Below are 243793 nucleotides of genomic sequence, written 5' to 3' on the forward strand. Positions count from 1 at the left end.
ACAGGGGCCCTGCTGAGACCCCGACCTCCCCGCACAGGGGCCCTGCTGAGACCCCGGCCCTCCCCACACAGGGGCCCTGTTGAGACCCCCTGCCCTCCCCACACAGGGGCTCTGCTGAGACCCCGACCTCCCCGCACAGGGGCCCTGCTGAGACCCCGACCTCCCCGCACAGGGGCCCTGCTGAGACCCCGACCTCCCCGCACAGGGGCCGCCGCTGGCTCTGCAGAGAGCAGCTGGGCCCTGCCCCCCCCCCCCAGCAGAGCCGCACCTGGGGCTGGCAGCTTTTCCACTGCTCTGAACACGCCGCCCTCCGAGGCGTGATCTGTGTCAACAGAGCGGGTAATTAGGGAATTTGTTAAGCTACTTAAAATGCATTCTGCTTTACAAGAACACGTAATCACACTTAAAAATCCAGCATTTCTGATATGTCGACCAATTCGCGCATCGCAGCTTTAGCAAGGGAGTCCCTGCCGCAATAATATGCCTCCTCGGGTTTCGTTCGCGGATTGCGAAGCTTGTGAGAGCCGGAGTCGAGGAGGCCACGGCCCCAGGCGCCTGGGGGTTGTGGTCTCACCCCTGGCCCGGCCACAGCCCTTCGGAGGAGCATCCCGCCACCCTGCAGGTACCCCCATTGGCAGCCGACACCCCAGTCACAAACATCAATCAAAACTAACCAGGCGCCCCCTGTGGAGCTACAGGGGCGGGCACTCGGCTCGGCAGTTGGGGCTCCCGCACCCCACAGCAGCTCCTCCACTTCCCCCCCAGCTCCCGGCTCGTGCACACCCTGGCAGCAGCACTGACGGCCCCTGCACCCACGTGGGAGACCTGGATGGAGCTCCTGGCTCCTGGCCTCGGCCTGGCCCAGCCCAGCCGCTGTGGACATCTGAGGAGTGAGCCAGCGGATGGCACATCCCTCCCTCCCTCTCTCTCCCTCTCCCTCTCTCTCTCCCTCCCTCCCTCTCTCTCTCTCTCTCTCCCTCCCTCTCTCTCTCCCTCCCTCTCTCTCCCTCCCTCCCTCTCTCTCTCTCCCTCCCTCCCTCTCTCTCTCTCTCCCTCCCTCTCTCTCTCCCTCCCTCTCTCTCCCTCCCTCCCTCTCTCTCTCTCTCTCCCTCCCTCTCTCTCCCTCCCTCCCTCTCTCTCTCTCCCTCCCTCCCTCTCTCTCTCTCCCTCCCTCCCTCTCTCTCTCCCTCCCTCTCTCTCCCTCCCTCCCTCTCTCTCTCTCCCTCCCTCCCTCTCTCTCTCCCTCCCTCTCTCTCCCTCCCTCCCTCTCTCTCTCTCCCTCCCTCCCTCTCTCTCTCTCCCTCTCTCTCTCTCCCTCCCTCCCTCTCTCTCCCTCCCTCTCTCTCTCTCTGTCCCTCAAATAAGTGAGAGAGGGGCCATCAGAGTGGGTACTAAACCAAGACCGATTTAAATGTAGAAAGAAAATTTAAATGTAGAAAGAAATGGCTTTTAGTGAGCACCTAGCACCAGGTGCCCCTGGGACCCCTGACCCCTGACCCCAAGCCACTGGGTGCTCCTGGCCCCCTGACTCCCCCACCAGAGGCTCACCACCCCCGCTCTGTTGTCTTTCCTGTAACTCTGCGGGGACAGCAGGAGTCCTTCAGGGAAGAACGGGCCATGTGGACCTCGGGGTCCTGAGCCTGGGGCCCCTGCGGCCTGAACCCCGGGACCCCCACGGCGAGGGGGCAGCCAGGCCAGCTCGCAGCTGCGGGGGTGGCCAGAGTGGCAGCAGGGGCCAGGGACACTGGAAGCCCCCAAGGCCGCTCTGCTGTGTGGAGAAGGACCCAGCCCAGACCCTCCTCCTGCCTCGGGCAGGTAGGGCAGCCCCCACACCCGCAGAGGACCCTGGACAAGGCCAGCTCTGGAGCCAGGCCTGGGCTCTACCCCTCCTCCTCCCAGATAGGGTCCCTGTGCAAGACACAGATCCCTGCTCCAGAGGCCAGTTTGCAACATGAACTTGGAGACAGGAATCAACAAAGGGATCTGCTGAGAGGTGTGGGGAGCAAACCGGACTAGGCTGAGTTACTGGAATTAAGACTTATTCTATGCATCTGCTCTCCCACAATATGGCGCTGGGAGAGAAGTAAACAGCTTCTGCACAGCTGCTTCCAGTTCAACCAATAAACTGTAGGACTTGCTATTGATTGGAGGAGAGCAGCGTACTCGGCGTGTGGGCAGCCGAGTTAGGATTGGCGGAGGAGGACTATAAAGGAGGAGAGAGACGGCATGCACCAGGAACATCTATGGGGAACATCTAAGGGGAACACCTGTGCAGCCCCCGAGAAGAGCCGGCCGGCGGTGTGCCGCTCCCCTGTGGAAGTGGGGAATGTGGCTAGGGGGAACTGCCCTTCCACGAAGGTGGAAGGGATAGTAGCCAACCCGGGAAGAACCAGCAGCAAACCCGGGGAAGGCCGAGCAGACGAAAGAACAGCGCAGGGTCCTGTGTCGTTCCTCCACGAAGAAGGGGAGCGACATAATGGTGCCGTGACTCGGATAGGAAACCTAGCTCGGATAGGAAACCTAGGACGGATAGGAAACTTAGGAGGGAAGAAACGGGAAGAACTGGGAAAATATCGGAGAGAGAGACTAGCAAACAGCCTAGGGAAAAGCCGGACGAAAAAGGTGCCGGAAGAAGCTATTGAAAGCCTAGGCATAGACTCAGATACGGACTACGGGGGGAAGCTGGGAGAAATCTCTAAGGGCGAAAGCGAAAAGTGAAAGCTAGAACAAACAGACTCGGACGCGGACTGTGGGGAGAGGCCAGGAGAAATGAGGGAGGAATATCGTTGGAGGAAAGTTTGGGGAAACATACCGGGTAGAGAAAAATGTTAGGGAAATTGAAGCCGCGGGGGGCAGGCCAAGGCGGATACGAAAGCCACTTTGGGATTCTCAAGTTAGCCCGGGAATAGGGGGCGAAAAGTTGAAACCAGAAGCTGAAACGTAAGCCAGATTGGGATCCGTCTGATTAGCCCGGGGAGCAAAGGACGGGAAGCCAAACCATGGGGCGGAGACGTATGCTGGGTTGAATTCGCCAGGCTAGCCCGGGGAACTTAGATTGAATGCTAGTGGCGGACACGTAAGCTACGCTGTGTTACTCGCGGAAGCCGCCGCGTGCAGAGAGAGCACGGGGCGTGAATAGATAGGGAACGGGGCTGGCGCGAGGCCGTGGTGCAGACGCGAAGGGCGTGGAGACCGCGGAGCGCGCAAAGCCAAGCCGCGCAAAGCCGGGAAGCTGCGCAGATGAAAGAGGCGCGGGCTGAAGCGGCTCAGCTGGGAAGCCGCTGAGAAGTAGCCTCGGGGCGGGCACCGGGAAGCTGCAGGGATAAGAGAAATAGAAGTTTAGAAGCAAAGTGAGAGAAATAGGAATGCTGGAAGATAGAAGTAAAATGGGAGAAATAGGAATGCCCGGAGATAGAGAAATAGAGAAATAGAAAGGCCTCCCTACAACACTGCAATGTGAGAGCTTGGATTCGGTCTGCCTGATTAAGTGAGGCGATGAGCACGATGAGCACCTGCGGCGGCTAGCAGCTTATGCGCCGCAGGTCACCGAAGACAGGCACGAATTAACATAAGTAAGGCCTCCCCACAAAAAGGCAATGAGAAGGCTTGGATTCGGTTTGCCTGATAGGGCTTGTAAGCCCCTGCAGGCTCGACCAGAGCATGCGCTGCAGGGCACCGAACACAGGCACACATCAGCGCCTAAAAACCTCCTCACAACATGGCGAAGAGAGGACCCGGATTCGGTTTGCCTGATTGATAGGACTTGTAAGAGCCTGTGGCAACTCTAGCAAGTAGAGCAGAGTGTGTGCCGCGGGACACCGGAGACAGGCGCGTATCAACGCCAAAAATAAAAAGAAAGGGGGATCTGTGGGGAGCAAACCGGACTAGGCTGAGTTACTGGAATTAAGACTTATTCTATGCATCTGCTCTCCCACAATATGGCGCTGGGAGAGAAGTAAACAGCTTCTGCACAGCTGCTTCCAGTTCAACCAATAAACTGTAGGACCTGCTCCTGATTGGAGGAGAGCAGCATACTCGGCGTGTGGGCAGCCGAGTTAGGATTGGCGGAGGAGGACTATAAAGGAGGAGAGAGACGGCATGCACCAGGAACATCTATGGGGAACATCTAAGGGGAACACCTGTGCAGCCCCCAGAGAGCCGGCCGGCGGTGTGCCGCTCCCCTGCGGAAGTGGGGAAAGTGGCAGGGGGAACTGCCCTTCCACGGAGGTGGAAGGGATAGTAGCCAACCCGGGAAGAACCAGCAGCAAACCCGGGGAAGGCCGAGCAGACGAAAGAACAGCGCAGGGTCCTGTGTCGTTCCTCCACGAAGAGGGGGAGCGACAAGAGGCATCCGAGAGACTGTGCAGGGTCCCACACCAGGGACAGAGCCCTGCAGCCAGGGGAGATCCCTGCACCGGGAGAGATCCCTACACCCAGGAGAGATCCCTGCACCGGGAGAGATCCCTGTATCCAGGGAGATCCCTGTACCCGGGGGAGATCCCTGTACCCGGGACAGAGCCCTGCAGCCAGGGGAGATCCCTGCACCAGGAGAGATCCCTGTACCTGGGGGAGATCCCTGCACCGGGAGAGAGCCCTGCACCCGGGGAGATCCCTGTACCCGGGGGAGATCCCTGCACCCGGGACAGAGCCCTGCAGCTGGGAGAGATCCCTGTACCTGGGGGAGATCCCTGCACCCAGGAGAGATCCTTACACCCAGGGAGGATCCCTGCACCCAGGAGAGATCCTTACACCCAGGGGAGATCCCTGTACCCAGGAGAGATCCCTGCACCCAGGATAGAGCCCAGCAGCTGGGAGAGATCCCTGTACCCGGGGGAGATCCCTGCACCCAGGAGAGATCCTTACACCTGGGGGAGATCCCTGTACCCAGGAGAGATCTCTACACCCAGGAGAGCTCCCTACACCCAGGAGAGATCCCTGCACCGGGAGAGATCCCTGTACCCAGGGGAGATCCCTGCACCCAGGAGAGATCCCTGTATCTGGGGGAGATCCTTGCACCTGAGAGAGATCCTTACACCCAAGGGAGATCCCTGTACCTGGGGGAAATCCTTATACCTGGGAGAGATCCCTGTGCCTGGGGGAGATCCCTGCACCCGAGAGAGATCCATGCACCCAGGGAGATCCCTGTACCCAGGAGAGATCCCTACACCCAGGAGAGATCCCTGTACCCAGGAGAGAGCCCTACACCTGAGAGAGATCCCTGCACCCGGGAGAGATCTCTGTACCCAGGAGAGAGCCCTACACCCAGGAGAGATCCCTGCACCCGAGAGAGATCCCTGTACCTGGGGGAGATCCCTGCACCCGGGGGAGATCCCTGTACCCGGGACAGAGTTCTGCAGCCAGGGGAGATCCCTGTACCCGGGGGAGATCCCTGTACCAGGGACAGAGCCCTGCAGCCGGGAGAGATCCCTGTACCTGGGGGAGATCCCTGTACCCGAGAGAGATCCCTGTACCCGAGAGAGATCCCTGTACCTGGGAGAGATCCCTGTACCCACGAGAGATCCCTACACCCAAGAGAGATTCCTACACCCAGGAGAGATCCCTGCACCTGGGGGAGATCCCTGCACCCAGGAGAGATCCTTACACCCAGAGGAGATCCCTGTACCTGGGGGAAATCCTTACACCTGGGGGAGATCCTTACACCCGGGGGAGATCCCTGCACCTGAATGAGATCCCTACACCTGGGGGAGATCCCTGCACCTGAGAGAGATCCTTACACCTGGGGGGAGATCCTTACACCCAGGAGAGATCCCTGCACCTTGGAGAGAGCCTTATACCCGGGGTGAGATCCCTGTACCTGGGGGAAATCCTTATACCTGGGAGAGATCCCTGTACCCAGGAGAGATCCCTACACCTGAGAAAGATCCCTACACCTGGGAGAGATCCCTGTACCCAGGAGAGATCCCTACACCTGAGAGAGATCCCTGCACCTGAGAGAGATCCCTGCACCCAGGAGAGATCCCTACACCCAGGAGAGATCCCTACACCCAGGAGAGATCCCTATACCTGGGGGAGATCCCTGTACCCAGGAGAGATCCCTACACCTGAGAGAGATCCCTGCACCTGAGAGAGATCCCTGTACCCAGGAGAGATCCCTACACCTGAGAGAGATCCCTGCACTGAGAGAGATCCCTGCACCTGGGTGAGATCCCTGCACCTGGGAGAGATCCCTACACCTTGGAGAGATCTCTACACCCGGGAGAGATCCCTACACCTGGGAGAGATCCCTACACCTGAGAGAGATCCCTGCACCTGGGAGAGATCCCTACACCCAGGAGAGATCCCTACACCCAGGAGAGATCCCTGCACCTGGGTGAGATCCCTGCACCCAGGAGAGATCCCTACACCTGGGAGAGATCCCTACACTCAGGAGAGATCCCTACACCCAGGAGAGATCCCTGCACCTGGGAGAGATCCCTGTACCCAGGAGAGATCCCTACACCCAGGAGAGATCCCTACACCTGGGAGAGATCCCTGCACCTGGGAGAGATCCCTGTACCCGGGAGAGATCCCTACACCCAGGAAGATCCCTACACCCAGGAGAGATCCCTGCACCTGGGAGAGATCCCTACACCCAGGAGAGATCCCTGTATCCAGGAGAGATCCCTGTATCCAGGAGAGATCCCTACACCCAGGAGAGATCCCTGCACCTGGGTGAGATCCCTGCACCTGGGTGAGATCCCTGCACCTGGGAGAGATCCCTACACCCAGGAGAGATCCCTGTATCCAGGAGAGATCCCTGCACCTGGGAGAGATCCCTACACCTGAGAGAGATCCCTGCACCTGGGAGAGATCCCTACACCCAGGAGAGATCCCTACACCCAGGAGAGATCCCTGCACCTGGCAGAGATCCCTACACCCAGGAGAGATCCCTACACCCAGGAGAGATCCCTGTACCCAGGAGAGATCCCTGTACCCAGGAGAGATCCCTGCACCTGGGAAGACCCCCACAGACAGAGCTGTCCCCATTTGCTCTGAGTCACAGCAAAGCCACAGACACCGCAGATGCCCACCTTGGCCGATGCCTCCAGACCTGTGACAGGAAGTCAGGGTGCCGGCCAGCACCGCGCGCTCCTCTGTGGACACAAACCCCCAGAGCCCACATGGTTCTGAGCTCGCTGGCATTTCCCCTGTGCCCCTGGGATACACCCTCCTGCCTGGAGGGGCACATGCGTGACCCGTGCCCCTGAGAGCCCCTTCCAGGAAGCAGTGAAGAGTGCCGCCTGGCCAGCCCCTCCCCCAGGCTCAGCCCATGGCATCCTCCCTGCAGTGAGGCTGTTGCCTTCACACCGGGGCTGGCGGTGCCTGGCATGGGGTGCACGCATGTCGGGGAGTACAGCTGGTAACCCCAGTCCCCAGGCAGCAGAGGAGGGGCACAATCCCCAGGGCACATGAAGGGCAGCACCTGCTCGTCCTCCACAAACCTCAGTGCAGAGAACACGTGGGCACCGCCGCCCGTCACCGATCACGGAGCTGCTCCGGCCACAGCTGTGACCACTTCCATACCACCTGCCGCTCGGGCACAGGCAGCACCGTGCGCAGCTGCTCTGCCGGCGACAGCTCAGGTGACGCTTCACACCAGGGACGACCCACAGAGGAGGGGCCACCGAGACAGCAGCCTGGGAGGGCAGGGGACAGGACAGGGCCGCCGAGGGAGACCCCGGCCGCCGGGCAGTATAAGGGCTCGCACTGTGGTACGGGCGCTGTGACGCCCGCGTGGTGCAGCTGTGCCTGTGGTTCTGGGCAAGGATGCGGTGTGGACCACTTCCCAGAAGAGGGGTTTCCGCCTGCTCCCCCACCTAGCACCGAGCACACCCCCAGAAGGGCAGCGACCATAGTCAGACAGATGGCAGCCTCACCAGGACGGTGGAACCTCCAGAGCCCTCCCCTGAGCCCCGGCGGCCCCGGCATGAGCCCCAAGAATCCCCTGGCTGAGCAAATGTCTGGCCTTTTTTTTACTTTGTTGGATGCTGACAGACTCTGATTTTGCATGGGCTGAGAAGTGACGCCGTGATATGAGCGCATCTGGGGATAACCGAATCAAGCAACGACCTGCCCGTCACCGCCAGCCCCCGTCACTGGTTCCCCCGAGCCTGTGCCCTTGGACCTGCCTCCCCTCCCCCAGCCCTGCAGCCCTCGGCTTGCACACGTGGGCGAGCTCCGACTGCATGTTCCCTTCTGGGTCTGGTTCCTGTCACCTGGCCTCCAGGTCCACCCAGGTGCCGCGGGGACAGGATTCAGTCCCCTGTGAGGCCGAGTCGCACCCGCCATGAGCCCTCACCTCCCCTGCCGGCCACTGACCACGCTCGGACACGCGGGCTGAGAACCGGGGAGGGCAGGCGCCTCCTGGACACCGACAGCTGTGGTTCCGCAGGAGCAGCAGCCCCCTCTGACAAGTCCAGGCCTCTGGGAATTCTCAGACCCACAGGGGAGGGAGGCAGGGAGGGAAACTGAGGCATGACTCGGACCCGGCCCTGTGGCGTGCTCTGCCGAGTGACGGGTCAGCGCCACACGCTCAGCTGGACGGTTCCGGAACACCAGCAGTTGACGTGCAAATGCAGCCTTGTGGCGCAGCTCAGGGGAGTCGGGGAGCCCGAGGAGCCGCGTCTGTGCTACTCCCGGGAGCGGCACGGCTGTCTGGGGGAGGGGCTGGGCCCTGAGGACCCCGTGTTCCTGTCACCCAGGAGCCCCGATGGCCAGGGATGGGATCTCAGCAGCCCCCACCCGCAGCGTCCACGGGCACAGACAGGCTCCTCCAGAGGCGGGGATCAATCCTGGGATGGGACTGAAGGACAAGGAGAGGAGCGGATTGAATCAGGCTAAGCCTCAGCCATCGAGCGTGGCTGGGGCTGAAGCTGTGCCAGCCCCTCGCGGCCACGAGAGAGACTCCCACGGAGGCAGCAGCCGCGGCTCCAGGCACGAGAGGCAAAGCGAGGGCAGCTCAGCCCCGGGGTCTCGGCCCTGGGCCGCCCCCACCCACACCCTCCCCGCCATCCCTATCTGGGGTGGTTCTGACGGGCGGGGTGTGGGGGAGCCCAGCTGGGCAGGCGAGGGCAGCTCAGCGCCAGGGCACAGGCTGGGGTCCTGGCAGTGCAGGACTGAACTGGCCCAGCTGACCGTGGGAGGACGCAGCCAGCTCGCTGACCGGGCTGTAAAGGCCAGGAGCCGCGGGTACACCAGCGGCCGGGAACGCGGCTACAGCACAACGGAAGACACGGCGGAGCTGAGAAGAGTGCAGGAACAGGCCCGGCCCTCTGTGGGCAGGGGGACCCCGGGGTCCACCAGAGCCCAGGGGGACGGCTTGTGAAGGGGGCGATCATGGAGCCGGCCAGCGACGGCACCACTGGTGCAGCAACGGAGGAGACCCCGGAGCCCACCCAGGCACAAAGCAGCCTTCGGGGGGCCTGAGGACGGAGCAGGGGCGGGGGCTGCAGACCCAGGGACCGGGAGGCTCCCGTCCCACTCCACCCGGTGCATCGGGCCACGTCTTCATCTCGCCCCAAGGCGCCCTCACACAGACAACCAGAAAACACGCCCCCGCTGACACCGAATCTCACAGCTCCCCTGTGGAGAGAAAACCCAGACTGAGCAGGATGAGAACCGAGCCCCCGGACCCAGCGGAGGCACAGTCAGCGCCAGCCAGCTCCTGGCAGCTCGGCGTTAAGGTGTCGCCTGGCTTGGGGCCGGCCTGTGTCTGTGGTGTAGTAGGTTAAGCCCCTGCCTGCAGCGCCGGCATCCCAGTGGGATGTCCCGGCTGCTCCTCTTCCGATCCAGCTTCCTGCTCTGGCCTGGGAAAGCAGTGGAAGATGGTCCAAGCGCTCGGGCCCCTGCACCTGCGTGGGAGGCCTGGAAGAAGCTCCTGGCTTTGGATCAGCCCGGCTCCACCATTGCAGGCATTTGGGGAGTGAACCAGCGGATGGAAGCGCGCTCTCTCTCTCTCCTGCTCTCTCTGTAATTCTGCCTTTCAATTAAATAAAAAGTAAATCTTAACAAAAGAAAGACCTCACCTGGCTGCACAGCTGAGGGCACGTGAAGCCGCCAGCTACGTCGTAGCAGAGGGCTTCGGTACCGGGCTGGGGTCACGAACAGGCAGCTCAGTGGGTCTGGGGCAGTGCCAGGTAAGACCCCTGGCGTGGGAGCTGTGGCGTGAGTGGGCGTCCTCTGCTTTCAGCCGTGGACTCCTGATGCACACCTGTCACACAGGAAGCGCGGAAATGAACCGCGCCCACGATGAAGCGAGGGCCAGGCCCAGCGCCCGACGCCGAGAAGCAGGCCCCGCCCCTGAGAACGCTCACCTCTGCCGACAGGTGGTGGATGGGTGAATGAATGGGCGGCGAGCAGAAGGTCTATGACGGACAGGGGGATGTGGGTGGGGGTGGACGGATGGCTCATGAATGGATAGATGGACGGGCGGTGGGTGGTGGGTGGACAGACGCACAGTGGCTGGCTGCGTGGTGCCGGGTGATGAGTGGGTGGGTGGCGGACAGCGACGCTTGGTGCTGTAAGAGGTGTAATGCCTGCTGCTTCCAAACCCCAGAGGGGGCTCGGGCAGGGAGGTGCCCCGCGGACAGCGCAGCAGTGAGGAGAGGGGGCGGCCACGCTATGTCCCTGCTCGCCGTGGACGGCCCCAAGTCACGCCCAGGCATGGCGCTGGCCACACGAACAAGGCCCCAGGGACAAGGCCCCAGTGTGGACGCGAGCCAGGCGGGAGGGGTTCGGTAACCTCAGCCCTGGGGCTCCCGGCTCACCGGCTGGCACAGTGTTCACGGCGGGAACCCGGTGCGAGTTTTATTCTGAGAGGCACGAAGAAGAGGCCACGTTTTTCAGGCTGTTGTGTGACAGCAGCATGTGTTTGAAGCAGCAGCAGCCCGGGGCGATCCGTTCCTGTGTTCAGAGCGGAGCCGGACAGCCCGGGAGGGTGTGGGGAGGCTCGCGGAACCTTCTGGAGGCCGTGAGAAACGTGAAGCCCTCCACAGCCCAGCACAGCCCAGAACCCACGTGCGCCGCTCAGCGCAGCTCGGCCCTTGGCCTGGGAAGCCGTGGCCGGTGTCCAGCTAGGACATCAATGTTGGTGCGACCTGAGGCCCCGTCCCAGGCACAGGTGCACCTGTAACCCTGCCCCAGGGGGACACCCAGTGGGGCCGGCACAGTCCCTGGGCACCACGCACGGCCCACCCGCAGCTGTGCTGAGCCAGGCTTGCTCCTCCACCTGGGAACCTGGGGCCTGCATGGGGGTCCCGACCAGGGGCTTCTCAGCCCGTTATGCCGGAAGTTTCCCTGGCCCTGACCTGGCTGTGGACACGCCCCCACAACATCCACATGTGGGGTGACTACACCTGTGCCCTCTGCACCTGCACAGTGACAGGGAGAGGGAGCCCGGCAGAGAACCCCATGGAAGGTTCCAGAAGCTAACATGGCCTCTGTGGAAAGGTTTCCTCCCGTCACTGGAGCTCACACCACAGAGGGAGACCAGCAGCCCACTGGAAGAAGTCCATGGCTTCTCTTCTCCATCTGAACCACGAACCGTGACGCGGCCCCGCCCGACCTTCCTGGCTCTGGTGGAGCTCCAGCTTCAGCATCCAACACAGGCCACTTCCTGTTCCCCTGGACTCCCGGGGCGGCCACAGCCAAGGACCACAGCTGTGCAGCCCTCCCCAGAGAAGAGAAGAGCCATCCTGCAGCTCAAGGACAAGGACACTAACACACAGGGGAGGAGCGTCTCCAACAACACACGGAGGCCTCATGGGGGAATGGACGCATCTGCCACATGTCAGTCACACGAGGACACACCCACCACGTCAGTCACACCAGGAGAGGACACACCCACCACTTGTCAGTCACACGAGGACACACCCACTTGTCAGTCACACAAGAGGACATACCCACCACTTGTCAGTCACATAAAGACACACCCACCATGTCAGTCACACCAGGAGAGGACACACCCACCACTTGTCAGTCACACGAGGACACACCCACTTGTCAGTCACACAAGGACACATCCACCACTTGTCAGTCACATAAAGACACACCCACCACGTCAGTCACACCAGGAGAGGACACACCCACCACTTGTCAGTCACATGAGGACACACCTACCACATGTCAGTCACACCAGGAGAGGACACACCCACCACACATCACCACACGTCAGTCCGTCGAGGAGAGGACACGTCCACCACGCCTCGGGCCATCCGTGGCTCTGGGCTCTGCTCTCTCGCCTGCTGTCAGGGGCCCCTCCTCACTCCCCAGGGCTTTGCAGTCACACTGACCCCAGCAGGGGCAGAGGGCAGTCGGGACCAGTCAGCTCCCTCCCCAAAGGGGCCCTGACAATGTGGGGTCAGAGGGCAGGGGTCAGAGTGTAAGGCCCACCAGGTCAGGGCTGCGGCCTCTGGGAGCAGCAGAGGGAGGTGTGGCAGTGCCTGGGGTCCCCTCCTCTTCCGTGGTTGCCCACTCGCCCACAGCCCAGGTCAGCAGCCCCCGGTCAGTGCCCAGGTGCAGCCTCAAGGCACAGGGCTCTGCCCGGGTGTGGATGCACAGGGCCAGGTCTTCAGGTTTGTGTCACCACACATCGTGTTCCAACGTCACCACACTGCGCGTGCCTGCCACCTGCTCGTCAGCACTTCCTGTCGGCGCCCAGGGTCCCCGTTTCGTCAGGAGTGGGGCTGAGCCCCGGCTTTCCTGTGATTCAGACCTCAGGGCCGGTGCAGCCGAACCGCGCTCGCCGCGCCGCCCCCTGCACCACATTCAAACCCCTCTTTGAGGGCATTTCCAAATTCCCATCTGTTGCCCAGACACCTCAATCCGGTGAATCCACCAGGAAAACAGCACAGCGTGGGGTCCCTCGGGCAGGAAGGGAGCCGGAGGCAAGCCCCCCATGTGATCGGCTACAGCTGGGGAGAAGCCCCCACCCCCCCACGTGATCAGCTGCAGCTGGGGAGAAGCCCCCAACCCCACCACGTGATCAGCTGCAGCTGGGGAGAAGCCCCCTATGTGATCAGCTGCAGCTGGGGGAGAAGCCCCCCACCACGTGATCAGCTGTAGCTGGGGGAGAAGCCCCCCAGCATGATCGGCTGCAGCCGAAGCCCCCCCCACCCCGCCCCGCACAATCGGCTGCAGCTGGGGAAGCAGGCTTGGTTCCTCCTGGCGCCATCTTCCCTCTGCGTGTATCAGCGCCCCCCTCATCCTACAGGGACCCCAGTCATTGGATCTAGGGCCCAGCAACTCCAGCGTGACCCCACATTAAGTCCGAGAAGTGACATCGACATACACCCAGCTGGGACGCAGAGCGGACATGCACTTGGGGGCACCCTCCGCCGGCACCACCATTTCTCTCTGTCCCTTAGTCTCTGTGGTCCCCGTCACCTCCCAGATTCTGGTTGGACAATGAGGGAGTGACCAGCATCGAGGCCCCGCCCTCAGCTGACAGCCACAGCTCAGGTCCGGCCCTGGGAGGGGCAGGCTGCTGCCTTGGCTGACCGACTGGACAGGTGCCCTCGGATCCATGGTGTCCACCTTCACTCCCTCCATGCAAACACACGCCCCCTCCCCGTTCTCCTGGACACAGAGGAAAACCGAGCGGCCACTGCCCAGCTGGGAGCTGGCCCCATCTTCTGGAGCTTGCTGGGCCCAGGCTGTGCGGGCCTCTGGGCTCCATCGGGATCTGGCCTGGGCCCACGTCCTCCTGGCCCCGCGGCCCTCTGGTCCCAGCCTCCGCATCCCGGCCAGTGCTTTGGGCCCTCCTGACGCTTGCTCCTCCTGCATCCAGGGTCCCCCCTCACTGGGCTGCCAGCTTGGGTACAGTAGCTCCAGTCACCATGACAACTCATCCCTGCTGGGCCGAGAGACCCCCACCCCCCGCCAACAGCCAGGAAGACCCTGAGGTCGCTCCATGCCGGGAATGGCCGCTGACTTGCAGGGAGCTGAGGCCCTGTAGGGGTGGGGTGGGGACCGAGGCCTCAGGGGAGAACGCGCCCTGGGGGAGCCCCTGCCTGGACCCCTGACCAGCTGAGGCCCCAGACTCCGCCTGGCCCAGCCCGGCAGGGCCTGGAGCCCCAGCGAGTTTGTGCTGCAGGAGCCGGAGCGGGGCTGCCCGGCAGCAGGGCCCGTGCAGGGCTCGGCTCAGCTCCGAGGGACAGGTTTCTCGGATGGACGGGCGGTCAGCTCCCCACCGGACACAGGACAGCCCTGTGGACCAGCACTGCAGCCCTAGACACAGTGCGCTACATCCAGAACATTCTTCCTGGGTTCTGCCCAGCCACTGGGGTGGCCCAAGGTCTGAGCGGAAGCTCCGATGTCTCTGAGCCCAGCCTCCCCCTCACCCCCATCCGCATCAGCTATGGGCAGGCGGGACGGTGACCTCCCAGGTGTGCACCACCAGGTCCAGGCGTGGCTTCTCCTGGCTCACCCCCATCCGCATCAGCTATGGGTGGCGGGACGGCGACCTCCCAGGTGTGCACCACCAGGTCCAGGCGTGGCTTCTCCTGGCTCAGGGCACACGTGCAGAGCTGCAGGCGCATCTGAGCTCACCTCACTGCAGCCACGACCGCCACGGGTCTCCCCACCCCCAACCCGCCCCACCAGCACGGGCGGATAAATTGGCAGGATTTGCTGGAAGGGCTGTGACGTCACCGTCTCGGCTTCCCTGGGCACAGGTGCCGAGCTCGCGGTTAACCAGGGAGGAGCTCACTGGTACAGCGCAGTCTGGGCCACCCGGAGCTCAGTGCAGTGATCAGAACCGGGCCTCCCGGACCTGCCCACCTCCCATGCATCCATTAACCTTCCACAGTGTGCTGCCGCAGGTGCCGCTGATAAATGAGCTGCCCCGGCCCGTCTGACCGCTTGACCTTCCCGCCGCTAAAAGCTCGGGGGGCTCCTGGCGTTCAGTGGATGCCCCTGGGGATCAAACCGATCCCGCACTGTGGATCTGCGGAGCTGAGATGACGTGACGGGAAAGACACTCAGGGCTCTCAGCACAGGGAAGGAGTCACAGATCCCAGTGGGTGTCTCCCCCGGCGGTGCGCGCCAAGGCAGAGCCAGCGTCCACCCCGCTAAGAAGCCAACGCCCCCAGGAGAGCAAGGGCGGCTTCCGCGCCTCAGCCCTGGGGAGCACAGGGCTCACATGGTCGGGGAGGTGGAGGATGTGCCCCACCACGACCAAGGGCCACAGGAAGAGGCAGGGAGGACGCCAAAGCCGGGTCCAGCGCAGACGCCGGAAGAGGAGCAGCCCAGCCACAGACACCGCCCCCTCCCTGGGCTGGGCCCCCTAGAGCCGCCCTGGACGGGCTTAGAGCCACAGCACCAGGGACCCGGGCATGGCACCGCCCCCCGGCTCTGCCTGTGGGAAGCAGAGGAGGAGCACAGGGCTGGGCACGAGGGTGGACACACACAGGGCTGGGCAGGGGTGGACATGCATGGGGTGGACAGGGGTGGGCATGCACAGGGTGGACAAGGGGTGGACATATACAGGGCAGGGGGTGGACATGCATGGGGCTGGACACGAGGGTGGACATGCATGGGGCTGGGCAGGGGGTGGACATATACAGGGCAGGGGTGGACATGCATGGGGTTGGGCAGGGGGTGGACACGCATGGGACTGGGCAGGGGGTGGACATATACAGGGCAGAGGTGGACACGCATGGGGCTGGGCAGGGGGTGGACATATACAGGGCTGGACAAGGGTGGACACGCATGGGGCTGGGCAGGGGGTGGACATATACAGGGCAGGGGTGGACACGCATGGGGCTGGCAGGAGGCACAAAACCTGAGAGCGGGTCAGAAGCTGCAGATCAGCCCTGCCCCAACCCCTGGCCCAAGGTGGTGCTGCTGGGAGGGACCCTGAGGCCAGGCAGAAACAGCCTGGGGAGACAGGGCCGGCTTGTCCACAGGTCAGTTTCCAGGGGCCACTCCAGAGACAGGGACTTCCACCTCTCTGCCTAAACCCTGGGCTCAGCACCGGCCACACAGACACAACGGGACCGGCGGCCGGCGGCATCTGGGAGCGGTCAGACATGAAGGGCAGCACGCGACCGCGAGCAGGGTGCTCTGCGCACAGCTGGAAGCCCTGGCCGCCGGCGCACAGCGAGGGGAGAGCAAGCGCTCTCCAGGAACACAGGCACCCACAGGCGCTGCAGCGCCAGGCCTGCGACGTCCAGACTTCAACCCAAGAGACAGGAAGTTCTGAGCCACAGTCAGAACACAGGGCAACCGGCAATAACTGCCCCCAGGGGACCCAAGTCCTGGATCAGACAGAAAAGGCCAAAAGCAGCAGTTACAAATATATGCAGAAGTAGACTGGGGAGCTAGGGCCGGCGCTGTGGTGCAGCGCGTAAAGCCACGCCCGCAGTGCCGGCATCCCATATGGGTGCTGGTTCGAGTCCCAGCTGCTCCTCTTCTGATCCAGCTCTCTGCTGAGGCCTGGGAAAGCAGTAGAAGATGGTCCAGGTGCTTGGGCCCTGCACCCACGTGGGAGACCGGGAAGAAGCTCCTGGCTCCTGGCTTCGGATCAGCGCAGCTCCACCCGTAGCGGCCAACTGGGGAGTGAGCCAGCGGATGGACGACCTCTCTCTCTGTCTTTCCTTCTCAATGTCTATAACTCCAACTCTCAAATAAAATCAATAAACTCTTTTAAAAATAAATAAACAAGCCAGCGCCGCGGCTCACTAGGCTAATCCTCTGCCTTGCGGCGCTGGCACACCAGGTTCTAGACCCGGTCGGGGCGCCGGATTCTGTCCCAGTTGCCCCTCTTCCAGGCCAGCTCTCTGCTGTGGCCCGGGAGTGCAGTGGAGGATGGCCCAGGTGCTTGGGCCCTGCACCCCATGGGAGACCAGGAGAAGCACCTGGCTCCTGCCTTCGGATCAGCGCGGTGCGCCGGCCGCAGCGCGCTGGCCGCGGCGGCCATTGGAGGGTGAACCAACGGCAAAGGAAGACCTTTCTCTCTGTCTCTCTCTCTCACTGTCCACTCTGCCTGTCAAAAATAAATAAATAAACAAACAAACAAACAGAGCCCGTCTCAGGCATATCACAGGCAAAGTCTAGACGTCAAGGATAAGGAGACGAGTTTTCTGCAGATGTTCCCAAGTATCCATTTGAAAGCTGCAGCCACAGAGGGGCTTCCACCCGCGGGCTCACGCCCCAGTGCTCGCGGCAGCCAGGCCAGCGCCAGCCAGAAGCCAGGAGCAGCAGCCCCCACGGGCTCCCTTGTGGGTGCAGGGGCCCAGGGCCGTGACCCGACTCTGCTGCCTCCCAGGTGCTCAGCAGGGAGCTGGACTGGGAGCAGGCCAGGACTGGATCCCAGGACATCCGAGCAGCTGCCCCAGCACCAACCCCAGAAGACAATTTGAGCAAAATCAGAGACAAGCAATACCTGGACACGACAGGGCAAAGGGAAAACCAAAAGGAAACCCAGGCAGGAACGAAGGAGGCCCAGCCTACAGAGAGTCACAAACACGTGTGAGACTTAAAAACAGATTCGCCACACCTGCCCGGCGCGGCCGGGGCTGCTCCCTAGGACCCAGGGGTCAGCGGTCGCAGAGGAAGAGGCGGCCCCAGCGCTGGACTCCGTGAGCTCGGAAGATTTCCCAGAAAACCGGAGACAGAACTTGTCCTGAACTGGGCGGAGACAGCACAAGGCAGGAGTTTACCCCCAGGAAAGTGGGAACTGGGGTGGGGGCGCCGGCCCGCCGGCCACCGCGAGTGCTGACCGGGCTCCAGCCAGCACAGGGAGACCAAGGCCACCAAGGGGCACAGGGGTTTTACGAAGTTCTAGCGTGGTTTCCGGCAGTGCCATCACCTGCATGCTCAGAGTCGCTGGGGCAGCCGGCGGACACCGCAGCCTGGGCAGGGGGACAGGGATCAGAGCAAGACCCCGAGACGCCCCCGCTGCCCTGGGGGCCTCTAGGTATGGGGGGGGGGGGCGCTCACGCGGTTAAGTCCAAAATGAGGCCCCGCCCCCTCCACCTGCAACCAAATTCTGCGTGGGTAAGAGAAGCTGTAGGAGGCCTCGCAGTGAGCAGGACCCCCGTGAGCAAAGCACAAGGGAAAGGCAGCGAGCAGACAGCACGCGCAGCCCCCCGGCCCTGCCGCAGCCCGGCTGGGAAAGGGGCCGCCCCCCCGTGCGGGGAGGAACGCACCGGAGACACGCGGAAGCCACGAGCGACGGCCGCGGGACTCCCACGGAGAAATAAGCCAGACAGAGGCGGAGACCGGGCGAACCGCAGAGAGCCAGGCAGCCTGCACCCCTCGGACAACCCGGTTAAATACGGAACAGGCGGGTCAGGGAGCCGTCGCCAGGGCGATGGTGACCCCGCCCCTGGCCCGAGGCCCCAGATAGGAGCCCCCTGCAGCCCCAGCCCCGCTCGCTCCGGGAGGGCCCTCAGCTGCCGCCCCCAGCCTCGCCTCCGCCCCCACAGCCCCGCCTCTGCCCTGCCAAGGGCTCAGCGACCCCTAACCCGGACCCACGCCCTCCCCCACACGGGGTCTGCGGCACACAGGGGGCTGTGTTTCAGAGCTGTGGACATCCAACCCGCCAGCTCTATGCCTCGCCCCTCAATTAAAATTAAAAATTAAAGGTGAGTGTGTTTGGCGCCATTTCATTATTAAACCCACCGTGATTCAGGATTTACGGGAAAAACAAAAGGGGGAGGTGTGGCGGAAACCTCCAGAAAACTCCACGTCAGAAAATTCCCAGATCCGAGGACCGAGGCGAGACCAGCAGCAGGGTCCAGGGTCCGTGGGAGCCACGCCCGGTGGCACGGGGAAGGGTGGGGTCTGGAAGGGCCCGTTGCTGTCGCCGCAGCTGTGAACATGTTGGTTCGGGTCCACGCACAAAGCGAGACTCCCCTCTGGCTGGAGACGGCATCGTATGTCTGTGCAGAGGTCAAAGGAAAAATAAGCAAAAGAAAATACGGGGAATGAGAAAGCAAACCGGAGGGTGGTGAGGTGGTGCTGGCAGAATCAGCCCTGGCGCCCACGCAGCTGCCACACCCACACACGGGAGGACAGTCCCGTGGATGCCACGGCCACGGCCAGCTGCCACGGCCACACCTGAAGCCACACCACACCCAGGAGAACAGTCACATGGATGCCACGGCCACACCCCATGCCACGGCCACATCCGGCAGCACGCCACACCCACACACGGGAGGACAGTCCCGTGGATGCCACGTCCACGTCCAGCTGCCATGGCCACACCTGAAGCCACACCACACCCAGGAGAACAGTCAATCAGCTGCTACGTCCACACCCAGGAGGACAGTCCCGTGGATGCCATGCCCACACCCCAGGCCACGGCCACACCCAGGAGAAGGGAGTCACGTGGCTGCTGCACAGGTGTGCACAGGAGCCCCCTCCCTGGGGACGAGGGCGGCCCCCGGGCACGGGCACGGTGAGGCCGGGTCTGTCGGAGCCGAGGACCAGCACTCGGCCTTCAAAGGGAAGGGAATCGAGACACGCGCCGGACGTGGCCGACACAGAAGGGAATCGAGACACGCGCCGGACGTGGCCGACACGGAGGGAGCCACCTGCAGGGTCCCAGAAGCCGCGTGTGCGTCAGAATCTGCACTGGATGAGCATCTCTCAGAGCCCCTCTGCCTGCAGCCCCTCAGATTCTACGACTCCACGTCCCTGCAGCACCAAAGGCAGAGAGAGGGCCGGGGGTCCCCGGGCTGGCGCGTGGGGCGCGGGGAGTGGCTGTCGGGCCGAGTGTGCTCTGACGCAGGAGACGCTGCACTCGGAGCCCACACGGTCACCACCAGGAACACCTGTCCACCCATGCACGAGCCAGAAGGCCAAGGCCGGCGTCCACGGGCTGAGGCCAGCAGGACACTCCAGGGATGTGGGGGCGGGGGCTCCCAGCAAGACCTGAGATGAGACAGGGACAGGGAGGCCTGGACTGAGCAGGGGCCAGGTGGACGGGGTGGACGGGGTGGACGGGGTGGGCGGGGCAATGCCGAGTCTTGGAACCAGAGGGGTCACTGCAGGCCCGTCGCCTGCCGGGGATGCACTCCGGCGACCTTGATCAGGGGGACCTTGGCCAGCAGAGGCTGTGGGGGCAGAGTCGGGACCCACCTCCCAGGCATGCGGGCACGGGGCCACCTCTGCAGACTCCACCCACTCGCACAGGGGTGAGTTTGAGGGGTCCCATCTGGAACCCCCAAGGTTAAACAAGGACGATGAACCCTAGATGGGCGAGGACCACACCACCCTGTCCACTCAGCGGTCAGGGGCAGCCCTCCTGGTCCTCAGACTGACCCTGTCACCCACAAAGAGCCTGGCCGGGCACCACCACCCCCAGGCCCCAGAGCAGGGCTGGGAGCCCCTCCAGCCACCCGGCTGCTGGGTCCCCTGGGCTGTGGCTTCCCCCAGAGACCTCTGCGGGCAGCAGCCTGCAGCCCCGCACCCTGGGAGGCCCCCCTGCCTATGGGTCCCAGGGCTCCCTGGACCCCAGCACCTGGGTGCTCGGCCAGTCGGACCCCACAGCTTGCTCAGTCCCCACAGGAAAAGGGCCTCTCACTGTCTGAGGCTCCGGTCACCCACGGTCAGCCATAAGTGAACAAGTCCAGAAAGAAACATAAAAGCCCACTCGGTCCGGCCAGGCTCACGGTCTCCCAGCGGCTTGGCCCACTCAGTCCAGCCAGACCCCCTCCCCACCGGCAGGTCAGCAACCGCCTGTCCCGGCACCTGTTTGCTGTCGGCCGCAGGAGCAGTGATGCCGGCAACGGGTTCCAGGGAGGCGGGGCAGTGCTCCCTGTGCAGCAGGTGTGGGTGGACAGGAAATCACCCATGAGCCACGTGGCTTCTCTCCAGGTCCAGGCACGCACGAGGGTCTTGGAGGGTCTCCCCACAGACAATGGGACCACTGTGTTATAAAATATGAGAACCTAGGCCCAGCACTGTGGCACAGGTTAGGGCTACAGCCTGCAGTGCCGACATCCCATGTGGGTGCAGGTTCGAGTCCCAGCTGTTCCACTTCCGATCCAGCTCTCTGCTAATGCGCCTGGGAAAGCAGTAGAAGATAACTCAAGTGCTTGGGCCCTGCACCCACGTGGGAGACCTGCATGGAGCTCCTGGCTCCTGGCTCCTGGCTTCAGACTAGCCCAGTTCTGACTGTTGCAGCCATCTGGGAAGTGAACTGATGGATGGAAGATCTCTCTCTCTCTCTCTCTCTCTCTCTCTCTCTCCCTTCCAAATAAGTAAATCAATCTCTTTAAAAAAGAAAAGTTTGCAGGGCCGGCGCCATGGCACACTAGGTTAATCCTCTGCCTGCAGCGCCGGCATCCCATATGGGCGCCAGGTTCTAGTCCCGGCTGCTCCTCTTCCAGTCCAGCTCCCCGCTGATGAGACCCAGGAGGCAGCAGTGACGGGTCAAGTCCTTGGGCCCCTGCACCCACGTGGGAGATGCCGATGCACTCCCGGCTCTGGCTTCAGCCTGGCCCAGCCCGGCTGTTACAGCCATGCGGGGAGTGAACCAGCAGATGGAATTCTGTGTGTCTACCATTCAGACTAAATGAAGATAAATACAGAAAAACTTACACTCAAGGAGATGCCCCTGGTGCCCACAGATGCGACCAAGGACACAGGCCCTGAGCAAGGCCTGGTGTTGCCGGGTGCATGGGGGAAGAGAAGGTACCGCCCCCCAGACCACCCTCACAGCCCCACAGCAGCTCCGGGAATGCAGATGCAGAGGCCCCGCCCCTGGGCTGTCCCCTCTGCCCGGGCCCCACTCCTCCCTCTCCAAGGACGAGACTCCCAGAAGCCTCAGTCTCCTACCTGCAGGCCCCAAGGGGCGCCATCCTGCGCTGGCCTGGGGGAGACCTCGCCAGGCGTGGCTGCGAGGCCGGAACTCCCTCCCTCCCCCAGCCCCTGGCCACCCACAGCGTCTGGGGCGGGGCCGTGCAGCCCTGCTCTGACACCGCCCGGCTCCATAGAGAGGACCCCGACACCGGGCCCTCGGACACGCACCCCCAGCTGGGAGCCGCCCAAGCTCCCAGGCCAGGACCCAGCGAGTGACCGATGACTGTCCACCACCCCCACCCCACACTCACGGGAGAAGCTTTGGAGAAGAGCGAGCGCTGGTCACTGCGGGCTCAACCCGGGCGCCCCGCAGGGTGATGCAAGGGACAGGCCCGCTGTGCACCTTTCCCACCTCTACTCCTGTTCTCCCGCCGCTACCGGAGAGCTTCAGCCGGGGGTCGGGTGGGAAGGGCAAGGGGTGCCCCCTGCAGGCCCCACCCACACCGAGTGGCTCAGGGAGCCAGGGAGGGGATCCCGGGGCCCCCTGGTGCCCCCACCCCGACCGCGGCCGGCGTCCCCGTCCACCGGCTGGCTGCCCTCCTGAACCCCGTGCTCCTGGCACAGACGGGGACAGAAGGCTGCCTGGCCCGGATCCACAGAGGAGACATAGACTTCCCTCGGCGGCCAGACCACAGCCGGAGCCTTAGATGTCCCCACAGGAAAGGAAGGGAGTGGGGGCCGGACGGACGGGCGGACGGACGGGCAGATGGCTCCCTCGCCCCGGGCCGCAGGACGGCAGCCCACAGCCCCAGGCATTCACCACGCCATGGCAGACGAGGAAAGCGGTGCCCACCCAGAGCCTGGCGTGAAGCCCTGGGTCCCTGGGGTTCGGAAATCCGGGCCGTGGCACGCGTGTGCGCGCACACTCTGTGCTCATGAGCACGTGGGGCCCCTGCTGTTGTGCAGCCTCTGACACGGACCCTGAGCTTCCGGGCTGGGCTCTGAGTGGCCCGCTGCACCCCGGGGCACACGCCAGCACTCCCCGAGTGTCCTGTGCAGGCGGTAGGGTTGGTGCCCGAGGCTCCCGCCCCCACCTGCAGCTGGGGCCCTGGGAGCGGCTGTCGGCTCTCCTTGTGCTGTCACTCACCCTGAGCCGGACAGGAAGTGAGGCGGTGAGCGGGCGGCGGGCTCCCGGGCTGGGACGAGGCCCCCGGCAGCCCCTGACTCGGAACCCTCCGCGGCCCCGAGTGGACACTGCCTGTGCAGAGAGGGGCCCCAGGGGAGGGGGGACGCACGATTCTCTGAACCAGAGGCTGCCCAGCTGCTGGGGGCTGGAAGGAAGGCGGGGGGAGGGCACCGGACACAGGCAGGGCAGCCCCACCCCAGGGGGCCTTCCATGGGCGGGAGGAGTGGGGGAGCAGCAGCTGAGCTGTCCCCAGGACCCCACCCCTGCTCTGCGACTGCACGTGTGTGAGCATGTGACAGTGTGCCTGTGTGCGAGTGTGTGAGTGTGCCTGTGTGTGAGTGTACATGCGTGTGAATATGCATGTGTGAGTGTGTATGTGTGACCGTGAGCATGCATGTGGGGTGTGCATGTGTGTGACCATGCCTGTGTGCATGTGTGTGAGTGTGCCTGTGTGTGAGTGTGCCTTGTGTGAGTGTGCCTGTGTGTGTGTTCATGAGTGTGTGTGCATGTGTGTGCCTGTGTGTGAGTGTGCATGTGTGTGAGTGTGTGTGAGCATGTGACAGTGTGCCTGTGTGCGAGTGTGCATGTGTGAGTGTCCTTGTGACTGTGAGCATGCATGTGGGGTGTGCATGTGTGTGACCATGCCTGTGTGCATGTGTATGTGTTCATGAGTGTGTGTGCATGTGTGTGCCTGTGTGTGTGAGTATGTGACAGTGTGCCTGTGTGAGTGTGCATGTGTGTGAGTGTGCCTGTGTGGCTGTGAGCATGCAAGTGGGGGTGTGCATGTGTGTGGCTGTGCCTGTGTGCATGCGTGTGTGTGTGTTCATGAGTGTGTGTGCAGGTGTGTGTGTGCCTGTATGAACGTGCCTGTGTGTGAGTGTGCCTGTGTGGGTGTGCGTGTGTGATCATGTGACAGTGTGCCTGTATGTGTGTGACTTGTGAGCATGTATGTGTGAGTGTGCATGAGTCTGTGTGTGCATGAGTGTATGTGTGTGCATGTGTTGTGTGAGCATGCGTGTGTGTGAGCTTTTCTATTGGAATGTGCATGTGTGTGTACATGAGTGTGCATGTGTATGACCATGCGTGTGTGTGCATCTGTGTGTGCCTGCGTGTGTGCATGTGTGTGTGCTTGTGTGTGAGTGTGCATGCATGTGTGAGCGTGTGTGCATGAGTGTGTGTGCTTGTGTGTGAGTGTGCCTGCATGTGTGAACGTGCGTGTGTGAGCTTTCCTGCTGGAGCGTGCACAGCCCCGGTGTGTGTTATCTGGGTCAGCCCATGGCAGCCACAGGACAGACGGAGACCAGTTCACCCAGAATAACCGCAGCCTGTCCGTCTCCCGACTAATCCAACGCCCGTTTGCCTGAGGCTCACACTGGGAGCGTCGTGGGAGCAGATCACTTAAACCCGCGGGGACGTCGGCTCTCGTGTTTTTCTGCTTTGTCTATTTTTATTGACTTCAAGGGTTCACAACCAACTTGTTGAAGCTCGTCTCGCGTTCGGGTGAAACAGCGACACTTCCAGCCGCTAACGAGCAGGCAAGGACGCCGGCACAGGGAGGGGCGTCCAGCTCGCACTCTGCCCTTGCGCTGCCCGTCCTCATCCCCGGCACCCGGGAGCGTGCGGGGCGCGGGGCAGGGGCCAGGATGGTGGCAGGGGCAGGGAGGGGCTGGCTTCGCCCAGATGCAGGGCGGGCGAGGGCCCCGTGGCCAGCTCCCTGGAGGGACAGAGGCTCCGGGCTCAGGCACGGGCGGGGAAGACGCAGGGAAGGGGTGGACGGAGCCCAGAGAGGGAGGGGCCAGGACCAGAGGCAAACACCGGTGGAGGGGTGCGGGCAGGAGAGAGACCAGGAGAGGGTGCCTGGGGGAGGGGTGATGGGGCGGAGCCACCGCCCCTGAGCGCGGGCCGTGCGTGCCTGGTCCCAAGTGCAGGCGCAGCGACCAGGACTGGCCATCACAGGAAGTGCTCAGAGGCGGGCACAGCGAGGCGAACAGCATCCCAGGGGCCAGGTGTGCCCGGCGCTGATAAGAACCAGCCGAGATGCCAGGATGGCGCCGGCTGGGCCCGGTGGGCGGAGTCGGTGCCGCTCCTGCACCCGGGAGAACCAGGGAGCCAGGAATCCGCTCTGGGCCGTTTGTCCTGAGGAGCAGCCAGCGTCTCAGGACGCCTCAACACCGGGCGCCCGTCAGCTCCCCCCACCCCCGCAGCCTCCGGGGTGAGGCGACTCCTGCACCGTCACCCAGGCATGGCCCAGATCCCACCTGGAGCCCTGGCACTGGCACCCAGGCCCGCACCAGGACCCCTGGCAGCGCCAAGCCCTCCCAGGAGGCCGAGCCTGGCCCCTGGGCCCCGCCCTTCACCTCTCGGCTCCTAGGGGCTCAGGTTCATCCCAGGTCTGGGCCGCCCTTGCTCCGGCCAGGCCCCGCAGTGGCCCCCGATGGCTGTCCCCCGGCAGGCAGAGTGACCGTCAAGCAGGACCATACACAGCCCAGGCAGTGTCAGGGTCACCTGTGGGTGGCCCAAGCCGGCCCAGCCCTTGGAGTTCTGAGTGACAGCTCTGGGGGGCGGGCCCAAGAATTACCTTTGTTTCACAAGTCCTCCAGCCGTGGGGTGGCCGCTGGTCTGGAGGCCACGCGGGGACACCCACGCTGCTCCTGCCCCACTAACGTTCCGGCTCCAGAAGCAGCCCTGAGATGGGGACACAGCGCAGGAGCTGACCTGGGAGGCAGCCCTGGGGGTCCTGGTGTGGAGTGTGGGGGAGGTGCGGAGGGGGAGGGAGAATTCTCCAGCAGCTGTGGGCAGGGGGCTCCCGCGGTGGGGAGGAGCCGCGGGGAGGAGCGATGCGCGCCCCAGCCATGGGTGCCACCCCCAGGTCGGGTCTCCCCAACACCTCCCCGAGCCTCGGTTCCCCTGCTGCAGCTGTCAGAGGGGGCAGCCGGTCACACCGGTGCCAGGCACAGGCAGGCGGCTCCTCGGCGCTCCTCGGCGCGGCCCGGGGTGCCGGGGTGTGTGCACGCCACGCGTGTTCACCGCGTCCTCGCCCACTGCTGAGCCCGACGCTTTCCTGTGGAATCTCAGTGTCCACCTTGGAAACGAGAAGAATCAGCCACGGCGCTCGGAGGCCAGAGCGAGACAGGCTCCCGTCCACCTCGCCCGGAGGCTGGTGCCAGGCTGGGCTGTGGGGGTGAACAGACGGGCGGTGACGGGGGCAGCGGGGCCTGCTCCAGAGAGCACGGTGAGGGCACAGCCCTGGCCGGACCCCAGCCCCAGCCGGGACCCTCTCTGCAGGAGCCCCAGCAGGGCTGCGTCAGACGGCTCCGAGCGTCCTCGAGCCCCTGAGCGCCCGTTGGGAGGCAGAGACCCCAGGCCGGGCAGCAGGCAAGCCCGAGCGACAGGGAGGCCAGCGAGGGGACACCAGCCCCACAAGGGGTGGTCAGGGTGTAGCCCAGGCAGGCGCGGAGTCCGTGAAAGCACCCGATTTTCGGAGGCAGGAACTGAGTGCCTGGTGTTTTGAGGGTCCGAGGCAGAGTGGGCTCCCACCCACGGGTTCGCGCCCACAGCGCCCAGGCTGGGCAGGGGCTTCTGCTTTGCGCTGGGGACCCCATGGGGTCTCCCAGGAGGGTGGCAGGGACCCCACTGCGGGGCCACCACCTGCCGCCTCCCCCGCGGAAGCTGGAATTGGGAGCTGGGGCTGAGCCCGGCTGTGGGACGCGGCGTCTGCACCACCACCGGCCCCAGGCAAACGTTTACGTAAGACGGACACATAAACTGTTTTCGAATTTGACAGAAAAGCAATTACGTGAAAGGATTTAATCTACGACTCCATCTTCAGACTCTGAAATGGACAGAAATAGATGAGCTATTGGAGGAGGACGATCATGCGATTAATAAGGCTGATTTAATAAATATGCATCGACATGGTGCACACTTTCCTTAAAAGTCGTGTCCGATTTGCAAATATTAATCATAAATGTCACCGTGGAATAAAAGCCACAGTAAATTCCGAGACAGAAGCTGTAACTCTTATTGTCTGAACACAGTGCAGTAGCCCCAGAAAAACACAGGAACAAACAAGGTAAAACCCGGCTATCGCAATTTAGGAGTACACCCGTGAATCTTCTGGGGGGGGCGTGGGCGGGTGCTCCGCGGCCGGCTGCAGCGCCTGGGCCTGGGGCCGGCTGCACTCCCGCCGCCAGCTTCCTGCTGATGCCGACCCCGAGAGGCAGCGGCCACGGCTCACCTGGCTGGGTCTCTGCCACCCCCACGGGGACCTGGACTGGGCTCCCAGCTCCCAGCTCCAGCCCAGCCCGGCCTCAGCTCCTGCAGGCATTTGGGACGAGAACCCGCAGGTGGGAGCCGGCTCGCTCGCTCTCCTCCATTCAAATAAATAAGTTAAAGTTTTAAAACGCAGGTCATACTTGGGTGGACAGATGGACAACGTGGCCGGCCAGCAGCGCCGGGGAGGGGTCCGGGGGAGACGGCCTGGTTTTCTATGAGGTCACGGGAGGAGGAGGCCTCAGAGCTCTCCCAGGGAAACCCACAGGTGCGTGGCAGCGCCAGCCGCGTCGCTGGATCTCTGGGGGCAGAGGACACAGGCCACGCCCCGCGGTAGAGCGAGCAGCGCCTGCTTCCGTCAGAACCTTCGGGAAAACCGCCTTAGAGCACCGGGAACACCACTCACCCCCGGCCGCCACGGTGACCGCACGACCCTGGGGCGCTGGGCTTCATGAAGGGGGCCTGGCCGGGCTGAGCAGGGGGTAGAAGCAGCATCTGGACACCCTCAGAAGACGCTGCGAGACGAGGAGACCTCCGAGCCGCGGCCGGGAGCCCGCCCAGGGAGCACCCCCGGCCCACGCCTGACCACGCAGGCGGAAACAAACCATCCCAGGGCTCACCCGGAGCGGCAGCCAGGACACAGCGAGGACCACACCCGGGGAAGCGCACCCCGACCGGTTCTGGACTTAGGGTGCCGTCACCAAGAGAGTGGGGGCTGCGGAGGACAGGGTGGGGCAGGTGACCGTGGTCTCGGCAGGCTCTCCGAAGTTCAGGGTGAAGCACTTCCGAGGAGGAAGCTGGAAAACACATTTCAAGAAACTGATCGGGCGATGGGGCGCCCGGCGGGGCTGCCCGCGTGCCCAGCCTGGTCCCCCGGGGGCGGCCCGGCCACGGTGAATTCCGAGGGCGTGGCGTCTCGTCTTTTGCTGTGCTCCCATCAACACAGATCCACTGGACCCCTCAGGTGGAGGGCGGTGGTCAGAGGGCGGTGGCCAGAGGTGGTGGTGGGGCGTGGTGGTTGGGGGGGGCGATGCTCGGGGGTGGGGGCGGTGGCCGGGCGCGGTGGTCTGGGGTTGGTGGTTGGGGGTGGTGGTCAGGGAGGGGTGGTCAGGAGCAGTGGCCAGGGCACGGTGGCCTGGGGGTGGTGGTCAGGAGGACGTGGTGGTCAGGGACGGTGGTTGGGGGAGGCAATGGTCCACGGTGGTGGCCTGGGGGTGGTGGTCAGGGGTGATTTCCCGTTATCTCCCCCTCTTGGCTCCACTTCCCAAGGCCTCCCGGGTCCTCCGTGACCGGAAGGTTCCCACCTGGGTTCCATGAGGGTGTCGTGGGCGGGGCCAGGAGGTCCCTGCGGTGTCCTTCATTCCTTTAACTGTGACCGCTGTCCCCTGGCAGTCTGTGAGGCTGCAGGTTAGTGGACGCCGATTTTGCCCAGGTATGGGGCACAGCTGACGAGGAGGCCGTGTGTCTCCTGCTGAGTGGATGCCAGCCGAGCCCGTGTGGAGTCCACACTGACCTGTGTCCCCGCCCCTTCTCCATGGCATAGCCCACGGTGAGCCCCGACAGCAGGCGCACCAGTGTCTCCCCCTCCCTCCTCCTCCTCAGAGCTGAGTGCCCCGGTCCTGGGTGAGTCGGGGTCAGCTCGCCCGCGGCTGCCCGCACACCTTGGGGCTGGGGTCCCGGGGGAGGCCTTCCCTGCACGGGTCACGTGCGTGGCTCCGACAGCCCCTTGGCAGCTTCCAGCACTTTCTCTGGCCTCCTTCCCGGTCGGCCCCTGTGCTTGCTGCCTCCCCGACGCTGTGGGTTCCGCCCCCACGCCCCCTCGGTTGTCCACAGCCCCTTTATTGATTACTTCATTCTCGGTGATTTGAGTTTTCATGTAGGTTTGCTTAAAAACCAGGAACTGAATGGTTTTTTTTTTTTTTAAGATTTATTTTCTTAAAAGGCAGAGAGAGAGAGAGAGAGAGAGAGAGAGAGAGAGAGATCTTCCATTGCCTATTCCTCTACATTGGCTGCAATGGCCAGAGCCAGGCTGAAGCCAGGAGCCAGGAGCCTCTTCCAGCTCTCCCACGAGGGTGCAGAGGCCCAAGCACTTGGGCCACCCTCTACTGCTTTCCCAGGCCACAGCAGAGAGCTGGATCAGAAGAGGAGCAGCCGGGACTCGAACCGGCGCCAATGTGGGATGCTGGCACTGTAAGCTGAGGCTCAGCCCACTGCACCACAGCACAAAACTTTGATTGTAAAATATTCATTGTCATTAAGTCTTAACTATTCCATTTTTTAATTTTGTGTTTGAAATTTGCATATATGACCATTGACTACTTTGTAGACACGTGTGTTCTGTGAACCTGACACACTCACGGATGCACACAGCCTGGCACAGCAGGGGCTGAGCCATGTGGGTGTTTCAGCCACAGTCTCCTGCCACCTGTGACCCCCAGGACTGTGGCCGGCTCTCCACCTGCTGGAGGACGCGGCCCCACCCAGGACCTCTGAGTGAGCTCCACCTCGCTGCTGGGAACATCCGTGCACGGTTTCCGTGTGGATGCGTGTGTTCACGTCTTGTTCATCACTGGACCACGGGACTCATGTACGTTCAACTTGTTGCAAAGACACCGCATTCAGAACAGGATCCATGCCCACACCTGCTTGTGTCTCAACCATCCTGGCAGCCACTCATCACCATGACAGGCGACAGCAGTTTGTCACCCTGACAGGCAACAGCAGCCCATCACCGCTGACAGGCGACAGCAGCTCATCACCGATAAGGTGACAGCAGCCCATCACCGCTGACAGGCAACAGTAGCTCATCACAGCTGACATACGACAGCAGCTCATCACTGACAAGGTGACAGCAGCATGTCACAGCTGACAGGCGACAGCAGCTCATCACAGCTGACGGGACAGCAGCTCGTCACAGCTGACAGGGGACAGCAGCTCGTCACAGCTGGCAGACGACAGCAGCTCATCCCGTGACAGGTGACAGCTCATCACCGCTGACAGGCGACAGCAGTTTGTCACCCTGACAGGCGACAGCAGCCCATCACCGCTGACAGGCGACAGCAGCTCATCACCGACAAGGTGACAGCAGCATGTCACAGCTGACAGGTGACAGTCGCTCATCACAGCTGACAGATGACAGCAGCTCATCCCGTGACAGGTGACAGCTCGTCACAGCTGGCAGACTACAGCAGCTCATCACAGCTGGCAGACGACAGCAGCTCATCCCGTGACAGGTGACAGCTCGTCACAGCTGGCAGACGACAGCAGTTTGTCATGATGACAGGTTGACAGCAGCCTGTCACCATGACAGGCGGCAGAGCTCGTCACCGTGACAGGCGGCAGAGCTCGTCACCGTGACAGGCGCTCGCTAGGCTGGTGGTCTCGGCATCTCTCACACTGTGCCTGCCTGCTCGGGGCCTCTTTCCTATCCAGTGTGCACTCAGGTGCTTGTCCGTCTCGTGCGGCCGTGTCCTGTGCTCAGTCACGCGTGTGCACTTCCCCTGCGGGGTTCGTCTCCTCGTCCACGGAGGAGGAGGCCGATGCTGCTGACGTCCAGCCCAGCGCTGGAGGAGAGACCCGAGGAAGGAGGCGTGGGAGGGCGGGGCCGGCTCGCGAGGTCCCTGGGCAGCTCGAGGCTGGACGGGACATGCTCACACTGCAGAGCAGTGGCCTCTCGCTGGTGAGCCCCGCGTGCTCCACGCACCACGCACTTGCCAATCAAAAATCGAACCCTGAGGGCTGCGAGGCTTTTCCGCCGTCTCTTCTGGAAGCGTGGGTGTTGATTTCACCTATGCATCTGTGGTCCTCCGTCCACCGCTGGGGCCCCACTTCTGCCATGGGCGCCAATCACCCCAGCACCATTTGTTGAAAAACTGTCTGCTATTATTTGCGCCAAGAATTTTGCTTATGGGTGGTTGTGCAACACAGTGCACATGGCCCTATGACATGTCAGTGTGTGGCCATGTGACATGTCAGTGCATGTGTGGCCATGTGACATGTCAATGTGTGTGTAGCCGTGTGACATGTCAGTGCATGTGTGGTCATGTGCCACATCAGTGCATATGGCCATGTGACATGTATGTGTGTGGCCATGTAACATGTCAATGCATGTGCAGCCGTGTGACACATCAGTGCATGTGTGGACATGTGACATGTCAATGTGTGTAGCCGTGTGACATGTCAGTGCATGTGTGGCCATGTGACATGTCAGTGTGTGTGGCCATGTGCCACATCAGTGCATGTGTCCGTGTGACATGTATGTGTGGCCATGTGACATGTTGGTGCATGTGCAGCCGTGTGACACATCAGTGCGTGTGTGGCCATGTGACATGTATGTGTGCGTGTGACTGTGTGACATGTCAATGCGTGTGCAGCCATGTGACACGTCAATGCGTGTGTGCAGGGTCCCAGGTCAGGACTCTCGGCTCTGCCTTCTGCATGCAGGTTTGCGACTGGAGCCCCGGAGCCCCTGGTGCCACTGACTTGGGTTTGCTCTGCGCCGCGGCAGGGACACAGCCGGCCACGGTGCTGCCACTCCTGAGCTCCCTGGGCCCTCACCCACACCTGCAGATTCGTGCTCAGCCTTGAAAGCAGAAAGAACGGCTCCTCCAGAGTCACTCTTCTGTCCCAGGATTGGTTAGACATCCGGGCTGCACGCGCTGGCTCGGCTCAGCACGCTGCAAGCCCGGGCTCTGAGGGGCGCGATGAGAAGCCCGCAGCCCTGTCGGCGTGGTCACAGTGCTGACCTCCAACCCTTGCACTCCTCTTTGACTTTCTCATATGCATTTCATAGCTTTCATCATGAAGCCTTCTTCTTAGAATACTGACTCCCAAATGCTCCATTCGGGTGCCCTGCTGGTGGGTTTATTTCAGGGATGCCTCCAGATGTCCGGGCTGGCAACAGACCGCGGCTGGGGTCTCCCGGCCACCATTCGCAGCAGCCTGGGATGTCCTCTGTAGATGCAGGGTGCCACCGGGGACGGACGGGACTTCTCCCTGCCCCGGGACTCTGCAGTGGGCTAGGACCTCCCGTGGCATATGAAGGGGGTGGCAGTCTCCCCCCCACCTCAGGGACCGGGTGCCAGCCCCGCGTCGCCACCTGGGGCAGCCGCTGTAGGTCTCTGCGGTGCCAATGCCCCCTTCTCTCCACAACGTCCCGTGTGAGAATGGGGCTGATGCCATCCTGTGGCTGTCCCTTCCTGAGGAACTAACGCAGTGACTTCTACAGATGGATCCTTTGCTGTTGATTCTGCACCTTTGGACACATGGCACTCTGCAAGGCATGTGCTGCTGGGTGTAATTTGCTAAGTGCTGTTGACGGTTTTGCAATCATGAGAGAGTTGAGTCTGTGGATTTCCCTCATTGTCCTGAGGTTTTGGCTGAGCTGGCAAAGGCTGCCGGCCTTCTCTGCTTCCTTACAGAAACTGTGCCTGGGCCTGTGTGTCCTGCATACAGGTGTGCGTACCCTAGGTGCAGGTGTGTGTGTCCTGGGTGCAGGTGTGTGTGTGTCCTGGGTGCATGTGTGGGTGTGTCCTGGGTGCAGGTGTGTGTGTTCCTGGGTACAGGTGTGCGTACCCTGGGTGCAGGTGTGCATGTCCTAGGTGCAGTTGTGTGTGTGTCCTGGGTGCAGGTGTGTGTGTGTCCTGGGTGCAGGTGTGTGTGTCCTGGGTGCAGCTGTGTGTGTGTGTCCTAGTGCAGGTGTGTGTGTCCCCTGGATGCAGGTGTGTGTGTCCTGGGTGCAGGTGTGTGTGTCTCCTGGGTGCAGGTGTGTGTGTCCTGGGTGCAGCTGTGTGTCTTGGGTGCAGGTGTGTGTGTCCCCTGGGTGCAGGTGTGTGTGTCCTGGGTGAGGTGTGTGTGTGTCCTGGGTGCAGGTGTGTGTGTCCTGGGTGCAGGTGCGTGTGTCCTGGGTGCAGGTGTGCACGTCCCCTGTGTGCAGGTGTGTGTGTGTCCTGGGTGCAGGTGTGTGTGTCCTGGGTGCAGGTGCGTGTGTCCTGGGTGCAGGTGTGCACGTCCCCTGTGTGCAGGTGTGTGTGTGTCCTGGGTGCAGGTGTGTGTGTCCTGGGTGCAGGTGTGTGTGTGTCTGGGTGCAGGTGTGTGTGTCCTGGGTGCAGGTGTGTGTGTGTCCTGGGTGCAGGTGTGTGTGTCCTGGGTGCAGGTGTGTGTGTGAGTCCTGGGTGCAGGTGTGTGTGTGAGTCCTGGGTGCAGGTGTGTGTGTCCTGGGTGCAGGTGTGTGTGTGTCCTGGTGCAGGTGTGTGTGTACCATGGGTGCAGGTGTGTGTGTCCTGGGTGCAGGTGTGTGTGTGTCCTGGGCGCAGGTGTGCATGTCCTGGGTGCAGGTGTGTGTGTCCTGGTGCAGGTGTGTGTGTACCCTGGGTGCAGGTGTGTGTGTCCTGGGTGCAGCTGTGTGTCCTGGTGCAGGTGTGTGTGTACCCTGGGTGCAGGTGTGTGTGTTCTGGGTGCAGCTGTGTGTGTCCTGGGTGCAGGTGTGTGTGTGTGTCCTGGGTGCAGGTGTGTGTGTCCTGGGTGCAGGTGTGTGTGTCCTGGTGCAGGTGTGTGTGTACCCTGGGTGCAGGTGTGTGTGTCCTGGGTGCAGCTGTGTGTCCTGGTGCAGGTGTGTGTGTACCCTGGGTGCAGGTGTGTGTGTTCTGGGTGCAGCTGTGTGTGTCCTGGTGCAGGTGTGTGTGTCCTGGGTGCAGCTGTGTGTGTCCTGGGTGCAGCTGTGTGTGTGTGTCTGGGTGCAGGTGTGTGTGTGCCATGGGTGCAGTTGTGTGTGTGTCCTGGGTGCAGGTGTGTGTGTCCTGGGTGCAGGTGTGCATACCCTGGGTGCAGGTGTGCATACCCTGGGTGCAGGTGTGTGTGTCCTTGGCGCAGGTGTGCGTGTCCTTGGCGCAGGTGTGCGTGTCCTGGGCGCAGGTGTGTGTGTACACTGGGTGCAGGTGTGTGTGTCCTGGGTGCAGGTGTGTGTGTCCTGGTGCAGGTGTGTGTGTACCCTGGGTGCAGCTGTGTGTGTCCTGGGCGCAGGTGTGTGTGTCCTGGGCGCAGGTGTGTGTGTCCTGGGTGCAGGTGTGTGTGTCCCCTGGGTGCAGGTGTGTATGTCCTGGGTGCAGGTGTGTGTGTCCTGGGTGCAGGTGTGTGTGTCCTGGTGCAGGTGTGTGTGTCCCCTGGGTGCAGGTGTGTGTGTCCTGGGTGCAGGTGTGTGTGTGTCCTGGGTGCAGGTGTGTGTGTGAGTCCTGGGTGCAGATGTGTGTGTCCTGGGTGCAGATGTGTGTGTGTGTCCTGGGTGCAGATGTGTGTGTCCTGGGTGCAGCTGTGTGTCCTGGGTGCAGGTGTGTGTGTCCTGGGTGCAGGTGTGTGTGTGAGTCCTGGGTGCAGATGTGTGTGTCCTGGGTGCAGCTGTGTGTCCTGGGTGCAGGTGTGTGTGTGTCCTGGGTGCAGGTGTGTGTGTGAGTCCTGGGTGCAGATGTGTGTGTGTGTCCTGGGTGCAGGTGTGTGTGTGAGTCCTGGGTGCAGATGTGTGTGTGTGTCCTGGGTGCAGGTGTGTGTGTGAGTCCTGGGTGCAGATGTGTGTGTCCTGGGTGCAGATGTGTGTGTGTGTCCTGGGTGCAGATGTGTGTGTCCTGGGTGCAGCTGTGTGTCCTGGGTGCAGGTGTGTGTGTGTCCTGGGTGCAGGTGTGTGTGTGAGTCCTGGGTGCAGGTGTGTGTGTCCTGGGTGCAGCTGTGTGTCCTGGGTGCAGGTGTGTGTGTGTCCTGGGTGCAGGTGTGTGTGTGAGTCCTGGGTGCAGATGTGTGTGTCCTGGGTGCAGGTGTGTGTGTCCCCTGGGTGCAGGTGTGTGTGTCCTGGGTGCAGGTGTGCATACCCTGGGTGCAGGTGTGTGTGTCCCCTGGGTGCAGGTGTGTGTGTACCCTGGGTGCAGGTGTATGTGTGTCCTGGGTGCAGGTGTGTGTGTGTCCTGGGTGCAGGTGTGTGTGTCCTGGGTGCAGGTGTGTGTGTGTCCTGGGTGCAGGTGTGTGTGTGAGTCCTGGGTGCAGATGTGTGTGTTCTGGGTGCAGATGTGTGTGTGTCCTGGGTGCAGGTGTGCATACCCTGGGTGCAGGTGCATCTGTAGCCTGGGACAGGCCTTCCTGGTCCACCCAGGGCTGCTGCAGAGAGGTCACACAGGCCACAGCCAGGCTCGGCATAAGTGACCCTGAGGGCAGCCCCAGGAGTCTGCACCCCACAGTCTGTCAATGTCAGAACTTTTACAGGTTCTGGGAATCGGGTAAAGATAACTGCGATTCAGAGAGAATACAGCATGAATGGGACGCTGTGAATACAGGAGGTGGATGGTACCAAGTGGAATTTGGAGATAAAATTCAGTCAGCAGCAGCCGGCGCTGTGTTGCAGTGTGTGAAGCCAATGCCTGTTCGAGTCCCAGCTGCTCCACTTCCGATCCCGCTCTCTGTCGTGGCCTGGGAAAGCGGGGGAGGATGGCCCACGTCTCTGGACCCCTGCACCCACGTGGGAGACCTGGAGGAAGCTCCTGGCTCCTGGCTTCAGCCTGGCTCAGCTCCGGCCTTTGTGGCCATTTGGGGAGTGAACCAGCGGATGGAAGATTCTCTCTCCCTCTCTGTCTCTCCCTCTCTGTAACTGAGCCTTCCAAGTAAAATAAATAAATATTTTTTGAAAACTACATAATTGGGTGGGACTTAAACAGACACAGCTGGAGAGAAAATTAGTGCAAACAAGGTGGACCGGGGGAGTCACTGGAGAGGCTTCCCAGGGAGGAAGCCCCGCGTGCTGGCGGAACACATGGCGTTTGTCTGCACACTGAGCCCCGGGGGAGGAGGCGAGAGGAAAGGGACTGTGGGAGGGCAGAGAAGAACCCTAGAAAATCCACAGCGGGCGCTCAGCAGGAGCCCCGGCAACCTCAGCTCAGCCCCGGCAGGGTCAGGCAGCCCCGGGCCCACCATGAGGGCGGAGAAGCAGCGGCCACGCCTCACCTGCCACCGAGCAAGAAACCATGGACGGCCCTGGGGTCACCCTGCAGAGGAGACAGCCCTCCCTGCCAGGGCCTCAGCAGGTCCCCGGGTTGGGCCTGGAAGGGGGCATCCCCCTCCCAGACGTCCTAGCAGCAGGCGTGACCACGTCGGGAGGGTCCCGACCCTGGGGGCACCTGCTCCTAACATCCAAGCTTTACAAGAAAAGTAACCAGGGGCAGAGGGTGCTGGAGAGACCACGCTCACCGTCTCGGGAGCACCCGGGAGGAGCCAGCTCAGAGGGGCGTCCCCGCCCACCGCCCGCCCCCCCAGCTCTGGGTGTCCCCGCCCACTGCCCTCTGCCGAACCCCAGCCCAGACAAAGTCACAAAATACTGCACGCGTTCATGTTTCAGGCTAAGCGCTGAACAGAAAAGAGCCCCCAAATTGTAAGCATCTAGAAGTTTTTAAAGTAAAAGAGTTTCAAGGAGCCGAGGTTAATTCATTATTGAAGAACCGAAGATGTTTTCACAGATCCCTGAGTGTGCAGTGCCTACGAGGTGCCCAGCCTGGGATGGCACCGCCCGCACGACCCAGGGGCTCACACCCAGAGCAGCTGCCGGCCCCGCACCCCACGGACTGCACCTGGGCCATGGCGAGGGCTGCGTCGCTGTTGGCACAGCACCACTCCTGGGGGGTAGGGATTTAGGCACCCGGGAGACTACTGTGTTCCAGTGGCCACAGTGGCAGTGCAGTGACACATGCACACACACACGTACATACACACACAGTCTGTAGCCAGGAGCAGCAGGGTGCACCCCACAGTCCAGGTGTGCAGGTGATGGGTGTGCAGGTGACAGGTGTGTGGGTGACAGATGTGAGGGTGATGGGTGTATGGGTGACAGGTGTGTGGGTGACAGGTGTATGGGTGACAGGTGTGAGGGTGACAAGTGTGTGTGACAGGTGTGCAGGTGACAGGTGTGCCATCTCTGTGTAGAGCAGATCACCTTGCAATGCTCTCCCCAGAGTGTCCCCGTGGGTCAGCCACACAACCATGGATGCAAACACACACCTCATTATTTCAGTGGGACCACGCCACACACACCTGGTGCCAGACTGCCAAGAGAGAAACCTGGCCCACAAAGAAGAAGGGTCAGGTTCTGTCAGAGAGCCCCGGAGCCCCCCGAGGTGGGATGAGCGTGACTCTGCTCACAGGAAGCAGCTGTCAGTCAACCGTCCTAACCAGCCCCAGCACTCGAGAGCGAGGGTGAGAGAGCTTTAGACCAACCGGCAGCCGTGGTCCCGTCAGGGGCTCCACAGTGCGTGTCAGCGGGGGGTGTGGGGGAGGGGGAGGGGCAAGGACTCAGCGCATGTCAGCGGGGAGGGGGGAGGACTGAGCGCATGTCAGCGGGGGGGGGGAGGACTGAGCGCATGTCAGCGGGGGGGGGAGGACTGAGCGCATGTCAGCGGGGGGGGAGGACTGAGCGCATGTCAGCGGGGGGGGGAGGACTGAGCGCATGTCAGCGGTGGGGGAAGGACTGAGCGCATGTCAGCGGGGGCGGCGAGACTGTCAGCAGGAAGGGGGTGCGAAGACTGCCTGGTCTCCAGGAAGTGTGACGAGGGAGACGCTGACACCGTGGCCACACCATCGCCCGTCAGCCGCATGGATGACAGGGCGGACGGCAGTGCCGGGCTGTCACTTGCATAGCAGGAGGTGACCTTCCAAAACTTCATGGCGAATGCACAGCACAAAACGTCTAAGCACAGACCTCAACTTTTCGTGCTAAAAACCTCGGCTGTCGGGAGCCGGCACCGTGGCTCAGGTGGTTAATCCTCCACCTGCAGCGCCAGCATCCCATATAGGCGCCAGGTTCTAGTTCTGGTTGCTCCTCTTCCAGTCCAGCTCTCTGCTGTGGCCGGGGAGGGCAGAGGAGGATGACCCTAGTGCTTGGGCCCCTGCACCCACATGGGAGACCAGGAGGAAGCACCTAGCTCCTGGCTTCAGATCAGCACAGCGCCAGCTGTGGCGGCCATTTGAAGGGTGAACCAATGGAAAGAAGAACATTCTCTCTGTCTCTCTCTCACTGTCTACAACTCTACCTGTCAAATAAATTAAAAAAATAAAATAAAATAAAAATAAACACCTCAGCTGTGTTTCTGCTTCCCACGAGCTTGTTGGAGGCCCCTTGAACACTGAAGCTCCCAACAAAATCTAACGGAGGACGGCCCCGGCACTGCCCACAGACCACCCCAGCCTTTCCCAACGCACCACTGGGCTGCCAGGGCAGCAGGTGGCCCCTGGCCAGGCCCGCCCCCACCCCGGGCGCCTGTGAGGTAAGTCCATGCGCGGGCTCCACGTCGGCCGCGGCATCCGCGTGCACAGGAAATGTCCACCACACACACGTGTGTACAGGTCGGCTATAAACATGCACACAGAGTGCGCATGGCGGGGAGAGCTTGACCGAGCCTGGCTTTGCAGACTGAGGGCGATGCGGGGAAAACCGCTCCTATCCAAGAAACAGAGAACACGATTCCTACCTCACTCCAAATACAAAGCTCAGCTCGAATTGGATTAAGGCAGTATAAACATTTAGACAGCTGTCAAAGTCAACACAGGAGAACCTCCTCATGACCGCGGGTAAGGAACGGTTTCTTAAACAGAACCCCAGAAGTGCAAACACAAAAGGAAAAGATTGACAAATTCTGTGGCATTAAAATTCATCAAACATGGCATCAACAAGCAGGACGCAGGGGCCTCGCCCCGGGAGGAGACTTTGCAAGGCATGCGGCTGACCGTGGGCGAGCGTCCAGAATGTATAAATCACGGCACCAAATCAGTCAGAGGCAGACAAATCACTCAAGATGAAAAGGAGCCCAAGATGTGAACCTGCAAGACGAGTGTGGCTGCCCGGGAGGAAGCACCCAGCACCCAGCACCCAGCACCCAGCACGGGGAGTCTCAGAGTCTCACAGGATGGTGTGGGGAAGCTGGACGGGGGCTGAAGAATGAGCAGGTGACCTGGGTGTGGGAGGGGTCCTGGGAGCAGCAGGTGACCTGGGTGTGGGAGGGGTCCTGGGTGCAGCAGGTGACCTGGGTGTGGGAGGGGTCCTGGGAGCAGCAGGTGACCTGGGTGTGGGAGGGGTCCTGGGAGCAGCAGGTGACCTGGGTGTGGGAGGGGTCCTGGGTGCAGCAGGTGACCTGGGTGTGGGAGGGGTCCTGGGAGCAGCAGGTGACCTGGGTGTGGGAGGGGTTCTGGGTGCAGCAGGTGACCTGGGTGTGGGAGGCGTCCTGGGAGCAGCAGGTGACCTGGGTGTGGGAGGGGTCCTGGGAGCAGCAGGTGACCTGGGTGTGGGAGGAGTCCCTGGGAAGCAGCAGGTGACCTGGGTGTGGGAGGGGTTCTGGGTGCAGCAGGTGACCTGGGTGTGGGAGGGGTTCTGGGTGCAGCAGGTGACCTGGGTGTGGGAGGGGTCCTGGGTGCAGCAGGTGTGACCTGGGTGTGGGAGGGGTCCTGGGAGCAGCAGGTGACCTGGGTGTGGGAGGGGTCCTGGGAGCAGCAGGTGACCTGGGTGTGGGAGGGGTCCTGGGTGCAGCAGGTGACCTGGGTGTGGGAGGGGTCCTGGGAGCAGCAGGTGACCTGGGTGTGGGAGGGGTCCTGGGTGCAGCAGGTGACCTGGGTGTGGGAGGGGTCCTGGGTGCAGCAGGTGACCTGGGTGTGGGAGGGGTCCTGGGAGCAGCAGGTGACCTGGGTGTGGGAGGGGTCCTGGGAGCAGCAGGTGACCTGGGTGTGGGAGGGGTCCTGGGTGCAGCAGGTGACCTGGGTGTGGGAGGGGTCCTGGGAGCAGCAGGTGACCTGGGTGTGGGAGGGGTCCTGGGAGCAGCAGGTGACCTGGGTGTGGGAGGGGTCCTGGGAGCAGCAGGTGACCTGGGTGTGGGAGGGGTCCTGGGAGCAGCAGGTGACCTGGGTGTGGGAGGGGTCCTGGGTGCAGCAGGTGACCTGGGTGTGGGAGGGGTCCTGGGTGCAGCAGGTGACCTGGGTGTGGGAGGGGTCCTGGGAGCAGCAGGTGACCTGGGTGTGGGAGGGGTCCTGGGTGCAGCAGGTGACCTGGGTGTGGGAGGGGTCCTGGGTGCAGCAGGTGACCTGGGTGTGGGAGGGGTCCTGGGAGCAGCAGGTGACCTGGGTGTGGGAGGGGTCCTGGGAGCAGCAGGTGACCTGGGTGTGGGAGGGGTCCTGGGAGCAGCAGGTGACCTGGGTGTGGGAGGGGTCCTGGGAGCAGCAGGTGACCTGGGTGTGGGAGGGGTCCTGGGAGCAGCAGGTGACCTGGGTGTGGGAGGGGTCTCTGAGGAGCAGCAGGTGACCTGGGTGTGGGAAGGGGTCCCTGTATCACTGATGGTGAAAGGCAGGCAGACAGCACATGGGCCACCTGGGCATGGAGTGGGCAGTGGATACCTGTGCAGGGGGTGGGGGTTTCCGGGTGGGTCACCATGGCAGCCATGGGTTGCACACCCACTGCGACCTCCACGCAGCTGTAAGGGGGTAGCACCAGCTCCCCTGGGGAGGGGCTGAGGGGCATCCTAGGGCCCTCCCTGGGCCGAGTGCAGCATGTGTACCCACACCGGGTCTCACATGGGGTCCTCTCCCACTGACAGCCAGAAACGGGAAACTCGGAGTCCAGGGTGGTGCCTCCCTGGGAGGGAAGCGGGTGGCACGGGGGCTTCCGAGGGCCGGGGCCTCTGCTTAGTCCACCGTCGGCCATCCATGTGGTTATTTCTGGGCCCTGATCTGCCGGCTGACAAGGAGTGATTCCCAGCTATGCCCACGCCTGTGCCACACCGGCTTGGTGGTCAGCAGCCGGCGTGGCCAGGTCAGCGTCCAGGGGCCAGGTGGGGCTGCAGGACTCAGCAGGGCTCTCGGTGAGAGGGGACCCATGAGGGCCTGGGGTCCAGGGGCAGCCTTGTGTGCCAGCCCTACAGCCCCTAGCCCCACAGTCACAAGCAGGAGAGGCGGAGACCACCTCTCAGAGGCGGTGGCCAAGATGGTGCCACGTGGCACTGCCGGAGGGACAGGCATGGGTGTGCCTGGACCCTTTTGGCCACCGCTGGGCCCCCAAGACCCCAGGCCCAGGGACCCTGTGACTAGACCTCCGGGAGGGTGTTGGGGTGCGTCGGGGCTGGCCTGCTTCCACGGGCTGGAGTGGAAGCTGCTGCCGGCGTCGGCCCCACTCGGGGCACATGCTGGGGGCCTCAGGCTGCTGTCCTCCCCTGATGTCACCCAGCTCCCACCTACACAGCCTCGGGGGCCCCTCCCACCTAGGGTGGCCTCACCCACTGGCAGCCCCATCAGCAAGGCCTTGGTGAACGGCAGGACCCTCCCCCTGCCTGCCTGGGAGCTGTGCTGTCAGCACCACTGCCTCTCTCTCTCTCCCTCTCTCTCTCCCTCTCTCTCCCTCTCTCTCTCTGTCCCTATCCCACATCTCTCTGTGTGTCTCGCTTTCTGTCTCTTCCTCCCTCTCTCCATCTCTCTCTCTCTCTCTCCCTCTCTCTCTCTCCTTCTCTCTGTCCCTATCCCCCATCCCTCTGTGTTTCTTGCTCTCTGTGTCTCTTCCTCCCAGGCACGTGTCACACCAGCCTCCTGGTCTGAGTGTCCCGTGTCCCGTGTCCCGTGTGACCGTGGCACACAGCAGCTGCACCAACACATGTCCTGGAGAAGGATCAAGCTGCCACCGCCCTCCCAAGGTGCCTCATGGCTGCCGATTCCCATGGTAGGGGTGACACACTTCCGCTCTGATGGCGCCGAAGGGGCTGTCCCCAGAGTCCACAGAGACGTCACCTGCCAGGCTCCCGTCACGTACCTCCCAACACAGATGTAAGATGACCGTGGAGGACGAGACGTGGACACGGCAGCCACGCCACAGCCCTGCCCCTGAAGCCTGGCTTTCATCCCGCCACCCCGGCACGAGAGCCGCAGGGCTCAGCGCTCAGGAAGTGAAGTCCACCCAGGCCGCTGCCAGCCCGCAGCTCACCGTGGGGCAGAAAACCCTTCGTTTTCCTTAGTTTTCTTTTTTCTCCCACAGGAACTTTTTATTTAAGGAATACAAACGTCATGCTTTTCATAAACACACAGGGATTCTTCACACCACACCGCCCTCCCACCCCTTCCTCCTCCCTCTCCTCTTCTCAGTCTTATTTTATTTTTTTAAAGATTTATTTATTTATTTGAAAGTCAGAGTTAGAGAGAGAGAGAGAGAGAGAGAGATCTTCCATCTGCTGGTTCACTCTCCAAAGCTGCGCCAATCCGAAGCCAGGAGCTTCTTCCAGGTCTCCCACGTGGGTGCAGGGGCCCAAGGACTTGGGCCATCCTCCACTGCTTTCCCAGGCCACAGCAGAGAGCTGGATGGGAAGCGGAGCCACCAGGAGTCAAACCGGCACCCACATGGGATGCTGGCCCTGCAGGCGGCAGCTTTACCTGCTACGCCACGGCGCAGGCCCCTATCCGTCTGTTACTGTACCAGGCTGTTTGGATTATAACTGCCCTGTAGTATGTCCTGAAATCTGGTATTGTGATGCCTCCAGCTTGTTGTTGTTGTATAAGATTGTTTTAGCTATTTGAGGTCTCCTGTGCCTCCATATGAATTTCAGCATCATTTTTTCTACATCTGAGAAGAATGTCTTTGGTATTTTGGTTGGTATCACATTGAATCTGTAAATTGCTTTTGGAAGAATGGACATTTGATGATATTGATTCTCCCAATCCATGAACATGGAAGATTTTTCCATTTTTTGTTTCTTCTTCTATTTCTTTCTTTAATGTTTTGTAATTCTCACCATAGAAATATCTGACATCCTTGGTTAAGTTTATTCCAGGGTATTTGATTTTTTTATGGCTATTGTGAATGGAATTGATTTTAGAAGCTGAATCTCAGCCTTGGCAGTATCTGTGTATACAAAGGCTGTTGATTTTGTGTATTGACTTTATATCCTGATACTTTACCAAACTCTTCTATGAGTTCTAATAGTCTCTTAGAGGAGTCTTTTTGGTCTCCTATATTTAGAATCATGTCATCTGCAAATAGGGAGAGTTTAACTTCTCCTTCCCAATTTGTATCCTTTGATTTACTTTTCTTACCTAATGGCTCTGGCTAAAACTTCCAGCACTATATTGAATAGCAATGGTGATACTGGGCATCCTTGTCTGGTACTAGGTCTCAGTGGGAATGCTGCCAACTTTTCCCCATTCAGTAGGATGCTGGCCATGGGTTTGTCTTGATTGCCTTGATTGTGTTCAGGAATGTTCCTTCTATACCCAGTTTGCTTAGTTTTCATCATGAAAGGGTGTTGTATTTTATCAAATGCTTTCTCTGCATCTATTGAGATAATCATATGGTTTTCCTTCTGCAGTTTGTTAATGTGATGTATCACATTGATTGATTTGCAAATGTTGAACCATCCCTGCATACCAGGGATAAATCCCACTTGGTCTGGGTGGATGATCGGTCTGATGTGTTGTTGGATTCGATTGGCTAGAATTTTGTTGAGGACTTTTGCATCTATGTTCGTCAGGGATATTGGTCTGTAATTCTCTTTCTCTGCTGCATCTTTTTCAGGTTTAAGAATTAAGGTGATGCTGGCTTCGTAGGATTTGGGAGGATTCCCTCTTTTTCAATTGTTTTGAATAACTTGAGAAGAACTGGGGTTAGTTCTTCTTTAAATGTCTGCTAGAATTCAGCTGTGAATCCATCTGGTCCTGGGCTTTTCTTTGTTGGGAGGGCCTTTATTATTGATCCGATTTCTGACTTGGTTATGGGTCTGTTTAGATTTTATGTGTCTTCATTGTTCAATTTAGGTAGATTGTATGTGTCCAGGAATCTATCCATTTCTGCTAGATTTCCCTGTTTGCTGGCATACAACTCGTTGTAGTAATTTCAGATGACTGTTTTTATTTCTGTGGTGCCTGTTGTTACATTCCCTTTTTCATCTATAATTTTATTAATTTTGGTCTCCTTCCTTTTTTTGGTTAGTTGGGCCAATGGTGAGTCAATTTTTTTTAAGATTTATTATTTATTTACTTGAAAGTTAAAGTTACACAGAGAGAAGGAGCAGCAGAAAGAGAGAGAGAGACAGAGAGAGAGAGAGAGAGAGAGGGAGGGAGGTCTTCCATCCGCTGGTTCACTCCCCAGTTGGCCACAATGGCCAGGGCTGAGCTGATCTGAAGCCAGGAGCCAGGAGCTTCCTCTAGGTCTCCCACATGGGTGCAGGGCCCAAGGACTGGGCCATCTTCCACTGCTTTCCCAGGCCACAGCACAGAGCTGGATCGGAAGTGGAGCAGCAGATCTTGAACTGGCGCCCATACGGGATGCTGGCACTGCAGGCAGCAGCCCCAGCTGCTATGCCACAGCACCGGCCCCCAATTTTATTTTTTTAAAAAATGAGCTTTTCAGGGCCAGCACTGTGGCACAGTGGGTTAAAGCCCTGGCCTGAAGCATCAGCATCCTATATGGGCATCGGTTCTAGTCCTGGCTGCTCCTCTTTGATCCAGCTCTCTGCTATGGCCTGGGAAAGCAGTGGAAGATGCCCAAGTGCTTGGGTCCCTGTACCTGTGTGGGAGACCCAGAAGAAGCTCCTGGCTCCTGGCTTCAGATCAACGCAGCTCCGGCCATTGTGGCCATTTGGGGAGTGAACCAGTGGATAGAAGACCTCTCTCTGTGTCTCTCCCTCTCTTTGTAACTCTTTCAAATAAATAAAATCTTTTATAAAATCAGCTTTTCGTTTCACTGATCTTTTGTAATTTTTGTGTTTATTTCTTCTCTAATTTTAATTACTTTTTTCTCCTACTAGTTTTGGGTTTGGTTTGCTGTTGTTTTTCTAGGTCCTTGAGATGCATGGATAGCTCATTTATTTGGTGCCTTTCCAATTTCTTGATTGAGGCGCCAATGGCTATAAACTTTCCTCTTAACACTGCTTTTGCTGTATCCCGTACGTTTTGATGTGTTGTGTTGTCATCCTCATTCGTTTCCCGAAACGTTTCAGTTTCTCTTTGGGTTTCTCCTGCGACCCAGCATCCATCAGGAGCCTGCTCTTCAGTCTTCATGTTTGCCACGCGCTAAAGGTTCCTGAGTTGCTGACTCCCAGCTTCACGCCACTGTGGTCCGAGAAGGCGCACGGTATGGCTTCGGCTTTTTTGAATTTGCTGAGACTCGCTTTACGGCTGGCCCGGGATCTGTCCTAGAGAAGTCCATGCGCTGGTGAGAGGATGTGTGTTCTGCACTGGCAGGTGTAGTCACCAGCACCCGGCCCACCGTCGATTCCCAGCCAGACTCAGGCGTCTGCTCTCGCTGGTGCAAGGCATGCCGATGCGAGCATGTGTCCAAATGGCGCCTGCCCCTCTCGGCCTGTTACAGGACGCTGGCGCTGGGCGGCTGGGGAGAGAGAAACGCGTCCCCCTTTTTCCCCTCTAGGTCGGCAGCTACACCACCCCCAAGGGGCCCCAAGCCGGGCTCACACCAGGGTCTCCCCGCAGCTTTGTCGCCAGCGGCTCGGGCTGCTGCCGTCTGGTCTCACCTCGCTCTCCAAAGCTGGTGCTGGGGCTCTCGGCTGCTGGGCCCTGAGCTGTGGGCGTCCACGCCCTCCACATAGGTCCTCAGTGTCCCTCTGATTTGCGTGGATTTTCTCTGCCGTTTTCTCCCCAACTTCCCTGAGACTGCTCTCTCCATGTTTTTTGAAACTGTCTCCCCTAGACTAGAGCAGTAAGCTCCCTCCCTATTCTGCCGTCTGGACTCTTGAACCCTTTATTTTTTTTTAAAGACATTTGATTTATTTCGAAAGGCAGAGTTACAGAGGTGGGGGGGGAGGGGGAGGGGACATGCTCCGTCCACGCGTTCCCTCCCCAAATGGCTGCAATGGCCGGACCGAAGCCAGGAGCCAGGAGCTTCCTCTGGGTGTCCCATGCAGGTGCAGGGGCTCAGGCACTCGGGCCGTCCTCCCCTGCCTTCCCAGGCCATTAGCAGGGAGTGGCTCCCACTTGGCATTCAGACCTCAAGACTGCCTCCTGGTGGCAAGAGGTGCAAAGTGCAGGCAACGGGGCAGCAGGCTGCAGGCTGGGCTGCGGGCACACAGGAAGCCACCTCCTCTGGCTTCTTTGCCTCACCCAACGTCGCTGACGTCGCTGATTGGGGGTGCTCGGAGCTGGCAGGCCTGGGGGAGGGGCACCCTCAGTGCTCCCACAGCCACAGGAGCCTGGGGTGCGGCATGGGCAGGGGGCTTCCCTGCCAAGCCACAGCCATCCCTGCTGGGTCTGAAATGGGCTTGGCCAGCAGCATTCAGACGCGTGGAGGAGTGGGGTTCCCCCACCCCTGGCCCCGGCATGGTGCGGGGACCAGGCAGGGCTTGACTGGGACGTCTGAGGGAACGAGAGCCACTTTTCCCATCCGTCAAGACCCTCAGAGGCCTGGATCTGGGCTCTTGGAACAGCTGAGACAGGATCAGAGTGGCCTCACACCCAGCAGGGAGCCCACCTCGGGCCACATGGCCCAACACGAGGGGCCATGGAAGTAGGCCATAAGACCACATGCTCCGGTGTGGTGGCATGAGAAGGCCATGCCAAGATGGCCACTGGCAAGCGAGCATCAGTTACTCAGGAATGGTTTCGGAAACCACCTGGCGACGGAGCCTGCCTGGCAATGGGCAGTGATTGGTTAGGGCATAGACCACCCCTTGACCGGATTGGCTGCCTTGGCTACATAAGCTGCTGCACCAACTGAAATAAACGAGTCTGTGGGCTGCTCGCTTCTGGCCTGCTTTCACCCAACTCTTGGTGTCTGTGTGGTGACTCGTGCCTCTTGACCCCACCACACTCCTCCTTTCAGAATGAATCCACAGCAACACTCTGGGGCTGGTGCTGTAGTACAGAGGGCTAATACCCTGGCCTGAAGTGCTGGCATCCCATTTGGGCACCAGTTCAAGACCCGGCTGCTCCACTTCCAATCCAGCTCTCTGCTATGGCCTGGGACAGCAGTAGAAGATGGCCCAGGTCCTTGGGCCCCTGCACCCGTGTGGGAGACCTGGAAGAAGCTCCTGGCTCCTGGCTTCGGATCGGCACAGGTCCGGCCGTTGCAGCCATCTGGGGAGTGAACCAGCGGATGGAGGATTCTCTCTCTCTCTCTCTCTCTCTCTCTCTCTCTAACTCTGACTTTCAATGAAATAAATAAATCCTAAAAATATGAAAAAGACCACGTGCTCTCCCCACTCTCTGAAAAGGAGGCCCCGGCTCCAGAGTCCACACTGAACACAGTCTGAGGTGCTGTGTGGGGAGCTCCGAAGCCGCCCCCATCTCGCGTCCTCAGGGGCGGAGGTGTCCTGGCCCCGCCCTCTGCCGTGGTTAGAAGCTGCCGGAGAAACCCCTGCCCCTCATCTCGCAGTCAGCCACCTCCCTTTTCCACATCTGGGAATAATGAGTCATGTGCGGGGGGGGGGGACAGCTCATGTCCCCGTGTGCCCCCCGTGGGGTGAACTCGCATCCGGCCGCGGTGCCCCTGCCCGAGGCACCACGTGGCCACATCCAGGAGCCCCACGCCGCCCTCCAGGGGTCTCAGCTGGCGCCCGCACCGTGGCAGGATCTGGTCCTGGGCCCCACGGTGCCTTTAGTCACCACCACCTCCTCGTCCCTCTGGTCTGCGACAGCCCAGCTTGGGGGGCAGAGGTGGGCCTGACAGAGGCCAGGCGACCACAGGGACCCCCTGTGAGAGGCGTGGGGGCCTGGAGTCCTGAACAGCATGTGTGTGGGCATGGGGGTGAGCATGTGGGTGCACCGGCCACCTCCTCCCTCAGGGCCGTGGGCCCCCACGGTTGGGGTTCTGGAGGGCGGGGCCACCCAGCTCGCAGGCGGAGCCCCTCCTCTCCAGCAGGAACGGCACGGCTGCCCAGCCGGATGCTCCCGAGCGTCGCCATCGCCCGATGCACCTGTGCCACCGATTAGCTGAGACACGCGGCCCTGTTAATAGGCGCCGTGTTCACAAAGGGTCTGCCACAGCTTCTCCCTGAGAGAGCCCAGTCCCGGCCGCGCAATCAGGCTTGCCCGCCCCAGCTCCGCACCCAGCCCCTCGCCGCTCGCGCGCGCGGCTGCCTCTCGCCCCGCGGCGCGCTGCCCCCGGTGATTCATCATGTTTACGCCCAGAAATATATTTCTAAGGAGAATTGCGGGTTCTGTTCGGAGTATAACTAGACACATCAATGGCTTACAGGAAATACTGGTTTTTCTCAGAAAGATTCCTCAGGGGACAGGGCTGGGCGCAGCCGGGGGAAATATGTATTATCATTGTGATTTTTAACCAGCAGAGTCCTGAAAAGGAGCTGGCACAGCGGCCCCGGACTGCGCCCATGGCCAGCAGCTGCAGGTGTAGCCGTGCCCGGGCCAGGAGGCAGGGCCCCGGCTCTGCAGCCTCCAGCCCCTCTCCAGGCCCTGCGAGCCCAGGACCCCAGGGAAACAGGTGAGGGGCAGCCCTGTGGCCAGCACCTGGCCCCTGAGGGCTGACATCACCACCCGCACCCCGAGACACCCCCCAGTGCCGAGGCCCCGCCCCTCCCTGGAGCACCTGCTGTTGTGACCCCGAGCGCAGGCCATCCTCCGCGGACAGTGGGACACAGCCCACCCACCTGCCCACTGCTGCTCGGGGCGGGGGGTGGTGAGCCCAGGTTATGCTCAGCCTTTGCCTTTAAAGCCACAAAGATAACACAGTGAGAAATACACCAGCTGCCTTCCAACCGGAAACGCACCCCCGCGAGCGGGGACGGGGTCCACCCGGTCGTCCAAGAGCAGGATTTTAGACAGAAAGAACTTGCGGGGCGGGGCTTTAGCCGAGCAGTGGCGACGACCACGACCCACTCTGGGGACCTGGGTTCGATTCCCTGCTCCGACCCCGACTCAGACCTGGGAGGCAGCGGTGGCTCATGAGGTGAGGACCGGGCTGAGCTGCTGCCTCCCGGCTCTGGCGCCAGCTGGAGTGGAACTCGCTCGCTCACTCGCTCGCTCACACATAAAGCACTTGCAGCGGCAGCCCCAGTGTGCCCCTGGGGACCCCCACCAGGGTGGGTGCAGGGAAGGGGCAGCTCTGAGAGGAGCCGACGCCGGGACTCCCACCTCGGGCGGAGGGCCGCAGGGCAGCCTCACGCAAAACCACACGCACACCTCGTGGAAGCCGACCCGTCGGCCATCTTGTGACGGCAGCTCCTGCAACCCCGGTAGCAGGGAAGGCATCGTGGCTCCGGGAATCGTGGGTTGTGTCGTGGCACCCTGGACTCGCGGCAGTAAACCAGGCCTAGGTGGAAGCGTGGCCTCAGCACAGAGACCCTTGTCCTCCTGGGTATCACCCCAGGGGGACGGCGGAGCGGGGGCCCCAGGCAGTGAGAAGAGGGATCCTGGCAGGCCGCCCATGCCCTGGGCTGTCACGCAGACCCCTGAACCTGCAAGTGCCCGCTGCGTCCCGAGCCCGTGGGCGGGCGGCTGCACTGCAGGGCTTCACGAGCCGGCGACTCGGAGCCTCGGCTCGCAGGCTGGGAAATCTGGGCTTTCTCCAGTCTTTGACCCTGAGCGCGTTTGCTTCCATGGTGGGGGTGCGATGAGAAAGGGGGTGTTGGGGAGCCTGAGGATCCCCAGGGCCACCCTCCAGGCACCTGATACACCCCTCACAGCAGAGACCAGCCCACAGCTGGCCCCGTGGACACCTGCTGAGGGGACAGCATGTGGCTGCCAGGCTCACTGGGCTTGCCCAGGTGTGGACAGGGCAGGTGGTGGGGGCGGGGAATGTGCAGGCTCACCCAAGCCCACCAGAGGTTCCTCCAGGGCCACACCTCCCGCGGGCTCCGGCCACTCGGGCGGGCCTGACCTCTCGCATCGTCCCCACCAGGGCTCCCCCAGCCCAGTCCCAGCCCAGCTTCTCCCCATCACCTCCTCCAGCCAGACGCGCGCCTGGGGCCGGGAGCTTCATGCAAATGGGCGCCACATGGGGACCGCGCTGCCGGAGCTCGGGTCCACGGCCGGCTGTGCAGGCCCTTCCGGGCTGGCCACCTGCTCTGCGCGCCCCGTCCCCACGGCTGTGTCCTGTCCAGAGTCCACTGCACCTGCACGGCCGTGTCCTGTCCACCTCGGGCGCTCAGGACTGCCGGGGCAGGGTGAGGCTGCAGGGTCAGCCCCCGCCTGACCTGACAGCAGCGGAACCGAGGCTGAGCCGACAGAGTCTGGGGGCAGCGGGGCCCGGGGCAGGAGCAGGGCTGCCCTGGCTCCATGAGGCCCCAGCCTCGGCACAGCACCACAGCCAGACCGGCCGCCCGGAGACGCAGCACGGGCGGGAGTGCGGCTGCGTCCGGGCTGCAGACGGCTCATTTGTCTTGATTATCCCGGCCGTGGCTGCCGCTTGGCTTCCTGGGCCCCAGGAAGGCAATCAGCCGGAGCAGCGGCTCCCTGGGCCGCCCGGGCGGCCGGGGGGAGGGGGCGTCCAAGGGCTGGGTCCAAGCAGGGCGTCCCCTGCTTCGTGGGCACTCCTGGGCCTGCAAGAGGGAGGTGCCCAGGCCTGAGACAGCCCGGCACAGGGGGCAGGGCCAGCAAGGGGCTGTGGGGTGCAGCGAGCCAGGGGCCTCCTCGCGGTTTCCTTGGCCACCCTCACCCCCCAGTCTCCCCTGCCCCAGCCCTGGACGGCCCCTCCCCCGGGGCCCCAGGTGGCCAAGGCCCCCCTCCTCCCATTCAACTCAGACCCAGCCAGGTGCGGTTGCTAAGGGCAACGGAAGAGGGGCTTCCTCAGCCGCTTTTCCAGGTGAAGCTTGCTGCGTGCTGGGGAGGGGGTCTCTGCCCAGAGCCCGGAGGAGGGGCCGCCCCGGCGGAGGGGCCAGGCCTCTAGAAGGGAAGGGACGGGCGTTCCTTCTCCCAAAAGGCAGCTGCGACCAACACTTGGGGTCCCGGGGTCCCGTCTGCGCCAGGGCGGGTCCCACCCCTGCTCAGACTCTGCGTCCCTCTGGGTTCCTCGCTCTCTTTCGCCTCCTTCCGTGCGTTTCTGGAACGTTCAAGTCGCCTTGGCGGAAACCTGCTCGGGGTCCACTCCGAGCAGCAGCAGCCCCCACGAGTGGGGACACCCGGGGCCTGGGGTGCCAGGACGGGGGCCCGGCCTTGGACGGGGCTGGGCAGCAGCGTTCCCTCCCCATCCTGTTCCTCCTGGAGCCACCGCGGGCAGAGGAGCTGGGGACGGCGCCAGACGCAGGCCAGGTGTGGCCCCCACGCCCGGCAGCCCGCCCTGCAGAGACAGCCTGGGGCCCCAGCCCCACAGCCCCCGGGCGCGTGCCCACACTCCCACAGCGACAGCCCTTTGGAAATCCCCTAGACCTGGGGAGGGGTGTGGACCACGGCCCCCCAGAGCCCACACTGCAGAGGGGCTGCGGCTCAGTGCTTGTGCCCGGGGGCCAGGTCCCCAGTGGGTTGGGGGCTTCTGAGGGGTGAGGCCCAGGGAAGTCGTGAGGTCCCGGGGCGCTGGCTCCTGTGTCGGGGTGCATCTCCCCCTCCTGCCCGAACTCCACTGCTGCTAGGTCTACCGTGGTTCAGGGGACGGGGCGGGGGAGGGCGTCAGACGCGGGCCCTGTGCACTCCGGGCCAGCAGGGTCCCGAGCCAGACGGGGGCCGGGAGCCTGCAGCCGAGCAGCCCCCAGAACACTGGTGCCCCTTCCACCGTGTGCCCGCCCACGGCCTCCAGCTGCGTCCCCAGGCCCAGGACCCTGCAGGACGGAGGCAGCAGTGGCGTGAGAGCACGCGTCCGGGCCCCCCAGGAAGAGCAACCTCCGGGAAGTGGCCGGAGCCAGCCGGACAGCACACCGCTCCGGCTCAGATCGCGCCGGGAACAGCCCCAGGACGGATCCCACTGGTCAGAGCTGGCCCTGGCTCCGACAGCCGGCCCCGGGGCGGGGAGGGTGAGGGACCAGGCCCAGCGGCTCTCCTCCCAGGAGCTGCTTCCGAAGAGAAGCGCCTGCTGCCGAGAGGCGGCGTCCGCGCCAGGGGGCCCAGGAGCTCCTGTGACAGCAGAGGCCCACGCACCCCAGCCCCCCCAGGGGGCCGGTGCCCCTCCCGACTCCACCCACTATGCCACCACCCCCACCCCACACAGCCCCGAGATCCCCAAGGCAGAGACCAAGCCCCCAGCCTCACTCCCGCCTGCAGACCAGCACTGGCCTGTCCCTCAGGACCTCCTCAGGGGTGCCATGGGCGGGGTGCACCTCCACCGCCCGGCTCTGCCTCAGTCTCCCGGGGAGGCCACACCATGTGTCCTCAGCCTCCAACCAGGCCTCCTGACCCCAAGGGCCCCTCGGACCTCCTGAACTGGCCACTGAAGACCAGCCTGGCTCACGAGGGGGTGGGGGTGGGGGGTCCCCCGGCTGTGGCCGAGGCCGCCTTGGCCCCTGCGCCCTCAGCTCAAAGGCTCCTTTGCCCAGGACTTGGGACCAGGACAGCGAGTGTCCCCGGGGGTTGCATGGGGGTGACTCCATGCCCCTCGGAGGCTGCATGGCAGGTGCAGGGCAGGCACTGCTGGACACGGCGACCACCGCATGAGCTCCAGAGTGCAGCCCACCCCACACCCCCACCTCCTCGCCAGCAGGCAGGGGAGGGCCCTGTGCCAGGAGGATGTGAGCACAAAGCGGGGAGGTGACTGAGGGCAGCCCTGAGACAGAGTCCTACAGCCCCAGGGCAGCCAAGCAACCTGATGACAATCGTGGTGATGATGGGGCCTGGGGAGAGCGAAGAGGATCCCAAGGCAGAAAGGGCGGGGCAAATGACCACCTGCATGGGCTCAGAACAGAGCCAGTGGGAACAGAGACCCTGACAGCACTGGGCACAGTCACAGCTGCACACACAGTCACAGCTACACACAGTCACAGCTGCACACACAGTCACAGCCACACACACAGTCACAGCTGCACACACAGTCACAGCCACACACACAGTCACAGCCACACACACAGTCACAGCTACACACACAGTCACAGCCACACACACAGTCACAGCTGCACACATAGTCACAGCTGCACACACAGGTCACATCAGCACACACAGTCACAGCTACACACACAGTCACATCAGCACACATGTGCACACACACAGCACGTGTTCATTGCATGCTTGCAGACTGCTGCACACAGACATACAGAACACCAATACCACATGCATGCACACATTATCCCAGACATGTAAGCCTACAGAGATGCAGGCACACACACTGCTGCACACACATGCACATGCATGCACACAGCTGACACATGCACCAGGACACATGTATGTGCACATGTATACACGTCTGTGCACATGCACACACACTTTCACACATATGTGCACACATGCAGCAACACACACACACCAAACACACTGCCGCTCAGGGGAGTTGGCCACGCCCCGGGGGCGGAGCCTGCGCCGATGGACACCGGCCTACCCGGCATCACGCAGGCCCCAGGGAAACCTTCTGGGCAGGAGCAGGGGCAGCCAGCGAGCCGTGGACCGCCCCGGCCGAGGGCTGATCCTGCGTGATCTCCGTAATCTACGGCTTCGTTCGCGTGATCTCGTCCTGGGGGCTGAGGCCCCTGCCCGCGGCTGCGCACCTGCTGGGCCTCGCCAGGCGGCGACTTGATCCCGAGAGGGGCCGAGCGCGGTGGGCAAGCGCGCGACTGCCGGCGCGGAACGGAACGTGCCCGCCGCCGCGGAGCCGCACCTGTAGGCGCTCATTGGACACAAACTGAGACTGCGAGGTTTAGATGCGGGAATAGGCGCTCCCGTGGGGCTCAGCACAGGTCCGCTGCTCCTTTTCGTTCGGCTACGCGGGAAAGTGCGCTCTGCTTTTTGAGGGTTTTTAAATGAAATCACTCTAGGAAGCACGCATCTCTTCCCGAGCTGTAATTAAATTTCTAAGCTGCAGCTCCCGCTGCCCCTCTGCTGGCGCGCGTGGGAGGAGTCCAGCAGAGGTTCCGGCCCGGGACGGCTCCAGCCCACTCCCTCACCTCCCGTCCACACCCACAGCGCCACGGGCCGAGGCGGCCCCGGTTTCCCACGTGGAGCCGGTGGACGCCAGCCCGTCGTCCTCCACTCACCTGCCTCGGCCTCCCCCGTCCTGGCGCAGGGCAGAAGCACCGTCAGGCAAGCGCCGTCAGCTGAGCCAGCAGCTGGCCGGGACGGACACGTGCTGTTGGGTCAGCCGGGAGCCAGGAGGCAGCTCTGCCTGCCTGTGTGAGACGGGGCTGCTCCCTCCCCGCCGCTCTGCACAGCCCCCCGTGACCCATGGTGGACGTGGGCGGCGCCCCCTTGAGGCCTGGCCTCAGAGCTGGCGCGCCCTCCTGTGCACCAGGGCCTGCCAGGCAGAGTCAGGGACAGGCAGGTCTGGCGCAGACTAGAGAAGCCCCCAACTCACTCTGTGGGGCCCTGAAGACGTGGCTCCCACGGCTGCAGACGCCAGGGGCCCCAGGCCTCCGTGCTGGGCCCGAGAGACTCCAGCAGCCGCCACTGCCCCACCCACACCCAGCCCCCGGTCCCTGTGACGTGGGGGAGGGTGGGAGGTCTCTGACTGGGGTTCCTGTGACAGAGAAGGTGGGGCCCCTGTGATGGGGGGAAGGATGGGGGTCTCTGACGTGGGGCCCCTGTGGTCCCTAACGAGGGTCCCTGTGACTGGGGGAGGCTGGGGGTCCCTAACACAGGGTCCCTGTGACTGGGGGAGGCTGGGGGTCCCTAACATAGGGTCCCTGTGACTGGGGGAGGCTGGGGGCCCCTAACGCAGGGTCCCTGTGACTGGGGGAGGCTGGGGGTCCCTAACAGAATCCCTGTGACTGGGGAGGCTGGGGGCCCCTAACATAGGGTCCCTGTGACTGGGGGAGGCTGGGGGTCCCTAACGAGGGTCCCTGTGACTGGGGGAGGCTGGGGGTCCCTAACGCAGGGTCCCTGTGACTGGGGAGGCTGGGGGTCCCTAACACAGGGTCCCTGTGACCTGAGGCACTGATGATGGTGGCAGTGGTGGCTCTTGCCCTCCCCGGGGGGCCTCCATGAGTGGGGGCAGGTGGACCCCACGCGCCTCCCCTTACTGGAATCACAGCGGCCCACACCCACCCACACCCACCCCAGCAGCCACCTTGTCCAGGCCCGGGGCTTCTGCTGAGCCGGTGGGGGAGGAGCCGGCCTGGAAGAGGGGTCCAGCCGCCCCCCACGCCAGGGCCCAGGCCACAGTGCCAGGCGGGGGTGGGGGGGACAGAGAGCCTGAGGGAGAGCCGCCTGCCCCAGCCCTGGCGGCCGTGCCAGCGAGTCCCGGCTCTCCACGGCTTCGCGCGACAGAATGTGGTGACTGCACCACGGATGCCAAGAAACTGAACACACGCCCAAAGCCGGTAAAAGTGGCACACGTAGCGGTCCAGGTTTTACCAAAACCAACACGTGCAGAGTCTGCAGTTGATGAGCCCGACCTTTGCGGGAGGTGCAGGGCCAAGTGGCACAGAAATGCCGCGCGGTTCTGCGAGTCCATCCCGCCTCCAGCGCCCGTTGCTGGGTGTCTGGGCGGGTCCAGGGCCGGAGGGGGCGGGGAGACACCAGGACAGTGGCCTCCCCACCCACCCATGTCCAGGAGACCCACAGATGAACCCTCCACAACTCCCCCACGGCCCCAGGGCAGCCCGGCCGCTGTTCCGTGCATGGAGCAGCTGCCCGGGGTGGCAGAGCGAGTGGGCCGTGGGCACCCTGTCTCCAGGCCAGGGAGGGTGCTCGCAGGAGTCGTCGGCACCCCTGCACCTGCCAGTCCTGGCAGCCTGGCCTGGGCGCCCCGCCCGCCCCTCCTTGTCTCTGCCTTCTGGTTATGCTAAGACATCAGCACACAAAGGGCTCGTTTGTGGCCTCGGTTTTTCCACCTCTGCTTTGGCGTTTTCTCGGGGGAGTGCGGGGCCGGGCAGGCCGGCGTGGAGCGATGCCAGCACAGACTCTCGCCGGAGCCCTCGTGCTGGGCGCCCATGGACTGGGCCTCGACGCCTCTCCAAAAGCCGCTGCTGTCCTGTGCACTGCGTTTCGTCTTGGATGTCCCCTCCTCTGATTTTAATCTCGGTGTGGCTGCTTGTCACCGGCAAGTGGCAACTGTGGGACAGACGGGCGCGCCGTGATGTTCGCCACTCACGGACCCTGTGGGGTGATCACACCAGGCTGGCGGCCGCTCCCGCGGCTGCGAGCACTTAGTGTCTCTTGCCGGCCGTCCCCTCGCTGGGCCTCCGTGGTCGGCACAGGCTCAGGTGGCCTGCGGGCGGATGGGGTCCCGGCGCACTTCTCGTGTGGGCGTCTGCTTCCCGCAGGGGCGCCTGTGGGAGCGCGAGGCGGCTGCACGGCTTCCTGCGCAGTGGCGAGAGGAGGGCGGGGCCCCGGGCCCGAGGACCGTCCACTTGTAGGGATTTTTCCGACTTGAAATTTCTCTTCCCAGATCTGGTGGTCGCTCTGATTCTTAAAAAATAGGTTACCTAAATTTCAAAAGTAATATATGCTCAAAAATAGAAATCTTTAAGATTTATTTTGTTTTATTTGAAAGGCAGAAATACAGAGAGAGAGGGAGAGGTCTTCCCTCCACTGGTTCACTCCCCCAGATGCCTGCAACAGCTGGGGCTGGGCCAGGCCGAAGGCAGGAGCCAGGGCCTCCATCCGGGTCTCCCATGTGGGCACAGGGGCCAAGCACTCAGGCCACCTTCTGTTGGCTCCCAGGCCATCAGCAGGGAGCTGGATTGGAAGTGGGGCAGCAGGACTTGAACTGGCGCCCATATGAGATGCCGGCATGGCAGGCAGAGGTATAACCCATTGCGCAATGTCAGCCCCAGAGTTAGCGATCAGAAGAAAAAGAAAAAATAAAAATACAGACTCTTGCCGCGCAAAAATGACTGGTGACGAGACGAACGGGCAGAGCCGGCCGAGTGGCGCGCCGTCCTGCGTCACAGCCGCTTCCGTTCTGCGGCACACCGCGCACGGGCAGAGGCCGCTGCTGGATGTGCTGCCCCAAACAGGGCCTCACCCAGCTCCTCCACGACCCGCCGGGTGGGCGTTTGGCACAGCGGCTAAGGCGCCCCCTGGGCCGATCCCAGCCCCTCCACTCCCAGTCCGGCTTCCTGCCAGTGCCCGCTGGGAGCCCCTGCCTGTTGTGGGCGCTCGGGGGTGAACCAGGGAGCCGAGGGTCTCTGCGTGTGCATGCGCCCTTCCAAGCAACAAAATAAAAGCGTTTCCCCGATTCCGCCAGATCGGGACGGAGCAGCAGGCGCCGGGGTCCTCGGCCTCCTGGGTGCCCCTGGCTGTGTCCGCGCCCCCACTCCGGGCTCCGCAGTGGGCAGGCTTGGCCCCACGCCTGCGGAAGGCGCTGGCTCAGCAGATTTCCCCACGCTGTTGTCCAGACGGTGACCACACCGTCTTCCCGTTCTTCAGTCCGAGCAACGTTTTCCTCCCGTCGTCACTTTTACTGCAGAAAAACACACGTGGCATAAGCGGTACCGCGCTGAGCGCCTGTGAGCGCGCACCGGCGGCCTCCCAGCCTGAGACCCCGCCCCACTGACCACCGCCCCCCGGGCCTCCAGTGCCTCTCCCGCCTGGCGGCTCCCACCCAGGTTCGATGGTGGCAGCACCCCCTCCTTGAGGCTGAATCACGCCCCCTGCGTGTGCGTCCATCCGCCAGGGGCGGGGCTGAGACAGGTGCTACCTTCTCCCAGGTGAGGCGTCCAGAGGCCGAGTTACCGCCCTCCCTCCCCTCCTGCACAGCATCCGGGGCTCTTTGCACCTGCTCTTCCCCGTCCCCGCTGCCCCACCCCCGGGAGGCCCCTCCGAGACAGGGGCTCATTCTCCTGCATCTGAAGCTGTGGCTGCAAGAGCCCAGGCCCATTGCTGGGAGAGGCCTGACCCCTGCTGGTCAGTCCGTGCCTCAGGGTGGTGCTCGGGGAGCCCAGGACGGCAGGCAGGAGGCAGCCGGCCACGCGGAGGGGGAACCCCACGGCAGCACCCAGGCCCCTGCGGGGTGGCGGTGGGGGGTGAGGACCAGGAATGCCGGGCGCACAGGTGTGTGGCAAGGACTGACCAGGTCCCCGCAAGTTGCCGGGGAGGCTGCTCGGATCAAGAGAAGGGGGTGGCCAGCACCCAGGGCCTCGGTGAGAGGACCCCACGCGGCCGGGGGCTGTCGGAGGCCCCGACCCCCTGCTCTGGAGTCGGCAGGGCGCTCCTCAGACTGGTCACGGAGGCTGGACACCAGGATGCACGGGGACGGGGCCGGCAGGGAAGCGGGGCCTGTGAGGACGGGAGTGGACACAGGGCTCGCAGTGCACCTGTCCCGCACCTGTCCCGCACCTGACAGGTCCCCGGCTGCAGGGGCCGTGGGGTCAGAGGCCAGGGGAGGGCCGGGGAAATCCCTCACAGACCCCCACCCCTGGCTGCTCTCTCCTGGGGAGGCAACCGGAAGTGAAAGATGGAGCTTGGGCCAGGGACAGCACAAGACTGGACAGGACCTGACCAGAGGGGCCAGTGTCCTCAGAGAGACCGGGAGGACAGAGAAGGCATCCCTGGGTGGAGAGGCCGGGTGACAGTGGCTCTGGGCCAGGCCAGGGAAGGGGGACAGAATGTGCCAGCATGGGTTCGACGGAAGGAGCCGGGGCGGCCGTGAGGGAGTGAGCTCCCCGTCCGCTCTGTGTCTGCTCGGGCTGGCAGCCAGGTCCCCTCCCAGGCCCAGAGTCGCGGGTGCAGGCACAGGCGCAGGCCCACGAGGCGGCACCGACACCTGCGCTGCTGGCAGAGCGACCACAGCTGTGTCCTTGCCGGCAGCACCCCCCCCCCACCTCCTCCAGACGGAAACAAGGAAACGTGTGAGCAGTTCCGAGTTTGTCTCACAGATGGGAGGCGGCTTCTGAATGAGCATGGATTTCAGATCGGAAACACTAAGTTCAAGTTCACGTTCACTGCAAACAGCACTCAGAGAAGAGGGCTTGTTTTGTGGAAAGAAGCTCGTGTTGACAAATCTTCCCACCGCAAATTCCGGAGGGATTCCAAACTCCGGGCGGGTGTTTACCCCGGGGGGCACGGCACGTGCACCCCATCCCGGGGACGCCCTATCCCCCGCAGGTCCCTTGCTCTGGCCAGGTTGCCCCAGACAGGCCCCACCCTGGACAAGCTGAGCCCCTCTCCCCGCCCCCACACACGTGCCGTGTCCGTGTGAGCAGCCACATGTCTGAGCACATAGGTCCCCGGCATTGGCAAGGTCAGCCAATGGACCACAGGGTTGAGGGCGGAACGACAGGTAGATAGGTGGTAGATAAGACAGGGAGACAGATGATAGACAGATATTGATAGGTGATAGATACTGATATATGACAGATGGTAGATAAGACAGGTGGATGACGGGTAGGTAGAAGGTTGATAGATGATATTGATTCCTGATAGATATGGACACATGATAGACAGGTGACAGGCAGACAGGTGATAGACAGATGGTTTTCTTGGGCTGTGGGCCCTGAAGAACACCAGACTGTACCCTAACAGGCATCCAGTTGCATGCCCGGCACCCGCAGGTGACGTCCACCGCTAGTCCCCAAGACCCTGGCCTGCGGCCAGAAGCCCAGCCGCTCTGTGATCTCCACGTCACTCTCCCCTCAGAGCCAGGCCGTCCCGATCCCCACCAGGGGCAGCTGCAGCCCGGGGTCTCCCACCCCCATCTGCCCCAGGCCCCTGGCTTCCAACCCTCTCCCACCTCGGCAGTGGCTGAGTGAGTGGCTGTAAAACGGTGACTCGGGAGCCCAGGAGGGGTCCCAGCCGGGGACACTCGGGGAGCACAGGACAGGCCTCAGGGTGCAGTCAGGACTGGGCAGAGAGGCCCTGGCCCCAGCGGGCAGCCCAGGGCGGGAGGAGGAGGTGGTGGCAGGGAGTCGGGGCCCCCCACTCTCCTGCAAGCTCAGCCTGGGCCTCACGGGGCCCTGGGCCTGCTGCCACTGCACTGAGAGCAGCAGAGGTTCTGTCCTGGGCCCTCGGGGCCGCCCCAGCCCTGCACAGCCACAGACCCTGGCCCTCTCCAAAGGCCTTTGGGCCTGGACCCTGGAATAGGAAACAGAGAGAGTGTGTGGTTCACACCTGTGCACTCCTCACCACCCACATGTGCAGGGTCAGCCACACGTGGTGGAACACACGTGCACCACCTGACCACCCCTGTGTGAAGTCAGTCACACAGGAAGAACCGCAGCGCCCCCTCGTGGCCGCGGGCGGCAGTGCGGCAGGGATTGCTCCCGGGGATCTGCCGGTGCACCCGGAGCCTGGCAGACTGCGTAGGCCCCCGGAAAATGGGGCGCCCGGGTTCAGGCCTGGGAGCACGTGGCAGGGGTCTCAGCCACCGCAGAAGCGCCCTGCGCCCCCAGACCCCTCTTTCGACCCCAGACAGGGCCCTCCCTCCCCTCCCGGGCCCTTCGCCCCCCCACCCCGCGCTGACCGGGGAGCAGAGGTCAGGAGACAGAGCCGGCCAGGGGCCGATCGGGCTGGGGAGGGAGGCGGGCCAGGGTGTCTGCTGTGCCGCCGGCTCCAGCCCAGGTGAGGCCGCCAGGTGCAGAGAACTCAGGCGGACAAGCACGGGCCGCGGAGGCCCAGGGAAGGACACACGCACACACGTACATGCACACGCATGCATACACACATACATGCACACACATGCATACACACATATACACGTGCACACACATGCATACACACATACACGCATGCACACACATGCATACGCACGTACACACGCATACACACATGCATACACGTGTATACATGTGCACACACATGCATACACACATACACACATGCATACACGCATACACACATACACACGTGCATACACACGTGCACACACATGCATACACATACGCACATGCATACACGCATACACACATGCACACATGCATACACATGCATACACACATGCACATACATGAGCACACATACATGCACACATGCATACACGCATGCACGTGCATACACACATACACCTATACACATACACACGCACCTGTGCATACATACATGCATGCACACATGCTTATACACACATACACACATACACCTGCACACATACATGTATAGAATCCACACACATGCATACATGTGTGTACATGTATGCACGCATATACACTCATGCATGTACACACATGTTTATACGCATGTGCACACATATGCACTGCAGACGTGTACATTTGTGCACTGCACATATACATGTACAGTGCACATACACATGCACACATGCGTGTGTACACACCTACACACCATACGTGCAGGCACACACGTTTATACACGTGAGCACACATATACACTGCAGACGTGTACATTCGTGCATGTGCACATATACATGTATAATGCACATGCACATGCACACATGTGTGTGTACATGCCTACACACCATACATACATGCACACACATGCATGTGCACGCATATACGCACATACAAATGCACACACGTGTACATGTGTACACACATATGTGCACGTGTGTCACACAAACACGGTGTTCACACAGTCGTGGCCCAGGGCTGAGCGGTGTGCACACCTGCCAGCAGCAGCCTCCATGCTGTGCCTGCACCACCCCCGGCCCCAGGAGCAGAGGCCCACCATGCCTGGGCCGCACCGCCCGCCTCCTCTCCCTGCAGCCGGAGCCTTGGGGGGCGGAGACCGGGCCAGGAGGGCGGCCACAGGCCTGGAGAGCCGAGGGGCGCTGGGGCGTGGGGGAGGGACAGTGGCGGCCACACCAGCTGGAGGCCAGACGTCTCCTGGCCCCGCGCAGGTGCAGGCCCCAGGAATCCGCCCAGAGCTGCGTGGTTGGGTATCTTCCGCCGTCCCCGAGGGTCCTCTCCGCCTTCCCTTCACGCACCCCTGTGGAGCAACCCGTCTCCATGATGTCCCGTGCTCCTTTCTTGGGGCAGCCTTGGGGGTCCCCCCAGGAGCAGGGGCCCACCTGAGCCCCGCGGTCGCCCCAGAGCCTTGGCAGGAGGTCTGACCTGCAGCCTGATCAGGCACGGCCAGGGTGCCAGGTGCGAGGGGTCGCTGTCTCGTGCAGGAACGTTGCTTGTTCGGGAGACGGGGCTTGCTGCTGTAGTCCGCACTCCTGTAAGCACTCAGCTTGTTGGAAACTTCGCTCCTTGTGGTGTTCAGCCCTCGCGGGGAGCCGTGGACGGCCCGCGGCACCAGGCATCCTGGTCACAAGTGCAGGCCACGTCTCCCCCAACAGGTTATGAATTACAGTTTAAAATGTTGGGCCAAGGGCCGGCGCCGCGGCTCACTAGGCTAATCCTCCGCCTTGCGGTGCCAGCACCCCGGGTTCTAGTCCCGGTCAGGGCGCCAGATTCTGTCCCGGTTGCCCCTCTTCCAGGCCAGCTCTCTGCTGTGGCCCGGGAGTGCAGTGGAGGATGGCCCAGGTGCTTGGGCCCTGCACCCCATGGGAGACCAGGAGAAGCACCTGGCTCCTGCCTTCAGATCAGCGCAGCGCCGGCCACAGCGCGCTGGCCGTGGTGGCCATTGGAGGGTGAACCAACGGCAAAGGAAGACCTTTCTCTCTGCCTCTCTCACTGTCCACTCTGCCTGTCAAAAATAAAAAAATAAAATAAAATGTTGGGCCAGCGCTGTGGCATAGCAGGTAAAGCCGCCATCTGCAGTGCCAGCATCCCATCAGGCCGGCTGCTCCTCTTCCAATCCAGCTCTCTGCTGTGGCCTGGGAAAGCAGTGGAGGTGGCCCAAGTCCTTGGGTCCCTGCACCGCGTGGGAGACCGGGAAGAAGCTCCTGGCTTCAGATCGGCTCAGCTCCGGCCATTGCAGCCATCTGGGGAGTGAACCAGGGGATGGAAGACCTCTCTCTCTCTCTCTCCCTGTCTCTGTCTCTCTCCCCTCTCTGTAGCTCTGCCTCTCAAACAAATAAATAAAAATCTATAAAATTAAATCAAATCAAACACGTGCACACCCTGGGCCACACCCAGGGCTCCCGATCTGTGATGCTACTCTAAATGGCAGCGCCTTTTTAAAAGATTTGTTTCTTTGAAAGGCGGAGCGCAACGGAGAGGGAGAGCGAGCGCGCGAGAGATCTCCACCGCTGGTCCTCTCCCCAGAGCCACGGCCACGAGCGCTGAGCCAGGCCGGACGAGGAACACAGCTCTCCCACATGGTGGCAGCAACAAGGGTGCGGGCGTCACCTGCGGCCTGGCAGCACAGCCCCAGGGAGCGGGGTCAGAGTGGGACTGGGCCGTCTCGGATGCCGGTGTCCTGAGCGACGGCTTGACCACCACGCCGCAGCCCGCACCCCGCTACTGCGTGTTTAGTCTCCATTCTTTTAAATATTTCCTCTCTCTTAAGATTTGTCTGTTTATTTGAAAGTTACAGGGAGAGAGGGAGAGGCAAGGGGGTGGAGGGAGGGGGGTCTTCCACCTGCTGGTTCACTCCCCAGATGACCGCAATGGCCGGAGCTGGGCCAGGCCGGAGCCAGGAGCCAGGAGCTGCGTCCGGGCCTCCCACGCGGGTGCAGGGGCCCAAGGACTTGGGCATCTTCACTGCTTTCCCAGGACACAGCAGAGAGCTGGATCGGCAGTCGCAGCCGGGACTTGAACGGGTGCCCATGTGGGATGCGGCATCGTGGGTGGAGGCTTCGCCCGCTGCGCCACAGCACCTGCCCCTAGCTTCAGTTTCCGATTGCCGGTGGCCGACACAGAAATCTCAGGGTTTGCAGTGGGGTCTCGTCCCCTACCGCTGAGGACACTGGGCCCTGGGGCCGCCCCCGGCCCACAGCCAGGCAACACAGGTCCAGAAGGAAGCAGGGCCCAGCCCGCGCTGGCCAGGCCTCCAGCTGAGACCACAGCCTGCAGGCCAGGGAGACCCGGCCCACCGCACCCGAGCTTGGGGCACAGACACCAACACAACAGGGCACAGGAATCCCCATCCTGGGACGCCTGGGGTCCCGGCTGAGGCCGGGGAGGACAGGCAGGCGCGCACGGGAGCTGACCACTGGCCGCTCGCCCGCTGCCTTGGGTCCGAGCTCAGGGCCGCCTCTCTCCTGAACCCACCCTGTGGCCAGCGGCTGCTGCGCTCGCCCACGGCTGTCACGGCAGCTTCCTGGGGACCGCAGCCCACACCGGGGCAGGGGACTGCCTCTCCCAGGCCTGCAGCCGCGGGCAGCCGGGTGCTAATGTGGCATAATGTGTGGTGTTTGGGAAGAATTACCATATTTTCAAATGCCTCCTAACTTTCATTCTCCTCCCAGGGTCTCCAAGGTTTCTCAGCACCACCGCCGATTAGTTCCGGCTCAGTCTGCCTGTTCTCGTGCGGAGAAAGGATCACGCATTTTATTCTCAATTAACTGGTAGGAGTTTATCAGAACACACAGATGAGCCTTCCCATCACAAAGGCGCCAGCGGTGGGCGCGCCCGGGCGGGCCTGGTTGTCTCATGGGGCTGCCCTGGGCCCCGCACCTGCACTTCCTGTCCCAGGAGGGCCTGGTCGTCTCATGGGGCTGCCCTGGGCCCTGCACCTGCACTTCCTGTCCCAGGAGGACCTGGTTGTCTCATGGGGCTGCCCTGGGCCCTGCACCTGCACTTCCTGTCCCAGGAGGGCCTGGTCGTCTCATGGGGCTGCCCTGGGCCCTGCACCTGCACTTCCTGTCCCAGGAGGGCCTGGTTGTCTCATGGGGCTACCCTGGGCCCCGCACCTGCACTTCCTGTCCCAGGCACATAGCAGATCTGATTGGTCAGCGTGTGGGCTCTGGCCTCACACTCCCAGGTCAGCTCGAGCCCACATGGTGGGCACTCAGGGCTGGGGGTCGGTCCTGCAGGCACCTCTCTGCCCCCAGCAGGACTGGGGTGTTCTCAGGGGGAGTCCTCCCGCTGGGTGGGGGTGCGTGCACAGACCCCACCTTCCCCAGGACAGCATCTGTCGGCAACCATGCCTCCTCCAGCTCCTCCCACCCTCCTCCGTGGGTCCTGGGCCACCCCCGCTCCTCCCCCCACCCCATTCCTGGCTTCATTCCCCTCCCCCGCACTTCCACTGGCTCCTCTTACAAGGAAGGGACATTGGCTCCTCCCAGGCCACCTTCAGGCCCGAGGAAGGGGCCCAGGCCAGGCCCCGCCTGTCCCCGGCCAGTGTGGCCCCAGCCCTGCCTCCCCTCTATGATGGACTCCAGCCCCTGGACCCGACGCATCCCAGCCCAGCGCCAGGGCCTCAGCCCCCTTCCAGGCACACTGCCAGGGTCTGTGGCCTGGCCACAGGCACAGGGGATGCTGGGAGCCTGGAACGTGTGCGGGAGGACTTGGGGGGCAGCAGCCCCAGCCCACACTGCCCCAGTGCCACGGCCTGCACAGCTGCCGCAGGGACCCGCCAGGCGCGCGTGACACGAAGGGTCTCTCAGACTGTGGTGCCCACTGCACGGGAGTCTTGACCGCTCAACCGTCCCCTGACCCAGGGTCCCAGGAGGAGGGTGGCAAGGGCCAGGCTGGGGGGGGGGGGGCTGCAGCACAGACCACAGCACCGCCCACACTGCCAGGCCCCTCCTCGGTCACCAGCCAGCCGTGCACAGGTCACCATGTCCTTGCCAAGAGGCCCCAACAGTGAGCTTCCCCCGAGGCGCGAGCAGACCACAGACAAGACGAGGGGGCAGGTGAGCCCGGGCCAGCGAGCCACCCTGCAGAGCGGGGCTGCACCCACAGGCCCGACAGGCCGCTCCCAGTCAGCAGGTTCCCGCCTGCCCTCCAGCCGGCTGACCAGTCCGGTGCTCCACGCCTGCCAGCCACACCCTGGGCCACCACGCCAGTCGCACCTGCTGCTGGAGACCACGCAGGCATCCGAGCCCTGGAGGAGGCCACCGCCAGCCACGCGGGGAAGGGGGCAGGTCGTGGGGAGGGGGCTGCGTCAGCTGCAAACCTGGAGGGGGTTCTGTGCCCACGGGGCTGTCCTGCGTCAGGGCACCCCCTGCTGTGTGACCCCCAGCCCTGCAGAGAGGTGGGGAGGCAGCTGGAGGACAGCGACACCTTCCCCTCCTGTCCAGGTGAGCCTGTGCCTTCCCCACTCTGCCCTCTCACCGGCCTACCAGGGGCCAGGCAGCTCCCTATCGCCTGCCGTGGGCTACGGCCAGGTGTGAAGAAGCCCTGGTCACAGTCACCCACGGAGATCAGGGCTGTGTGACCCACGAGGGCCCGCCCCCTCCCACCCACCCACTGCTCAGGCTCAGGCAAGACCATGAGGCCCCCCGACCAGGCCTGGCAGGCTGCCCTGAGGCCACTCCACTGGACGCCATCAGCCCTGACCCATGAGCAGGGACATACGGGACAACTGGAATGAATGATTGAATGAATGAATGGGAGGCATATCTGAGCAGATAGGCCTGCCAATGTCTGTCCGTCCAAGACCTGCAACTCACAAGTATTTCTGGATTATCCAACACAGAAAGACACTCATGCACACGCATGTGCCCACTCACAGGAACACATGCACACACACGCCCAGCTGCATGCACACACACAGGTGCACACCTACAGCAACCGTGCACACAGATACACCTGCACACATACAGGTGCACATGTGCAGGAAGTGTGCACACACACAGGTGCACACCTGCAGGAACTGTGCACACACTCACACCTGCACACACAGGTGCACACCTGCAGGAACTGTGCACACACTCACACCTGCACACACAAGTGCACACCTGCAGGAACTGTGCACACACTCACATCTGCACACACCTGCAGGAACTGTGCACACACACACCTGCACACACCTGCAGGAACTGTGCACACACTCACACCTGCACACACCTGCAGGAACTGTGCACACACATCTGCACACACAGGTGCACACCTGCAGGAACTGTGCACACACTCACACCTGCACACACAGGTGCACACCTGCAGGAACTGTGCACACACTCACATCTGCACACACCTGCAGGAACTGTGCACACACTCACACCTGCTCACTCAGCCTGCCTGCAGTGGTGCTGGGACCTGCTGTGGGTGAACAGGAGGCTGGCAGAACAGCCCTTGGCTGAGACCCAGAACACCCAGCAGAGGGACGGCCAGGGCGTGGGAGCCCCCAGCCCTCCTGCAGCTGGCCTCCCTCAGAGGGCCCCCTGCTCAGCCACTCGGCCGTCGTCGGTCAAGGCCACAGACACCTGTGTGTGCAGACGCCCTTCCTCTGGGCTCCCAACGCCGCCTTTGAGCACTGGCTGCTCTGCAATGGGCTGGCTCAGGACCCGAGTGGACACCTGGAGGGGAGGCGTGGACCAAAGGGGCAGCCAGGGGGCCCTGCGACTGCATCCCAGGGTGCTGCCCTATTCAGAGCCTAGGAGACTTCTTGGAGGAGGAGGCAGATCTGAGCAAGAGGGAGGCCGTGGGGGCCAACATAAGAGGGAGAAGCAGTGGGCAACACAGGGGTGGCCCTGAGCTGGGCCAGGCGGACTCATTCCATCCCTACAGCACCCACCACAGCCTCCACCCTACAGCACCCACCACAGCCTCCACCCTACAGCACCCATCCCAGCCTACATCCCTACAGCACCCACCACAGCCTCCACCCTACACCACCCACCACAGCCTCCACCCTACAACACCCACCACAGCCTCCACCCCTACAGCACCCACCACAGCCTCCCCCCTACAGCACCCATCCCAGCCTCCACCCTACAGCACCCACCACAGCCTCCACCCTACAGCACCCACCACACCCTCCACCCTACACCACCCATCCCAGCCTACATCCCTACAGCACCCATCCCAGCCTCCACCCTACAGCACCCATCCCAGGCTACATCCCTACAGCACCCATCCCAGCCTCTAACCCTACAGCACCCACCACAGCCTCCCCCCTACAGCACCCATCCCAGGCTACATCCCTACAGCACCCACCACAGCCTCCACCCTACAGCACCCATCCCAGCCTCCACCCCACAGCACCCATCCCAGCCTACATCCCTACAGCACCCATCCCAGCCTCCACCCTACAGCACCCATCCCAGGCTACATCCCTACAGCACCCATCCCAGCCTCTAACCCTACAGCACCCACCACAGCCTCCCCCCTACAGCACTCACCACACCCTCCACCCTACTGCACCCACCACAGCCTCCACCCTACAGCACCCATCCCAGCCTCTAACCATACAGCACCCACCACAGCTCCACCCTACAGCACCCACCACACCCTCCACCCTACACCACCCACCACACCCTCCACCCTACACCACCCATCCCAGCCTCCACCCTACAGCACCCATCCCAGCCTCCACCCCACAGCACCCATCCCAGCCTACATCCCTACAGCACCCATCCCAGCCTCCACCCTACAGCACCCATCCCAGGCTACATCCCTACAGCACCCACCACAGCCTCTAACCATACAGTACCCACCACAGCCTCCACCCTACAGCACCCACCACAGCCTCTAACCATACAGTACCCACCACAGCCTCCACCCTACAGCACCCACCACAGCCTCTAACCATACACCACCCACCACAGCCTCCACCCCTCCTCCAAGCACCTTCTGGGCAATGACAGGGTACCTGGGAGTGGCTGGCTGCACCTGTCAATCGTCCCTGTCCCGAACCTGCCCTCCAACCAGCTCAGTCCAGACACAGAACACGTGGGGCAAACTCTGCCCAGCACGAGGTGGACCTGGGCGGGCAGACCACGGGTGCATGTTGTGCCCCAGATACTGGCACCGACTGAGCCAAGAAGAATCCTTAAGGCTCCCTCAGAAGTTCCCCCGTCCTCTCCCACAGGTGTGGCTGGGCAGAGCCCGGCTCAGGCAATCATCGTCCATGCTGCAAGGCCTCTCAGTGGACATCGTGGTCTCAGTGGACGCTGTGGTCAGTGGACGTCATGGTCTCAGTGGACGCTGTGGTCAGTGGACGTCATGGTCTCAGTGGACGCCATGGTCTCAGTGGACGCTGTGGTCAGTGGACGTCATGGTCTCAGTGGACGCTGTGGTCTCAGTGGACGCCATGGTCTCAGTGGACACCGTGGTCTCAGTGGATGTCATGGTCTCGGTGGACGCTGTGGTCTCAGTGGACACCATGGTCTCAGTGGATGTCATGGTCTCAGTGGATGCCATGTCAGTGGACGCCGTGGTCAGTGGACACCATGGTCTCAGTGGACACTGTGGTCTCAGTGGACGCTGTAGTCAGTGGACACCATGGTCTCAGTGGATGTCATGGTCTCAGTGGATGCTGTGGTCAGTGGACGCCGTGGTCTCAGTGGACACTGTGGTCAGTGGATGCCATGGTCTCAGTGGATGCCGTGGTCTCAGTGGACGCTGTGGTCAGTGATGCCATGGTCTCAGTGGACGCCGTGGTCTCAGTGGACGTCATGGTCTCAGTGGACACCGTGGTCTCAGTGGATGTCATGGTCTCAGTGGACGCTGTGGTCTCAGTGGACGCCATGGTCTCAGTGGATGTCATGGTCTCAGTGGATGCCATGTCAGTGGACGCCGTGGTCAGTGGACACCATGGTCTCAGTGGATGTCATGGTCTCAGTGGATGCTGTGGTCAGTGGACGCCGTGGTCTCAGTGGACACTGTGGTCAGTGGATGCCATGGTCTCAGTGGATGCCGTGGTCTCAGTGGACGCTGTGGTCAGTGATGCCATGGTCTCAGTGGACGCCGTGGTCTCAGTGGACGCTGTGGTCAGTGGACGCTGTGGTCAGTGGACGTTATGCTCTCACTGGACGGCCACCTTGCCTGAGCCCCAGTGCACCTGACTGCAGCACAAGGAGGCCTGACCCCAGCTACAGATCTGGGGCACACGGGCGTCCTCAGAGAGGGCACACAAGGGACTGGGCCTGCAAGGGGGTCAGAAGGGCTCGCGGGCTCCAGTCTACTGCTCCACGCCCCCGAGCGGCTCCTGACCCATCCCCCAACCAGCGCCTTCCCTTGCACCCAGGAAACCGCACGTCCCAGCACCCTCAGCCCTGTCACCAGGAGGCCGCTCGGTGAGAGCTGCCCGTGAGCTCTCGGGTCTCGCGTGGTGACCCGAGCACGGGGGTCCAAGAACAGATTCTGTCCCGGGAAGTGCCGGCACCACAGCGCCATCACTGCAGAACGGCAGTGGCAGTGCCCTGAACCACCGGGCGGGGGCGCCTGTGAGGCCACCACAGGCCACAGGCCACCCTGGCCAAGTTCAAGGGCAAAGCCATCCCCAAAACCCGATGGAAGGTCTGCTTCTGGGGACCCACCTGAGGCCATTTGGGGTGTGGCCAGGAGACTGGACGTAGGAAATCCTACCAGGCCCCACGGCCCCGGCAGGTGAGAACCCCAAGTAGCGGGTTCACACCAGGGGTTTCGAAAGCTCTCGGGAAATGGAACTAGAAGCTGTTTATTTTGATGCAAGAAAAAAATGGAATTTATACACATTCCCACCGAGCGGGAAAGCAAGTCCCTGATCCAGCGCTATCCGTGCGCCCTCTGGGGACCAAGCCTGACCCTGCACCGGCTGCAAAGGAGAGGAACCCACGGCGGCCCCCGCGCTGCCGGTCACCAGCAGGTGCCCCCGCCTGAGCCGGCAGGAGGGAGCCGCAGAGCCGGGGAGGAAGCGGCGCCCACAGGACAGAAAACGCAGATGGCACAAGCCCCGCCGCCCCGGGCCGCGCGCCCCTCGTCAGCACCCGCTGGCACCGGCTGGCTCGCGCCCCTCCACCCGCCGCACGGAGCCCCGGGCCGCAGGGTGCGTGAGCAGGGCGCCGCCGACGTCCCCGGGACCTGGTTTCCTCGCAGCCCGCGTGGGCTCAGGCCTCGCCAGCCGCCTTGGCCGCTGCGCCGCTTTGCCCTTCCTCCCGTCTCGCGGGGAGTCTCCGGGGTGAAGTGTGGCACTGGGGCTGTCGCGCGCGTGAACCTGTCTTCCATGGCTCCCACGGTCAGATAGGAGGAGACGCCCCAGAAACCAGCGTGGGAAAAACTAAAATCAATCCGATGTAAAAATGTTTAGCTCAGCTTTCTTCCGAACACAGATTTCCACGGACTTTTTGAAGGCCGTTTGGTATCAGCCTTTTCCTTTTCAGCTCCCGGGGGTCAAACCAAATCTTAAGCGCTCCGTGGTTACAAACGATTGTGCCGAATTTTTTGTTTCTGGAGTTTAGTTATCGCCTTAAAAAAAAAAAAAAAAAAAAAAAAAAAACAACGGGGAGAGAGGCAGGGGCGGGGAGTGGTGCTGCCCCCAGACCCCAGGCCTCATTCCTGTGTGGGTGTGGGTGGTCCTGCCCACCCCGCCTCTCCCCATGGAGGCCAGGACCTGGCTGGGAGGGAGCAGGTGGCCTGGAGACGGAACTGCATGGGCACCGAGGCCCCCGCACCCCAGAGCTGTGGCCGCCGCCCTTCCCCCATCCTCCTGCCCCGTGGCCCCATTATTGCACCGCTGTCCCTTCTCAGGGTACTCATGCCTGGTTCCACCACGCTAAAACGGCAGCCCTGGGGGCCGGCGCTGTGGGGCCGTGGCGGAGTGGGCTAAGCCTCCGCCTGCAGTGCCGCCATCCCATGTGGGTGCTGGTTGGAGGCCCGACTGCTCCACTTCCCATCCAGCTCCCTGCTAATGCCCCTGGGAAAGCAGTGGAAGATGACCCAAGCGCTAGGGCCCTGCACCCATGTAGGAGACCCGGAAGAAGCTCCTGGCTCCTGGCTTCGGATCAGCGCAGCTCCTGCCATTGTGGCCATTTGGGAAGTGAACCAGAGGTTGGAAGAGCCCTCTCTCTGCGTCTGCCTCTCAAATAAATAAATCAATCTTGGGAAAAAAAGAAATTCTGGTACAAAGCCTCTGCATGGGAATCAGACACAGGCACCAATGGGCTTGTGGCCCTGCCCTACTCAGCAAGATCCAGCAGCTGCTCCTGCTGCAGCCATCACACCCACATCCCACCCAGGCACCGGACAAGGAAGAGCACCCCCGGAAGTCACACTCCCAGGCCTCTGTCGCCTGCTGTAAGGGAATCTAGGTGCTGTGTCTGGGGTCAGGGGTCACAGCCGGACAAACACAACAGAGGGAGGTTTCGGGGCACAGTGGGGGCGGAGGCCACCGCGGAGCAGCAGCTCCACCAGTGGGGGCTGAGCAGAGGTGGGGGGCGGGGGCCCCAGGGCCCGTGGGCAGCCTCCCCAGACCGGCTCAGCTCTGTTCCGCCCTCCCACCACACCGCACTTGCAAGGGGCACCTGCCCTGGGGCTTCAGGGCAGAACTGTTCCTGGGTTGGGGGAGGGAGAGGGCCCACCTCTGCTCCCTCCTGGAGGGTGGCCCCTGGAGGAGAGGCTGGGAACAGGGCGCCCCCAGAGGCCAGGGCTGCAGAGGCTTCTCTCCTGGTCTCCCGTCTGCCTCTGCTCCAGCTCTGGGCCACGCAGGGCTGGGGGGGGGGGGCACTTGGGACCTACCAGCAGGGGGCGTGGACAGCAGCCAAGCCCCAGGAGGCAGCCCCGGTCCTCAAGGCCCCCAGACCAGGAGCCCAGCCCCCCCCCCCAGCCCGAACAAGCACTTGAGTTTGGAGCAGTGGCTAGTGGGGTTAAGAGGCAGCCTGGGGACGCCAGTGGCTCCTGTGTCCCCGCTGTGCTGTGGCTCCAGCTCCTGTTGATGCGCGCCCTGGGGGCAGTGATGGCTCCAAGTCCTTGGGTCCCTGCCACCCACACAGGAGACCCCGATGTCTGGCTTTGGCTGGGCCCAGCCCTGGCTGTTGCGGGCACTCGGGGGGTGAACCAGAGATGGAAAATCAGTCTGTGCCTTCCAAGTAAATAAACAAGACAGAAAGCACCGCCCTGCTCAGCGATCCTCTGGGCCCTCGCCCAGGCTCCTGCCACTGGCCGGTGGTGGGGCCACTGCCGTCTCCCTGGGGGCCCTCCCCCAAGCTGCCCCTTCATCCAGCTCCCCGCCCCGTCCCTAAAACTGTGGCCCAAAGATCCCATTCGCACCTGCACCCCGATAACCCCAGGGCAGAGGGAGGCACCCAGCCATGCCCAGATGACCCAGAGCCCCAGGGGACCCCAGTACAGGTGCCCTTCCTTAAAGGACCAGAGCAGGAAACACCCACAGGCAGCTCCCCCGCGGGAGCAGCCCTGCCCGATCGTCTGGCTGGTGTTGGGGCGCAGGCCAAGCCACTGCTGACGACCAGGATGCCACATCGGGTCCCAGCCGCCCCACTTCTGACCCAGCTCCCTGCCAACGGCCGGGGAGAGGCCATGGAGGACGGCGCTAGTGCTTGGGCCCCTGCACTCATGTGAGAGGCCCGGATGAAGCTCCTGGCTCCTGCCGGGCCCAGCCCTGGCCACCGGCAGCCACCTGGGGAGGGAACCAGCAGATACCTCCTTCTACAACTGCCTTTTTTTATTATTATTATTTGACAGTTACAGTGAGAGAGACAGAAAGGTCTTCCTTCTGTTGGTTCACCCCCCCAAATGGCCGCTACGGCCGGAACTACGCCGATCTGAAGCCAGGAGCCAGGTGCTTCTCCTGGTCTCCCACACGGGCGCAGGGCCCAAACACCTGGGCCATCCTCCACTGCCCTCCCGGGCCACAGCAGAGAGCTGGACTGGAAGAGGGGCAACCAGGACTAGAACCCAGCGCCCATATGGGATGCCGGCGCAGCAGGCGGAGGATTAATCAAGTGAGCCACAGCGCCGGCCCCGCAACTGCCTTTCAATAAAAGAAATTTAAAAGCTTGTGACGGACAGGATAGAGGCAGGAGGGTGTCCCCAGGCGAGGGGCTAAGGCTCTGGACGATTTTCTCCTACAAATAAAACATCTCAAGAAAGAAAAAGCGGCAGCGCTCCCCAGCCCTGAGCTGAGCGGAAGTCGGCGATGGCTCCAGGAGGCCCCTCGGGCACAGGATGCCCAGCCCTGCACAGCAGCGTCCGCACTGGCCCCTGGGCTCAGGACCCAGGCCATCAGCTGTCTCCAGCGAGGAGCCCCGCCCACAGCAGAGTGTACCCGGGACACCATGACAGCCTGGGCAGACAAGCTGGCCCCTGTCCACCAACAGCTAGAGCAGGGTGACAGGTGGCAGAGCTGGGGGCCGGCAAGGACCCCTGCCCACTCCCAGCCTGAGCACTCACTGGTATAGGCCAAAGGGAGAGGCGAGGCCGACTCCGGAAGCTGGGAGAGCAGCCCCCTGGAGGTCGTACAGCCGCACGGACAGCGACGTTCTCTGCGCCCTCCGCCGACCGACCCCGCCCCACGCGCTGCCCAAGAAGCACGGGGCTTAAGCTGGCCACCTCCCCCTCGGACACGGGGCGAGCCAGTCCTCTCCCCGACCTGCCTTCCTGGAGGGTGGCCCACACGGGCCACAGCAAGGGAACAGCAGGGACAGAAACCATCCAAGGAAGACTTTATTTCCAAGTTCCCATGGAGATGTTACAAACAGCGCAGACTTAAAAGAAAAAAAAAAGAAAAAAAAATTTTAAAAATTTTAAAGTCGCTATAGCTTTAAAGTAAAAATAGGATTAGGCAAAATAATAAATAGCGCCTCCCGTGACAACGTTCAAGACGCGGGCGTGCTGCCCACCTGGCCGAGCCCCGAGCCCCTGCAGCCGCGGGAGGCAGGAATGAAATGGCCACACCGTCCAAATCGTGACTTTATTTTTAATATAAAAAATGCAAATTTGGAAACCCACCCTACTTTCCCCCCTAACATAATGCTTTACCTCTTAAAAATAAAAATAAAGTACTAATTCTATATACATCACATGTACCATACAAAAATGTATCCAAAGTTTCTATTGCTACCAAAGTGTTCTAAATTAAAACGAGTTACAGAAAGCCCCTCATTGTAAACAAAAGATTACAGGTTACAAAATCAAAGCACACATAGGCCAGGGTCATTTACAGCCACGCAACCAACTCGAATTTTTATGTGCCTGTATAAAATGCATATTCAATATACCTTTGCAAATTTATTTTTCATTATAAAGCAAATGGATACAGTTTCTACAATAAATAACCCGCCGGGGGGCGGGGGAGCCTGGGGCAGCCGGACGGCGGGCTGCACGGGCGCCAAGTGCGTCTGCTGGCGCCCACTGCTCCTCCTTCCACAAAGTACCATTCAAAATAATGTCATTTTCTCTCCTAAAATACACATTTGTCACTGTAAATTTACATCCCGTCTTATTAAATAAGTGGTACTCTGTGTAAAGAGCAAGATTTACAAAATTATTAAACATTCAAAAGTCTCTGTTAAAAAAAGCTACAGATCAAAGGAAGCGAGGCCGCGGCAGCGCGCTGCGGGGCGCCCGGGGCGCGGCGGGCAACACACCGCCCCGCTGGGCGGCCGAGATGGAGGTACAAAACTCGGAACCAGAACCTCCCCCTCCCCGGGGAAAAGAATTCAAGAACTAGGACTAAAAATCAGAATAAGTTAAGTTTTAAACAATATACAGTATGTACAGCTTATCAACACTATGGACAAGGGCTGTGGCCGTGCCGGCTCAGTCGATGTCGCTGAGGTCGCTGGCCGGCTCCCCGTGCACGCGGCTCAGGTGGTTCATGGCCCGGTCGAAGGCGACGCGCACGGCCTTGCGGATGCTCGAGTTCCTCCCCTCCATCATCTTCAGCTTGTCTATCGTCTCGTCGATCCCCAGGGGGACCATTTTGGATTTAGGCAGCCACTGCCTGTTTCAAGGGAAAAAGGGAAAAAGTTGAACAAGGGAAGACGGCCGGCACGCCCCACTTCAGTGCTCCCCAAACAAGCCCAGCCCCACCCAGGAGCAGAGCCACCCCTGCTCTCCCCACAGCTCTCGGGGCTCAGGCAGCACAGAGCCCAAGTCACCTCCTCCTCCTCCTCCTCCAAACACCCACCAAACACCTCCATGTCCTAAGCTACAAAGGGTGGGCACGAGAGACATGCATGCAGACACGCATGTACACACACTCAAACGCCTGTGTCCTAAGTGATACAGGGTGAACACAGGAAGACATGGACACACACACACACACACACACACACGCACACACTTACCAAACGCCTGTGTCCTAAGTGATACATACACACACACACACACACACACACACACCAAACATCTGTGTCCTAAGTGATACAGGGGAACACAGGAAGACATGCGCACGTACACACACACACACACACACACCCCAAACGCCTGTGTCCTAAGTGACACACACACACACCAAATGCCTGTGTCCTAAGTACACACACACACACACACACCAAACGCCTGTGTCCTAAGTGACACACACACACACCAAACGCCTGTGTCCTAAGTGACACACACACACACACACCAAATGCCTGTGTCCTAAGTGACACACACACACACACACACCAAACGCCTGTGTCCTAAGTGATAAACACACACGCACGTGCGCACACAGCTAGGCATGGGCAGAGGTGAGTGGCTGCCCGCAGGGTCAGTCAGGAGAGGCAGGGGCACAGTCACTGCATCCTCCTCACATGGGTCCTGAGGGCTGCACTGGGGCGTGCTGGGGCCTCCAGGTGATCTGGGTCAGAGTGGCCAGGCACAGGTGGGGCCTCCTGCAGGAGGCCCTGGGTGGGTAGGGGGACATCCTGGCAGAGGGTCAGGGCCCAGAGTTCTACTGTGGACACAGCCAGGAAATGAGAACAGCCAACTTGGCTGGGACCAGACAAGAAGGATCGGAGGGGCCGGTGGTGTGGTGCAGTGGGTTGAGCTTCCACCCGCCTGCAGCATCGGCATCCCATGTGGGTGCCAATTCGAGACCCGGCTGCTCCACTTCCGATGCAGCTCTCTGCTGTGGCCTGGGAAAGCAGTGGAAGATGGCCCGAGTCTTTGGGACCCTACACCCTCATGGGAGACCAGAAGAAGCTCCTGGCTCCTGGCTTCAGATCAGCTCAGCTCCAGCCGCTGCAGCCATTTGGAAAGTGAATCAGCGGAAGGAAGACCTAACTCTACCTCTCAAATAAGTCTTCTTTTCTTTAAAAAAAAAAAAAAGAGAGAGAGAGAGAGAGAGAGAGAGAACTGGAGGCTGTGGGGACAGAGAATGACCAGTGCTCGGTGCCCGTACCATCAGACTACACCCACCTCGGAACCCAGAGCAGCACGGGCCCCACCGGCTTTAGTCTGTACGGGGCCCCCAGCCCACACGGCACAGGCAAGGCCTGGCAGACCCTGGCAAGTGGGGCCCACAGAGGCTGAGCCTCAGAGCGAGGCCTCCACTCACCAACTCCTCTTGTTATCAAAAAACAGAACCAGAAACAACTTCTCATCCGACTTGGTCTGCATGTGCTCGCCGATCCTCAGCACGTCCAGGGGCGGGGCCGGGATGGTGACGCCGTTGTGGTGGCCAGGCACCCGCGGCATCTTGGGGTCAATGATCTGCCAAGACAGACAGCTCGGTCACACGTGCCACCCGCACGCCGGCAGGCCCACCGGGATGGCCGCCCGCTCTCGCAGCAGCTCCGCAGGAGGGGACTCACCAGTGCCGGGTAGGAGGGGTAGCCGCTGCACTTGGCCCACACCACTTTCAGGGGCTCCAGGACGGAGGCCGCGGCCTCGGTGGAAATCCACATGCTGTTCTGGCCCACTTCTGGGGAGAGGAGGCCACTTCTGGTGAATGTGGGAGGACACCCAGCACCCCCAGAGCCTCCCCCCAGGGCCCCTCAGCCCGCCATGGCCACACCTCTTCAGGCCTGGAGGAAGCTGACAGCCCCACTCCTCCCATGGGTCCAGGGCCTGGCACCCCATCTCTAAGGCCTCTCAGCAGGACCCCTCCCAAGACCCTCACTCCAGGGACACCATTCGGATCCAACATCACAAAACTAACACCAAAGTTCTGGACCCCACTAGCAACTGCCTGCTCTTCTCACTGCCGCTCGGCTCTCAACCCCAAGCCCACCTCAATAGCGGGGAGCTACACCACCCCGGGAGCCCAGGACTCTCCAAGGGCCCTGGCCATATGACAATCAGGACCACTGGGGCCAGAACCCACAGAAGCCACAGCGACTCCGCCCCCAGCATGCAGCCCAGGCCCTGCTGGGTGCCAGTCTGGCTACAGGGCGCGGCTTGGTGAACATGGCGGAGTGAAGCAGCACGGCAACTCACCGGCTGCGATCCTGGCCGCCTTGGCGTAGTTGCCGTTCTCGATGCAGGAGATCAGCTCGCTGCGGTCCTCCAACGTGTGCCTGCGCACCAGGGCAGGCTTGCCGCGCCCGCACTTGGGCACACTGAAACTTCAGGAGGAAGGCACGGTCAGAGGCTCCTCCCGCCAGGACAACACCCAGAGTGCAAGCGGCGCATGCCCACAGCTCGCCTCCGCCAGGCCCGACCCACACCGTGCCGGGCACGCCGGGCAGAGGCGGGGCTGTGCTCGCGGCTGTCTTGCTGAAGGCAAGCCTTGGTGGGGAAAAGACACGCACGGACGTAACCACAGATCTGCTTATGTCTGCATGTGGTTTTGTTCTTGCTTCTGGTTAGCTCCATGAACCAGAGCACTATGGGACAAAGGGGACGCGTGCACATGCACGCACACGGGCCAGCTTTCTCGTGAGGGCACGGGCGTGCGAGCCGAGCTCCCTGTCCCAGCGAGGGGCCGTGGCACCCACCTTGTTTCGCAGAGCGGGCTGCTGCTGGAGGAGATGCTGGACTCAGAGGCACAGCGGCGCCGGGGAGCGGCTTTCCTGCCTGGGCCGCTGCCCGGCTCCTGCTCACTCCTCGCGCCCCCAAAGCCATTGGTGAGACCTGCAACACAGGCAAGCGAGACTGCGTCAGCCCTCAGCAGCACTGCCACGCACAGTGGCACCTCAGAATTAACTTATCCTTACAGAGAACACAAGTACAGCACCCGCACCCAGCCCTCACAACAAAGTCACTGAATGAAACACACACAAGGCAGTAAACTCGAACAAAAGTGGTTCCGTGAGCGCTCATCTGGGAGAGCGCTCTAACTAGGTGCCCGTCACTGGCCCTGCGCTGTGGCAGAGGTGGCCTGCTGCACCCTGGGGGCTGCGCGTCCAGACCAAGGGGCCATCGCACAAACAGAAGCAGCTTCACACAAAGTAATTACATCCAAACACCTTGCTTTAAAAAGGCTGACCCAACACTTAAAGCCAGCACACGAGGGCCCTCTCAATCCAGGCCACTCCAAGTCACCAGCACCCAGCGCACAGGGGTAGTGCTCCCGGGGGGTGGGCCTGAACTCACCAAAGAGCTCCACAAACTCAGTACCTCGATCAGGCGAATCCGAGTCAACTCAGTCACTCCCAACCCGCCCCGGAACAGCCTGACCCCTGGTGTGTCCACAGCCCCTCGCGGGCCTTCCTGGCTCAGGCAGTTGGTGGTGAATGGCCAGGCTCCCTCCGGGAGGGGGAGGGGGAGGGGAGGGGAAACATTTTTCCTAAGACAGAATCCCATTAAAAACCAACTACACCCATTCCATTTCTTGGAAACACTTTGAGACCAGTGACTGGATCCAGCCTGGTCCTCCGCGAGCACAGCTCACTTCACAGGGCTGAGGCCCAGAGGCTGCGCGCGGGGGGGGGGGGGGGGGGGGGGGACCCCGCCTGGTGCCAGAGGCTGCGCGGGGGACCCCGCCTGGTGCCAGAGGCTGCGTGGGGGGGACCCCGCCTGGTGCCAGAGGCTACACGCACGGAGGACCCCGCCTAGTCCAGAGCCTGTGGGGGGGGGACCCCACCTGGTGCCAGAGGCTGCACAGGAGGACCCCACCTGGTCCAGAGGCTGCGCAGGGGGACCCTGCCTGGCGCCAGAGGCTGCGCGGGGGGGGGGGGGGGGGGGGGGCGCCTGGTCCACAGGCTGCACGGGGGGGACCCCGCCTGGCGCCAGAGGCTGCGCGGGGGGGGGGGGGACGCCTGGTCCAGAGGCTGCACGGGGGGGACCCTGCCTGGTGCCAGAGGCTGCGGGGGGGGGGGGGGGGGGGGGCCTGGTCCACAGGCTGCGCGGGGGACCCCGCCTGGCCCAGCACCTCTGCAGCAGGATGTACAGCAGGCAGGGCCGTCACGCTCGCTGCGACCTGAAGCTCTGCAGAATCGGAGATGCCGGGGCGACACCAGGCTGGTCAGGCCCCACCTTCAGGCCCCCAGCGACAGTTCCAGGGCCCAAGTGGGAAGTGCTACTTCCTCAGACACCGACACCCAGCTCTGCCCTGGGAGCCTGCCCACCCGGGACACCTGAGGGCCGGGCAGAGCCCGTGCCCTTGGGCCGGCTCCAGCGCCAGCACTCAGGGCTCCCAGCCACAGACTCAACGGTCCATGGACACGTGGGGCCGAGGCCAGAGACTGAAGCACCGCGGTCCAGGTGCCCTGGCCCGGCCTCGCCGGCCTGTGCTGTGGACACCGACTCAGGACTGAGCAGACTTCTGTAGAAAGTGATCTCCAACTTGTGCCAGGGCCTCCAATGGGAACGGCCTGGGAGCCAAGCGGCAGCCAGCCTGGCCCACAGGCAGGTGTGGCCGACTAGGGGAGGAGGAAGACCAGCCACAGCCACTCACAGCTCCAGCCTGGGGTGCTGCAAGAGAGCGGGGCACACGAGGCCAGGCCCCCAACTCCACACTGAGGGACGAGAGGGAGGCCTCGGGAAGCCCTCCATTCAGAGAGAGAGAACGCGCACACTTCTGCCTTTCAACGCCCCCCCCCCCACGTTTCATCGGAGGGCGCGCAGCACCCAGAGCAGCTGTGGACAAGGCTGTCCCAGGACACGGCCGAGTGCCAGCGAGCAGGGGGCGGGGCAGGTGACAGCAAGTCACCCTTCCCAGCAGGGGGCACGAGGAAGCCTGGCAGAGGGTCCCAGGGCCTCCCCCTGGTAAGGGGACGGAGGAAAGGCTGAAGGAGAGACCAAGGCTCCGGTCAGCTCTGCAGAACGGGGGCCCACGCGGGCCACAAGGCCCTGGAGGGCGTGCCAGGGAGCCTGGGCTCAGGCTGCTAAGGTTCTGCAGCCAGGGCGGCACGCCCCAGCGCCTCTGCCTGCACCCTGGCTTCCCAGCCTGCCCCATGGGCTGCAGCCTCAGGGTGGAACCCACTGGGACCGCCCCCTTCAGCAGCCCTCCGAGGACCTCAAAGGACACGTGTCCCGCAGGATTCTGAGCCCCACTCCAGACTCGAGACCCACACAGGTGACGCCCCGGGGGAACCCACGAACACCACACACACGCCTGTCACCCAGAACACAGCGGGGGCTCCGGCACAGGGTGTTTTAAATGCTGAGTGAAGCTGGCGCACTAGGGGAGTGAGTGAAAACAGGGCTCCTGCCAGGAGCCCACTCTACCCAGGACCGCCGGCCCAACCACTCTGACGAGCCAAGCAGGCCGTGGTTGCAAGGGAGGGGACCCCAGAGGGCCCCCAGACAGCCTATCAACCCTCTGCAAGAGGCCGGGAACCCACCCTGAGCAGCTCACGCCTGCAGCACAGGGCAAAGCCCCTGGCGGGAGGACAGGGGCTGGGGTCTGCATCCTGGTCCCCACTGCTGCCATCGCCAAATCTGCCCCAGAGCTCAGATGAACCTGACGAGTTCAGACACACACCAAGCCCAGTGCAGGACGAACGTCCAGTGCGACGACACCGGCCAAGCTGCGGACACGCTCTTACTCCTAGAAGTGCCAAAATGACCACACGGCTGTGTCTTCTCCACCCTGCAGTAGGCACTCAGCCACGGGGACCGGCACCGTTACACTGCAGGGAAAGCCACCAACTGCAGCGCTGGCACCCATACGGGCACTGGTACAAGTCCCGGCTCTCCACTTCTGATCCACCTCCCTGCTAATGCACCTGGGAAAGCAGCAGAAGATGGCCCAAGTGCTTGGGCCCTGGCACCCACGTGCGAGACCGGGATGAAGCTCCTGGTTCCTGGCCCAGCCCTGGCTGTTGCGGCCATTTGGAGCGTGAACCAGATGAAAGATCTGTCTCTAACTCTGCCTTTCAAATAAATCAATCAATCCTAAAAACAAACTCGGCAACAAAGAAGTTCGCAGACACCACCCTGCTCCATGAAGGAGGTCCCCAAGGGCAGGCACGGGGCACGGCCAGCACGAGACAGCAGCCAGTCAAGGGAAGACGTCAAGGGAGGTGGAGTATCAGGTAGATCCAGAAACCAAGACGCTAACAACCGAGTGAGGACACACGGCAGAGCCGTCTCCAGACAGGGCCACGTGCAGGACCTGGCCCGGCAGGCAGGCGTGTGGGCACCTGAGGACAGGCGCGGAGAGCTGGCGCTCGCGGTCTGTGCCGCAGCAGGTGCTCCAGCCGAGGGGCATTCTCCGGGCTCCCCTCAGAGGGAGGGCAGAGGCAGAAGGCGCCCGCCAGCTCAGCCCACCGCCAGCTCTGACTTACAGAGGGGTGGGCTGGAGGGCGCAGGTCTCCTCCGGGGCTGGGCTGGCTTTGTCTAGAGGACGGCGGAACTGATGGCTCCAATGCGATCCATGCGGATGATGCGGAAATGCAAGGGTGCAGGGGCCTCTGTGCTCCGAGAGGGCCACTGCGCACAGCCACTGTCCAGCTGCGGGAAAAAGGGAATGACCAGGACCCAAAGAGCGAGCGACAACCTGGTCTGGCTGAAAGGAAGGGACACCGACTCCTCCCCGAACAGCGAAGATGCAGAAGACAAGACTTGCTTTCACCCCCAACCACGGGCCTGGCAGGAACCTCGCGGCAACAGTCTCAAGGAAGGCGCAAGCAGCCCGTGCCAGGCCAACGCTTCTCGGTTGGAAGTAACTAAGCAGTCGCAGCAGAAGGAAGCTGCAAGCCAGGGCGGCTCCGCAGGCTCAGGCCCCCGCTCCAGGCTTCCCCAGGGCCCAAGGCACCACAGGCCCAGCCTACGGCACGGGACGGTGACAGGAGCGGGCCCACAGGTGAGAGTCCAGGATGAAGGAATCCGTTCTCAATCTAACTCGGAAGCTCGCGTGCACTGGAGGACACAGAGCGCTCCCTACAAGTTCAGAGCACACAGATGACCCAGGGGAAACGCGGAAGGTTCCGGAACACTTCGAGTCCTCAGAATGCGAAGAAGTGAAACTCGGAGCAAGAAATCCAGGCGTGCAGAGAGCACAAGGTTCAGGTGACGGCGAAGCCAGATGGACGGAGGACTGGCCACACTCAGACCACACCCAGCCCCGCCCGGGCTGGGCAGAGGACGCAGCGGCTGCCGCCTCGCGCTCCTGAGGTCTGTCTCAGCGCTAAGGCTCGCAGGCCGCTCAGAGTCAGGCTTAGGGGCTCACGCGATCCACTGACATCTACTGCCACTCTGGAATAAGAAAGCAGAAGTCTGTTCAGTGAGGGTCGACGGGCAGAGCATCCTTCCAGAAATGTGCAGCGCGGATCACCCGGTGAGGACCGCCTGCGACTCACCGTCGCCATCACACAGGCAGAGCTGCCCTCCAGCGTGGAGAGGCACAGAGGAGACCCACGGGAGGTCTGCAGGGCGCGGCCACCAGGCTGGTAAAACTAGTCCACTGCTAGAGGCCCTCAGGGACAAAGGCCCAGCAGGACCTAGATGGCCAGGCGAGGCCACCCGCTGGAAGCCGCCAGTGCCGGCACGGGCCCCAGGTGAGGGCGGGGAGGCCACTGCCCCCGCCAGCAGCTCTGCGGTGGGGCCCTGCCCTGCACCCCATGCCACGGATAGTCGTGCAGCCCTGAGGACGCGGAGCACCACACGGAGCTCCATGCCCCGTGTGTGGAGCAGAGGCCTGCGGCTGGCCAGCAACATCAGCCAGGGCCTGGTGCCCTGGAGTTCGAAACAAGGTGCCGGGGTCTCTCGCTGGACCTGGCTGAGAGCAGCTGGAGTTGGGGAGAGAAACCCCAGGAGCTGACAAAGCCCCGACACCTGCACCTGTGTCCTCCAAGGCTCCAGGCAGCCCCGTGACTGCCAAACACAAAGGCCTTGCCACATTCCCAAGATGGCACCCTAGTCAATGGCCAGCACGTACGGACACGGACGGAGCCTCTAAACGTTTCTGTAGTTACACGTGCAAAACACTCTTACACAGTAAAATGGAGTTCAGAAGGAATCACCTCCGCTCACAGGAGAAAGCATGCTCTATCCATCCAGTGAAGACCCTCAGGTGGGCACCATGGATGCAGGGGTGGGTGGGCCTGCTCCTTACTACCCAAGGGCACAGCCAGTAGAGAAGGCAGGACGGACAGACAGGAAGGACAAACACCACAGCAACACTCCTGGACGGAGCGGTGAGGACGGGCCCCTGGCACCTCCAAGGCTGTTGTCTGAGGGCCGAGGACAGAGGCGCAGCGGGGGCGTGGGCACACACGGAGCGACTGGGGAGCAGAGCAGCGGCGACACGCGTGCCCGCGGCCAACGAGCAGCACCTGAGCGGCCCTGCGGCCGTCCGAATCCCCACGTGCGTGCTGACGGGGCTGCAGCTACATGGTGTGAGTGGTACACGGGAGGCTCAGGGCCAGGGCTGAGGAGACCCTCCTGGGGGCTGCGAGGGCGGCCGGGCCAGACGCGGCACTCAAGGGCCCCAGTGCGCCTGGTGTGCACACCACCTTCAAGACAAGCAGTCTCCATCCCCAGGAGACGTCACTCCCGTCGCTACACTGCTCAGGGCAGAGCGCAGGGCCAGCGACACGAGGCCGCACCGCAGGGCACCCTCGGACCCAGGGTTTAGGACCTTCGGGAAGAAAACGGCATGGTTTGTTCTGCAAAGGACCACAGTGCTGCCCGAAGCACAGCCCCTGCGGGCGCGGTGCCACCAGCCCACGGCGCTTACCTGTGTCCAGGCGCTTTCCCGGGGACTCCTGCTCCACCTCGGAGTCTCCGCATGTGCTCCGCGACCTTTTCCTTGGCTGCAGTAGAGTCTCCAACCTCGGAAGGACTACAGACAAAAAGGTTTTGGTCCCTAGCTGAGGAGAAGTTGGCTGGGTTTCAGTGTTCTTGGCAGACTTTGGGGGGCTTACACTTTTCGATTTGCAGAAGAGAACAGAGGTGCGTCTGTTTACATCGCTTGATGGCTCCGCCACCGCGGAGGCCGCCGCCGCCGGCACATCGCCACTACTGGCGAGGGTGGGCTCTGGAGGGTGTCCGCTCACCAGTGCGCTCTGAGTGCAAGTGCTATGTGAGGCATTATCAAATGTGACTCTTTTGAATAGTTTACTCTGCTCGGGGTTGAGTTCTACTGGTTTGAGGGTTGGTGGTTCTGAATTAGTCTCCGAGTTTGAAGGAAGAGGTAATGCATCTGATGGTTCAAGTTTAGGGGGAGATTTATCTCCTGAAAAAATTATAAATAAAGTGATTTTTGAAAACTGAAGATTATAAAATCTATCATAAAACTTACTATAAATGTGAGTCCACCAAAACACTACTTCAGTTAAGGAAACAAAGCATCCCACATAACCGACTGTGAAGCGGGAGGCCGCCCTGGGCCGGCCACGCTGTGAGCGCCTCCCTGGCGCCACGGCATGGTGTGGCACCGGGCTGCGAGACCGTCTCATGCACACAACAGTCCGCACAGCCCTCTAGCTCACGCAGTTTCTACAATCAACAACTCACTTACCTTGAAGAAGAAAACACCTCACCCCACCAAGGGGACCTCAAACGGGCCTCCCGGACTCTACCCCGGGCCCCAGGTCAGCTTCTGACCGGAGCGTCCCCAGGAAGACAGGCTCAGTCACCTCGGCACAGACGAGGTTAAAATTTACCCACAGAAAATCGGGGTGTTCGCAAACGACACGGCACAGGCATCCTTGGTGCAGCCTGGGGCGGCCGACAGCCCGGCACAAGGCCACGCCACAAGGCCACGCCACAAGGCCACGCCACGCCGCGCTACGGCTGAGCTCCCTTCCAAACAGGACTGGCTTTGGCCACAGGAAGCATGGCGTGAAACCCAGAGTAACCCTTCAATGACCTAAGCCGTGCGCCGTGCCTGTGGCCACTGGGCACGTTTCTTGTTTTATTAAACCTCACGCTTCCTGAAAACCACAGGACGTCTGCAAGGCTGATGTTTAAATACAGACGTCCCTGTGAAAACGAGAAGCTGCACACTCGCTCAGGCAGGCCTCTGAGCACCCAGTTAACTCGGAGCCGACACTCCGGGAACAGGACGGCAAACTTCCTTCCAGCGACGTAAAGGAGCGGCGCAGCCCGGTCAGGGCAGCTGGGGGCTCGCTCTCCGCGAGCAGCCGCACCGCCGCTCTGGGCTGAAAGGCACCGTCTCCAGCCACTGCTCAGCGCGTAACAGAGCAGTCACGGCCGGGTCACACTCCCGGGACAGGTGTGACGGCCACAAACAGCCTTTTGTTCAATAAGGCCTTTCATAAACGTTGTAAATGGGACACAGACAGCACTGAGGCCCCGGTCCAGGCTCCGCCAAGGATGCCCTCACAGTCTCCCATCCACCCTGTCCTTGGAGGCCAAGGGGCACTTCAAACCTCATTTCCTGCCTCCGGCTCAGTGTTTGGACTACCCACCCTGCCTGGGCAGCAGAGCCCAGGGTGGACAGGCCCCTGCCCAGCTCAGGTGCTCCCGCCAGGCTGGCAAGGCACCACTGCGCTGGGGACTCTTCCCCACAGCACCACCACACCGGGGCAGGCTCTTCTGGTCACCGTGTGCGGCCCACGTTCCCAGCTGCTGCCACAGAACTCCCCAGACAGGCTCCCCACACACTGACAGGGGGATGTCCAGACACCCCAGTGCAACCCCCACAGGCCATCATCCTGAACCTCGGCCTCCCCATCCCTTGCTAGGGGCTGTGAGGAGTGCAGACCCCTCCCCTACCAGAACAGCCTCTGCCACCCACACAGCAGCAGGCCCCTCAGTCCCCAGAGCGCAGCCTGACTGGAGCTAATCACACCATGGAAATGCTTCTGAAAAGCTTACGGGGACTAGGGGACTCGACGCAGACTCAGAGAGAGGGAGCAGCCAGGATCCGGGGCCACTGCTGGCGCACAGCAGGTTCACTGCCACCGGCAACGCCGGCTGCTCCCCTTCCCACCCAGCTCTGCTGTGGCCTGGGGAAGCAGTGGAGACGGCCCAAGTCCTTGGGCCCCTGTACCCACGTGGGAGACCTGGAGGGAGCTCCTGGCTCCTGGCCATAGCAGTCATTTGGGGAGTGAATCGGTGAATGAAAGATCTCTCTCTCTCTCTCTCTCTCTCTCTCTCTTTTTCTAACTCTGCCTTTCAAATAAATCAATCTTTAAAAAGAAAGGAAAGAAGGTAGGTCAGTAGGTGAGTGAGGCTCCTAAAATTCCACTCACTGGAACTTATCACAAACACAAAACAGCAAAGCAGCCACCCGCAGTGTTTCGCACAGGATGTCGGATCTGCACCACGAGGCGCTGGCCACGTGCCAGGTCACCGAGTTCCTGGGACATCACAAGGTGGCGTGTGGGGACACCTGGACCCCGAGAGCAGGATGACACTCCTCCCTCCTCGGCACGGGGTTTAAACAAATGCTCCTCGTCCAGCAGTGCCCCTGCCTGCCAGGCGTGCAGGGTACAACGCAGGCAGGCCTCAGGGGCCGGGGCACAGCGGCACTGGAGGCTGCACTGACCGAGGGGACCCTGGAGCCCGGCCTGACCGAGGGGACCCTGGAGCCTGGCATCCCCACCGACCTAACACGCACGGTGCTACCTGCCCTCACCACTGACCCCTGGTGCCGCCTGAAGCCACAGTCAAAATGAAGACTGAGACCCCCAGAGCTCCAAGTGCACTCACAGGGCTTAGCAAGCTCCACTAGGTGCAGCCCGCCCCGGCCACAAGCCATCCCTCCTTCAGGTGCCGGGGACTCGGCCTGTCCCAGTCTCATCAAGTGCAGCACACGCGCATGCACGTGGCCCTGTGCGCTGTGCACCTGGTACAGAACAATCCGTGCCTTCAGCTGTGCACAGCACGGGCTACAGCGGAGCACGCCAGGGCACCGCTCAGGGGCTCGTGTCCTCGCCAGCATGCGTGGCCACTCTGGAGGGCCCTGCCTCCCGCGCCTCGCCTCGCCTCGCCTCACCACAGACTTCCAGGTGTCCTCTGTCCCCTCCCCCGCTGGCTAAAAAGCACAAGGCCTTTTCCTGACCCCCGCGCTTCAACACGCAGGTGTGCCATCGCACGCCACCCCAGGCCGCTTCCCTGAGCCCACTGCCTGTGCTTTCCCTCAACCCCAAGCCACAAAGCAGCAGACCCGGCCTCTGGAGGAGCAGCTGGCTCCTGCAGGGGTGGGGATGCAGAGCGACACTCCCCGGGGTGGGGAGCGCGCTCCGACAGAACTGAAAAGGCAACCGCAGCTTTGCGTGGAAGAGCAGCCCTGCAGCCCAGAGTCTGAGGGTGGGCCTGCTCGCTGTGCTGAGGACGAATAATCCACAAAGCACAGAGCGGTGTGCCAGAAGGGGGCCAGGGACCAAGGACCATCCACGGTGTGAGGTGGCATGAGCAGGGAACAGGACTCCGTAACGGGTCACACAAAAGCTAAGCCCACGGAACAGGCAGTGACACCACCCTGGACTTGGCAGGCCACAGAGGGGACAGCTCGGCCCACCAGAGACCCAGTGAACCCTTCAGACACGCAGAGGAGGGCATCGCGGCTTGCAGGGCAAAATCAGGCACAGTGTTGCCCTCGGGCGAAGCCTCCGTGGTACGGGCCTCCTGCCACGTGCAGCACCAGGAAACTTCTAAAGCCTGGCTCTGCCGCTACGGGAACTCAGAGCAACCAGAACCAGAACAAAGACAGCACACGACGAGAAAGCGTAAGCAGGAATTCTGAGCCACGGCGCCGGCACTGTGGTACAACGGGTTAAGCCACAGCCTGCAGCACCGGCATCCTATATGGGCAATGGTTCAAGTCTCTGCTGCTCCACTTCTCATCCAGCTCTCTGCTGTTGGCCTGGGAGAGGAGTGGAGGACAGCCCAAGTGCTTAGGCCCCTGCACCTATGTGGGAGACCTGGAAGAAGCTTCTGGCCTTTTGAGGAGTGAACTATCAGAGAGAAGATACCCTCCCCCCCAACCCCCTCCCTCCCTCCCTCCCTCTCTTGTATTCTTTTTAAAGAATACATCTTTAAAAAACAATAATTTAAAGGGGCCAGCGCTTTGGCATAGTGGGTAAAGCCACCGCCTGCAGTGCCAGCATCCCATACGGGTGCCTGTTCACGTCTCGGCTGCTCCACTCCCGATCCAGCTCTCTGCTATGGCCTGGGAAAGCAGCAGAAGATGGCCCAAGTCCTTGGGCTCCTGTACCCCTGTGGGAGACCCGGAGGAAGCTCCTGGCTCCTGGCTTTGGATTGGCGTAGCTCCAGCCATTGCGGTCATCTGGGGAGTGAACCAACGGATGGAAGACCTCTCTCTCTCTGCCTCTCCTCTCTCTGTGTAACTCTGAATTTCAAAGTAAAAAAATCTTTAAAAAATAATAATTACAATTTAAAAAGAAGAAATTGAGGGCAGTGCTGCGGCACAGGTTAAGCCTCCACCTACAGTGCCAACCTCCCGTACGGGCTCCAGTTGGAGTCCCGGCTGTTCCACTTGTGATCGCGTTCCCTGTTAACGCACCGGGGAAAGCAGCCCCTGACCCACGTGGGAGACCTGGATGGAGCTCCTGATTCCTGACTTTGACCTGGCCCAGTCCCAGCCATTTGGGGAGTGAAACAGTGCCTCTCCTGGTCTCCCATGGGGTGCAGGGCCCAAGGACCTGGGCCATCCTCCACTGCCCTCCCGGGCCACAGCAGAGAGCTGGACTGGAAGAGGAGCAACCGGGACAGAATCCAGCGCCCCGACCGGGACTAGAACCCGGGGTGCCGACGCCGCAGGTGGAGGATTAGCCTAGCGAGCTGCGGCGCCGGCAGGAGGTAATTTTCTAAAAGAAAACATGTGTAGTCTCCCCTGGTGAGAGGAGCGTGAGGGGCCTGAGGAGGAGCACCCACAGCGCTACAGTGTGCTACATCCAGAGACAGGGCAGCTCAGCACCTGCCCATGGGGCCCGGCTGAGGGCGGGGCACGCAGGTGAGCGTGTCCACGCAGGCAGGAGGCAGCACCAACAGGGACGCCCAGCACGCTGTGCCTGCTGGCACCGTTCTGACGTAGCAGCAACCTGCAGAACGATTATCTGTCTCGTTTTAACGTCTGCTGTTCTCACGTGAGGATGCCAGGAGAACACTCGGGCCTACAGCACAGGCTGCCGGCAGGGGCAGGGGCAGGGCCTGTCCACGTGCCGTCCACGTAACCAGCAGGTGCTGCCTCTGCCGAGAGGCCGGTGCAGAACGGGAGCGGCTTCCTCCCGCTTGCCCACACTCGCTGCGGCTCACCAACCGGACGGCCACCGCCAGGGCCAGCCTCTGCCTGGACTCTGCTGCTCTCCTACCGACAGACGGCTTCTGCATCTATCTGTGAAAACAGCCCCGCTACCCGGCTCCTTCCTGGGCGTTCTTCACCTACCAAGATGCCACCTCCACCAGCCGCCGCGACGGCAACGGCGAGGACACCGCTGGAGAGGCACCAGGCCGGGCCCACCGAGCACGAGGAAGCAGTGACTCGGTGACAACAGCGCCTCCCAAAGCCTGCGTCACAAAACACGACACCGCGTCCTACTCATCTCAGGCTACAGCGCAACACGAGCTCAGAGCCACGCGCACAGCGGTGTGCAGACAGCTGGAATCGGGGAGACCCTGACTGTGCGGCCTACACGCTGTGAACAGCTCAGGGCTACGCAGCAGACCGCCCGAATGCGCAGTCTTGTTGTAGAGTAACACACACCGACAGAATGTCCAGCAACTGAGGGCTGCGTGAAGGTCAGGGCACACACGCCGGAGGCCCCCAGAGCACCGCCCGGCCCCGAGCGCGCGCACGGCCACACCGCCTTGGGCTTACCTTCCTCCCCAGGCTCCAGCCCTGGGGCAGCGCCGTCCTCTCCAAAGCCCCCAGCACCGGGCCCCGCCGGCGGGGGCTGAGCCTGCTGCTGGCTCAGCTTGTTCCGAAGGGCAGCGATCTCTTTCTTCAGCAGCTTCGCCCGTTTGCTCCGCGAGCCGCTGGACTTCATGGCGCAGGTGAGGTCCAGCTTGTCCAGCAGCTCCCGGAGCTGCTCCTCCAGGCCCATGTGGGCCCTGCTGGCCGGGTCCAGCAACCTGTCCACTGAGTCAAAGACACACCTGTCAGTCAGCAGACACGCACCTGGGAACCTCTCCTGTTCGTCTGCTCTCCTTCAGCTGCTGGCCCACTCCCCGTGTCCACTCCCACAACCTCAGTGCTGCTCTCCCACGGGGTGGCAGGAGCCGGGCACTGAGCAGTCACCTGTGCCCCCACGTGTCACGGCAGGAAACTGGGCTGCAAGCAGACGCCAGGACTCATGCCAGGCACTCTGACGTGGGACGCTGGCACCCCGAGCGGCGGCCTAGCACGCCGCCCCACACACCTCACCACTCGACCACCTTCTGAGTCTCCCCTGGTCAAGGAGCCAACGGCCCTGCCCACTGGAGGCCTTCAAGGACACCTGAATCCAGGAGGTTCAGGGCCACTGCCGCAGGACATCAAACTGCCCCTCGGAGACTGCCTACTCCCGCAGCCAAGACCACACACTGCAGAGCGGCTGCAGCAGAGGTGACGCGTGTGAACAAGCCAGCGAGGTGCCCCACGCAGGCAGCCCGACGGAGAGAGCCGGCAGAGGTGCGTGCCGCGCCCACAGACCAACAGAAACCTCGGCCGGCGTGCTGGCTCAGCGCTCCGTGCACAGCACGGACGGCACCCAGGCTCAAGCCTTCAGCTCTGGGTCTCTGGTGACTATGAAAACCACTGAATTCCAGGCATACTTATGACCGAAGTCTCTACCATCTCATTTTCAATGAAACATCACCACTTAAAAAACGCAAAGTACTTCAGTGAGCAATGACCAAGAAAAGAAACTACTCCTTCGAGCTATCCGAAAATAAAAGCAGGAACAAGAGACAGGAAACAGGGCTCGGGACGAGAGCAGAGCAAGACGGGCCAGAGACGCAGGAGCCGCCTGGCCAGGGTCCGGCACTGCCCCCGGCGCCAGTCTCCCCCACGGAGCGAGCAAGGCTCAAGGAGCAGCAGACAACCAAACGTCCTGAAGCACAGGGACCCCCGGCTCGTGCCCACGCCACCGTTTCAAACGCAGCTTCACAAACGACGCCCAGTGTTTCCGCACCAAGCCGTGTCTGCTGAGACTCACAGAAGGGGCTCCTGGTTCTGTCCCTTTTGTCAACAGGACATGCGGGTCTCCCTCCGCGCACCACAGCAGAGGTCAGGGGCTCAGGACAGGGGCAGGGGCCGCTGGGTGGGCTCAGCGCTGGCGCAGCTTCGCAGCAGCACCCACAGCGAGTGGCGCTGGCTCGCCGGCCCGGCTCGAAGGCCCTGACCCTCTCATCAGCACAGAGAGTGGCGCTGGCTCGCCGGCCCGGCCCGAACGCCCTCTCTCATCAGCACAGAGAGTGGCGCTGGCTCGCCGGCCCGGCCCGAACGCCCTGACTCTCTCATCAGCACGACGCCTGGTGCTGTGCAGCCCCTTCTCGACAGGCAGCAGCACTCTATGTTCAAGGACGGTCAAGCGGTGAGTATGAGAGGCCCAATGGGGGGCGCTGCCCAGGGCTGAGGACTCTGCAGGCTGTGCGAGAGCAATGGAACCCCAAAGCCCCGGCGCTACTCAGGGCTCCCTGCTTTAAGGGCAGGCAGCCATCAACCCCCTGGGACAGATGTAGGGGCCAAGCCACATGGGGATGGCTCAGGGGGTACCACAGCCTCGCAGTGACCGCTCTGCCGGTGCTTGCTAAGAGCCCAAGTTCTGGCTGTGAGCCTATGTCTCTCTCTGGTTTTCCCAAGACACATCACTCTGACACACAGCCAACGCGCTGCCATCTGCAAAGAGATGCACAACACATCCTGCACACCCCTGACACCTGCAGGCCAGCGACAGCCCAGCAGCAGCAGAGCCCACAGAGCCACGGGCAGGGAACAGCCAGGACACACCGGAAGGCAGAGGACCCCAGGCCACACAGCTGGCCAGTGACTCGTCAGGACAAAGGACAGGGCAAGAGAGCAGGCACAGGGCCTGAGTAAGTGGGCCACACACACACGGCGGTCACTGTCACTGGAAAACCGTGCTTGGAGGTGCTCCGTGGGCTCTCCCGGATGCTCACCCACTCAAGTCAGCACACGCGTGGGCTCAGCAGGAGGGACAGCCCTGGTTCCCAAGGACGCATGTGAGCGAGAACATGGCAGTCTCGGGTGCACTGCCCTGAGTCCAGGACGGTACAAGCCACCAAGAGAGGGCCAGAGTCCCTGTTTCTGTTCATTGTAAAACTCAGCTGCCAAGAGCCTGCCCCAAGCTGCAAGACACCTCAGAAGTCAACCAAGGCCTGTCCCAGGCACGGAGCCTGCACCACGGACACGCGGGCTGCCCAGTCTCCCAAGGGGCTCCACACGGAGGACACAGAGAGCACGGCAAACAGAAGGAACGCACGGGCAGACACACATCCTCCGGCCCTGCGGCGCGGTCCCCAGTGACGTCGGCACAGCCTGCGGAGAGCATCCTCCCGCCTCCTCCCGCACATGGGGCCCGGTTCTTACCGTCTTCCCAGGAGAAAGGCCGCCGAGGGGCCGCCACGGGCCGCTCGGGCAGGTGCATCCCTGAGGCCTCCTCCAAGCCGATGCTGTCCACCTCACGCCGGGCCTGCCTGAGCACAGCACCTCCCTGATCGCGCAGCCTCACCGCGGCTCTATAGAACACGGTGTCCTTGGCATTGTACTTCAGGCAGTTATCTACAATGAGATTAAAATCCTCCTCAAACTCATGGAGGCTTTGATACCCTTGAGCTTCTAACCGTTTCCTCATTGTGGCAAAGTCCATGGGATGTTTAATGTGATCCAAATAATCTGGCACCTAATTTTAGGGAGGAAAAATAATCATTTACAAACTAACAGAGGATTCCTTCTTTGTTTTTTATCATTCTGTATAACCAACAAGCCCCTCCCCCTCCACACACAGCACAACGCCCCTCACACAGCTAACGAGCCGCAGCACTGAGCCAACCAGACTCCAGCCACAGGCCCCTGGGGACCCTCCTGCCCCACCTGCCCCGAGCAGGTGCACGGCTGGCGGAGGGCCCCAAGGGCACCCACCACACTTTCAATTTCTTACAACAAAATGCCTCTGCTTCCATGATTAAAAACACATGTGAAGTACACATGGCAATTAAGAACAGAGGTGAGCACCTCCACCTGGTTAACCCCTACTAAGCAAACAGCCACGCCACACGGGAGACACGAGAGGCGCACGTGGCACTCACCTCCTTCAGACTCACGGGCTGGGCGAAGATCCTGGCAGGGTCCTTGTGCTGCAGCTGGTCCAGCACGGAGCGCAGCAGCACGGTCAGCGGCGTCAGCCGCAGCTCCATGGCCATCTGCTCCACCTTCACCTGCGGGGACAGCACGGTCAGGGCGGGGCCGGTGGGGCGGGGCCCGGGTGTGGGGGCGGGGACAGCACGGTCAGGGCGGGGCCCACGTGGGCGGGCGGGGCCCAGGTGTGCGGGCGGGGCCCGGGTGTGCAGGGCGCGGGCCGGCGGGCCGGGCCCGGGTGTGCAGGGCGCGGGCCGGCGGGCCGGGCCCAGGTGTGCGGGCCGGGCCCAGGTGTGCGGGCGGGGCCCAGGTGTGCGGGCCGGGCCCAGGTGTGCGTGCGCGGGCCGGCGGGGCGGGGCCCGGGTATGCGGGCAGGGCCCGGATGTGCAGGGCGTGGGCCGGCGGGGCGGGGCCCGGGTGTGCGGCGGGGCCGGGTGTGCGGGCGGGGCCGGCGGGGCGGGGCCCGGGTGTGCGGGCGGGGCCCGGGTGTGCGGGCTGGGCCGGCGGGGCGGGGCCCGGGTGTGCGGGCGGGGCCGGCGGGGCGGGGCCCGGGTGTGCGGGCCGGGCGCCCCAAGGCCCACCTGCTCGCGCTTGAGCTTCTCCCGCTTGCGCAGCAGCTCGATCAGCAGGCGCGCGCGCTCCAGGTCGTGCCGCAGCCGCTGCCAGTACTTGAGCTTCTCTTTGGCGGCTTTCACCTCTTCGTCGTTTTCTCTCTGAGAAAGGAATCAAGGCTGTCAGTCGGAACCAAGAGCTCTTCCCTCCACAGGCCTCCACGCCACACAGGCGAACGCCAGGCCATCCGCAGCACACGGTCCCTCCCTGGCGAGAGGCCCTGGACGGCACCAGGGCGGAAACCCGAGGAGGAGGGGGGAGCCCCTCCCAGACTGACCCCCAGGAAAGCCGGAGGTGGGGCAGCGGCCGGGAAGAACCCGAGCGTGCAGAAGGCGCCAGGTGGAGCGCGTTCTGGCCGACGCAGGGCCTGACGGGCTCTCACCCCGGTGCAGGGCACAGCACTGCCTGCTGGGCGTGCAGCCCCACATGAGCCCCGGCGCGTCTGAAGCCCTGAAGGACAGGACAGCGCCCAGGACAGCACGTGCCCTGCCTGTCCCCGCACCGGCATCATCAGAAGAAAAGCAGAGGTCGCTTTCCAAAACCACGACGCGGACAATGGCAGCCAGCAGGCCACAGTCTGCCTGGTCACGTGAGGGTCCTCCTGGGGCGGGGGGGCGGCAGCGCCCGCAGACAGGAGCCCACGAGCTGTGCGGAAGTCCCGGCTCCACGACCACACCCTCAACACTTCCCCGCTCACACTTCCTCTCTCACTGCCCAGTCCTCGTGCACCTCCATGCAGTCAGTGCCCAAAGCCAACCCCCAGCCCTCTGCGTGGGGGACAAGGCACAGGGCAGGGCCCCTCCAGCTGCAGAGCCACGCCTGACTCGGGGTGCCTGAGGACTCCCTGATGCAACCGGGCAGGGAGGCACACTTAAGGTGAGCAAGCGGACTGGTCAGGAGCCTGGCCCCGCCCCGTGCCCTCAGTTCCTGGCACCTGAAACCCCCTTCTCTCTGGACTGCTGCGCCCCTCAGAGGAAGCCACCAAGGCTCAGAAAGCGGAGTACCCTGGGCCAGGGGCTGCCCAGAACCAGCTCCCTGGAGCCAAGAACATGAGCAGGTGCAGAGGAGGAGGCCAGGGTCAGGCTGCGTCCTAGAGCTGCGGAGAGCTCTCAGGCAGCACAGGCCCTACCGCGTGAGTGAAGCCAGGGGATCACAAAGGTAGCTACAGAAAGCTAACTCCCCAGGGGCACCTGAGAACACCCTGCCCTCAGCTGGAGGGAGGCTCCCGAAAACATCAGAGGCCGTGTGGCCCGGCGACCTGGCCAGGCATCTGCACAGTGCTCCCTGGCCTGCTCTCCATCGCCTGACTCAGTCATGGCAGAGCAGGGCAGCATGGAGGGCCGGCACTGTGCCCACCAACAGCTGCAAGAAGGAAGGACCCTGTGCCACAGGCACCCACCTACTCAGAAACACCCAAGTCTCCTTGCTCTGCTTGGAATCCATCTGTTTCCTACATAAAAATCCATTCTGAGGGCTGGCGCTGTGGCACAGTGGGTTAAGCCTCCACCTGCAGCACCAGCAACCCACACTGGCACTGGTTCGAGTCCCAGCTGTTCCAGTTCCGATCCAGCTCCCTGTTAATGGCCTGGGAAACAGCGGAAGATGATCAGGTCCTGGGGCCCCTGCACCCGCATGGGAGTTCTGGGAGAAGCTCCTGGCTCCTGATCAGCCCAGCTCCGGCCACTGCAGCCATTTGGGAAATGGGAATGAACCAGCGGAGAGAAGACCTCTCTCTGTTAACTCTGCCTCTGAAATAAATAAATAAATCTCTTCTGGAAGATCCAGAGCAGGACAGAAGTGAAGTGGCTCCCGCAAGGAGACCCGCATGCTGCGAGCAGGGAGCACAGGCCAGATGACCGGCGCCACCGTCAGCCCAGCCACCCAGGCCCGCGGAGCCCTGCGTGCCACTGTGGGCAGGTGGCCATCTCGCCTCCCTGTGTCCCCAGAAGGTTAGCACAGGAGGACCCTGCCTGTCTGCTCCCCAGCGTGGCTGAGATCAGACTCCCAAACGCACAGAATTACATTCTAACATCAGGTGCTATTTACTTCCAAAACCCCCAAAACACACCAAGCCTTAAACACCCGTGTGCACCGTTTCAGAAACCCACTGCCCAGGGCAGGGCAGTCCCCACCCCAACCCCTCGCCTGCTCCAGACACAGCCATTGCTTCGGCGGCCTCTGCAGCAGACCCAAGTCACTCCACCCGGAGGCCCCCATCAGCCCAATGCTGTGTTGCTAGTGTTACAGACACAAACCCATGCAGGGCGGCCCTCTGGCCCTGACCATGGTCCGCCTGTGGCTGACCTGTGGGTGACCGCCCAGCCTCACAGCCCTGCTGACAGGGTGGGTGCCCATCCAGACGACGGCTAGAGCAGCTGGGCTGGGTCTGTCGCTCCTTATGGCCCCTCTGCCACAGGCCTCTCCCTTCACTGCAGAGCTCCAGGGCGCGGGAAGCTCCGGAGGTGGCCCTCGTGGCCACATCAACATTCTGGTTTTTGTTTCAAGTGAGAGACAGAGACCACCCAGTGCTCTGGGAGCTCAGCAGGGGTCTGAGGGCTCCAGGCTGAGAGCCCCTCCAGGTGTCCCCCGTGGGTGGCAGGAACCCAGAGCACAGCAGCAGGCAGCAGAGAGGCTGGGTCAGGACTGTGTCTTAACCACGAGCCCAACGCCAACCCCAGCAGTCTGTTTTTAGAGAATCTGCCGGTATCTGCTCCTTCGTGGTTCACGCCGTGGCTTCAGGAGAGTCCCCTGCAGCCCGACACGAGATCAGAGGTCTGCACTCGCAGCTTCCTCCCACTGCAACCCTGTTTCTCCTCCACCACCAGAGCAAAGACAGGCCTTGATCCTGCCCGACCCAGCGGGCCCACGGCCTCCAGGCACCAGCTCAGCGGCATCGGGCGCCTAACTGGGCTGACCTGGGCCTGCACCTGTGAGCGCAGCCCTTGGACCACACCTCCACACACTGCGGTTCCCCTGGGACCTGAGTTCCTGGTTCCACCTCACACTCAGGAGGCAGCACACGGTTCTGCCACACCTCCCGGTCTCCTCCAGGCCACGGATGGTCATTCCTCACAAAACACAGCTGGCACCGATGCCAGCGTGCACTCTGGGTAATGTGCACCAGAACCATCTTTCTTTTCACTTTCTTCTGTGACTTAATACAGAAGCCAACTTGTACTTTTTTAAGTTCATTCTTTCAGAATCGTTTTATAGTATCAGATGGCTCCATAAACCCAAATCAACCACTAAATGATAAGAGGATTTTTTTTTTTTTTTTTGACAGGCAGAGTTAGTGAGAGAGAGAGACAGAGAGAAAGGTCTTCCTTCCGTTGGTTCACTCCCCAAATGGCCACCACAGCCGGCGCTGCACCCATCCGAAGCCAGGAGCCAGGTGCTTCCTCCTGGTCTCCCATGGGGTGCAGGGCCCAAGCACTTGGGCCATCCTCCACTGCCCTCCCGGGCCACAGCAGAGAGCTGGACTGGAAGAGGGGCAACCCAGACAGAATCCAGCGCCCCAACCGGGACTAGAACCGGGGTACCGGTGCCGCAGGCGGAGGATTAGCCAAGTGAGCCGCGGTGCCAGCCGATAAGAGGATTTTTGAGATTTGTTCTTTTAAAAAAAGAAAATTCTCTTTGCCTGCCTGGCCTCTCTCGAGTGCTTCCCCAGGCCCTGTGGCCACGCTAATTCAGCCTCGGAGCAGGGCCCTGCAGAGCCAGCACTCCGTGCTCACACGCAGACCCTGGCCCCTAGGCCGGCTCTCATCAGACCTCCCCTCCTGCTGCCCCACTTCAGTGTCAGACAGCCAAGACAGCCGCAGCTTCCCAAGCCTCCCCCGCCCCGAGAGCTCACAGAGCGTTGCCACACAGGGCAACAGGAACCCCAGGATGCACCCCCACAGCAGCCCAGGGCACATGGAGGAGGAGTCGGGACGGGGGTGAGCGCCACCCCGGCTGCAGCAGCCCAGGGCACATGGGGGAGGAGTCAGGACGGGGGTGAGCGCCACCCCGGCTGCAGCAGCCCAGGGCACATGGAGGAGGAGTCGGGGGCGGGGGTAAGCACCACCCCAGCTGCAGCAGCCCAGGGCACATGGAGGAGAAGTCGGGGGTGGGGGTGAGCACCACCCCGGCTGCAGCAGCCCAGGGCACATGGAGGAGGAGTCGGGGGTGGGGGTGAGCGCCACCCCGGCTGCAGCAGCCCAGGGCACATGGAGGAGGAGTCGGGGGTGGGGGTGAGCGCCACCCCGGCTGCAGCAGCCCAGGGCACATGGAGGAGGAGTCGGGGGTGGGGGTGAGCGCCACCCCGGCTGCAGCAGGGGTCTGCAGGGGCCGCACCTGGCTGGGGGTCAGGGGCAGGAGACACACGTACCTGCTGTGTGCTTCTCTGGGACTGCAGGCTGGACTGGAGCCTCCGCAGCAAGGGGGCGCCGTTCCTAGACAGCCTTTTGAGCAGCCAGTAGCTGTGGGCTCGCTCCACAAACTGCTTCTTCCGCTGAATGGCCACCTGGTTTGCAATCCTGTTCAGTCTACAACACAGAAAACTCAGAGTGTGGCTCGGAAGCAGCACGTGGGACACAGCATGGAAACAAGACGGGACGGCGCACACGCTACTGCTCGCGACTCCTCCTGCTCCCGGTGCCACGGGAGCAAAGCTCACGGCTCCAACTACTCAAGACTTCCTTCGCTTCTGACTCACCGCAACAGGTACCAGATGAAGCGTCCTGACGCCTCTGTGTCCCTCTCGGTACACACATGCTGGCAAGGTGGCGCAGCTCAGCCCCCGTGGCTGCTGGTGCCGGGCGGGACGAAGACGGCAGCTGCCGGTCGGCACTGGAACGGCGGTCTCCCCAAGAAACCTCGCCCACCAGCTACCGCAGAAGCCCAGCGGCAAAGCTACGAGGCCGCCAAGCAGCCAGAGCCGCCCCACCTCGTCAGGCCCCTGCCCACGGGGGAAATCAAAACACAAAAACCCAGCTCGTCAGCTGCCTCGCAAGGCCACTCAACTAGCAAAGCCAGCTGCACACAAACACAACGGGCGCCTCGCGTGCAGCGAACACCAGCGTTTCAGCTCAGAAACCGAGGAATCTGAAGATCACGTTCGTAAAAGAACCTAGGTCAGGTTTCACAGAACGATCACGGATCAGGCAGAAGCCCTCGAACTGCGTGCTCAGCTGCAAATCCCAACGCTGCCCTGGCTGAGGTCTGCAGAGGCACGGGGGCCCTGCCTCAACACGGCCACCCCGGAGGGCAGCTCCACACCAAGCCCTGCTGGGGCTCTGCAAGGGCAGGACACTGGCTCTGGACCAACGAGGAGGCACCAGGTGCTCCAGGGCACCCACACGCTGCCCACTGACTCCGGACCAACGAGGTGGCACCAGGTGCTCCAGGGCACCCACACGCTGCCCACCCAGGTGCAGCGGAAGGGCGGCAATCACTGGGGGACACGCGGGACCTGACCACAGCCCACAGGAGGCTCCACTCGCGCAGCTGGGCTGCACTGGCCATGGTCACCTCGTGGCTGCAGTACGCTGCACAGCGCAGTGCATTTCAACAGACCGCAGAGGTTTTCAGACAAACACTCAGGGCTACTTTGATGACCGGACAAGGCAACACACAGGAGCATTTTTTCTATTAACAATCTGAATGTCCAAAGAAATGCTGGTAGGCGATTTACTTCTAAAGATTCACAGCTCATAAAATAAGCCACGGATTCTGGAAGCCGCGAGCAGCAAGGCTTTGATAAGACACACTTAGAGCGAGCCCTCAGGCTGCCCCAGGATGGGCGGGACGGCGGGTGCCACTGCCTGGAGGAGGACACAGCCCGGAGGAGCAGGCTCCCAAAGTCACCAAGCCACTGCCTCAGACCTGCAGCCTCCAGCCATTCACCCCAAGTGCAGGGCAGAACAAGCTAGCCCCATGCCACAAGCACACAATCCGCACAGGCCCAGCCACGTACAAGCTCTGGAAGGCAAAGAGAGGAACCCCAAGAAGAGGTGTCAAGCACAAGGCACACGACGTGCTTGTGGACAAAGGCAGAGGCAAGCCAGGCCCCAAGGTCAGGACAGCACCTGCTCCAGCATGTGGGAGGCGTCAGAGGGGCTGGATGCTGGCAGAGGCCCGTCCTTTGACATGGATGGTGACCATGGTGATTACAAGCACACCTACAATAATAACACTTCTGAATGTTTGTTTTACTCTACTTGAGAGGCAGAGAGACGTAGACAGACAGTGTACCGACTGCACATGCTACAATGACAGGCACATGCTATAACCAACAGGCACATGCCATCACTATGTACATGTCATTACTGACTATGCACACGCTATCAGACTATGCACACGCTGTCACAGACTATGCACATGGTACCACTGACTATGCACACGCCTTCACTGACTATGTACACGCTGTAAACTGACTATGCACACACTGTCACAGACTATGCACACGCTATCACTGACTGTAAACTGACTATACACATGCTGCCACAGACTATTCACACTGTCACCAACTATGCACACGGTACCACTGACTATACACATGCTGCCACAGACTATTCACACTGTCACAGACTATTCACACTGTCACAGACTATGCACACACTGTCACCAACTACGCACATGCCGTCACCGACTATGCACACGGTACCACTGACTATGCACACGTTGTCAGACTATGCACACGCTGTCACAGACTATGCACACACTGTCACAGACTATGCACACGCTGTCACTGACTGTAAACTGACTATACACATGCTGCCACAGACTATTCACACTGTCACTGACTATGCACACGCCGTCACACTATGCACACGGTACCGACTATGCACACGCCATCACCAACTATGCACACTCCGTCACAGACTATGCACACGCCGTCACCGACTACGCACACGCCGTCACTGACAGGGCACTCAAGGCCTCCCCTGTTCACCTGCTGCACAAGGTATTTTCCCCCGAAAACCAACAAACACAACTGACGCAGACATGACAAGCTCAGTGCATAGATTCCGGCAATGCATCAGAAACACAGCCAGGGTGGCTGACAGAACCAGGCCATCAACCTTCCACAGGCACGGGCTACCCCGTGAGCTTCTAGGACAGTCGGGGACTGAGCTGGAAGGCAGCTGACACACCACAAGGCAGGAGGTCTTCTTGTTTTGTTTTGAAAGATTTTATGTGGCCGGCGCCGCGGCTCACTAGGCTAATCCTCCGCCTAGCGGCGCCGGCACACCGGGTTCTAGTCCCGGTCGGGGCACCGGATTCTGTCCCGGTTGCCCCTCTTCCAGGCCAGCTCTCCGCTGTGGCCAGGGAGTGCAGTGGAGGATGGCCCAAGTGCTTGGGCCCTGCACCCCATGGGAGACCAGGAAAAGCACCTGGCTCCTGGCTCCTGCCATCGGATCAGCGCGGTGCGCCGGCCGCAGCGCGCCGGCCGCGGCGGCCATTGGAGGGTGAACCAACGGCAAAGGAAGACCTTTCTCTCTGTCTCTCTCTCTCACTGTCCACTCTGCCTGTCAAAAATAAAATAAATAAATAAATAAATAAATAAATAAAAAGATTTTATGTGATTATCTGAGAGAGAGTGAGTTTCAGACAGAGAGAGGGAGAGACAGAGACAAAGGTCCTCTATCCACTGGGTCACTCCCCAAGTGGCTGCAACGGCCAGAACTGGGCCAGTCCAAGCAGAAGCCTCTCCCCAGTTTCCCATGGGAATGCCAGGCCCAAGACCTTGGCCGTCTTCCACTGCTTTCCCAGGTGCATTAGCAGGAAGCTGGATCAAAGTGGAGCAGCAGGACATGAACTGGCGCCCGTATGGGATGCCGGCGCCACAGGCAGAGGCTGAGCCCACTACGCCACAGTGCCAGCCCAGCTGCTTTTCAAGGTTACCTTGGAGACCCATGAAAGCAAAAGATTTTGAAGAACTGAGAATTAGGAAAGTGGAATAGAGAAAGCAGAGCAGCTCCTGACGGAAGACCTGAGCCCCCACCCCTACCCGACACTGGAGTTCAGCAAACAAGCCCCAGATCAGAGAACCCAGAGAGTCCCTGGAGGCGGCAGTGGGAGGAGCCCACTCAGGGGAGGCGGGGGAACTTGAGACCTCCCTCGGGTTTCTCACGCGGTCCAGTACCCAGGCTGGCCCATCGCCACGTGAACATGAGAACCTCCACAGTGCGAACACAGGCGCGCGGGCTGTAAGATGTCTTAGTATTGTCAGGGAGAGAACACAAACCAAAGCGATTAGTGTTCCACACAATCCCAATCAAAATCTCAATTAATTTTTTTGTGCAAAAACAAAAAAAGCCATCCAGAAAGTCAGATGGAATCTCAAGGGACCCAAGCAGCCAAAACAGTGTTGAAAAAGAACAAAGCTGCAGGTCTCACCCCTGCCACTTCCAGAAGCGACTACAAGGCTCACACAGTCATCAAACCAGTGCAAGGACAGACCACAGGACCAATGAAAAGCACTCCACAGTTCCAAAAAGTAAAACTGTTTGTTAAGTCAAAACGTATAGTCTGAGATGACTAAGATATAAAAGCACAAATTGCAACATATATGAGAATGATGAAACCGGTCAGACCACGACCAAAGGACAACTGAAGCGCAAGGACAAAGGTTGCCCGAGACGCACTAAGACCCTGGGGAGAAGTCAGGAAAAGGAAAACGCGACTGAAACAGGAAATAAGGACACAAGAGGAACTCCAGGGAGACCAAACTTCTTTGAATACTAACAAATTCTGCTACACACCAGGCTGAGAGAGGAGCTGGCACTGCGGCACAGCAGACGACACCGCCACCTGTGACCCGGCATCCCATCTAAGTGCCGGTTTGAGTCCCGGCTGTTCCATTTCCAATCCAGCTCTCTGCTAATGTGCCTGGGAAGGCAATGGAAAGGGCCCAAGTCCTTGGGTTCCTGCCAACCAAGGGAGAGACCCAATGCAGTTCCAGGCTTGTGTCTTCAGCCTAGCCACCACAGTCCTCTGGAGAGTAAACTGGTGGACAGATCGGTCTCTGACTCTCCTCTAACTCTGCCTTTCAAATAAATCGTAAAAAGAAACCAGACACGATGACTACAGGATTCAAGCAGAGAACCCAGTCAGTAACACCCACCCATCCGAGGCACAGGGTGGCAGAACCGGTCCAAGCGGACAGGGACCTGGCTGAGAAGATCACAGGGCAGACGAGCTGGTTGAACCAGCCTCCCCCAAACCAGCCACCCACAGGGGAGACACAGCTGCAGGGAGCGCCAAGGACGCCATGAGAATGGAGAACCAACACAAACAGCCACTCAGAGTGAGAAAATAAAAGCCCCGGCATACCCAGCAGCCAGGGTCTACACCTGGGCCCTCAGCCACTGCGTCCCCAGGCATTAGCAGGAAGCTGACCCAGAAGCAAAGCAGGGGCCAAGGCTGCGTAGTAGTGAGTAGAGCCGCCGCCTGCAACACTGGCATCCCACTTGGGCACAGGTTTGAGTCCTGGCTGCTCCAGTTTCAATCCAGCTTCCTCCCTGGAAAAGCAGTGAAAGATGGTCCAAGTGCCAGAAGCTCCTGGCTCCTGGTTTCCATCTGGCACAGCCCTGGCTGTTTCAGTCATTCGGGAAGTGAACCAGCAGGCGGACGATTTTCTCGCCACCTCCCACCAACTCTGCCTTTCAAATAAATTTTTTTTTTTAAGATTTATTTATTTACTTGAGAGACAGAGTTACAGAGAGAGGGAGAGACAGAGAGAGAGGTGTTCCATCTGCCAGTTTATTCCCCAAATGGCCACAATGGCTGGAGCTGAGCTAATTCAAAACCAGGAGCCAGGAGCTTCCTCCAGGTCTCCCACATGGGTACAGGGGCCCAACCACTTGGGCCATCTTCTGCCGCTTTCCCAGGGCATCAGCAGGGAGCTGGATCAAAAGAGGAGCAGCCGGGGTCGGCGCTGTGGTGCAGCTGGTTAACGTCCTAGCCTGAAGCACCTGCATCCCATATGGGCTCTGGTTCAAGTCCCGGCTGCTCCACTTCCTATCCAGCTCTCTGCTATGGCCTGGGATGGCAATAGAGGATGACCCAAGTCCTTGGGCCCCTGTACCCATGTGGGAGATCCGGAGGAAGCTCCTGGCTTCGGATTGGCACAGCTCCAGCCACTGCGGTCATCTGGAGAGTGAACCAGAGGATGGAAGACCTCTCTCTCTCTCTGTTTCCACCTCTCTCTGTAACTCCTTCAAAAAAAAAAAAAAAAAAAATCTTAAAAAAAAAAAAAAAGGAGAGGACCAGCACTATGGTGCAGCAAGTATAGCCGTCACCTGCAACACCAACATCCCATGTGGGTGCAGGTTCAAATCCCGGCTGCTCCACTTCTAATCCAGCTCCCTATTAATGCTCCTGGGAAAGCAACAGAAGATGGCCCAAGTCCTTGGGCCCCTGCATCCATGTAGGAGACCTAAAAGAAGTTCCACTCCTGGCTTCCACCTGGCCCAGCCACAGCCACTGCAGCCATTTGGGGATGGAAGATCTCATTCTCTCCCTTTCAAATAAATAACCTTTAAAATACATATATTCAAAAAAAAAAAAAAAAAAAAAAACAGCCACAGCAGAGCAGCCAGCACTCCGATGGAATCCCAGTACCACAGGAGAGCAGCTTACCAGGTCATACACACCACCAGCCGGCCCCTAAAACTTCCTCTATAAAAATCATATCATAAAAAATAGAAAATAAATGCCACTGAAAAACATTTGTGCCTCCACGTGCATAGACACTGGACACTCGCTCACCCTAGTGTCCCTACTGGACAGCACAACCTCAGGAAACAACCCCTCTTTTCCACTGCACCGAACCACTCTCCAGGGCCTGGCTGACACAGAGCCCAGTCTGGAGCAATCTTCCCTTCAGGTCAGCAAGGCGAATCCTTCTAGCATCAGAAGCCTTTAGCTGCCTGTCCAAGTGGACTGCTGGCGTGCACTGGACCACACTCGCGTCTGGTCAACACAGCCGTGTCGGCACAGGACGGCGACGTCTGCAACTGTGAGGGAACCAGCAGGGGGTCGCCGAAGGCAACTGAGGAGCTGAGGGCTCCTCGGTGGTGCCAGTCCAATTCCACCGTAGATGACACTGACGTGAGGGGGACAAACCACTGCCCCAAGTACCCCTGACCTCCTGTGTCCTGCTGTGGTGGGTGACTTTCAACCAGGACTTCCCAGTCCACCTGATGACAGACAGGCCAGCACCAAGCTGGGAAGGCAGGAGGCAGACACTCAACTTCCGGTGTCCGGTGACAGGGACCCAGGGCCTCGAGGGCCCCCAAGACCACCCGTCAGATGCCAGGAGTCACACAGCAGTGTCACCGTCGAGGGCGGTGGATGTCAGCACGCCTCCAGGGAGACACACACAGCATACCTTCAGTGAGCCACTGGGAACACCAGACAAGCCCACAATGAAGAACATTCTAGCAAAAAGGGGGAGGCAAGAAGGCTGCCTCCTTCAAAAGTCAGTGTCACAGGAAAGTCCAGACCCAAGGAGGTGCCCAGACACAATGGCCACGGGCAGCAGGAGACCTTGGACGGGGCTTTCACCCTGAACAGGGACCAGGTCCCTGAGCAGGTCAGGCATGCAGGGCACACAAGCTGGACACAAAGCCAGCGATGGGCAGGTCTCTGTGGCAAGCACCTGAGCTGCCCACCACTTCGCAGACCTGAAGCTGTTTCCAGGTAGACAAACAGCGGCTGTGAGGGTGTCCTGCTGCCTTCACCTGTGCCTGCCCACCCCGCTGTTAGCCCGGGCAACACCCCGCTGGGAGCAGCGGCAGGACTGTGGCAATCACCTGTTCCCAGCAGCAGTGAAGAAAACTCCAAGTACATTTGCGACCTTATCCATGCCAAAAAGTGAGTATGATCACGTGAGCAGCTGTGGTCAGGCGGTTACACCGGTGAGAACCTCTGCCTGCCCAGGATGCAACGCGGGCAAGGCCCAGGCACCAAGCGCCTGCAGCCTGCACAACTCAGCAAGAGGGACGCCAGAGAGGAGATGGGGGGAGGAGGGGAAGACTCAAGAGGGCAGAAGCCCAGCAGGGCGGGCCAGGTGTTCAAGTGACAGCACGCCGGTGGGACGCAGAGCCACAGAGCCAACAGCAGAGCTGACGAGCAGGAAGACACGGCCTGAGCACCCAGACGCCTCCCAGCACCGTTTTAGCTGCTTCAACTCCCTTCAACACAAACCTGCCCACCAGACGCGGCGTCCTCCACCTCCCCAGAGGACAGCCCTCCGGGCTGCGGACCGAGGCCCCGGTGTGCGTCAGTCGTGCTGAGGTCTCTGCACTCTTCCCAACACCACACTCCGCACTACACTGAAGCAACGGGGCAGAGCAGGGCAAAACCATGCAGATGAGAACAGCACCAACTCCTGCAGGGGTGTGACTGGACAGAGAGCGCTCCTGCAGGGGTGTGACTGGACAGAGAGCGCTCCTGCAGGGGTGTGACTGGACAGAGAGCGCTCCTGCAGGGGTGTGATGTGGACAGAGAGCTCCTGCAGGGGTGTGACCCAGAGAGAGCTCCTGCAGGGGTGTAACTGGACAGAGAGCTCCTGCAGGGGTGTGACCCAGAGAGAGCTCCTGCAGGGGTGTGATGTGGACAGAGAGCTCCTGCAGGGGTGTGACCCAGACAGAGAGCTCCTGCAGGGGTGTGATGTGGACAGAGAGCTCCTGCAGGGGTGTGACACGGACAGAGAGAGCTCCTGCAGGGGTGTGATGTGGACAGAGAGCTCCTGCAGGGGTGTGACCCAGACAGAGAGAGCTCCTGCAGGGGTGTGATGTGGACAGAGAGCTCCTGCAGGGGTGTGACCCAGAGAGAGCTCCTGCAGGGGTGTGACTGGACAGAGAGTGCTCCTGCAGGGGTGTGACCAGAGAGAGCTCCTGCAGGGGTGGAGAGAGAGCTCCTGCAGGGGTGTGACACGGACAGAGCGCGTTCTGCAGGGGTGTGACCCGGATAGCCAGAGCTCCTGCAGGGGTGTGGCCCGGACAGAGCGCGCTCCTGCAGGGGTGTGACACGGACAGAGAGAGCTCCTGCAGGGGTGTGACACGGACAGAGAGAGCTCCTGCAGGGGTGTGACATGGACAGTGGGAGCTCCTGCAGGGGTGTGACACAGACAGAGAGCGCTCCTCAGGTGTGTGACCCGGACAAAGAGGGCTCCTGCAGGGGTGTGACCCAGACAGAGAGAGCTCCTCAGGGGTGTGACCCAGACAGAGAGCTCCTGCAGGGGTGAGACCTGGACAGAGAGGGCTCCTGCAGGGGTGTGACCCGGACAGAGAGAGCTCCTGCAGGGATGTGACCCGGACAGAGAGCTCCTGCAGGGGTGTGACCCGGACAGAGAGAGCTCCTGCAGGGGTGTGACCCGGACAGAGAGAGCTCCTGCAGGGGTGTGATGTGGACAGTGGGAGCTCCTGCAGGGGTGTGACACGGACAGTGGGAACTCCTGCAGGGGTGTGACACGGACAGCAAGAGCTCCTGCAGGGGTGTGACCCGGACAGCGAGCGCTCCTGCAGGGGTGTGACACGGACAGCAAGAGCTCCTGCAGGGGTGTGACCCGGACAGAGAGAGCTCCTACAGGGGTGTGACACGGACAGCAAGAGCTCCTGCAGGGGTGTGACCCGGAAAGAGAGCTCCTGCAGGGGTGTGACACGCACAGCGAGGGGACAGCCAGAGTTCCTGCAGGGGTGTGACCCAGACAGAGAGCTCCTGCAGGGGTGTGACACGCACAGCGAGGGGACGGCCAGAGCTCCTGCAGGGGTGTGACACGCACAGCGAGGGGACGGCCAGAGCTCCTACAGGGGTGTGACACGCACAGCGAGGGGACGGCCAGAGCTCCTGCAGGGGTGTGACACGCACAGCGAGGGGACGGCCAGAGCTCCTGCAGGGCGCCTCAGCCCCAACAAGGAGGAGGAACCTGGCAGCGGCGGGGCCCCGTCCTGCCCGGCTCGCTCCACGGCGGCTTTCACAACCTGCACTTTCGGCTCCTGAGCGGTCTTCGTGTTGATGTCCAGAGCGGCCACCATTCCAGACGTAACAGTCTGCTTCCCATCGCCCACACCGGGAGAGCGCCCTGACGCCTTCCAGCCCACACCCACAGCGCCCGAGAGGAGCCCAGGCAGCACCTCCTGTCTCCCAAGTCCATGGCAGATCAAAACTCACACACTGTAGAGGCACCTGGACTTACAAAGCAGCTACAGCTTCATCAACTCACTGGAAGCTGACAGTGCTGGAATACCCCAACCCACCAGCTGGCGTCACTTAGCCCAACCCACCTTTAACGTGCTCAGAACACTCACGCGTCAGCCTACAGCAGGGCAAGATCGCCCAGTACAAAGCCTATGTTATAAAACAACCTTGAGAGTCTCATCTACACACAGACGGCTGTTTCTGTGGACTTGAAAACACAAAACACAATATCCAAAACACTGGCAACACCGCCCACCGCGGAACAGCAGCTGTTTCCCTTCCTGGTGCAGAACCGGAAGCTGTGTCCGCTGCACAGCCCGGCCTCACGTAAGGACCGCTGTGACCAGTGTTAGCCTGGGAGAAGACGCAAACTCAATGTTCAAAGTAGGGCTCCTGCTGCACACTGTGAGGTCAAACAGTCCTCAGCTGACCACTCTAAGTCAAGGGCCATCCAGATACTAAATGAACGGCCAGAAACAGAACAGAGAAGATGACAGACGGAGTGCAGCCAGAACTCCAGTTACACACACGCCAGAACCACTCTGTATAATGAAGGGCCCGAGTGCGTCCCTATTGGGTGGCTGGGCGGGGCAGAGCCTGGGGACCACGCTGTGAGTGACACCACGCTCCAAGAAACCCACCCTGATCATTACCCAAGCGTCCTTCAGAGTTTGTGGAAAGATGGAATTAAAGTTACATTTATTTTGGCATACACCAAAGAAATTTGAAACCCACGCATGGCTTCCTCGTAACCTCATTCTGAGTAACTTCCTTGGAGACTCCCCTCATATAACCCGCACATCTGCAGAGAGCGATTTCCGTGGAAATCACCCGAGTGGTTCACGGGACCTGAAAGTCTGGACCAGAGACCAGAGCAGGAATCAGCCACGCAGAGGCCGAGAGCTGCCCGAGACACCCACGATGGAGTCACCAGGCTGCAGGCATCTCGCCAGGGACCCAGGAAGTCCCAACCTTACCTGCCCCTCCCCTTCCAGAAACTTCCTCTCCCCCACATGCCCCGTCCTCTCCTCACAAAGCAGAATCCAATGGTCTAGTGACCAGAGCGGGAGCCGGCCAGAGGGGCAGGGGAGGGGCTCGAGTAGTGACCAGAGCGGGAGCCGGTCAGGGGGCAGGGGAGGGGCTCAAGTAGTGACCAGAGGGGGAGCCGGTCAGAGAGGCAGGGGAGGGGCTCAAGTAGTGACCAGAGCGGGAGCCGGTCAGAGGGGCAGGGGAGGGGCTCGAGTAGTGACCAGAAGGGGAGCCGGTCAGAGGGCAGGGGAGGGGCTCGAGTAGTGACCAGAGGGGGAGCCGGTCAGAGGGGCAGGGGAGGGGCTCGAGTAGTGACCAGAGGGGGAGCCGGTCAGAGGGGCAGGGGAGGGGCTCGAGTAGTGACCAGAGCGGGAGCCGGTCAGAGAGGCAGGGGAGGGGCTCGAGTAGTGACCAGAGCGGGAGCCGGTCAAAGAGGCAGGGGAGGGGCTCGAGTAGTGACCAGAGCGGGAGCCGGTCAGAGGGGCAGGGGAGGGGCTCGAGTAGTGACCAGAGCGGGAGCCGGTCAGAGAGGCAGGGGAGGGGCTCGAGTAGTGACCAGAGCGGGAGCCGGTCAGAGGGGGCAGGGGAGGGGCTCGAGTAGTGACCAGAGCGGGAGCTGGTCAGAGGGGGCAGGGGAGGGGCTCGAGTAGTGACCAGAGCGGGAGCCGGTCAGGGGGCAGGGGAGGGGCTCGAGTAGTGACCAGAGGGGGAGCCGGTCAGGGGGCAGGGGAGGGGCTCGAGTAGTGACCAGAGCGGGAGCCGGTCAGAGGGGCAGGGGAGGGGCTCGAGTAGTGACCAGAGCGGGAGCCGGTCAGGGGGCAGGGGAGGGGCTCGAGTAGTGACCAGAGGGGGAGCCGGTCAGAGAGGCAGGGGAGGGGCTCGAGTGGTGACCAGAGCGGGAGCCGGTCAGGGGGCAGGGGAGGGGCTCGAGTGGTGACCAGAGCGGGAGCCGGTCAGGGGGCAGGGGAGGGGCTCGAGTGGTGACCAGAGGGGGAGCCGGTCAGGGGGCAGGGGAGGGGCTCGAGTAGTGACCAGAGCGGGAGCCGGTCAGAGAGGCAGGGGAGGGGCTCGAGTAGTGACCAGAGCGGGAGCCGGTCAGAGAGGCAGGGGAGGGGCTCGAGTGGTGACCAGAGGGGGAGCCGGTCAGAGAGGCAGGGGAGGGGCTCGAGTAGTGACCAGAGGGGGAGCCAGTCAGAGAGGCAGGGGAGGGGCTCGAGTAGTGACCAGAGCGGGAGCCAGTCAGGGGGCAGGGGAGGGGCTCGAGTGGTGACCAGAGCGGGAGCCGGTCAGGGGGCAGGGGAGGGGCTCGAGTAGTGACCAGAGCGGGAGCCAGTCAGGGGGCAGGGGAGGGGCTCGAGTGGTGACCAGAGCGGGAGCCGGTCAGGGGGCAGGGGAGGGGCTCGAGTGGTGACCAGAGCGGGAGCCAGTGACAGGTGGAGGGTGGAGCTGCCACCTGTGACCCCATCATCCCATGTGAGTGCTGGTTCGTGTCCCGGCTGCTCCATTTCTAATCCAGCTCCCTGCTAATACACCTGGGAAAGCAGCAAAGGATGGCCCGAGTGCTTGGACCCCTGCCATTCACTCGGAGACACTGACACGGTTCCTGGCTCCTAACTTCAGCCTGGCCCAGGCCTGGCCCTTATGGCCATTTGGGAAGTGAACCAACGGATGGAAGGATTTCTTGATCTCCGTTTCTCTGTAACTCTGCCTTTCAAATAAATAAATATTTTTTTTAAGATTTATTTATTTATTTGAAAGGCAGAGTTAGAGAGAGGCAGGCAGACAGAGAGACAGAGGTCTTCCGTCCACTGGTTCGTTCCCCAGAGGGCCACAACGGCCATATGGAAGAGCACCCCGTACCCAGTGCCAGTTCACTCTTCTCTGGGTCTCTCATGTGGGCGGCAGGGGCAGAGCACCTGAGCCATCCCAGGGTGCCCATTGGCAGGAGCTGGACCAGAAACCGCAGCCCTGGGCTTGAGTGGGCACTCTCATGAGACGCAGGCAACCTTGGCATGGCTCAACCTGGTGCCCACAGCAGCCACCCCAGGCTGTGTCTTTGGTTTCTATTTTTAAGATGCATTTATTTATTTGAAAGGCAGAGTTACGGAGAGGCAGAGGCAGAGGGGCAGAGAGGGGCAGAGAGAGAGGGGGGAATCAATCGATCTTCCATCCGCTGGCTCACTCCCCAAATGGCCACAACAGCCAGAGCTGGGCAGATCTGAGCCAGGAGCCAGGAGCTTCTTCCAGTCTCCCACGTGGGTGCAGGGGCCCAAGCACTTTGGGCATCTTCCACTGCTTTCCCAGGCCACAGCAGAGAGCTGGATCAGAAGTGGAGCAGCCGGGACTCGAACCAGCACCCATATGGGGTGACAGCACTGCAGGTGGCAGCTTTACTCGCTACACCACAGCGCCGGCCCCTTTAGAATTTTTTAAACTGCTGGAATTATAAACGCAATCATGATCCCCACGAACAGGCTCTGCTCTCTATGCAAAGAATAAGGGAGACCCACAACAGCCCGCGTGTCTACGTCCCTAAGCAGTGGGAATGACCTACTCCAGAGGTGGCCTGGAGCACCACGTCCTGACACAGGCTCTAGACTGTCCTGCACCACAGGCCGTGGGAAGTACAGTGCCTGAACAACTGCACAAGGATCCAAAACAACCAGCAGTAGTCAGGAGGCTCATGGCTACCTATGCTCAATTCAGAGCAAAGCTCAGGCACCCTGGGCGCAAGACTGAGAATGAGCCACCCCACATCTCAGACCACAGCAGGGCTACAAACCCTGGCTTTAGGCTGTGCTGGCCTCCAACCTAAGTACTCCTGCCCCGCACAACTTCATGAGGCAGGCCCAGCACCGTGTGAGCACTCGTGGCCAGCAGACCACGGGTGCCGGGAGCTCTTCTTGGGGTAGCCAGGAGCTGGAAATGCCACAGAAAACTCGAAACTGGAGGCTCAGGCAACCCAGTCCACAAGGTCTACAGCACCTGTCCGGGCATCCTCTTTAGCTCTTCTCATGCTAACAGAACAGGCACACCCGACATTAGGACAAGGAAAAAACAAAGCATGGTCCCGACTGCACCTTAGGATACCAAATGCTTAGGCCTGGAGGCCAACATCAAGTGACGCCAGCATCCCCGTGGGCTCCAGTTCAGAGCTGTGGCTGCTCCACTTCCAATGCAGCCCCCTGCGGGAGACGGCCCAAGTGCTTGGCCCTGCACCCACACAGGAGACCCTAATGGAATTTCGGACTCCTGGTTTCAGCCTGGTCCAGCATCAGCTGTTGTAGCCACCTGAGGAGTGAACCAGCAGATGCAAGATCTCTGTCCCTCCCTTCAACTCTCCCTTTTAAATAAAGGAAGGAAAGAGGAAAGAAAGGAGAGGACAGGAGAGGGAGGGAAAAAAATGGATCAATTAAGTGTTCTTCCCGGTGACCCAGGGCCACCCCAGGCCCGTCTGCCCGCCCACCAGAGCTGTCATTTCCAACACCTGAGCCCCAGAACCAAAGGGCACGGGGAGGGGTCCCCACAGACCCCACCCTCACCTGGAGCAGGCGACCCCTCAGTGCTGGCCACAGAAGAGGGAGCACTTCACACTCTGTCTTTTCAACTGTTAGGTCACGATTCTTGTCTTTTACCTCAATTTCTCTAAGAATGAAATTTGTAGGCTTCTTGAGAAAGTCTTTGATACAAATCCTACACTATTTGACTCATTAGCAGAATTATAAGTGAAACTAAAAAGTCACGTTGACCGATCTGCAAATCCCTGGTTTTGTCAGGATTTTCTCTGGCTGAGAGGGGTGAGCACTTTCTGTTCACTGTGTCTAAACTGACTGACACTCAGTATGCACTGCTCTACAAAAAGCAACAGTTTCACTTTGAGAAAAGTCAGCAAAATAGAATATTTACAAAAATCATTTTAAACTTCTAATTCTTTTATTTAATTAGTTAATTAATTTGAAGGATAAAGAGACAGACAGAGATCTTCCAACTGCTGGTTCATTCCCTCAAATGCCCACAACAGTCAAAGCTAGACCAGGCCAAAGCCAGCAGCCAGGAGCTCCATTTTTCCAGGGGGGTGGCAGGGATTCACCTACCTAAGCTGTCGTCCGTTGCCTCCCAGGGTGCACGCTGGCAGGAAGCCAGAGGGAAGTGGAGCCAGACACCACCAGACATCCCAAGTGGGGACCAGGCTGCGTGCTGAACACCTGCCCCTGAACTCAAACGCTCAGCACAAAGGCAGGGCCCGCTCCCCTGGGGGTGGTATCTAAGCGGCAGACCCCACACCTCAGAGCCCAGCCAGTGAGCTGGCTGTACCACGCAGGGACGTCATCACAATGCGCTGGAGGCAGGAAATCAGGGCCCAGGAAGTAAACCACAGCTAGGACTCAAGGTGCTGAAGGGGATTTTCACTCCTAACACAGAACCTCCTGAAAGTCTCTCCTCCACTCAATCTGCAGAACTAAGAATCTGATTAACAGGTGAGTCACTCTGAATTACCAAACAGCCCCTGTGACCAGACACCAGGCCAACTGCTCTCAGCAGCTGTCTTCCATCGGCACCGCAGCATCTGGAAACCGCGCGCACTGGACCAGGCTGCTGTGTGAAGTCGTCACCTCCTCAGAGCAGGAAGCACCGTGGGCGGAGGAGGAGGGGTTCACCTGGAAGCCAGTGCTCACCTGGCAGTCGCGGCTCCCGCGTGAAGACCACGGGGCAGTCACTTCACACTTCACAGGAAGAGCATTCGGAAAACAGAACAAGGGGCCAGCACTGTGGTGCAGTGGGCAAAGCCACAGCCTGCAACACTAGCAGCTCGTAAGCGTGCCAGCTAGTGTCCGCTCCACTTCTGACCCAGCTCCCTCCCTGCCGATGGCCTGAGGAAGCAGCAGCAGATACCCAAGAGCCTGGGCCTCTGCACCCACGTGGGAGTCCAGGATGGACCTCCTGGCTCCTGAAGTCACTCTGCTCCAGCCTGCCCACTGCAGCCATCTGGGATGTGAGCCAGCAAATGGAAGTTCTCTGTCTCTCCCTCTCTTTCAAAACAAATCTAAAAAAAAAATTTTTTTAAACATATAAAGGTAACAGAACAACAATTCAGGGGAAAGAAGTGACGAGGACGACACAGATGGGAGCAGGCCTGAGACGAATCGAGAGGGAGGAAGACTGAGTCCTAGAGCACCTGCTACAGGCCAGAATCCTGACAAACGCCGGGCGACAGTGCCACCACGAAGACGTCGCCAGGGAAGCGAGCAAAGGCAGAGAGAGCTGGAAGACGAACCCCCCGGGCGGGGCTCACCCTGCGGCTCCGCAGACCCTCTGACTGCTGACCTCTGCTGACCACTGCGCTTCATCTTTGCGACAGCTTTTGTTGCTTTTCAAATCCTACAAGCCCAAGTGCTGGTGGACAGGACCGGGCAGAGCACAGCATTTCATGGTGTTCGAAATGCTAACGGAATCCGGGACACCGTGAGACCTGGAGACCCCGGTTAAGGGAATGTTGTCACGCTCACCAAGCCAGCTTGTGGCCTTCGTAGGTGGGACGGAAACCACACACACCACCTCAGGAAGACTAAAATCTTATGATCTCTGGGGCCCCAAAACTCAAGGACCAGACCTGCCTGTCAGCAAGTCTCGGGAAGCTGCATCCACAGGAAGTGCAGTGAGGGTCTCTCGTGCCCCCAAGACCCGACCCAGGTCCTCCCGCGTCCCTGCCACCAGGCCTGCTCCGCACCCGACGCTCCATGTGCGTACCTCTGCGGGGGGATGTACGGAGCACACACCGTCGGGAGGCCCGCGCAGGGCTCGGCCAGGGCTTTCTTCGCTTTTTTCGCTTTCTTCCTCACCTTCGACGAGGGCCTGACTGCTCGGACAGAGGTCTCCTTTCGACAGATCCCATTCTTCATCTCGCCGTCGCCGTAAATGTTCAGAGGCCTCCGGGTGCAACCTGGAGGCGTGTGGACGTCACAGTACGCGGTCTTTCTGACCGAGAAGGTGGCCCCGCCCCCCGTGAGCTCCTTCACAGGCTCCATCTTCATGTACAGGCCTGCCTTCTGGGCACACGTCACGTGGAACGCCGTGTAACAGTTCGCCTTGTGGCACTGAATGCAGGCACCCACGCCCTTCTGCTTGCAGAGGTAGCAGGTCAGTTTCCAGCGGGCGGGCGGGATGTTCCTCACCCCGTCGATGGGCTCAATGAACACCGTGTTGGCAAAGCCGACCTCTGGGATCCACAGGGCGCACACCACGTGGCCCCAGCGGTCGTCGTCCGTCTTTTTGAAGGCACCGCCCTTGTTGGGGCACAGCACGCAGTCGGCGGGCCGGGCCCGGGACTGCAGGCAGTGGCGGCAGAGCCACTGGCCCTCGGGGATGTAGGGCACCCCGTAGCACTCCTGGTGCACGGCCAGGTTGCACATGTCGCAGAAGAGGATGGCGTTGCTGTTCTGGCACTCGCCGTCCATGCAGATGCAGCACACGGCGTCCTCGTCGATCAGGCACTGCTGCTCGCCCTGCTTCTGGTTCTCGCAGTAGGACTCCTTCTCGAAGCGGTCCATCAGGAACTCGAACATGCTCTGCGGCACGGCCGCCACGCAGTCGCCCCTCCGCTTCTCGTTGACGATCTCCAGCCAGGCGTAGTCCTCCTCGTCCATGTCGTACTCCACCTCGTTGTCGAGCTCCTCCGCCGACTTCTCGATGAACTTGTAGTACACGGGCGGCCTCCTGGGCGCGGACGGGGGGCTGTACTCCACGATGCGCACCCTGGGCTCGGGCAGCGCGCTGGCGGAGGTCGGCGTGCCGTGGGTGCTGCCGGGGAGGGCTTCATTCTTCTTCTTGACTCTGTTGTTTTTGTGACGCTTAGTTCTTAAGCAAACAGGCGGCCTCTCCCGGTTCTCCTTGTTGCTGTTGCACTCACTCATCTCCTGCGCGGTGAGGTCATCTTCTAAGATGATCTCCAGGGGATCAAAGATACTGATCCTGTGCAAACGCCCTTCAATCTCTATCTCGACCATCCTCTGAGCCTGAGCGTACGTGAGCGTCTCTCGCGTGGGGGAGTGTTTAACACTGCACGGGGAGGAGGGGTGCCTCGCTGCAGAGCCTCGATGGCATCGCCCTTTCCTCCTCATTTGGTAATGATTACCTAGAACAAAACCACACCGAGGTTAGTCCCAGGCAGAGCACCAAAGCCACGAGAGAAAACCACGAAAGCACCTCGGGCAGAGCTAGCCATCAACTCAACCCTCAGTCAAAAGCAAACGCACAGCTCTCGGATTGCTGAGACTTCAAACCGCTCATCCCGAAACTCACGGCCACGTTCAATAACCCTGCAACGGTGCCTCCTCCCCAGGCCACAGGGTAACTGCCAGGACAGAGGAGCCAGCCGTGGAACCAGGAAGGGAGGCAGCGTGGAGGGGCAGCCCCCGAGGGCTCCTGCCAACTGGCCCAAGCCCCCTCCGGAGCTCTGGGATTCCCAGCATTTGCTGGCTAAAGCCAGCAGGTGTGACCCCGACCCTCACCTCTGCCCACAGGTGTAGTGTCGGGCTGACTGGCTGGTGTGCAGCTGGTCCCCCATTAGACCATGCACAGGGCTAACCCATAGTCCAGGTGGGCACTGGGTCCCAACACTCTGCCTGCACTGCCCTCTGTGCTGCCCACTGCTGCCCCCAAGCGCCTCCACCAGCCCAAGTGCACCTGCTCCCCGTGTGGCACCCCTGCTGGGGGCTGGGAGCTTCCAGGGTCCAACAACATAACGAGGCAGGAGACAAACCAGGGCCTGTCCACCCTCTCCGTAATCTGTCCCCACGTGCGCTGAGGCCAGACACAGCAGCCACTCCAGGACTCGAGGGGAGCTGTGCACTGCTCTGGGGGGTGTCCCCATGCCCGGAGGGCCCCAATCAACTGTGCAAACCTCAGCAGTGACACTGTGGAAACCAGTGGGGCCAGTTAACCCGCCCCAGCCTCAGGGGCATTTCTCAGCCCAGCCTGACCGCTGCGCTGGCCTCCACGTGCTAGGCAACACCAGGGGAGGAGACGCTCTGCTGCCGCCCCACGGAGCACCTGCACCGCCCAGAGGGTCCCCTGCACGGGTCCAGGTGCCTCAAACCTGCCCACCAGGCCTCAAGAGAACCCGCTCTCCTCGGGGAGGGGGACCAGCGAGCTCCCAGCGCACACTTCCCCCACGGCCCGCACTCACAGCCTGGCAGTGAGCGAGCTGCACCTCTGGGAGGGCCGGCCAACAGCAGGCTCCGCCATCACTCCGGAAGGGCATCCCAGCAAACCCCAAACGCAGACCCCTCGCCCGCGGGGTCTTCCTCCAGCCAGGGGTCGGCCACGCCCCAACTCACCCGCCGCGGGGCCTCCCGGCGCCGCCCCTCGGACCCCGGCCCCGACGGGCAGGGCCCGCTCCTCCTGTCATTACCGAGGTGCGGCCCGAGCAACAGTTGGTTCCAACCAAACCGGCAATTGTCTCGCAGCGGCGCCCAGCGCTCCGGCTGCGACCCGGCCTCCCACACCCACGCGGCCCGCGTCCGGCCGCGTCTGCGAGGAGCGCTTCCCCGCACGTGGCCCCGGGCTCTGCGCACACCCGCGGCTGCGGGAACCAGTGCGGGAAACACAGCCGAGCAACGGGCGGCCGCGGCGGCGCCGGGACCCGCACACCCGGCCCGGCGCGAGCCGGTACCCCGTGTCCGCACCGGACCCCGCGGAGCCCCGCGCCGCGCGCGCCCCGCGGCCGGACCCCACGGAAAGTTTCTTCTCCCGCCCACGCCGCGCGCGCCGGGCCCCGCGACGCCCGGCAGGGTGCGGGCCGACGCCGCGCGGGGCGAGGCCGCCCGGGAGCTCCCGTGCCCGCAGGCGAGCCGGGCCGCTCGGTTACATAACGCGCCCCGCCGGCAGCCCCGGCCCGGCGCGGACTCCGGGCGGGACCCTCGCCCGTGCGCAGCGGCCGCCCGCCCGCCCGCCCCGGGCCCCGACTCCCGGCCTCCGCGGCCTCCCCGGCCCGGCGGCCCCCGCCCGGCGCGCCCGGCCCGGCCGGCCCGACAGCCCCGGCCTCCCGCGCCCCGCCGCCGCCGCCCCGGCCGCCCGGCCGCCCGCCCGCGGACAATGCGGAGCCGCCGCCGTCGCAAACATGGCGCCCGCACCCCCACCCCGAGAGGCCGGGCCGAGGCGGCGGCGGGCCCGCGAGGCCCCGGGGAGCCCTCCCGGCCGCCCCCGCCCACTCACCTCCGGGGCGCCGCGGCCGCGGGAGCCCGGCGGGCGGGCGGCGGGCACGGGACCGGCGCGGCCGAGGCGGCGCTAATGGCGCCCGCGGCTCCTCCGCCAACGGCCGCGCAGGCCGGGCCCCGCCGCCGCTCAGGGCGCGGGCGAATGGCCGCGGCGGCTGCGGGCCCGGCGGGGCGGCCGCGGGCGCGGGCGCGGCTCGCGCGGCGCCGGCTGGGCCCGGCTGGAGGCCCGGCGCGGGGCCCGGCCGGCGGGCGCGGGGACGGGGCGGGGACGAGCGCGGGTCGGGCGCGGGGCTGCTCGGACGCCCGGGCCGGCCGCTCGCTCCCCAGCGAAGCAAACAATGCGGCGAGCGCTCCGCCCGGCGCCTGCGTGCGAGGCGCGCCCCGCCCGCCGCCGCCGTGACGCGGCCCGCGCGGCGCCGGGGGCGGGGCCGGGGCGGGGCGGGGCGGGGCGGGGGCGGGGCCGCGGCTGCGGCTGCGGCTGCGGGGCGGTGGGGGCCGCGTCACGGCGGCGGCGGGCGGGGGTCGGGGTCCTGAGGGGGCTCGGGGACCGGGAGGAAGGGTCCTGAGGGGGATCGGGGACCGGGAGGAAGGGTCCTGAGGGGGCTCGGGGACCGGGAGGAAGGGCCCTGAGGGGGATCGGGGACCGGGAGGAAGGGTCCTGAGGGGGCTCGGGGACCGGGAGGAAGGGTCCTGAGGGGGATCGGGGACCGGGAGGAAGGGTCCTGAGGGGGATCGGGGACCCGGGGGTCGGGGTCCTGAGGGGGATCGGGGACCGGGAGGAAGGGTCCTGAGGGGGATCGGGGACCGGGAGGAAGGGTCCTGAGGGGGATCGGGGACCCGGGGGCGGGGTCCTGAGGGGGATCGGGGACTGGGAGGAAGCGTTCTGAGGGGGATCCCGGGACCGGGGTCGGGGTCCTGAGGAAATCCAGTCAGTGTTCGGGGCCAGGGGTGGAGATCCTGGGACCAGGGGTCGGCGTGCTGAGGGGTTCATGGACCGGGTCAGGGTCTGAGGAAATCCAGTCAGTGTTTGGGGACTGAGGGTGGAGGCCCTGGGACCAGGGGTCGGGTCCTGAGGGGGCTCAGAAGCCGAGAAGGGTCCTGAGGGGGATTCCGGGACCCAGTGTCAGGGTCTTGAGGGGTTCTCGGACCAGGGTTCGGGGTCCTGAGGGAAGCCGCAGACGAGGGGTCAGCGTCCTGAGGGTTTCTCAGACCGGGGGTCGGGGTCCTGAGGGGGATCCCAGGACCGGGGTTGGGGTCAAATCCAGTCAGTGTTCGCAGTCCTGAAGTGGAGTGGGGGTGGAGACCCTGGGACCAGGGGTCGGGGTTCTGAGGGGGATCTGGACTGAGGGTCGGGGTCCTGAGGGGTTCTCGGACCAGGGGTCGGGGTCCTGAGGAAATCCAGTCAGTGTTCGGATTGAGGGTGGAGATCCTGTGACCAGGGGTCGGAGTCCTAAGGGGTTCACGGGGGTCAGGGTGCTGAGGGAAGCCACGGACGAGGGGTCAGCGTCCTGAGGGGTTCTGGGACCGGGGGTCGGGGTCCCGAGGGGGATCTCGGGACCCGGGGTTGGGGTCAAATCCAGTCAGTGTTCGCGGTCCTGAAGTGGTTCAGGGACCAGGGTGGAGGTTCTGAGGGAGATCCGGGAACCGGAAGTCGGGGTCCTGAAGGAGTCCAGGGGCCAGGGACCCAGCGTCAGGATCCTAATAGGTTTCCAGGCTGGAGTTGGGGTCCCATAGTGAGCAGCGTTGAAGTCCTGACAGGCTCGTGGACCGGGGTTGGGGTCCTGAGGGAGGCTGAGGTTCGGGAATCCAGGTTGAGGTTGTGAAGCTGTTGGGGGGTCGGGGTCATAAGAGCTTTACAAATCGTGGTTGGGATCCCAAGGGCTTCCGGGTACTGAGGGCTCTGGGACCAGGGGTTTGAGGTTGGCGTTGTGAGGGGTCTGCAGACCTGGGGTCAGGGTCCTGAGGGCCCAGCGCACGGCTCCCCGAAGTGCAGGGGCGCTGAGGGGCAGGCAGGACCTGGGCAGTGCAGGCACCTTGGCGGGTGCCCGCACTGCTGTGTTCTGGCAGCCAGGGGAAGCCCTTTTTTCCATAAGGGCTATTTGGATATTTAGGGGACATACAAAATCAACTTTAAATTTAGCTTGGTAGGGGCCGGGGCTGTGGCACAGTGGTTTAAAGCCCCAGCCTGCAGCACCAGCATCCCATATTTGCACAGTTCGTGGTTATTTGAGGAGTGAACCAGCAGAATGGAAGACCTCTCTGTCTGGCTCTACCTCTCTCTGTAACTCTTTCAAATAAATAAATATTTTTTTAAGAATTAGCCTGTTACGGGCCGGCGCCGTGGCTCACTAGGCTAATCCTCCACCTTGCGGCGCCGGCACACCGGGTTCTAGTCCCGGTCGGGGCGCTGGATTCTGTCCCAGTTGCCCCTCTTCCAGGCCAGCTCTCTGCTGTGGCCCGGGAGTGCAGTGGAGGATGGCCCAAGTGTTGGGCCCTGCACCCCATGGGAGACCAGGATAAGCACCTGGCTCCTGCCATTGGATTGGCGCGGTGTGCTGGCCGCAGTGCGCCGGCCCCAGCAGCCATTGGAGGGTGAACCAACGACAAAGGAAGACCTTTCTCTCTGTGTCTCTCACTGTCCACTCTGCCTGTAAAAAAAAAAAAAAAAAATTAGCCTGTTACAGATTTACTGAATTTTGAGTCCTGGCCACAGTTGCCTTGGCAAGGCCAGACCAAGTGATTTTGCAGGCCATGTAAGGCCTCCTGGGATACTGGATCGGAACACCCCACTGAGATTCAGGTAACCCAGAGACGCCACTGAAGAGACCCAGGGAAGGCCAGGACAGAGCAGCTCAGGGGCCTGCATTCAATTCCCCAGCTGGCTGCTTCCACTCCAGCCTTTATTTTTTTTTTTTAACTTTAAGATTCAGTGGTTTCCTGACAGTTTGCATTTTGAGAGTGAGTCCACCATGGTTTGAGATGAGGGAGAGGCCTAGTGGTGCCTCAGTTTCCCCTGAGGGTCTGTGACATATGCATGGCAATGAAGGAGCCCCTGTAGGTTGAAGAGCCTCAACAGTAAGACGCCAGCCCTTCCCCCTTGCTTAGACAAAGGGGCAGCCCACAGCTCCTGGTGCTCTACCCAGAGCCTCACTGGATTTGTCAGCCTTGTTCCCGCAGGGTCCTAGTGGGGCCACAGCCCCCCAGAAAGCCTTTTCTGGCCACAGCTTGGGACCTGATTGCACTCCACGTGAGGGCTGAGTAGTGAAGACTTGGAGACGGAATAGGACCAATCCAAGAGCACCCAGCAGTCGGTCCTGAACAAGGGCCCACCTTGAAGCTGCTGCTTCCTCTGGCCATACCCTTGAGCTGCCGTAGGATCAGGCCCCACCTGGGGGTCCCAACCACACCTGCTGCACCAGAGCCAGGAGCTCTGAGAGACCCGGAAGAAGCTCCTGGCTCCTGGCTTCGGATTGGCACAGCTGGGGGAGTGAACCAATGGAAGGAAGACCTCTCTCTGTCTCTCTCTCACTGTCTATAACTCCACCTCTCAAATAAACAAAATCTTAAAATATATATATATAACCTCCGTTCCATGAATGGATGTCTCCTTATCTGAGTCCAAACTCGCCAGGGCAGCCAGCAGAGGCCGCGTCCTTCCCTCCTCACACGGGGACTGGACACAAACCAAGAAGCTGGAGGAACTCCCATGGCAGGGCAGAGGCAAGACACAGTCTCGTGAAAGAGATGAGAAGACGAAACTCTTCCCAGAACAGGAAATGGGCCACGGCTTCACAAATGTGCTCAGGTGCAGAAAGTCACTCGTGGAGGCACGCCAGGTGACACTCCGGGATCCTGAGAGCGAAGAGGCCGGCTCCGAGGCCCTTCTTCAGACTTCGTCAGCCTGAACCTGCAGAAGATTGTCAACATCGATAGCAAATTGAACCCAGAAGTCCTACACAGTGAAAGTATCATTCGAGGGAGACAGCCAAATAAAGCTGTCTTCACAGCCTGTCAACATCCACAAAGTCTTTAAAAAGTGCTAAAGGTACTAGCAAAATGAAAAGTGACTGCAAGAGTGAGACGCGGACCCCAGCGAAGAAACCAGTTTGAGAAAATCCCAGGTAAACTTGACATAAGCCAGGTAGGAGTCTTGTATTGTCTCACTAGAGGACTTTAGGATCAGCTTTTTAAACAGCTTTAAAATACTGGGGTAAGCATTGCAGCACCGCAGGTTAAGCTGCTGTTTGGAACACCGCATTTCATATCGCAGTGCCTGGTTTAACGCCCAGCTACTCCATTCTTCCAATCCAGCTTACTAATGTGCGCTCTGGAAGGCAGTACATGATGGCCCGAGTGCTTGGGTCTCTTGCACACTATCTATGGGAGACGCACAGGGACTCCCTGGCTCCTGCCTCTGCCTGTCCTAGCTCCAGCTATTGTGGGCATCTGGGGAGTGAACCAGCAGGTGGAACATCAATCTCTATCTCTCTCTGCCTTTCAAATAAATCTCTTCAAAATTTTTTAGAGGTATTTATTTGAAAGGCAGATTTACAGAAAAAGGGGAGAAGAGAGAGAGATTGGTCTTCCATCTGCTGTTTCACTCCCCAAATGGCTGCAAAGGCCAAGGTTGCACCAGGCCAAAGCCAGGAGCCAGGAGCTTCTCCCGGGTCTCCCACGTGGGCGCAGGGTCCCAAGCACTTGGGCCATCCTCCACTGCTTTCTTAGGCACATCAGCAGGGAGCTGGATTGGAAGTAGAGCAGCTGGGACTCCAACCAGCAGCCATATGGGCAGCACTGCACGCCATGGCTAAACCCACTATGCCACAGCCCCAGTTCCATAACCTTCCTTTTAAAAGATTTATTTTATTTGGAGAGAGAGGGAGGTATCTTCCATCCGCTGCTTCACTCCCTAAATGGCTGCAATGACTGGGGCTGGTCCAGGCCAAAACCAGTAGCCCCGAGCTCCATCCAGGTCTCCCACATGGGTGCAGGGGCCCAAGGACTTGAGCCATCCTCCACTGCTTTGCTAGGCACTTTAGCAGGGAACCGGATCAGAAGCCGAACAGCCAAGACTCAAACTGGTGTTCCTACGGGAAGCCAGGCTCCCAGGTGCTGGCCTATCCCACTGTACCACACCAGCTGCAATAACTCTTTTTAGACGTTTAAAATGTTAAAGCTATCTAGTTTCCACTAGAATAATAATCAAAGTAGGATTTACAAGTTTAAAAAAGATTTATTTGTTTATTTATTTATTTATTTGAAAAGCAGAGTGTTAGAGAGGCAGAGGCAGAGAGAGAGAGAGAGAGAGAGAGGTCTTCCATCCACTGCTTCACTCCCCAAATGGCCACAACAGCCAGGGCTGGGCCAGACCAAAACTGGGAGCCAGGATCTTCATCCAGGTCTCCCCCAGTGTGTGCAGGGACCCAAGTACTTGGGCCATCATCTGCTGCTTTCCCAGGCACATTAGCAGGGAGCCGGATAGGAAGGGGAGCAGCCGGGACTTGAACCAGTGCCTGTATGGGATGCTGGCAGTGCAGGTGGCAGCTTTACTTGGTGTGCCACAGTGCCGGCCCCAGGATTTACAACTGTCAACACAACTGAAGAAAGTGACAGCACAAACAAAAGAAAAAGACAAAGGCATAATAAAGAGCATGAGACATGAGGCCAGAGTTGTAGCTCGGTGGGTGAAGCTGTTGCCTGCAACTCCAGCATCCCTCATGGGCACCGGTTCAAGTCCCAGCTGCTCCACTTCTGATCCGGCTCCCTGCTATGGCCTGGGAAAAGCAGCAGAAGATGGCCCAAGTGTTTGGGCCCCTGTACCCAGGTGGGAGACCTGGAAAAAGCTTCAGCCTGGCCCAGCACTGCCGTTGCAATCATCTGGGGAGTGAACCAGTGAATGGAAGATCGCCCTCTCTCCCTCTCTCTCTCTGTAATTGACTTTCAAATAAATAAATCTCAATTTAAAAAGATATGAGAAGGCAGGAAACAGCTCATCAGATAAATGTGATTAAATTCATCTAGAAAGCTGTGGTTCTCAGACTGGAATATAAATACTGTCGTGTCTTAGCCGGCGCCGTGGCTCAATAGGCTAATCCTCCACCTTGCGGCGCCGGCACACCGGGTTCTAGTCCCGGTTGGGGCGCCGGATTCTGTCCCGGTTGCCCCTCTTCCAGGCCAGCTCTCTGCTATGGCCAGGGAGTGCAGTGGAGGATGGCCCAGGTGCTTGGGCCCTGCACCCCATGGGAGACCAGGAAAAGCACCTGTCTCCTGGCTCCTGCCAGGATCAGCGCGGTGCGCCGGCTGCAGCGGCGGCCATTGGAGGGTGAACCAACGGCAAAGGAAGACCTTTCTCTCTGTCTCTCTCTCTCACTGTCCACTCTGCCTGTCAAAAAAAAAAAAAAAAAAAAAAAAAAAATACTGTCGTGTCCTGCATAACGACATTTCTGTCGACCACAGACTGAACATATCATGGGATCCCATAAGATTAGAAGGGAGCAGAAAAACTAACTCCGTAGTGACATCATAGCCACCGCAGCACAACACATTCCTCCCGTGTTTGTGGTGATGTTGGTGCAAACAAACCTGCTCTGCCGGTCATACAAAAACATAACACATACAATCACGTACACCACTTCATGATCAGTGACTGTGTCACGGCTTTATACACCTACCACACTATCTATCATCATTTTAAAGCATATACCTACTTATACAAAAACAAGCTCACTGTGTTTGAGATGCCCACATACCACATTAGAGTACCCAGGTTCAATACCCAGCTCCAGCTCATGACCCACTTCCTGCCAGTGCAGCCCCTGGAGGATGCAAGGATGTCTCAGGTAGCTGAGTCCCTGCCCCTCGTGGGAGACCTGGGTTGAGCTCCCAGCTCCTGGCTCCAGCTCTGAACCAGCCCCATGTACTGTATGCATTTGGGAAGTGGGCCAGCAGGTCAGCTGTCTCTTTCTGGCTGCCTTGTTGTGCGTGGGGGGGGGGGAACCCCTGTAAAACAGCATCATATATTTCATGATTGCATCCAGATGCCTTGTTTAGTGACTGACCTACATCTAGGTGTGTGAAAGTACAATCTGTGATGGCTTGCATTCTCAGACTGTACCTTGCAAAGCATCAATACCCAGGACACATAATGAATCCTTTCAAAACCATTAGGAACAGCCAAGACAACCGCATGATGGGCAGAACCCAACATCAGCAGAGAAACCAGTATCATCACCAGGCCCCTTGCAGAGAAGAATGTGGAAAAGACCAATAATCTGAATAGTTACTTTGGAAATTAAACCACCCAAGTAGGCACAGGCGGTAAAGTCTGACAACACCCAGTGATGGCCAGATGAAGGAGCAGTTGAAACACATCCCTGCTGATGAGAACGTCAAGGGCGCCATTGTCTTGGTGAACGGCGTGGCAGTGCTCAGTGAGGTTAGCTTTGTGCACTGGCTACCCATACCTGCATAGCACACCACCCCCAAACTGTAGCTTCAAACAGCAGTTGTCCCTTTGGCCCTTGGACCTGCTATTAGGACAGGATTCAGGGGCATGGCTAGTCTGCTCCAAGCAGCGCCAACAAGATACCTCCACGGGGACTGAGTGATCCACTTCTCAAGACAGCGCACCCACTCGACTGGTAACTTAGTTCAGACTGTGGACTGAGAGCCTTGGGGGTCTTTCTCGTGAAGTGGCGGCCAAGTTCTAAAAGCAAGAATCCCAAGAGAACCAGGTGGGACCTGTACCACCACTCATATCGTAGCCCCAGCAGTCACATTAGTGTCACTTCTGACCTAGTGACTGGCATGTCCGGATTCATGAAATGCGGATGCAGATCCTACCTTTTGGAGTAAGGAGTGTCAAAGTCGCACTTTAGGAGGAGCGTGTTGTATGGGAGCAGTTGTGGCCACTTCAGGGAGATGCAAGCCAGCGCAGTGCGCATACTGCCCGCCGCAGGGCTGAGTCCATATATGTCCCTAAGTGCGTCTGTGCCGGGGCGTCTGCTGGAGAAACTCGCACTTATTCATTTGAAGACCTGTGCGTTCAAAGAGGCAGTTTTAAACATCAGAAATACTGGGGGAAAGCCTCAAATATCCATGGACAATAAAATGGGTAAAGTGAGTTATTTCCATACAATGGAAAGCACACAGCAATAAAAAGTAGTTGTATCGACTGAATTGCATCAGCCATCTTTTAAAAAAATTCATACATTTTTAAGATTTATTTATTTTATTTGAAAGAGTTATATATAGAGAGGAAGAGAGAGAGAGATCTTCCATCTGCTGGTTCACTCCCCAGATGGCTGCAATGGCCAGAGCTAAGCCAGTCCAAAGCCAGGAGCCAGGAGCCTCTTCTGGGCGTAGAGACCCAAGCAATTGGGGCATCTTCCTCTGCATTCCCAGGCACATTAGCCTGGAGCTGGGTTGGAAGTGGAGGTGGGACTTGATCCCAGGCACCACAATATGGGATGAAGGAGTCCAAGTGGCAGCTTAACCCTCTGTGCCACAAAGCTAGGCCCTGCATCAGTCATCCGGCTGAATCTCAAACACAAAATGCTGAATGCAAGAAGACTATAAAGTGTGACTGCATTTACACTCAGGAGAGATCTAGGAAATGTAGAATTTAAGTGCACATGTCCCTGTATCTTTTCCCAAATCTCTTAATTCATACTGATACCTCCAGTCCAATCAAACATGGGACAGTCTACCCTCCCCCCTTTTTATTTTAAGATTTATTTATTTATTTGAAAGACGAGTTAGAGAGAGATCAATTGGAGCCAAGAGCCTGGAACTCCATCCGATTCTCCCACGAGGGTGCAGGGCCCCTAGCACTTGGGCCACCTTCCAACACATTAGGGAGCTGGATCCAAAGGGGAGCAGCCAGGGTTCGAACCAGCGCTCATGTGGGATGCCGGTGTGCGGCAGTGGCTTAACCTGCTGGGACACACAACACGGCCCCTCCTCCCCTCGTTCTATACTTGTAACTATAAACAGTGAGACGCATCAAGGAATTCACTCGGCGTAATCCCCCTGCATGTTATCATCTCTGGGCTATGCAAAACAGGAGCGTGGCCCCAGACACATCATCCCTGGCCCCCCACTTATGCCCCAGTAAAAACTTGACTCCGAGGACTCACTGTCCCCTGGAACTGTCAGATCTGCTGACTGAAAGCACAGACCTAACAAGGCAAGGAGGAGGGTGTCTAAATGTCCTGCTTTCTGGAAGAAATAAGATAAAGCCGTTAGTCATCCTGGATCTACCTCTATCCTTTAATTTAGTAGAATATGCTTTCACAAGCAAATTAAATAATTTTTTAGAGATTTATTTGAGAAGCAGAGTGTCACTCTCAAAATGGCCTCAACAGCCATGGGTGGCCAGATGGAAGCCAGGAGCCAGGGGCTCCTTCCAGGTCTGCACGTGAGCGCCAGGGGCGCAAGTCCTTAGTGCATTTCCTGCTGCTTCCCAGGGACGCTGGCCGCAAGGTGGGCTGGAAGCAGACTATCCAGGACTCAAGCAGGCGCCCTGCTAACGGGATGCCAGCATCACCAGCAGCGGCTTAGGCTGCTGTGCTACAATGCTGGCCCCAAAATACTCATTCAATAGTACTTTCCTTGCGTCAGAATTGAGGAGAAAGTTTTTCACTGACCCTGATTCTTTCTGGAAATCTATCAGCATGCCTGGTTTCGGTAGAAAGCAGCGCTGCTTTTCACCAGGATACTATCACACAAATCGTGCAACCAAGGCCTTTCATGGTGTCACACCGAGAAAACAGGTTCACGTGATTCAGCACGGCGTGCCCACCGCGAAGCAGCAGGGTTGCAGCGCGTCTTGGAACAGTGCCCACCCACCCCTCGGAAACCCAGACACCTGTGCTCTGGCGTACAGATCTCAGGTTCACAGGTCCGGAGGAAGACGCTTCCTGACAAGCCGAGGACTGTCTCAGATGCTCGCGTTCCCCAGGAACTAGAGATTCTCCCACACGCACAGTGACCGCACGCAAACCCGAGCGGGGCTGATGTGGCGTCCGAGCCTGGGAAGAGAAATCAGAGAGCACTTCAGGCACAATGGAGGCTCCCACCTGCATTCCTTTTGATGACATCTCCACGCAGAGCTGGTTTTCTGGCCTGGGTCGTTGTGAAAGGCCACGTGGCTTAGATAAGCAGCCAAACAAGGAGGCTTGCACGTTAATTACTCTTGCTCACAGCGTCTGGCCAGATGAATCAGGTCAGAGCACAAGCAGACAACTGCCGTACCCTGTCTGTCACCACAAGGGGGAAATCTTAGGGGACATTTTCCAAACTCAGGAATGGGTAAAAAGACGACACTGTGTCCTTTCCGGGGCCAAGCCGAGTGTTGTTGAGCCAGCCCGCCGGAGGCACTGTGCGCCTACTAGCTGGCTGTTCATTATTGATTAGGACATTTTACAACTCACCAAAGGTAGACCGTATCCACAGAAAACACGCTAATCTGTGGCCACACCACCCTGAACACGCCCGATCTCGTCTGATCTTGGAGGTAAGCAGGGTTGGGCCTGGTTAGTACTTAGTACTTGGATGGCCTGATAGCAATGCCAATGAATTTTTGTCCAGTAGTGAGTGGTAGAAATTATTTCTCTCTGGTAGAAAGATCTTAGCTGGAAAAAGGTGGCAATTGTGTGGCTCCTGTGGAACATTAACCAATTTTTTTAATCTACATTAGCAAGTTCATACAAGCAAGCTTCGTTCCAGTCACTACTAATGCTTCCCTCTCTCTTTTGAGCAGGTTTCACCACCAGACCAGTTTCCTCATTAATGGTTTAAATAAATCTCTGACACAGCCTCTCTTTAGAGTTGCGTGACTCACGTTTTGAACTTTTTGAAAAGTTTGCTTTGACAGCTCCTATATCCAGCTGCCTGCTCAGCATCTTCTGGGGACGTGTGACTAGACCTCTCAGAGCTCGCACGTCTGACACACAGCTCCTAGCCTCATCCCTGAGCTTCTCCTGCCCCCTGGAAATAGGATCTTTGCAAACACGACCAGGCTAACATCGTCCTTGGGGTGGACCCTAATCTAATGACGATGTCCTTTTGAGAGGAGGGAACTTTGGACAGAGACGTGCAGAGGGACGGTGGCCATGCGCCAACGGAGACCAAGACCAGAGTGAAGTCACTGTAAACCGAGGAACCCGCGCGCCGGTGGCCTCCAGAGACGCACAAGGGCAGGAGGACGCTCCTGCAGCTTCTGGAGCCCCCACCATCACTTGGTTCCTGCCGTGCCTCAGAGCTGAGAGGCGAGAAATGCCTGTTGCTTCAAGCCACGCGGCCTGTGCTACTTTGTCAGTGACAGGACACAGATCCGCCTTCCCAGCTGACGTGCCTCCATGCTTCCCGGTGACAGGCAGACCTGACTTCTCACATCTGTAGGCGCCCCTTCAGAATGAATCCAGAACCTGCCCTGTCCCACCAGTTCCTGTTACCCCAGCCGCCTCCCAGTCACACCAATTGGCTCCAGGATTATCCCAGGATCCGATACTGCTGGCCTTCGCCACGGCGTCCCTACATTCTCCCCCTGTGGCAGCCCAAATGACCCTGCCACTCACTCCTGCATTTGGAAAACCTTCTGCCAACTCCCCTCACCCCCAAATTAAAGCCTCAACTCAACAACAAAAACAATCCAACTAAAAATGGGCACTAGGGGCCAGCGCTGTGGCATAGTGGGTAAAGCCGCCACCTGCAGGGCCAGCATCCCATATGGGCGCCGGTTCAAGTCCCAGCTGCTCCTCTTCCAATCCAGGCTCTGCTATGGCCTGGGAAAGCAGCAGAAGATGGCCCAAGTGCTTGAGCCCCTGCACCCGTGTGGGAAACCCAGAATCTCCTGGCTCCTGGCTTCAGATCGGCACAGCTCCAACAGTTGCAGCCATTTGGGGAGTGAACCAGTGGAAGGAAGACTTTTCTCTTTGTCTCTCACTTTCACTGTCTGTAACTACCTCTCAAATAAAAAATTAAAAAAAAAAAAAAAGGGCACTGGACTTGAATGAACAGCTCTCCACAGACATGGGAACAGCCAATAAGCAAGTGAAAAGATCAACATCGTCAGCCACCAGGGACGGCAGATCATCTGCCCAGCATTTCAGACTCCGAGTAAGACGCCCACATCGGGGTACCCGGGTTCAATGCCCAGTTCTGGCTCCTGACGCCGGCTTCCTGCCCACGCAGATCGTGGGGGGGCAGCAGTGAAGGCTTACATGGCCAGGTGTCTGCCCCTCACGTGGGAGACCTGGACTGGCTCCCCGGGCCAGCCCCAGCACTGTGGATGCTTGGTGAGTGAACCAGCAAACAGGAGCTCACTCTCTCGCTCTCGCTCTCTCTCTACCTTTCAAATGCATTTAAAAAATTTTTAAGCCACAGTAACATACCACTGCCAGCCCATGAAGATGGCAGGAACCACAAGTCAGATAAAAGCGTCGATGATGACACAGACACCGGGTCTCTCAGGCAGCCCTGGTGGGACCGGCCATCAGAGCAGCTGAATGGGAAACAGTCGGCAGCTCCTCGAGCTGCTGAGCAGGGAGTGACCCAGCAACTCCAGCAGGAATGTCTGCAAGGAATGAACACGTGTGTCCACACTGTGGAAGCCCGGCAGCACTGCCCACAGCGTGCAGATGAAAACAGTGAGGAACACAGCCAAGTGACGCGTCTCTAAGTGGAGTACTACTCGGCAATAAAGACGCGTGCGTGCTGATAGACACCACAGTGCTGAGGAACCTGACAACGTTCTGCAGAGTGAAAGAAGCCAGACACAAAAGCCACCAACAGGATTCCAATTACGTGACATGTCCAGGGTAGGCGAATCCAGACAGACAGAAAGCAGACTTGGGGCCTGGGCTCGGGACACGATGGCAGTGACTATTGATGGATATGGAGTTTCTCTCAGGGATAATGAAAATGTCCTAAAATTGACTGGTAAGGATTGCACAATCGGGGCCAGCGCTGTGGCATAGTGGGTAAAGCTGCCACCTGCAGCGCCAGCATCCCACATGGGCACTGGTTCAAGTCCCGGCTGCTCCACTTCCGATCCAGCTCTCTGCTGTGGCCTGGGAAAGCAGCAGAAGATGGCCCAAGTCCTTGGGCCCCTGCACCCACGTGGGAGACCTGGAGGAAGCTTCTGGCTCCTGGCTTCAGACTGGCACAGCTCCGCCCACTGAGGCCAATTGGGGAGTGAACCAGTGGGTGGAGTCTCCCTCTCATTCTCACTCTCCCTCTCCCCCTCCCCCTCCCCCTCTCCATCCTCCGTGTAACTCTTTCAAATAAATAAATATTTTAAAAAAGGATTGCACAACCCTTTGAATATTCTAAAGCCATTGAATCGCACTTTATAAGGATTTATTTATTTGAAAAGATGTGAGAGAAAGACAGACAAAGATGGACAAAGATGGGGGAGGGACCTTCCATTTGCTGGTTCACTCCCCTGAATCCCACACAGGACTGGGCCAGACCAAAGCCAGGAACCAGGAACTCAGCCTGCTCTCCCACACGGGCGGCGGCAGCTGAAGCACTGGAGCTACCACCCGCCGCCTCCCAGGAGCCGCATTGCCGGGGAGCTGGGTCAGAGCTGGACGGCGCCCAGAACTCGTCGGGGCGCTGGCGTCCCAGGCACAGCAAGTGCCCTCCTCTGCTTCTTTCTGGCCTGCGGTGCTTCTGACCAAATCCCGTCATTCCAGCTGTTACTCCATACAGCCCGCGTCTATTTCTCTACTCGTGTGTCTACTTTCAAAGATTTTCTTTGTTCGCTTTTTGTTCCAGAAGCCTAATGATGAGGTGTGTGGCACAGATTTCCTTGGGCTGATCTTAGTTGGGGTTTGCCAAACTTCTTAGATGGTTTGCCATTTGCCAGATTTGGAAGCTTCTGCCATCTGTTCCTGAAATATTTTTTTGGCCCCAGACCTTCTCCTCTCCTTAGTCTCCACTGACACAAAAGTTGGATTTTTGAAATAGCTCCTCAGGTCCCCGAGGCCATGTTCAGTTTCCTCATTCCATTTTCTCTCTATTGTTCTACTTCCTGGTTCGTAGATTCATTCTTGCGTCAGACGCATTTTATTTTGGTTTATTTTATTCTCTCCAGTCTACGATTTTTATTTGGCTCTTTGTAAAAAAAAATTGTCTCTCGCTAACATTTTCTGTTTTGTCACTTGTTTCAAGATAACTTGCGATTGGCCTTGAAGCGTTTTTGTGACGGCTGCTTTTCAACCCTCAGAAGTTTCCCAGAGTGGCCGCCTGGGGATCTCTCTTCTTACGCAAGCTACGCATTTCTGGTTCTTGGCACGGCAGGTGATTCTTAATCATTATACGGACAGCCTGCCCATTGTGTTGGGAGACACTGGATCCTCTTTCTGTTTTAGCATGCCCCCATCCTGTTGAAGTGCAGCAGCATCCCAAAACTCCATCCAGGGCTCCCACGCCGGGGTTGGGACCAAACACTTGAGCCGTCTCCCGCTACCTCCCAGGATGCATTTGGAGGAAGCTGGATGGGAAGTGGAGTAGTTGGTACTTACACCGGTGCTCCGTGTGGGATGGGACCCAAGCATACGCTCTGATACAACCCACCGTGCCACGCCTGCTCAATTTCGTTTTCAGAGTCCTTGGTTCTGTTCTGTGTTTCACTCGTCTGGTGCTACCAGGCATCTACGTAACGCTGTGGGGACAGAGGTGTTTCTCAGGCTGCCCAGAGGTGCTAGGTGGGGAGGGGCCGGCAGACTTGGTACCACTGGACGTCCCCACGGGAGCGCTTTGTGTTTCCTCCTGCTGTTAGATGGGAGAGTGGGGGAAGCAGGCCTGGCCCTTGCCATCAGCTGGAGGCCGGGGGACGCTGTTAGGTGGGAGAGTGGGGGAAGCAGGCCTGGCCCTTGTCATCAGCTGGAGGCCGGGGGACGCTGTCCCTGGCTGCCTTCCGCTGCAGACGGGAGCGGGAGAATCAGGCTGCTCTCGTGTCTGGTCAGGACCCCTGCTTTCCTCTTCCCACCACGCACAACCCTGTAACCGCCAGCTGTATCATTTCCCGGTCTTAATAATATAGATAACAACAATTTAAAAAATAATATAGATAACAGTTTATATTTAGCTAGAGGAGCAGGGAGAGGTTAGTCCATATCATATACGCCCTAACTGGAAGTCTCTAGTTTTACTTTTTATTATTATTTATGAAATTATATTTTCGATATTTTGATAGTAAGCATGTGAGCAATGTTGAATAGAGAACACAGCTGACACAACATGGCAGAGAGCAGGCGTCCCAGTGAAGAACCAGAGCCTGCGTGTATTTATAAAAACAGTTTCATTGAGACGTAATTCACATACCATATAATTCATGCACTTAAAATGTTTAATTCAGGGGCTGGCGCTGTGGCGTAGCTGGTAAAGCCACCGCCTGCAGTGCCAGCATCCCATATGGGCACCAGTTCGAGACCCGGCTGCTCCTCTTCCAATCCAGCTCTCTGCTCTGGCCTGGGAAAGCAGTAGAAGATGGCCCAAGTGGTCCCTGCACCTCGTGGGAGACCTAGAAGAAGCTCCTGGCTCCTGGCTTTGGATTGACACAGCTCCATCTGTTGTGGCCAATCAGGGAGTGAACTGTTAGATGGAAGACCCCCCCATCCCCAGTAACTCTGCCTTTCAAATAAATTAAATAAAATATTTTTTAAAAAAAGGTATAATTCAGAGACCAGCATTGTAGTGCAGTGAGTTAAGCACCTAGGACTCAGGCATCCCATATGTGCACTGGTTCAAATCCCCACTGCTCCATTTCCAATCCAGCTCCCTGCTAATGCACCTGGGAAAGCAGCGCAAGATGGCTGAGGTCCTTGGGCCCCTGCACCCACATGGGAGACCCAGATGGAGTTGCGCGCTCCTGGCTCGGGCCTGGCCCAGCCCTGACCATTGCGGCCCTTTGGGAAGTGAATCAGTAGACGGAAGATCTCAATCTCTCTCCTCCAACCCCTCACCCTCTCTGTAATTCTGCCTTTCAAATAAAGAAATATTTTATTTTTATTTTTTTTTTAATTTTTTTTTGACAGGCAGAGTGGACAGTGAGAGAGAGAGACAGAGAGAAAGGTCTTCCTTTGCCGTTGGTTCACCCTCCAATGGCCGCTGCGGCCGGCGCACTGCGCTGATCCGATGGCAGGAGCCAGGAGCCAGGTACTTATCCTGGTCTCCCATGGGGTGCAGGGCCCAAGCACTTGGGCCATCCTCCACTGCACTCCCGGGCCACAGCAGAGAGCTGGCCTGGAAGAGGGGCAACCGGGACAGAATCCAGCGCCCCGACCGGGACTAGAACCCGGTGTGCCGGCGCCGCAAGGTGGAGGAATAGCCTAGTGAGCTGTGGCGCCGGCCAAGAAATATTTTTTTAGAAAATGTGATTGATGGTGGGCATTTGGCACAGAAGTTAAGCCGCTGCTTGGGACACGGGCACCCCGTGCTGGAGCACCTGGTTAAGTCCCAGATCGCTCTGGATTCCAGCTTCCTGCTCATGCAGACCCTGGGGGCAGCAAAGGACGGCTCAAGTACCCGGGCCCTGCCACCCACGTGGAGACGCAGGCTGAGTTCCGGGCTCCTGGCTGCGGCCTGGCCCAGCCCTGGCTGCTGGGGAGAATTTGGGGTGTGAACCAGCAGAAGGAAGATCTCATGTCTGTCTGTCTGCCTCTCTCTCTCTCTCTCTCTCCCCCTCTCTCTCTGTAACTCTGCCTTTCAAACAAATAATCTTTAAAACAAATTAGCAGTAACTATAATAGTTACTACATACAATGCAATTATTTATTATATATTAAAATAAAAAACACACTTCAGAGAAAAGGAATTGACTAGGGATAGAGAGGAACATTACATACGATGACAGGATCAATTTACTTGGAGGACGTAACAATCCTAATGTGCATATGCCAAAATAAAAGTATATAAATAAAAAATGATAGAGCTGAAAGGAGAAATAGAGAAATAGAGAATTCTGGTTGAGGACTTACAGGCCCCACAGCTGACAACTGATAGGCAGAATGTCAACAAAGATACAGAACTCAACACCATCACCCACGGGATATAAACATGTATAGAACATGCTAGGTGCCAGTGCTGTGGCTTAGCAGGTTAAGCCGCTGCCCGTGGCTCCAGAATCCCATATGGCCACCAGTCAGAGTCCTGCTGCTCCACTTCCAATCCAGTTCCCTGCTAATGGCCTGGGCAAGCAGCAGAGGACGGCCCAAGTGCTTGGGCCCCTGCACCCCCCGGGAGACCCGGATGAAGCTCCTGGCTCCTGCCTTTGACCTGGCCCAGCCCTGGCCATGGCAGCCACTGGGGCGTGAATCAGTGGATCGTGCTCTCTCTCTAACTCTGCCTTTCAAATAAATAAATAAATAAACCTTCTTTACAAATTTAAAAATTATCTCTGCTTGCGAATGATGTGATTACCTGCATAGACTCGCCCAAGGAAGCTACCTATAAGACTCCTAGAACTAAGGAGCTCGGCAGGGCCTCAGGACGTAAGGTAAACTGTTACTCCTATCACTAGTAATGAACCCAAACACTGAGATGTGAAATACAACATCATTTACACGGTTTAAAATAAAACGAAACTACAGATGTAAATCTAACAGAGCATATGAACAACAAGTATGCTGGGAGCTATAAAATGCTTATGAAAGAAATCAAAATGCAAACGAATCGGGAGGCACACTCTGCTCACGGACAGGAGACCCAACAGTAAACATCCCTCTCTTCTACAAGTTGACGTAAGAGGTTTTTTGCTTTTGAGAAGGAGAAAGAGAGAGAGAGAGAGAGAGAGAAAGCCCACCTGCTGGTTTACTCTCCAAAGGCCTACAATGCCGGGATTGGGCCAAACCAAAACCAGGCTCCAGGGCTCCATCCAGGTCTCCCATATGAGTGGCAGGAACCCATCACCACTGCCTGCTAGACCCTGCATTAACATCCACCTTTTTTTTTTTTTTTTTTGACAGGCAGAGTTAGAGAGAGAGACAGACAGAGACAGAGAGAAAGGTCTTCCTTCCGTTGGTTCACCCCCCAAATGGCCGCTACAGCCGGAGCTGCGCTGATCCGAAGCCACGGGCCAGGTGCTTCCTCCTGGTCTCCCATGGGGTGCAGGGCCCAAGCACCTGGCCATCCTCCACTGCACTTCCAGGCCACAGCAGAGAGCATTACAGGAAGAGGAGCAACTGGGACAGAATCTGGTGCCCCGACCTGGACTAGAACCCGGGGTGCCGGTGCCGCAGGCGAAGGATTAGCCAAGTGAGCCGCAGCGCTGGCCCAACATCCACTCTTTTTTTTTTTTTTTTTTTAATTTTTTTTGACAGGCAGAGTGGACAGTGAGAGAGAGAGACAGAGAGAAAGGTCTTCCTTTGCCGTTGGTTCACCCTCCAATGGCCGCCACGGCCGGCGTGCTGCGACCGGCGCACCGCGCTGATCCAATGGCAGGAGCCAGGAGCCAGGTGCTTTTCCTGGTCTCCCATGGGGTGCAGGGCCCAAGCACTTGGGCCATCCTCCACTGCACTCCCTGGCCACAGCAGAGGGCTGGCCTGGAAGAGGGGCAACTGGGACAGAATCCGGCGCCCCAACCAGGACTAGAACCCGGTGTGCCGGCGCCGCTAGGCGGAGGATTAGCCTAGTGAGCCGCAGCGCCGGCCCCAACATCCACTCTTGATACATGAGTTTAACATAATTCCTGTTGAAAACGCCAGCAAGATTTTTTTAATGTAGATATAAAGAAAGATTATTCTGAAATTCGTATGTAATAGCAAAGGAACTATGATGGCTAACACATTTGTAAAAAGGAGGATCAAAGCAGGACGAGCCATTCTGCCTGGTTTGTTACGATAACCAACACCGTGTGCTGTCAGAGGGACAGACACGCAGGCCAAGGACAGAGCGGAGAACCCAGGAAAAGAGCTGCGCAAACACGTCCCACTCCGACAAGCAAAAGCATTTCTAGGGACAAAGGTCAGCCTTTTCTTTCTCCTTGTTCTCCAAGACTTTTTTATCTGCAAGGCACAGTGACAGAGAGGGAACGACAAAGAGATTGTGCGTCCTGCGGCTCACTCCCCACACGTCCACCACACCCGGGACTGACCCACACTGAAGCCAGGGACCAGGAGCTCTGAGTGGCAGGGTGTGTGTACTGGGCCTGCTTTTGTCGCCTTCTCAAGCGCATCAGCAGGAACCCGGGTGGGAAGCAGAGCAGCTGGGACTCACAGCAACACTCCAACATGGGACGCCAGCACCACCAACAGTGGTCTAAGCACTGTGTCCCAGATCATTGACTGAAATGTAAAACCATAAAACCCTTATGGAAAAAAACAGAAACTCTCTGGGACCTAGAACTAGGCAAAAAGTTCTTGGGCCTGACACCAAAAGTGTGAGCCATCAAGAAACTGGTAAACAGGACCTCTCGCTCGCTCGGCTCAGAGGACGAAGACGAGCTACCGCTGGGAGAAAATGTGCAGAAGAGCCACCGGGCAGAGGCGGCGGCCAGAACACATGGAGCTGCCGAAACTCGACAGGAAAGAGTGGGGGCAACCTGAAACCCAGCAGAAGTGAAGAAATGCTTCAGCGAAGAGCATGAGCAGATTAGCCCCTGCAGAGATGCTGGGTGTTGTGAGCCATCAAGGAAATGCAAACTATCACCCCGCGAAAATGTCAAGCCTGTGGGCGGCTGCGTCGCCCAGCAGCTGCAATGTCTGATGAGAAGCTTCTGTCCCAGCTCAGAGCTCTTGGGCTCAGCTCAGGGCCAGCTCCTGACTTCAGCTTCCTGCTGATGCAGAGCCTGGCAGGCACTGATGGCTTCAGGAACCGGGTTCTGGCATTGTGAGTTAGCCACCGCCTGCAGCACCAGCATCTTGCATGGGCGCTGGTTCAAGTCCTGGCTGCTCCACTTCCGATCCAGCTCCCTGCTGATGCACCTGGGAAGGCAGCAGGAGGCGGCCCGAGTGCTTGGGCCCCTGCGCCCGCGTGGGAGACCTGGATGAAGCTCCTGGCTTTGGCCTGGCCAAGCCTCAGTGGATGAGGCCATTTGGGGAGTGATCCAGGGGATCAAAGATTCTCTGTCTCTTCCTCTCTCTGTAACTCTGCCTTTCAAATAAAATACATAAATCTTTTTAAAAAAAGAAAGAAACTGGGATCCTGCCATGTGGCTTTGACCCAGCCCAGCCCGGCTGTTGCAGGCATCTGGGGAATGAGCCAACAGAGAAGAGCTCTGTCTCTGTGAAACCAATGATTAAGGGAAAAAAAAACAGGTAAAAAGTCGTGGCAACACACTGGCAAAGACGTGGAGAAACCGGATTACTCACACATTGCTGGCAGGAATGTAAAATGGTACGGCCACTTTGGAAAACAATTTGGCGGTTTCTTCAAAAACTGAACTTGCAGCTATCACGTGACCCGGCAGGCAGCTGAGCGCCCGCTCACTCAGCCAGGAGAGGTCTTTTGTTCCCATCAACATGCGCACACAAATGTTGACAGCAAAGACCAAAACTGGACTCCTCCCAGATGCCCTTCAGTGGTCAAACCACGATGCACCGTCCACGCAGGGCACATGGAAACACACCACTGAGGGAGACCCAGCAGTGGGCCCGGCTCGGAGCTCCACAATGAGCAGAAATAATCATAATCGAAGGTGACCATGTCACTCCGTTCATGTAACTTTCGGAGGACAAATCCATGCAAACCGACGCTGAGATGTGGGCGGGGCAGGAGGGGTGGGCGTGACTGTAACAGGACAAGATGAGCTCCTGCCTGGTACTGGATCTCTTCAGTGTCTGTGGGTGCAGGAGGCTCCTGGCGGGACAAAACTGGATGGGATTTAATAGACACAGACAGATGTGTGCAAGTAAAACGGGAAATCCAGTAAGATCGATGGGTTGTATCAACGCTTGTACACTGGATGTGATTTCATTTTGGTAAGATTTATTTACTTATTTGAAAGTCAGAATTACAGATAGAGAGGGAGAGACAGAGAGAGGTCTTTCATCTGCTAGTTCACTCCCCAAATGGCTGTAACAGCCCAGCTGGGTCAGGCCAAAACCAGGAGCCCGGAGATTCATCCAGGTCTCCCATGCGGGTGCAGGGGCCCAAGCACTTGGGCCATCTTCCACTGCTTTCCCAGGCCAGAGCAGAGAGCTGGATCAGAAGTGGAGCAGCCGGGCCTCAAACCGGCGCCCCTAAGGGATGCCAGCACTGCACTGCAGACAGCAGTTTAATCTGCTACGCCACAGCGCCAGTCCTGGGCATGATATTCTACCAGTTTTGCAAAATGCCATCGACTGGGAAAACCGAACAGAGTGTACTACACACCTGTATTCTTTCCTAGGACTGTACCTCAGTCTGCAATTACCTCAACAGCATTTTCAGAGACGTTCCAGAAGGTCTATGAAGAAACAGCTGTTGTGCTCTCCTAAGAACGGCGTCTGGCAGGGAGACGGACACATCTCAGACCCTCGCCGTGCCGCGTGGGTAATAGTCTGGGTGGCCCCTGGAGCCCCACCTGTCAAAGGCCAATCTGCTGGATCGGCTCAGAGGACTTGAAGAGACACTGGCTCGTTTACCAGACCGTTATTAGGCACGGAAAGGGTTCACCCAACAGCTGGCCGGGGGCTGCCGACCGCAGCTCCGCCTCGCGGGGTCGGGTGCCCACGGATGCCCTCGCCACGACCTCGACTCGCAGGGGCTCTCACCGAGGTTTCAGGACACGGGCGTCACTGATCATCAACCCTGCCTCCAGCTGCCCCCCACTCCCAGGAGGTGGGGCTAAAAGCTCCACGCCCGTCACCACTTGGTCTTCCAGTGGCCAGCACCCCCAGCCTGGGGCCACCAGGAGCCCACCGGGAGGCCCGCACGGCACGGAAGATGCTGCCATCACCCAGGAGATTCCAAGGGATTCGCAGCTCTGCAGCAGGAGCCAGAGACAGCGAAGAAATACGTTTCCTGCTACGTCATGCGCCGTGGGCCGTGGGGGTGTGTGCTGGGCCCCGCCGGTCGGCGTCGGCAGCCGCCGTCAGCCAGGGGAGGTCCGGGGAACGCTGCTGGTGAGAGCTCCGGGCGGGAGGCAGGCGCTGGCCGCGGGTGAAGACAACCACAGCCCATGCTGCAACACCCGGCTCTGGTCAGCTTGGGCTCCTGACTCCAGCTTCTGCTGACGGGAACCCCGGGAGGGAAGTGGGTTCCTGTCACCCACGGGGGAGAGCCGCGCTGGGGTCCACGCTCCCGGCTTCAGCCCTGCCCACTGGCCACCGAAGGCATCTGGGGAGCGGGCCAGCAGACGGGAGTTTTCTGTCTCTCTCTTAAATACAAATTTAAAAACAAAATCAGATTAGGAAAGAGGACAAAGTCTTTTTTCATTTTCTTAAATTTAAGAGTTTGTATTTAAAACCTGCCCATGGTACACCCGCCACTGGAAGTTCTCTTCCCACCACCTCCACCTCTGCTGAGGTACCCACCACTGCCAGGCAGCGCCCACGAGACCTCCTGGGGCCCCTGGGTCATCGCTGCGGCTGCAGCTGGCTGCCTCACTGCCTCCACACCTCCGCCCCCAGGGAGGGGCCCCACTGCCGCTGGGCCCCGGCTCTTCCTCTTACCTCCCCCCCTTCTGGCTTAGGAAAGCTGGGGGCTGAGCAGTTGCAGACTCCGGCTCCCCTCCCATGCCTGCACCAGGGCCATGCTGGGTTCTGGCACAGGTGGCTCCTCCCTCACACAGAGCAGCCGTGCTACCCTCAGCCCATTTCTCAGACAGGGAAATAGAGGCAGTGCGTGGACCCAGGTTGTGAACTAGGACCCCTCCATCAGGGGTTAGCAGTTAGGGCCAGGGTCCCCATACCTGGCCAGTTTCAGGCTTGGTCAGCCCCCCAGGCTGGTGGTGTGGTGACATCAGTCCCACTCCCCTCCTGACACGGTGACCATCGGGTGCTCCGGAGGTCCCAGGAGCGCAGGGGCAGCCTTCCCTGACCGTCTGTCGGCCCTTCCAGCTGCCAGGAAGGGGGGAGGCCCTCCAGTGCACGCGAGCGAAGCAGGGCGCCAGGGCTCTCCAGCCTCTCCAGCCTGAGGGCACAAAGCAACTGTGGAACCGGGCGCTTCCTCTCCACTGACTTCTGGGAAGTAGCAGCCTCCTCCCCAGGGGCTGGGGAGGTGCTGAGAAGGCGGGACACCCCCTGGGAGCTGACTCAGGCCGGGGCTGTGGGCGGCCCGGTCAGGACAGCACAGCGCCAGCCCCCAACAGGTGGGAGCCCCCAGCCTGCTCTGCCAGCATCTCACCTGGAGTCATACATCACAGCCACTTCAGGTCTTTAAATTGCTGCAACCAGAGCTGGTGCTGTGGCATAGCGGGGAGGGCTGCCGCCTGCAGTGTCCCCATCCCAAATGGGCGCCGGTTTGAGGCCCAGCTGCTCCACTTCCGATCCAGCTCTCTGCTCTGGCCTGGGAAAGCAGTGGAAAATGGCTCAAGTCCTTGGGCCCTGCACCTGCGTGGGAGACCCAGAGGAAGCTCCTGGCTCCTGATCAGCACAGCTCCAGCCATTGTGGCCATTTGGGGACTGCATGGAAGACCTCTCCCCCTGCCTCTCTGTAACACTCCATCTCAAATAAATAAATTTAAAAAAAAATTTAAAATAAGTGTTGCAACCCTGTCTTTAGACAACACCAGGGAGGGGCAGCATTAGGGTTAGGGTCAGCCAGGCTCCTCCCAGCCAGCCCACACTAAGCTCAGAACAGGGCCATCTAGGCTGCATGGGTCTCAGCACTGCTGGGGTAGCCAGCAAGAGGGGTCTCCACGGGCCTAAGGAGACCGCACGGAGCTGGGCTGGGGTGGGGGGACTGTGCCTGCCCTGAGGAGGTGGCACGGAGCTGGGCTCGGGTGGGGGGACTGTGCCTGCCCTGAGGTGACCGCACGGAGCTGGACTCGGGTCGGGGGACTGTGCCTGCCTCATCCTCTCTGCTTCCTGGGGGTGCGTGGTAGGAGGGGTGGCAGCCAGGCAGTGAAAGGAAGCAAGTGGGGGCCTCGAGTGGGACGTGGGACATCCTGGCCACAGCGCCTTAGCCTCAGGGATCCTCCCTCCCCTAGGTCCAGCCGCCCAAAGCCAGGACAGTCACACCCCCTATACCACCACATCTGTGTCCCCACCCTGGCTGGGGACCTACAAGACAATGGGACCCCCGGCTCCCTGTGATCCTTTCCTCCATGCCCTCATCACTCCAATGCCCCTGCTCACCAGGGGGCCAGGGTGGGCCCAGGGCCCCGGCCCTGGGCCGCGGAGGGAAGACGAGCCCCGCGGTGCCCCCTGGGCCGCCCCTGGCCCCGCACCCCCTTCCCAGGCTCCCACCACACCTGGCCCGAGAAAAGCTGAGCCCCCCTCCCCCCGGGGGGGGCAGGGATGCGGCCCCTGCACACGCTGCCTCCCGGCCGTGTCCTCCTCGGTCCACTGGTCCACACCTCCAGGAGCCCGGGGGGACTTTCTCCTGGGGCGCTGCCCTCGGGGGCGAATCCCTCACGCGAGGGGTGGTGTTTGCGGCTGAGAGGTCCCGGTCACCCACAGTGACCGTCGCCTCTGGGAGACTCCTCCCGGCCCACCAGGCGGGTGGGGAAGTGCGCTGGCGACCGACTGCAGGGGCCAGCGGTCACCAGTGTCGGAGGGATTCGGCTGCTTCCACTCGGGCCGGCACCAGCTGGGCTCATGTCCAAGGCCACACAGCTGGGGGCGGCGACGTCCAGGTGCCTCCGGAGCCCGCCGCAGGCCGAGCCCCGCCTCGCCCCCAGGGCCAGGGCAGCCCCCTCCCGCAGGTGGGTGGGCGGCCGGCAGCGGGCAGGCCGCGGCCCCGGCTCCCCCAGCACCCACACCACCCACACCGCGATCCGTCACGGTCCCTCTCCCGCGCGCAGCCTGGGGACTGCAGGCCGACCCGGACACGCGCGGACACGCAGAGCCGGGAGCCGGCGGCGCGGCGGCAGAGTTCCCACACGGGGGCCTCGAGGGCCGCCCGGAGCGGAGGGTGTGCGACCGGGCGTGCCCGGGGCGAGCGGGCGGGGGCCGGGGCGTCGCCGCCAGCCGCCGGACGCGGCACTCCCCGCGGCGCCAGCGTGCGAACGCAGCCGTCCCGCGTCAACAGGGAGTAGTCTCGAGTTCCGCGCCAAACGCTCAGCCAGAGAAAGGCTACGCTCAGCTCCGGAAGCCGGCAGTCCAGCAGGAGCAGCCGGAAGCTCCGCGGGCCGCCGCGCCCCGCCTCCCACGCGCCCGGACCCCGCAGCCCGGCCCGGAGTGCGCCTGCGCGACCCTCCGAGCCCCTAGGCGGGGCGAACGCCCTGGACTGCGCCTGCGTAGACCGCTGCGCCCGGGGGCGGGGCAGGGACCGGCGCGTGGGACTGCGCCTGCGCGTCCCGCCGAGGCCTGGGGCGGGTGGGCGCGCGGAACTGCGTCTGCGTGGTCCTTCGGGCCCGCCCCCTCGGCGTCCCTCCGGCCCCTCCCCGAGCCGCCCGCCCGAGCGCGCCTCGGGGCGGGCCCGGCGCGCGGGAACTGCGCCTGCGTGCGGCCGCCCGCCGCCCCGCCCCCGAGCGCGCGCGCGGGGCCCTGGGAGGGGCGCAGCGTCCGGCGGCGTCGCGGGCGGCGGCGGCGGGGCCGGGGCGCGGGGAGGGGCCGCGGGGGCAGACAAAGCCGCGGCTAATGAATGGGAGCGCGTCCGCCCGCGCCGCCGTCGTCCTGCCCCGGAGCCGCGCCGCCCGAGGCCCGGCGCCCGGCTGAGGTGAGTGCGCGGCGGGGCGCGGGGCCACCTCCGCCGAGCGTCCGCACGCCGGCCGGACCGCGCGGGGCCGGGAGGGGGCCGGGCCGCCGCGCCATTGTCTGCGCCGGGCGGGGGCCGGGCCGGGGTCGGGGCGCGCGCGGCCGCCGGGGCCTGACCCGCGCGCGCGGCGCGGCTGACAGCTGCCCGCGGCGCGCGGTGCTTCCGGGCCGCGGGTGCTGTTGACAAAACACGCAGCGCACGAGTTGGCGCGGGAGGGGACCCCGGGCGGCAGGTGAGCGGCGCCTCATTGTGTGCTTCCGGGCGCGCCGCCGGGGCGGGCCGGGGCTGCGTGCGCCCCCGGTCCCCGCGTCCCCGGCGCCGGCTCCCGGGAAAAGGGAAGTGGCGTGCCCGGAGCTGCCCGCGGTCACCTCGAGCGCCGTCCCGAGCCCCGAGCCGCTCCGGCGAGGGCGGGGGCCGCGCTGGGCTCCGCAGGGCGCGAGGGTTTGGTTGGGGCCCCGCAGGCTGCGCCGGTGCGCGGGAGGGTCCCAGGGGCCGGCCGCTCCCTGCCCGCACGCCCCGCACGCCCCGCGCGCGCGCCCGGGGTTCCCACGCCGCTGGTACCTGTGCCCTGCGCTCTCCTAGGAGAGGGTTTGCACAGGCTCAGGGAGACCCCGGGTCTTCAGAAAGTTGCAGAGAACACCCCCTCCTGCGCGGAAGGCAGCCAAGACTTTATTTAGGTTTGTGATTAAAAAAAAAAAAACACATTTATTTATACTTGAAAAGCAGAGTTTACAGAGAGAGGGAGAGACAGGTTTTCCATCCTTTGGTCCACTCCCCAGGTGGCCCCGGGTGGGCCGGTCAGAAGCGGGGAGCCAGGAGCTGCATCCAGGTCTCCCACGTGGGTGCAGACCAAGCATTGGGCATCTTCCACTGCCTTCCCAGGCCACAGCAGGGAGCTGGGTCGGAAGTGGAGCTGCCCGGTCTGGGTCCAGCACCCACGTGGGGCGCCCGCATCACTGAGGCGGCCTTACCCCTGCGCCACAGCGCCGGCCCCGCAGCTAAGATTTTTAGTCCACTTGACAGTGAATTCCGGCTTACCCCGGATGATGGTGTTTTGCGTGTGAAAACTCCCAGACACCGTGGAGAAAGCTTCAGGTGAATTCTCAAGGGAGCTGGTTGGCTTCTGTGTTTTTGGCAAGGACTGATGGGGTGTTGGTGCGGCTGTGCCTGTGTGTCCAGATCCTGGTGGGCCTGGGGCTGAAGACAGTGGTGACCAGGGCCCCTGCCTCCCTGCTCTCCGTTTTGCATCTGCGTCGTTTGTTTCTCTTTGGCCTGACTTTGCTTCTGGTCTGATTTCCTTCTCTGTGTGCTGGGTGACGGGAGCCCTGAGCAGCTCAGAGGGCCAGGGTCTGTCGCCCCTTTTCCCAGGGCATTATTGAAACTCAGGAGCTGAGGGAATCCATTGTTATTTACATGTTGTGTTTCACCAAGGGTCAGCGACTTGATCAGGCTTTGTCCCCGGCCTTTCAGCCTTGGCCTCTGCGGGCATCTCCTGGGCCCAGCGTCCATGCCCTTCCCTCCCATGCTGCTGGCCACCTTGGCCTTCTTCACCTGGGACAGCTCACATCACGTCCTCACTGCCTGTTTGATCTGCGCTTTTGGTCACTCGGGTTCCGGGCTCCCTGTGGGTGAGGGGGGCCTGGCCGCTGTGCAGTCTCGCCCCTCTGCTCTGCCTGGCGCTGTCCCACCTGCAGGGCCTACACTGGGAGGACACAGAGGAGGGACAGAAATGGAAAAGTGAGGGCGGAGGGGTGCCTGCTTCTGTGGGAGACCCTGCTGAGAATCCCTCGCGGGAAGGGGCCCTGTGAGCTCAGCCCTGAGCCCCTCTCTCCAGCTGTGCCCCTGCCCCCCGGGGACTCGGTAGACTTGAGTGTGCATAAGTGACCTGCGTGGAAAGTGCTGGCCTGGCACCTGGAAGCCGGGCGCTCCGCTCAGGTCAGGCTGGTGGCCTTCCCAGCCGAGCGTGTGTACGTCAGGAACGGCTGAGGCTCCCGTGCCGACGGCTGCCGCTGCCTGCCCTCCATGTCAGCCGTTGGACCCCGCGCCCTGGCCCTGCGGGCCGGCTGCCCTGTACTGCTGTGTCCTCCGGCCTCATGGCCTCGCAGAGTGTTCATGCGCAGCCGCTAATCGCAGCTCACCTCGTGGTTTGCGCTGCACCTGCCCTACTGCCAAGAGCAGGCCATCTGCTTGCTGTCTGGGAGAGCTCCAGTGACTGGCGCACCGACCTGCGAGTAAAAGGACAGGACAGAGACCCTTCCAGCCGCTCCGGGCCCCGGCCGGCCTGACCCCAGGCAAAGGGGAGGTGCTGCGGACCCACGCAGGTGAGCAGAGCAATCCCAACAGCGCTGACGTTTTAGGGACAGCGTAGGCAACGACGGACCGACCGACCGACCTGACCGCGGTCTGTTTGCTTGCTTTGGAATGTGCCTTGTTTCCAAGGGAGCCTTATCGGGGTTTCTGACCACATCTCTTGGAGAGAGCCCTGGGTCCAGGTTCTGAAATTTAACCCTTTCCCGCTCTGGGCTCTGGCTCTGGGCTCCCCGTCTCAGCACTGCGGTGTCCTCGGCACAGTGGCGCTCGCTGGCGTCTCTGCCCGGGAAGCAGTGGGTGCTGTGCCTCCCGGGCGGCTCCGGCTGTTCGCATTCATTAATCCGAGTCTTCCCAGGAAGGCTGCCTGCCCCCCCCCCTTTTTGTTTTATTATTATTATTATTTTTTTTAACAGGCAGAGTGGACAGTGAGAGAAACAGAGAGAAAGGTCTTCCTTTTTGACGTTGGTTCACCCTCCAATGGCCGCCGCGGCCGCCGCGCTGTGGCCGGCACACCGCGCTATCTGAAGGCAGGAGCCAGGTGCTTCTCCTGGTCTCCCATGGGGTGCAGGGCCCAAGCACTTGGGCCATCCTCCACTGCACTCCCTGGCCACAGCAGAGGGCTGGCCTGGAAGAGGGGCAACCGGGACATCTGGCACCCAACCGGGACTAGAACCCGGTGTGCCGGCGCCGCAAGGGGGAGGATTAGCCTAGTGAGCCCCGGCGCCGGCCTGTTTTATTATTTTAAAGGATTTGTTTATTCATTTCAAAAGCAGAGTTACAGAGAGCAGAGGCAGGCAGAGAGAGAGGTCTTCCATCCGCTGGTTCACTCCCCAGCTGGCTGCAACAGCCGGAGCTGCACGGATCTGAAGCCAGGAGCCAGGAGCTTCCTCCGGGTCTCCCACGTGGGTGCAGGGGCCCAGGGACTTGAGCCATCTTCCACTGCTTTCCCAGGCTGCAGCAGAGAGCTGGATTGGAAGTGGAGCAGCCGGGACTCTAACCGGTGCCCATATGGGATGCTGGACTGCAGGCGGCTTTACCCGCTACCCCACAGTGCCGGCCCTGCTGTTCCCGCTTTCTTTGTGCTTCCTTAGTATGAATAGAAGTCAATGGAAAGAGAGAAGGAGGAGCAGAGAGAGAGAGAGGCCCTCCATTCACCAGTTCACTCCCCAAATGGCCACAACAGCCAGGGCTCTGCGGAGACCAAAGCCAGGAGCTTCTTCAGGTCTCTCCTGTGGATGCAGGGGCCCAGCATCATCCGCTGCTTTCCCAGGCCATCAGAAGGAATCGGAAGTGGAGCAGCCAGGACTTGAACTGGCACCCACATGGGGTGCTGGCATTGCAGGCAGTGGCTTTACCTGCTACGCAGCAACACTGGCCCTGATACTGATATTTTTAAGACAAGTTTAAAATTAAATGGTTTTGGGGCTGGCACTGTGGTGCAGCAGGTTAAAGCCCCGGCCTGCAGCGCCAGCATCCCATATGAGCACCGGTTCAAGTCCCGGCGGCTCCACTTCTGTCCAGCGCTCTTCTATGGCCTGGGAGAGCAGTAGAAGATGGCCCAAGTCCTTGGCCCTTACACCTGTGTGGGAGACTTAGAAGAAGCTCCTGGCTTCGCATCAGCTCAGCTCTGGCTGTTGCAGTCATTTGAGAGGTGAGCAGGCGGATGAAAGACCTCTCTCTCTCTCTAACTCTGTCTTCCAAATAAATAAAAATAAATCTTTAAAAATGAATAAATAAATAAACATAGATACTTGGTATCCAGTGACATAATAAATCTACTTTAGGAAAGGTTAATTAGGAAAGTGTATTAAGATATGTGGAAAAAATTCATAAATGTATTAAAGTTTAAAAGACATGAAATGAAACTAACAAAATAAAATTAAGTGGTCTTACTTACATTTATCTATTTTTAAAATTTTATTTATGTTTTTGATTCTTGAAATTTTGTCATATCACAGTGCCAGTTCAAGTCCAGCTCCTTACTAAGCCTGGGAGGCAGCAACAGCAGCCCAAGTACCCTGCCGCTCATGTAGGGGACACAGGTGGGGCTCCTGCCTCTTGGCTTCAGCCTGGCCCAGCCCAGCTATTGTGGGCACTTGGGGAATAAACCGGAGTGAGATTCCGCCTTGTGTGCTCACCTGGCACATTTCACTCATTCACTCATGTAAGGCCACACACACACTTTCAAATTAAATTTTTTAAATGGGGGTAGGAAAAAGGTTTAAGATAAACATTTTGTATCTTTTTCTCATCCTGAAACTTCTTTTTTACTTTAAAAATATCCAACCTCTTTTTCAAGTTTATTTTTATTTTCTTTGAAAGGCAGAGAAATCTTGCATCTGCCGGTTCATTCCCTAAATGCCTGCAACAGCCGGAGCTGGGCCAGGCTGATGTCAGGATCCTGGAGCCCAATCCAGGTCTCACCTGCCTTTTCCCAGGGTGGGAATTAGCGGGACGCTGGCATTGGAAACAGAGCCGGGACTCGAGCCTGGGTGTCCCTGTATGGGATGTGAGCGTCCTAGGCAGCATCTTGACCACTGCCCCGAACATCTGGATACACTTGGCCTTCTGTGTCTGGATTCTGTATCCGTGGAGTCAACCGACTGCAGATCAAAACCCTGTGGCAAAGACTTGGCCTGTACTGAGCAAGGGTAACTTAAACAATACAGTGTAGCGACTGTTGACACAGTGTGGGTATTGTAAGTAATCTAAAGACTTTAAAGTGGCACAGTCACTGCCACGTGTTATCTAACAGACTCCAGCAGCTGCCGACTTCACGTCCTCAGGGGGTCCTGGAGCAGCCGATGCTGAGGGTGGCGTTAGGGGGGTCCGCCCTGTGCTGAAAGTCACGCAAAATTCACGCAGAGCTGCATCTATTACTGCTGATGATCAGACTACTCAGCAGAGAGTGTGGGGGTTTTGTTTTTACATTCCTTTGTCCTTAGTATGAATTCTGCCTGGAATAAATAAAGTACTGTTTTAAATTCCTTGACAAATATTCTTTCTCTGGTTAACGTTGCCCAATTTGATACACAATCAGGTTTTTTGTTTGTTTTTAAGATTTAGTTATTTATTTGAAAGGCGGAGTTACAGAGAGGAAGAGAGGTCTTCCATCTGCTGGTTCACTCCCCAGATGGTTGCAATGGCCGGAGCTGCACCAATCCAAAGCCAGGAGGCAGGAGCCTCCTCCAGGTCTCCCACACAGGTGCCTGGGCCATCTGCTTTCCCAGACTACAGCAGAGAGCTGGATCAGAAGTAGAACAGCCGGGACACCAACCAGCGCCCATATGGGATGTCGGTACTGCAGACCACGTCTTTAACCCACTGAGCCACAGCGCCAGCCCCTGGTTGATTGATTTTACTATTAAAAGGTAGTTTCCTTATTTCCATCTCTCTTTCAGAGATTTTTTTTTTTTTTTTTTTTTTTGCAGAGAGAGAGCTTCCATCTGCTGATTCACTCCCCAGATGGCCATAATGGCCAGGGCTGGGCCAGGTCAAAGCCTGGAACCCCATGCCGCTCTCCCGTGGGGGTGACAGGGGTCCGCGTACTTGAATTAGTGTGTGCTGCCTTCCCAGGCACGTTAACAGGAAGCTGGATCAGAAGCCCAGAGTAAGGCCCAGCATTGTGTAGCAGGTAAAGCTGCCGCCTGCAGTGCCGGCATCCCAGGTGGGCACCAGTTTGAGACCTGGCTGCCCAGGAAAAGCAACAGGAGATGACCCAAATGCTTGGGCCCTGCACCGACAAGGGAGACCTGGAAGAAGCTCCTGGCTCCTGGCTTTGGCCTTCTCTGACCCCAGCTATTGTGGCCACCTGGGGAGTGAACAAGTGGATAGAAGATCTCTTTCTCTCTCTCTCTCTGTAACTCTGACTTTCAAGCAAATAAATAAATCTTTTAAAAGAAAAGGAAGCCCAGAGTAGCCAGGACTTGAGCCGGGCACTCTGATGTGGGATGCCGGCTTCCACCGAGTGGCAGCCTCATTCCCTGCACCACGACGCCCGCCCCGTGTTTGTCTTTGAAACTAGAAGAATGTAAAATGACTTCCAGAAAATTTTGGTTTCGAAGCTCTCATTTCTGCCTCTCCCTCCCCTTTCCGTCTACGGTTATAATTTAGGGTTGCTGATGCTCTCCGTCTGTGTGGTGGTATTTTCCTAGCTGGTGTAGTTAGTCCCTGGTGTGAGCACAGCGTGCCAGCTGTAGAGATTGGCAGGGCAAGTGACCCTGGCTCCCATCCTGGGAGACCGGGGCTGGAGTGACGAGATCTGCCCTTTTTTGTTTGTTTGTTTTAAGATTTATTTATTTGAAAGAGTTACACAGAGAAAGAGAGGTCTTCGATCTGCTGGTTCACTCCCAGTTGGCTGCAATGGCCGGAGCTGTGCTGATCCGGAGCCAGGAGCTTCCTCAGGGTCTCCCACGTGGGTGCAGGGGCCCGAGGACTTGGGCCGTCTTCCACTGCTTTCCCAGGCCACAGCAGAGAGCTGGATTGATAGTGGAACAGCTGGGACTCGAGCCGGCGGCCATATAGGCGGGCGGCACTGCAGGTGGCGGCTTTCCCCACTTCGCCACAGCACTGGCCCCAGGACTCTGCTGTATTTGTCATGGATTGCCCTGCTTTGCGTGTCAGCAGGCCGAGTGCATTTTTACAGTAATCATGTTTGCTGGAGACAGAATCAAGCCATGGCATGAAGGCTGCTCCGGGGCCTGTGCTGTGGTGCAGCACCCGCGGTGCCCGCATCCCGTACAGCTGCCCGTTGGAGTCCCAGCTGCTTCACTTCTGATCTCGCTCCCTGCTGATGCGCCTGGGAAAGCAGCAGAGGATGGCTCATGTGGGAGACCCGGATGTAGCTCCTGGCTCCTGGCTTCCATCCAGCCGCTGCAGCCATTTGGGGAGTGAACTAGCAAGTGGAAGATTCTGTCTCTAGCTCTGCCTTTCAAATAAAGGAGAAAACATTTAATAAAATAAAGGCTGACTCTGGGTACCACCCAGATGTGCTTCTCAAGGCTGGGGTACCATCCCCCCAGTTCTGGGATAAGTAACAAAATCCAAATTGTTGACATAGATGTGAAATTACCAGCAGGCCACAGGAGAATGATCTGTTTGTGGCATAAAAACCAACACTGATATGCCTTCTTTTTCTGAAGTCAGTGCTAGTGTAGTAGGAAAACTGTTTTATTTAGAGTAAATCTAAGAATAAATGACAGCATTTCCCTGGAGTTCAAGTGTCATTGCTCTGTATGCTTATTTATGCATAAAAATAGTCAAGTAGTAGAGAAATGCATGAAGCAGAAAGTGCAAGTCTTCCATAATTACCACAGGTAAACTGCACACACCGTGCAGACACCGTGCAGACGTGTCTGTGGTGGGTACTGTGCGTGCCCTGTGCACCGGGGAGCAGGCCTCAGGGGGTGTGGGGGCCCCGTGCGCCGGGGAGCAGGCCTCAGGGGGTGTGGGGGCCCCGTTGCAGCCCAGAGTTGGATGTGGGTGTCAGGCAGTGCCCAGGTGTGAGCTGTGGTGCCTGAGGAGGTTACCAGTTTTACGCTTTTCTTTGTGAAGTGTGAGGCACGTGCAGGCAGATGCCCGTCTTTTTGAATTGTCAGCTCGTGAGACAGGCCAGGTCCATCCCACCAGCACCCAGAGATGGAAACCACCTCTTCCGTCCCCTCCTTCCTTCTCGGGGGAGGGGTGCTGTGGTGCGGGGGTCAGGCAGCCTGCAGCGCCCACAACCAGCTGCTGTTTATGATCCGATCCAGCTTCTGCCAGGAAGGGTGGTGATGCGCAGGTGACAGCCCAGGTCCCTGGGCCCCTGCACCCACCTGGGAGACCTGGATGGAGCTCCTGCCTCCTGGCTTCCGCCTGGCCCAGCCCTGGCTGTTGTAGCCATTTGGGGAGTGAACCAGTGGATGGCCCTTTCTTTCTTGGCCTTTCAAATAAATATTCAAGAAATAAAAGCAGTTACCCCTGACAACAACTTCTTCCTCTGGTTCCTGAAGGTGGGATCACACGTTGCTTGTTCTGTGTGCTGCATGTAATGGTAGTTTTTCATGCTCCCTCCTGCAGGGTATTCCATTGCTTGAATTTGGCGCCATGGGTATCGGCCCGGTAGCGCCTTTTCCTTTATGAATGCTGCCTGAACCTTTCTCTGTCACTTGTGGCTGTGTCTGCAAGCGTTTCTCTTGTGAGCGTCTTGCCTGTTAGGATGCCGTAGACTGAGTGTGACGGCTGGGATCTGTGCCCTTGCAGGAGAGACCGCAGAGCGAGGTTCTGGGGGAAGGTGCCCTCCGAACCAGGAAGCAGACCCTCAGCAGAATGCAGCTGCCGGCCCTCTGACCTCGGGCGTCCCGCCTCTGGAACGGAGAGAAGTAAGTTTGTTTCCGCACAGCCCGGTTCATGGCGTTTGGGTGCAGCTGCCCAGACAGAGTAAGGCCGTGGTACTCCATGGTGTTGTGGGGGGGCCTCATAGACGATGGGAAACTGAGTGAGGCTGAGCACCAGTCCATCTACTTGCTGGCACTCGTACGGCTGCTGACGACGTTTCTGCTAATGTACTTTTTTTTAAAAGATTTATTTATTTGAAAGGCTGTGATGAGGGGCGGGGGCAGGGCCAGAGAGATCTGTCCACTGATTCACTCCCCAAATGGCCGCAATGGCTAGAGATGGGCCGATCAGGAGCCAGGAGCTTTTTCCAGGTCTCCCTCATGGGTGCAGGGTTCAGGGGCGTGGGCCATCTCCTCTCCCAGGTGCATTACTAGGGAGCCGGATCAGAAGTGGAGCAGCTGGGACTTGAACCAACGGCCATGTGGGATGCTGGTGCCACAGGTAGCAGCTTTACCTGCTGTGCCACAGTGGTGGCCCACAACGCTTTTTTATATGATTGCTTTATGGACTTATCTGGAAGGCAGAGCAACAGAGGGAGAGGGGAAGGGAGAGACAGTGTGATTGATGGGTCGATTCCACCCTCAGTGCCGTGACAGCCAGGGCTGGGCCAGGCTGAAACTGGAGCCAGGAACTCCATCCTAGTCTCCCTCGTGGGTGGCAGGGGCCCAAACGCCTGGCGCCTCCTTTGCTGCCTGGTGAGTAGCAGGAATCCAGTGTGGGGTGCCGGCATCCCAGCTACGGCTGAGCCCACGGTGCCACAGCGCCAGCCCCTGCCACGAAGACTTTGCCCTTCTCTAAACATCCTCTTACTCCAAACTGTGCTCTCTTATTCTCTTGATGAAAACAGAGGTTTGTGTTTTTCTCTGAAGTTTTTAATTTTAATGGGGCCTGATCCATCCTTTTCCCCAGTGTGGTCAGTTTTGTTTTCCTGTGAGTCAAGGTTACAAGAATACTTTCGTATTTTAAATTAATTTATTTATTTGAAAGTCAGTGTTACACAGGAAGGAGAGGCAGAGAGAGAGAGAGAGGGAGAGAGAGAGAGAGAGAGAGGTCTTCCGTCCACCGATTCACTCCCCAGTTGGCTGCAACAGCCAGAGCTGTGCCGATCCAAAGCCAGGAGCTTCTTCCAGGTCTCCCACGTGGGTGCAGGGGCCCAAGGACTTGGGCCATCTTCCACTGCTTTCCCAGGCCATAGCAGAGAGCTGAATTGGAAGTGGAGCAGCCAGGACTCGAACTGGCACCCATATGGGAGGCTGGCACTGCAGGCAGTGGCTTTACCCACTACGCCACAGCGCCGTCCCTGACCTATGTTAAATTCTAATAGAGAGTCCTCCCGCCCACTGTGGGATCCCCACTGGTTCATTCCACACGTGCCCATGGCAGTCCCTGGCCCAGCGTTGGGGTTCAGGAGTGGGAGCTGAGGGGTGGAGTGGTGTCTCACAGAGTGGCCTAACTGTCTTAGCCCCCTCTGGGTTGCTGATGACACGGTCACGGACTGGGTGGGTCAGAGAGCAGAGGGATGTGTGGTCCAGGTTGAGGGCCATTTCGCGCTGGCTCTTCTGGCTGGCAGAGTCCCGAGAGTGCCACACGATGAGGGACCTGGCCAGACCGCCCTCCACAGTCAGCCCCTCCCGTGACGCCCTTTAATCCGCTGGCCTCTCACAGGTGCCCTTCTTAAGGTCTCCTAACGGGGATTAGGCTTCAGCCTGTCAGGGCGCGAGGCCGGTCAGACCTCGGCATTTTGCTGGCTCTGCAGCGTGACCAGGCCCGCACGCGCTGTCCAGTTGCAGGCTCTGCCCTCTGCTTCTGCACTGCCAGTGCCGCCACGCCCAGGTTCCTCTGGCTCCTCAGATGTGGTTTAAGCCATTTTTTAAACATTCTATTAAAGTATGGCTTAGACAGAAATGGACTAACTCGGATGCGTAGCCTGTGAGTTGCTTCCGATGGGTCCATCACGACATCGTTCGTGGCAGGAGCTTGCCCCGTGCCCCGGCCCCTGGCCTGCCTGTCGGCCTGTGTCCTGCTAACAGAACCCCAGCCCCGCTGTTATGCTGGGTGTTTATTTCCTTATTTGTGTTTATAGTTTTATGACTGAACTGAGCATCTCTTAAACATTAGTTAAGCTGCGCCTTTTTTTTTTTAGGTTTGTTTATTTGAAAGATCTTCCATCCGCTGGTTCACTTTCCAAAATGCCGTAACCACCAGGGCTGGGCCAGGAGGCTAAAACTCGGTTTGGGTCCCCCAGTGGGTGGCAGAGACGCAAGTGTAGGGGGCCATCATCTGCCTCCCAGGCACACAGGCAGGAGGCTGGGCAGGACCTGTAGGAGCCAGCGTGGTCCAGGCTCTCTGTGGGGCGTGGCGCCCCAGTGCGTGACCTTTCAGTCTCCTAGCATACAGGTTATGCCAGCTACCCACCCCTCAGAAGCCTTCATTTTTAGATTCTTTGCTTGTTTTATATATTTGAGAGGTGGAGAGACGCACACAGACACACACACACTGAGGGAGAGGAGAGAAGGAGAGAGAGAGACAGCCCCCTCTGACCAGTTCACTTCCCAGATGCCTGGGACTGGACGGGGGCTGAATCCTGGAGCCAGCATTACAGGCCGGGTCTCACACACAGGTGGTGTGAACTCAGTTACCCGAGTGCCTCCTACGGGCTGCGCTGGTGGAAGCTGAAGTCAGGAGTTGGAGTCGGGCTCTGTGAGTGTCGGGGGCCCTCTGCTGTGCGATGTGGGTGGGCTCTCTCTGTGTACGCGGGCCCTCTGGTGTGTGACATGGACTCTGGTGTGCAGTGTGGGCTCTGTGTGTGTCAGGGGCCCTCTGGTGTGGGATGCGGACTCTGTGTGTGACATGGGCTCTATGTGGGATGCAGGCCCTCTGGTGTGGGACGTGGGCTCTGTGTGCAATGTGGGCACTCTAGTGTGTGACGCGAGCACTCTGGTGTGTGGCGCGGGCTCTCTGTGACGTGGGCTCTCTGGTGGTGTGGGACGTGGGCTCTCTGGTGGTGTGGGACGTGGGCTCTCTGTGTGTGGCGCGGGCTCTCTGTGACGTGGGCTCTCTGGTGGTGTGGGACGTGGGCTCTCTGTGTGTGGCGCGGGCTCTCTGGTGTGGGATGCAGGTGTCTCTGCTGCTGGGCTGTACGCCCACTGGCCCCTGGAAGTCACACTTGTGCAAAGTGAGTGGTGCGCTGGGCCACGCGCCCTCTGGTGTGGACTGATTATCCTCTGTCCCGTGTTTTTTGGGTCTTCGTAGTTCCTCTGTAGATTTGATCAGATTCAGATTTGACCTCTGGGAAGACGCCTTTTCAGTGGGTGCCCTGACCTTCATGGGGCGGCTGGGTCCAGGGTCCAGGGTCTGTGAGAGATCTGTTTGCATACAGAAGTGCACAGTCTTAGAGAGAGGGTTCGCTCAGCAGGGCTCAGGACCCTCCCTTGAGGGGACTTGGGAGTGGGTGGTAGGGTGTGTTAACTGAATATTCATAAGGAGTGGAGTCTGGGTGCCGCCTTTGAATGTGGCCCGTTTTGGACATCTTGGAAGTGTTGTGGCAACAAGTGCATGATGGGATGGTAATTGTATCAAAGTGACCTTGTAAAGTAGCTAGAGGTCGTGATGGGAATGCAGCTGGCTGCCATATTGGCTATTTTTGGCCAGCATGGGTTCGAAGCCAGGACACCACAGAAGCTGTGGTTTTCGGGTGCAGAGGCGGGGTGTGGGTGGTACAGCAGGGAGGGCCTGCTGACCCCATCTCCTCCTTGCTAGCCACCTCCTTAGCTACTCTATTCCTGCCCGTATTAATTCACACCCAGTTTCAAAATTGGGTGCTCTGGTTCGGTTACTGCTGCTTTCTTTTTCTTCCCCAGGAACCTCTTACTGAAGGAGTACAAGCTTCCTGCACTTCGTAATTGCCACTGCAGGAGCGTGCCGACTCTCCCCACTGTGCCCCCCCCCATTCCCAGCCTTATTTTTACTAAGATCTGTTTCCAGTGAACTTTGTACTCATGTGATTCACTCTATGTTAGGAAAAGAGTTCACAAATGGTATGGAAAAAACCTGGTCCTTGCCAGTGGAGACCAGGTAGGTGGGTGCTGAAGGGAAGCCTCTCCGACATTTGGTTATGGTGTCTGGTGCTGCAGGCCCTGTGGGGACGAGATAGGGAACCATTCTCCTAGCCTCTGTTGGAGGTGACCATTTGGGATTTTACTCTGGTATGTGAACTTCTGAGTTTAAACATATTTGACACATGTTTAAGTGTTGCTTTTATCATGGTCTTTGTATCAGATTGTCTGACGTCAGGCAGTGGGAGCCCTTGCTTGGCTCCTGGCTCCTTCTGACAGGATTCCAGGGTGAGAGGCCTGGTGCGTGGGAGCCAGGGTGTCCTTGCGGCCCGGCATGGACCGAGCCATTCCTGCAGCCCCTCTTCCTTAGTGGCCTTGCAGTGATGGCCGAGGGAGCAGCCTGGGTGCTGGAGAAGCTGCCCCTTCTGGGCTGCTCCACTGGAGGAGCCGGGACGTTCACTTGAGCTCTGTCTCCTCGAGGAGTAGGAGAAGAGAGGGTTAGAGCACTCGGAACTACGCCGTCTCCTGCCGCACACACCACAGGATGACAGTTCACTCCTGTTGCGTGGCTGAGAGGGGTCGTCCCGTCTCTGCTGTTCAGCCTCTGCCCTGTAGGGGTGTAGCCAGCGCTGGCTGTGTCCTCTCCCAGACAGCCCGGCTCACCCAGCGCTCACACCCGCCCCCACCCTGCTGGAGCTGGATGGGCTTGGTCTCCAGTGTTTATGGGAAGGACCACAGCGCCCACGGCGTGCCGAGTCCCTGCGAGCCGGCAGCACTTCCTGGGTCCTTCCTGCGGCACGTGCGTGTGAAGTGTAAAATCCGTGGTTCACAGCTGCTTCCCGACGTCTTAGGTGGCGCTCCCTTGTCCTGCGTCGCGATGCTGTGTCCTGCGAGCGTGAACGCGTGCTCCAGGGTGCAGCTGCACAGAGCTCACTCCCCAGAGGCCTTGAGCTTCTGTTTCTGTCCCGGCTCTGTCGGCCTCCCTTGGGTGTGTGTTGGGCCTTCCCTGTCTTAAATTGGTCCCTCTCTCTGGCGTCCTTGTTTATCCCTTTATTTCTTTTCATTAAAAGTATTTTCCTCCTTTTTTTAAAGATTTATTTATATATTTGAGAGGCAGAGTTACAGACAGAGAGCGGGAGAGAGAGAGATCTGTTCCTCCACTGGTTCACTCCCCGGATGGCTGCAACAGCTGGAGTTGGGCCTGTCTGGAACCAGGAGCCAGGAGCTGCGTGGTCTCTCACACAGGTGCAGGGGCCCAAGCATTTGGGCTGTTTTCCGCTGCTTTTCCAGGCCATTCGCAGGGAGCTGCATCAGAAGAGGAGCAGCCGGGACACGAACTGGTACCCGTATGGGATGCGGGTGCTGCAGGTGGAGCACGGCCCATCTCTGTCCTTACGCTGTCTTCTGTGGAGTTTTGTTCTCAGGCTTCTTCCAGCTTCATATTTTTTTCTTGCAATCATGTTTTACTTTTATTTCTAATGTTTCTCTGGGATCTGGAGCCTCATTTCAGAATTTTTCTATCTTGATTTATGTATTTTAAGAAATATTTATTTATTTACTTGAAAGGCAGAGTTACAGGGAAGCAGAGACAGAGAGGGGATTTATGTGTGTTTTTTTTGTTTTGTTTTGTTTTGACAGGCAGAGCTAGACAGTGAAAGGGAGAGAGACAGAAAGGTTTTCCTTCCGTTGGTTCACCCCCTATATGGCCACTACGGCCGGTGCTGCGCCGATCTGAAGCCAGGAGCCAGGTGCTTCCTCCTGGTCTGCCATGGGGTGCAGGGCCAAAGCACCTGGGCCATCCTCCACTGTCTTCCCGGGCCACAGCAGAGAGCAGGACTGGAAGAGGAGCAACCAGGACAGAATCTGGCCTCCCAACCGGGATTAGAGCCCAGGGTGCTGGTGCCGCAGGCGGAGGATTAGCCTAGTGAGCTGTGGTACCGGCCCTTTTTTTTTTTTTTTTTTTTTAATATTTAGAGGCTAGTGCTGTGGCAGAGCAGGTGAAGCTGCTGTTTGCGATGCCTGTTAGAGTCCCAGCTGCTCCACTTCCCCTCCAGCTCCCTGCTGATGCCCTGGGAAAGCAGTGGGAGGTGACCCAAGTCCCGGGCCCTGCACCCAGGTAGGAGATTTGGAAGAAGCTTTAGGCTCCTGGTTTCAACCCGGCTCAGCCCTGACCATAGCGGCCCTTTCAGAAGTGAACCAGCGAATGGAAGCGCGCTCTCTCTCTCTCTCTCTCTTTTTTTTTTTTTTTTTTTTAAAGAACTTTAAAAAAGTTTATTGGGTCCGGCACTATAGCACAATGAGTTAACACCCTGGCCTGAAGTCCCAGCATCCCATATGGGCACCGGTTTGAGACCCAGCTGCTCCACTTCCTATCCAGCTCTCTGCTATGGCCTGGGAGAGCGGTAGAAGATGGCCCAAGTCCTTGGGCCCCTGCACCCATGTGGGAGACCCAGAAGAGGCTCCTGGCTTCGGAGCAGCACAGCTCCAGCTGTTGTGGCCAATTGGGGAGTGAACCATCGGATGGAAGACCTTTCTCTCTCTCTCTCTCTCTCTCTGCCTCTCCTCTCTCTGTGTGACTCTTTCAAATAAATAAATCTTTTTTAAAAAACAAAGTTTATTTGCAAGGCCTATAGAAAGAGACATGGACACAGACTTTCTTCTGCTGGTTCACTTCCCAAATGCGCATAACAGCCAGGACTGGGCCCGCTGAAGCCAGGAGCCAGGAGCTCCATCTGGGTCTCCCTTGTGGGTTGCGGGGACCCAGGGGTTTTACCCATTGTTTGCTGCCTTCCAGGGTGTGCATTAGCAGAAAGCTGTATTGGAAGCAGTGGTGGGACTCTGACACGGGATGTGGGCCCAAGTAGCACCACAACACCTGCCAAGTGATGGAGCGTGTGTGTGCTTATTGACTCGTCTCTTTTGCTGTTGTGGAGTGCCCACGTTCTGGCCAGAAGCCAGGAACTCGGTCCAGATGTTCCACGTGGGTGGCAGGGGCCACAGCGCTTGGGTCTCCATTAGCAGGAAGCTGCAGTCAGGAGGGCCAGGACTTGGGCCTGGGGTGCAAGAGTCCCAAGGTCATCTTTTTTTTTTTTTTTTCCCAAGATTTTATTTATTTCTTTGAGAGGTAGAGTCACATACAAAGAAGGAGAGACAGAAAGGCCTTCTGTGGGCTGGTTCGCTCCCCAAGTGGCTGCGACAGCCAGAGCTGGGTGGAGCTGAAGCCAGAAGCTTCTTCTGGATCTCTCACAGGGGTGCAGGGGCCATCTTCCACTGCTTTCCAGGTCATAAGCAGAGAGCTGGATCCGAAGAGGAGCAGCTGGGACTCTGGTCGACACCCATATGGGATGCCGGCACCTCAGGAGGAGACCTGGCCCGCTGCGCCACAGCGCCAGCCTAAGCACCTGCTACTCATCTCTGGATGAGTGGTTGGGTTTTGCCACTCCTTTGCAGCTGTGAATGTTGGTATACAAGTTTGAATCTCTGCTTGCTTTTTTTTTTTTTAAGATTTATTTTATTTATTTGAAAGGCAGTTATAGAGAAAGGCGGAGGGCAGGGTAGGGACAGAGACAGACAGATAGATCTGCCACCTGCTGGTTCACTCTCCAAATGGCTTTAATGGCCAGGGCTGGGTCAGACCAGACAGGAGCCGGGAGCTTCATCCAGGTCTCCCACGTGGGTGCAGGGGCCTGAGGACTTGGGCCATCTGCAGCTGCTTTCCCAGGCCACAGCAGGGAGCTGGACTGGAAGCGGAGCCGCCGGAACTCCGCCGGAACCAGTGCCCATATGGGATGCTGGTCCTGCATATGGCAGCCTAACCGGCTCTGCCACAGCGCCGGCCCCTGAACCTGCTCTCTGAGTGAGCCTGGGAGCAGAGGGGCTGGGTCACATTTTCCACACCAGCAGCATCATTGGCAACACGTGGCGCCTTTAGTTCCTAGCTGGTAGTGGGTGGTGACCCTTAGTTTGATTCCCATTCCCCTGATGTGTGGGGTGTTGAGCATCTTTGTGTGTTACGTACTTTTCATGCGCTTATTGTCCCTATATTTTCTTTGGGGAAATATCTGTTCAAAGTCTTTGTTCATTTTTTAAAGTAATTTTATTTCAAAAAAGTCTTTTTCAATTTATTCAAGAAGCAGAGAGAGCTTCCTTCCACCAGCTCACTTGCCAGATGGACACAGCAGCCAGGACTGGGCTGAGCTGAGCTGAGCTGGCTGAGCCAGGAGCTAGGAATTCAACCCAGGTCTCCCATCTGGGTCAGAAACCGGTCACTTGAGCCAGAGCTGCAGACTGAGAGCAGGTGCTGCGCTGTGTGCTTGGTGTCCTTACCCCCGGCCAGGTGCTTGCCCGTTTGTCCTGTTGTGGTTTCCCCTGCTGCTGCCGCCGTGGGAGTAAGCGGTTGGCAGCGCTTCCTCCTCAGGTCATCCTTTACCCTCCTCACTGAGCTTGGGCGCACAAAGGGTTACACTCATTTTCTCTCCCTGTTTCATCTTGATTGTTGCTGTTGCTGTGTCTTCAAGTTTATTGAGCTTTGGCAGTATTTGATTTGCTAGCAGGACTAGCATTGTGGCATTGTCGGTATAGCTGCCCCCTACAACCTTGGCATCCCATAAGGGTGTCGGTTCCTGCTTCAATTCCAGCTTCTTGATAATATGCCTGGGAAAAGCCGCAGAAGATGGCCCTCCCACAAGAACACCCGGATGAAGCCCTTGGCTGCTGGCTTCAATCTGACCCAGCGCTGGCCCTGGTGGCCATCTGGGAATCTCTCTCGCTCTCCCTCTCTCCCTCTCCGATTCTTCCTCTCTCTAGCTCTGACTTTCATTAAGATTTGTTTATTGACTTGAGAGGCAGAGTTACAAACAGAGAGGGAGACAGAGAGAGAGGTCTTCCATCTGCTGGTTCACTCCCCAAATGGACTCAACGGCCAGATCTGGGCCGGTCTGAAGTCAGGAGCCAGGGGTGTCTTTTCAGGGTGCTAAGCACTCTGGCCATCTTCTGCTTTCCCAGGCCATCAGATGGGAGCTGGGTTGGAAGTGGAGTAGCCGGGACTCAAACCGGTGCCCATATGGGATGCCAGTGTCGCAGGCAGAGGCCTAACCCCCCACCCCACAGCACCGGCCCCAGTAATGAAAAAAATCTGCTGTTAACCTCATCCAGTGCATTTTTCATTCTAAATACTGTTTTTCATCTCTAGAAATTCTGTGTGGGTCCTTTCATGTCTTCCATTCTTCATGTTTTCATTTTTATCGTTTGGTGCACTTCCATGCACGGGACTTGTTTGAGACAGGAAACTCCCATCCGCTGCCCCACGTCCCAGATGTCCACACGGCTGGGGCTAGGCGGGAGCTCAGCCCGGTGTCCACCTGGATGGCAGAGATGCAGCTGCTTCCACGGTCTCCTTAGCAGGGAGCTGCAGTAGGAGCCAGAGCTGGGCACCCGTCCAGGCGCTCCACATGTCGGTCGCGGGCGGTGCCCGTGTGTGATGTCCTTGTCTGTCCTGTTGTCCTGTGCGTCTGGGTCTATTTCTGTTGATGGGTATTTGTCCTGATTAGGGTCATGTTTTCATTCCTTGCATGTCAGGTACCTGTTTTTTGATACAGCACTTGCTTTATTGGATATGGGATCTGGTGTTGCAGTTTACTGTGGGCAGTCAGTTGCCCCTTTGGAGGCCGCGTGTAGCTTCATCTGGGGCTCTTGCAGCCACGGCCAAGTCCCACGATTCGAGGTCCCTGCTGCTGTCCTGTTGTGGAAACACTGCTTCCAGCCTTGTGCGAGCGCTAGGATTCTTCCGTCTGCTTTTTCCCACTGGTTCTTTGGAGTGTTTTGCCCAAATTCCTGTGCACCTCAGTACTCAGCCGGAAATGGTCAGGGAGCCCTCTGCAGACGCTGAGCCCTGCGCGGCTCCTCCCCTGCAGTCCCGCGTCCTGCAGACCCTCAGGGCTTGAGGAAGCGACTGGGGCGCGGCGGGAGGAGCTCCTTGCTCACTGCCCAGGTCTGCGTGGCCACCGCTCTGCTTCCTGTTCCGCTTCTCCACCTTGCAGCTCGTGCAGCCCCTCTCTGCTCCCTGGCCGGCCGGAAAGGCAGCGCTGGCGCTCAGGCCTCCGTGGGGCTAGAAGGGAGTCACTGCGGCTTGGTTTTTCCTTTTCACAGTGATTTTATAGCACACTAATTTTCTTTAAAGATTTTTTTTTAGGGTTTATTTATTTATTTGAAAGAGTTACACAGAGAGAGGAGAGGCAGAGAGAGAGGGAGAGAGGGGTCTTCCATCCGCTGGTTCACTCCCCAGATGGCCACAATGGCAGGAGCTGCGCTGATCCGAAGCCAGGAGCCAGGAGCTTCTTCCAGGTCTCCCACGTGGGTGCAGAGGCCCAAGGACTTGGGCCATCTTCCACTGCTTTCCCAGGCCATAGCAGAGAGCTGGATGGGAAGTGGAGCAGCTGGGACTAGAACCTGCGCCCACATGGGATGCTGACACTTCAGGCCAGGGCGTTAACCTACTGTGCCACAGCACTGGCCCAAAAGGTTTTGTTTTTTTGTTTTTTGTTTTTTTTTTTTTTTTTTAATTTACTTGAAAGAGTTACAGAGAGAGAAAGAGAGACAGAGAAATCTTCCATCCACTGGTCACTCTCCAAATGGCCGTCACGGCCGGGGCTGGGCCAGGCCAAAGGCAGGAGCCAGGAGCGTCTTCCAGGTCTCCCATGTGGGTGCAGGGCCCAGGCACCGGGCCGTCTGCCGCTGCTTTCCCAGGCGCATTAGCAGGGAGCTGGATGCCAGTGGAGCCGCCGAGACTCATCAGCTCCCATGTGAGGTGCCGGCGTTGTATGTGTAAGCTTAGCCTACCGTGCCACAGTGCTGGCCCCTTCATTCAGGACTGATTTATTTGAAAGACAGAGTTACTGAGAGAGACAGAGAGTAAGATCCTTTTTTGTTTTTTTGGGTTTTTTTTTTTAAGATTTTTAATTTATCTGAGAGGCAGAACTACAGACAGAAAGAAGGAGAGACAGAGAGAAAGGTCTTCCATCACTGGTTCACTCCCCAAATGGCTGCAGTGGGTGGGACTGGGCCAGGCCAAAGCAGCAGATGCTGGCATCCCATATGGGCACCAGTTCAAGTCCCAGCTCCCCACTTCTGATCCAGCTCCCTGCTAATGCACCTGGGAAAGCAGCACAAAGATGACCCAAATGCTTGGGCCCTGCACCCACATGGGAGACCCAGAAGAAGCTCTGGCTCCTGGCTTCAGATCAGCCCAGCGCTGATGAATGAATGAATGAACCAGCAGATGGAAGACCTCTCTATCTTCCCCCTCTCTTTATGTAACTCTGCCTTTCAAATAAATCTTTAAAAAAAAAAAAAAAAAGTATGTCCACGAGGTCACAGCTGCTGCTCCTTCCAGAACTTTCCACTTCAGAGAAGCTCTGTGCTCTCCCCTTCCTGTTTCCTGGCAGCCTCACCCCGCCCCTCTCTGCATTGCCTGTCGCGAACACTTCCTGTCCATTTGTTGTACAACGTCTGATCCTCTGGTCTGGCTTCCCGCACTTAGCTTCTGCTCTCCAGGCTCTTGGTCACCCACGTAACTCACTAATGTCTCATCTCCCCTCCTTTTTAGGGGAATTCTCTTGCATTATTTAGAGAAGTTTTCATCTGCTGATACTTGTTGTCTGAAAGAGACATGTGGAGAGAGATCTTCCCTGCTCTGGTTCACTCGGCAAATGCCAACAGCCAGGGCAGAGCCAGGCCGAAGCCAGGAGCCAGAGCTCAGTCTAGGCCAGGACGCAGATCCTCCAGTCATCACCGCCGTCTCCCAGGGTGCACTCTGGTTGGAAGCGGAGTGGCTGAGACATGAACCAGGTACTCCGGTCTGTCCCAGGAAGCACCACACACCTGCCCCATACCACATTTTTTATCCACTCATCGGTTAATTGCCTTTTGTTTCAATTTTTAGCAAGCATTCATGTGTCAGATTTTGTGTGAAAATATATTTTCATTTCTCTGTATTCAACCTGATTTCCACAGCCCTCATCAACACTTGTGGTTGTCTCTTGTCGTAGCCGTCTTAGTGGGCGTGAACTCGCGGTTTGATTTGCAGATATTTATAATCCTAGTCACCATATTTGATTTTCCCCCCAAATCTTGCTGCCCTTTTTTTTTTTTTTTTTTTTTTTTTTTTTTTTTTTTTTGACAGGCAGAGTGGACAGTGAGAGAGAGAGAGACAGAGAGAAAGGTCTTCCTTTGCCGTTGGTTCACCCTCCAATGGCCGCCGCAGCCGGCGCGCTGCAGCCGGCGCACCGCACTGATCCGATGGCAGGAGCCAGGAGCCAGGTGCTTTTCCTGGTCTCCCATGGGGTGCAGGGCCCAAGCACCTGGGCCATCCTCCACTGCACTCCCTGGCCACAGCAGAGGGCTGGCCTGGAAGAGGGGCAACCGGGACAGAATCCGGCGCCCCAACCGGGACTAGAACCCGGTGTGCCGGCGCCGCTAGGCGGAGGATTAGCCTAGTGAGCCGCGGTGCCGGCCGCTGCCCATTTTTTATAATCTGACTTTTGCTTGTTTTTCTTGGTTTTCTCTATTTTTAAAAAAACATTTCATATATATATGTATCAGTTTCCTACTGCTATAACGAAATACCTGAGGCTGGGTGATTTGAAGGAAATTTCTTTTTTTTTTTCCTTAAAGATTTATTTATTTGAAAGGCAGAGTTACGGAGAGGTAGAGAGAGAGAGAGAGAGAGAGAGAGAGATCTTCCATCCTCTGGTTCACTCCCCAGATGGACACAATGGCCAGAGCTGCGCCAATCCGAAGCCAGGAGCTTCTTCCCAGTCTCCCACGTGGGTGCAGGGGCCCAAGAACTTGGGCCATCTTCCACTGCCATCCCAGGCCACAGCGGAGAGCTGGATCAGAAGTGGAGCAGCCGGGACTCAAACTGGCACCCATGTGGGATGCTGGCACTGTAGGTGGCAGCCTCACCCACTGCGCCACAGCACCGGCCCCAAGAGGTTTCTTGAGCTCACAGTTGAGGTGGTTCAAGAGCATGGACTCGGGGAGGCTTCACGGCAGACGGCACGGTGGCCGGAGCGGGCGGTCAGATGGAAAGACCAGTGACTTCCTTGTGAGATGACCGAACTCCCACGTAACATCTCAGCCGCTCTGTGTGACCAGGGGCCAAGACGCCACTGCCTCTTACTGTCACCACACTGGGGATACAGCATCCAATATAAGGGGACCTTTTTTTTTTAATTTTAAGATTTGTTTATTTATTTGAAAGAATTACAGAGAGAGATCTTCCATCTGCTGGTTCACTCCCCAGATGGCCACCACAGCCAAGGCTGGGCCAGGCCAGAGCCAGGAACTTCATACAGGTCTCTCTCAGCTTTTCCTAGGCCATTATCAGGGAGCTGAATCGAAAGTGGAACGATGGGGCTGGCTCTGTGGCATGGTAGGCTAAACCTCTGCTTGTGGCGCAAGCATCCCATGTAGCGATGGTTGAATCTCGGCTGCTCTGTTTCCGATTCAGCTCCCTGCTATGGCCTGGGAAAGCAGTAGAAGATGGCCCAAACCCTTGGGCCCCTGCACCCACTCCGGAGACCCGGAAGAAGCTCCTGGCTCCTGGCTTTGGATTGGCCCGCATCCAGCTGTTGCAGCCATTTGGGGAGTGAACCAGCGGATGGAAAACCATTCTCTCTGTCTCTCCCTCTCTCTGTCTATAAACGTACCTTGCAAAGAAATAAATCTTTTTTTTTTTTTTTTTTAAAGTGGAGCAGCTGGGACAGGAACTGGTGCACATGTGGGATGCCAGCATCATAGGCAGTGGCTTTCCCTGCTATACCGCAGTGCAAGCCTCTAAAAAGAAATTCATTGAAAACTTATAGCATGGGGCTGGCACTGTGCCGTAGCCAATGAAGCCACTGCCTGCAGTGCTGGCATCCCATATGCGTGCCAGTTGCAGTCCCGGCTGCTCCCCTTCCGATCCAGCTCTCTGCTCTGGCCTGGGAAAGCAATAGAGGATGACCCAAGCGTTTGAGCCCCTACACCCACGTGGGAGACCTGGAAGAAGATCCTGGCTCCTGGCCTTTGGATGGGCCCAGCTCTGGCTCTTGCAGCCATTTGGGGAGTGAACCAGCAGATGGAAGACCTCTCTATCTTTCCCTCCCTTCCTCCCCCTTTTTCTGTAAATCTACCTTTCAAATAAATAAAATCTTAAAGAAAGTGCATGTCATGAAAAACTGCATGGATTTTTTTTTTTCACCAAAAATACAAGCTTTCTTTTAAGGATGTCTACTGTTTTTGTTTTTGTTTTGATTCACTTGAGAAGCAGAGAAAGAAGCAAACAGAACTTCCGTCTGTTTGTTCGTTCATTCCTGAAATGCCTTCTGTAGCCAGGGCTGGAGAAGGGGAAGCCAGGAGCTGGGAACCCCGTCTGCCTCGCCCAGGTGGGGGTAGACACAACACTTGACCCATCTCCTGCCTCCCGGGGAGCAGCTGAGCAGGAAGCTGGAGCCAGTAGCAGAGCCAGGACTTGAACCCAGGGACTCAGAGGGGTGTGGGCATCTCCTGTGGCATCCTAGCCCTAGACTTTCAATTCCTTTTTTTTTGTAGATTGATTGATTGATTTGCTAGAGCTCTTCTTCTGCTGGATCCCTCCCCAGATGCCGCAGTGGGCTGGGCCAGGCCAAAGCCCGGAGCTCCATTCTGGGTTGCAGGGCCCAGGCACCGGCCCATGATGCTCTGCCTTCCTGGAAGCTGGATCAGAAGCGCAGCAGCAGGCCTCAGGCCAGCTCTCTGAGATGGGACGCTCGCGTTGCAGGCAGAGGCTTGACCCTCGGCGCCGGAGTGCCAGCGGAGCCAGAGCCAGGAGCTCAGTCCAGGTCTCCCACGAGGGTGGCAGTGCCCAGCCTGGCGCTCTCACCACTGCCTCCAGGGTCTGCACTGGCGGGAAGCTGGAGTCAGGAGCGAGCCAGGACTGGAACCCAGGCCCCCGTGGCTGCTGGGCTGCATGCCTGCCCTGGAATGGTTCACGGTTATGCAAATCTTGTCTTGGGAGTCGCCAGGAATGCTTTCTTGCAGAACCGCCTGCACTTGGTCTGGTTGAGCGATTTGTATTCCTGTGGGGCGGTTTACAGGGCAGTCGTGCGCCAGCTTCGCTCATGCAGTTGTCCCAGCTGCTCTCACTCAGTGATGTGAGTCCCTCGCTGCCTCACTTCCTGTGCAGTTGGAGGTATGAGGCTCAGCTCCTGCATCTGCACAGCCGGCTGTGTCAGCTCCCTTGGCCAGTTTCCCGCTTCCTTGTGTGCCCAGTAGTGCTTGGACAGGTAACTCTGGGGGCGAGTTTTTAGCCTAGCAGCTAAGATGCTGGTTAAGACTCTTGCTTGGGGGCCAGCGTGTGGTGTAGCGGGTAAAGCTGCCGCATGTGACGCCAGCATCCTGTATCAGAGCGCCGCTTCCAGCCCCAACTGCTCCAGGTCTGATCTGGATGGCCCAAGTCTTGAGTTCCCTCCACCCACGAGGGAGATCCAGAATGGGGTTCCTGGCTCCTGGCTTCCACCTGGCCCAGGGCCAGCTGTTGCCATCATTTGGGGAGTGTACCAGTAGGTGGAGGATCAGTCAATCCCCACCCCCCCAAATAATAAATCTTAAAAAGGGAGAAAGAATTTTGTGTCCCACATCTGAGTACCTGGGTTTGATACCTGGCTCCAGTGGCCTGAGTGTAAGTAGTGGGGTCCCTGGCACCATGTGGGTTGGCCATTGCAGAGATTTGTGGAGTGAATAGATGAGAATTCTGTCAAATAAATAAATTTTTAAAATAATTTTTATGGGATTTTCTAGTATCCAGTTTTATTACAGTGGGAGTGTTGCCATACTGCCACTTTTTTCTACTTTATAATAAACTGCTGCGCTCTTGCCCCCTTATGACGTCATCATCTTTACTGTCTTGCCTCTGTTGTGTCCTGATGTGCCCACTGCTGTTCTCCATCCTCTATGCTCCTGTGTTGTCTCAATATGTGCCTTCATTTCTTTTTTTTTTTTTTAAGATTTATTTTATTTATTTGAAAGACATAATTATACAGAGAGGAAGAGAGAGAGAGATCTTCCATCCATTGGTTCACTCCCCAAATGGCCAGAGCTGAGCTGATCTGTATCCCGAGCCAGGAGCTTCTTCTGGGTCTCCCACATGGATGCAGGGTCCCAGGACTTGAGCCATCTGCCCTCCCAGGTCATTAACAGAGAGCTGTAGCAGAAGTGGAGCAGCCGAGACGCGAACCATCGCCACATGGATGCCAGTGCTGTTGGCTGGGGCTCCAACCCACCAGCCACAGCGCCGCCCCCTCCTGTCTTGTTACGATTTTTGCCTTCATTTCTAACACTCGTTGCAGTTCCAGGCTTGTGGTCTGTACCGGTCTGCCGGTCCCTGCTCCCCACAGTGGCCCAGCTCCTCCCAGGAGGGAAACTGGTCGGAGGTGGCTTTCCTCCTATGGAATTCAGCCCCCCCAAATATTTATTTATTTATTTATTTACTTGAAAGCAGAGTGACAGAGGAGGGGGGACCTTCCATCAGGGGCTCATCCCCAGGGCTGGGTGAGGCTGAAGTTGGGCTGGGAGCCTGGTTCTCCACCTGGGTTTCCTGGATGGATGGGGGGGTCCAGGTATGTGGGGCGTCCTCTGCCGCCTTCCCGGGAGCTTCAGCAGCCAGGCTCGAGCCAGCACGCCAGTGTGGGACGCCGGCATCGCAGGCTTAGCTGCTGTGCCCGGTGCCCGCCCCGGCCCTCAGGCGTAGGACCTTGGTGCGTCTCTTATATTCGGTTTTGTCTGCACACTGTTTCATCAGTGAACTGGAAGCTTTTGTTTTTTTAAGTTACTTGAGAGGTAGAGTTACTGAGAGAGGGAAAGACAGAGAGAAAGGTCTTCAACTGGTGGTCCACTCCCCCCGCCCATGGCTGCAACGGCTGGAGCTTCTTCCGGGTCTCCCACGTGGGTGCAGGGGCCCAAGGACTTGAACCAGCGCCCATATGATTCCATTGCGGCAGGCAGAGGCTTAGCTCACTATGCCACAGCGCAGGCCCCAAGATTCTTGTTTTGAATGTTGGTTCCCAGAGCAGAGCAGAAGGAACCACTGCTAGGAGTCTCGCTCTGCCGGTTGTAGCGGCCGCAAGTTCCTCTGGTGGCCTGAGGGCAGAGGTGGTAGGGCGGTATCCGCGCCCCGCAGCCCTTCTGCGGCTGAGCGGCTGAGTGGGAAGTCCTGTCTGCACTCTCCTTTGCAGTGCTAACGGGTGTGGGTGGTGTGGGTGGCAGGTAACGAGCAAGCTCTTCTCCGTGCGCTGAGGCTGGCGTCTCCAGAGCGGGAGAGGCACTCGGAGCTGTGCCGCGTTTCTGTGCTCACCCTGGTTTCCTCTCTCACAGGTGATGCCGAGGACGCGGGCGCTGCAGGCGGAGTGGCACGGGTCCTGTCTGCACGTGAGAAGCCCGTCTGCCCTGCAGAGCCGCACGCCGATACCATGAAGGGCTTAGCCACAGACTCTCCGGACGGCAGTGCCGAGTGCTCCAGGGGTCGTGCGGTGTGCGTGTCAGTGATGTGCGGGAGCAGCCAGAGAGGCGGCGGCGTCACGCAGAGGCCGCGGCCGTCTCCCCGCAGGGGCACACACGAGCCTTTGTGTCTGTTTTTTATTCTAAGATGCTGACATAACAAATCAAGCAGAATAGTTATGGTCAGTCATGGAGAATGACCAGGAAGCTCGTCCCAGAGGGGATGAGGATTTGGATTCTGTAAATTTTAAAATAGAAGAGGAGGATGATCAGATTCCTGGTCACGGTTTGGAAAGAATGGCCTTCCCGAGCGAGCAGGAGGACGTGAGGCAGACAGACAGCGGGGATGAGCAGGCCGAGGCCGGAGGGCCGGGCCGCCCCTGTGCGCCGCCCGAGAGGGAGAAGGACGACGAGTACGGGCCTCTGTTCTCGCGCTACAGCAGCACGCTGTACGACGTGGCCATGGAGGCCGTGGCCCAGAGCCTGCTCTCCAGCCGCCACGTGAGCTCCAGGAAGAAGTCGCCCGCCTGGAAGCATTTTTTTATCTCGCCCAGAGACAGCACGAAGGCCATCTGCATGTACTGCATGAAGGAGTTCAGTCGGGGCAAAAACGAGAAAGACTTGAGCACGAGCTGCCTCATGCGGCACGTCCGCCGGGCGCACCCCACGGTGCTCGTCCCGGAGAACGGGGGCGTGGCCGCGCTGCCCTCGGCCTCGCTCCTGCTGCCCTCGCAGCCGGCGGACGTGGGCGACCTCGGCTCCGTGCTCTCGCCCGCGAAGCTGGTGCAGAAGATGGCCTCGAAGATGCCGTCCCCCGACCGAGTGACGGAGGAGTCGGTGTCCGTGGTGTCCTCTGAAGACGTCTCCTCGGACATGTCTGTTTCTGACAAGTGCGGCAGGGAAGAGGTCCTGGCAGGGGCGTCGCCCCAGCTGCCCGCCCTCCAGTACGACGACGCGGCAGAGGGCTTGGCGGAGAAGAGCCTCCCGCTGCCCAAGAGCGCGTCTGGGTCCAGGCGGCGGTCGGCCGTGTGGAAGCACTTCTACCTGTCGCCCCTCGACAACTCCAAGGCCGTGTGCATCCACTGCATGAACGAGTTCAGCCGCGGCAAGAACGGGAAGGACCTGGGCACGAGCTGCCTCATCCGGCACATGTGGCGGGCGCACCGCTCCATCGTGCTGCGGGAGAACGGGGGCGGCCCGGGCATCCCGCCCCTCTACTCGGCCTCGCCCACCCTGCTGCCTGCGCTGCTGCCTCCCGAGGGCGAGCTGCACGCTGGGTCCTCCCCGGGGAAGCTGGTCGGAGAGTCGCGCTCGGCCGCCTCCTCCCCCGACAGGCTGGCTGACGACCTGCAGTCGCGACTGAACCCTGGAGACGCGTTCCTGGAGGACGCGTCCGTGCTGTCCTCCTCCGACGACGTGGGAGAGGCCTCGGCCGTGTCCTCCCCGGAGAAGCAGCAGGCTGACGAGCCGAGTCCCCGGCGGCCGGAGGCCGGCACCGTCTTCCAGCAGAACAAGAAGGTGATGAAGAGGCTGAAGTCGGAAGTCTGGCACCACTTCTCGCTGGCCCCCATGGACAGCCTCAAGGCCGTGTGTCGGTACTGCGGCTGCGTCATCAGCCGGGGCAAGAAGGGCGACGTGGGCACCAGCTGCCTGATGCGCCACCTGTACCGACGCCACCCCGAAGTCGTCGGGGGCCAGAAGGGCTTTCTGGGAGCCAGTCTGGCCAACTCTCCGTACGCCACGTTGGCCTCTGCAGAAAGCTCCTCCTCCAGGCTGGCCGACCTGCCGGCGGCGGTCAGCAGGGGCAGTCAGGCCACGTTTCCTGTGAGTAGCAAGAAGACCTCGAAGTTGTGGAACCACTTTTCCATTTGCTCCGCAGACTCCACCAAGGTGGTGTGCCTGCACTGCGGCCGCACCATCAGCCGGGGGAAGAAGCCCACCAACCTGGGCACCAGCTGCCTCCTCCGGCACCTGCAGCGGTTCCACGGCAGCGCGCTGAAGCCCGACGCCCCCGTGCCCCGCGGGCCCCCAAGCGCGGAACTGCCCGGGGCGCCCTCCTTTGACACCACCGAGAAGTTTTACGATTCTCACCCGGTTGCCAAAAAGATCACAAGCCTCATAGCCGAGATGATTGCACTTGACCTCCAGCCCTACTCTCTGGTGGACAGCGTCGGCTTTAACCGGCTGCTGGAATACTTGAACCCTCAGTACTCTCTGCCCTCTCCTTCCTACTTCTCCAGGACGGCTATCCCGGGCATGTACGACAACGTGCAGCAGATCATCGTGTCGCACCTGAGGGGAGCCGAGAGCGGGGTGATCCACTTCACGTCCGGCATCTGGATGAGCAACCAGACGCGGGAGTACCTGACCCTCACGGCTCACTGGGTCACCTTCGAGTCGGCGCGGCCCCACTGTGAGGACCACCACTGCTCAGCACTTTTGGACGTGTCGCAGGTCGACTGCGACTACAGCGGCAACAGCATCCAGAAGCAGCTGGAGTGCTGGTGGGAAGCCTGGGTGACGTCCATCGGCCTCCAGGTCGGCATCACGGTCACGGACAACCCGAGCATCGCCAAGACCCTGAACGAGGGGGAGCACTCGAGCGTGCAGTGCTTCAGCCACACGGTGAACCTGATCGTCAGCGAGGCCATCAAGAGCCAGAGGATGGTGCAGAACCTGCTGAGCATCGCGCGGAAGGTCTGCGAGCGGGTGCACCGCTCGCCCCGGGCCAAGGAGAAGCTGGCGGAGCTGCAGCGGGCGTACGAGCTGCCCCAGCACCACCTGCTGCAGGACGTCCCGTCCAGGTGGAGCACCTCGTTCCACATGCTGGAGCGGCTCATCGAGCAGAAGCGGGCCGTCAGCGAGATGGCGGCCGAGTGCGATTTCAGAGAGCTGATCAGCTGCGACCAGTGGGAGGTCATGCAGTCCGTGTGCCACGCGCTGAAGCCCTTCGAGGCTGCGAGCCGGGAGATGCGCTCCCGCGTGTCCACGCTGAGCCAGGTCATCCCCATGATCCACATCCTCAACAGGAAGATGGAGACGCTGGCCCAGGAGACCATGGGCATCGACACCATGCTCAAGTCTCTGAAGGAGGCCATGGTCAGCCGGCTGGCCGCCACCCTGCACGACCCCAGGTACATCTTCGCCACGCTCTTGGACCCTCGTTACAAAGCCTCCCTGTTCACGGAGGAGGAGGCCGAGCAGTACAAGCGAGACTTGATCAGGGAGCTAGAACTAATGAATTCTACCTCAGATACCACGCCTGCCTCCAGCGGCTGCGACGCGGGCTCCCCCTCGAAGGACTGTGCCAGAGGGGATGACCTGTGGTCACTCGTGGCCAAGGTGAAGAAGGAAGGTCAGAGAGAGAAGTTGCCTGAGGACATGGTGCTCGCGTACCTGGAGGAGGAGGCGATCGACCACAGCTGTGACCCGCTCGCCTACTGGGCCCTGAAGAAGGCCGCCTGGCCGGGGCTGTCCGCGCTGGCCGTCAGGTTTCTGGGCTGCCCGCCCAGCACCGTCCCTTCGGAGAAGCTGTTCAGCACGCCCACCGAGAGCGGCAGCTGCGGCCAGTCCAGGCTCATGATGGAGCATTTTGAGAAACTGATCTTCCTGAAAGTGAACCTCCCCCTAATATACTTCCAGTATTGACACTCGACAGAGCCGCCCTCACGGGGAGCCTCTGCCTGGGCTCTCGCTCGCTCCCGCTGGGGCCGTGCACGACATGGACCAGGCACTCTCAGGGCCACCCTCCAGCGCTCACCGTAATGTCTCCGCGTGCCTTACTGCTCCTCCAGGCCAGGGATCGCGGTGTTTTAAGTCCGCTAGACATAGCCAGTCTTGTCGATTATGAAATGCGATTAGGTTTTAATTCATAGCTGTAAAGTTTTTTACAAGTCGGGGGTTAGTGATTTGTTTTACTAGCGCGGCGAGAAGATGTAAACGATTTTGTTCTGTCGGCTTTTTATTCAATTATGTAAAAACACAAATCAGGTACTGTACTTTAGCTAAAACTGCGCTGATTGCAGCAAGGGCTTCTGTGGCCGTCAGGCGAGGTCTGGGAGTGGGAGGCGGCGGTCAGGCCGCGCTGACCGAGCGGTTTCTCACTGCAGGCGCTAAGCAAGCTGAGGAGGAAGGGAGCCCTCTAGGTGGAAGGAGACTGTTCACGGCGACCCAGACTTGGCATTGGAGAGCTTGGCTGCACTGGGCGTGGCGTGGAGACTGGTCCGCCGGCTGTCAGTCACCGGGCCGCTCCCATTTCAGGTTCTTGCATTCAGGTTTCCTCCCATCAGAACTCAGAGATGTCCCACTGTTCTCACGAGGGCCCTTGCCACGGGACCTCAGTGTGTCACTTCATGCTGACTGCTGGCCAGTGCCTGCTGGTCAAACCCCCACGCCACTGACTGCGTCTGCCGAAGTGCACCGGCCCCCAGTCTGGTCAGATTACGTGGAAGGTTCTAGAAGAGATGGCGTATCAACAGGAAAGCAGCTTGTCATGTTCCAGTTGTAGGGGTAGCCTTAGCCTTAGGTGCTCAGGTTTTTGTTTTTGTTTTTGTTTCGTGATAGGGAAGATTTAGCCATCACTGGGGTATCCTAGAATCCTGAGGACATCAGAATGAAATGAAATATCAGTTGTCAGGTTCTTTAACAGTGTCTCTGGAGTTTTTGCTTTAATATCTTTTTAAAAAGTTCATTTTCTCATTTCAGATCAGTTAAATATTCTGAGTGAGCTAAATCACTCATTTGCCTATGACCTTTTGAAAAAGTTGTTTAAAATACTGTACCTATGCTTAATCTAAATTTGCATTTGACTATGGTTTAGTGTATTTATAAATGGTGAACTCAGTTTCTGAAATTAAACTTTTTATTTGCAGTTTTCTAGTGCTGGTGGGCAGTGGCTTTTTATTTTTCAGCTAATAAAACATGACGTGTGGAAGCCACACTCGTGCGGCACTGGAGAGTGGAAGTTGTTCTCACTGCGGCGTTGCTGGCGACAGTATCGACAGTGCAGCCTTCCCAGGTCTTGGGTTCCTGGCGAGCCAGGTTAGGAGTGTGGCATCAGCTTGGGGAGCCCTCGGGCAGCCCTGAGACACTGCCCTGGCACCCTCGTGCCTCTCGGGAGACCCGCCCGTTTCTGGAGTAGCTTTTCTGTTGACGTTTTTTAAGTTCCCAGCCCCGCGGGGTTGCTCTGCACAGGAGTGCTCTGAGTAACAGTGTATGAAAAGGGTTCCAGGAAAAGCATGGCTTCTCTTGTGTTTGTGGCACTTGAGGTTGAGCCATCCCTGCCCTCCCACGGTGCTCACAGACGAGGCCCAGCGCCAGCGCCAGCGCTGCAGTGACTGCCTGTTACCAGGCGAACATGTGCTGGTGCCATGAGAAATGCCTTCCACCTTGGCTCTCCATCACCTGAACTCTGCTGGTTTCCCTGCCTCCAGATGAAATCTTGTTTTCAAAGATTTGCTAATTTATTTCAAGGGGAGAATAAGAGATCTTCCATCCACTGGTTCACTCTCCAGATGGCCACAGTGGCCAAGGATGGACCAGGATGAAGCCAGGAGCCTGGCCCACATGGGTCTCCCACATGGGTGGCATAGGCCCAAGTATTTGGGCCATTGTCCACTGCCTTCCCAGGCACATTAGCTGGAAGCCATATTGGAAGCAGAGCAGCTAGTACTCTGATGTGGTATGTTGGTGGTGTACCAAACACCGGCCCTGCTAGATATTTTAGTTAAATCTCTTAACTTACTTAGCTCTCTCTCTCTTTCAGGTATTAAAAAAAGCTCTTTACATGCCACAGAGCTGTCTTCAGTGAATAAAATTAGCAGCAGCCACATCCTAATAAAACACAACTTTATTTAAAGCTAAAATTCCTTTCCCTTCCACTTCTGAACATGAGCCGACGCTGGAATTGGACCAGCCTTTACCCAAAAGCTGTCAAGGCCAAGTAAAAAATGTATTTTTTTAAAAAGGTATATATATGCTTTTAATTAGGGAGCTTCCATCTGCTGGTTACCTATGGCCAAAGCGGGATTGAAACCAGGAGCTGGGAACTTGGTCCAGGTCTCCCATGTGGGTGGTAGAGGCCCAGTTATTTGAGCCATCATCTGCCTCCCACATCTGCCTTTAGCAGGAAGCTGAGAACAGGAGCCAGAGCTGTGATGTGGGACATGGGTATCTTTTTTTTTTTTTTTTTTTTTAAGATTTATTTATTTACTTGAAAGAATTACACAGAGAGAGACATAAAGAAAGAGGTCTTCCCTCCACTGGTTCATTCCCCAGATGGCCTCAACGGCTGGAGCTGCACCCATCAGGAGCCAGAAGCTTCTGGGTCTCCCACGCAGGTGCAGGGGCCCAAGGACTTGGGCCATCTTCTGCTTTTCCAGGTCATCGCAGAGAGCTGGATTGGAAGTGGAGCAGCCAGGACTCAAACCGGTGCCCATATGGGATACCGGCACTGCAGGTGGCAGCTTTACCCGCTACGCCACAGCACCAGCCCCAGGACATGGGCATCTTAGCTGGCATCTTAACCACTAAACACCCAATAATATAAAGAGCGTTTGGAAGACACCAGGATGTAGCCAAGGAAGCCAAGATGTGAGGAAGCAAAATCCTGTATTCCCACCTTTTTTTCAGATGTTCCTGTTGGGACATTTGTGGACGACCTGGTTGTGAGGCGTCGTAGGAAGCGTCAGCCAGTGGTGGCACTGGGCTGGGAAGGCCAGCAGCTTTGTCACGTTGGCCAGGACACCAGGAGACAAGGTCTTGTGGAAAAGGAAACCTTGGAGAAGTAGGCCCAACGGCGAGGGTGCGGCGCCCGCAGAGGCAGGTGCTGGTTCGCATCAGGCTGCTCCTGCGCAGGGGAGCCCATCTGCCACGACCCTGGAGTTTGCGGAGGACCCTTGCAGAGCAGCCCTCGCACAGCCCTCGCACAGCCTGGGGAGCACGAGTCTCCACAGCCTTGAGCACTTCCGCTGGCCCCACCCCACCTCTGCCAAAGGAAAACCAAATGCTTTCTCAGGGAAAGACCAGAGCTGCTTTCGCTTTATACAGAAACAGGCAAAATAGGACCAAGTGACGGAAAGGTAAGGGAGTGATGGCCGGCAGGAGCAGACCTGCGAGAGATCCACAGACTCATGTTTCCTGCGTGGACTTTCTGACTAAGATGAGGACGCCTCAGGACCTATGATAAGGTGTCCCCACAGGCCTGTCATATTGGAAATACTGAAGACGAATGGGTTTCATGTACCCAACCTCTGCGGTGGGATGGACAGCTCGTCTCCCTGACGCATGCAGTTGTGTACGCCTCACCGTTAGGGTAGGGGCGCTGACGAGGAGGGAGTCTGGTGAGAGGCCCTCGGAACATTCTCACGGGAGGGCTGGCCCCTGCTTCCTGGCTTCTGTTGTGATTGCTCCTCTGTGCACACTCTGCCGTTGTCACCAGACAGCTGAACCACTGAGAACTCCCGCAGTGAGAGCCAGAGCCTCCCTCCCTGCCTTCCCTTCCATCCAAACACCCCCCCCCCCCGGGATTTGCTACGGTGATGCAAAGCCAGCTGACACACCTGCTGGACATCCTCGCTTGGAAACACCAGTGTCCACTGTAGAGTGTTGGTCCTTTCCCCCTGCAACCGTGGGGCTGACTGGGCGTGCCTGCTGGTGCTGTCCAGCACTGCAAGAATCAGACTGCAGAGGCCTAGCCTGGAAAATTATCAAAATTAAAAATGCTACTGAATGCCTGTCAGTTTTGTGCCACTGTGAAACAAGTCCTAAGCCAAGGCCTGGTAAACCCAGGGCCACCTGGATGCATGGCAGAATGGAGACTCAGCACTCTGGGTAGAAGGGCGGCAAGCTGTCCAGAAGAGGCCCAGCCCTGCAGGAGGAGCTAAGGAGAGGGAGGGGCGGGGCCACGTGGAAGGGGGAAGACTATGTCCCACAGCCCACAAGCTCAGCTGAGGCTGCCGGAGCTTCACTGATTCCCAGGCAGGATAAATGAATAACAGAAACCTACACCATAGGCACACCACAGCAGAGTGCCGAAAAATAGACCTTTCAAAGGAACAGCAACTGGCAGCTGGCTGTATGAATTCACTCAAAATGGAGCCGTGAACTAGATGTAAGACCTAGAACTACAAAATTCTCAGAAAAACAGCTTCATAACAATGAATTTGGCATTGCTGTCTTTCATGTGCCAAGTGCACAGGCAACAAGAGAAAGATCGGCAGGCCTGGCCTTCGTGGGAATTTGAAGTCCTGTGCACCAGAAGGGCAAAGGGGCAAAGGAAGGACCTCGTCCCCAGTGGTCTCCCAGAAATGTTCAACAAAAAAGTGAAAAATGATGAAGACTCCATGAGACAGGAGGAGAGAAGACAGACACTGGGGGCCGGCGCTGTGGCGTAGCTGCCTCCAGTGAGGGCATCTCGTATGGGCACCGGTTTGAGACCTCCCAGCCCCACTTTGGATCCAGCCCTCTGCTATGGTCTTGGAAAGCAGTAGAGATGGCCCAAGTGCTTGGATTTCTGCACGTGTGCAGGAGACCTGGAGGAAGCTCCCAGCTCTTGGCTTCGGATCGGCCCAGCTCCGGCCATTGCAGACATTTAGGGAATGAACTAGCAAATAGAAGACGTCTCTCTTCCTCTCTCTGCCTCTCTATAACTTGGCTTTCAAATAAATAAATCTTAGAGAAAGATTGCTGCAGCCAGCCACCAGGTGTGAGCAGCCGTCTTGCCATGGCAGAGTGGGAAACAGTCACTGAAAGGGAATTCCAGTCACCACTGACATTTACAGCAGCCCGAAGGACGCCTTCAGCCTGGAAGCTGTGCGACTTCCTTCCCCTCCCCCCCGCCCAGGAGCGCCAGGCTCAGTGTAGCTCCATTCCATTCCTACCAGAGTAAGTCAGCCAGGCACCGTGTGGGGCCAAGGCCAGGTCCCCCGTCTGCAGCAGTGGGAGTTCTTGGGCATTCGCCCCAGAGCTGTGCTCACGCTGCACGCGAGCCAGAGGATTCACCTCAGCTTCTAGGGGGAAACACCAGAAGCAGCCCTGGGGGACCCGGGCAGGGACCCTGCTGCACTCTGCGACGCGGGACTCCGACAGCCAGTGCCGCGGGCATCTCGCCTGGTGGGCCCAGGGGAGAACCTACCTGCATTGCACCTTTCTGGATTCAACCTGCAGAGCAGCGTCCTGTGTACATGGTAGTTCCCCTGTAGGACTGGAGCAAGGTTCAGTTCACAGCCCCTCGTCCCAGGACCAGGGCTGTTGGCGTCACGAAGCTGCAGCACCAGCTGGACTCTCCTAGGAGGACCTGAGAACATGACCGTGGTCATGGTGTCGTACAGTGCTGCAGCCACAGCAGTCGTTGCCACAGGCCCTGGCATGACTCGGGTCTGCCAGTGGGACAAGGGGGCGGCTACCATTCGTCCTCACACCAAGAACAAGGCCCTGGCTGTCACATTCAGCAGGGAGACTGATGAGCCACAGGCACACCTCCCGGGAGAGCCTTACTGCAGAGCCACAAGGCCATCCCTGCAAACGGCAGCAGCCTAGACCATTGTGTGCTTGTAGACACTGACAGTCATTGAGACCAAGGGAGTTCCTGAGGAGCCTACACTCCTGGGCTCTCCTAGAACCAAAGCTAACGCAACAAGTCAGGTGATACCCTGCATTCCAGCTAAACCGTAAACTTCTCCAGGAAACCTACTCCATGAAGGGGTGATAGCATCAACGTAGGAGCACAGGAGCCAGGAAGCAAGGCAGCGTGAGGCCTCGAACAGAACACAGTCCAGAGCCAGATCCGGGACTGAAGGAACTGCAACAACGGAGTGTGCAATTGAAAGTGGTGGTAAGGACAGGCGAGGAAATGTAAGAGAACGCAGATTAAAGGAGTGGGCAATCTATGAGTGATGGAACTCATTAAGAACAACGAAAGAATTTTGGAGATGAAATATTCCATGTGATAATACAACTCAGGACTTTAACAGCAGAATAGACCACGTGGAGGAAAGAATTTCTGACCTCAAGGACAAGACTTTTGAAATAACCCAATCAGATGAAAATAAAAAGAATGAAGAGGGGCTAGTGCTGTTAAACACAGTGGTACAGTGAGTTAAACAGCTGCCTGCAGCACCAGCATCTCATGTGGGTGTGGGTTCAAGTCCCAGCTGCTCCACTTCTGATCCAGCTCTCTTCTGTGGCCTGGGAAAGCAGCAGAGGATGGTCCAAGTGCATGGACCCCTGCACCCATGTGGGAGACCCAGAAGCTCCTGGCTTCTGCCTGGTCCAGCCCTGGCCATTGTGGCCACTTGGGGAGTGAACCAGCAGATGGGGAATCTCTCTGTCTCTTCCTGACTTTCTAACTCCACCTTTCAAATAAAATAAATTTATTTTTTTAAAAAAAAGTACATGAGCTATGGGATACCATTAAACGACCAAAGATTTGTATTATAGGTATTCCTGAAGGAGAAGCAAAAGAAAGTGTTGAGAACCTGCTCAAAGAACTCCAGACTCAACCAAGAAAGGTCTTCTCCAAGGCATATTGTAGTCAGACTGTCACAAGTTAAGGACGGGCTGGTGCTGTGGTATAGCAGATAAAGCTGCTGCCTGCAGTGCTGGCATCCCATATGGGTGCCACTTCGAGTCCTGGCTGCTCCACTTCTGGTTTAGCTCGCTTCTATGGCCTGGGAAAGCGGCAGCAGATGGTCCAACTCCTTGGGCCCCTGCACCCATGTGGGAGACTCAGAAGAAGCTCCAGGCTCTTGACTTTGGGTTGGCCCAGCTCTGGCTGTTGTAGCCATTTGGGGAGTAAACCAGCGGATGGAAGACCTGTCTTTCTGTCTCTGCCTCTCTGTAACTCTGCCTTTCAAATAAATAATTAAAAAAAAAAAAAAAAAGACAAGGAGAGAGTCCTGAAGACACTGAAGTTAGATATAAAAGAAAATCGATTGGATTAACATCAGACTTCCCAGCTGTATTCAAGGTCTTAAAAGAAGAAACTTCCAGTCAAGAATGTTATATATCCAATGAAGCTATCCTTTAAAATGAAGAGGAAAAAAGCTATTTTTAAGATAAGCAAAACTGGAATTCACCACCACCAGACCAGCCTTTCGAGATGCTGAAGGGGGTCCTGTGTTGGGAGTAAACTTGAAAACGTCACCACCAAACTCACCAACAGATCAGGTAGAATTATTCAGTCGACAAAATGACAGACTTCAGTTCTTATCAACATTAACCTCGAATGTAAATGGATAAATTCTCCAACCAAAAGACTTAGGTTGGCTAAATTGATAAAAACTCAAGGCCTCCCTACAAGATGCCTACAAGAAACTCACTTCACACAGATACACACAGACGAGGGTGAAGGGCTGGAAAAAGATGAACCAGGAAAATGAACACCAAAAGCGAGCAGGCGTATGTTGCAGTTGATTTCTCAACAGTGTTGCAGTGGATTCGTTTCTGAGAGGAGGAGCTTGGTGGGGGCAAGGGGCATGGAGTCACCACACAGACCCCGGGAGTCATGAAAGCAGGCCTGAGGTGAGCAGCCCACACTCATTTATTTCAGAAAGTACAACAGCTTATATAACCAAGACCAGCCAATCCAGTCAAGGGGTGGTCTATGCCCCAACCAATCACAGCCTCTTGCCAGGCAGTTTCCAAAGCCATCCAATCACAGCCTGTTGCCAGTCAGGCTCTTGTTGCCAGGCAGTTTCTGAAACCATCCAATCACAGCCTGCCATCAGTCAGGCTCTGTTGTCATGTGGTTTCTGAAGCCATCCAATCATGGCCTGTTGCCAGGCAGTTTCTGTTGTCAGTGGCCATCTTGGCATGACCTTTTCACCTCAGTGGCCATCTTGATATGACTTTTTCACCAGCATAGTGAACCTGGTCACAGATAAAACAGACTTTAAATTGAAAACCATAAAAAGAGATAGGGACATTATGTTTTGATCCAAGGTTCCATTCAGCAAGAAGACATAACAATCATAAATATATGTATGCACTCATCACAAGACCACCCAGATATACAGCAAATACTATTAGACATAAAGGAGACAGACTCCAGGACATTAATAGTGGCTCACTTCAACACCCCACTCAATGCCAGGTCATCCAACAGAAAAGCAATCAAGATACATCAGACTTGAAACACTCGAGTAAGTGGACCTAACAGACACATACAGGACGCTTCGCCCAGCTGCTACAGGATCACATTGAGCACATGGAACATTTTCCAGGCTAGACCACATATTAGGCCACAAGTCACATCTCGGCAAATTTAAGAAGGCTGAAATCATACCACAGGTCTTTTCAGTACATAAAGGAGCAAAACTAGAAATCAACAAGAACAAGAGCACATTCATAAGTACCTGGGAATTAAGAAAACATGCTACTGAATGACCACTGGGTCATTGAAGAAACTGAAAAGGAGGAGCTGGTGCTGTGGCGTAGGAGGCAAAGCCACCGCCTATGATGCTGACATCCCATATGGGCACCAGTTGGAGTACCAGTTGCTCCACTTCTGATCCGGCTCCCTGTTAATGGCCTGGGGAAAGCAGTGGAAGGTGGTCCAAGTGTTTGGGCTCCTGCACCCCAAATGGGAGGCCAGAGGGAGACAGATCTTCCATCTGCTGGTTCACTCCCCAACTGGCCACAATAACTGGGGCTGCACCAGGCCAAAGCCAAGAGACTCTTCACATCTCCCATGTGGGTTCAGGGGTTCAAGCACTTGGGTCATCCTCCACTGCTTTTCTCAGGCACATCAGAAGGGAGCTGGATGGAAGTGGGGCAGCCAGGGCTTGAACCAGTGCCCATATGGGATGACAGCACCACAGGTGGCGGCTTTATCAGTCATGCAAAACAGCACCAGCTCCTCCACTCACCCTAAAAAGGAGGTGCTGACACGGTGTAGCCTGGGTGGACCTAGAGGACACATGTGGTCTCTGTTGTACTTGCTGGCACTGTGATGCCATCTGCTGGGGAATGCAGTGAGGGAGTGCCCATCAGGGCTGGCACCAAGCTGTTTGGGCCTTTAGCCTCCAAACCTGTGCGTGTGAAATGTATCAAGTGCCCAGCCTAGGGGTAGTGTTGTGCAGTGAGCTAAGCTGCTGCTGGTGATGTCAGCACCCCACTTGGGGGCACCAATTTGAATCCTGGGCACTCTGCTTCTGATGCGGCCCCTGCCAACACGGCTGGAAAGGCAGCAGCAGATGACCCAAGTGCTTGGGCTCTTGCTACCCATGAGGGAGACCAGATGAAGTTCCAAGTCCCTGGCTTCAGCCTGGCCCAGCCCTGGTTCTTGGGGTCTTTTGGGGAATGAGCTAGTAAACGTAACATCTCTCTGTTGCTCTGCCTTTCAAGTAATTAAAATGAAATAAATATTTTAAAAATTAAGAAATCTTTTTTAAAAATAAATTAAAAAAAAAAAAAAACCAGCCTAGGTAGTTCACCATATAGTGTGAGTGGTGGTGAAGGAGAGGGTGACCCCTCTGCCGCCTCTCCAGGGTGGTGGTGGCCACTCTTGCCAGGAAGAGGTGGGAAGGAAGGAGTGGTCTGTCCAGTGGCGAGACCATCTGTACAGAGGCTTCTGTGCCCTCCGGGAGCTCCTGCAACTCCTGAGTGAGGCAGCAGAGCTGCCGTCCACACACGAGCCCGAAAGCTGTGCTGCAAAGTACCGATTCCGGCAGCATCAAGAATATGAAACATTTACGGTGAATCTGACAGCAGGTGTGCAGGAGCTGTTCACTGAAAACCACAAAACATTCTGAAGGAAAGTTTAAAAGATCCAAGTATATGGAGAGAAATACTATGTTCATGGATTAGAAGCCTTGGTAAAACACTGATCCTTCTAAACTTGATGCATAAATCAGTGCCGTCACAGTTGATTCCAGAAATGACAGGAATGCAGAGAATCGCAGGGGAGACAGACCAATTCAGCAAAAGCTGGCTGGCGTGGGGACTTACATGCCCCGCCTTCAGGACGAACCCGCAGACACAATCAGGGAAGGATGGTGTTGGTGCTCAGACTGATCCATGGAACAGGCCAGGAAGAGACCCTCACACAGAGTGATCTTCTCACAACAGCCTCACTGAGGTACAAAATGCACACTGGACACAGAGCGAGCTCCAACAGCCAACATGGCCACTGCCACAACGAACAGAGTGGTCTGTCCACCAAATGCTCTCATGGCTTTTTAAAAGACTGATGCGGGGCCAACGTGGCCGCATGGTGGGAACATGTGACGTGCCTGGCCAGGGGAGGTCCCCGCTCACTGGGGCCTGAGGGCAGGTACTAACAGCAAATCGGGCCCAGCCCCTCTGCTTCCTGCTATATGCTCCCGCCTCCCTCTCCCCACAACTGTTGCTCCACACAAGCTCTACCACTGCCATCCTCTGCGGCCACGTGGACTGTGAGCCCCCGAGACCATGAGCTGAAGCAACCCACCCCCACCAGCCTGTATCAGGCAGTTGCAGCCATGACAGCGATGCAGTCCCCTCTGCAGGTGAAAAAAGGTGGAATCAAAATGAGAACGAACCTGTTTTAATTTCTTTAAAGATTTATTTTTTTACCTGAGTTACACACAGAGAGAAGGACAGGCAGAGAGAAAGAGAGAGAGGTCCTCCATCCACTGGTTCACTCCCCAGATGGCCGCATTGGCCGGAGCTGCACCAGTCCGAAGCCAGAAGCCAGGATCTTCTTCCAGGTCTCCCACGTGGGCACAGGGACCCAAGGACTTGGGCCATCTTCTTCTTTTTTTTTTTTTTTTTTTTTTTTTTTTTTTGACAGGCAGAGTTAGACAGTGAGTGAGAGACAGAAAGGTCTTTGCCGTTGGTTCACCCTCCAATGGCCACCACGGCCGGCGCACCACACTGATCCAAAGCCATGAGCCAGGTGCTTCTCCTGGTCTCCCATGGGGTGCAGGGCCCAAGCATTTGGGCCATCCTCCACTGCACTCCCGGGCCATAGCAGAGAGCTGGCCTGGTCTAAGAGGGGCAACTGGGACAGAATCCGACACCCCGACCTGGACTAGAACCTGGTGTGCCAGCACCGCAAGGTGGAGGATTAGAGTATTGAGCCACGGTGCCGGCCATTGGGCCATCTGCTGCTGCTTTCCCAGGCCATAGCAGAGAGCTGGATCAGGAGTGGAGCAGCTGGGTCTCAAACCAGCGTCCATATGGGATGCTGGCACTGCAGGTGGTGGCTTTACCCACTATGCCACAGTTCTGGCCTGTTTTGTTAAATTTCTATTTATTTTTTATTTCATTTGAAAGGCAGAAAGACCCAAAGAGACAGATCTTCACCCACTAGTTCATTTCCCCAAATGCCTGCAACACACAGGCTGGGCTGAGCCAAATCCAGGAGCCCAGAATTCAGTCCAGGTTTCCCACATGGCTGGCAGGGTCCCAAGTACTGAGCTGTCCCCGGCTGCCTCCCAGGGCGAGCGCCAGCAGGAAGCAACCCTAGGAACTGGGCACGCGGTGTCTGTGTCCCATCGTGGGCAGGCATGAAGAACCACAAGCCTCGCCTTGTCTGGCGGGTTTGCTTTCTGTGGTTGCCCGAAAGACGACACTGGAAGCCCTGAACACACATTTATACCAGGCAAAGCCGTCAACACACTGATGCTGGGAGCGAGCCTCACCCTGCAGGTGAGATGTGAAGCAGAGGGAGCCCCTCGGACACAGCATCGGGGGAGGACTCCTCACGTGTGCCCGTGATGTGTATGTGACTGTGTGTCCACACATGTCATGGGCATGCGGCACTGTCCACTGACAGGGCCCAGACCTGACGGTGTGGTGCACCAGCACACCTGGCACCAGCGCCCACCTGACGGGAAGTGGACACCTTGTGCTTAGAAACAACTGTGCAGACGGCCTGTGACAGGGACAGAGCCACTGGACACAGCGGCCACTGAGCAAGTCTCGTGCAGTCAACCCCAACAAACTGAGCAAAGTAGCAGTGTGCATGCGTGTATCAATAACATAACACGACAAAAACGTGTGAATGCAGGCAGTGGTGAGTACCCACAGCCAACACGTGACCAGACAAGAAGGACCTGGGAGCCAGGGGTGGCACGGAGGCTGGGGCTGCAGCCATCGCCGGGGGCTCTGCAAAGTGCGGCTGCAAAGGGGGCGACTGACACTCACTGGTGGCGGAGGAAGTGCTGACTGCCGGGAAGCCACCCTGAGTGCTCGTGACTCGAAGGTGCTGGTGTGTGCAGTGCACACGTGTGTGCCTGTGCTGGCAGTGTCACACACCCACACGGTGCTTCAGTGCTAGCTCCCCTTGATGACACCTGGGTAAGGCAGGCTCTGGGCTAACACCACACTACGACACTGCGTAGAAAGTCCATTTATTCCCATTCTTTTTTCAACGTGTTTCCTCTCTTGAAACCTAATCTGAACTGGAGCTTGCCCTGCTGTGCACATATGAGCTGCAGCAGTCGAGGGGCGTCCAGGTTTGTCCCGTGATCTCCCAGGGGACCTGCAGCCAGCAGGGCAGCAAGCCTGGCGCAGTGGGCCGGGCGGCGGCAGCCTGCGGCCGGGGTTCCTGGGACGGCCACGCCCCAGCCCCCTGTCCCCTCTGAGTCGTCCCTGAATGCTAAGTGACTCTGTGGTCCACCCTGGCCACACACAGGAGTCTAAGCAGCCACTGTCAACCTTGGCTGTGGCTCCCAAGACACCTGCGTGACCCAGGCCCCTCCATCCAGAGACCCAGCCTCGCGCGCATGGGCCGAGTTCATGCTTCTTTGATTTGTTCTCTGATCTCGGCTGCTGCAGGAAACAGCACAGCCGTGCCCAGGTAGGGCTGCCGGGCTCTCCCTCAGGACGGCCTGGGGAGCCGCTCCAGAAGCACCAGTTTTGTCTGCAGGTGCACGTCAAAGGGCGGCACCTTGGTCAGGTTCAGACTCACGCCTGTGGTGCCCAGGATGCTGGCCAGGACCCGGTGTGTGTCCCTGTAGAGGGCCAGGTGCTCGGGGGCAGCCTCCATGAGCAGGTGCGTGTAGGTCAGCATGCCCGCGGCGCCCGGCCGCACGTCTTCCCTCTTGTCATAGCTGCAAGAGATGAGCCAGACTGTCCTGCCCCAGCCCCGGGCCGCCCCCGCCCCAGCCCCCAGGAGCCCTTGGGGGACCCGCACATGGCCTCTGGGAGACAGACCTCCAGGCGCTGTTGACTTGCAGGAACCGTGACACGCCTGTCTGGGCGGCGGCCACGTCGATGTGCACGTGTACATCTGGGGAAAGCACAGCCCATGAGAGCCAGCACCCGCACCTCGGCCAGCCCGTGGCTGGTCCCGGGCGATGCCTCTGGCACCAACCTGTCCTGGGGGGCACCAGCTCATGCAGCCGCTGCATCGCAACGCCACCAGGATAGTTGAAATGGGACACGTGGAGGGACGTGGCCGTGTACATGGCATTGACCACAAGGTGTCCGATCACGAGCAGGGACCCCGCCTTGTACAGCCAAGACTTCTTGTAATTGTTCAGCCTGCAAACACAGCGACTCCACTCGATGAAGAGAAGCCGGCAGTGTGGTCACACCGGAAGCCAGGCCGTGAGCACACAGACCCACAGGCCGGCTCCACAGCGAGGCTGACTGCCAGACAGGAGCAATCCACCGTGTGCCTGAAATGCCACCTTAAGAATTTCGACTATGAAATTCCACCCAAGATGCCAATTTAAACGTTACATTAGATTTTCAACAAAGTATTTCCAACCAATCCCGAGTTACCGTCTGTGATGCAGGACCGCCCATGACCACACCCAGCTGACCGACGTTGCTGGGACACGGCCCAGGCGGTTCCCGCCCCACACCAATGGGTGATTTCTGCCCCCAGAGATGCCAACGCGTACATCTGGCCCTCCTCAGGAGGCCAACTGAGGCCTGAACTTGCCGCTGACCCTGACCACACTGGCCAGGCTCTCTGAGCCCTCTATCGACTGGGGCTGGACCTTGGCCCATAAAATCCTCAGATTTCAACACAAACGGTTTGTCCTCCCCATTCCCACCCAGACCCAAGGACTTGAACAAACTCTGGGAGCTCCAGGCCACACCCCTAGGGTGGCCACACCCCTAGGGTGGCCCCTGCCTGAGAGCCTGGCCTGCAGGGACTCCGCTACCTCACAAAGCTGCCAATCCCAGCGCCTTCCTCTGCCCGCGAGGCGCTGGCCCACCACCCACCCTGCGGGCCTTGTTCCAGCCCCAGCTTCAGAAGCCTCTCCTGCCCCTGGCTTCGTGGCCGAGTTGCTGGGTGCCAGGCCCTGCCCGTCACTACACTTGATCTTAGCCAAAAGGCCGAGACGCGACTGGGCCCTGTCCGTTACTGAGGACAGTCCCTCCTCACTGCTCGCTCACATCTGGCTTCCATTATGTCCGGCAGGCACCACAGCCCTCCCATGACTCGGGCCAGGTCTACACCTGTCCAGGCCTGAGCTGACCCGAGACGGGAGGCAGCCAAAAGGCAGACTCTGTTAGGACTGGCTGGATGGAGCTCAGTGTGGCAGCCGGCAAGGAGCAGAGGGGCAGAGCTGCGGGTGCCCAGCCTGAGCGCGGCAAGACGTGCAGCCCCGCCCTCCAACAGGGGTTCTGGGGGCAGCAAGGGACTCAGGGCACCTGGCTGCCCCTTGCTTCCTAGGGCCCATTGTGGGGGCTTCTCCCAGACAGGGTGGGTGCCTCTGAGCCTGAGGGGACCCTCCCGGGACCCCAGCCCCCACCAACACTTTGGGTCCTGAACAGGCCCCACATCCAGAGATGAGCAGTGACGGGCCATCCCGGCCCCCTGGACAATGACCACACTCAGCCACTGGGCCCCACCTGGCACCCTCCACAGGGTCCCACACCAAGAGCACCACCCTGTCCTGTCTCCTCAGCTGGTCCCCGGCCTCCCCAGAGGACGGCCTTGGGGACAGACCACACAGGCCTGCCCAGCTCCCCGTGCAGGCGTCCCTGCCCCAGGGACAGGCGACAAGGCAGTCACCACTGCCTGTCCCGGCCACGGCCCAGCGCCGCCTCCTTGAGCGTTTCTCGGCTTTGCTTAGGAGAGACACACGCCAGAGAGGGACTCACAGGTAGGAGCAGCCTCTGGCAGCCGCGATGTTGAGCACGGGGAAGGCGTAGAGGATGAACCGCAGCTCTTTGTGTGGAAGGAGCGAGTACAGCGCCACAAAGCCCAGGCTGGGCAGAGCCAGCACCCGGGCCCTTCTGTCCACCATGCCCAGCGGCACGAGGAGCAGGCTGCACCCCAGGCCCCGGGGCAGGGCGGAGTAGAAATACCACAGGAGGGGGGCAGTCTTCAGGCGAGGGTTAAGGAGTCCATGGTGTCTGCTCAGTGGAACCAGAGCCGAGAAGGCCCCGAAGACGGCCGTGCTAAGACACAGTGCAGGGACGGCCGTGCTAAGACACAGTGCAGGGACAGCCGTGCTAAGACACAGTGCGGGGACAGCCGTGCTAAGACACAGTGCGGGGACGGCCGTGCTAAGACACAGTGCGGGGACGGCCGTGCTAAGACACAGCGCGGGGACAGCCGTGCTAAGACACAGCGCGGGGACGGCCGTGCTAAGACACAGCGCGGGGACGGCCGTGCTAAGACACAGCGCGGGGACGGCCGTGCTAAGACACAGCGTGGATGGCCGTGCTGTCTGACAGTGCGGGGGCCAGCGCTGTGGCACGGGGGCGAGGCTGCCGCCTGTGACGCCACATCCCACGTGGGCACCAGTTTGTGTCCCGGCTGCTCCACTTCCGATCCAGCCCCCTGCGAATGGCCTAGGAAAGCAGCAGGGGATAGCCTGAGTGCTTGGGCCCCTGCTACCCGGGTGGGAGGCCCCGATGAAGCTCTTGGGTCTCGGCTCCAGCCTGGCCCAGCCCCTGCCTCCGCAGCCATCTGGGGAGTGAACCAGCAGATGGAAGATCTCTCTCTCCGTCTCTCCCTCTCTCAGCAGCTCTTTCAAATAAACTCAAAAAAACAAAAAACACAAAACACAGTGGCGACCCCTCACAGGTGTGGGGACCTAACTCGTGCCTCAGGCCAGCCCTCCAGGGGAGACCAGGACGCGCACACATCCGCACACAGCCACGCGGAGAGCTGCGTCTCTTCCCGCCCACGGTGGAGACATCACCAGGGTGACCTGCGTCTGGGTTTACTACGCTGTTCTTTCTACCTGCATCTAGGCTGGCGCTGTAGCGTACAAGGTTAACTAAGCCTTCTACCTGCAGTGCCGGCATCCCATGTGGGTGCCGGTTCGAGTCCCGGCTGCTCCACTTCTGATCCAGCTCTCTGCTGTGGCCTGGGAAAGCAGTGGAGGACGGCCCGAGTGCTTGGGCCCCTGCACCCATGTGGGAGACCAGGAGGAAGCTCCTGGCCCTCAGGTTGTGGCCTGGCCCAGCCCTGGCTGTACAGCCATCTGGGGAGTGAAGCAGTGAATGCAAGAGCTCTCTCACTGTCTCTCATTCTCTATTTCCCTTTCAAATAAAATAAACTTAAGGCCGGCGCCGTGGCTCACTAGGCTAATCCTCCACCTTGCGGCGCCGGCACACCGGGTTCTAGTCCCGGTCAGGGCGCTGGATTCTGTCCCGGTTGCTCCTCTTCCAGGCCAGCTCTCTGCTGTGGCCCGGGAGTGCAGTGGAGGATGGCCCAAGTGCTTGGGCCCTGCACCCCATGGGAGACCAGGAGAAGCACCTGGCTCCTGCCTTCAGATCAGCACGGTACACTGGCTGCAGCACACCAGCCATGGCGACCACTGGAGGGTGAACTAACAGCAAAAGGAAGACCTTTCTCTCTGTCTCTCTCACTATCCACTCTGTCAAAAAAAAAAAAAAAAAAAAAAAAAAAACCTTAAAAAAAAGAAAAATGAGATTATGATGACGGCTAAAGGAGATGCTGGGACGTCTGGGCAGAACCAGCAGCGGGGCCTCGCCCCGTGGCCCAGCGACTCCCTGGTAGGAACAAGGAAGGGGACTCCGTCCCAACCCTACGGAAGCTGCCCCGTCCACACCAGCCCCCCGTGCCCCAGGAAGCCAGGCTGGGAGCTGACAGTCCCACGCCCGCCACCCTCCGTCCACAGGCTCAAAGGATACGCCCCACTTGGAGCTCTGGTTCAGGACGGTGTTGTACCACAACACCTTTCCTTCCGGCCACACCCAATGCCGCCAGAAACAGGAGTCCACGGTGACCGTCAGCCCTGACAAAACCGGAGTCCTCGGTGAACAGCACGGCCCCTGGAGGGCTGAGACCGGCTGCTGCCAAGCAACCCCAAGCCGTGAGTGAGTGCTCCCCCCCCCCCCCAGAATCCACGGTTGCCACAGAAACCACCAGCCAGTGCCACGTGGGAGAAGCCGGTTTGGTTGGGGTCACCGCTTCCCAAGCAAGCATCTTCCAGAGCCAGCGCCCCGGCCCCAGCGGGGGGACAGCCGCGCTGCCGCTGCCACGGTCTGCCCGTGGTGGGAGAGGACAGAGGACAGACGGATGGGCACAGGACAGATGGATGGACGGAGGCACCCAGGGCGGGGGGGCTGCCGCTGCAGGGCAGCACGGGGCACCTGGCTGACTTCACACCAGGCGCTGCGGCGTGGGGTGGGCTGTCTGCGTGCCGCCTGACCACTGCAGCCTAGGCGTTCTACTACTTCTCAGAGTCGGGGCGAAACAAAACCACTCCCAGGCCCCTCCCGTCTTTGAAGAAGGAGGCCGACCAAGCAAGACTGACCGAGACAGAGGCTGCCGGCCGGGACGGCGTGCTGCAGCAGTCTGGCCACAGAGAGCTTCCTGGTGTACAGGCTCAGCAGCAACAGGAGGCCCAGGAACAGGCACAGCTCCGCCCTGAAGATGATGATGGCGAAAGCCGAGAGCCAGACGAAGCGGGCCCACCTGTGCCGCAGCCAGGCCGTGAGGGCCGGCAGGACTGCAAGACACGGGGCTGTGAGGCCAGCGGGCGCCCCCGCCGCCCAGCGACCACCCCAGCTCACAAGCACCCTGCAAACCAAGGGCGACTCCTTTTCTTATCATAAAGCCCCGCTCAGCAGGGCGGCGCGCTTCTCCACGCAGGCCAGAGCTGGTGTGAGGCGCGCTTCTCCACGCAGGCCAGAGCTGGCGTGCAGGCGCGCTTCTCCACGCAGGCCAGAGCTGGTGTGAGGCGCGCTTCTCCACGCAGGCCAGAGCTGGCGTGGAGGCGCGCTTCTCCACGCAGGCCAGAGCTGGCGTGGAGGCGCGCTTCTCCACGCAGGCCAGAGCTGGCGTGGAGGCGCGGTTGTCCACGCAGGCCAGAGCTGGTGTGAGGCCGGTTGTCCACGCAGGCCAGAGCTGGCGTGGAGGCGCGGTTGTCCACACAGGCCAGAGCTGGCGTGGAGGCAAGGAGCACAGACGACCCCAAGCTGGGCTTCAGGGGAGCCCTCCCAGCACCTACCCACGGCCAGGGCCAGCACGTTGGGGAGGGTCCGTGTGCAGTAGAACATCAGGTGGAACTGTGAGGCCGTCACCCAGCAGAACATGGTGGCCACCGTGGCCCCGAACTGCCGTCTCACTTCTTTTTGTAGCGACCAGAGTCCCCAGATGACGCCAAGCCCAAGGGCACCTCTAACTAAACAAGAAGAGCAACACGCGTGACCCTGCAGTGCTGAGGCCACAGAAGCCAAGAGACTCTGCCCGTGCGTCCCCTGCGACAGCCACGTGACAGCCAGGTGACAAGGGCATCATGCTTGGTACAAGAGGGGCCCTTGGCCTGCGCTGGGGGGAGCCGCGCCGGCTCAGGTGGGGCTGGGGGAGGAGCCACGCTGCAGCCAAGGTGGCACGGCTCGGGCCGTGTGACGTCTGAGGGGCCGTGCAAGAGAGCGCCCGACTCAGACCCGGCCCCGCCCACAACCGAGGAGGCCAGATGGAAACACAGACTCCCAGGGGCAGACGGAGCCGGTGAGGCGAGGCGGGGGGCGGGTACTCAGCACGGTGCCTGGCAGGCCTGGTGGCCTCAGCTGCTGCCGCAGGCAGCACAGCAGGGTGCCCGGTCGGCCGCCGTGGAGACGGACCCTGCTGGGGGCAGCGCTGACCCTGGGACGCACGGGCGCAGACCCAGGCCGGACTCTCCTCGCCCGGCCGCGTTCAGACGCAGGGGTCCCGAGCGGGCCTCTCAAGTTGCTGAGGCCCCCCTCCAGCCCTTTCCTGCCAGCACACGGCGCCCTGGAGCGCCTCCGCCCCTCTCCGCCTCGGGGGTCCGACCCCGCACCCTGGGGTGTCCTCTGCTCCCATGTTCCCTGGCGCCTGCCTCTCCCTCAGTGCTGGACGGTGACTGGCTCGGTCCTCGGAGGAACTTTCCTGGCCTCGGGCAGGGGCCGGGGTCACCGTGACTCCAGACCCTGCAGTGGCTGGCTCTGTCCAGCGCCCAGCCTCCCCACTGCCTCCCGTGAGCAGAGGTGGACGGGCACCGGGCTGGCCCGCACGTTGCTCCCCTGTCTGGGCTCCTGGACACGGTGTCCTGGCCTCTCAGCAGGACCAGCCTTCCCCGGGGCGGCACTCCGGAAGCTCCCGGCAGCAGGGCGCAGGGTCAGTCGGGGAAACCGGGATGCGGCCTGGGGCCTGGAGGCAGTGGAGTCCCGAGATGCAAGGACGGCGACTGCGCCGCAAGCCCCGGCCGCGGCACGGCGTGGGGACGTCTCAGTCCAAGCTAAAGGACCTGGGGACAGAGGAGGGCCCGGCAGGATCTGCACACGGCAGGGCAGTGGTGACAGCCCCTGGGAGCGCGAGGCCTCTGCACCTGGGCGCTGGCCCCGTGGGCGGCTTGCTCCGGTCGGTGCCTCTCGCCAGGTGCGAGGCGCCCTGTGTGCCCCGGCCTGCTTCCTCGGCTCCCTCCCTGACCCTCGGCTGCACACACACGCCTGAGCAGGTGGGACAGACACAGCCGGCAGCCACCTCGGTCCTCCGCTCCGGCCACGAGGGACCCTTACCTACGAGCTGAGAGTAAAACTTGGACACCTCCAGCAGCGAGAGCACGCAGACCGCGGGGCTGGACAGCGCCGCCAGCAGCAGCGGCCCGACGAACGTCCTGGGGACCACGCCGGGGAACTCGTGGTGGTCGAACTGCAAGGGAGGCCACTCAGCTGGGCCCGGGAGGGGCCCACGCCCCCCCCCCCCCCGGGCGGCAGCCATGCCTCACCTTGTCCACGTCCAGCCGGTGGAACAGCAGGTCGTGCGTGGCCTGCAGGTTGAAACTCTCCTCCACTTTGGTGTAGGGACAGGTGAGGAGGTGGGCGGCGGCCGCAGACAGCAGCAGCCCCAGCAGCAGCGGCTGCTTGCCCGCCGACCGCTTCCCAGCCATGGGGGGCTTTCGCGGCAGGCCTTGGGGGACCGAAGGTGGGCGCCGGAGTGTGAGCACCTGAAGGGGGAGCCAGGCAGCTCGCTGCGGCCACGCCTGACCAGGTCCCACACGGGAAGCTGACTCCGCGCCAGGCCCCAAGAGGCAAGCTGAGCCCCACGGGGGAGCTGGGCCAGAGCCAGGTGGAGGCCGCCGGCGCTGACCTCGCCCTGCGCCCGCGGAGGCTGGGCCCGGGCAGCAAGTCTCCACGCCGCCGAGTTCTCTTCGGGCGGGCTGGACCTTCTTCCGTCGAAAGCAGCGGCCCGGAGGCCACGGGAGAGGGGGCCGCCGTACTCACCGGTCGCGGCTGGAGTCGCACGCCTGCACCTGCCCAGGACAGCAGGGACGGGCCGGTCGGCCGCGGTCGCGTGGGCCGGGGAGGAAAGCGGACAGGCGCCCTCGCAACTTCAGATGTTCATCCTTCTAACGTTTATTTTTTATTTACTTGAATGGCAGAGCTACAGAGAGAGAGAGGGAAGACAGCTCTCCCACCGCTGGTTCCCGCCCCAGCCGGCCGCGACGACCAGGGCTGCGCCAGGCCCAGGAGGCGCCCGGCACCACCCAGCCGTCTCCTCACGGACACGCGAGCGCCCAGATCCCCAGGAGGGCAGAGCGGGGACCCTGGCGGGGGCTGCGGCGGCCGCCCCGCGCCCCGCGCCCCGCGCCCCGCGCCCCGCGCCCCGCGCCCCGCGCCCCGCGGGCGACTTCCGGCGGCGGCGAACGCGGGGACCCGGCACTGCCACGCGCACCGCGTCGCCACCGCAAGCAGCCGAACCTCCAAGCGTGGTCCCCGCTCTCGCCGACCCCTCCCGGAACCCGGGTCCCGAAGGCTGGGGCGCCTTCCTCTCAGGTGCACCGGGGCCCGCACGCCCGCGGCCCAGGGGCGGAGCCCGGCCCTCAGGAGAGGTCCGGCCCCACGGCGAGCGGCCCCCCACGCCATCCTCGACCCAGCCCCGGCTGCGCGTGCTGACCTTTCCCGCCTTCGGCGCCGTCCGCTCTAGCGCGGCCGTCTGGTCAGCTCAGCCGGAAGCAGAGTGACGAAACAGAACAGAGGCGAAGCCCTTGCCCGAACATGACATGGCCACCCAGGATGCGGCCGCGGGGCGGCCTGGCCGCCAGGAGTAAAGATGGCCCCCGAGACGGCGCCGCGGGAGGGGCGGGGCGAGGAGGTGGGCTCGGATTCCCGGGCCCCGCCCCCGGCCCTTCCGGGAGGACGCTGACCCGGGGCCTTCCCATTGGTCGCCGCTCGTGGCGAGCCCGGATTGGTCCACGTCAGGACGGGGCGGATCCGAGAACCCAATCGCGGCGCGGGACTCGACCGCTGGGCGGGGCCTCGAGAACGCCATCAAGTAGCCCGGGGAACGGCCGGCGCGCTCGGGACCGGTGGGCGGCGGAGGCCGGAGCCGCTGGGCCGCAGGACCTGAGTCCGCGTCGGCCCCGCCATGCGCCCGCCGCCCTGGGCTGCGCCGGGGTGGCTGCTGCTGCCGCTGCTCCTGCTGCCGCCGCCGCTGGCCGCCCTGGAAGCCTCTCGGAAGCCGACGCCCTGTCAGCGGTGCCGGGGGCTGGTGGACAAGTTCAACCAGGTGCGCCCGGAGGGCTGGGGAGGGGCGGCCGGTGGGCAGGTGAAGGCGGGTGTCCCTCGAGGGCTGAGGAGGGGGCCGGGCCGGCCGGGCGGGCTCGAGCAGCAGCGCCCGGACGGCTGAGGAGGGGGCCGGGCACGCTCAAGCAGGTGCTCCCCGAGTCCTGAGGCGGGGGTCGCCCACACCGCGGCCCGGGGTCGCCCCACACGGCTCCGGGATGGAGGTTGGGCGGTGCCCAGCCCGAGCGCACCTTCTCCGGCAGGGCATGGCGGACACGGCGAACAAGAACTTCGGCGGCGGGAACACGGCTTGGGAGGAAAAGACGCTGTCCAAGTACGAGTTCAGGTGCGTGGCCCGAGCACCTGCGCGCCCGTGTCCTGGCCCCGACCCTCCCGGCTGCCGCCCTGCCCCGCAGCCCGGGCCCACCTGTGGCCCCCGCCGCCCACCGGGCCGTGGGTCGGGGTCCCCACTTCCCGCTTGTGTTCCAGTGAGATCCGCTTCCTGGAGATCGTGGAGGGCCTGTGTGGGAGCAGCGACTTCGAGTGCAACCAGATGGTGGAGGAGCACGAGGAGCACCTGGAGGCCTGGTGGCTGCAGCTGTGAGTGCCGCGGGCCGGCCGGCGTGGCCAGCACACGGCGTGGACGGCGCCCCGAGCCGCCGGCACACGGGCGTGGATGGCACCCCGAGCCGCCGGCACACGGGCGTGGATGGCACCCCGAGCCGCCGGCACACGGGCGTGGACGGCACCCCGAGCCGCCAGCACACGGCGTGGACGGCACCCCGAGCCGCAGGCACACGGGCGTGGACGGCACCCCGAGCCGCCGGCACACAGCGTGGGCACCACCCCGAGCCGCCGGCACACAGCATGGGCACCACCCCGAACCGCCGGCACACGGGCGTGGGCACCAGCCTGCCTGTCTGGCCCGTATGCCACCGTCTTCCACGCCAGGCGGCTAACCAGAGTCCCTTCCCAGATGCTGTGATGCGTGGGGTGGCCCCCTCTGTCCCGGCGGGAGTCACATGGTCAGCGCGGTTGAGAATACTAATATTTGTCTTGGCGGCCTTGAGAGGGAGCGAGCACACTCGGCCGGCCGTGCGAGCCCAGCGTGGGCGTGGGTGTGCCGGGCAGGGCTCAGGGCTGTCCGCGGCTGCAGGGGGGTGCGCCCGGCGGAGAGCCCTGCTGCCATCTGTCACTCACGGGACGCTGAGGGCTGTGTCTGCCGTCCCAGGAAGAAGGAGCACCCCGACCTGCAGGAGTGGTTCTGCGTGCAGACGCTACAAGTGTGCTGCTCTCCAGGGACCTACGGCCCCCACTGTCACGGTACGGCCACGTGCAGCTGTCCTGTCACTCCCCGGACCACAGCCCCGCACCGTCACTCCTGTCACCCGGGGTCCTCAGCCCCACGTGTCACTCCTGTCACACCCGGGATCCACAGCCCCACACTGTCCCTCCTGTCACACCCGGGATCCACAGCCCCACACTGTCCCTCCTGTCACACCCGGGGTCCTCAGCCCCACACTGTCCCTCCTGTCACACCCGGGATCCGCAGCCCCACACCATCCCTCCTGTCACCCAGGGACCACAGCCCCACACCGTCACTCCTGTCACACCCGGGATCCACAGCCCCACACTGTCCCTCCTGTCACACCCGGGGTCCTCAGCCCCACACTGTCCCTCCTGTCACACCCGGGATCCGCAGCCCCACACCATCCCTCCTGTCACCCAGGGACCACAGCCCCGCACCGTCACTCCTGTCACACCCGGGGTCCTCAGCCCCACGTGTCACTCCTGTCACACCCGGGACTCCACAGCCCCACACCGTCACTCCTGTCACACCCGGGGTCCTCAGCCCCACACTGTCCCTCCTGTCACACCCGGGGTCCTCAGCCCCACACCGTCACTCCTGTCACACCCGGGGTCCTCAGCCCCACACCATCCCTCCTGTCACACCCGGGATCCACAGCCCCACACCGTCACTCCTGTCACACCCGGGACTCCACAGCCCCACACTGTCACTCCTGTCACACCCGGGATCCACAGCCCCACACCGTCACTCCTGTCACACCCGGGGTCCTCAGCCCCAAACCGTCACTCCTGTCACACCCGGGACTCCACAGCCCCGCACTGTCCCTCCTGTCACACCCGGGGTCCTCAGCCCCACACCGTCACTCCTGTCACACCCGGGGTCCTCAGCCCCACACTGTCCCTCCTGTCACACCCGGGGTCCACAGCCCCACACTGTCCCTCCTGTCACTCCCCGGGGTCCTCAGCCCCACACTGTCACTCCTGTCACTCCCCGGGGTCCTCAGCCCCACACCGTCACTCCTGTCACACCCGGGACTCCACAGCCCCACACTGTCACTCCTGTCACCCAGGGACCACAGCCCCACACCGTCACTCCTGTCACACCCGGGGTCCACAGCCCCACACTGTCCCTCCTGTCACACCCGGGGTCCTCAGCCCCACACTGTCCCTCCTGTCACACCCGGGGTCCACAGCCCCACACCGTCACTCCTGTCACACCCGGGGTCCTCAGCCCCACACTGTCCCTCCTGTCACACCCGGGGTCCTCAGCCCCACACTGTCCCTCCTGTCACACCCGGGGTCCTCAGCCCCACACCGTCACTCCTGTCACACCCGGGGTCCTCAGCCCCACACTGTCCCTCCTGTCACACCCGGGGTCCTCAGCCCCACACCGTCACTCCTGTCACACCCGGGGTCCTCAGCCCCACACTGTCCCTCCTGTCACACCCGGGGTCCTCAGCCCCACACCGTCACTCCTGTCACACCCGGGGTCCTCAGCCCCACACTGTCCCTCCTGTCACACCCGGGGTCCTCAGCCCCACACCGTCACTCCTGTCACACCCGGGGTCCTCAGCCCCACACCGTCACTCCTGTCACACCCGGGGTCCTCAGCCCCACACTGTCACTCCTGTCACACCCGGGGTCCTCAGCCCCACACTGTCCCTCCTGTCACACCCGGGGTCCTCAGCCCCACACCGTCACTCCTGTCACACCCGGGGTCCACAGCCCCACACTGTCCCTCCTGTCACACCCGGGGTCCACAGCCCCACACTGTCACTCCTGTCACACCCGGGGTCCTCAGCCCCACACTGTCACTCCTGTCACACCCGGGGTCCTCAGCCCCACACCGTCCCTCCTGTCGCACCCGGGGTCCTCAGCCCCACACCGTCCCTCCTGTCGCACCCGGGATCCGCAGCCCCACACCGTCCCCCCTGTCGCACCCGGGATCCGCAGCCCCACACTGTCCCTCCTGTCACACCCGGGATCCACAGCCCCACACCGTCACTCCTGTCACACCCGGGATCCACAGCCCCACACTGTCCCTCCTGTCACACCCGGGGTCCTCAGCTCCACACTGTCCCTCCTGTCACTTCCCGGGGTCCTCAGCCCCACACTGTCCCTCCTGTCACTTCCCGGGGTCCTCAGCCCCACACTGTCACTCCTGTCACTTCCCGGGGTCCTCAGCCCCACACTGTCCCTCCTGTCACTCCCCGGGGTCCTCAGCCCCACACTGTCCCTCCTGTCACACCCGGGATCCACAGCCCCACACTGTCACTCCTGTCACCCGGGGTCCTCAGCCCCACACCGTCACTCCTGTCACACCCGGGGTCCTCAGCCCCACACTGTCCCTCCTGTCACACCCGGGGTCCACAGCCCCACACTGTCCCTCCTGTCACTCCCCGGGGTCCTCAGCCCCACACTGTCCCTCCTGTCACACCCGGGGTCCTCAGCCCCACACTGTCCCTCCTGTCACACCCGGGGTCCTCAGCCCCACACTGTCCCTCCTGTCACACCCGGGGTCCTCAGCCCCACACTGTCCCTCCTGTCACACCCGGGGTCCTCAGCCCCCACACTGTCACTCCTGTCACACCCGGGGTCCTCAGCCCCACACTGTCCCTCCTGTCACACCCGGGGTCCACAGCCCCACACTGTCCCTCCTGTCACACCCGGGGTCCACAGCCCCACACTGTCCCTCCTGTCACACCCGGGGTCCTCAGCCCCACACCGTCACTCCTGTCACACCCGGGGTCCTCAGCCCCACACCGTCCCTCCTGTCACACCCGGGGTCCTCAGCCCCACACCGTCCCTCCTGTCACACCCGGGGTCCTCAGCCCCACACCGTCCCTCTTGTCACACCCGGGGTCCTCAGCCCCACACCGTCACTCCTGTCGCACCCGGGGTCCTCAGCCCCACACCGTCCCTCCTGTCGCACCCGGGATCCGCAGCCCCACACCGTCCCTCCTGTCACACCCGGGGTCCTCAGCCCCACACCGTCCCTCCTGTCACACCCGGGGTCCTCAGCCCCACACCGTCACTCCTGTCACACCCGGGGTCCTCAGCCCCACACCGTCACTCCTGTCACACCCGGGGTCCTCAGCCCCACACTGTCCCTCCTGTCACACCCGGGATCCACAGCCCCACACCGTCACTCCTGTCACACCCGGGATCCACAGCCCCGCACTGTCCCTCCTGTCACACCCGGGGTCCTCAGCCCCACACTGTCACTCCTGTCACTCCCCGGGGTCCTCAGCCCCACACTGTCCCTCCTGTCACACCCGGGATCCACAGCCCCACACTGTCACTCCTGTCACCCAGGGACCACAGGCCCACACTGTCACTCCTGTCACCCAGGGACCACAGCCCCACACCGTCACTCCTGTCACACCCGGGATCCACAGCCCCGCACTGTCCCTCCTGTCACACCCGGGGTCCTCAGCCCCACACTGTCCCTCCTGTCACACCCGGGGTCCTCAGCCCCACACTGTCCCTCCTGTCACACCCGGGGTCCTCAGCCCCACACTGTCCCTCCTGTCACACCCGGGGTCCTCAGCCCCACACTGTCCCTCCTGTCACACCCGGGGTCCTCAGCCCCCACACTGTCACTCTTGTCGCACCCGGGGTCCTCAGCCCCACACCGTCCCTCCTGTCGCACCCGGGGTCCTCAGCCCCACACCGTCCCTCCTGTCGCACCCGGGGTCCTCAGCCCCACACCGTCACTCCTGTCACACCCGGGGTCCTCAGCCCCACACCGTCACTCCTGTCACACCCGGGGTCCTCAGCCCCACACCGTCCCTCCTGTCGCACCCGGGATCCGCAGCCCCACACCGTCCCTCCTGTCACACCCGGGGTCCTCAGCCCCACACCGTCCCTCCTGTCGCACCCGGGGTCCTCAGCCCCACACCGTCACTCCTGTCACACCCGGGGTCCTCAGCCCCACACCGTCCCTCCTGTCGCACCCGGGATCCGCAGCCCCACACCGTCCCTCCTGTCACACCCGGGGTCCTCAGCCCCACACCGTCCCTCCTGTCACACCCGGGGTCCTCAGCCCCACACCGTCCCTCCTGTCACACCCGGGGTCCTCAGCCCCACACCGTCACTCCTGTCACACCCGGGGTCCTCAGCCCCACACTGTCCCTCCTGTCACACCCGGGATCCACAGCCCCACACCGTCACTCCTGTCACACCCGGGATCCACAGCCCCGCACTGTCCCTCCTGTCACACCCGGGGTCCTCAGCCCCACACTGTCACTCCTGTCACTCCCCGGGGTCCTCAGCCCCACACTGTCCCTCCTGTCACACCCGGGATCCACAGCCCCACACTGTCACTCCTGTCACCCAGGGACCACAGCCCCACACTGTCACTCCTGTCACCCAGGGACCACAGCCCCACACCGTCACTCCTGTCACACCCGGGATCCACAGCCCCGCACTGTCCCTCCTGTCACACCCGGGGTCCTCAGCCCCACACTGTCCCTCCTGTCACACCCGGGGTCCTCAGCCCCACACTGTCCCTCCTGTCACACCCGGGGTCCTCAGCCCCACACTGTCCCTCCTGTCACACCCGGGGTCCTCAGCCCCACACTGTCCCTCCTGTCACACCCGGGGTCCTCAGCCCCACACTGTCACTCCTGTCACACCCGGGGTCCTCAGCCCCACACTGTCCCTCCTGTCACACCCGGGGTCCTCAGCCCCACACTGTCCCTCCTGTCACACCCGGGGTCCTCAGCCCCACACTGTCCCTCCTGTCACACCCGGGGTCCTCAGCCCCACACTGTCCCTCCTGTCACACCCGGGGTCCTCAGCCCCACACTGTCCCTCCTGTCACACCCGGGGTCCTCAGCCCCACACTGTCACTCCTGTCACTCCCCGGGGTCCTCAGCCCCACACCGTCACTCCTGTCACACCCGGGACTCCACAGCCCCACACTGTCACTCCTGTCACCCAGGGACCACAGCCCCACACCGTCACTCCTGTCACACCCGGGGTCCACAGCCCCACACCGTCCCTCCTGTCACACCCGGGGTCCACAGCCCCACACTGTCACTCCTGTCACACCCGGGGTCCTCAGCCCCACACTGTCACTCCTGTCACACCCGGGGTCCTCAGCCCCACACCGTCCCTCCTGTCACACCCGGGGTCCTCAGCCCCACACCGTCACTCCTGTCGCACCCGGGGTCCTCAGCCCCACACCGTCACTCCTGTCGCACCCGGGATCCGCAGCCCCACACTGTCACTCCTGTCACACCCGGGGTCCTCAGCCCCACACTGTCCCTCCTGTCACTCCCCGGGGTCCTCAGCCCCACACTGTCCCTCCTGTCACACCCGGGATCCACAGCCCCACACTGTCACTCCTGTCACCCAGGGACCACAGCCCCACACTGTCACTCCTGTCACCCAGGGACCACAGCCCCACACCGTCACTCCTGTCACACCCGGGATCCACAGCCCCGCACTGTCCCTCCTGTCACACCCGGGGTCCTCAGCCCCACACTGTCCCTCCTGTCACACCCGGGGTCCTCAGCCCCACACTGTCCCTCCTGTCACACCCGGGGTCCTCAGCCCCACACTGTCCCTCCTGTCACACCCGGGGTCCTCAGCCCCACACTGTCCCTCCTGTCACACCCGGGGTCCTCAGCCCCCACACTGTCCCTCCTGTCACACCCGGGGTCCACAGCCCCACACTGTCCCTCCTGTCACACCCGGGGTCCTCAGCCCCACACTGTCACTCCTGTCACACCCGGGGTCCTCAGCCCCACACTGTCCCTCCTGTCACACCCGGGGTCCACAGCCCCACACTGTCCCTCCTGTCACTCCCCGGGGTCCTCAGCCCCACACTGTCACTCCTGTCACTCCCCGGGGTCCTCAGCCCCACACCGTCACTCCTGTCACACCCGGGACTCCACAGCCCCACACTGTCCCTCCTGTCACACCCGGGGTCCTCAGCCCCACACTGTCACTCCTGTCACTCCCCGGGGTCCTCAGCCCCACACTGTCCCTCCTGTCACACCCGGGATCCACAGCCCCACACTGTCACTCCTGTCACCCAGGGACCACAGCCCCACACTGTCACTCCTGTCACCCAGGGACCACAGCCCCACACCGTCACTCCTGTCACACCCGGGATCCACAGCACCGCACTGTCCCTCCTGTCACACCCGGGGTCCTCAGCCCCACACTGTCCCTCCTGTCACACCCGGGGTCCTCAGCCCCACACTGTCCCTCCTGTCACACCCGGGGTCCTCAGCCCCACACTGTCCCTCCTGTCACACCCGGGGTCCTCAGCCCCACACTGTCCCTCCTGTCACACCCGGGGTCCTCAGCCCCCACACTGTCCCTCCTGTCACACCCGGGGTCCACAGCCCCACACTGTCCCTCCTGTCACACCCGGGGTCCTCAGCCCCACACTGTCACTCCTGTCACACCCGGGGTCCTCAGCCCCACACTGTCCCTCCTGTCACACCCGGGGTCCACAGCCCCACACTGTCCCTCCTGTCACTCCCCGGGGTCCTCAGCCCCACACTGTCACTCCTGTCACTCCCCGGGGTCCTCAGCCCCACACCGTCACTCCTGTCACACCCGGGACTCCACAGCCCCACACTGTCACTCCTGTCACCCAGGGACCACAGCCCCACACCGTCACTCCTGTCACACCCGGGGTCCACAGCCCCACACCGTCCCTCCTGTCACACCCGGGGTCCACAGCCCCACACTGTCACTCCTGTCACACCCGGGGTCCTCAGCCCCACACTGTCACTCCTGTCACACCCGGGGTCCTCAGCCCCACACTGTCCCTCCTGTCACACCCGGGGTCCTCAGCCCCACACCGTCACTCCTGTCACACCCGGGGTCCACAGCCCCACACTGTCCCTCCTGTCACACCCGGGGTCCACAGCCCCACACTGTCACTCCTGTCACACCCGGGGTCCTCAGCCCCACACTGTCACTCCTGTCACACCCGGGGTCCTCAGCCCCACACCGTCCCTCCTGTCACACCCGGGGTCCTCAGCCCCACACCGTCACTCCTGTCGCACCCGGGGTCCTCAGCCCCACACCGTCACTCCTGTCGCACCCGGGATCCGCAGCCCCACACTGTCACTCCTGTCACTCCCCGGGGTCCTCAGCCCCACACTGTCCCTCCTGTCACACCCGGGATCCACAGCCCCACACTGTCACTCCTGTCACCCAGGGACCACAGCCCCACACTGTCACTCCTGTCACCCAGGGACCACAGCCCCACACCGTCACTCCTGTCACACCCGGGATCCACAGCCCCGCACTGTCCCTCCTGTCACACCCGGGGTCCTCAGCCCCACACTGTCCCTCCTGTCACACCCGGGGTCCTCAGCCCCACACTGTCCCTCCTGTCACACCCGGGGTCCTCAGCCCCACACTGTCCCTCCTGTCACACCCGGGGTCCTCAGCCCCACACTGTCCCTCCTGTCACACCCGGGGTCCTCAGCCCCCACACTGTCCCTCCTGTCACACCCGGGGTCCACAGCCCCACACTGTCCCTCCTGTCACACCCGGGGTCCTCAGCCCCACACTGTCACTCCTGTCACACCCGGGGTCCTCAGCCCCACACTGTCCCTCCTGTCACACCCGGGGTCCACAGCCCCACACTGTCCCTCCTGTCACTCCCCGGGGTCCTCAGCCCCACACTGTCACTCCTGTCACTCCCCGGGGTCCTCAGCCCCACACCGTCACTCCTGTCACACCCGGGACTCCACAGCCCCACACTGTCACTCCTGTCACCCAGGGACCACAGCCCCACACCGTCACTCCTGTCACACCCGGGGTCCACAGCCCCACACTGTCCCTCCTGTCACACCCGGGGTCCACAGCCCCACACTGTCACTCCTGTCACACCCGGGGTCCTCAGCCCCACACTGTCACTCCTGTCACACCCGGGGTCCTCAGCCCCACACTGTCCCTCCTGTCACACCCGGGGTCCTCAGCCCCACACCGTCACTCCTGTCACACCCGGGGTCCACAGCCCCACACTGTCCCTCCTGTCACACCCGGGGTCCACAGCCCCACACTGTCACTCCTGTCACACCCGGGGTCCTCAGCCCCACACTGTCACTCCTGTCACACCCGGGGTCCTCAGCCCCACACCGTCCCTCCTGTCACACCCGGGGTCCTCAGCCCCACACCCTCACTCCTGTCGCACCCGGGGTCCTCAGCCCCACACCGTCACTCCTGTCGCACCCGGGATCCGCAGCCCCACACCGTCCCTCCTGTCGCACCCGGGATCCGCAGCCCCACAATGTCCCTCCTGTCACACCCGGGATCCACAGCCCCACACCGTCACTCCTGTCACACCCGGGATCCACAGCCCCACACTGTCCCTCCTGTCACACCCGGGGTCCTCAGCCCCACACTGTCACTCCTGTCACTTCCCGGGGTCCTCAGCCCCACACTGTCCCTCCTGTCACTCCCCGGGGTCCTCAGCCCCACACTGTCCCTCCTGTCACACCCGGGATCCACAGCCCCACACTGTCACTCCTGTCACCCGGGGTCCTCAGCCCCACACCGTCACTCCTGTCACACCCGGGGTCCTCAGCCCCACACCGTCCCTCCTGTCACACCCGGGGTCCTCAGCCCCACACCGTCACTCCTGTCACACCCGGGGTCCTCAGCCCCACACCGTCACTCCTGTCACACCCGGGGTCCTCAGCCCCACACTGTCCCTCCTGTCACACCCGGGATCCACAGCCCCACACCGTCACTCCTGTCACACCCGGGATCCACAGCCCCGCACTGTCCCTCCTGTCACACCCGGGGTCCTCAGCCCCACACTGTCACTCCTGTCACTCCCCGGGGTCCTCAGCCCCACACTGTCCCTCCTGTCACACCCGGGATCCACAGCCCCACACTGTCACTCCTGTCACCCAGGGACCACAGGCCCACACTGTCACTCCTGTCACCCAGGGACCACAGCCCCACACCGTCACTCCTGTCACACCCGGGGTCCACAGCCCCACACTGTCACTCCTGTCACACCCGGGGTCCTCAGCCCCACACTGTCACTCCTGTCACACCCGGGGTCCTCAGCCCCACACCGTCCCTCCTGTCACACCCGGGGTCCTCAGCCCCACACCCTCACTCCTGTCGCACCCGGGGTCCTCAGCCCCACACCGTCACTCCTGTCGCACCCGGGATCCGCAGCCCCACACCGTCCCTCCTGTCGCACCCGGGATCCGCAGCCCCACAATGTCCCTCCTGTCACACCCGGGATCCACAGCCCCACACCGTCACTCCTGTCACACCCGGGATCCACAGCCCCACACTGTCCCTCCTGTCACACCCGGGGTCCTCAGCCCCACACTGTCACTCCTGTCACTTCCCGGGGTCCTCAGCCCCACACTGTCCCTCCTGTCACTCCCCGGGGTCCTCAGCCCCACACTGTCCCTCCTGTCACACCCGGGATCCACAGCCCCACACTGTCACTCCTGTCACCCGGGGTCCTCAGCCCCACACCGTCACTCCTGTCACACCCGGGGTCCTCAGCCCCACACCGTCCCTCCTGTCACACCCGGGGTCCTCAGCCCCACACCGTCACTCCTGTCACACCCGGGGTCCTCAGCCCCACACCGTCACTCCTGTCACACCCGGGGTCCTCAGCCCCACACTGTCCCTCCTGTCACACCCGGGATCCACAGCCCCACACCGTCACTCCTGTCACACCCGGGATCCACAGCCCCGCACTGTCCCTCCTGTCACACCCGGGGTCCTCAGCCCCACACTGTCACTCCTGTCACTCCCCGGGGTCCTCAGCCCCACACTGTCCCTCCTGTCACACCCGGGATCCACAGCCCCACACTGTCACTCCTGTCACCCAGGGACCACAGGCCCACACTGTCACTCCTGTCACCCAGGGACCACAGCCCCACACCGTCACTCCTGTCACACCCGGGATCCACAGCCCCGCACTGTCCCTCCTGTCACACCCGGGGTCCTCAGCCCCACACTGTCCCTCCTGTCACACCCGGGGTCCTCAGCCCCACACTGTCCCTCCTGTCACACCCGGGGTCCTCAGCCCCACACTGTCCCTCCTGTCACACCCGGGGTCCTCAGCCCCACACTGTCCCTCCTGTCACACCCGGGGTCCTCAGCCCCCACACTGTCACTCCTGTCACACCCGGGGTCCTCAGCCCCACACTGTCCCTCCTGTCACACCCGGGGTCCACAGCCCCACACTGTCCCTCCTGTCACACCCGGGGTCCACAGCCCCACACTGTCCCTCCTGTCACACCCGGGGTCCTCAGCCCCACACTGTCACTCCTGTCACACCCGGGGTCCTCAGCCCCACACCGTCACTCCTGTCACACCCGGGGTCCTCAGCCCCACACCGTCACTCCTGTCACACCCGGGGTCCTCAGCCCCACACCGTCACTCCTGTCACACCCGGGGTCCTCAGCCCCACACTGTCCCTCCTGTCACACCCGGGATCCACAGCCCCACACCGTCACTCCTGTCACACCCGGGATCCACAGCCCCGCACTGTCCCTCCTGTCACACCCGGGGTCCTCAGCCCCACACTGTCACTCCTGTCACTCCCCGGGGTCCTCAGCCCCACACTGTCCCTCCTGTCACACCCGGGATCCACAGCCCCACACTGTCACTCCTGTCACCCAGGGACCACAGCCCCACACTGTCACTCCTGTCACCCAGGGACCACAGCCCCACACCGTCACTCCTGTCACACCCGGGATCCACAGCCCCGCACTGTCCCTCCTGTCACACCCGGGGTCCTCAGCCCCACACTGTCCCTCCTGTCACACCCGGGGTCCTCAGCCCCACACTGTCCCTCCTGTCACACCCGGGGTCCTCAGCCCCACACTGTCCCTCCTGTCACACCCGGGGTCCTCAGCCCCACACTGTCCCTCCTGTCACACCCGGGGTCCTCAGCCCCACACTGTCACTCCTGTCACACCCGGGGTCCACAGCCCCACACTGTCCCTCCTGTCACACCCGGGGTCCTCAGCCCCACACCGTCACTCCTGTCACACCCGGGGTCCTCAGCCCCACACCGTCCCTCCTGTCACACCCGGGGTCCTCAGCCCCACACTGTCCCTCCTGTCACACCCGGGACACCACAGCCCCACACTGTCCCTCCTGTCACACCCGGGGTCCTCAGCCCCACACTGTCCCTCCTGTCACACCCGGGGTCCTCAGCCCCACACTGTCCCTCCTGTCACACCCGGGGTCCTCAGCCCCACACTGTCCCTCCTGTCACACCCGGGGTCCTCAGCCCCACACTGTCCCTCCTGTCACACCCGGGACTCCACAGCCCCACACTGTCCCTCCTGTCACACCCGGGGTCCACAGCCCCACACTGTCCCTCCTGTCACACCCGGGGTCCTCAGCCCCACACTGTCACTCCTGTCACTCCCCGGGGTCCTCAGCCCCACACTGTCCCTCCTGTCACACCCGGGGTCCTCAGCCCCCACACTGTCCCTCCTGTCACACCCGGGGTCCTCAGCCCCACACTGTCCCTCCTGTCACACCCGGGGTCCTCAGCCCCACACTGTCCCTCCTGTCACACCCGGGGTCCTCAGCCCCACACCGTCACTCCTGTCACACCCGGGGTCCTCAGCCCCACACTGTCTCTCCTGTCACACCCGGGGTCCTCAGCCCCACACTGTCCCTCCTGTCACACCCGGGGTCCTCAGCCCCACACTGTCACTCCTGTCACACCCGGGGTCCACAGCCCCACATTGTCACTCCTGTCACACCCAGGGTCCTCAGCCTCACACCGTCACTCCTGTCAGTCCCCGGGGTCCTCAGCCCCACACTGTCACTCCTGTCACACCCGGGGTACTCAGCCTCACACTGTCCCTCCTGTCACACCCGGGACTCCACAGCCCCACACTGTCCCTCCTGTCACACCCGGGGTCCTCAGCCCCACACTGTCCCTCCTGTCACACCCGGGGTCCTCAGCCCCACACTGTCACTCCTGTCACTCCCCGGGGTCCTCAGCCCCACACTGTCCCTCCTGTCACACCCGGGGTCCTCAGCCCCACACCGTCACTCCTGTCACACCCGGGGTCCTCAGCCCCACACCGTCCCTTCTGTCACACCCGGGGTCCTCACCCCTCACCGTCCCTCCTGTCACACCCGGGGTCCTCAGCCCCACACTGTCACTCCTGTCACACCCGGGGTCCTCAGCCCCACACTGTCCCTCCTGTCACACCCGGGGTCCTCAGCCCCACACTGTCACTCCTGTCACACCCGGGGTCCTCAGCCTCACACCGTCACTCCTGTCACTCCCCGGGGTCCTCAGCCCCACACTGTCACTCCTGTCACACCCGGGACTCCACAGCCCCACACTGGTACTCCTGTCACACCCGGAGACCACAGCCCCGCACCGTCCTGCTTTCCTGTCAGGATTGGGGGTGGGGAGGGACTCGCTGTTGCCCTCTGAGGCTGTGTCCTGACCAGCCTGCTGGGCACGGCCCTCCGTGTGCAGCGGCGTGGGCTCCCGGCAGCATGCCTTGCCATCCTCACAGCTCTGCCCACACATCCGTGCAGACCACCCTGTAGAGCGCCCAGGGCTAGGCACGCGGTCTTGAGCCCTGGCGCGTGTCTGGCTTCTCCCACGAGGAAGCGTGGATCAAGGGGCAGTCTGCCGCTCAGACACTCCCCATTGGCCACAAATGCCCGCCGCATACCTCTCTGGCTCTCCCTGGTGGCGTGTGAGACACAGTGGCCAAGGCCATCGCGCCCCACGCTGTCCTACGTTGCCCTGTGTTTCCGGGGAGGCTGCCCAGGGCCACCCCGAGTGGCACCGGCCACCCCAGCCCTGCAGGCCCAGGAGGTCTCCCCAGAGCCCCGCCAGGTGCAGGGGTGGGCTGAGGATGGGTTTGTGTCCCCCCAAGAGTGCCAGGGCGGCTCCGAGAGGCCCTGCAGTGGAAACGGCCGTTGCGACGGAGACGGCAGCAGGCAGGGGGACGGGTCCTGCCAGTGCCACGTGGGGTACCAGGGGCCGCTGTGCACTGACTGTGCGGACGGCTACTTCAGCTCGCTGAGGAACGAGACCCACAGCGTCTGCACAGGTGAGGTCTGTTCCGCGCGTGTGTGTGTGTGTGTGTGTGTGTGTGTGGTGGTGGTTTTGGTTTGTTTGTTTTAAAGACTTATCCATTTATTTGAAAGAGTAACAGAGGCAGAAAGAGCGAGTGGTCTTCCATCTGCTGGTTCACTCCACAGAGGGCCGCAACAGTGGAGCTGAGCTGATCTGAAGCCAGGAGCTTCCTCCGGGTCTCCCACGCGGGTGCAGGGACCCAAGCACTTGGGCCATCTTCTACTGCTTTCCCAGGCCATGGAGAGCTGGATCAGAACTAGAGCAGGGGCCAGTATCGTGGCTCACTTGGTTAATCCTCCGCCTGTGGCACTGGCATCCCACATGGGCGCCGGTTCTAGTCCCGGTTGCTCCTCTTCCAGTCCAGCTCTCTGCTGTGGTCAGGGAGGGCAGTGGAGGATGGCCCAGGTGTTTGGGCCCTGCCACCCGCATGGGAGACCAGAAGGAAGTACCTGGCTCCTGGCTTCGGATTGGCACAGCGCCGGCCGTGGCAGCCATTTTGGGGGTGAACCAACGGAAGGAAGATCTTTCTGTCTCTGTGTGTTTCTGTCCAATAAATTAAATAAATAAATAAATAAAAGAACTAGAGCAGCCAGGACTCGAACCAGTGCCCATTTGGGATGCCGGCACTGCAGGCATCAGCTTTACCCACTATGCCACAGCGCTGATCTCTGTTTTTAAGATTTACTCACTTTATTTGAAAGGCATAGTGACAGACCTTCCATCCACTGGTTCACTCCCAAATGGCAGCAATAGTCAGGCCTGGGCCAGGCCAAAGCCAGCAGCCAGGGACTTCATCCTGGTCTCCTACCTGGATGCCGGGGGCCCAAGTACTTGTGCCATCTTCTGCTGCCTTCCCAGGCACAATTGCAGAAAGCTGTATCAGAAGTGGAACAGGGGCCGGCACTGTGGCGCAGCAGGTTAACGCCCTGGCCTGAAGTGCCGGCATCCCATATAGGCGCTGGTTCAAGACCTGGCTGCTCCACTTCTGATCCAGCTCTCTGCTCTGGCCTGGGAAAGCAGTGGAGGATGGCCCAAGTCCTTGGGCCCCTGCACCCATGTGGGAGGCTTGGAAGAAGCTCCTGGCTTCAGATGGGGTGCAGCTCTGGCCATTGAGGCCAATTGGGGAGTGAACCAGCGGATAGAAGACCTGTCTCTCTCTCTCTCTCTCTCTCTCTCTCACCTCTCTCTCTCTCACCTCTCTGCCTCTCTTCTCTGTGTAACTCTGACTTTCAAATAAGTCAATCTTAAAAAAGAAAAAAGTGGAACAGCCAGGACCCCAACCAGCACTCCCATGTGGGACGCAGGCGTCACAGCCGCAGCTTAACCTGCTGCGCACGACACTGGCCTCCTGGCCTCAGGTGGCCAAAAGACTGGCCCTTGCGAAACCCGTGAAGGGAGGGACAGAGGACGTGGTCCTGTCGCTGAACAACCCATTTTGAGCTGCACGTTGCTGGGGCAGCAGGCTCCACCCCCCCTTCGAGGTTCTCGTGGCTCCTGCACGCGGCTGCCTCGTGGGAAGCGTGTTCGGTTGCCCGGTGTGCTCTGGAAGGAGGCTTGCTCTCCAGCAGCTGTCCCCTGGAGCGCCCTGCTGGGTGTCCTCGGCTGGGCGTAGGCCCTGGGATCGCCGTGTGCGGTGGGAGGGCGGGACGTGCCATGTCCCTCAGCACCTTGTAGTGCTGAGCCCCGCCATGCCACGGCAGGAAACGAGGTGGACCGACGGCCCCACGCGAGACCCGGGGGCCTTGGTCTCTGCACGGTGCCCCTCCTTGAGGACACGCTGTCCTGTTTGGCCCGACCCTGTCACGTGGCCACGTGGACCAGGCTTGGGTGAGGGCTTTCCCACCTGGGACTCCCCCCTCTGAGCTGAGCTGCGAGCACGCAGCACAGGGCAAGCAGCTCGGCTGCGGCCCGGCCTCTCAACTCCACTGCGTGTTCCAGTCCGGGAGGGACGCTGCAGGCGGCACTGTCCTAAACAGGCTCTCCGACACGTCGGAGGGCGCGCGCGTTTGCTGGCTTTCCACTGGTGTCGCTGAGAGGAAGCTCGTGCGCCAGCCCGCACGCACGTGCAGGCGTGTGTGGTGTCAGCCCGAGAGTCGTGCCCTGTGGGACGTTCTCCTTGGAACGCCAGCAAGCGCACGGCCCTCAGAGTTCCGCTCCCCGCGGGCTCTGCTTCCTCTGTGTCCGCGTGTGGTGTGTGCCGGCCTGGTGCTGGCCAGCGTGGGAGGCGCTGCCTTTGCCACCACGAGCACATGTTCTCGAGTCTGGCTCGGGAACCAAGACCCCGCTCTGCCGGGGCTGCTCTCAGGTTTTGAGCAGAACGTGGATTTCCCATTTCTCTTTTCTTATATTTATTTATTTATTTACTTGAAAGGCAGAGGGAGAGACGAGAGAGTTCTTTTTATCCATTGGTTCACTCTCTAAATGGCTGCTACAGCCAGGAGCCAGGAGCTCCATCCGGGTCTCCCACGTGGGGGCAGGGCCCCAGCACCTGAGCCGGCTGCTGCTGTTCCCCGGCGCATCAGCAGGGAGCTGGGTCGGAAGCAGAGCAGCCAGGACTGGGCCCGGTGCTCTGACGTGGGCCGCCGACGCCACAGTGGTGGCTGTGTGGGTGACTGGGGGGACTCCCTGAAGGACCTGACGTGGCCTCTTTGCCTTCCAGCCTGTGACGAGTCCTGCAAGACCTGCTCGGGCCCCACCAACCGACACTGCAGCGAGTGCGAAGTGGGCTGGGAGCGCGTGCAGGACGCCTGCGTGGGTGAGGAGGGCAGGGGCTCCCGGGACAGGCTTCCCCCAGCCCGCACCCCACTGCCCGCAGCTCCCCATCGCTGCCCCATTCTGGGTTTGGGGAGGTAACTGACCACCGGATGGGGTCGGCTCTGGAGCCCGAGCCCGGGGCCAGGCAGGTGTGTCCGCTGTAGACCTGGCCGTGGGCTGCTGGGGAGAGCAGGCCCCAGCAGTCCCGGCCCTGCCCCTCACCCTGGAACCAGACTCGTCCACACTGGGGAGTGCTGCTGTATGCTCTGTCAGACATGACAGTGGTGTTGGGGCGTGGCCTAGCAACGGGCAGGCCCCAGGAGCCGTCCTGTGGAGGCACAGACCTCCCCTGCAGGTGCCCGGCCTGCAGGCGGCTGCCTGGGAGCCCCCGCGCTCTGGTTCTGGGGCCGCCCCCGCCCCTGACACGGGCCGGCTTTGCTGGGGGAGGGCGGGTGTGAGAGCTGTGGCCCGGGCGCCGCTGCTGGCTGTGTGCCTTTCCTCCTCCCCACTGCACTGGCACCCCTTGAGGGCCCCGTCCCGGCCGCTGGCTCCTGACACCAGTGTCCCGCTGCTGGAAGTCTCTGGGTTTGGCCTTGCAGCTGCTTGGCCTCAGGCACATGAGGGGCTCATCCAAGCTGGCTTCCTGTTTGGGTGGGGGGCTGCAGGAGCTGGGGCTGCCTGAGGAAGCAGAGGTGCCCGTGCACCTGCACCCGAGTGTCCTCCCCGTGTCCCCCCCAGCCCCCGCCTGCCCGGCCTTGGGGGGCCTGCGAGGGTCCTCGCCCGCCGACCCACCTGCTGCTCTCTGTTCCAGACGTGGACGAGTGCGGGGCCGAGGCGTCCCCCTGCAGCGAGGCGCAGTACTGTGAGAACGTCAGTGGCTCCTACCTATGCGAAGGTGGGCTTGGGGCCAGGGTTTCAGCTTCTGTCCCCGCTCTGCGAAGGTGGCCGGGGTCCCAGCTTCCGTCCCCCCTCTGCGAAGGTGGCCAGGGTCCCAGCTTCCCCCCCCCCCCCCCGTGAAGGTGGCCGGGGTCCCAGCTTCCGTCCCCCCCCCCCGTGAAGGTGGCCAGGGTCCCACTTCCGTCCCCCCCTGCAAAGGTGGCCGGGGTCCCGCGTCCCTCCCCCTCCGTGAAGGTGGCCGGGGTCCTGCGTCCCTCCCCCTCCGTGAAGGTGGCTGGGGTCCCAGCTTCCGTCCCCCTCCGTGAAGGTGGCCGGGGTCCCACTTCCCTCCCCCTACCCCGTGAAGGTGGCCGGGGTCCCGCTTCCCTCCCCGGCTGTGAAGGTGGCCGGGGTCCCACTTCCGCCCCCCTCTAGACTTGCATGTGTCCCTTCTCGCATGGCGTCCGTCCCACCTGCTTTGAGACACAGAACCGGGTGGACGTTTGGCGTGCCCACCGCCCGTATGAGTCCCAGCCACACTCCTGACCCCAGCTCCCTGCTGACTGCTCAGATGCTTGGGTCCTGCCACCCACGGGGGACACTTGGATGGAGCTCCTGGCTCCCGGCTTCCGCCTGGCCCGCCACTCTTGGGATAAGCCTTCGGGGCGTGAACCAGACATGGAAGACGTCTCACTCTGCCTTTCAAAAAAGTGAAAACAAAAATGAAAGCGTCTTACCTTTAAAAAGAATGTAGCAACACAGGGAACAGAAATGTGGTGCAGAAAACTCAGGAAGTTCTTTTTAAAAGATGTATTACTTATCTGAAAGCGCTACGGAGGGGGAGAGGTGCTGCTTGCCCGGTTCGCCAGCGCTGCAGCCGCGGCTGTACCCGCTGCGCCTTGGCGCCTCCGGCAGCCTGGACTGCGTAACAGGAGTGGGCATGCAGCCTGGCGGCTCTACGCCGCCGCGCCAGGTGTGACGGCCAGCTCTGGCTCCTGCCGTCAGAGGGGCAGCCTGGGGGGGGGGGCAGCAGAAGGAAGCTCTGTCCCTCTCTCTGCCTCTCAAGTCAAAAAGAATGACCCAACCTCGACAGTGTTCCCACCATCGTGAACCACGAGCCCTGGAGATGAACCCGTGAACACGCCTCATCTTTGGATTAACTTCCAAACGACTCAGAGAAGGAAGGATGTGTATCAGGGCCCTCGCACCTCCAGAGACTGTGCCAGCACACGGTGCTCCCCCGGGCCTGCCACAGCCCTCTCACCTCCAGAGACTGTGCCGGCGCACGGTGCTCCCCCCGGGCCTGCCACAGCCCTCGCACCTCCAGAGACTGTGCCAGCGCACGGTGCTCCCCCCGGGCCTGCCACAGCCCTCTCACCTCCAGAGACTGTGCCGGCACACAGTGCTCCCCGGGCCTGCCACAGCCCTCGCACATCCAGAGACTGCCGGCACACAGTGCTCCCCCGGGCCTGCCACAGCCCTCGCACAGGGGTCTGGCAGTGGTCTCTGCCTGGGCTGCAGCCCGGAAGCCTGGAGGGCAGGGGCGCAGCTCTCGTTGGGCCCCCTGCAGGCAGACAACCCAGACCACCAAGCGTGAGGTGTGTTTTGTTTTGAGAAATCCACCAGACCCCGTTTCTTCAGCAGAAGGACTGTCGGGTCTTGGTTTTGTCTTTTGTCTCTTCCTTTGATTTTACTGGGAAGGCACAGAGAGGTCTTCCATTTGCAGGTTCACTCCCCAGATGCTGGCAACAGACAGGGCTGGGCCAGGCCAAGCCAGGAGCCTGGGAGTGGGTCCCAGCACTGGGGGTGCGGCAGGAGGCGGGGCCGGAAGGAGCCAGCACTTGAGCTGGGCGTCCCCCGGGACCCCACTGCTGCCGGCATGACGGCCCTGCAGGAGCATTGTGTGCCTGGCCACAGACAGGGTCGTGACTGGTGAGGAGGGGTCCGCGGTTGACTTCCCTCCTTGGTTCCAGAGTGTGACCCCACCTGCGTGGGCTGCACAGGGAAGGGCCCAGGGAACTGTAAGGAGTGCATCGCGGGCTACACGAGGGAAGGCGGGCAGTGCACAGGTGAGTGTGGCTCCCCCAGGCCGGCCACCGCCTGGGCCTGACCTTCGGCCGCCCTGTGACCCTGATGCTAATGAGCGGGGGGGACGTTGGCTGGAGGTGGGCCCTGTGACCCTGATGCTAATGAGCGGGGGGGACGTTGGCTGGAGGTGGGCGTTCTGGTTGTAGATATAGACGAGTGCTCGCTACCGGAGAGAGTGTGTGTGAGGGAGAAGGAGAACTGCTACAACACCCCCGGGAGCTTCGTCTGCGTGTGTCCCGAAGGCTTCCGGGACACGGAGGACGCCTGTGTGCCCATGGCCGCGGCTGGTGAGTGGCCTGGCTGCCCCGGCGGTGAGGGGAGCTGGGAGCCGGCGTCCCCCGGGGGTGAGGGGTGCTGGGAACCGGCGTCCCCCGGGGGTGAGGGGAGCTGGGAGCCGGCGTCCCCCGGGGGTGAGGGGTGCTGGGAGCCGGCGTCCCCCAGGGGTGAGGGGTGCTGGGAGCCGGCGTCCCCCGGGGGTGAGGGGTGCTGGGAGCTGGTATCCCCCTTCCCGCTGGGCAGAGAGGGCGGTGAGGGCCTGGGGGGCTGCGAGGGCCCCTGGGGGGCTCTGGAGGCTCCCTGGGTGTCCAAATCCCCCTCCGCTGCCGTGAGGACACTGGCCCCGGACTGGGGCTCAGCCTGGTGACCACCCTGACCATCGGCAGAGGTACCACGGGTACTTCGGCATCTGTCTGGGGACACAGCCCGGCCTACGACAGTCCCTTGGACGTTCTAGAAGAGTGTGAAGGGAGAGGGGCAGTGTTCAAAGAGGAAGTGGCTGAAGTTCCCAGAGTGAATGCGACAGTTCGCTCCAGTGCTCCGGGCCCTGAGCGGGTCAGCGGGAGTGACCGCAGGTGCAGGAGTGCGGTGCTGGACTCTGCAACACCAGGCCCGAGGACAGGGCCACAAGCCCTGCCGGGGCACCCCTGCGGCACCTCCTGCGGTGGCTTTGGAGAGGCCCCGTGTCCCGACAAGCCCTGGGCACGGTCCCCAAGGCCACGGGCTGCAGCTGCTGTCCCAGCCGCAGCCAGACCCTCAGGGGAGCCGTCTGTTTTCCGCAGAGGTCACGGAGGAGACCCCCCCACTGCCACTGTTGCGTGAGGACCTGTGACGCGTGGGGACCGCGGAGCCTGCTGTGCCCCGGGCTCTGCGCCACCGGCCGCCGGGGCCCTTAGGAATGTCGTGTTTCTTGAGTGTTCAACAGATTTGTATATTTTGATACCATTCTTTATAATAAAATTGACCATTGACGGTAGTCGGGACAGGCACGGGTGCATCTGCCTCAGTTTGCGCAGTCCCCGGACCCTGGCCCCATCCGCAGGGAGCGCCCTGGGCCTGCTGGTGGGGTCAGGCGCGGTGCCCGCTGGCCAGCCGCTCTGCGCAGTCCCCGGACCCTGGCCCCATCCGCAGGGAGCACCCTGGGCCTGCTGGCGGCGTCAGGCGCGGTGCCCGCCGGCCGGCCGCTCTGCGCAGCCCCCGGACCCTGGCCCCATCCGCAGGGAGCGCCCTGGGCCTGCTGGCGGCGTCAGGCCCGGTGCCCGCTGGCCGGCCGCTCTGCTGCTGGTCTCTTCAGTGGCCGGGGGAGGGGGCGCCCAGCCTGCTCCCTACCTCAGGCCGCTCTGGAGCCACCCCCAGCCGTTCCCAGTGGGGGGGGTGGACCCGTGGGGGACCGGACCCCTCCAAGCAGGTGTGGGAAGAGGCTCTGGAGGCCTGAGCACTGGCCCCTGCACCGCTGTCCCCGACGCTGGCACTGGCTCACCTGCCCAGGCCGCAGGACGCCGCGGGGCCGGCAGGTGGCACTGCGAGAGCGCAGAACTCGCCTAGAGGACGGCCGGGGCCGGCCACGCCCACTGCAGAGGCCCCGCCCATCCCCGGGCAGGGCCAGCTGTCAGCCCATCCTGCGCTCTCCCGCCGGCTTCCCTGGGGAGACCTTTCATGGGCGAGCCCAACCCGCGGGGCCGCAGCACGCACTGCGGCCCGAGGTTCCCCGCGGTGTGACCGCGCGGAGTGGGGGCAAGGACGCTGCTCCACGCCGCTCTGTTCAGTGCCCACCGTGCCAGCCGGGGACCAAGGACTGACTGCTGTCTCCTGGCCCGGCCCCGGGCTCCTGCGCCTGGTCGCAGCAGAGTCCCCGGGGCCAGGCGTCCCTCAGTGGTGTGCAGTGCAAGGACAGCCGTGTCCTGTGCTCCCAGGGGACCGTGGCCCTGGAGGGTTTGGGCTCTGTCAGGTGGTGAGACGTGGTTGCTGGCACAGGCTGGGGCGAGGCCAGTGTGCGTGCGTGTGCAGCCCCAGCCGGGCAGGGAGACGGGTGCTCGCTCACCGGGGCCACGCCCCTCCTGGGCCCACCTGCCCTTACAGCAGTCAGGCCGGCGCAGTGAGGGAGACGTGATGGGGCCACCACCCGAGCACCCCCACCTTGAGCCTCAGGATGTCCAGTGGGGCCCCCCTGCTGGGGGCCAAGGACACCGTGTCCATTGCTCCACCCTGCTCAGAGAGGGGGCACGGCCGGACTCTGCCTGCCGCCTGGCCCTGGAGGTCCCCCAGCAGGGAGCCATGGCAGCACCGTGGGCCTGGGGATGTTCACATCACCTCGATCCCCGCGTCCAGAGGTCCAAGCACCATGCTGGTTCCCCGGGTCAGCGGCCCTGAGCCCTCCGAGGAGGGACAGCAGGGTCCCTGGCACGGGTGTGACCCAGCGTCCTGACTCCTAGGGACCCAGCTCCCCCCAAACTCAGGGCCCTGGGTCAGGAACGGGCAGGGCGTCCTGGCGTCCTGGGGGTCTGTCACGCATCCTCGACTCCTCTGCCTGTCTGCCTGGGAACACCATGTTCTGCACCTCCCCTCCCGCCTCGCGCAGCTCGACCCTGACGCTCACGAGAGCTGCACGGATGGCCGTGGCTGATTCTGTCGCAGCGCCTGGCATCGGTCTGCCTGTGCCAGCACGTTCCCAGGGCCCGAGCCCCACGGTGCATTCCCAGGCCTCGTGTGCCCTGCCTGACACCTCCCCCTGTGTCTCCCGCTGTCCTGTGCACACACCTCACCTCCCGAGGCCCCGAAGAGAAATGCCCCGAGCTTTGTCCCAGGATGGCCTGGTACCAGGGCCGGGGGCAGAGGCTGGCCCTCCAGGTGGAGGGGTCCAGCTTTGGACATTGTCCTCTGTTGGGCCAGGCCCCTGGCGTGGTCACAGCACACCTGCAGGGTTGCCGTTGAACCTGTGGGAGCTGGGCCCCTCTGGCCACTGAGCCTCGGTCCCCACGTCATTGCTCCCCACTGTCCCCAAAGTCACGCCCCATCCCCTCACCAGCCTCGCAGGAGTGGGCTTCCTGTTGGAGGCTACAGGGGACAGCTGCCACGCCATTTCAGGAGCAGAGTGGACCCTTCCCCAGCGTCCCGAGCTGACTCCTGCCCAGACTGCCCCCTGGGGACATCTCCACAGGGGCTCTGCAGGGCCCAGCTGCTGGGACAGCCCCTCCCTTCCCCAAATCCTGGTGCCACTTGCACTCTGCTTCTGTCCTCAGGCCACAGTCCCACCCTCGCCCTAGGATTTGCTCCCCAAACAGTGCCAGGGCACGGCAGCAGCCACGGTGCCCCTCTGCACTGGCCCACCGTCCACCAGCTCGGGGGGAGGGGTCTGGCCCAGGGGCCGTGGGGCACCCACCTCCTCGGAGACTCCCACTCATGACACCGATGGGACCCTCCTGGTGAGGCTGGACGCCCTGCCTCGGCAGCCCGCGTCCTCTAATGCCCGGCTCTAGGTCGCCCACGCAGGGGTCCCTTTTAGGAACGGGACACATGGCCCCCCCGTGGTGGAGCTAGGGAGCAGGATGGTTTCCTGGGCCACCTTCAACCTCTGCAGCCATCACTCTACGCTACGCCCCCCAGCCTTGGCCTAGTGCGGACGAGGGGCGTGGCCTTGAGAAGAGAAGTGCCCTGACGGGGGCAGAGTCCTGCTGGGGATGGGGGAGTGGCTTCCAGGGACAGGGTGTTTTTTTTTTTTTTTTTTTTGGTGGACAGGCAGAGTGGACAGTGAGAGAGAGAGACAGAGAGAAAGGTCTTCCTTTGCTGTTGGTTCACCCTCCAATGGCCGCCGCGGCTGGCGCACCGCGCTGATCCGATGGCAGGAGCCAGGTACTTCTTCTGGTCTCCCATGGGGTGCAGGGCCCAAGCACTTGGGCCATCCTCCACTGCACTCCTGGGCCACAGCAGAGAGCTGGCCTGGAAGAGGGGCAACCGGGACAGAATCCGGCCCCCCGACCGGGACTAGAACCCGGTGTGCCGGCGCCGCTAGGCGGAGGATTAGCCTAGTGAGCCGTGGCGCCGGCCTCAGGGACCGGGTCTTGCAGGAGATGGGGTCGGGACCGGGATGGGGGCGGGGTTCTTTGGGGACAGGTGCATGACTTTCATGGGAGGGGCCTGCAAGGGGCGGACAAGGCTTCCATGGCAGGGCCTGGGCGGGGATGGCAAGGCCCCTCCGAGACCTAGGCCACAGGCCCGCGGGCTGAGGCCGGGCACGGGCTTCCGACCCCTGAGGGGCTCCTGGACGCAGCAGGTGGGAGAATGAGTCGTGTGTTAGAGGTTTCGCGGCTTCAGGAGCAGCGCCGGGCCCAGCCCTTCCGCCCCAGGCGAGCAGCCCCGCAGGTCGTGGACAGCCCCCCTCCCGCGGGCTGGGGGCGCGCGTCCCCCATCCCCCGACCCGGCTCAGGGCAGGAGGGAGCCCGCAGGCCGCTCAGCGCCTCTGCAGTCTCCAAGAGCAGCTTCAGGGCCCAGCCCGCCTGCCCGTACCTGCGCCCAGCAAGGCGGAGCCCACCCTGGCCGCGTGAGGGAAGCGGTTGACCCCCAGAGAGCACGGGTTCGGGGGACCGGGGTTCAAGGCCGCCCCTTCCTCTCAGCTCCTGGCTCTGAGCTGAACTCCCTCCCCCACACCGTAAGGGGGTCTGGGCTGTCCCTGCACCCCGAGGGCCCACCATCAGGGACTGCGGCTGGGGAATGGCTTCCGTTCCCCAGAGGGGGTGGGGGCCAGGAGCCCAGCCCACCCCCAGCCTGCTGCCCCAGCTGACCACAGAACAGCGCCCTTGTCGGGCTGGCGGGGGCGGGGGCTGGGGTACCAGCCCCGGGTGTCTCGGGCAGAGACTGTCCCCACCGCCGGCCCCAGAGGCTGCGCCAGCGCCAACGCCAGCGGCATTGTCCATTCACTCTTGCTATTAATAGCATGCTGGTCCCCAGCGGCTATAAATAGCGCCCAGCCCCTCACACTGGGCCCATTCAGGCCCTGCTGCCTGGGTGCACACAGTCACGCATACACGCACACAGTCACCCACACACGCACACTGTCTCCCCCACACGTCACATAGGGTCACCCCCACACACGGTCACCCCCACACATGCCACATAAGGTCACCCCCACCCACACGGTCACCCCCCTACACACCACACCTGGTCACCCACACATACATACATGGTCACCCCCACACATGCCACATAAGGTCACTCCCACATACATGGTACCCCACACGCCACATAAGGTCACCCCCACATGCACAGTCACCCCCACACACACGGTCACTCCTACACACCACATATTGTCACCCGACACACACAGTCACCCCCACACGCCACATAAGGTCACCCCCACATGCCACATAAGGTCACCTCCACACACACCCCCACATGTCATATATTGTCACCACACACAGTCACCCCCACATGCCACATATTGTCACCTCTACACACACGGTCACCCCCACACGCCATATAAGGTCACCTCCACACACACACTCATACCACATATTGTCACCCACACACACACGGTCACCCCCACATGCCACATAAGGTCACCACCACACCCATGGTACCCCCACACGCCACATATTGTCACCTCTACACACACGGTCACCCCCACACGCCACATAAGGTCACCCCCACATGCCACATAAGGTCACCTCCACACACACCCCCACATGTCGTGTCATATATTGTCACCACACACAGTCACCCCCACATGCCACATATTGTCGCCTCTACACACACGGTCACCCACATGTGTCACACACATGCACATGGTCACTCCTACACACTGCACAGGGGCGCTCAGAGCCACACGCACTTGGGGACCCCCGCTCTGTGTGCCCTCCAGACAGACCTGGTGCTGTCCCTCACCCCTCGTGGGGGCCGTCTCTGCCCCTTGTCGGTCCCTGCTGTCCAGTGTGGCCCGGCCGGGCCCTGCCACCTGGGCGGTGGTCTCTGACCCCCAGCTTGTCTCCTGTGAGGCAAGGTTGCTCCCCGCCGGCGGGGGGAGACTCGCCTGGACGGAGGCCCCGGGCCCCGCCACTGCTTCCCAGGAGGCCCCGGGTCCCACCATGCCCTCCTGGACCCCAAGACTGTCCCAGCCCCCCCATGTGGGGGCAGCCCCCCAGCGGGCCTGCCTGCCGGGCCCTGCCCCCGCCGCCCAGTAGCCTGTGGTGGCTGGGACAGGATGGGGCGGCTCTTGGAAAACAACCCTGTTTACGGAAAAGGCGTCCCGGGGGACAGAGGTCCTTTGTTGGGAAAACAGGAAGCGAGGATTTCCAGGACCCATCAGGCCACCCGCTGGCCACTCGCCCCAGCTTCCGCCGATTCTCCGCTGCGCTTCCGGCCATCAGCTGCCCGTCTGCCGGTCCACTCTCTCCATCCGGCCCTCTGACTGTGGGGCAAAGCGGGTAGGGGGGGAATCGGGGGCAGGGTGCTTCCTCCTATGCTGGGACCCCCATCATCCGTGGCTCCCACCCTGCAGCCTGGGACCCCACACTGCGGCCAGCTACCAGCCAGGACACGGAGTCCCGAGTGATGGCCAAGGGCAGCTTGCAAGTGTGGGGTGGACGGAGCAGCCACGCCCTGGGGAAGGCCTCTCCCCGCCACCTGACAGCCCAGGGGTCCTGGCTACCCAGGGCCCAGGCCAGCCTGCCCGTGTATGTTCACACACACCCGCACACACGTGCGCACACACACGTGCACACCCTCAGACAGCTGGCACTGCCCACGCCCTGCACAGCTCGCGGGGAGGGACTTGTGCTGGGTATCCCTGGAGGCCGGCCTTGGAGAAGCGCCACGGGGTGCCTGGCGCTGCGGGGCTGGGCCGCGGCCCGGGGCTGAGCTCTCCCCACCCCAAGGGCAGCCCTGATCCTGTGAGCGTGTTCGGGCCCACAGACCAGAGGCGGCCAGCGCGGAGCCTGCGGCTCCACTGTGTGCTCATCCTCGGGATGGGGCGAGAAGGTCCTGGTGGGCCTGGGGGAGGGGTGTCCAGGGCCAGCCGGGTACACAGGCAGTTGAGCTGTCCCTGGGGCGCCTGGTCCCCGGGTGCTCCCCGGCTGCTGGCTGGCCCTCCCCTGTGTCTGTCCCCTGCTGGGCACCTTGCCCCGAGGGGCTGTGTGGCTGGGGGTGGGGAAAGTTGCTGCCCCAGGTTCTGTCCAGGCCTGGCCGGCTGACCCCGCCCCCACCCCACCCCATCCGATGCTGCAGATGTCCTGGGGTGTTCCTCTGTCCAGGTCCTCAGCCAAGCTCTCTTCTAGGCTCCTTCCTCTCTCTCTCTCTCTCTCTCTCTCTCTCTCTCCCCAACAGCTCCTAAAGAAAGGAGAAAGGATGCTGCCGGTGCAGTGGCACAGGGTAAAGCCTCCGCCTCCCGCATGGCCGCTGGCTCCAGTCCTGGCCGCGCCTCTGCCCATCCAGCTCCCTTCTGGTGCGGCTGGGGAGGCCGTGGAAGATGCCCAAGTCCCTGGGCCCCTGCACCCACGACCTGGAAGAAGCTCCTGGCTCCTGGCTTGCAGCCATTTAGAGTGAACCAATGGATGGAAGATCTGTCTGTCTCTCTCTAACTCTGCCTTTCAAATAAATGGAATAAATCTTTAAAAACAACGAAGGGGGAAGGCCCTGGGTGCTCAGCTCCTCACGCCAGGGCCTGGGCTGCTGGGGAAGCTGAGGGTCAGGGAGACGGAGCCGCCGGGGCCGGGGCTGCGGGCGCCTCGGCCTGCACCATCAGGGTCGTGCAACGCGCGGGGACTCAGTCGGACCAAGGGCCTGGTCAGAGGAGGACACAGCTCAGGGCAGAGCGCGGCTGGGGCTGTCTGCGCTGACGTGACTGAGCGTCAGAGGGCTGAGGGTCCCCTGTGGGTGTGGGCAGCCGGCGCAAGGCCTGCCGCCTCGCATGCTGGGGCCGGGAGGGCAGGAGCAGAGGCTGGAGGGTGGACTTGGAACCGCGTGCCGGAGCCGTGACCAGGTCGGTATCCCATTGCAGCAGGCACGGCGCTCGGGGGAGGGACTGCAGGCCTCGCGGTCGGCCCTGGGAAGGAGAGCAGTCTCGGCACACATGCACCATTGGGCAACGCTCGGGACACGGTGGTGACACGGGGACACGGGCTGCTCGTGGCCACCCCTGGGCCGTGAGGGCGGTGCCGGGGCCTGTGAGCGGCGGGCGGGCAGTGGGTGTCTGCTGGAGTTGCTGTTGGGGTCAGAGGTCTGGACGCAGACGGCGGGGATGTGGGTGGGCTTGCCCCCAGGTCTATTTCGCCACGAGCAAAACCAGCAGCGGCAGAGGGAGGGGGTGGCCCGGCCACAGTTCTGGTAGGGGCGAGGCCCAAGGCAGAGGGAGCAGGGAGCCGCCGGCTGTGGCTCTGGTGATGCCGGGGTCCCCGACACAGGAGCTGAACACAAACATACCGCCCGCACGGATCCGCGGGTCCAGGCTGACCTTTGGTGTTTGAGGTCTCCCTGCACAGCCAGGCTCCAACCCCCTGGCCCCAGCTGACCACAGCCCTCAGCACCCACCAGCTCCCTGGTGAAGGAGGCCGTCCCCTGTGCCTGCCCCCAACTCATCAGCTCTCCCCAGATCCTGCGGCCCCACCCCCCAGCCCAGCCCCCCCTCTCCCCTCCCCTCCCAGGCTCCCTCGGGAAGAAGCCTCCGGCACCTGCTCAGAACCAACCCTGCCCAGCTCGGGGTTGACTGGCCCCTGCGTGCCTCCGACCCTGCTGACCTGCAGGGCCCTCCGTAGCACACAGGGAGGTCCCCAGGCCTGGGCTGCCCACCCCAGCCCACCCTGGGCCCTGATGGAGCTGCGGCCAGCCAGGCAGGTGCCGCAGCCTACGGAGGAGCGAGAGCTCTGAGGCCCGGCTGGGCCTGGCCCTGGCTTTGCGACCCAGAGCCAGGCTCCCTGTGACTGAGGTCTGTCTGCAGCGGGGGACGCAGGCCCCACCAGGGCTGAGGGGCAGAGTGAGGGGCGGTGGGCTTGGACCTGGGCTGCCTGGTGGCCAAATGCAGGAGGGTGCCATGTGCCAGTGGGGAGCAGCTTCTCACCGGGGGGCACACACGCACATGGGCACACACGTGCAGGCGTGAGCGTGGCTTCTGGAAACCCACTTACGCAAGTGTCCCCTTCCTGTGGTACTGAGAGCTGCTGTCCAGGGTGGGGCCTGGGCACACTGGTTGAGCGGCCCCTCCCCCATCGTGAGTGGCAGCTGAGGCACCACCCCCAACAGAGCATCCCAGCCCCACACCCAGCCTGGCCTGGGGCCTGGTGGCTGCCCATCTGCGGGAGGGAGGTCAGCCTGACCACTGCCCCTGCCCGTCCTTGGACTCCCGCCGCCAGGACGGAGACGCAGGGAGAAGCAGGGAAAGCTGGGAGAAGCAGCGGCTGCTGCCGGAACCGGCCACAGAACCGGCCACGGAACGCCGGCGGCCACGTGCCTGACCCCTCCCAGCCCTGTGCCGCACACCCGCCCACCCAGCCTGGCGGAGATCCACGCCCCGCCCCGCCCAGGTGGAAACCCCTCTCGTCACGGCCAAGCCCCAGCACGAGGACACTGCCCAGCCCAGCTGCCCCCAGCCCTGGCCGGCACTGTTTTCCCCCGGCTGTGGGCGTGGGTCCCTCCCCAACCCCTTACTCCCCAGAATGGGTCAGCACTCGGGAGGGGCTTCCTCCGGCTCGGGAAGCCGCCTGGCACGTGGCTTGGGAGAGGCCCTCCCAGCACCGGGGGCTCGGCCCCAGGCTGCCGCAGGAGGCTCCTGGGAGGCCAGGCCCCTCTCCCGCCCTCCCCGCTGGCCCCGAGCCACAGCCGCCCGGGACACGGTGTGCAGCGGGAACAGGGTGTGTGTTTGCTTAGGAAGCCAGGGCTGGCCGGACAAGGACCTATTGTGTCCCTACCCCCCCGCCCCGGCCACACAGCCCCCACCCCCATCCTGCGACCCCCAAATCCCCCATCTGTGTCTTCCCCTCTGCACCTGCTCGGCCAGCCCATCTCTCTGACCCCCAAGGCTCACAGCCACCATGAACCCTGTGTTGGACTTGTGCCCCTTGAGCTGGCTGCCCACTGCCCGTCCTCTGCCCGCCCCCATCCTGGCTTCCCGTCACCCTTATAGTGCCCCAGCCCCTGTGACTCCCCCCAGGACCGCGTTTCTCTGGATCCCACCACCGCACCTGGCTTTGCCCACATGAGGCTCCCCAGGGCTGCTGGGGGCAGTAGGGCCAGGTAGCTTCCCAGGGCAGGGGGTGGGCAGCTGGACACAGGCGCCGGCCCTGGGTTCCTAGCTTCAGAGGCCGGACTGGGGCTGCTGCCCGGTGTCCAGCCAATAGAGCCCGGTGGGCTCCCCTCTGTGGTGCCGGCCTCTGCCCCGCAGCCCTGCAGGTCCCCTGCCCACTGGCTTCGGGGAGCAGCCACGCAGGAGCCAGGAGGGACCTTGTCATTCACAACCCACGGCCAGGGCGGACCTGACACAGTGGCCTGCTGGGGGCTGCTGGCTGGGCACAGCTGACCACCCTCACGCCTGGAGGCCCCTCAGGGCCCGGGGCACAGGAGCCGCGTTTGGGGGTCTGCCCTCCTCTCTTCCCCAGCTCCTGCCCAGCCTGGCTGGGACCCCGACTCACAAATGAGGACACCAAGGCCGGGGGCCCCCAGGGCAGTGCTGGGACAGGGGTGACGCTGAGGACAGCCACCTGGCCGAGGGCCAGCCGTACAGAACCTGCCCGACAGGTGCAGGCTGTGAGATGCACGCGTGTGTGCGTGTGCCTGTGCTTGTCACATGGCAGGTGGACGGGGCCCAGCCAGGAGGCAGGCGGAACAGAGGCCACAGCTTGCGTCACAGGCGTCGCCCTCGGCAGCACGGCGGGCAGGCGGCCCACCTTCCCGAGGCGTTTGCCCAGCTGGGGAGGAGAGCAGGCACCAGCGGCCCAGCCAGGGCCCAGCCAGGCCACCCCGTGGGGCTTCACGAGCCAGAGAGGCGGAGGTGGGGACACAGGGCACAGGACTGAGTGTGGGGAGAGGCCGGGACCTACCGTGCCACGGGCCCTGCCGGGAGGCAGAGACCCACCCCACCCGGAGCGCAGGGGCAGCCCCGCCCGTGCCCCCAAGCCCCTGAGCCGCTCTGACAATGGCCCCGCTCCAGCGCACCTGCGGCCCCCACGGCCAGGCTGAACTGAAGCTGGCCCTGCCCCGTCTCCCTGAGCAGGCTGCTGAGTCAGCTCTGCTCAGAGCCCCGGGGGCCCAGCCAGGTGGGCTTCCAGGAGGCAGCCCGGGGCTGAGGTGCCCTCGCCACCCCCACCCTGGCTCCGAGGCTGCCGGCCAGCACAGCCTCCCGTCCCCACCCTCCTTGACACGAATCCTCTCTGGGGAGACACACCCCCCATCCAGACAGGGCCTTTCCTCGCCACGCAGAGGGCTCTGAGCCTGGGGTCCGGCTTGGGAGGGGCTCCAGGGCAGGGTCGAAACCCCACATCAGGGCGTCCCAGAAACCGCGAGTCAGCGGCTCCCCTCCCACTGCCGCTGGCGGGGCCATCCTGGGAACACCCAGCCCAGGGTGTGGCTGAGGCGGCATCGCCCTAACAGAGGCAGAGATGGCGGGCCGGTGGGCTGCCCTGCTCCCTGCTTGTCGCCTGGAGCCCAGGGGGAGGGCCTGGGCCTGGGCTGCTCAGGCAGGGGGCCCCCCCGGGGGACCAGCGGAAGGCCGGTCTCCCGCCTCTGGACACCAGGCACGCACCCCCATCACCAGATGGGACCGTGCTGCGCGGGCAGGGACAGGAGCCGGCAGCAGGATCCCAGGAGGCCCGTGTCGCTGTCCCTTCCCTCACTGGGCACAGGCCTGGGCCTGGCCAGGGCCGCCTGGCTGCCATGACTGGCGCAGCCCAGCAGCACTGGGCAGCGGGTCCTGAAGCTTGGTGCTGGTTGGAGGCCTCGGCTGACGGCCCGCCGGGCCCCACCCCGGACTCCAGGACCCCTCACTCTCCCCCAGGGAGAAGCCTCAGTTGCCAGTGGCTGCTCCGGGCGGGGCAGGGGGGGCAGGGCTGGCAGGCGGACGCGAGCCATGACGGTGCTAAGCACAAGGATGTGCCAGCCGTGAGGGGACTGCCCGGGCCGGGCAGTGTGGACTTGGCAGAGTGAACTTTGGCTGGGGCCTGGCACCCCCAACCTGAAGGGCCATTCGGGGAGGAGTGTCCTGGGGGTGGGGCCGCAGAGCGGGGGTGGGGATGTGCTCTCTAGCGGCTGGCTTCCCAGGGACTGGCCTGGGACACCACTGGGGCCCCGGGGGCCACCGCAGCCCCTGCCTTCCCTCCCAGGGACTGGCCTGGGACACCACTGGGGCCCCGGGCGCCACCGCAGCCCCTGCCTTCCCTCCCAGGGACTGGCCTGGGACACCACTGGGGCCCCGGGCGCCACCGCAGCCCCGGCCTTCCCTGGGCTGCCCCTTCCCCAGCCCACGCGAGGCCCAGAGGATGGGGTCCAGATGCCTGCTGGGAGTGGGGGCGGGGGAGGAGGCAGCACACAGGGCCCAGGACCCAGCTGCCCACTACAGGGGTGTGGGTGGGACGGACAGGGTGGCCTCTCCCCGGGAAGAAGGCTGGCAAGACCCTGGCCACTCCAGCCACACGGTGCCCTCGCTGGGGGCTGGGGGTGGGTACGCGCAGGACCAGCCGCCTGCGTCCGCACAGGCCTCGGCACCCACCCGGGGACAGGTGCGCACAAGGTGCTCCTCCAGTGCGGACCCAGCCCGACCAGCTTCTCCAGCACACACGGGGTCCCTCCGGACCCCCAGGGTCTAGAACACAGGCCCCGCCGCCTCCTCCAGGAAGCCCCTCAGTGGCAGAGCGAGAGCCTGGCAGGCCCCTTTCCAGGGGCCGCTCCACCCCCCTCAACCTTACCCTCTGTCACTTCCCCGGAATAGGGAAGTGGCCCTGAGCTGGAGCACAGCCCAGCCACTTCTTCCAAACTGACGCTCTGCCCAGGCCACCTCCTGCCCAGGGTCAGGGCAGGCCAGGAGCCCGGGACACAGGTGTGGACCTGCGGGACTCTCCCAGCCCCGGGCTCAGGCCTGGAATTGGGGGTGGCCCAGAGCTCCGGCCCAGCCCCTGCCTCCCACCCCCAGAACAGTGTGGTGAGGCCAAGGGGGACAGGGACAGAGTGGGAGGCACGCAGGAGAGGTGGGTGTCTGCCCACAGCCCTGGTCAGCAGCCCTGGACACTGGGTGCTTTCCTCTCCTGGGGTCCCCACAGCCCCCATGCTGTGCTCCTGCTGCCGCCTCAGACCCAAACACCCCAGGCGCCCCTCAGCAGGGGACTTAGGCCTGGGAGTCAGACCCCACCCCTACGGGAAAGCCAGCGCGAGGGGAGACCGCCCCAGAGCAACCCGCTTCTGGAACCCAGGCCACCAGCCCCAACCTTCTAGGGGACCACCCAGCTGGCCCCAAATTGCACAGCTGAGACCCCTGGTCAGGTCCTGGGCGCTGAGGCCCCACCGCCACCCCACTCTGCCTGTACCCAGAGACTCAGCTGAGTTGGGGAACCCCTCCAGGAACCCCTCCTGGGGAACTTCCCTTGTGTGCCTGAACACATGGGAGAGGGGCTGGAGCCACGGTGGGGCTGAAGGTAAAGTAGCAAGCAGGACTCAGCTCCCAGCCCCGCCCCCAGAACCCGCACTTCAGCCCCCCTGTGCTGTCCACACAGGCTGCCCCCCCCAGGCCCCACTGGGCTGCCAGAGGCCCCACTCGTCAGACAGGGAGAGTGATGCCGGGACAGACTGAGGACAACGTGCCACAGGGGTCAGCCCAGAGCGGAGGTGCACCTGTGGTCCCAGGGCTGGCCAGGCACGGCAGGAAAGCAGGCAGAGTGACGCTGCCTAGGTGGGCAAATGCTACTGGCCGGGTCACTGCCACGGCCACTGGCGGCCCCAGCTCAGGCTCAGCCCCTGCTTTGGAAGGGAGTGTGGCCACAGTCTCCGGGCAGTGCCAGGCGGGCTCATGCCAGGGACGACCATGAATGGTTTGGGGACTTTGGGGACTCCGATGAACCTAGCCTAGGCCTGGACACTGCCACGCACCTCTGGGTTTTCAAGGTCTTCTCCCATCAAGAGCCTGGCCGGCTAATGCCAGGTGTCCCGAGCAGGCTCGGCAAGAACAAGCAGCCCCCAACACAGGGTGGGCCTCCCCCTGCTGCCGAGGGTCGGGCTCGCCTGGGTCTCCTGGGCAGGGAGGCGGCACCTGTCAGTGTCCAGGGGACAGAGGCCATGGCAGTGGAGCCAGAGCTCCCCGCAGGTCACTCGCCCCGGGCTTCTGCAGAGCCACGTCCCCCACCCTGGCCTGGCCTGGGACGCCTTGGGTAAGAAGTTGCAAAATCCTGACCTGAGCCCCACTGGCTCCTCTCCCCAGCGGGTCAGAAGCTGCGCCCAAGCAGAGTGGAGGCAGCAGGGGAAAGGGCACGGCGCAGACCTCCCCCCACAGCCCTGCACCCGGCGCACCTGCCCAGTCTCGCTGGCTGTGGCCCTGTGCAGGCCAGCGCGGGGGTGTGCTGAGGCGGCCAGCGGCCACGGCCAGCCTCTGGGTGCGGTAAGACGGGCACAGGGCTCCCGGTCAGTGGTGTTGGACGGATGACTGCAGGCAGCCATGCTGGCCAAGTTTGGCCTTGGGAGCTGGGAAGGTGCTGGCCCAGTTGGGCCCAGGTGCTCCTGTGTGGCAGCTGAGGCTGGAGGGGGCTCAGGGCACCCCTGTGACTGTCAGCCCATCGGGACTGATCCTGACGACCCGGGGGACTTGGAGGGCCCAGGGCAGGACAGTGTCGGGCTTGCAAGAGGGAGTGCGAAGGTGAGAGGCCAGGGGTCACAGACTGGGGCCAGGGGGTGGGGGTAGAACTGCCAGAGTGACAGGTGGGCTGCAGGTGGGAGGTTTGGGACAGAACCTTGGCCCTTGGTGATGGGGAGGGCGCCCCCCCAGGCTTGGCCCAGCCAGGAGGGGGCAGGCAGACGTGTGGGATATCAGGGGCAGCTGGACACAGGCTGATCGAAGCCGCCTTGCTCACTGGCATGGGGACTGGGGGTGGAGGAAGAGCGGACGTCAGAGCAGAGTCCAGGACCCTCCTGTGCACTGGTTCTGTGGCACAGCTGTGGGCGTGGGCGTGTGTTTGCATCGGGTTGCTGTGTGCACAGGTGATCGCGTGGGGGCATGCGACTGTAGGGGGCAGGGGCAGGCACACTTGTGAGTGGAGGCTGACCCTAACCTTCACCTGGGAGGCCGGCCTGGCTCTAGTCACCAGGGCAACAGGGCAGCCCCTCCCACCTGCAGGAGAGGGTGACCGGGTGGGGCAGGCTGGGATAGGTCCGAGGCGGTGGGGGGGGTGGCCCTGTGGGCCCGCTGATGGGATCAACCCAAGTCCCAGCCCCTGCTCAGGGATGGGCAGGCAGAGGCCCCTGGCCCTGGGGTGGGGCTGCCCCTCGGCAGGGCAGCCCAGCTACTGAAGTCCCATGGCCTGCTGACCTGAGCCCCCAGCCCCCGGTGGGTGGTGGGCTTCAGTGGGGGGACAGGAGAGACCTGGGCTTGCCCAGGGGCACAGAGGGAGAGGCAGGGGCTGGGACCTGTGCTGCGGGGGACTTGGCGGGTGGGGGTAGGGTGGGGTCAGCTCTGCCCCCACAGGCCGTGCCTGAGATGAGACACTGGGAGGCGCGGGGTCTCTGAGATTTGGTCTGACTCTGTGTGCAGGGAGGGTGCGGGCTCCACAGCTGGTGGCGTTGGGGGTGGAAACCTACCAGATCCTCAGCAGCTGAGTAAGGGGCCAGGCACACCCACCAGCGTGGTGGGGGAAGAGCCAGGCAGACTGGGCCACAGGCCCCCGTCTCCCACCAGAGCAGCCACGGTGGCCTGGGGGCTGCATAGGCACGGACCGGGCAAGCCCCTTGCTCAGCTCACTCTGGTCAGTCAGCCGGGGCCGGGAGGATTAGGGTCCTTCCGACCCCTCCTGCAGCTCAGAGCCAGGACACACGCAGGCTGCCAGACCCCTCCTCACATCCTGAACCCCCCGGGGCCCCTGGAAGGCGGGGAGGTGGGCTGTGGACGGCTGGGAACACACCTTTCTAAGGCTGCTTAGTCTGGGGAGACCCTGGAGGGGCTGTGGGGGACAAGGAAGGGGGCGCCCTGACTCCAGATCTTGCTCCCCGACGCTGCTGGGCCAGACACCTGTCAGGTGAGAGCCAGGATGAGCCAGATGATGTACCTGGAGGTTCACGCAAGCGGCAGGGGCCCCACTGGGGAGTCACGGGGGACCCCAGCTCCCCAGCACCCCCAGTCTCCCAGGCCTGAGTGGTCTGCACAGGTCTCAGAGCTTCCCACCTGGGCCCTGACCCCGTGGGGAGCTGTGCACGGCATGGTCACGTCACAGCCCCAGTCCCAGTCCAGCCCTCGCCAAGCCCACGCTACACCGTAGGAGGGAACACAGCTCCAGGGCCTGTCACCCGTGCAGCCACAGCAGGAGTTGGCAGGGTGACAGGGGAGGCAGGTGGACAGTGTCAGGTGTGCTTGTCATCTCAGTCCAGGGCAGGAGGGAGAGCCACAGAGGTCATTGGGCCACACCCTGGCAGCAGGTGGCCCCGGGGCTGGGGACAGTGTGGCCATCGACAATACCCGTGGGAGGAGGTTCCAGGGGGTGATAAGCCAGACGTGGTGGGGGGCCCAAGGCAGGTGTGTGTAGCTTGTGGGTCACGCCGGCCAGCTGGGACCAGGGACATCAGCCACGATGCTTAGCTCCCTGCCCAGACCCCAGGGGCCACTGGGGAGCACGACCACTCCAGGAGAAGGGGCAACACCCAGGGCCCCGGGCTCCTCTACCCGCTCCGGGAGGAGCCCTGCGCACACTGGCCCTGGTGCTGACCCTAGCCCTGGGCCAGGGGCGGATCCATGGGGCTGGATCCCATCACGCAGGAGTCCGGGCTCGGCCTGGGAGGGCGTCCCCAGGGCTGCTCAGGCTCCCCGGTCCAGGAGGACGGTAGATGGACGCGGGGGGGCAGCCGGGACCACACCGGGCAGCGGGGGGTGGGCACGCGCAGGACTCCAGGGGGTTTGGTCTGCTCACGAAGATAGGAGGGGGCGCCCCTGGGCGGGACGGACTCGCGCAGGCCGGGAGTCTCGCGTGGCTGAGGCCGGCGGGAGGGGGGGGTCCCCGCGCCGTGTCACTTGCGCGCGGGCGGCCTCTGACGCAAACGCACGACACGTGTCAGCGCGCCCGCTCGGGGAGAGCCGGGGGGGGGGGTTGTCCCCGGATCCCCGCCTCTCCCTGGGACCCCACGCCGCCGCGCTCAGAGCGGCCGGACGCCCGCGCGTTCCTGCGACACGGACGGGACCGCGCGTACGTCGCGCCAGAGCCAGGCAGTGACCTTCGCCGGCACGGCTTGGGGGCGGGGCCCGAAGGCCACGCCCCTTGCGCCTCCATTGGCTGGGCTCGCGGTGTCCTTTGAAAACCCCGGCTCCCATTGGCCCACGCGGCCCCTCCCCGTGCCGCAGGAGCGCCGCGGCCGTGCGTGCGCGGACTGAGGATGTCCGTGTGCGCGCGCGCGCTTGCGGCAGAGCGGCGACGCGGCTCCGTGCGCCTCCGCGACTCCACGACAGCAACGAGTCCCGGAGCGACTCCCCGCGCCCCGCCCGCCGCCCGCCCCTCGCCCCCGCCGGCCGGGGAGGCGGCGCCCGGCGGCGCCAGCCACCGTCTCAGCCAGCGTCCGGGCGGCCGCGCGGCGCGGGCGAAGGCCGAGGGGCGGGGCCCGAGCTGGCGCCGCCCCCCGCGGAGGGATCCGCGCCGCCGCGGCCCAAAAGCCCGGGGCGACGCGGCCGGGGCGTGGGAGCCGCTCGGCCTGCTGCGCCTGTCCGCGGTCCGCGCGCGGCCACCGGGCCCACCTCGCCGCGCGGCCCGCTCGCCAGCGCCGCGGCCTCGGGGCGGAGGGCCGGGGCCCCGCGCCGCCCGCCCGGCCGCCCGGATCCGTCGGCGCCCGCGGCTGGGCCCCGGAGGCCGCCGCCCGCGATGCTGCTGTCCAAGTTCGGCTCCCTGGCGCACCTCTGCGGGCCCGGCGGCGTGGACCACCTCCCGGTGAAGCTGCTGCAGCCAGGTAGCCGCGGCCCGGGGGGCGCCGGGGCCGGGGCGGGGGGCGCGCCCGGGCCGCCCCGACCCACCGCGCCCGTGCGCCTCGTCCCCACAGCCCGCGCGGACAAGGAGAGCTTCGAGAAGCTGTACCAGGTGGGCGCCGTGCTGGGCAGCGGCGGCTTCGGCACGGTCTACGCGGGTAGCCGGCTCGCCGACGGGCTCCCGGTGAGTCGGCCGCCGGGCGGGCGCGGGCGTGGACGCGGGGGAGCGAGCGCCGCGCCCGGCCCCGCCGCGCTGACCGCGTGTGCCCCCGCCCCCACCCGCAGGTGGCCGTGAAGCACGTGGTGAAGGAGCGGGTGACGGACTGGGGCAGCCTGGTGAGTGGGGGCGCGGGCGGGGGCCGGGGCGGCCTGGGGCGCGGGCGCGGGCGCGGGGCGGCCGCGCGCTGACCGTCCTGTCCCCCAGGGCGGCGCGGCCGTGCCCTTGGAGGTGGTGTTGTTGCGCAAGGTGGGCGCGGCGGGCGGCGCGCGCGGCGTCATCCGCCTGCTGGACTGGTTCGAGCGGCCCGACGGCTTCCTGCTGGTGCTCGAGCGGCCCGAGCCGGCGCAGGACCTGTTCGACTTCATCACGGAGCGCGGCGCGCTGGACGAGCCGCTGGCCCGCCGCTTCTTCGCGCAGGTGCTGGCGGCCGTGCGGCACTGCCACGGCTGCGGCGTGGTGCACCGCGACATCAAGGACGAGAACCTGCTGGTGGACCTGCGCTCGGGCCAGCTCAAGCTCATCGACTTCGGCTCGGGCGCGCTGCTCAAGGACACGGTCTACACCGACTTCGACGGTGAGCGCGGCGCGGGGCGCGGGGGCGCCGCATTGCGGAGCGCGCGGGGCGGGGCCGCCCGCCTCTGTTTGTTGTGAAACCCGAGCCGCCCACGTGACCGCGTCCCGCCCCGCGTCCCCGCAGGCACCCGCGTGTACAGCCCTCCCGAGTGGATCCGCTACCACCGCTACCACGGGCGCTCGGCCACGGTGTGGTCGCTGGGCGTGCTGCTGTACGACATGGTGTGCGGGGACATCCCCTTCGAGCGGGACGAGGAGATCCTGTGTGGACGCCTGTTCTTCCGGAGGCGGGTCTCGGCCGGTGCGTGGGCGGGGCGGCCGAGCCGGGGCCGGGGTCCCCGCCCCGCCCCGCCCCGCCCCCGCTGACCCTGCGCCTCCCCGCAGAGTGCCAGCAGCTCATCGAGTGGTGCCTGTCCCTGCGGCCCTCGGAGCGGCCCTCCCTGGACCAGATCGCCGCGCACCCCTGGATGCTGGCCGACGGGGGCGCCCCCGAGAGCTGCGACCTGCGGCTGTGCGCCCTGGACACTGAGGACGAGGCCAGCACCACGTCCAGCAGCGAGAGCCTGTGAGGGGCGCGGCGCGGCCGGGCTGGCTCCGCCCCGGCTCCGCCCCGGCACCGGCCTCTCCTCTGCTTCGAGTGCCTTCTGAACGCTGCTCCCACGGGACTCGGTTTTCTCAAGCTCTGCCTGGCCAAAGACGGCCCGGGGACGCCCCCTCTGCTGCTGTCCTGGCGGCCCCGAGCCCGTGCGCCCCGGGCGCGACCGTGCACAAGCAATGCAACGTCTTATTTATGGTGGGACCCCGCGGAGGGGCTATTTATTGTTTAATTTATTTGTCGGGGTGACTGCCCCCGGCGGCCTTGCCTCCCCCGGGCGGTGGGGCGGGGGGGGGGGCAGGGTGCTGGGGACATGAGCTTGTTCAGCGGCCAGTGGACGAGCGCCCTGTGCCCTGGGGGAGGGTGTTAAGTTATTGACCTTGTACAGTCCGCTGTGGGCCCTGAGGCTGGGGGGGGCAGTGGCGGGCCTTTAATTTATTCCAGCAGCTGTGGTTCTGTGGCCCCGGCGTGTGTAGAGGTGGACGCGGGTTTCTTTCAGCTCGACAGTGTGAGATGTCTGGAGATCCTATTTTTTATACAGGTATTTCAATTAAATTGTTTTGTACGTAACGGGTGTCCTGTGCTCCCTGGGGTGGTGGTGGGAGGAGGGGCCTGGCTCTTGTTCCTGGGTGCCCCTTTGTGGCCGGTGTCCTGCTTGGGACTTGACTGCCAGGTGGGGTGGGGGACACTGGCTGGGGCCTGCTTCTGAGAGGTGTGCAGCCTCTGCTCTGGGGGCCCTGAGGGGTGGAGAGTGGAGGTGGCCGCTCAGGCCACAGCGGGGGGTGTGCGGCCGCGTGGCCTGTGGGGTGGGGTTTCCAGGGGAGATGAGGGGTTGACTGGGTGGTAGGGGTCGGGTGGGGGTGCCGAGGTCCCGGGGCCTGGTCGGGGAGGTGCTCGGGCGTGGTAGTGCCCTGGCCTCGCACAGGCCGGGTGCAGGCGTGGGAAACCGTCAGGCAGAAGCGCATGGGTGCTGCAGGAGGCCTGGATGGGGGCCCCTGTTCAGCGGCTGCCCACCTGTGAGCACACGCGTGTCCTCAGGCCGGGCTGTGCGGCTCTGGGCAGGGCCGCCTGGGATGTGGCCGCGGCGCCGGGGGAGCCTTGGGAGGTTGTGCGGGAGTAAGGGGAGACGCGCGTCCCCCAGCAGCAGCAGTGGGGGGCTGGGGGGGCCCGGCTCCACGCAGGCCGGTGAGGCAGGCTCCGGATCCGTGTTTTCCTCCCCCGCGGGGCCGTCTCGGGGCCCTGAGCGTCCTCTGTCCCACGCCAGCAGCTGGGGGGAGGACAGTCCAGTGCCCTGCTTGTCCAGCTCTGAGCCCACTTGGCCAGGTGTAGAACACTCCGGGAGGGCTTCCTGGTACGGCGTCCCTGGGTTGAGGACAGCATCCAGCCCACAGCGAGCCTCTGGCAGGACGCTGGTCACCAGGGCCCAGCCCACCTCGGCCTCCCTGGTTCCTCTCCCTGCGGTCCATCCATCTGCTCGCCCACCAGGCCAGCCGTCCCTGAGCTGAGTCCCAAGCCCATCCCACCCGGTCACCAGGTCCTCGCAGCCCCGGGAGCAAGGCCAATCCCCGGGCAGCTGGAGCCGGCGGCCCGTGGAGGGGCCGGGAAGTGCTGGGGTGTGGGGTGGACAGAGGGAGGTAGGGACAGGGGCCTGGTGCTGAGTGCGCACGGTGGGGACGGGCAGCAGGGGAGCCAGCTCGCCCAGCACCACCTCGGACCGCGGCCTGTGTCAGGCTTGGGAAGGGTCTGGAGGGTGGTGTTTCCCAAAGCTTGTGCGGGACGGAGGTCTCAGCCGTGCGTGTGGCCTGAGGAGCGTCCGGGAGCGAGGGACCCCCACACACGTCCCCCGGGAGGCCCACGGAGGGAGGGCAGGGCACTGTGGCGAGTCAGTGGCCACCGATGCAGTTGAAGGGCACTGGTGCTGGGGCCAGGTGACCCCTGGGGGGCTGCAGGCCCCAGCTCTGACGTGGGCGGGGGGTGCTGGACCTTTGTCCCTCGGTTGCTGGCTGGGAGCAGCAGGGTGGGCGCCCCGTGCCGTCCCCCCGTGTGGGAACGTGCCAGGCCCAGGGTGAGCCCCGCAGAGGGGCTGAGCCCGCCTCTCAGAGCCAGACAGGCAGCCTGGCGCCGCCTCACCCGGCACTCCTTGTACCCCTCTCGCCACTGCTCCTCCCACAGCCCTGCTGTCTCCATCTGACTGCACGGCCCTGGGTGCTGCCGTCTGCCCGGGCTGGATGCGTGGGCGTCTCCCAGCCCTGGCTCCAGTCCTGGGGAGACGCAGGAGCTGCTGGGCGTCACCTGGAGGCTGCTCCCCAGCGGCCGAGGCCCCCAGGCGGGGGCAGTGCCGGGACACTGGCTGAGGTCACCGGGACCCTGCGTGTGGGCACGGGACACTGGGTGAGGTCGCCGGGACCATGCGTGTGGGCACGGGACACTGGGTGAGGTCACCGGGACCCTGCGTGTGGGCACGGGACACTGGGTGAGGTCACCGGGACCCTGCGTGTGGGCACGGGACACTTTGTCGCTGGGACCGTGCGTGTGGGCATGGGACACTGAGGTCGCCGGGACCATGTGTGTGGGCACGGGACACTGAGGTCGCCGGGACCATGTGTGTGGGCACGGGACACTGAGGTCGCCGGGACCGTGCGTGTGGGCACGGGACACTGAGGTCACCGGGACCCTGCGTGTGGGCACGGGACACTGAGGTCGCCGGGACCGTGCGTGTGGGCACGGGACACTGAGGTCGCCGGGACCATGTGTGTGGGCACGGGACACTGGCTGAGGTCGCCGGGACCGTGCGTGTGGGCACGGGACACTGGGTGAGGTCGCCGGGACCATGTGTGTGGGCACGGGACACTGGCTGAGGTCGCCGGGACCATGCGTGTGGGCACGGGACACTGGCTGAGGTCACCGTGTCTCCCACCTTCCAGCCCAGGGGTTACCTTTGAGGCTGGAGACGGAGGCCCCGCCAGCCCCCAGTCCTGTCCTCCTGCCACCTGCAGGGCTGGCTACTGTGGCCGGGGCCCCTGGGAGGACCCTACAGATTCCAGAGAATCCCCCAGGGCACAGCCCTGCGCGCCCCCAGCCACAGGTGGAGTTCCGGAGCAGAGAGACCTCTGTGGCGAGGGCTCTGTCGGGGTCTGGGTGACCCATACGCAGTGGGGCTTCCGCTGTCCCCACAAATCCTGTGGTCCAGCTTCTCCTTGGGGGAGGAAGGCTCGCAGCCCAGCTCAATTCCTGGATGTGTCAAGGTCACCGAGGCGCGCTCAGGCTCCCGGGTGTGGTCTAGTGGGGGTGCTGGGGCCCCTCCCCTCAGACCAGCCCCTCCCACCCTTCCTAGGATGGCAGTACTTCCTCCGCCACTCGGGGTCTCCAGCGGAGTTCAAGCCTGCACGGAGGGGCGGGCCCCTGCCCCACCCCCAGACACCCCACTTCTCGGCACCAGGAGACTGCGGAGGCCAAGAGATGCCTGCCCAGCGCCCCCCTGCCCACCGGGGCTAGGCGGGTGGGCCCTTGGGGCCAGGATGGGGCTGTTACCTGGGCAGGACCCCGACCCTCCCTGAGGCCAGCATTGTCGGCCAGGAGGTCGGCTGCCCTGAAATGCCCATCGGGGGCCACGACCCCCCAAAACCCGCCAGGCTGATCTCCGCACTCCCCTCTGCCCAGGGCCTCCGCTCCCAGGAGTCTGTGCCAGGCACTGGGCCGCCGCCACACTGAGCCCTCTCTGCTGGGCCAGGAATCCTGAGGGGTCCCCAGCCCGCAGCCTCCGAGCCACTGTTGGTTCACAGCAGGCTCCTGTGGGGTGAGCGGGGTGGGGGCTGGCTGGCTGCCCCCTGGTCTGCCCTGCACCCTTGGGTCGGCGCCGGCCACCGTCCTTGTCCAGCACCAGGGATCAGCTCAGCGTCCCGGAAGAACGGCCCTCCGGTGGGCTGCGGGCTTGGTGACGCTGCAGCCCCAGCAACACACAGGACTGAGGCCTGCCCACAGTGGCACCAGGGGGAGCAGGACAGGGGCAGGGTGCTCGGCCCGAGGCCCAGGCAGGTGGCAGGGAGCCGTGTGCCGGCCTGGCCCTGCCCACAGAGCACAGGGTGGCCAGGCACTGGTCAGGCTCGGGGCCCCCTCCTGCAGACACCTCTGCTGGGGCGCCTGGGCCGTGTGCGTGTGACTTCAGGCCGCCGGCTTCCCAGGCAGCTGCGTCAACCTCGAGCTTCGATTGCGCAACGGACTCCCACCCCCAGAGTTCCTGGCAGTCAGGCCGGCTGGGCAGTTGGGAGGGTCAGTGCTGGTCACCGCCCTCTGGCCGGGCCCCGAGGGGCCAGGGTGGGTGGTGTGTGGTGTGGAGTGTCGCTCCTGGGGGGGAGTGATCTGGGGGCCCTCTCGGCTGCCACACTCCTCCTGAAGCAGGGGAAGCGCTCCCTGAGGGCAGGCGCCCCCCCCCCCCCCCCCCCCGTGGTACAGAGCTCGTTCTGCCCGGCCTGGAGGAGGCAGCCAGGCCCAGTGTGGGAGGGGGCCGTGCTCAATGCCGGCCCGTGGCTGCCCTGCTGGGGGAGGCCTGGCAGGCTTCACCCTGGTGCGGAGTCTGCGCCCAGGTGTGTGGGTGCCCCCAGCACCCTGTAGGAGGCGGCCAAGGCCCACAGCTCCTCACCAGGGTCGCAGGCTGTGGCCCCGCTACACTGGCCAGGTGTGGGGCTGTGGGGTCCCGCAGAGGGGAGGTGCTGGCTGCACCCAGCCCAGCGGCCATCTGCGCCCTTCCCTGGGCCCCCTGGGCCCACAGCCGGGGCCGTGTTGCTGGACTGCTCACAGTTGGTGGGAACTGGTGACCAAGATGGATCAGGCAGGGTTCTTCCTCGAACCTGGGGCTCAGGGGTCCTGGACCCCTGGTGGTGCTGGACGTACCAGGATCCTTTCTGGACCCCGACTTCCCCTTCCTGTGGCGGGAGGTGGGGGCCTGGACAGAGTCAGGCCATGGGGGTGACCTGCCATGTGCCCCACAAAGCCGGCCTATCCACAAAGCACCCCCAGGGCTCGCGCTCGACCCTGCCTTCCCCCGGCTCTCCCCGAGGTCTCTGCTCCCCAGGCCCTTTCCACTTCCCCAGGCCTGGGCTCGCCCTCAGGGTCATTTCAGATCTCCCAGAGACAAGGGTGGGCCCTGAGGGGTTGCTGTCTGCCTTCCTCCCTGGGGCTGAGTGGGGCCTGGGGGTCGGCCTCAGGTGGGGAACAGCGGGGTCAGGCTTCAAGGGAGGGACGGGAGGGTGGGCATTTGGGGGCCCGCACTGTGGTGTGTGGGTTACACTGCCACCTGTGACGGCAGAGTGAGTGGCCATGGGAGCGCCTGTTGTGTGTGTGTCCATGTGAGTGCCCGTGTGTCAGTGTCAGTGCCCGTGTCAGTGCCCGTGTGTCAGTGTCAGTTCCCGTGTCAGTGCCAACACACAGAGGCAGAGTGGGGCAGGTCAGTGACCCCTGGAGGATCCCAGAGTCCCTCAGCCCCTCTAGCAAGGGCCAGCAGGTCCACGAGGCCAAAGGGGGTGGCCGTGTGTGCGTGTAGGCGACTGTGCTGTGGGTGTGTAGACACGCATGTGCCTCCGTGTGTATGTGTGCACATGCGTGTGCAATCCTGTGCATGTCTGTGTCCTTGCACTTGCATGTGTGGAGGCGAGTGTCTGCGGCAGGGTGTGTGTGTGCACTGTGTGCGGACGCATCCGGGCAGTGCCCTGCACCAAGTGTTCCCTCCCTCCCGCCCCCTGCGACGCTGGCCCATGACTCAGGCTCACTCGAAGGGCACTGCGCACGTGGGGCGCCTCCTGTGAGTCAGCGGCTGCCGGAAGTCCGAGCAGCCAGGCGCGCAGGAAGGTGGGGGAAGGGGGGCCTTCCTGTCCAGGGCGGCTCGCCGGCGCCCCCTGACCAGCCGCAGCGGGGTGGGGCCGCGCGCGCGCGCTCGGTGCGTGGGCGGTGCCGGCTGGGGAGGCGGCAGCCGAGGACATCCTGGGCCCCGTGCGCTGCCCTAGCGCCGCAGGTAGGGGCGGCGGTGCTGGGACGGGGATACAAGGTCCAGGGGCCGCGCCTGGGCGCAGAGGTGAGGGACACGCGGGCGGTCAGCGGTCAGCGACTCGCGAGGAGGAGGGGCCGAGGGTCGGAGTCCTCGGGACCAGGCGCGTAAGGACGGCCTGACCCGAGCAAGGAAGGGACTGGCCCACACGAAAGCCCCCTCACTGTCGTGGGCTTGGGACTCCGCCTGTCCTAGGGGGAGGGCATAGCTCGGGTTCCCCGCCGCCGGCGCAGCCTCTGGGACCTCCTTCTGCGCCCGCCCCCAGCGCGTGGTCACCAGGGCCCGGCCCCGCTGTCGTCCCAGGCTCGCTGCAGCCAGCGACCCCTGATGTCCCTATCAGCCTCGGGCGAGGCTGAACAGAGGAAGGGTCGCGCCCAGCCCCGGCGTTTGAGGAGCGAGGGCCGTGCACCTGTCCAGGTCGCGCCCCGTCGCCATGGCCGAAGCCCGCGCGCGCGGGGCTCCCCGCGTCAGCACCTCCGTGCCGTTCGCGCTGGACACCTACTCCGGGGTCAG

The 243793-nt window shown here is 61.4% G+C and overlaps 5 protein-coding genes and 2 long non-coding RNA genes across 21 annotated transcripts; 4 read left to right on the forward strand and 3 right to left on the reverse strand.

The window, feature by feature from the left end:
- Positions 1-74476: 74476 nt before the first annotated feature.
- On the reverse strand, positions 74477-119744 carry BRD1 (bromodomain containing 1). Of its 6 annotated transcripts, none has more exons than XM_051839199.2 (13): positions 119420-119744; positions 115955-117338; positions 99357-99513; positions 94960-95091; positions 94330-94458; positions 93611-93923; positions 90899-91159; positions 84827-84931; positions 78699-78834; positions 78199-78326; positions 77574-77683; positions 77318-77472; positions 74477-75775 (listed from the first exon to the last, which is right to left on the reverse strand). In XM_051839199.2, the coding sequence occupies exons 2-13, from the start codon at positions 117322-117324 to the stop codon at positions 75592-75594; spliced, it is 3180 nt and encodes a 1059-aa protein (XP_051695159.1). In that variant the 5' UTR covers positions 117325-117338; positions 119420-119744; the 3' UTR covers positions 74477-75591. The 6 variants fall into 6 exon arrangements, 3 of the variants coding, with proteins under 3 accessions (XP_051695159.1, XP_051695157.1, XP_051695158.1); XM_051839197.2 differs by having other exon boundaries at positions 84827-85324; XM_051839198.2 differs by lacking the exon at positions 119420-119744 and adding an exon at positions 118543-119064 and having other exon boundaries at positions 84827-85324.
- Positions 119745-119925: 181 nt separating this feature from the next.
- On the reverse strand, positions 119926-144840 carry LOC103346635 (uncharacterized). Of its 3 annotated transcripts, XR_007916640.2 has the most exons (8): positions 142696-144839; positions 142262-142482; positions 140783-141727; positions 129290-134999; positions 127264-127457; positions 123005-123328; positions 121946-122069; positions 121128-121246 (listed from the first exon to the last, which is right to left on the reverse strand). It is a non-coding gene; the product is annotated as an uncharacterized lncRNA (long non-coding RNA). The 3 variants fall into 3 exon arrangements; XR_007916639.2 differs by having other exon boundaries at positions 119926-122069; positions 129290-129452; positions 142696-144805; XR_011380338.1 differs by lacking the exons at positions 121128-121246; positions 121946-122069 and having other exon boundaries at positions 122246-123328; positions 142696-144840.
- Positions 129825-140440, forward strand: LOC138844460 (uncharacterized). The gene is made up of 2 exons (XR_011380339.1): positions 129825-129937; positions 130184-140440. It is a non-coding gene; the product is annotated as an uncharacterized lncRNA (long non-coding RNA).
- Positions 144841-144990: 150 nt separating the features above from the next.
- Positions 144991-182344, forward strand: ZBED4 (zinc finger BED-type containing 4). 4 transcript variants are annotated; one of them, XM_070053062.1, is made up of 4 exons: positions 144991-145173; positions 147346-147533; positions 153763-153881; positions 171342-182344. In XM_070053062.1, the coding sequence occupies exon 4, from the start codon at positions 171654-171656 to the stop codon at positions 175110-175112; it is 3459 nt and encodes a 1152-aa protein (XP_069909163.1). In that variant the 5' UTR covers positions 144991-145173; positions 147346-147533; positions 153763-153881; positions 171342-171653; the 3' UTR covers positions 175113-182344. The 4 variants fall into 4 exon arrangements, with proteins under 4 accessions (XP_069909163.1, XP_051695150.2, XP_051695147.2 ...); XM_051839190.2 differs by lacking the exon at positions 147346-147533 and adding an exon at positions 156518-156597; XM_051839187.2 differs by lacking the exon at positions 147346-147533.
- A 5438-nt stretch (positions 182345-187782) lies between these two features.
- On the reverse strand, positions 187783-196914 carry ALG12 (ALG12 alpha-1,6-mannosyltransferase). 3 transcript variants are annotated; one of them, XM_070053063.1, is made up of 11 exons: positions 196750-196914; positions 196077-196236; positions 195581-195799; positions 195372-195504; positions 193841-194014; positions 193145-193339; positions 192519-192622; positions 190512-190735; positions 188764-188933; positions 188604-188679; positions 187783-188500 (listed from the first exon to the last, which is right to left on the reverse strand). In XM_070053063.1, the coding sequence occupies exons 3-11, from the start codon at positions 195740-195742 to the stop codon at positions 188269-188271; spliced, it is 1470 nt and encodes a 489-aa protein (XP_069909164.1). In that variant the 5' UTR covers positions 195743-195799; positions 196077-196236; positions 196750-196914; the 3' UTR covers positions 187783-188268. The 3 variants fall into 3 exon arrangements, with proteins under 3 accessions (XP_069909164.1, XP_069909165.1, XP_051695151.2); XM_070053064.1 differs by lacking the exon at positions 193145-193339; XM_051839191.2 differs by having other exon boundaries at positions 195581-196236.
- A 189-nt stretch (positions 196915-197103) lies between these two features.
- CRELD2 (cysteine rich with EGF like domains 2) lies at positions 197104-218719 on the forward strand. Of its 3 annotated transcripts, XM_051839193.2 has the most exons (10): positions 197104-197361; positions 197621-197703; positions 197847-197957; positions 198589-198680; positions 211547-211723; positions 214409-214504; positions 215315-215398; positions 217353-217448; positions 217614-217754; positions 218526-218719. In XM_051839193.2, exons 1-10 carry the CDS (start codon positions 197221-197223, stop codon positions 218573-218575), a joined length of 1071 nt encoding a protein of 356 aa, XP_051695153.1. In that variant the 5' UTR covers positions 197104-197220; the 3' UTR covers positions 218576-218719. The 3 variants fall into 3 exon arrangements, with proteins under 3 accessions (XP_051695153.1, XP_069909166.1, XP_051695155.1); XM_070053065.1 differs by lacking the exons at positions 217353-217448; positions 217614-217754; positions 218526-218719 and adding an exon at positions 215599-215720 and having other exon boundaries at positions 197105-197361; positions 215315-215482; XM_051839195.2 differs by lacking the exons at positions 217614-217754; positions 218526-218719 and having other exon boundaries at positions 197106-197361; positions 215951-217448.
- A 16957-nt stretch (positions 218720-235676) lies between these two features.
- Positions 235677-237810, forward strand: PIM3 (Pim-3 proto-oncogene, serine/threonine kinase). The gene is made up of 6 exons (XM_051839186.2): positions 235677-235836; positions 235927-236036; positions 236138-236188; positions 236277-236646; positions 236770-236946; positions 237030-237810. The coding sequence occupies exons 1-6, from the start codon at positions 235752-235754 to the stop codon at positions 237212-237214; spliced, it is 978 nt and encodes a 325-aa protein (XP_051695146.1). The 5' UTR covers positions 235677-235751; the 3' UTR covers positions 237215-237810.
- The last annotated feature ends 5983 nt before the right edge of the window (positions 237811-243793 follow it).

Source organism: Oryctolagus cuniculus, chromosome 11 (assembly GCF_964237555.1).
Source record: "Oryctolagus cuniculus chromosome 11, mOryCun1.1, whole genome shotgun sequence".
Lineage (NCBI taxonomy): Eukaryota > Metazoa > Chordata > Mammalia > Lagomorpha > Leporidae > Oryctolagus > Oryctolagus cuniculus.

Excerpts from the sequence above, each read along its gene's own strand:
- PIM3 (XM_051839186.2), top strand. The coding sequence starts at position 235,752 with ATGCTGCTGTCCAAGTTCGGCTCCCTGGCGCACCTCTGCGGGCCCGGC. Across the intron at positions 236,189-236,276 it reads TGACGGACTGGGGCAGCCTG|GGCGGCGCGGCCGTGCCCTT; the intron begins GTGAGTGGGGGC and ends CCTGTCCCCCAG. Across the intron at positions 236,947-237,029 it reads CCGGAGGCGGGTCTCGGCCG|AGTGCCAGCAGCTCATCGAG; the intron begins GTGCGTGGGCGG and ends GCCTCCCCGCAG.
- ALG12 (XM_070053063.1), bottom strand. The coding sequence starts at position 195,742 with ATGGCTGGGAAGCGGTCGGCGGGCAAGCAGCCGCTGCTGCTGGGGCTG. Across the intron at positions 194,015-195,371 it reads GTTTTACTCTCAGCTCGTAG|TTAGAGGTGCCCTTGGGCTT; the intron begins GTAAGGGTCCCT and ends CTTCTTGTTTAG. Across the intron at positions 188,680-188,763 it reads GCTGGTGCCCCCCAGGACAG|ATGTACACGTGCACATCGAC; the intron begins GTTGGTGCCAGA and ends TGCTTTCCCCAG.
- CRELD2 (XM_051839193.2), top strand. The coding sequence starts at position 197,221 with ATGCGCCCGCCGCCCTGGGCTGCGCCGGGGTGGCTGCTGCTGCCGCTG. Across the intron at positions 197,362-197,620 it reads TGGTGGACAAGTTCAACCAG|GGCATGGCGGACACGGCGAA; the intron begins GTGCGCCCGGAG and ends CTTCTCCGGCAG. Across the intron at positions 197,704-197,846 it reads CTGTCCAAGTACGAGTTCAG|TGAGATCCGCTTCCTGGAGA; the intron begins GTGCGTGGCCCG and ends CTTGTGTTCCAG.
- ZBED4 (XM_070053062.1), top strand. The coding sequence starts at position 171,654 with ATGGAGAATGACCAGGAAGCTCGTCCCAGAGGGGATGAGGATTTGGAT.
- BRD1 (XM_051839197.2), bottom strand. The coding sequence starts at position 117,324 with ATGAGGAGGAAAGGGCGATGCCATCGAGGCTCTGCAGCGAGGCACCCC. Across the intron at positions 93,924-94,329 it reads AGCCCGTGAGTCTGAAGGAG|GTGCCAGATTATTTGGATCA; the intron begins GTGAGTGCCACG and ends CCCTAAAATTAG. Across the intron at positions 85,325-90,898 it reads GCTGGAGCCTGGGGAGGAAG|GAGATAAATCTCCCCCTAAA; the intron begins GTAAGCCCAAGG and ends TAATTTTTTCAG.